At 44.4% G+C, this 277500-nt stretch overlaps 2 protein-coding genes across 4 annotated transcripts; one reads left to right on the top strand and one right to left on the bottom strand.

Annotated features, from left to right (window-relative positions):
- Positions 1 to 36111: 36111 nt before the first annotated feature.
- LOC136851637 (major facilitator superfamily domain-containing protein 3-like) lies at positions 36112 to 95310 on the bottom strand. 2 transcript variants are annotated; one of them, XM_067126034.1, is made up of 5 exons: positions 95019 to 95310; positions 70948 to 71096; positions 61914 to 62047; positions 39604 to 39752; positions 36112 to 37106 (listed from the first exon to the last, which is right to left on the bottom strand). In XM_067126034.1, exons 2-5 carry the CDS (start codon positions 71085 to 71087, stop codon positions 36204 to 36206), a joined length of 1326 nt encoding a protein of 441 aa, XP_066982135.1. In that variant the 5' UTR covers positions 71088 to 71096; positions 95019 to 95310; the 3' UTR covers positions 36112 to 36203. The 2 variants fall into 2 exon arrangements, with proteins under 2 accessions (XP_066982135.1, XP_066982136.1); XM_067126035.1 differs by having other exon boundaries at positions 95230 to 95295.
- A 3412-nt stretch (positions 95311 to 98722) lies between these two features.
- Positions 98723 to 272530, top strand: LOC136851636 (BTB/POZ domain-containing protein 6-like). 2 transcript variants are annotated; one of them, XM_067126032.1, is made up of 6 exons: positions 98723 to 98991; positions 124288 to 124459; positions 167122 to 167355; positions 201066 to 201161; positions 229751 to 229887; positions 269974 to 272530. In XM_067126032.1, exons 2-6 carry the CDS (start codon positions 124310 to 124312, stop codon positions 270671 to 270673), a joined length of 1317 nt encoding a protein of 438 aa, XP_066982133.1. In that variant the 5' UTR covers positions 98723 to 98991; positions 124288 to 124309; the 3' UTR covers positions 270674 to 272530. The 2 variants fall into 2 exon arrangements, with proteins under 2 accessions (XP_066982133.1, XP_066982134.1); XM_067126033.1 differs by lacking the exon at positions 167122 to 167355 and having other exon boundaries at positions 98744 to 98991.
- The last annotated feature ends 4970 nt before the right edge of the window (positions 272531 to 277500 follow it).

The raw sequence follows: 277500 nt of genomic DNA, 5'->3' as shown, positions 1-277500 counted from the left end.
ACAATGCTATGTTAATTCATCTTCGTCTTCCTGTATTTATTCAAAAGGTTTCAAATATATTTCGCTCTCCTTAATATTGCCTTTTTTTTATCAAACTTAAGTTTGATAAAAAGTAAAAGTAAATTCAATTTACAAGTTATTCAGGCGTTCGGAGATTATGAAAGACATTCCCAATGCCTGCACTCTGCAGCAGAATAATGTTAACACAGGGCCATGCACATAATGTATTCATCGCAAAGGAAGTCAGCTATTCTATACGGAAAGTACGCCAGATTGCATACCCAAATGAACACCCACCCACACACACACACCTCTTCTTTAGTTTCTTTGATTTCTCATCTCATTGTCTGAGGAAGCATGCAAGCAGGATCTGTTAAGTTTAATTTGTGTCATGATTCTACGCATTAGCAAGCTGCCAGAAACATGAATTTTGCTTCCATTTTAGCTGCTAACGTTTCTAGTTGCTACCGTTGCTTGTTTTAAAACCATTCAGCTATACATTTTTCTTATAACGATATATGTCTTCGTATCCATTCTGTTAAGAAAACTGCTGACGGGGAGCTAATGCTTAATTGGCACCAGTGCCGTTTCTAGCTATAGGCGGACTAGCCGATTGCCTAGGGCTCCCAACCCACCGGGGGGGCCCCGGGGTAGCTTGGAAATTTAAATTTCCCAAGCCCGATTTCCTTTGAAAATTTTTAATTTTTATATTTAAAATTTGAAAATTTTACAGATTTTATCATGTGCACCTTATATGTACACCTATGACAATTTTCATATATTAGTATTTGTGTAATCAATTGCAATTGTTGACAGTATAGATTTCTGTGCTATATAATTAGTTAGACCCATCATTCCCGTTAACGGACCCTAAACCCTATATTTTAGGTAAAAATGGTTGTGAACCGAAATCTAGATAAGCAACCCATGGTTACTATAGACATTGTACTTTCAGTTTCGGTGGGTTTTAGCGCGTTTGCGCGCGCTCATGTTTAAATACCACCCTCCATTTAAATGCCACGTGGTCGTTCTTGACTTCTGTCAAAACATTACAGATCGCAATTTCTTTATTACTTTCGGATTTTCTCATTTTTTCGTGGTTTCTTGCGATGTTTACGTTTCTCGGATAGATAAACGTTTGTCCTCGAGTCATTTCAATATTTTTCATACCAAAGGCGGGTAGTTGCCAAGCAACTACTTTGTATCGCACGTCGTCTCAATGTCTCCGTGAGAGTTCGTATACATTTAGTCCGAAGTACCATTAATGACTGAATTCAAGGATTTTATTATAATTCCTTCGTTTTTCCAAGTAATACGGTTGTTCCAAGATGCCTAGGCCAGGGAAACAAGTGAAACAACAGAAAAGATACACATTTAGGAGGTGAATGAAGCATTCAAGCAAAAACTTGAAACTGAAAAGAAAATCCTCACTGAAAGTCCATCCATAAAACCTTCTTTAGAACGTAAATCGTATTCAGTGGAGAGCCTGTTGACGCAACCAGTGGGAAGTACTACATTATGAAATGTGATTATATTGAAGGTGTGTTGAGAAAAATGACCTGTCCATATTGTCGTGAAAATTCTGATATTGACGTGAAAATATTATATAAAAATACTTGACTGTTCCATTTTTATGTGCAGAGGGTGTGAAATTATTACATAAATGATGATGATATAAGTAAATCAAGCTTTTTACCATTGATTTATTTGGTTGTTTATGTAACAATGTTGTTGGGGTTAGGCTACAATGGGTTTTCAAAACTGATTGGGTGCTTGAGTTTAGGGAAAATAGTAATAAAACTTATGGAAGATATATGCTCAACACTTTACTGAATGTCAGCAAGCTCGGTAATTTTAAGCCGGCTGTCCACAGTGAGCTAGCCTATGGCAATTGATGTTTTCCTATGTTATTTTACCTGCTGAATAAGAATTTAAAATATTTGGTAGAACTATAGGGTATCTATAACTTGATTTTTTGTACAGTTTTTTTGGTTGCTAATTATATATTTACCTTTGGTTTTTGGCGCTCGAGTTTAATTAACCTGTAACTAACCCCCAAAGTCCATCCAACAAGGGGTTTCCATACGCGATCTTCACAAGACAGAGCACGGGTACATCTGTTTCGAACGGTTCATATCCGTCCGGCAAGTGCAATAACTTGTTAACGTATGGGTACCCAACCCCCCCTCCCAGGGCCGGTACTAAACACAGTGAAGGGACATTGCATTTGGCCAACAACAAACAGATGCACCGCCAGTATCAGAACCCCTAAAAGTGTAGAAAAAACCGGTTGAAAAGGTAAAAACAGGCACGGAGCTAATGTATAGAATTACCTAATATTTTGTCGGTTGGCTGTAACTAATAATTGACCCTTGAAAACTGCATGTCTGTACCAGTGGGTTGCACACAGCTCAAGGTTAAATTACAGTTTAGCAGCAGCCGACCAGTAAAATATTACTTTAAACTCTTGTAAAGCAAGTAAAATAACATAGAAAAACATCTGTTGCCATAGTCTAACTCCACTGCACACTATTCGAAGCTTTCGTAAATGGGAAACAAAACATTACCATTTCCGCTTTCAACTTGGGTGGCCTCTATAGGTCGCCGTAGCAGAACAGCGCTGCGCGCCTTATCTGTATTTTTAAAGATTCCTGCAGGCTTTTATGTTCTGGTAAGAGGTAATTACTTTAAATTCTTGTTCAGCAAGTAAAATAACTCTGGAAAACATCAATTGCCAGTCTCTCGCTAAGCACAGAAAACCGGCAACTGCTGATTGGTGAACCAAAAGCTAGCATGTGTGTTAAGGCTTAGAATCAGTAGTATTAGTAATGAATGAAAAGTGTCTTTGGAATGGCTCCCACTATTCATTTATTCGCCTTCTGCCTGCATTCCTGGCCCCCGCCTGTATGTTCCTTTGCTGTGCGGATGCTCCGTCCCAGTAACTGCTGGCCCGAGCACCGCGTAGGCTGCCCGGGTTGCGCCCACTGCTGGCCCCTGGTTGCTCCTGCTTCATCGGCTGCGCCTGCATGGTTTGGGATGTAAACATTCCAGTTTGCTTTGGCCGCCATGCGTTGCTGACGGTTTTCGCTTCTCTCGCCCGACTGTCGTTAAGCTCTTATTATCCTCGGCAGGGATCTTTCTGTATTTTTGTTTATATATACGTGTGTTTGATATTTGTTAACACAAACTCACGATTTGTGATAACCTTGCGCGAAGCCGCTGCTCTCTGCCTGTGTCTTGGGTTTGACGACCAAGGGCACAACCGGAGTAGTGTAACCAAGTGGTACAAGCTTTCCAGCGGCCTCACGTGCAAATACTGAAGGCGCCCCTGTACTTCCGAGATATAGTTTGGGACGCAATATCTTCACTCTCACATCCATCGGGACGCAAGAATTAGTCTCCTCTGCTTCTCCGCTCCGTGTGTAAGGGGCATCACTAATTTCTTCCACTTCACACCACTGAGTGTTACCGCCGCCCGCGCTAGGAGATTTGCGGCCGAGTGGGAGGTTACGCGCCGTCGATAAGTTCGCTTCCACGGCGCCTTGGTGGCCTCCTCTGTCCTTTTTTCTCTTCCTGCAGGTTCTTCCTCTCCTTGAAGATTTCTCCTTCCGCCTTCTTCTGCCGTCTGGGTGAAGACCGTGGGGAGCGCCGAGCCACTCCTCGCCCCAGAGTACTCCACCGCTGCGTAGGGCTGTTCTCTTGTAGCCGTGGAAGGAGCCCCTCTTACTAATCATCTTTGTTTTTCTTCAGGTTGACAGTGAGTATCGCAGACACAGCAGAAGTTGGCCGGAGATATCAAGAATATCTGCACGAAGCAGTCCCGATGACCATTCAGTGTTGCTTCGTGGATCGACCACAATACCTGATTAGATGACATATTTCCAATGCTGGGGATCGCCTGTCTCTGTTCCCGCCGATGTAGATCGACGCTGTCATTGGTTTTCATGTATGCTGTTGCAATGCTTCCGCGTATCTGTGGTCCATCTGCTCCTGCTGTTCTCGTGTTATGCTCTCTGTCAACTCGACAACAGTCTGTGGGCTGCTCTCCTGGTCTCCTGCTGCAGCCACTCTTACTACCCTGTCGCCGCTAGTGACTTTCAAATGACATTCGTCCGTTGCAGTAGCTCCTGCCTTCCGAATCGCTAACGTAGCTCCTGCATCGGATGTCCTGATCGTGCCTGCTTCTTCTCCTAGTGATCGTGCCCGCCGCCTGCAGGTTCCTGCCAGCTGCCCTGGAGGTTACGATGTCTCGCCATCCTGTAGAAGATGCTGGCTGAAAGGGAAGGAAGTCGCCTGTGGAAGTGACGTTTCGGCCGCTGCACAGCTCCTGCTCTCCGAACCTTGCCGTAGCTCCTGCATCGCTGTCCTGATCATTCCGCCGCTTGGCGGTCGTGTGTTTGAAGCCGCCTCAAGTATGCTCTCGCCAGCTGTCCCAGAGGTTACTTTATGTCCGCCATCCTGCAGATGTCGGCGTGAAGATGGTGGTGTCAACTCTTGTTGGAGGTGATGTTCCTGGCCGTTGCAGTAGCTCCTGCCTGAATTGCCGCCGTAGCTCCTGCATCGGGCTGTCCTTGATCATGCTTCTCCTGGTGGTGGTGTCCTGGCTGCGCCCGCTGTGTTCGCCGACTACTCCTGGAGGTTACGATGTTTCGTGTCCACCATCCTGTAGAAGATGTCGGAGTGGAGGTGAAGGAAGCCGCCCTGTGGAAGTAGCCGCCGTCTTCTTCATCTTATCTTCGATTTCGTCTTCTGCTGTGTCTTCCCTTCCTCTCCCAAGGTCCAAGGGGGTCCTTGACCGACAGACCTCCATCGCCAAAGGAAAGGAATGCTGCTTCTTCCCTTGGATGCCTGGACGTTTAGGACCGCCTCCTTCCGGCAGGCAGTGGGTCTCTCGTTGCTCTTTCCCTGACCTTCGGTTTAGGAAACCGATCTGCATAGCTCCTGGGTTTTGTAAGCTGGAACGCGGGCGCCAAGAGACCTCAGTTACTTATCCTGCTCTCAGTCTTAGAGGTTCCGCTCTAAGATGGCTGCTTCGGGCGCTTTGTTCGTGAGCCGCTCGAGCAAGTTCGAGATTCTTTGAATACCGAAAGATCTCAATCTGGTTTTGAGAGATTTTCCGGGACCAGTTCGAGCAGTGCGAGAAACGGCCGAGGCACTCCAGAGATAACTTGCTCCTCTTCTCCTGCCAGCACCGCAAGTGCTCCCGAGTGCTTGCCAGTGCTCAGTCGGGAGCCTCCCAGCCTGCGTCTCGATCCTCTCGGTTCGAACACCAGAAGAAGCAGGAAAGAGATCACCTGGGAGTCCTGCAAGGCGGACTTCTATGACTGACTTCTTCCGGGACAGTTCTCTCAAGGATCGATTCGCATTCTCCTGTGGGACTGCGCCGGGGGCCGCGAGAGCACGGCCCCTTTGAGGCCACGTTCGCAGCGTCTTAAGCCTGGCGCCTAAGACTGGTTCTGCGCTTGGCTCTTTCGATCTATTAGGAAACAGCAGCCGCCTCCCGATTTTCAGAAGTCCGTGGGTAGCCTGAATTCTGGCGAATCACGAGCGCCTGTCTCATGAGAGGCACAGGACGAAAGTGCTGAGACACCCAGCTGTCTGGTTGCCGACACTCCAGGTGCCCATTGCCGACACCCAGGTCTGGGTGCCGCGACGCCAGGTGTCTCGACACGTTCACCAGCTGCTTCGTTGCTCGGCCGGCTTCGCTCTGTGTCCAACTTGTGGTCTGCGCATGCAAGATAGCAAACACAGAATCTCTTTGAACCTTCTTTCTCGAGGCCTCGCCTTCGAAGGAGTTTAGAGTTCGGGAAACTAGCACTGTTCACAGCAGACGAGTCCGGCCTGCCCAGTTATGATTGAGTTCGCAATTGGCTCAGCTCGTCCCGGTCGCATCTTACGAGACTGGACTGCTTGCCAGACCGGCTCGCCGACTTCGACACTGGCTTGCCAGACTGGCCTGCTCGCCCCGCTTCCCAGTCCGCCGCAGATACCAACAAGCTGGATCGTCGTTGATCGCTTGGCTCGGCCCTACTCGGTTTTTCCGATTCGCCCCGGCCATGCTCGAGGAATCTTTTAGCTCTTCCCAGGAAAACGCTTGCCACGCACAAGTGCGCTCTTCTTCCCGCGGTGGCAGTAATCTCCTTCGTTGGGATTATCGCCATGGTCTGCCTCTGCCATCATACTGGCAGGACAGGTAGATACTTTTCCTTACCTGTTTTCTTCTCCTCGCTGGTTCCGAAGCGAGATATCGACAGAGAGCTCGACGCAAATTTTCTTTCGGAGTTCGGCCAAGCCTGGCGTAGTTTTGGGTATCGTCCCCCGATTCTCTCGTATTATAACCAGGTAAATGAGGAGGGTTTCATGGGATTCGTCGAGGTCTCTCCAAGGGGAGGAGGTACAGGAGTTTCACGATCGGAACAGCAAGGGTCTCTCTTCGCGACGACGCCTCTCTTGTTCTCGAACTTCGCCGACGACCGGCACAAGGATCCCGGACAGACCGCTGCCCCCCAATGAATAACCTTTCATCACTCGCAACCCTGCAGTTTCCCGAGGCCGAGAGCGTCAGGACCGCCGCGTCCCGGCTTCCGAGAGCGCTCGACTCCGATGAATTCTTTCTTCGAAGGAGCACCAGGTCGAGACACCGCTTTCCACCCCCTGCCTCGACAGAATATGAATTCTTTCGCTCCGGAGGCCCGCGACCGCAGTTTTTGCCACCCTGGCGGACCGCCGCGAAGTCCCGAGGCTGCCTGACCCTGGGAACGAACCTCCTTTACTTGGTTCTGCCTTTCTTCAGAGATTTCCAGCTAGATACCCTGCAATCAAGGTTCCCATCAGGGCACTGACTTGTCCTTGACAATGGCCAAGAATCTCAGTCTAGTCATCTCAACTCGACTCTTTGAGTCTGCCAGCCCCTCAACTCCTTAGCCAAGAAGTCCTAGGCTCAGAAGAAGACGGTAACTGTTGATGCCTGGACAAAATGATACTTATCGAGTCTCTGAACTGGTAGTGACACGCCGAGACCTGGGAATGGGATTCCTTCAGGAGAAGTATCTATTTCCCTTAGGTCTCGGCAATTCTTTCCATCGAACTTTCATCCCACCACCTCTCCCGTGCTCCCAATTCGGGAAATGCCAGCCAGCTAGAGCTAATTGCCTCGGTATCCTGTCATCTTGCAGAAGCTTCCCCATGGTGGAAAATGGAAGTCTGCTTCCTTTTCCCCATTCTTTCCTCTTCGATGTATGAGGAAAGAGCTAGGCTAATGCTTGATTGAAGGAACCTTCGAATATGCTTGCATATTCCTCTCACATCTTGTGTCTACTTACGGATTCACACAGATTGAGGAATATCAGGCGCACACAGTAAAAGACTCATTCTAATTGTGGGACTTCCAGACAATTAGTACTTCTCGCCAATGGCCCTGGGCTCAGGCAGCATTTTGGCCGTCCGAGAACTCAGGATGGGTTTTATGTGCACTCACTGGTTTTGTTGAACAACAAAACCACAGTAGTGGATTTGTCGACAAACAGAGGCACCATTTTTTCCTCCTGTTTCATCTGACATTTCCAGGAGGTACTCGAGTGTTGTTCTATTGCACACTCGACAGCTCAGTTAACCAGATGCATTCTGCGGGGATGTATTGGCAGGCAAGCCTGGCCTCGGTTTGAGGATCGACAGAACATGCTGCTCATCCTTTCTTCACGAAGATTCATGCAGAGATTGCTGACCGAGAAATCCCGGACTGTCCTTCTGTTGCCTCCCCGCACACAAGTTGGTAGTGTTTTCTCGCTCCCTCATACACAGACCAGGGCCACTCTGTTGAGGCATGCTGTCTTTTGGTGAAAACTCGGGACATCGACGTTTTTTCCTCTGTATTTGTCCGCTTCGCTAGAGGTTCACGAACGCGCTCACCCCGGAGTTACAGACAAATACTGGAAGATTCGCCTTCATCCATCTGATTGCCGAGGCATCGAGAAGAATTCGCTTGACCCATCCTCCTACAGCCACAAGAAGCGTTCTTGAGGCAGTACATCCCTGTGTGTTCAGGACTGGGAGATTCTTCCAGCTTTCCCCCGTAAGCACAGGCCAGCCGGCAACGATATAGCTGATACCCCCGAAGTCCTTCGCAACACTGTCCCAGGACTGGATCCGTCTTCGCCAGGTGTCGTTGTCGGAACTTCTTCGGTCAGAGTCGCTCGTCAAGTCTGATTTCTCGTTTTCTCCGCTGAGGACTGCTTCTTCCCTTCATTTGTGAAGAACGTAGTCTCGCGACCTAGTCTTCTATCTGAAGTGTGCCTTCTGCCTCAGTCGAGAGTTAGCTACGGATCTGCAGCTTCTTCAGTCATGCTTCCCAGGAATCCGTTTCTCTGCGGCATGCGACTTTTGTTTAGGTTCCTGTCCATGCTCTGCACTCACCCTACGAGTCGTTGGATAGAGATATGTCTCTTAGGTCCATCTCTATCTTACCCTGGCCCCTATGTAGAAGATGGAAGGAACAGGGATGGGATCATACTCGACTTCTCTGATGCTCTAGGTGACTCCGAATCCAGCTGGGTATCGTACCGTCGGGTTCGAGTCCTCTGTTCCCTCCTCCTTGACTTTGTATCGACACCCAGATCATTCTGCTACTTTGTCCTTATTGGGAGCTGTGGCATTTACGAAAGGTTCGACATTTCTAACCTGGATGTCGTCAACGTTTTCGCTAGTACTGTCTTTCCCAAGGAAGAAGTGTCTACGACACATTCTCTCCGACTTCTCGCGGAAGCCATCAAAGGAGGTACTTACAGCCGACTACTCATTTATATCGCCTTCACCAGAGACCACAGTCGATGGCTTATCCATCCTCGCATCTCGAAGAATATGTCGGTACCACAGGTGCTGAAGTGGTGTGTGGTCCCAACAGACGTCACCTTCACCTCCCTTCACCTCCGGATGTTGCACACAAGTCCTGACACTTTTTCCTTGTCCTGGTGGCTAATCTCTCAACGCTGTGTAGCTTATCCAGCTTCCCCACCTGCATGGTGCTGCATCCGCCCATGTTGCATGCTGTGATTGGGAGAATGAATGTTGAGTGACTGGCCTCTTCTTCTTTCTCTCCCCATCCTGGCTCTCTTCCTACGGGCAGGAGCGGACATGCCGCATAAGCTGGACCAGGCGACGAGGCAGAGTAAGTTAACACAACGGGAGCCCTGCTCTATTTCCGTTCAGGTTAATAGAGCAACCCCACTCCTTCCTCTTGCAAGGAGTAAGGAGACTGCACTATGAGATAAACTCCAATGTTGTATTTGCCTTATTGCCATCCGACGTCAAATTCTTCTCCTGGCCTACTTTGCATGAACTGACGTTTCTCTTTCATGCAAAGGACCCAGAAGTCTGACAACTGATCCCGCGTTTCTTACAACCCATCTTGTCAGAGGTAGTTTTTCCTCTCGCTGTCACGACCAGGAAGGGAAGACAAGGTGGTGAACTCCAGCCGTTCAGACTTATCAGGATTCCTCCCTCCAATCAGTGAGTCTCAACGTAAGGACCGAGGGTTTTATATTGCAAGTCGGAACAAATAACAATTTTTAAAAGTAAATTGCATTTTTCCTAACTATACAAACCTGAGGTCCTTTACCATGCCCACCTCATGCCACCCTCAATCTGTACCTGGGCCAAAGCAAACTGAATACTGACATCTCTAAGCAGGAAGTGGTATCCCTCTACTACCTGAGGTAGTTACTGCCTAACCACCTTGCTCAAGAGTTTAACGGCCGTTTCAGCCTACGCCTGAAAGCAATTCTAATTGTTATTTTTCGTGTTCCAAATGACATATATAACAGGAAATACAACAATAAGGTACCAAACTCTTTCCCCAAGTTATTTACCCCACCAAAAACCCAAATCTCTAACAATGGGTCTCTCATTGTTAGCTATTCTCGAAAGGGTTTTACTCATTAATTAGTTCTAAGGTAATTTACAGCTTAATTACAGCCGAGCAACAAAATATTACTTTAAATTCTTGTTCAGCAGGTAAAGTTCTATAGAAAACGTCAACTGCCATAGCCTAGCTCACCGTGGACAGCCAGCTTAGATCTACCCCAAGCCCCTACCTCAAATGCAGCTTGATGTGCAGTTGATCTCCTCACTAAAGCAAAAACATCTCTGACTAACTACAGAAGAACTGGCTTTGCTTCAGCTCAGGCCTCTGCTAAAGACATGTGTGAGGAAATGAATGTAGAGGCTGTACTCAAAGAGAAAAGATTAAGAAGCACAAAAAAGCACTTTGCTTATGAAGCCCCAGATGACCCCATTGCAGATGCCATGAAGAGGCTAGAAGCAACATTCTTTAATGTTGTTGTTGACACAGCCATTGAATCCTTAACTGATAGGTTTAAAATACTGGGTGAAGTGAGAGACAGATCTGAAGTGCTGCTCAATTTCAAAAAACTGGATGATCAGGCATTGAGCAACCAGTGTGACAATCCTCTGCATGACATTAAGCATTGGAAATGAAAGTGACTGATGGAAAGGAACTGGCTGTGGAAGTGTCAAAATCCTACAAGGTTACCTCAGATATGACATGACTGCCTCTGAGCTCCTCACCTTATCCACAAAAACATTTGGAGGAACCAATCCCAATCTGTGGGCTGGGCTGAGAATCGCCTGCACTTACCATGATTGTGGCTCCTCAGCAGAGGAAGAGCTTCTCAAAGTTGAAGCTCATCAAGACTTGCGGTCTTCCATGGGACAGGATCAGTCATTCACTGGTCTTGCAATAATTAGCATCAACTATGAGGTGGGCAAGCAGGTGTCATAGTGAGGACATCATTGAAGACTATGAATAAAAAGTACTACAGCAGAGACTTTGGAGGACAATTATATTGTTACTGAAGAATAATGTGACTATTAGTTGCCTGGTGTGTGACTGTGATGTTAATTAACCATTATTTTAAGTGTTGGTTTTTATTTATTATCTTTGCACTTTGAAATAGATGTGAAATAAATAAATGTGAAGTGTAATAGTTTCTTGCATCTTAGTAGACCATCTAAAGGGCTAGGAATCACTTCTTCACAGTTTGACAAATCCCTCGGGGATATAATTATGAAGTACCTACCTACCTATCATCTAGGGCCCCCAAATAGCATCTTGCCTAGGGCCCCCACAAAGCTAGATACGGCCCTGGTTCTACCTAGTTAACATTTTGGGCAAAAAGATGTCCTAGTGATGAATTGGAAATGCTTGAGGCAAGGTTATCATAAGGTTAAACAATGGAAATTCCAACGGAGACATGTGAGTGCTTGACAGTATAGAGAAGGGCAGGCTAGGTGTTCTTGTTTGAAGGTCATTCATCAGAGGCAAAGGGACTGGTTCATAATGTCCTAGAGAACTAAGCAACTGTTGCTGACAATTCAGTGGGTAGAATTGTGGGCTTCTGGCAAAACTCCCATCCCTAACTCAGTAAAATTTTTAAGTTGCCAATAAGACTCCAGCCAGCTTTTTTTGCATGAAAAGCCATTTTTGGGTTTTTCATGCAAAAATGGCTAGGAAATGATAGGGCACTAAAAGAACCTAAAAATACCAACCTAATGTAACCTAGGGGTATTTACAGGTTACAATTTTGTTGTATAAGCCATGGGGGGTTGGCCTGTCCAGTATTGTCTTACCTTATAAATCATAATTTGATTAATTTTTTTTTTATTTATCATTTGCACATAGAGGACAGGGGCCGTTCGGTATTGTCTTTCCTTATAAGCCGTAATTTGATTAATTTTTTTTTTTCATTTATCATTTGAGCATATTGTTTATGGGGTTCAAAATAGCAAGAATGAAGAGCTCTTTTCAAAAATGTTGGTTACAATTTCATATCGTGTATTGGCAACTTATAAAATAATACCTCTAACTCTCAGGGCTAGTAAGGTTATGATACCAGTGAAATTTATTAAGCAGCAAAGAGTGGGAACCACCACATTGTAAAGTCCAGGCATAGCCAAGATGCCATATCTCAGTTCATTTCTGCTTAAGATTTACAATGCCACTTGCCCTTTCATTGCAACTGATGCGTGCGCAGCCTATGTATGTGATTTTGATTTAGTCCTATAATAGTGACATTTTTAATAGCATCCAGGAAATTTCTCCTGAGAAATCAGGTAATAAGAATATAAAAGAAGAGATAAAGAAATTACCAATTTTAAAAGTAATTTGTATTTTTCCTATATACAAACCTGAGGTCTTTACATAGGAATTACCTTCAGCGCAAGCCAGGAGCAGGATATTCTACACAACAAGGTTGTAAGGTAGCTTTACTACTGGTGGGGGAGACGAGGGGTACCCTCACTGCCTCCCTTCGCTGAGTCGTGTAACCACTTGCCTTAGGCTATAGCCCAGGTAACAGAATGAGAGATGGCTAGAGGTGGGCAGTTTATGTAAAGACCTCAGGTTTGTATGTTAGGAAAAATACAAATTACATTTAAAATTTGTCATTTGTTCCCATGCAAAAACAAACCATTGGTCTTTACATAGGAAGACCTACTGATTGGTGGGAGGATCTGAGCAGGCTTCCTAACAATGTCAAGCAGAGGAATCAGTCCCATGCCTCTGATCAGGGAAACAAAAGTGTGCTCGACTGTCAGGCTTCTGGGCTTTTCAAAGTAACGGGTCTGAAAGCAACATTACTCCAAAAAAGGCTTGAAAGAACATTGCAACAGACAATAAAGCTAAGATAAGTAATGGGTTAGTTTTACTGTCTATCCCTCTCTCCTCTTGCTAGAGAGAGGGCACAATATGCTTCTATCAGATCATAACAATGAAAAAATAGAAAGGCTGATCACTCACCTGCATCTGTGTCTGTCCAGCATATGTTGGTCTGGAAACCTATCCTCTGCCTGCCATGAGAGGAAGGTAGGAGAAGGAGAAAGGAGGGAGGCCAGTAACACACACACACTTTCACTTCTACTACCATACATCTTAGACCAGATGCTACCTGTCCCACTAGGGAAACTGGATGAGCTACACAACTTGTTGAGCAGCCACCACAGGACCCAAGGAAAATATATCCAAGGACCTATGGGCAATGTCCTTAAGTAAAAGGAGGCAAACATCATCTGACGCGACCACACTCCTGCTCTCAGTACCTGATATACCGAATGGGTCTTGAACGCGAGGGAGGGCACAATGCCCCTAACTTCGTGAGCTCTGGGCCAGAACGTACTCAAGTCCTCCTCGTTTGACATTGAGTATGCCCTCTTGATAGTCTCACGTTGCCAAAAAGATATTGTGTTCTTGGCCTTGCCAGTGCTAACAAAAAGTCGTCGACACTCGCAGCTGAGTTGCTGACTCCTTTTAAAGTAGCACTGCAGCACTCTAACTGGGCAAAGTAGCATCTCTTCTGGATAAGTACCTACAAAGTCCTCTAGGGAAGGGATCGAAAAGGACTCGAATTTGGTGTTAGAGACTGACGGATTCTGAATCTTCGCCATGACTTCTGGGATAAGTTCGAACAAAACAGATCTCCATCCCCTCGAGTGTTTAATGTTATAAGAAATAAAGCAGAAATACAGGCTTGAGGGTCAGATCCCTGTCTGACGAGACTCGCAGAGGCTTGCAAGGTGCACGAGTCAGGCTGTGAAGGACAAGAGTCACATCCCACTCACGGGGCCTGAGTTCCCTGGGAGGGAAAGACATTTCGAAACTTCTCATCAGCATGGAGATTTACCATGAGGAAGAGAGATCTATGTCTTTTCGGCATATAACTATGCCCAGGGTGACTCCGTAGCCCTTAATTGCTGAGACAGAGAGATGCTCCTCTCGGCGAAGAAAGACTAGAAAGTCCACCACCTGCTAAACAGTAGCTCCCACCGGAGAGAAACCCCTTTCACAACACCAACCACAGAAGATGGCCCATTTCCCTTGATAGACATCTGCAGAGGATTTCTGCAGATATCCGGACATCTCCAATGCTGTTCAGCAAGAAAAGCTGGATAGTCTCCAGCCGTGAAGGGATAGGAACTTTACAGACTGGTGGAACCTCTCTACATAGGGTTGACAAAGGAGGTTGTGCCACGGGGGGATTTCTCTCAGTGCCGTGGATAGTAGAGCCAGCAGGTCTGGATACCACTTGGAATGCAGCCATTTGGGAGCCACCAGGGTCATTCTGAGGTTCAGGGTGATCATTACCCTGTTGATCACTTGATGAATAAGACAACAGAGGACAAGCATACACATCAAGATTATCCCACGGTGCTGAAAGGCATCCTCCGCCGCAGCCCAAGGATCCGTGACAACTGAGCAAAACACCAGCAACTTCCTGTTGTGCCATGTTGCAAAGAAGTCTATCACTGGTTGTTCCCACAGATTGAACAATCTTTCCATGATGCCTGGGTGTATAGACCATTCTGTCCCTATCACTTGACCCTGACAGCTGAGTTTGTCTGCCACTACACTCTTTTTGCCTGGAATACATCTGGCTAACAACTCCACCGTGTGTGCTATTGCCCACTCTTGCACTTGACCATCAAGTGATGAAGTTGGAGAGACACTAGTCCCCCTTGTTTGTTGACGTAAGCCACTACTTTGGTTTGTCACTCATGAGTACCACAGAGTGCCCCTCTACTCAATCCTGGAACTCCTGGAGAGCCAGAAAGGCTGCCTTGAGCTCCAGGATGTTGATGTGCAAGTGCTTTTCGTTCTGATTCCACACACCTGATATTAATAAATACAGGTGTGCGCCCCATCCTTCCCCTGAGGTGTCCGAAAACAGAAGCATCTCGGGAGGGGAAGTGTGAAGTTGGACTCCTATTGTGAGGTCTCTGACACCTAGCCACCAGGCTGGGTCCCGTCTCACTTCTCTCGAGAGAGGAATGGGAAGGGACGGCGGATCCTTTGCTTGAGACCAGAACTCCTTCATACTCCACTGGAGGGAGCGAAGGTGAAATTGCCCATGAGGGACCAGCTTCTCCAAAGACGACAGGTGACCGAGAACGACTTGCCATATTCGAGCTGGTTGTTTCTGTCGGGACAGGAATAACTGCACTGTCTCCTTGAACTTGCTGATAAGGGAGTCTGATGGAAAGATTCTCACTGCTACTGTATATATCAGCATGCCCAGGTACTTTATCCTCTGCTTGGGTACGAAGTCTGACTTTTTGAGATTTATCAGAATGCCTAGGCTGCGACAAAAATTGAGAAGACAGTCTCTGTCCTGGAGCAACCTCAAAACGAGAGTTTGCCAGGATTAGCCAATTGTCGAGATACCTCAGAAGACATATCCCATGCGAATGGGCCAAAGTTGAAACAGGCGAACACTCTTGTGATCATCTGTGGAGTGGCTGATAGCTCGAAGCAAAGTGTCCTGAATTGATACACCGTCATGTTGAGGATAAAGTGGAGGTACTTGCAAGAGGACTGATGGATGGGTATCTGGAAATACACATCTTGCAGATCCTCCATAATCATGAAGTTGGACTCCCTGATGACTGCCAGAACTGACCAAGTCATTTCCATGTTGAATCGAGTCTGTCGAAGAAATCGATTCAAAGCTGACAGGTCTATGACCGGTCTCCATCCCCCTGATGCTTTCTCCATGAGAAAGATCCTGCTGTAAAAGCCTGGAGACTGGTATGCCACGACTTCCACAGAGCCCTTCTTCAGCACTGCCTTCACCTCGTTCTGACAGACTGGAAGATTGGTGAGGGGTGGGGGAGACTTGAAGGCGAGTAAATAGCCCACCCGTAGGGCATTCACTACCCAGGACTCATCTCCGTGTCGCTGCCATGTTGCCCAATGGCTCGACAGGCACCCCCCACCATTGGCACCAAATGGAGGGGAACACTGCCCCTAGCATCCTCCTCCCTTCTTCCCCCTACCTCCTCTCCCTGGTTGGGTAGAGGAACAGAAAGGGTGCTGCCTTGCACCCTTCCTGACGGGGGCTGAAGAAGGCTGGGTATTCTTGCGAGGGGCCTTAGGGATTTGTGCTTTCCTAGGACCTGCAGAAGGGCCAGCCAGACTCGAGTGTTGGGCTGCAGCGGTGCGTGAAGGCTCTGAGGTTTTTGCCACTGCGGGGTGGACAAGGCGGTCATTGTCATCTGCCCTTCAACGATCCACTGCGGCGTCCACTTGTTCTGTCAGAGAGAGAAGTAGAACCCAGGAAAGGTCCGTTCCTTAAGGTTAAGACTGACTCAGGACTTACAAACTTCAGGACTCGGCAGAGAGCTATGTCTCGCCTCTTCTAAAGATCAAGTTTGCCCATAGGTTAGCTGTCTGATGGGCAAGTTAAGTAATGGTCTTACCTCCAGACAGGAACAGTCTGTTAAGGTTACCCATTGCCTCGTTGGGGAGTGAAGAAGGGGAAGTGATAACCTTGGCTACTGATGTAAACCAGTGGTTGGTCCAAGAGACTGCTTGAAACGTGCCATGGCAGTTGTTTCCTATGTGGCTGACTCCTGATGAGAGAGGATGTTTTCCACTTGGAGTTGCTCTAATGACAGACCTGGACTGAGACAAACTAAGTCCAAGTCGATCTGTGCAGTCAGGATCGACCTCTTTGATGGTTTGTAAAATTTCTTCTGACGAGGGAGTGGTGGAGGAAGCAGCTTAAACAAGTGGCTGGCTCGAAGTGAGTTCTCCCTTCCAGAGACGAGAGAATTCACCTGACCCAGGACTGATTCTGCAAGCTTCAACTATGGCAGCTCTATTGATGGTAAGGATTCCCTGAGGGGCCCGACCAGGGCTTCGAGGCCCGAAGGAACAACTCCCTCATCAGCCAGGGTCTTGTTTCCGAGGCTTTTGCACTGGTGGATCAGTTTAACAATCTCAATGTAGGAACTCTGCAGCTTGGGTATCCGCATCCTCGGGGAGAGGACCTTCCGTCCCTTCCAAGACACAGTCCTCCTGAGTTGTTCTTTCTGTGGGCGAGGGGCCTTCATCAGAGGCGTACGAAGGGATGCGATGGGAGGCCAAATCCTAACCGCCAACCCGAGTCTAGTGCATTTCACAGCTCCCTGTATAGCCCCAGGAGGTTGAATGAACCAGTGAGAGGGGCCTAGCACCCTTTGTTGATCTTCCGCAGGCTGAAGCCTTGGCAGGAGAGGAAGGCCGTGAACAATTGTCAACCCGCGGTGACGATCAATTTACAGGTGTGGGAGAACTCCCATCACACGATGGTGAACGGGGGTTGTCCCTGGGATAGCACACATGCAAGTGCACGCAGGGGGTATCCAGGAGAGAGAATGATCGCGCCTTGCCATGCGCAAACATGGTCTGTCCTGACATGCAGGACTTTTCTTTGAGGCCGAGACCTGTACTGGTCTATCTAGTTTACAAACCCTGGGGTTGGCATCGCTGACTTGGGACCCGATCCTCCAAACATCCAAGTCATGGCTCGATGAAACCACATCCTGGGTCGGGGTGACGTTGCACACCCGCTCTCTCATTGTAGGCCACGTCTTGGTCCAGGGACCATGAATGCTTTTTGTAGCAGCGCTGGTCCATTGGAGCCCAGAGGTAAGAACCTTCGGGGGCACGGGTCGAGGAGACCCATGAGTGTGGATCAAGCAGGATGTGAGAGTATCCCCCAGACAACGTTGCTACTGTGATAGGAATGAGCCTCCAGGTCGTAACCTTGGAGCTCTGTACGGAAGGAGGACCTTTACTGGGCATCAGATGGTGTCTGGTACTGGTGCCCTGGACATCAGCCGTGTCATGGCTGGTCCCAGGGCACACTGCTTCCGCGCTTTGGATGTCCGGGGCCACCCGAGGTGCGGGTCTCCTGTTCTAAGACAGGATAGGAACATTCTGCACCTCAGATGTCCGGAGATACCCGAGATGCGGGTCCCCTGTCCTGGGACAGGGGAGAGTTGTACTCCTCGCTCCAGATGTCCGAGAACACCCGAGAGACAGGTTCCCCATCCTGGGACAGGGGAGAGTTGTAGAGAGATCTTCGTGCTTGTTCCAGATTACAAGACACTTGTGAGAGGGCCCATAGGCTTTTTCATGGTCTAGAGCCGCCGCCCTTCCCCCTTTCGGGTCTGTTCGCCTAATGGGGCCCTCAGAAGGGGAAAGATTCTTCTTATGGTCTAGAGCCACCACCTTCTTCCTCTCTGGGCCTGTCCGCCTAACGGGACTCTCAGAAGAAGGTGCAAGCCAGTGGAGAAGATACTGTTGATGTCGAAGGGGAACGGAGTCTCTTCCTCGACGTCCTCTCACACTTATACCGTTTCATCAGTTCGTCCAGGAGAAGATCCTTAACGTCAGGAGACATAGGAGGGTGCGTCAATGTTGATGGGACTGGATGAATGACCGAGGCAGCTATGACTGTTGTCAAGGCGGCCTTAGATTCCATAACTGAAACTGTAGTCCCAGTTACTGATGCCGTAGAAACGGGGGTCTGGTTGGAGGCACCAAGATGTGCAATCAAGCCCCTCACCAATAGTTTCCCTAGAAGACCTAGGGATAGCCAGAGTACCCCTCCAAAGATGGACAAGCAGCCTTCTTGGATTTCCTCTTCCCAGCAAACCTCATCCCACTGCTCCGGGGACCAGTCACAACACTCAAGGCAAGTATTAGTCATTGAGCACACTCACTTGCGGCATTTGGTGCAATTGGTGTGCAGGTCTACCTTGAAGGGTGAGAGAAAGCAATTGCAACATCGCTCTCTCACACCCGGGCGAGGTTTAGGCTTAGTAGATGATTTTTGGGTTTGCATTATATCCAAGAATAAGAACAGATATATCACAGTTATACTCCAAGCACAACAAAAGGAAGGAAAAACCAAGATGAAGTGCAGGTAGAACAGCCAGGAAACGTTCAGGCAGAGGAAGACAGGATTGAGTCCGCTCTTGACGAAGGCTACTGTATAAGACAGGTGGTAATGCGACTCAGCAAAGGGAGGTGGTGAGAGTACCCCTCGGCTCCCCCACCGGTAGTGCAACTACTGGACAACCTTGTTGTGTAGAATAGCCTGCTCCAGCTTGCACTGAAGGTAATTCCTATGTAAAGACTGACGGTTTGTATTCATGTAGGAACAAAATATTATATATTAAGAAATAATGAAAAATTAATGTACTTCATTACCGTCTATTCTTGTTGAAATAAATTCCCTTTGCCTTCTAATAGGGGGAATCTGACATCACATTGCAATCAGTAATTATTACATATGAAATTCCCATAGCATTTACGAAATAGATGGGCAGAATATTTAATCATACAAAGCCATAATAAATAAAGCTTCTAAAATCAACAACAATATAACAACATCAACAACAATAATGTATTACTGCATTCTATTTGTATGAAGTCTTTTTAGCTTTTTTATAATAACTCTTTCGCTGTTACTGCATTCCGCCAAGTAACAATTTCATAAAAAGAGAGGTAAACATTTGTTGGTGGGAAGTCTTAACCAAAAACAATATAACAAATCCAAGGTGCAAAATTAGCTCCAACGTTTACAAGGAAATCTTGATCAGGTATCGAAATACGGCATGGGTCGCCAAGGGATTTTTTTTCTTTTCATCAAGGTGCTCTGGGGTATGTTGTTCCTTGAGCTCAAGGCCATATATTGCCCAAGCTATACTGAGTATGTTCATGCCAAAAGACAAGAGTGGACCAGTCAGTAATGGCAAGTGTGGTTCAATATATGTAAGGAGGGGTGCGGAATGCTTAACGTCCGCTGATTGGCTGAGAATAAAATTTCGCTCTCTGTTAGGCCGATGATAAAACCTTGCACTCTGATTGGCTGGCGAGATTTTCTCGTAAATCAAATTTTGTTATTCATGATTACACTGTTGCAGCCTTGCTGAGCAACGAGAATGGTGCTTGTTACTTACCAGGTGTGATGACTTAGCCAATGATATTTTCTGGTGAATATTTTGGTTGGTCTATAAGCGTTCATTGATTTCTTGGTCAAGCTCGTGTTACACCTGCCTGAGATGCTTGCTCTGTCGTTTCTCTTGTTGTTAAAGTCATTATCAGGTGTGGGTCTTGTTAGGTCCTGGTCAGATGGCTGCCTGATGTTGGTCACCAGAAGGATCATTTCCTGCATTAAATTCAGCAAAGGTTGCTCCTATGGAATTTGGAGCTTCATTGTAGTTATACCCACGTATGCCCCAGGACATCCACAGTTTGGTATAAGGCTGGGCTGTTTTTTTTTATAAGATTTTTGGTAAGGTTATTTTGGTATTATATGATGAAGCAAAATAAGTGGCGAGGCTTAATATTTGTGAATATAAAAAATGTCATGAGTGTATAAGCGACAAAAATCCATAATAGCCAAGTGTTACAAATTTACCAATCAGTTTTGGTGATGGAGATGGGTTGATAACGATTCTAAGAACTGTAGAGTGCCTGAATTTGACAGGTATAAGTACAAGAGGTTTGGCCAGTTTATATCTCTTTTGGTAACCAAATAGTCAATTTGAACTGAACTGTATGTCAATGCATCTACTGTAAACCACAGACCTTGGTTCAGTTCCTGGCGGGGCAGATCCACTTGTAAATTATAATCTTCCTTGTTCTTTAAATATTTATCATTTAATATTTGTCAATATAAAACAGCCATTCTCCTTGGGTGAAGTTATTCCCAGAGTATTATGAATTCAATTATAGAATATTCCTTACTTAGTATTTGTGAATATAAAAAAAGTCACATGTATAAGAGACAATAATTTATAATTAATCAAATGTTAAAAACTTACGAATCAGTTCTCATTAATAAGTACAGAACCTGAATTCAGCAGGAATATGAATAAAAAGAATCAGTATCAACTTGATAACTGAATGGTCAAAGCCAGCTGTCTATCAAATGTATTTCAACAGTGGGCCCAGGTTCGAGTACACTTATCAATTATAATTCCTGTCGGCTGCAACTCATGCTCAAAGTATAGGGACTTTGTTATTAGATGATATACGTTTTAATATTTGTGAATATGAAAAAGTAACAAGTTATCAAGGGACAAAAATTCAAAAGGCAAGTTTTACCAACTTTCCAGTGACATATCATGGAAGAGATAGCTTGATATCGATTCAAAGCACAGAACCTGAGTTAAACAGGATATGTACAGAAGAACTGACTTCAGTCTATACCCCTCTTGACAGCTGAAGCGTGAAAGCAACTGTCTATCATTGTATCTAAACTAAGAGCCCAGGTTCGAATCTTGGCTGGGGCAGATGCACTTATTAAAATTCCCATTTGGTGTAAGTAAATTATAATTCCCCATAGGTGCAACTTAGGTATTCACAAGGTATAATGAATTTTATATTAAATATCTGTGAATATCAAAAGAGACAGGGGCAACAATTCGTAATTAAGCTAATTATTACAACCTTACCACTCAGCTTACTATGGTGGAGATGGGTTCATGGTGATTCTAAGTACTTATATATTATTCACTTATCAGTTGTAATTTCCCTTGGATGTGAGTTACTCCAAAAGTACAGTGGATTTGATATTAAATCGTATTTTTCACTTAATATTTATGAATATAAAAAAGTCACAACAATTATTGACAAAAATTCACAATTGTCCAAAAGAATCGATAACAAATTATACCTCTCTAGATAGCCAAATGGCCAAAGTAGGCTAACTAACATTGTATCCATACCATCGGTCCTTTACATTAGGAATTACTTACGGAGAAGCTGGACAGTGCCGTTAAACTCTTGAACAAGGCGGTTAGGCAGTAACTACCATCAGCTAGGAGGGATTACCCGCCTGTCCTGATGTAATTTTGTAAGCATTCCAGTTTGCTTTCAGCCGTCATGCGTTGCAGACATGTTTTCGGATCTCTTGGCCTGACTGTCATTAAGCTCTTTGTTATCCCAGTGGGATCTTTCTGTATTTTTGTGTTTATGTTGCGTGTGTTTGATATTTATTTATACAAACCCACGATTTGTGATAGCCTTGCATAAGCCCTCACTCCCCTGCGTGTGTCTTGGGTTTGACGGCCAAGGGTGGATCTAGAGGGGTGTAACTAAGTGGTAATGCTTCTCTTCCAGTAGCCCTTTATTTAGATACTGAAGATATTAGATTGGGACGTAATATCTTCGCTCCCCTACATTGATTGGGACGTAAGAGTTCACTCCCCTCTGTGTACAAGGGCATGACTACTTCCTTTCTACTTGTGCCGAGTGTTGTTTTTGCCACCTGCAATATAGGGAGTTGCGGGGGGTCGGGGAGGTTGCAGGCGTCGTTGGTAAGTTTTGCTTCCATGGTGCCCTTGGTGGCTTCCCCACCTTCCTTCTCTCTCACTGTAGGTTCTTCCTTATCTCTCCTTCAGCAGAGATCTCTCTCTTGTGAGGCGGGGGTGGGGGGGGGAGCTGGCGCGGGCAGTCGGGTAACCTCTTCTAAGGGGCCTCCCCTCGCTGCGTAGGGCAGTTCCCCTTGTAGCGAGAGGACAGAGGAGTCTCCCTCTACTAATCATCTTTGCTTTTTCTTTCAGGTTGACAGTGAGCATCGCAGGCATAGTAGTAGTTGGCTGGATATCTCAGTTGTGATGTCTTTCTTTGCATGAAGGAGTCCCGACGTTCGTTCAGTGTTGCTTTGGGATCGACCACAGTACCTGGTTGGAATGGCATAGTTCCACGTCGGGATCGTTCTGACTGTGTTCTTGCTGATGTGGATCGATCGCTGTCATTGCTGGCCTTCATGTATACTGTGGCACTGCCTCTGGCGTATCTGTGGCCCATCTGCTCCTGCTGTTTCCTGTGTTAAGCTCCTGTTAACTCCTCGACAGTCTCTGGGCTGCTCCTCCTGGTCTTCTGCTGCAGCCGTAATGATCGTTCCTGTCACTGCTGGTGACTTTCATGTGACATTCCTGACCGTTGCTGTAGCTCCTGCTCAATGAACCGCTTCCGTAGCTCCTGCATCAGCTGTCCTGATCGTGCCTGCTGCTTCTCCTGGTGGTCGTGTCGTGGACCGCTTCTGTTGTGGTCCTGCCTAGCTGCCCTGGAGGTTACGATGTTTCATGTCCACCATCCTATAAAATATGTCAGAGTGAAGGTGAAGAAAGTCACCCTGTGGAAGTAGTCGCCTTCTTCTTCAACTTATCTTCAATTTCGTCTTCTGCTGCCTCTTCCCTTCCTCTCCCGAGGTTCGAGGGGGTCCCGGGAACCGGATAGACCTCTGTCGGCCGAAGGAGAGGAATGCTGCTTCTTTCCCCTTGATGCCCTTGGACATCTAAGGACTGCCTCCTTCCGAGGAGGCAGTGGGTCTCTTGTTGGCTCTTCCCGACCTTCAGGTTAAGGAACCGATTCACATGCCCTGGGTTTTGTGTTTCGGGAGCCGCGGGCATGCAGACCTCAGTTTGCAATCCAGTTTCCAGTCCTAGATTCCGTGGAATATCGAGTATCCCGATCCAGTCTGGAGAGTACTCTCCCCAGCCCAGTTTGGGAGCAGTGAGAGAAAAACGGCCAAGGCACCTAGGTGTCTGAGATCTTCCTGCCAGTACTACAAGCACTCCCCAAGTGCTTATCAGTGCTCAGTCGGGTTCCCAGCCTGGTGTCTCAATCCGGGAGATGAGTTTCCCTCGTTGGCTCTTCCCACCCTTGGGCAGAAACCGGCTTGCATTCTTCTCTAGGGTCTCGCGTTTGGGGGACCACAAGAGCACGGCCTCGAGAGGCCGTGCCCTTGTTGCCAATCTTGGAAGTCTGCATCTAAGACTGGTTCTGTGCCTGGCTCTTTTTGATTTCTTAGGAAACCGAAAGCAGCCGCTCCCGATTTTTGGGAGTCTCGAAGGTCGCTCAAATTCTATGAATCACGAGCACTCTCCTGATGAGAGAAAGTGCTGAGACACACAGGTGTCTCGGCACCGAGATGCCAGGTGTCTCAATACTACCTGCCAGCTGCTTCGGTTGCTTGGCCGGGTTTCATCCTTGTGTCTTGAACCTTAGGGTTTGAGCATGCAGGATAGCAGACACAGAATTCCCCTTTAAACCTTCATCTCAAGGGACCTCGGCCTCGAAGGAGTTTAGAGTTCGGGAAACTAGCGCTAGTTTACGGCAGACGAGTTCCGTCCTGCCCAATTCCAATTGTGTTTGCGTGATCGGCTTGCCTGCCCCGCCCAGCCCTCGTTGCGTTTGCGAGACTGGCTCGGCTCGGCTCGCCCTGCCTGCCTCCCAGTCCACTGCATACCGCATTATCGGCTGAGTTCGGTGCGGCTCGGCTCGGCCCCGCTCAGGTTTTCTGAATCAGTTCTTGGCTCTGTTCGAGTGAACTTTCTGCTCTTCCCAGGAAAGCGCTCCTCTTCCCCCGTGTGGCAATAATCTCCTTCGGTTGATTATTGCGGCGATCTTGGAAGGAAACTGCAGGTTTTCTCCAGGCAGTCTCCTGATGGATCCATGATCCTTCACTTTTAGGCTTTCTCTCCTTAGGTATGACCATTCCTGGAAAGAAAACTGCCTTCTGGAGACTGGTCCTTTCCGGGGGTGGGTCTTCCTATACGAGACGGCAATCTTTGGGCAATTCTGGTGCTAAGAAGAAGGTCTTTGTCCTAATTTGGACCTCCAGTTTCGTAAGTCCCGAGTTGGCTCGACCCTTAGGAATGAACGTTAAATTGGCTGTGCCTTTCTCTTTCAGAGATTTGCCAGATACCGCGATAATCAAGGTTTGTACCTGGGCACTGCCTTCTCTTTTGGACAATGGCCAAGACCTTTAGGTCTTAGTCATCTTGGCTTGACCTTGAGTTCAAGCCAGCCCCCCTCAACTCTTAACAAGTCCCAGGCTTCGGAAGAAGATTGCCTAACACATAGCCCTCTTCTTCCCTTCTGGGAAAGTGTGCATAACTGGGTCTCTTTCCACCCTCTTTTCCATAAGGGAGGAGGGCAGAAGGGAAGAGAGAAGGAAGTAGCGACTGGGCAGAAGTTCTCCTACTGCAGATGCCTGGATGAAATGAAACTTATCGAGTCTCTGGAGCTGGCAGCGATATTGCCGAGACCTGGGAATGGATTCTTTGAGGAGAAGTATCTATTTCCCTTGGATCTCGGCAGTTCTTTTCATCAAACTTCCATCCCGCTTCCTCTCCCAAGCTCCCAATTCGAGAAATGCCAGCCCAGCTAGAGCTAATCGTCTTGGTATCCTGTCATCTTCCAGAAGATTCCCCATGGTGGAGAATGGAGGTCTGCTTCCATTCCTCCATCCTTTTTTCCTCTCCAAAATATGAGGAAAGAGTTAGGCTAATGCTTGATTGATGGAACCTTCGAATATGCTTGCATATTCCCCTCACATCATGTATCTACTTCCGGATTCACCAATCGAGGAACAGGTGCACACCTGTAAGATTTTGTCTTGGTGTGTGACCGAGACAATTAATACTTTCTCATCAACATCCTGGACTCAAGGCAGCCTTTTGGCCTTCCAAAATTCAGGATGAGTTTTGCAACACTCAGGTTTCATTGAACAACAAAACCACTGTAGTGGCATTCGTCGACAAACAGGGAATTGTTTTTTCCTCCTGTTTCATCTGTCATCATTTGCAGGTGCTTGAGTGTTCTATAGCGCACTCAATAGCTCAATTATCCAGATGCATTCCCAGTGGGGATGTATTGGTAGGCGAGCTCAGCCTCGGGTTTGAGTTATTGGGATGGAACGTGCTCTCCACTCTCACTACGGTTCACGAAGAGATATTATGGTCTTGCCCACAAGCCCTCAGAACCTTTTTTCCTTGGCCCTGTGGTGGCTGCTCAACAAGTTGTGTAGTCTTACCCAGCTCCTTCAAGAGGACGAGTAACATCTCGCCTGAGGTGTTGGTTCTGGAAATGAGAAGGATACCGAGAGTGACTGATCTCTCTTCCTCTTCCTTTCCTGTCCTTCTACTTCTCCTCCTTCGGTATGAGAATAGGACTCGAACCAACACATGCTGGACCTGGCGTTGATGCGGTAAGACCACACATCGAGCACCCGTTCTATTTTTCTCCTAGAATCATAGAAGCAATTCCGCTCCTTCCTCTAGCAAGGGGAGGAAGGAGAGTCTGGTAATAAGGGAAACCCTATCTCAGCTTTTCCTTAGTGCCTCCAACTCTAAGATTCTCCCAGCCTATTTCGTATGAGTCACATTTCCTCACTCATGCGAAAAGGGCCAGTATCTGATATTTGATCTTGCAGTTCCTACACTCCAATCAATATGTCAGAGGCTCGGGTACTCCTCCTCGCTCTCTCGACCAGGAGGAGTAGCCCAGGTGTGCAGAACTCCAGTCAGTTCAGGAGACTATACAAACCTGAGGTCCTTTACATTACATATTATGCCCACCTCATGCCACCCCTCAATCTGAACCTGGACCGAAAGGCAAACTGGAATGTTTACATCCAGGCAGGCGGGTATTTCCGCCTACCTGGCGGTAGTTACCGCCTAACCACCTTGCTCAAGAGTTTAACGGCCGTTTCCAGCCTACACTGAAAGTAATTCCTAATGGAAAGGACCTTAGGTTTGTATAGTTAGGAAAAATACAATTTACTTTCAAATATTGTGATATTGTTAGGAAAAATACAATTTACTTTTAAAAAACTGATTTTTACATGAAAATCAGTTTTGCAACACTCAGTTGCCTGATATGCCATTATATACGGTACACGATTTCCATCTTGTCACATCTTATTATTAACACTTCTTTTCCAGCAGATATTTGATGTTCAAACAGTTCTTATTATTGTCTGCTTTCCTTCAGATAAGGTTCCTAGAATTATATATCTATAATTTGATCATCCAAAAGCCCCCTGATATTCCTCTCATGAGAAGAAAATGAAGTGATTAGGTTAAGATGCTCTAAACAAACTTAATTCCAAGTGGTTCGTAACTTGCTCAGTGTCAAATTGAGCTACAACCCTCTTTCTCTTTTTGGTAAAAGTGAAAGTTAACATGCTATCTGCATATCCTGACAATAAGAAGTATGAGATTTATACAATGTAACAATGCACAATATTCTACCCTGTGATTTGCATGCCTTACTACATCCATGTTATTACCTATAAAGGATGTTTTCAGAAAGCTGACCACATTCAAGGGTCAGGAATGTGACAATTCAGAAGTTTATTATAAAAAAAAATTCTGTAACCAAAATGGACTTTGAATTCCATCTAGTGATTTTCCATTTTTGTTCCATATTCAACTGGATTTGTTAGTCAAGATGAAATTTAATTCTCCATTTCTCTTGATATGAATGGCTTTTCAGTTGAATGGGACCTCTAAAAAAAATTCACCTTCACCAAGAATATTATGTTGATCTGTTTTCACAAAACCAAATATGATCCCCTTGTTTATAACTAAAAGCAAGTCAACTCTTAATTTTTTCTTGTGTCTCGTTTCTAAACATAATGGTAACCATTTCCACAAGTGAATTTTATGAGGTTCTTTCCCCAGTGATATATTAAATAGCTATTTAAATATTTTCTAAAATCTTACGCTGGTCATTAAAATACTTTTATTGTTAATGGAGAATACTTCATGTTTTCTTTCCCGTAATTAGAGTAACATTTGATATTCTCTTTAACAGATTTTATTTCAGGAACTCACAGATTCCTTTAATCCACAGTAACACCAATCCACCTCGTTCCTAGCATAAGGCTTTTTGGCAATTCAGTAAGTACAGTAACACATACAGTTCTTGTTAGAATTAGTGTATTTATCCAGTCATTTCAGTTAACCTACTGATTCTGAGAAATTTAAAATATTTTCTCAACAGCTAATGGAATTATTTCATTTAAAACCATTGGCAGTTGGTTTATTACTAACAGTCTTGCATCTTCCAAAATGAATAACCTACTTTTAGAAGTTAGCATATCTATGTATCAGATATCTTCATTCAAAAATCTTGTCCATTGCTACAGGTAAAAATTTTATGGTATATCGTGTGTGGCATTGCCTGCTGGTTACTTCTGATGAAAAGATGAATCAGTCACTAAACATTCATAGTAAGAGTTATGACAAATTTTCATTACAAAAGTTTCTAAACTACTCTATTTACCATGAATTTCTTAACATGCTGTAAACAAATTGGATTCCAAAAATCATTTAACTTCATCAGTTGTCAAACTAAGTTAGAAAATTAATTATGAGCTCCATTGCTACTGAAAAACAAATAACATGGCTCCCTCCTTCCGTGGTAAATCTGAAAACACTGTGGTAACATCAACATGGTTTCTGCAAATCCTAATTACATCAAGTACAAAATCACAATGCCAACTTTATGTAAGATTTGTATATTGTATCAGTGCACAATAATCAGCCTTATTGTTGTGGTTATACTGTAGTACAGTACTGTGTCCATCTTCAACTAAAAACGATATTTTTATATGCATTACTTACCAAGTAACTACTTAGCTATTAGTTTCTAACTATCATGGCAGCTTAAATTTGAAATTCGTGGTAGCTTTCCAATATTCTGGTGTAGGTAACTTGCCCCGCCCACTTTCAGGGAATGATAGGCACAACACTACTAAAAAGCCCAATCCGTTTCTGCCGGTTAACAGCTAAATAACGGGTGTTGGCGACAGCTTTCGTTTGATCATAGTATAGTTCACCGGATGGTTTTCATCGTCTTTGGTGAAGTATTCTTTGCTTTGATAGCGATTGTGATAATTGTATTAGCTTATTTAGCTTGGACTTTTCATATTAATTAGGATGTCTGACTCTAGTTCTACTAGTAGCCAGTTTTGCAACAAAGGCTGAAGTACCAGACTTACTTCAATGAAATATGACTCCCATACCATTTGTTTTCACTGTAGAGGACAAATTTGCTCTTCTGACTTGACTTGTAATGAGTGTAGAGAATGGGATCAGGGGAAATGGAAGACTTTGACTAGTTATTTAGATAAACTTGAGAAAAATAGACACAGAAGAGCAGCTGCTAAAGATGAAGCTAAAAGTTCAGTTAGTCAGTGTTCTCCTGTTTTACCTGCCCTTTCGACTTCTGTAACTGCCTTTTCCCCTATCACCAGTCCTCTGACTTTACCTGTAACTCCATTACCCAACTCCCAACCTTCCAAACCGATGCCATTGCCAGTCTGGAAGCCAGAATAGACCAGAAATTTGGCCTCTTCATTAACACTAACTCAATTAGGGGCTTCAGTGAGGGGGAGATCGGTGGAGTTTGCCCACGGGTAGTCACCCCCTCAACTGAGACTGTTGTATGAGGATCCCAGGACTTGGCAGACAGCCGCTGGAAAGGCATCCATCTTGGAGTTCATGCCCTTTCTTTGAATGATTCGGATCTGGGATCCGACGAATCCAAGTGTAATGCGAGTAAGATGTGCAGTTGGTGCTTTAAGAGTGCATCTAGGCCATTGAAAAGGCCAGTATCAGCAGCCGAGTGCGAATCCCCAATCCCACGCAAACGGACCAGAGATCGGGAACAGAGTCCCAAACCATTGTCCCATTGTGGGACAATCCTAGTAATGTGTTGCCCGCAGTGTCAGTATCAGAGCACCAGTGTTTGACACCCAAACGGGTTCCCAAGAAAACCACAGTTGTTCCGATACAATATACAAACCCTCGGTCCTTTACATTACGAATTACTTTCAGCGTAGGCTGGAAACGGCTGTTGAACTTTTGAACAAGGTGGTTTGGCAGTTAACTACCATCTGGGAGGCGGGAGTACCGCCTGCCAGGATGTAAACATTCCAGTTTGCTTTCGGCTGTTGTAGAATGCGGACATCGTTCTTCGCGCTCTGCCTGGCTGCCCTTCAGCTTTCTCGGTGGGATTTTTCCTTACTTTTGTAAATGATGAATGTTGACAAGCCTTCTAAACCCTCCTCCCCAGCGTGTGTGTCCTGGGGTAGGAGGTAAAAGATGTAATACCTTTCGTTCTAGCGTCGACACAGACCCACATGCCCTTGCCCAACTTGCAGGGGACTTGTGTTCACATGACGCTCCTTGTAGCGAGTGTTGTACGTGGTCTCCCAAGCAATGGAAGAGGTTCGAAGGGAGGAGACGCTACCGTCAGAAGCCTGCCAAGGAATCGTCTGAGGGTAACGCGCCCCCGACGACTCCAGTGGTGGCTAATGTGTCGGGACTGTGTCTCCCTCCCTGCGAACTTCCCCTGCTTGCTCCCTCTCCCTCGGGTGAGGACTCCCCCTCCCCTTCCTCATTCGTTTCATTGGGTGTGGAAGGGAGTGGGGAGGGGCAGTTGATCAGGACATCCTCTCAGGGGCCTCTCCTCGCTCTGAGGGTGAAAATTTTCTCCCAGAGCGAGTGGAGGCTTCCCATTTTGACCCGACTGTTTCCTCAGGTTTGGGGGTGGAAGTTCCTACGGACCAGGTATCAGACTTGTCTTATGCCTGGATACACCTGGGTCTACCTGGTGTTCCGTCACTGGAGGGCCTGGTGTCCCACCTGTCTGGCATTCCAGTGACAACCCACTCGGCTACTGCTACCACCACCACGACTGTCACCATGTCTGCATTCGGGAAGCTGCCTGTGACGGTGGCTTAGCACCTAGACACCCAGGTTTCGGGTGCTCCTGCCTCTCACCATCCTGTGCTGCTGCCCCCTGGGTTCCTGGGCCTTTGTACAAGGTGACGTTGTCGGTGCCGTACATGACATTGCCCGCACTGTTGCTGACCCTGGCTCGTTCGTGACAATGATTCCGGCTCCTGGCTTCCCTGTCTCTCAGCCCGGCCTAGCTGCTGACACGCCTCCCATGCCTTCGACCCTGGCTCGGCCCAGCCTGGCTGCTTGCACGCCACCCGTGCCATCATCCCTGACTCCTCCACTGGACATTCCTGGCTGCCACACTGATGTTTCTGCCCCAGCAACTGCTGGCCCGAGCACCGCCTACGCTGCCTGGGTTGCGCCTGCTGCTGTGGCCCCCCTGGTTGCTCCTGAGTCTTCGGCTGCTCCTGCATGGTTTGGGGACCTGACCTCGATCCTGAGGAAGATGGCGAAGAAGAAGTCAAAGAAGAGATCGCGGAAGGTGTCGTCGTCTTCGTCTTTGCCATTGTCGCCTTTGTCTGCTGCCTCTTCTTCCTCTTCTCCTTCTGAGGCTACCCAGCCAAAGAAGAAGCCTGCCTCTCCCCTTCCCCCTAAGAAGTCTCGCACCGAGACCTCTAAAGGACTGCCTCCTTCCACAGGGAAGGCAGTGGGATCTCTCGCTGACTCTTCCCGATCCACGGATCAGGGAACTGCTTCTCTGGCCCCAGGGTCAGTCGCATCGGGAGCCAAGGGTTTGCAGACCACGGTCTGCACTCCCCCTGCTGCGCTGAAGAAACCTGCTTCTAAGGCCAGCAGGTCCACTTCGGACACTCGCGAGCGAGTCGCTCCGAGTACCCAGGTTTCCAAGGGGACCCGGGTACCCCAGTCTGGTACGGGAGGAACCTCTCTCCATACAGACTCGGGCATGGGGCGAGAGAAAGAGTCTGGGCATGCAGGTGCCCCGACTCTTCCTGCTGGTACTTCTGCAAGTGCCAAGCCAGGTTCCCGGGAAGGTGCAATGGTTCCTCGGGTCCAGACACCTGGAGAAGCAGAGAAGAGGTCCCCTGCTCAGTCTTCCCGAGAGGTCACGGCCTCGAAGAAGACTGGGGCGCGTCTAGAGGACAGTGCAAGTTTGCGCCAGCCAGCCAGCCGCTTGACTCCTCCCAGTCCCTGGCCACGTCCGCGCAGCCAGCCTGGCTCGGGGGAGGCGAGCATGCAGCTCGACTCGCGCAAGCCCCTCTGCTCTCCTCGGGAGATTGCTTCGCCCAGGCATAAGCTCTCTCCTCGACCCGGGCTGCCGTCACCACCGCTGGTTGGTGATCGCTCCCAGCTGGCTGCCCGTTGGTTCTGCCAGCAAGGCCAGTAGGAGTGCCTGATCCTCCTCGCCTGTCCCCTCTACCTCCTGGGCTCCTTCCAGGGGGTGCGAGTCAGACAGGAAGAACTCTGGCAAGTTGTCTCCCCAGAGTTCTACCTCGGGGGCGTATGTGCCTGGCTCAGTCCTCGGTTTGACCAGGTCTTACGCCCGCGTGGTGAAGGATCACGGGGGTCTGCCGAGGTTCTCCCATCTGCAGGGAGAGTAGATCGGGAGGACCGCACTCCCGAAGGACTCGAGGGTCCTTTCCCCCAGGATGTGGACACCCCTGAGATACAGAGGATGTTTGCTGAGGTTATTGCGCTGATTTGTCAGCATAGTGACCTCGGGAAAGGGACCACGGCCTCGTCTGTGGATCGTCTGTCATACCTTGAATATTATGTATTGGCCATACACGTTTAACTCAAGGCTATGTGATGAATGGGGAGAATGAGCCTTCCTGTGACGATTGCTTGGTTCCACTGACTGTTAGGCATTTGCTGGTTGTGTTCCAGTCTAGTGGAACTTAGGAATCGTTTTTTATCATATAGCAGTGAAGCAGGTGGTAATTATAGCATGGCAATACTGTTGGGAGAAAGTATATGTATTAATAATATCTCTTTTATCAAAGAAGCTGGTCTTCTCAAATATATTTGACAGCTGTGCTGTCTTAGTATATATATATATTTTTTTCTTAAGTTATACTGTTTTTATCGGATCTTTTTAGCAGAATTTTATATATTGGTTTGTTTATTTATTTTAGTTATAGTTTTCTTTTTTGTTTTTTTCTTTTTAATCAAATTTATATGTAGTTCTGTTTAGCAGAATCTTATTTTTAATTTTATGTAACATACTATAAAAGTAAAAAAGATCACATTTAGTATTCAGACCAGTGACCTGGTAGTTTTGACGCCAGATAACCCACAATTAATCAGTCAATCCTACTGGGGACCCAAGAATGCAAGGCAACTGCCATTGTCCACTTGCCGAGAGCGATCAAGTGAATGGTCTTGTGTCTGGGCAAGACATTTCGCTCAGATTGAACCACTCGGACAAGCTTCTTCCCCCTCCTCTGCCTCGCCAGAAGCGCTTCTACACTCCATCGGAGAGGGCATTGCCGCCTAAACAGGTTGACCCAGACCTGATTTGTCTGGATCTGGGTCTTATGTTGCAGCAACTTACTGCAGAGAGCATCTCCCTCTCTCAGCAAGAAGTTGCAACCCTGGAAGCCACTGCCATGGTGGCCTTCCAGTCAGTCTCCTGGCTTGATCTGTGGTCCTTACAGGAGGACTATCGTGCCGGGAGGACTATGCCAGTCTGGAGGTAGGGCCATCTCCTACCTCACCCACCAGACGGCAAACCTGTGGGCTAACCTGGTCCTGAAGCGAAGAGACACCATTCTCTCTAGCTTCTCCAGGTCTGTGGGGCCCGAGTTGGCAGTGACCCTGCAGAATGGACTGTTGCTGGGTTCCGCCTCTGTCTTCCCTAGGGAGTTGGTGGACGCTGCAGTGGATAAGCGCCAGGCCAATGACAGCGACCGGTTTGTCCACCAGGCAGTGGCCAAGACCTCCGGGTCTTCGCGTTCTACTGCGGACAGGCCCTCGGGTCAGGTTAGCACTTCCTCGGCCCCTAAGAAGTCCCAGTCTTCGAAGGGGTCCCATGGAAACACCCAGCCTTCTTCTTCCTATAGAAAGAGCAGGTCTTCCCGCCCCTTTCAGCCCGCTTTCCAATCCAGAAGAGGGGCCAAGGGGAAGAAGAAGAAGAAGGGAAATCGCTAGGGGCGGATTCCCCCCAAAATGCTGCCGAAGGTGGGGGTGTGCCTGTCGAGCCATTGGGCAACATGGCAGCGACACAGAGCTGAGACCTTGATAGTGGATGTCCTTCGGGAGGGATATCTACTACCCTTCGAGTCTCGGCCTCCCCTCACCTACTGTCCGGTCCATCTTCGCACATATGTCCAAGGAACTCCGAAGGACACCGCACTACAGCAAGAAGTGCAAGCCAAGCTGAGCAAGGGTGCTGTGAAAGTCGTGTTGGACCAGTCTCCAGGCTTTTACAGCCATGTCTTTCTCGTAGAGAAAGCCACAGGGCGATGGAAACAGCGTGAACCGTGCTTGCTTCTATCAGGGAGAATGAATTCATGCTTACAGTGGACTTGAAGGATGCGTATTTTCAAATACCTATTCATCCGTCCTCTCGCAAGTACCTCCGCTTTATCCTCGGGGAGACGGTCTTCCAATTCAAGGCACTCTGCACTCTGCTTCAGGCTCTTGACTGCTCCCCAGGTATTCACGAGAGTCTTCTCTCTCGTGTCAGCTTGGGCTCACTCGCATGGGATACATCTATTGAGGTATCTCAATGGCTGGCTCGTCCTGGCGAGCTCCCGCTCACAGTTGTTACAGGACAGGCATCGACTCCTCGAGTATTGCCGCGATCTTGGGATCTTGGTGAAGCTCGAGAAGTCAGATCTCACCCCAAAGCAGAGGATAAAGTACCTGGGCATGCTGATAGACTCAGTGGCAGCAAAAGTCTTTCCCTCGGACTCTCGTATCAGCAGGTTCAGGCAGGCAGCACAGATGTTCCTGTCACGACAAGAGCAACCAGCCCGGCAATGGCAAGTTGTCATCGGTCACCTGTCGTCGCTGGAGAAGCTGGTACCTCATGGGCGTCTTCACCTGCGGTCTCTACAATGGAGGCTAAAGGAGTATTGGTCCCAGTCCCGAAACCCCCAGTCCTTCCTCATCCCTCTTTCCGAGGAGGTGAGAGGACCTTTGCTGGTGGATGGACGACAGGAACCTCTTGCTAGGAGTATCCCTGCATACTCCCCCTCCGGACATGCTGCTGTTCTCAGATGCATCGATCGAGGGATGGGGCGCACACCTGGAGGAGTTGCTGATTTTGGAAGTGTGGCACCGAGACGACAAGCGCCTTCACATCAACATCCTGGAACTCAAGGCAGCCTTCCTGGCTCTCCAAGAGTTCCAGGATCAAGTGATAGGACACTCTGTGGTACTGATGATCGCCGTGGAAGCGGAGCTTACCGATGACACCCGCAATCTCCCCTCCACCGCAACTCTAAGCGCAGGCAGCGAAAACAACACTGGCACAAGTAGGAAGGAGTAGTAGTGCCCCTTGTACATGGAGGATGGAAGTCCAGGATGGGAAGCAAATTCTTACGTCCCGATCAATGTAGGGGAGCGAAGATATTACGTCCCAATCTAATATCTCCGAACGTACAGGGGAACGCCTTCAGTATGTAAATAAAGGGCTACTGGAAGAGAAGCATTACAACTCGGTTCCGCTTCTCTAAATACGCCCTTGGCTGTCAAACCCAAGACACAGCACATGGGGAACGACAGCTTATGCACGTTTATCACAAATCGTGGGTTTGTATTAATAAATATCAAATGCAATGTATACACAACAATACAAAAAGATCCCACCAGGATAATAAGATCTTAACGACAGTCAGGCAGAGAGATCCGAAACCATGTCTGCAACGCATGATGGCTGAAAGCAAACTGGAGTGTTTACATCCAGGCAGGCGGGTATTCCCGCCTACCTGGCAATAGTTACTGCCTAACCACCTTGCTCAAGAGTTTTAAGGGCCATTTCCAGCCTACACTCAAAGCAATTCCTAATGTAAGGGACTGACAGTTTGTATTTTGTGTTGAAACAACTACTGGTTCTTTGCTGGAGATGGAACTAGTTCAGACAAACTATTTCTACCAATTCTTGTGCAGGTGAACATAAAAATTTGTTTTAATAGCAAATGGAACTACAGTACACTACTTCACCTCAGATCGAGTTGCAAGAGTGAATTTATTATTACCAGTCTTGCATCTTACCAAAATGAACACCCTCTTCTGATACAAAAATGAATTAGAATTTTTTTCAGTTTTCTCAATCACCACATTATTACAGCAGAAAAGCACTTGTGAATTTTACCTTGAATTTTTTTTGCCATAATTATCTTTAATTTGTCTTTAAGAAACATTCTAAACAAGCAGAACAGTTTGGTTTTGCAGCACATGTGCACAGAATTTACCTCTACCACATTTGAGTCATGGAATAGTATTCCACCATACAACATTGAGCAATAAAACTTAAAACTCCTCAGATATGCATTTTGTTCTTTACTCATGACTGACATATCTTCCAGGTGATTTTCGAATAGTAATACTGCATCTCTCAAATGTATTACATGGAGTGAAGCAACAGTAATGATTAACCACTTCATAGGGAGATAACATTCCCTTAGGTAGCAGAACCTCTGGTGTGACTTGCACAGCAGACTGTAGGCAATACTCAAATATGCTAATATTCAGTATACCATACTGGATTCTATGCTCAATGTCTTTCTTATGCTATAGGAAAATTACTTTCAGTGAAGCTTCTTTTGGGAAAGGTTTTTATTAGAAAAGATACACATCTGGTTTCTGATAAGCTATGCTTATTTAAACTTAGTTTGATAACAATTATGCACCTATTCAGTTTTCATGTGTACTAAATCTACTGGAATGTGTTGTAAAATATATATGGGAAATATGGCCAACACAGCAAAAGTGGCAAATGAGGATGCAATCCCAGCATAATCAATAATAAAACCAGCAATAATGGCAAACAGTAATTTCCCAGCAACTTCTATTGAAGCCAACAAACTATAATGACTAGCCTGAGTTTTTTTCTCACAAAGACGACTTGTCTGCATCATGAGTGTAAATGATACTGTTGATATTACTCCACTGCTGTAGCTAAGAGAACAGATTGATAATACACCCACTGCATAGACAGTCAGTAAGCTATCCTTCTCATCAAAAAAATTAAAATTCCACATTAATATTAGAACAAACTGTAATAAAATAGAGAAAAACCTATACAAAGAAAAATAAAATAATTTATCTCTTATTTTGTGAGGTTTATTTGACACAATGCCGCCATGTAAAGAGCCTAAAATTGACAAACCCTGAGACAAAGTACCATTCCATAATGCCAGCTGGTTTTTAGTCATTCCTCTGTCAAGGAGAAATAAAGGCATATTATTAACAGCACCTCTCTCACCCATCTTATACAGTAATACATAAATACTCAACCAGAGTGTTCCCGGAGTGCTAACAACATCTTTTAAGATAGCTAGTATCTCATTCACTTGAGAGTCATTATGGTTTAGTTCCTTGTGCTTTTCATCGTCGTCTTGACCTTTGTCTTTCGTTTCTTTGGTTTCCTCTTCTGAGCTTTCATCATCTTTGGCAGAAACTACAGTAACCATTATTGCAGTTAGTAGGTACGTAAGAGCAAGAACAACAAGAGTCATTGACCAATCCAGGATAGACATTAAATACGTAAATCCAGCTCCTCCTACAAACCATCCGACTTTATACATCACAACCTGATGAAAAAAAAAAAATATTGACAAAAAACTTTTTACTTCTGTCAAAACATTATAAAATGCTTCATGTATTATTAACAATAATATTTGAAATTTTTTACACCTAAATTTTTGTAACATAAAAACAATTGTTTTGTATGATTTAGTTAAACATTTGTTCTGACACCAAGAGGGAAATCTTGCATATCACTGGAGACAAGGTCAAACCTAAATGTACGGACTTGATTTATTGCAAATGCTTTTACATATTAATATGATATGAAGATAAGTTTCTATGTCCAACCCATTAGTTACAACTCACTCATATCTGCAGTTACTAAATTACAAATCCTAGAAACTTCATTCTCACTCAAAAAGAAAATCTTCTCCTAGCCAGCAGTACTGCACATGTGCCATGGGTAGTTACTTTTTGTGGCTAAGGAGGGGTACTAGTGAAAACAAAAATTTTCCTTTTAATACATGCATGTTGTGTGGACATCCAGCCTAGTGTTGCCCTGGGTCTGTCATCACCACTCGTTGTCACCTGTTATCCCTCCGTAGCCCCACATGGTCTTTGATGGTTTTGGTTAATTCAACAATTGCTGTCACAAGATTTCATCTCCAAAGTTCTAGAAGTTTCCAGTCTGTTGTGCAATTTATTGATAAACAAATCAGGAAGCAGAAGTTGCAAGAATCCCCATATAAGGAAATTGATGATCATTGAAAGTCTCATCATTAGCCCTGCCCATTTAGGTGTATTAAAGCTCAAATAGGATCGCCCTCAGGAGGACAGAAGGCCACAGAGAGCAGAGGATGCCCTTTGGAAGTTTGGAAGTTTATACCACAGATTGCCTGTCTCACCTTGTATAGAACCATCTTGTCTTCTATGGACTAGCTGTCAATGCCCCTGCATCAGAGGATAACTGAGAAGGTATGTACCTAAGAATCCATTTTATAGTCCTATCTTGAACACCATTCCCCCTATTTTCAACTACTTTCATTTTCTTAGTACTATGGTGTGCATAAAGTTGAATGAATGCAAGAATCCTTTTAATTTTCTTATTGTAAATAAATACATTGTAATGTTGTTTGAATTTTTTTTTTGTATCCTTTTACCGTTTCCAATTGTTGGTGTGGCATTCCTTTACTTAAGAAAAATTGGTAAGAACCTAACAATATCTTTACATATTGTAGATAAATATACTGTACTGTTGTGTACATTTTCTTTCTGTATCCTTTTACCCTGTTTCCAATTGTTGGTGTGGCATTCCTTTACTTATGAAAAATTAGAAATAACTTGACAATTAAAGTCCAAATTATAACAGTAGCAACCTTGCCATGATTTCCAATGGTGTAACCACTTGGGACAAGTAGAATGCAGAAAGAAACAGGATGACTGGGATGAAAAAAAGAATTTATTATATCCAGAAAAATCCTATGCCTAGAGGCAATGCCCTGCCTGAGTATGTTGAGAGAAAAGAAGGGGAAGAGAGAAACCTAAAGAGAAAATTTTAAGAGGGATGAAAGAGCGGCTGTATGAGAAAAGAAAAACTGGAACTAGAAAGAAAGAGAAGGGAAAGAGCGTAAACATAAACGTGAAATTGCAGAGTTAGGGGCCCAGCTCAAGGCAACAGTCTGTTAGGTAGCAAACACAACAGTAATGTGTCGTTGAACAATGAAGAAAGTGGTAGCTTAAGTACAAATGCAGTGTTATTGTTATGTCTTTTGAAAGGTGAATGAACAGAATAAGCTCTCCTTAAAGCATGAGGTCTTTGTATCTGCAGTCAGTCTTAAGTGGTAGAAGTGCTTTCTGTCTATACCTGCATGTCCGAGGAAAAGAGCAAAGTTCATGATAGTGTGAAATTATTCTTAGTGGATACAGGTTAGTACAGTACTAGAGTGTACTGTAAGAAATTTAGGAGTTTGGTAAGGGACGTTTCAAAATAGTATGTATGGGGAGTATGAAAAGATATTAGAAAGCTATGCTATCAAAAAACTTAATCATCATCACGGAAAAAGACAACAGCCAGCAGTTTTTAGTGCTCAGTTTAAAGGGAAACAATGCTGGCAGATAGCAACGTTGGTTACCTGACGATTTCTTGTGTTGTAAAGGCTTGATAGGTTTTTGATTAGGAAGCACAATATTAACAAGAAGTAACACTACAATTTTGAGACTGTGCACATTAAAAAAGGTAACACTGCAATTTTGAGGCTGTGCACAATGTTCTGTTTTTATGAATTTCTATCGAACTTTAATGCAATGTTTGGTCACTGTGTTACTAGCCCTAGGTGAAAAATTAGTACATTTAATTTTTAACTGTCTGAACAAGTGGATATTTAAAACAAGCAGGACCAAAAATTAAGACTAATATTTAATAATCAGAAAAAAGTAGGAATGATCTGAAGCTCTTTTACACTCTTCAGGTCCTTAAAGTAAGCATGTTTCATCTACATGGCAGTCATGAGTACTGTACTGTTCCACTATTTCATCCCCTAAGCCTTTGAGTTACCTACTAACCTGAATGCTATTTCCTAATCCAAGCTGTTCCTCTGGCAACATCTGAATAGCCATACCATCAACTGTGACATCTTGAACAGCAGAAAATGCATTCAGAAAGAAAAGCATGCATCCAATACCAAAGACATTTTCTAGAGCTATATGTGACCCTGTAAGAAAGAAAATTACCATTTAATGAAATAATTACTATTCCCTTTCTTTTGCTGTATGGACAGAACAAACAGATAAGTTAATTCTCAGAGACATACTTTATTCTAATTTAAAGCACTTAAGATAAGTTAATTCTCAGAAACATACATTATTCTAATTTAAAGCACTTAAAAAGAATAAATGAGGAAAAAAAATTACTGAGAAAGAGAAAGCAATTAGGCAGGGACAGAAGACATACAAATCTCTCTTGGCAGGAACTGAAGACATACAGACCAATACAGCATAGTCAGAACACAGAAATACAATGCAATAATAAAAGTACATAATGTAATAACCAGAAAAATAAAATAAGAAAACACAAAGGCTGTTAATTAACAACTCTATACAGTACTATTAACTGTGCCAACTACTAATGTGGAAGGACAAAGACAAATAAGAAACCATTCTTTAATTTGCTCCCCTGCCAAACAGAGAGGAAGAAGCTCCTCCCCCTTTCATTCACATCCACATCCTAAAATCCCTGACGCAGAGTAATGGAACCTTCCCTCCCCATTTAGGAAAAAGGTCAAACAGAAAGGAAATGACTGGAGAATTTAAGCTAACTGAAAAAAAAAAAAAAAAAAAACTGGGGTGCAAAGTTTGATTGTCATTCTATTGTATGCTTACAGAGTTTTCTTTTAAAAATACTGCATTTATAACATCAAATTAAAAACCAAAAAATTCATTAATAAACAACAAAGGTTTCTAAGGTTTTCCTTAAATGAGCTCATACAAAAATTTTTTTCTGCAAACATGTAAAAATCACAATTTTTTAAAGTACATTGTATTTTTCCTAACTATACAAACCTGAGGTCCTTTACATTAGGAATTACTTACAGCAAAGCTGGAAATGCCCGTAAAACTCTTGGACAATGTGGTTAGGCAGTAATTACCATCCGGTATGCAGGAATACATTCACGTTTGCCTTTCGGCCCAGGTTTCAGATTGAGGGGTGGCATGAAGTGGGCATAAAAATGTAATGTAAAGGGCCTCAGGTTTGTATAGTTAGGAAAAATACAATTTACTATAAAAAATTGTGATTTGCTCCTACACGATATACAAAACAATCCGGTCCTTTACATTAGGAAGACTCACTGGTTGGAGGGAGGAATCTGAGCGAGTCTCTTTGAACTGACTGTTCTGCACACCTGGTCGAAAGAGCAAGGTGGAGTACCGTGCCTCTGACATATTGCTCTGCAAGATAAAAGGTCAAACATCTGGACCTTTTTGAATGAGTGAGGAATCATAACTCATACGAAAACAGACTAGGAAGAATCTAAAGAGTTGGAGGCAGTAAGGTAAAGACCTGAAAAAGGGTTTCCCTTGCCAGGATCTAATTCCTCCCCTTGCTAGAGGAAGGAGCAGGATTGCTTCTATGATTCTAGAGAGAAAACAGAACAGGTGCTCGATGTGTAGACTTAATGCATCAGACGCCAGTTCCAGCAAGTGTCTGTTCGCATCCCATTCTCAGCCCGAAGGAAGAGAAGAAGTAGGACAAGGAAGAGGAGGAGGAGAGGCCAGTCACTCTCGGAATCCTTCTCACTTCCGGAATCATACACCTTAAGCAAGATGCTACTTGTCCTCTTAAAGGAGCCGCATAAGAAAACACAACTCATTGAGCAGCCACCACAGGACCAAGGGAAAAAGGTTCCAAGTAAAAGTAAGTATAGCTTAGTTTTACCAGACCACTGAGCTGATTAACAGCTCTCCTAGGGCTGGCCCGAAGGATTACACTTATTTTACGTGGCTAAGAACCAATTGGTTACTTAGCAACGGGACCTACAGCTTATTGTGGAATTCGAACCCCCTTTATAGCGAGAAATGAATTTCTATCACCAGAAATAAATTCCTCTAACTCTTCATCAGCCGGCGGCAGGAATCGAACTCCGGCCCATCGAATGACGGTCTGAAGCTCAACCAACTCGGCCAACAAAGGGCTAAAGGTTCCAAGTGCCTGTGGGCAAAGACCCGAAGATAAAGACATAAATGTTGTCTAATGAGACCACATCTTGCTTCCAGACCGACAGAATCTTCTGGAATGTGAGGGATGGAGCAGGCCACAGACTTCATGAGCTCTCGGGTGAAGTGTACAGGTGTCGTTGTCGCCAGCTGTAGAGTACATCCTTCCGATCGCCTCATGAAGCCAGAAGATAGATGTGTCCTTAGACACTTCTTCCTTGGGAGAGTCAGGACTAGTGAAAAGGCAAAGACATCCAGGTTAAGGATGTCGAGCCTTTTCGGAAAGTACTGTAGCACCCTAACAGGACAAAGCAACTGATCTGGGTCATCGATTACAAAGTCCAAGGAGGAAGAGATCAAAGATTCGAACTTGGCAATAGATGCTGACAGATTCAGAGTCCACGACGAGATCCGAGATGGAGTCGAGGCATTAATCTCAATCCCCTGTAGGTCCATGAAGATTGTCCATCCTCTACGCCAAGGCTGGAGCGAGACGCAAGATGGTCTTGGGAGGCTGGTCCCTGTCTGACAACGCTCACAAGGGAACATGTGAAGCACGAGACAGGAACCCTAAACGAGAGTACATGCCAGCCAGGGACCAGAGGCCCCTGGGATGGAAAGACCAAAAGAAGCTTCTCATCAGTACCTAAATCTCGACTGAGGAGAAAAATGCTACTTTCAGATGGAAGACCAGGCCAGATAAGGCCGACGTCTTTCACAACTGAATTGGAGAGAAGCAACCCTTGGTGGAGAAGACAAGGAAGTCCATGACTTGCTGAAGAGCAGCTCTGACCAGAGAAAAAGTCCTGCCAAAGACACCAACCAGCAAAAACAGATTCAATCCCTGGGTACTGCTGCAGAGGATGATAGAGATATCCAGCTACCTCCGTTGCCGTTTGGTGAAAAGCCTATGCTTGCAAGGAAAGCCAGATAGTCACTAGTCATGAAGGCACAGGGATTGTACTACCTGAGGAACCACTTCACGTGGCGCTGACACAGAAGGTCGGGTTGGGGAGGAACTCTTCTTGTTGCCTTGGAAGCAGAGCTTGCAGGTCAGGCAAAAGGCGAAGTCTTCCAGCATTCATCTAAATTCAGGTGAATGACACTTGCTGAACACTCCGTGAATTAGACAAACATGAAAGGAAGGTGAAGACGTTGAGGTTGTCCCACAGTGTCAGCATGCATCACTGTAGTGGCCCATGGGTCTGGTACATTGGAGCAGACGACCTGCAGACTTCTGTGAGCTGGGAAGCAAACAGAAGGGTGATAGGCAGCCCTCAAGTTGAGCAATCTCTCTGTGAAGAATAGAGTGAAGGAAGCTCTCTGTCCCTGTCACTTGATGCCAAAGGCTGAGCTTGTCTGCCCATATATCCCACTGCCTGGAATGTATCTGGCTGACGGCTCTACAGAGTGCACCACAGTTCACTCGAGCACCTGCAGTCAACCGAAGTAACGAGGGAAACGAGACCCTCCTGTTTGTTGACATATGGCACTACTGTGGTGCTGTTGCCCAACAATGCCACAGAGTATCTCGAAACTGATCCTGAAACTCTCAGAGGGCCAGGAAACCGCCATGAGTTCCAGGATGTTGATGAGAAGGTACTTATCGTCTTGATTGCACACCTCGAAGACAACAGTCTTACAGGTGTGCGCCTATTGCCGGGTTGGTGCATCTGAGAACAGAAGCATGTCTCAAGGAGAATATGCAGACATATTCAGAGGCTCCACTTGATCAAGCACCAGCCTAATCCTCCCTCATCCTTCAAGAGAGGAAAGGATTAAGAACTGGAGGCAGATCTCCTTCATTCTCCATGAAGAGAATCAGAAGGTAAAGTGCCCCTGAGAGGATACCTTCTGCAGTGATGACAGGTCACTGAAGATGACTAGCTCTAGCCAGGCTGTCTGCTCCCAAAGTCGGAGACATGGGAGAGGAGACGGAACAGAAGTTCAATGAAAGGTGGCCGAGATCCGGAGAAATAGTTACTTCTCCTAAAGGATATCCATTGCCAGGTCTCGGCTATGTTGTTGTCATATAGTCCAATGACTTGACAGTCATTCCTTCATCAAGGCACCAACAGGAGAACGCCATTCCAAGCATTCTCCCTTCCTCTCTTCCCTTTGCCCTCTTCCCTATGGAAAGAGGGTTGAAAGAGACACGTATGCACACTTCCTAAGAAGCAAGTGAGGAAGGCTGGGTGTTCTGCGAGTGCCCTTGGAACCTGAGACTTCTTAGGAGCTGAGGAAGGGCTAGGCTACCGTTGTCTGGAGAACAAGGCAGTTGCCCTGGCATGTTCCTTGACTACTGTGATGTCTACCTACTCTTTGCAGAAGGGGGGCAGAACCAAGTAAAGGTCCATTCCTGAGGGAATGTGATGACTCAGGACTTACTTGACTGGAGATCAGAATAAGGACAGTGTCCCTCTTCTTAGCACCAGAATTGCCCACAGGTTGCTGTCTGGTGCTGGGTAGGCGAACCCACCCTCAGACTGGAACAGTCTCTAGAAGGCAGAGGCCTCTCCAGGAATGATTGTATCCGAGGAGGCATCGTATCCAAGGAGGCAAAGCCTTGAAAAAGTCAAGGATCACAGATTCAACAAGAGACTACCTGGAGGAACACCATAGTGGTGTCCTCCAGGTTCGCCGCCTCTTGTTGCAAGAGGGAACACCCTTCGCGGCAAAGAGAAACAGTGAGAGATCCAAGTCCAAACAAGCCAGAAACAGGACAATCTGCTAGTCGGCACAAGACCCCTTCAAGGCAAGAAGAATCACTTCTGTTGAAGAGGAGGAAGGGGGAAGGAGCTTGATTGGCTGGCTTGACCAAAATGAACTCCTTGTCCAGGGAAAAGGCATTCATCTGGGCAAGAAAGCCCTTATAGCAAGCAAGGATTGTGGCAGCCCCAACAAAAGCCCTGCAAGGAGCAGTGAAGAGTACTCACAGGGGTTGCCCTGCAAGGAGCAGTGAAGAGTACTCACAGGGGTTGCTGTGGTCTTTCCCCGAGATCATCGTGCTGACGAATCGGCACGAAGATCTCTGTAAAAAGAAAATCGAGGGTGTCCGCAACCCAAAGAAGAAGACCCTCGAGTCCTCCTGGGGTGCGACACTCCTGATCTCTTCTTAGAAGGGTAGAGGGATAACCTCGCCAGAACCCAGAAAACCATCCTCGACTTCTTGAATGTATGGTGAGCCGATCCGAGAACCGAGCCCGAGACATAGATCCTTGTAGCGGAACTCTGAAACGAAACACAACACTTCAGAGTCCTCTCTATCCAACTCGCATCCCCCAGCAGCAACTGAAAGGGTTTGAAGAAAGAGGAGTGGAGAAAAAGTACTCTTACCTGTCCTGCTAAAAGAACCAGCAGGAGAGGCAGACAGCGGGTAATCATCAACCAGAGGTAATGACAGGCAGGACCAAAGAAGGCAAGCGCTAACACCATGGTGAAGTGCTAACCTGAAGAGAGTGAAACTTCACTTGGGTTGAGTCTCCTGAAGGAAGGAGAACCTCAACAGCATTCGGTTCGCTGTACCGAGCGAGCCGAGCCAATCAAGTAGACTCAAACAGGCCTGGGTGCACAAGCCAAACTGCACAAGCCAATTACGTAAATGTAATCATGGGCCAGGCAAGCAAGCCAAGCAAAGCAAGCTGATCGAACTGAGCCAGTCTCGAAATGCAATCAGGGGCTGGGCGAGCTTGCTGAATGAGCTGAGCCAATCTGAACCAATCATGTAAATGCGATCAGTGGCTGGCTGAGCAAGCAGGGCTGAGCCGAACTGAGCTGGGAAAGCTCGGCCATGAACTAGCGTTGTCCTCAAGACATGGTGTAATCTCCTCCGAGGCCGAAGCCCCTCGAGAAGAAGGTTTAAAGGGGATTCTTGTCTGCTAACCCAAGTGCTCAAACCCAAGGGTCCGAGACACAAGTTTTGGAACTAATTGAGCACTCAAAATGAAGCAGGCAGGCAGTGTCGAAACATCTGAATGTTTTGAAACCTCCTCTCATCCTGTGCCTAAACCAGACCATAGAGCGAACTCCCTAGTACAGGCAGTCCTCGGTTATCAGCGGGGGTTCCGTTTCTGGGGATGTGATGATAACCGAAAATTGCCACTAACCAAAAATCGGCGATTTCTGGCCCTATCTCAGAGATTTTCCGGCTTATCGGCGTCGATTTTTGGTTATCGGCGCCTGTTTGGTATGTATTGGCGCTAATACCCAATTATCGGCGCCGATAAGTGGAAATCTGCGATTTTTGGCACAGAAAATTGCCAATTTTCGTCGCTAGACAAGTGCCATAAAACTGAATTGCCATTAACTGAGCCCACCGCTAACCAGGGACTACCTGTACTATTTTGGGGAGTGCCTGAGATTCCGCAGATTCCCAGACACTCGACAACTCGCTAATCGAGCGCTCAGCATCTGAGCGCCAAGGAGTCCGAGAGCTTGGTGAGACTCCTGCATCTTCTAAGAACAATCATCACAAGTAAGCTCCTCTCAGCTTTTGAAAAAAAAACCGAGGAGAGGCAGGCAAAGAATCAGTCTTAGACGCAGACTTCTAAGAACTGGAATCGAGAGCGTGGCCTTGAAAGGCTGCGCACTCGAGGCCCACGAGACCCAAATAGGGAATGTGAATCAGTTCCCCACCCCTAGGGCTGGGAACAGCCAAACAAGAGAATGCACTGCCTCTCCAAAGAGAGGTAGTCCCTCAGAAGTCCTGCAGGACCTAAGAAGGGAACCTCCTCCTTGCCTCTCTAGGTGTTCGAACCTTCGGGACCAAGACTCCTGGCTGGGAACCTGACTAAGCACTGTTTCGGAACTGACCAAGCACTCAAAACTCAGTACACTAGCAGGAAGAACCGAGACAGTGAGAGGTCTCCCGACATCAGTTTGGGATGCATGAGACTCCAAACATTCTCGAGCACTCGGTGTGACTCAACAAAGTTGAGCACCCAACGCAGCACCAGTCTAGAAGCAGAACTAATAGAATGGTGACAGGAGCACAACTGAAGTCTGCGTGCCCATGACTTACGAAACGCAAGACCTGGGGTAAGTGATTCGGTTCCCTAGCCCGAAGGCCGGGAAGAGTTAACAACAGATCCCACTGCCTCCCCATGAAGGGAGGCAGCCCCGTAGAAGCCTACGGTGGGACTTCTTAGGGGAGGGAGAGGCAGCCTTCCTCTTCTTCGGCTGCTGTTTCAAATACTGTTTTGGAGCAAGCCTCAGAAGAAGAAGGGGAGAGGGCAGCAGAAAACGAAGTTGAAGATCAAGTTGAAGACTACATCACTTTTGCTAAAATTTACTGGACCTGTTAAATAAGAAAAGATATCATAGCTGGAACTGGGTTTATATCCGAAGCTAAATAGTGGGAATTGTGGTACAACCATCAACTGCCCGAAAATGTTTGGACCTAAGAGTTATCAGACTGATAGCTCAAAGGCAGAACTATTCTTTAGGGCTGGACCACAGATTCCAAGGGGGTCTGGTTCTAGGGATAGGACTCTCAGCTTTCTATCCAGTTTGCCCTTGATGTGATTAGGGTGGGGACAATTGTATTCTTATAATACTCTCTGTCCTAGCCAGCGGGTTTGGCTTACACTTGGGCCACTCTAATCATGTTTTGCCATCCCACTTTGGGGTGGGGTAAGGGGCAGACATTTGGGAGTAAGTTCTCACTTGTGCCACTGGTGGAAGAATAAACCCCATGGAAAGCTGATGATATCTTTTTAAGGTTTTCAGGTTTATTTTTTTTCCCCTCAAATCTTTATGTTTAGTAGTTATAAGAATTCGGGTAACCCTGGGCCCTTTGATGACACTGTTCTGGCACTGTTGACAAACTCTGGACCAGTTGTGAATGACTCTTGTGACACCTCCATTGATAAAAAAACTGTAAATAATGTACCAGGTGTTTCAAAATTAGAGCCCCCCTCCCCACTCCACAGAACAAATGGAAGTTATGAAGTTTTCTGCTATAGCCTATCTCCAAGTACATTATTTTAAGTTTATATTAAGCTATTTTTCATTTTACATTTCTTGTATTTTCAGACTGAGTGACGGAGTTAGATACAGCCACAGCTAACGACTCAGAGGAAATCAGATGGACGGACCGAATCCGGGCTATAACCTTCAGAGAGGCCAGGGATGCTGGTGCATCCTTCATTTCACGTTCCTGGATAGCTAAATACATTAAAACAGATGAATCCTTTGTTAAAAGAAACTGGAACAAAAATCCATACGACTCATCGAGAAAAGAGTGAGAATCTTGGAAGCCCTGAAGTCCTTTCTCAGGAGTCAAAAGACATCATAGCTGAGGCAGTGGGTAGACCAAGAAAGTCTTTACGTAAATTGGCGCTTGAACTAGAAACAAAAGGGGAAAGAAGAGAAGTTATAGTGCTGTATATCGGAGTTGAAAAAATCTGGTATCAAGCCATTTCATGTTATCAGCAAGCCCAACATCACTCAGCAACAGAGGGAAGACCGTGCATGGTTTTGTGGTTCATTTCTTAAAGATTGGGATGAAGCTGACTTTCTCCATGTTGCCGCATCAGATGAATTCTTCATTTACACAGTCAGGAAGCCAAAGCATAAAAATGACATCATTTGGGCCGCAAAGTTGGATGATATCAGCGATGACATGCTCTATCACCAAGTTGTGAAATTTCCTGAATGTTTGGGAATTTTTCTCTGTTTCACAGCCAAACGGTTAATGTGGATCATCAAAGAAAAAGGACAGTCATGGAATGGTGAATACTTCAGAGAAACTGTGCTTATTGGTGGAGTATTTCCTTTCCTTAAAGATCCTGAAAATGTGTTACCTGTTGAAGAAGTCACATTTTTGCTTGATAAGGCACCATGTTTCAAGGCTCTTCAGACACAGGAACTGCTTGGAAACAGTGGTATCAATTTCTTCTCGTCAAGTGAATTTCCAGATAGCTCCCCTGACCTTAATGTGTGTGAAAACATTGGTAGTATCTTAAAAGATCATGTTGAAGCGTGCAAAGCGAACTATGATGGTATACCAAGCCTCGACGACCTCAAGAGAGGTGACCAAAGTGCTCAGGAAATGGAGTATGAGTCTCAGCTTTTTGCAATTTGCTGAAATCATACCCCTCAAGAATGCAGGCTGTGGTACAGGCAGATGGAGGCCACACAAAATATTAAATACTCAGAGAGAAACTTAAATAAATACCTGTTCTGAATTACTTTTGTTTTTGTCCATCTCGATTTTAGTTTATGCTGTAGAGGGGGGGGGGACTCTAATTTCGAAACACCATTGTAGATAAGTCTGACAAGCCCACAAGTCCAGTGGTACATGCTCCTGATAAGAAAAAGAATCCAGAAAAAGAAGTTTCTAGTTCCACATCATCAAAAAGGAAAACTTCAAGAAAGTTACAACTATCAAATATAATGTTCATCTTACTTCCTTACCACTGGATACTGATTATGAAATCATAACCAGAATGTTTGAATGCCAAGGAGTAATAAAGGAAATCAAGATGAATTTTATGGAAGAAAATGAGGAATGGGAGGCTTGGATCTCTTTCACAAACAGTGAAGAGGCCATCCATGCAAGCTGCAACTTGCATAACATCAAGTTAAATAAATCTAACATCAATGGGGCCCTCTGTGAGAAGGTTCCTCAGTAAAATCTTAGAGACCCAGTGACTGGTATGCAAAAGATCCTGCAAAATCTGAATCAGAAGGTGTACAGTAAATGAAAGGAAACCAAAACCCCATATGTGGCTTCTGGCAACTGCTAAAGTAGAAAATTATAATTTTTTTAAGACCAGTAGATATCTTCATAAGAAAGTAGGTTTCATTAAATCTTGGGACATTACACAATTTGGAAAGAACACTGTCCTAATTCATGCAAAGTCAAAAACACAGTCTGTTATGCTCAGTCATTTAAAAACAGATAAGGAAATTGCCATGGACATCAAGCCTCACCTTAGCTTTAGTTATGGCAGAGGGGTGGTACAGGCAGTCCCCGGTTGTTGGCAGGGTTCCGTTCCCGACAGCGTGATGATAACCGAAAATCGCGACGACCAAAAATCGGCAATAATAGCGCCGATCCTCGGTTATCAGCGCCAATATCCAGTTCTCTGTGCCAATAACCGGGATCAGTGCCGCCGATAACCGAGGATCAACACCGATAACCGGGAATCGGTGTAAAAAATCCGGCTATCGTCGTCACTAGACAAGTGCCATAAAACCGGATCGCCGATAACTGAGGCCGCCAATAACCGGGGACTGCCTGTATTTAATAGAGATTTTAATGATTTTAACAAAAAAGAAATTCTAGATATGTGTCCAAAAGAAGTCTCGAAGGTACATAAGGTTCCCAAAACATCAATGATTACGACATTTGAAGATCAGGAAATACCTTTGTATGTAGACACTGAAGGGGAAAGAGTAGGCATTAAGCCCTTCAAACAGACGCCCTTGGAATGTTTCAACTGTTTCAAATTTGGACACCCTTCTAAAGCTTGTGAAATGATAAAGTATGCAATAACTGTTCTAGAGCTGAGCATGGAGACTGCACGCTTGATGCAAAATGCTTAAATTGTGGTATGGACCATAAACCTAGTGAAATGATTTGTCCAAACTTCAAAATGGAAGAAGCAGCCCTTAGCAAGTCTAATGCTGAACACATCACTGTTGGGTATGCCAAACGCCTAATGAACACAACCCAAAATTATGCCAAAGCATTAAAAGAAAAACCCAATTTTCTCTTGCCAACAAATTCACCATCCTCTAAGGCTGAAAGAGGGTCATCCAGGCCCACCAAACTACTGTCCGAAGTAAGGATAGGGCATGTGAAGGCAAGCTCACTACCCCACAGGGTTTTACCAATGCCCCTCAAGGCAGATGCACTGCCTTCTTTACAATCTTCCCCTCCCACCATAGACAAATCTACGTACCTCTCTAGGGCAGCATCTCTGCCTAACTTAGGAGAGGAAGTACATTCTAAGGAGCTACCAGAGACACCAATAGAGGGGGAGGTGTCTAGACCAGGTAGCTCCCCATCCTACCGTAAAAGAGGGAGACCTCCATCACTCTCTCACCAAGGTCATAAAACCAAAATATCCAATAGATATGAAGTCATTTCTTCAACTGACAATAAACCAAGTGACTTAATCACCCACAAAGTCAATGCCGATGTTCACTGGTCTTCTAGCCAGATCACTAAAGAATAAAAAAACAGATTAGTGTGAAGCCCAAGATATAAAGATCAAAATTAAATAAAAAAAAAAATTCTAATGACAAGACCTCTTCCAGAGTCTTTTCCAAAAATAAACCATTTTCATGTCTACCATCTTACAATGGAATTGTCAAGGACTGTGGGCTAAATATGAAGAGCTGAAACTACTCATCCATGAATACTCTCCTATTACTGTTTGTCTACAAGAGAGCAAGCTGGACAGCAATACCCCATGTCCAAGGGAATTATGTTAGTTATAGGACTCCTTATGACGAACAGATGGGTAGCCATGGTGGGAACCTCATTTATGTTTGCCACGATGTCCCACAAATACCCTTTGCTTTATGTACTCCTCTGCAGGCAGTGGCTGTACAAATTGACATTGGAAGAAGGTATACTATTTTCTCTATACAGTATACTTGGCCCCCTAATGAAAATATTACTTGGAGACATGAATGGTAGACACCCATTATTGGATGATGTATTAGCAAATATAAGGGGTAATATCTCTTCACTCATAGAAAATGAAGACATAGGGATCCTCGACACAGGTGAACCTACTCATTTCCATATACAAACAGGCACCTTGTCATGTATTGACCTTCCAGCCCGAGAAAAACCCTAAAAGAGTTCAGAGGTCTGGTTAAACAAATCATTTATAACTAACTAACTAACCATGTACTGACCATTCAATTGTGAGTCCTAACTGCATTATGGACTTGAACCGGAGAACATCAGATGATTGGCATAGTAGCGATCATGGACCAATTACAATAAACACTAGCAATAGTCCACCAATGCCTAGATCCCCTCGGTGGAACCTGGGCAAAGCTGACTGGATTAAATTTCAAGAGCTTAGTGAAATTGAAGGGAATGCAGATGAATTTCAAAGCACTGATGATGCTATTGGCCTGCTAAATAGAACTCTTCATACAACAGGTATAAACTCTATCCCTAAAACTACAGGTGTCTTCAGAAAGCAACCAGTCCCTTGGTGGTCATCAGAACTCCAAGTACTGCACAGGGCTACCACAGGCACCGTACAGAAGAAAATATGGTTATATACAAGAAATCACGGGCACAATTCCATCGTGCAACAAAAGCAGCAGGGAGCCAATCTTGGTCATTCTTTGTATCCTCAGTTAACAACAGAACGCTGCCTTCAGCTGTTTGGAGAAAAATCCAGAGGATAGCAGGAAAATTCACACTAAATCCACCTCCAGTCCTCAAAGTGAATGGTCACTTCATAACTGGTGTCGGCGAGACTCCTTTCTAGGTGAAAGAACACCATAGCTCCGTCTTTTTAAGGGCACCCATAGAAAAGAGGGAGGCAAGTTCCAAAGAGCCGTCTCTAACTGCCCTATCTGAGCACGGAAGAACTCCAAGCCAATCAGCGGCAAAGTCTTCAGCGAGATCAGGGCAGTCCTCAATTTTCCTCGCTAGAGCCCCGATGGCCCAATCAAGAAAACTAAAAATCTCGAACACCTTAAAAATGTTCTTGATAAGGTGATCCATTCCAGATGACGAAAACATTATCTTGGCCAAAGAAAAGGCCGTTCTACGAGCCGAATCCACCAGACCAGGGAAGTCCCCTAGGAGGAGGCAGAAACTCCCAAGGAAGGAACTTCCCTGGTGGCGTAGAATGAGTACCTCATCTTTAACAATTTGCTGGGCAGAAAAGCGAATGTTGCTTTGCCCTGCTCTCTCTTAGAGGCCAGCCTTTCATGAACTTCTCTGAGAGCCTTCTTTGAGGAACAGGAAAGATCTAGCTTGGGTAACCTGGTACCCTCTGATGACTGCTTTCTCATGAAGAAGGTAGAAGCTGGAGAAGTAGGAGAAGCAGGAACGAAGAAATCTGGAAAACTATCCAGGAGGAAATGCAAAAGAGATGAGTAAAATGAAGAGGGGACTGTCTCCTGAACAACCTCTTCCTCCTCTGAAGAGATAGGAGACAAAGATTTATCTTTGGATTCAGGAACTGAAGGGGTCTTCTTCAAAAACCCATACGTTCAGTCAATTCACGCTTGAGAGGGGATAACAAATCTTCTTGAACTGATGATGATGATGGATTAAGAGAGGAAGGCGCTTAGCGCCCAGAAGCAGAGGCTGGGTGCTCGGCTGTTGGCGCCAGAAGCTCAGAAGTTGGCGCCAGGCGCTCAAAAGAGGAAGTATGGCGCGAATCGGCAGGCGCCGGGTGCTCAACAGAGGAAGTCTGGCCTGAGTCAGCAGGCACTGGGCGCTCGGAAGAAGTCGGGCGCTTAGAGCGCTTGTAGCAATCAGGACTGTCTCCCAATGAATGAAGGTGGTGAGCTGGAGAAGCAGGCTGGTCCTGAAAACTGCAGGAAGGTTGTAGGCTAGCCTCCCTGTACCTCTTGACAGCCAGAGAAGAAGTATCGCCAAGATCTGCATGTCTCTTGAGAGGGCACAAAGAAACAGAGAATCGATATGGGAGCTTCTTGCGAGGGCTGGAAGCTTCCGAATCTGATGAAAGCTGATGCACTGGAATGCCTTTGCAATGGCACTTAGTCAAAGCCTGGGAACGAATGACAGGCTCGACAGAGGGGGCAACTGCCTGCGGGCAAACCCCACCAGCCTCTCTTGGACCTCCGGTATGTCTTCTCCCTGGTGCAGGGGAGCGGGACAGTGACCTTCATCTATGAGCACTGGTGGGACGGACAGCCACCTCCTCAACATTCACAACACTCTCACTTCTCACTGCATTTTCATTATTCACATTTTTCGCCATTAGAGATCTAATAGCCGATCCCATTTCCATAACAGTATTAGAATAAACCAAACTTCTGATCGAACCTGATTCAAGGCTGGCAATGGCACTAAGAGCAGAATCATGGGAACCTGGAACAGGAGTAGATGGTAAAGTAGGAGGACTTAGAATGGGAGAAAGAGGAGGAATTGGAGTTCTATCATCCCCTACATTATCCAAAAGAATAGAATCAGTATTGGCCCTATTCTCAGCCCTAAGGGCTGCTTTCCTCTTCCTATCTCTTTCCAGTTTTTCTAGATGAGATTTCAAGGTTTTCCATTTCTTATCCTCCCAATCCTGACACTACGCAAGTATTATCTTTACTACATTCTTGCCCCCGTACATTTACTGCATTTCATATGAGAATTGTTTGAAAACTTGGTTAACCTAGTTCTACAACCCTCAGAACAGAAGTGAATACTGGATGAACTGGAATCCGACATCCCTTAAACACTGTAGTGGGGTATATTTTACCCTCTAAAAAATGTATTTTTTTCTTCTACTAAAAGTCTATGCCCCAAGAGAGCTGTTGTTCCCAGTAGCTTCATGTTTATGAATGGTCTTGTAGTGAATGGCAGTTTCATTCATTTTGCGTGCCCATGGTGCTCTGGAGATGGGGTGCCGGGAGAAATTTACCCCACGACAGTGTTACGGTACTCAATAGCATGGGTATAATTTCATGGTATGCTGAATTCCATTATCATCAACTCCTGGGTCATTTTTTATGAGAACCTTGAGAAAATGCATGTCAAAAGATGGGGTGCTGTAGGTACATCAAGTAGCTGGCAATGACCCTCATCCGGCCCTGGGCAAAACAGCGCCTCAGCAACCCCCACCTCTCAAGATCCCTCAAAGCTACCATAGCTGGAGTTTGTGACCTCCCTTCACATAGCTCTGCAGCTGCTTCTGGGCACCCTGTATTGGCAGACAGCGAAGCACCCATGGGGCGGTGTGCAAAGTGTCCCACAAAAGAAGACCAAAACTCAAGGCACAGATGCAACAACTGTGGCCATCCCGTGTGTCCCCGCCACATATATCCAGTCTGTGTGGACTGCATTGACCAATAAAGGTAAGACCTTTGTTTACCTTCTGTAAGTTTCCATTAATAACAATTAATGTACATGATAATGTGAAATAATAGGAAAAATTAATTTCGTTACATTTACCCTCCAGTTATGGTTACATTTTAATGGTAAAAAGAATTTTTCTTGTCTCAGACTCATGTCATTCTACTCACAGAACATACAGCTATTAAATATGGGCCTATATAATTCACAAATAACTGACAAAAATTAAATAATAATAATAATAAAAGTAGTGTTTTATTTACCAGTAAAATAAAGAGCATTTTTCAACGTTCTCCCAAACAGGCTGTATACCTCCTGAGTGTTGCCAGATCAAAGGACAACACACCAACATCAATCATTTTTTTTTCGTAACTTTTTTTTTGTAGGGTATTCTACATAGTTCTTACTTTTTCAGAGTTTTTTTTTTAAATTACCCCAGAAGCTTGTTATTTTCTAATTTCTCAAAATAGCTTATTTACCAATAAAAGAAGAAAGGTTGAAGTTTCTTTTCATGTTTTCAGGAATAAAATATCTTGATTACATTGTGTTTTATTGATTTTCCAAACTGGGGTATCAATTACCCCACCATAGTGTTCCTGTCCCTGGGAAAAACACTACAGTGTTTAAAGAGAAAGTCTGTCATCTTAACTTTTCTGAGTTGGTTATCCTTTCAAATACTAAAGGAATACAGTATACAGGTAGTCTTCAAAACGCCGTTAACCAATACCGCTGGTAAGCGGGGGCTGCCTTATGTCTCAAGTATGGTGATAATTTGTATCCACTAAACATACATTTTGATAAAAAAAAAATTTTTCAAAGAACTATCATTAACAGATTTTAGGCATAATCTTTGCATTTTAATTTTATCTTCTTTAATATTCTACATATACATTAAAAGTTAGAAAAGCTGGGTTCCCATAGCCTTCAAATATGATATTTTAATGATAAAATAAAGTTTGTTCATACTTACCTGGCAGATATATATACAGCTGTATTTCTCCGAAATCCGACAGAATTTCAAAACTTGCGGCACACGCAGTGTGGCCAGGTGGTTAGTACTCATTCCCGCCGCTGGGTGGCGAATCGAGAGCTCATTCCATTTTCTATTCAGATTTTCTAGTGCCACTGTCTCCTGAGGAGGTGGTGGGCACTATAATTATATATATCTGCCAGGTAAAGTATGAACAAACTTTATTTTATCATTAAAATATCATTTTGTTCATGAAACTTACTGTCAGATATATATACAACTGAATCCACCATTGGAGATTGGGTAGAGACAGAATAGGATTTAGGAGCAAAAGATGGCGATTGGCGGTTCACCTGTTAGCGCAGCAACCGAGGTTACTGTCACCCAAGCCTGCTTCTCTTTACTAGATTGCCAGCAAGGTAGGGACCTATAAAGCTGGTGAGATCTGAATGACCTCTGTCAGGGAGACAGATACAATGGGACTAGATCATATGACCATACTGAGAGGAAAGAAGCAACAACCAACCACCTGACCAGGCCTAACTAAGCCAATGAACCTAATATAGGCTAAGATTAGGCGTCCACATCGGTGGCCACAACAACCGAATACAAAGCCAAGATTAAAAATACCACCTAACCCTAAAGGATAGGATGATGTTTGCCCTCTTCTCCCAACATTGTGTCTCGCGAGAAGCGTATGGTCCCAGCGAAGGCAGTCTTAAAGTTGACTTCACATCTAAATAAATGTCTGACCGAAAACTGAATTACTCCGCCAGAAGGTGGTACCCAGAAGATCATTAAGAGACATATTCTTCTGGAGAGAAGCCACCGGAAGTCGCGATGGCTCTCACTTCGTGAGCTTTCCTTTAAAGAGACCTCATGTCCTCTTCTTGGAAAGAATAGGCCTCTTTGATGGTACTTCTTAAAGAGATGACTGAGCATTCTTGGACATAGGCAAGTCAGGTCTTCTAACCGAACACCACAGATTGTCCAGACACCAGCTCTTTCGTCCTGGCTAAGTAGGAATTTGAGCCCTGACAGGGCACAAGACTCTCTCTGATTCTGTCAAGAATCTCTGTCAAACCTTGATTTCAAACGTCTTGGGCACAGGTTTGAGATTTTCATTTTGGCAAGAAAAAATGGACTTAGGAGCAAAGCGGCATTAGGACCCTAAAGCCAGTAATAACTTGCTAATAGCCTGAACTTCACTAACCCTCATGCATGCTCTGCTTGAGTTAGGAGAAAACTGCCTTTCTAGTCACGTTCTTGAGAGAGCCCAGAGACATAGGTTCAAAGGACTTGACATAAATTTACCCCAGGACCATCCTAGGTTCCAAGAGGAGGAGTCATGGGCCTAGGAACCTTAACAGTTTCAAAGGATCTCAAGAGATCGTGGAGATCCTTGTTGTCGGCTAAGTCAAGGCCTCTGTGTCGGAAGACTGCCGACAGCATACTTCTATAGCCTTTAATGGTAGAGACTGCCAGTTTTTCTTTCTCCCTGAGATGTAGAAGGAAGTCCGCTATTTGGGGCACAGGAGTGGGTAATTAGGAAATCCAGCTGCTCTTGCACCATCTCTAAAATTGGCCGCCAGTTGATAGACTGAAATAGAAGGGTCGTCTGGCACTGGCGATAGCCTTTGCCTGCTCATAAAGCCCTCGCTCTTGCCAACTTCGAGATAGTCTGAGCGCCAGTTAGACTCCAGGCGGGGAGGTTTTGTGGAATCTTAGGAAATGGGGCTGCTAGGAAGATCTACTCTCCCGGGGAGTGTCATGGGGAAGTCCACAAGGAAGGTCATGACCTCTGTGAACCAATCGCTGCTTTTGGCCAAGGGGGTATTAAAGTCATCCTTGTTCCTTCGGCGCTGAGAATTTCTGATCACTTCTCCCAGGATCTTGAAGGGAGGAAAAGCGTAAAGATCTAGGCCTTTCCAGTCCCAGAGGGAGGCATCTACTGCTGAGCTCCGGGTCTAAGACAGGAGCAATAGGAAGCCTCTTTGTTCTGGGCGTCGCCGAAGGTCTACTGGGGGACATCCCCTCTTTTCCACAGATCCAGACAAACCTCCTGCGTGAAGGGTCCATTCTGTGTCGAAGTTGATGCTGCCGACTGAGAATCCTTGCGGATATTCTCTATGCCCGCGATGAACCTTGTGAGAATTGTGATCCCCCGAGCATGAGTCCAAAGAAGGATCTCCTTTGCCAAGCTGAACAGAGGCAGGAGGCGAGTACCCCCTGCTTCTTGAGGTAACAAGGCTGTGGTGTTGTGGGATTACCTGAACAGCCCGGCCTGACGCACACGATCCTCGAAGAGTGGAGGAGGCTAGATGTATAGCTCCCAGTCTTGCAAGATTGATGTGCCAGGACACACCTGTTCCCCTCTCCGGGTGCCTGGCCTTCTTCCCCCTCCTAGTGTTGCTCCCCATCCTTCCCTGGGCCGCGTCCGGAAAACAACACTAGGTCGGGCTCTGAAGGCGTGAAACGCCTCCTGCCAGTAACAGAATTGAGCCACCATCTCAGGTGAGTCTTGACGAAACGGAAAGATCTTCAAAGGACTCTTCAGGTCACTCCTTGTTCATCAGTTCTCCGCTAAGGAAAAACTGGAAGCGGCCTGAGATGAAGTCTTCCCCAGAAACAGAACTTCTCCAGCGAGGAAATGGTCCCAGCAAACTCATCCATTCCCTCACGACATGTTTCCTTCCCCAGGAGAAGCCGAAACTTTTTCAAGCAATATTGTTGACGTTCTAGGGATGGATACGCTCGAAAAGCCACTGAATCCATCTAGATCCCCAGATGAGCGATGGACTGAGTCGGGATCAGATGGGACTTTCTTTTGTTGACTAGAAGTCCCGGGGACCCGTCAACTCCAATGTCGAAGTGGGTCCTCCAGACACTGAGCCCGGGAAGAAGCTCAAGATAGACCAATCGTCAGGTAAGCGAAAGCCTTGGATCCCGCCAAGTGAAGCCACCTTGCCACATTTCTCATGATCACTGTAGAAACCATGGGAGCTGTGCTGGGACCAAAGCAAAGAGCCCGGGTGGAAGACTCTTCCCCCAGTACAAACCTCAGGTACTGTCTTGACTGAGATATGGGAGGCGTGGAAATGTAAGCATCTTATGGGGTAGAGACCATCCAATCTCCTGGTCTTAGCGCTCGAGAACAGGTGTGGCGTTTCCATCTTGAACTTCTCTTGACAATGAAAGCGGTTCAGTCTGCTTCGTCAGTACCGGTCTCCACCACCCGACTGTTTCGGGATAAGAACGTCGGTTGTAGAAGACCCTGGAGAGGATAGATCTGAACTGGCTCCACAGCTCTTTTTAGAGCATCTCTCCAAAAAGATCTAAAAGGATCTGTTGTTTCCCAATGGTAGAGGCGACAGATCAGCAGGTGGCGTACAAAGGGGGCAAGCGGTCGAGAAGTCGGGATCTTGTAACCTTTCTCTAGAACTGGCGGACCAAGAGTCCGCTCCTTTAAACTCTCCAGGCTCCCGCAAATGAAAGTAGCCTGGCTCCCACAGGTGTCTGGAGGAGTTGATGATCACTTTTTGCCCCTGGGCTTCGATGGGGCTGCTCCTCTGGAATAACCTCTCCCTCGTGGAGTCGATTTCGAGGAAGAAGCTCCTCCACGAAAGGGCTGTTTCTTCTTGGAGGAAAGAACCGACGAAGACGTAGAAGGACTGAAGGGCGTCTAGGCGAATGGGCCAATAGGTCCTGCGTTGCCTTCTCCTTAAGACTGGAAGCAAGATCCTTGATTAAGGCTGGGGAAAGATGTAACCGACAAAGGCAAACAATAATTCAGCCCTTTGTGGCCCAGTGAAACTTGACTTGGAGGTGAAATTGCAGTACAAGGCCCTCTTTTCCAAGACCTGTACAAAAATGGGAGGCCTGATTCCTCAGAACCATCTGGCGGCCTTATCCATGCAATTCAAAACACTGGATAAGCTCCCCAGGCTGGTCAGTCGGGGCTACAACGAGATCTAAAGCACCCAAGCACCAGTCTAAGTTGAAAACTTCCATAGAAACCGGAAGAAGTCCCTTCAGATGATGGTCGGTCTAGGACGCAGTCCACGAAACCTTGGCAGTCGACAGGCAGGGCTGGCGAGAAGTCTCCTTGAGACCGAAGAAGAACAGAACCGACGTCCTCACCTGTCTCATACCATGTAGCCTTACACTTAAAAGCTTAGAAGGAGGAAGGAGCCAAAGAAGTCTTATGCGATCACTGGTTTCCTCCACATCCAGCGTTAACCTTCTTGAAGGCTAACCCAGTAGCCAGTGAAGTCATCTTCTAAACCCGAGCGTTTTTCTCAGCTTTGGAAGAGGCAAGCTGCGAGAAGGAGGAGAGAAGACGAGGAGTTTAAACTTATCGCGAATAAGTCATAGAAGGCGGTTAACGCACCTGGTAGTCGGGGCGAGAGCAGAGGGTTGATCAAACCCGCAGGCTCAGATCGCCAGGGCTTCTCCTTCATGAAAGGCGAACCACGAGAATCACAAACAGCTTTGAAGAGCGAAGGCCTTGAGGTCGATACGGAAGGATCTACTTTTCCCGCGGGATCAAGATGCTCTGGGCGTCGGCGGCAAGGCGTCCTGGCGAGCGTCCTGGCGAGCGTCCTGGCGAGCGTCCTGAAGAGCATCCGATCGGGAGCCCAACCTAGCGTCATGCTGAGCGTCCTGCCGAACGTCCTGTGCGGCAGCGAGAGAAGCGTCTGGCAGGCAGCTAAAGAAGAGTCCTGGATGGCTGCTTGCGTCGTGAAGATGGCGAGTCACGAAAGAACTTCGTGAGCTGTGAGGACGACGGGGCGAAGAAGCAGGAGATGGAGAGCGAGAGAAAAGGAGCAGGAGACGGGGACTTCCTGGACTTCTTAATGAGCCACCTAAGTCCCTTTGCGACGGCGTGGTTCCTGATTCCTTCTCCTCGGCCAGAAGAGAGGCCAACTGGCTGCATATCTAAGTAGATACTCTTGGAAGGAGAGGACTCAAATCCAGGAGGAGGAGAGGGGAGAGCCTACGGGAAGAAGGGCGAGGGACGTCTTCTTCTTCCTCACAGGAGCAAGAACAGCTCTCTCCCTTGAAGGCGACTGGGGAAACTCATAAACGTCGCCTCCTCTGACAGCGTCTGGGTCCTCTTCTGTGGCGGGAAAGCTTCAAAATCCCGCACAAGCGGAGAAAACTGACGTGAGCGTCATCTCTAAAACTCCCTCTTCAGTGGTAGAGTCCATGCGAGAATTCCAGCCCCTACGAGGAGGGCGCCTCGGGCGAAAAGAAAGCAGTCATAAGGATACGAGCCGAAGCACGATCCTTGGCAGCCTGAGGAAGTGACAGCAGGAACTGCCGAAGGACGTCAGATGTCGGTCGGAAGCCCCGTAACCCTCTTACGGCTTTCGACATGCCTTCTCCCTGAGTCCTGGGAGTCTGACAGAGGTCCAGGCCTAGAAGCATTATGGGGCCGATCTGACGCCCCCTCCACGACACTAGGGGGAACACTACACTGCACAGCACTTTGTAGCGAAGACACTTTGTTTTCTAGAGCACGGATGGTGTTCATGATCTCCGTCAGAGGCCGACCCCCGCGGAACACCCAACCTCAGGGCCCGAAGGCGAGCCACGAGGACAGGTACAGCAATGTCTACATTGGGGTTATCAGGTGAAGAAATAGAACCCTGACTCTTACACACTCTGGAGAAGACGCCCTGATCCTGTCACGCTCTAACTACGAACATAGGAATCTTCAATTTCCAGCTCGCGTCAGACAAAGGCTCACACTCTTTGCAGCGATCATTGATCAAACATACATGCCCCCTCCTCATGCAAACCAGTGAGGGTCTGAAACCGGTGGCCTCACCTTACCTCGAACCAAAGTCAGAATACTCAGAGTGGGAGAAAGCTATGCAAGTTAACGAAATCAGAGGCGGAGGTACTGGCAAACAGATGTTAACAGTACCCGGCTGACAGAAAAATCTGAATAGAAAATGGGAATGGTTCGATTCCCACCACTGTGGCGGGGAATGAGTACTAACCACCTGGCCACACTGCGTGTGCCCAAGTTTTGAAATTCTGCTTCGGATTTCGGAGAAAAATACAGCTGTATATATATCTGACAGGTAAGTTTCATAGACAAAATCAAAATAGAAGTTGTAAGGATAAACAATAAAATATACTGAAATCTTTTCCCTGTTTTACCTGTATATGCAGATATTCCAAGAGCCAAGAGGGCAATAAACAGCCATCGATTCCTGCCTCCCCACACCTCTATGATGGGAGCCCATAATCCTTTAGTTGCCCAGGGTATGAATAACACTTTCAGTGTCGATACACTGGAAATTAAACAAAATATATTATTACAAGCTACAGGTACATAACTTTTATCCTGTTATTTGTTAGGAGGAAAAGTGTATTATAAATCTACATTATCAAAGCTGCTGGCAAGGAAGGCACCACCTCCCACTTATAATATGTACATAATGCAATATTATGTCAGAACAGAGTACAAAATAATCAAAAGCAGTCTGGTTCTGGCCATGAAATGAAGGACAGTGAGTTGGAAGGAACAAAGTTGTTACCTCAAAGTTGCATACTGGTTTTGATATGTTTCTATCTGTTAATTACCACCATACCAATAATTTTTTTCAGCAATGAAGATAAAGTAGACTTCATGAAATTTTCAATACTAGAAACATAAAGGAACAATGTGAAAAGGAAGGAAAAGTACTGATAACATAAGAAACATGAACAGACTTGAATCTGGATTTTTAAAAATTAAATTTGAGGTTGAAAAAATGTCATGGATATAACAAAGAAGAAACACAATACATCTAGATGAAAAGGTATTTTTAGTCCTGTGGTGGTATATCATCATATTGCACTTGGATTCATAAAAAAGAAATGGGCTAAAGCATTCACATTCATATTAAAATGAAAAGTACAGTCTTATGGTATTCCATTACAGTATAGCATTTTCTTTCTTTGATAGACTTTAACAGAATAATTTTGAAGGCATGACCGCTGTTTGTCCTCAACGGAGTTACACTCTCATGGTCCCTCCAGTGTCTCCATAAGACAGACCAACCAAAACCAAAGAATTCTCTTATAGCTGGTCTCGGGTAAAACAGTGCTTGTTGGCACGTGATAGAGTTTATAGGGATCAGGACAAGAGGGCTCTATCTCCTGTCTACAGCGAGTACATCGGTTTTCCCTTCATCCTACTTGCATAGGTGTGATAGCAGTGTGTTTGTCAGCTATTTTCCTCACTACACTCTGGTCTGTCACAGAGTTCACTTATCCCCAGGTTTTGCTCTGAAAAATTCAATCATCATAACAATTTTAAAGCTAAGTACATAGTTTTAAGGCCCAGTAAAAAGTTATAGTTCCTTAAAACTTTAATGGATAGGCTTATATTTGTTAAAATGGAAGCCAGCAGGTCTCCTGCAAGGTGAGAAGTTAGGATTAAATTGCTAGGTTGCGCTGTAACTGCCGTGCTATTATTTTTTCCAGTCTAACAAAACGATAATTAGCATTAATGTAATACACACAGTCCCTGGTTATCAGCGACTTCAGTTATTGGCAATCCAGTTTTATGGCGCTTGTCTAGCGACGACAATTGGATTTTTGGCACCGATATGTGCCGATCCCCACTTAACAGTGGCGCTGATGCTGATCTCTTGTTATCGGCACCAATATCTGGTTGTCAGTGCCGATAAGAGCTGTTATTGTCGATTTTTGGTTGTCGGCAAGTTTTGGTTATCATCACACCGTCGGGAACAGAACCCCACCGATAACCGTGGACTGCCTGTAACATTAGACAAATTTGTTAATGAAACTCATTAGTCAACGAGTTTTTTAACACTGATAGATAATTTGAGGTTAACGAAAGGGTAAATTGGGTTAGCCTAACTCTTTGCTTACTGAAACTCTATTGCCATTAGAGGTGGTGGTCATGCTGAGATAATGCTGGGAAAGGACCCAAAGTAATTAAGTAAGTCACCTTAGAACCAAAAAAGAATAGTGCATATACATATATGTTTGTGTTATTTCCTGTTCGTTATTTTCAAACCCTAATGAGTATCCAGAATAAAGAAAATGGTTCTTAACCTGTGACTATACTTTGGACCAAAAATTTACCTGGGTCATTGGATTTATTTATTAGGAGCTAAGCCATTTCATCACCTGTCAATTACTTTTGCAAGCTCCTTTGAGGACGAACAGCAACTACGCTCTCAAAAAACAGGTTTTGACATAGGAAAAACCTAATTTTGGCAGCCGCTGGGAGTCCTCAAACCCACCCACTTTCCCTGACAAAAAGGATGGGACAGGGGTGAACATTTATCTTGCACAGACCTGGCATGTAATGAGGAAAATGACATTTTTATGATAAAATAAAGTTTTATATACAGTATACTTACCAAGTAACTACATAGCTATTATGTTTCATTTATATGCAGCTTAAATTTGAACATTTGCGGCAGCATTCCAATATTTTGGTGTAGGTAACTTGCTCCGTCCACAACACTATTAATGAGCCCAATTCGTTTATACCCTATTCCCATGAGAGAGGAGAAGGGAAGGCTTTTTTTTTTTAATGTTAGTTTAACCAGACCACTGAGTTAATATTAACTCTCCTAGGGCAGGCCCGAAGGATTAGACAAGCTATTTAAATTCTCTAAGAATTTAATTAAAACTAGCAACATATGTTAATCTAAGAATTAAGTTAATTAGGAATATATTATAAATTATTTTATGAATCTTATATTTTATCGTATAAATGATTAAATTTAAGGAATTTTAAGATATTAAAAAGTGAAAATTTGTCATTTTCTGACAGTATATCTTTAAAGGAATATCTTCTAAATAAAATGTCTCTTTGGATTCTATATTTTGGACATACCTTTAAAATATGCTTTACTATTATTTGTACATTACATATTTCACACATAGGTACAGAGGCATGGGGGTTATTCATTAGGTAACCATGTGTCACTTTAGTGTGACCAATTCTTAGCCGTGTCAACATTACTGAAAACTTGCGGCAATTCTGAAAAGATGATGGCCACGGGTCTACAGTTTCTTTTATTTCTCTTAACTTATTGTTAAGATTGCTTTCCCTCCAGTTATTTTGCCATTTCTTCTTAATCACCGCTTTACTGTATCTAGTATAATCTTCTAATGGTAATAATTCTGCTGATATTGGGAGTGTTCTAGCCTCTTTTGCATAGGTGTCTGCTTTTTCATTGCCTTCTAATCCTATGTGAGATGGTATCCAGCATAGAGTAACAGATATCTTTTGCATTTTCATTTCATGTAATGTATGTCTAATTTCATTTACAATTTTATTTTTTGGAGTATAAGAGTTTATTGCATTTATTGAACTTAGTGAATCGCTAAAGATGGTTACTTCATTAAACTGGTTTTCATATATAGTTGTTAATGCTGTTTTTATTGCTAGTAATTCAGCAGTGAACACTGATGCTTTGTTATGTAAAGAGGCTTGGCTCTTTATATTGTTTCCGTAAACATCGAGTCCAACTCCCACATCATCTTTGGAACCATCAGTATATAAATGATTATTACTGTGTACCTTGATATGTTCCAGAGCATATAGTTTCATAGTAAGTGGATTATTCAATTTATTAACTGGTATTGTACATAGTTTGTTACATATTTGGGGAGCACTCATCATCCATGGAGGTATTATTTTGTTAAAATTGTAAAATTTAATATTATAAAGATCATTGTTAATAAATAATCTATTAGCTCTAATAGGGAAGGATGGGTAATTTTTGTATTCCAGAAACAATCTGGTTTTTTAAATAAATCTTTGGTTTTTGCTGGACTATTTATAATATTTAAACCTCTGAACATCGTTGTTATTTTGAATTTATAAGATAGTGGCATTTCTCCACTTTCTACAATCAAGGATTGACTGGTGATGATTTGAATGCTCCGCATAAAAATCCCAAGATGATGTACTGGATCTAGCATTTTGAGAATAGTCTCATTAGCAGACTATAAATTGGACTGCCATATATAATATAAAACGGTGCAAACATTACGACAAAGTGACGAAAGAATTTCTGAGATGTTTGGCAGAGTTACCACGCGGACGTAAGGAAAAAGTTTTTTTCAAAAATTCACCATAAATCGAAATATTGTGCTAGAGATTTCCAATTTGCTGCAAAATTAAGGAAAATTATTGAATATTACTAGAATGTAAGTTTTAGCTTACAATTGTGTTTTTCGAACATTTCAGTCGAGTCAAAGTTGACCGAAGGTTGAAATTTTGGCAAATTGTGATTTATATGAAAATATTTCAAAACTGATAGAAGCTACAACCATGAGTTATTTTTTGTTGTATTCTACATGAAATTACACACATTTTCATATATAAAACTTTATGTAACGACTAATATAAAACGGTGCAAACATTACGACAAAGTGACGAAAAGAATTTCTGAGATGTTGGCCGAGTTACTGCATTTACAGACGTAAGGAAAAAAAAGTTTTTTAAAAAATTCACCATAAATGGAAATATTGTGCTAGAGACTTCCAATTTGTTGCAAAATGAAGGTAAATGATTGAATATTACTATAATGTAAGAGTTTTAGCTTACAATTGTGTTTTTCTTACCATTTCGGTTGAGTTAAAGTTGACCGAAGGTTGAAATTTTGGTACTTATCGTGATTTATATGAAAATATTTCAAAACTGATAAAAGCTACAACCATGAGTTATTTTCTGTTGTATTCTACATGAAATTTCACACATTTTCATACATAAAACTTTATGTAACGACTAATATAAAACGGTGCAAACTTTACGACAAAGTGACGAAAGAATTTCTGAGATGTTCGGCAGAGTTACCGCGCGCGTACGTTAGGAAAAAGTTTTTTTTTCAAAATTCACCATAAATCGAAATATTGTGCTAGAGACTTCCAATGTGTTGCAAAATGAAGGTAAATGATTGAATATTACTAGAATGTAAGAGGTTTAGCTTACAATTGCATTTTTCTACCATTTCGGTCGAGTTAAAGTTGACCAAAGGTTGAAATTTTGGAACTTATTGTGATTTATATGAAAATACTTCAAAATTGATAAAAGCTACAACCAGAAGTTATTTTCTGTTGTATTCTACATGAAATTGCACACATTTTCATATATAAAACTTTATGTAATGACTAATATAAAACGGTGCAAACATTACGACAAAGTGACGAAAGAATTTCCGAGATGTTCGGCCGAATTACCGCACGCGGACATAAGGGAAAAGTTTTTTCAAAAATTCACCATAAATCGAAATATTGTGCTAGAGACTTCCAATTTGTTGCAAAATGAAGGTACATGATTGAATATTACTAGATGCCTCTCAAAAAATGCTAGAGAGTCCTCTATCTTCTAGTCAAAGCTCCTGTTGTCTGACAGGAAAGACCTTACTTTGAAATCTTGATGCAATCTTGGACATGCAGGTCTAAGTTCTCTCGTAGCACCAGAGGGAGGAAAGACAAAATGCATTAGACTTGCTCCCTAAACAAAGAAAAACAAACTTCCAACTCCCTGACAGACTCCTAGAAGGACGAAGAAAATGCCAGAGAAGGGAGGTTCCTACAACAAGCTCAAAACTTCTGGACAAAACAGTCCCTGTCTGCAAAAGACAGGACTCTGAGATGCTAATTGATACAAAAAGAAAGTAGTGTCAGCTCTTCTTGAGCTATATATAAGGTGAAGGTGGAAAACAGACTGGAGACAAAACACTTGTGACCAGGTTATATAGCCTGGTACTGAAGAGGTAGCACCAGATGCCTGACAGCTGGCGACAAAGTGCAGGTGGACGAGCGAACACAGGTGGACACTCAGACACAGTTGGAAACTTGGACACTGGACACCTAGACACTGGGCACTCGGATCCCACTGAATGCTCGGATACTCAGCAGCTGAAACGAGTCTTTTCAGTGGCCGAGAATCACTAGAAAACACGCCAATGGCGCTTCTACAATGAAAACACACCCTTATGGACGCCTTTCCAATGACTGTCCCTTAACACCGGTGGACAACAGGCTCAACCGAGGAGGCAACTACCCGGGGGCAAACCCATTCAGACTTTCATGGACTTCAGTATGTCTTTTCCCCGGTGCAGGGGAGTGGGAGAGGGACTGGGTTTAGGAAATCCGAGGGGCTGGATAGCCACCTCCTACACCAAACATTCAATAAGATTCCTTTCCAGTGGCTGTCTGTTGATACCTGGGACTGGACAACAGGCTCGACTGAAGGGGCGACTACCCGCGAATAATCCCCCCAACTTCCCTTCGACCTCTGGTATGTCTTCTCCCCAGTGCGGAGGAGTGGGATAGGGCCCTTTGTCTAGGAGCATCAGGGGACAACACTTCACTAAACACATCCTTATGGACACCTTTCCAATGGCTGTCCGTAAACACCTGCGGAAAACAGGCTCAGCTGAGGAGGCAACTACCCGGGGACAAACCCCCTCGGACTCTCATGGACTTCAGTATGTCTTCTCCCCGGTGCAGGGAAGTGGGACAGGGACTGGGTTTAGGAGATCCGAGGGGCTGGATAGCTACCTCCTACACCACACATCCAATAAGATGCTTTTCCAGTGGCTGTCTGTTGATACCTGCGACTGGACAACAGGCTCAACTGAGGGGGCAACTACCCATGAGTAATCCCCCCGACTTGCCTTGGACCTCCGGTATGTCTTCTCCCCGGTGTGGGGGAGCTGGATAGGGACCTTTGTCTAGGAGCATCGGGGGATGAGTAGGCACCTCCTCCACTGCACAACACTTCACTATTACAAGGTTAACTCATATTAACTTGGACACAAGACTGGCAATGGCATGGGAAGAAAGAGAGGGAGCCAGGCGCGGGAGCAAGTGAATACAAAATAAGAAGGCTAGTAGCAAGAGAGAATTGGCACCAGACAATAGGGAACTGGCGTCAGGCACTGGGCACTCCCAGGATGTAGCTGGCACCAGGGTAGCGGGGCGCCAGTGGTGCAAGAAAGAAATCTTCTATGGATTAAGCGCGAGGGGGGAAGATGAGGGAAGCCTTACCTTGCTCCCTCTTAGCAGAAAACCAAACTGCAATCTCACTGAGTGCCTTCTTAGAAGATGAGGAAAGCACCATTGTGGAGAACCTAGGTCTGTTATTTGGATGGTTCCTGATCAGGAAGGTTGAGGTAGGCGAGACCAGGGGGTGGCTGGAGTCGAAAAAGGAGTGGAAACCTCGCCCGTAAATACTGAAGGAGAGCTGCACAGGCTAGGGGTTCCGCAGTTGGAAACGGGCACTTGGCACCCTGAGCAGTATGTTGATACTGAAGAGTTGGCACAGGGCACTTAAGAGCTGGCACAGGGCACTCAGGAGTTGGTGCTGGGCTCTTGGCAACTGGCGCCGAGCGCTCGGGAGCTGGTGCCAGGGACTTGGAAAACTGCAGCGGACCCTCAGAAGCTGGCGTCAGGCGCTCGTGAGGAGATGGATGCTTGAATGAAGACAACGAGCACCTGAGAGGGATCGTTGGGCGCTTGGGAGCCAAATACTGGCGCCCAACAGAAATACTCTGGACTGTCCCATGAGCTGCAGGAAGGTTGAGGACTGCGCCCGGCTCCATAAACCGCTTACTGGGCAGCGGGGGAGAGCGGCCAGCATCACCCATGTGCCTCTTCAAAGGACGGGACAAATCTAGAAAGGGCTTGCAGCGCTTCCAAGACTGGGTTGGAGTCTTGAGAGTCAAATGACAACTGGTGCACATCCAAGATGCCTTTCCAGCAGCTGTCTGTTGAAACCTGGGATATTCGTCCAACAGGTGGCTGAGGGGGCAGCAACCAGTAGGCAAACCCCATCAGCCTCCCTTGGACTTCCGGCATGTCTTCTCCCAGGTTTAGGGGAGCAGGACAGAGACCTTCGTCTAGGAGAACCGAGGGACGAGAAGCCACTCCTCCACTTGCATAGCACCTTCTCCTGTCAAGACGCCTTCTCAGTGGCTGTCTGCCGATACCTGGGAACATGCAACAGGTTCAACTGAGGGGGCAACTACCTGTGGGCCAACCCCCTCGGCCTCCATTGGACTTTCGATGTGTCTTCTCCCAGGTTCAGGGGAGCAGGACAGTGACCTTGGTCTAGGAGAACTGACAGGACGAGCAGTCACCTCCTCCACTTGTACAACACTATCACTTGTCACTTTGCGGGAGGTGGCGCCGTCTGATTATTTTTTCTTGTAAACGCATTCAGTGACGCACCTAAATCTGCCACTGTATTCACTAGTAGGATAATTTTCTGCGAAACCTAGACTCTAGACTGGCAATGGCATCGGATTCGGAAGCAAAGGAGCCAGGCACGGGAGTAGATGGATTAAAAGTAGGAGGGCTAGTAGCAGGAGAAAAATTAGGAAGAGGGGATGAAGGAATAGCAGAGGTATCTTCTAACCTAGGCTACAGTAGAATACTAGGCTAAGGAAGCTCGTTTCTAGGCTCTAGAGGCTGGTTTCCTTTTTCTATCCCTCTCTGACTTGTCCAGCTGAGATTAATTACCTTCTACTCTTGCTAATCATTACATTTAACACAAATTTTCTCCCTACTATATTTCTGCCCACTACATTTACTGCAAATTATATGAGAAGCATATGAAGATTTGATTAACCTGGTTTGCAACTTTTTGCTACAATAGTGAAACTAGGTGAACTAATAACCAAAGAACTAGTAAAAATTATCCCGAAAGCTATTAAAGCTTGAAGGCTACTCAAATAAGAGAGAATACTTTACCGAAATCCAGCCATACAACCGAAAATCAGTAAACAAAAGCTGTAGCAAACCTCCGATGTAACTCCAGAGCCGGGAGAAACAGAATGAAGTTTTCTGCTAAGTTGTTCTCAGTACTCCTGTTAGTGGGCAGGGCTTGTCATCTACACTAAACTATCAAGGTGCTACTGCGATTTTTTAAATAAAGGCTGATGCATGAGTTAGAAACTATAGCTATGTAATTACTTGGTAAGTTAATTATATGAAAATTATTATATAGGACACTTGAACATGAAGCCAAAGAAAGCAAGAAGTTCCCAACACAGGCTAATGGCAACAAAGCACATCAGGCCTTTCAACTGGTATCAGTCCACTAACCATCTACAGTAGTAATAATTTTCACTGGTTTATCATAACCTTGACCATGAACTGTACAGTGTTGTAAAATGAGTTTCTACTCAGCATGAACAAAATATTTTACCTTGAATAAGAGAGGCCCTTTGACCTCAACTGTACTGGAATAAATTTGTCCTGGAGACCATATGGAATCCCCTGAACTAAGTACAACCATCCTATGTAAGCAAGAGACACAATATCTTTTGATGAACCGTGGTCAGCCATATAGCAAAGCTGAAAATACATATAAAAAGAAATTAGTCAAACAGATCTTCCAAACCAAAAACTTGGTCACCATTATATGATAATGCTTTCTATAAAACATTATTATATTCAATAATGGGGCATTCAACTGGAACTTCAACTTTCTTAGGGGTAAAAGCAATGAGACCTAAATTCATGAAAAAGTTAACTATCTTAAAACACAGCACTCTACATCCACAACACCAACAAAATGGAATCATTAGCCCTGCATCCTAAAATGTCTTGGATTTCTTGGCCTACACCACATGTAATGTATGTTCCCTTTTGTAAATTATCATCCTAAAGCCAACCCCCAATCATCAAAATGACAAAAATGCTTATTTTCTCAGCCTTTCACAAGGTTTGAATTACCTGTACATCAAGAAACCATTTCAAACGACTATCTAAATGACATGCCTTTTCATAAAAAAAGGTATTCAACTTTGTTGTATTTTCTCTTCCACTATGCTGTCTTGTACCCAATCTACCATATTTCAGTAAGCAGTAGTTTTGGAAGTTCCAATACTTCTTTGGCTAACATTTCTTTCAGTTACTATTTGTTTTATAGTGTAATGTTCCTTCTGATTTGGCATCCCATAAGGTGGTGGCATTTATCAGAAGCCTGGTTAACTCTCTATTTTGATCCCAGCCAAAACTAGGACATCATGATAGTAATTCTTAGCCCTTCTAAAATCACAATTTTTTCAAGTACAGTGGCATTTTTATACTATAAGTTTTCTATATACTTACCAAATAATTACATATCTATTAGTTTCTAATTTACATGGCAGCTCAAAATTTAAACATTGCAGTAGTGCTCTTTTGTTTTGGGTGTAGGTGGTTGCCCCACCCACTTTTGAGGAAGAATAGGTACAACGCAGCTAAAGAGATCAATTCCTTTATGCCCTGTCCACTGAGAGGGGAGGAGGGAGGGCTCCGATTATGTAATTATTTGGTAAGTATAATAAAACTATTTTATTATAAAAATGTCATTTTTATGTAAGTAACTTACCAAATAATTACATAGCTGAATCCCACATTGATAGGAGGTGGGATCATGGACATATACTACCCAAAAACCCTCACAGATGGAAGAGAATTTGAAAGAGAAAAGTTAGTTAGCATTGTGAAACACTTGTTGTAACCCTACCTGGTGAGGGAGCTACAGCAGGTACTCTGGTCGGAGCTCCTCTCGAACTGTAGTGGCATGGCAGTAGAGCCAAGGGTTGTCTCTACTTTAGTGGGGGCTTTGCAATGTAGGATAGAATCGCAGGTTGCCAAAGCTACCAATCCAATAAACATTATATATAAATATATATATATATATATATATATATATATATATATATATATATATATATATATATATATATATATATATATATATATATATATATATATATATCAGAAATTATATGTTCGGGTTATATATATATATAGAAATATATATATATATAATATATTTATAGGTTTTTATAAAATCAATAATAATAGTTTATTTATATTAAATAGGTTTTCTTATGATTTTTACGATTATATATATATATATATTATACGGAATATATATATATATATATATATATATATATATATATATATATATATATATATATATATATATATATATATATATATATACATATATATATATATATACATATATATATATATATATATATATATATATATATATATATATATATATATATATATATATATATATATATATATATATATACCTGTATATATTTTCATGATGTTGCCTTGTAATAAGTATATCCTCCTATAATTTTGATATATTTACTCTCTGTTTATCATGTGTTATATGTAATAGTAATAATTATTGAAATATATGTAGTGTAGTGTCAGATCTCACAAGAGCTAGTGATTTAGATAACTTAACAGCGTAATTTAGAATTAATAATATCTTTCTTGACAAAGTGTAGTAGCGGGAGAGAGAGAGATTTGAGTTTTAGACCAGATGTGTCATCTGTCATCAATTCAGATAAAAGAGCGCTGACAGGTTGGGAATAAAAATCGCTGCTTCGTTCTGAAAACCAACTCGGGTTTATTGTTTTGTTTTAAAAACATGCCCGTCATGATTAGCCAGTAGAAATCTGTTTGATCATGTTAGATTTCTGTAAAAGCTTTGTCTCATATGAGAAGAAGATGAATGTTTCATAATGTTACATACATGGCTCTGGTCACATATGTCCTTTTGAGAGTAACAGGTCTCGATCAATTACGTCACCTTTCTTCTTCTAGAACTTGTTATCTTGTCCCCAAAATGCCTTAATGAAGTCATCTTATTGTTTTAATTTCCTACTGTAATCCTCAGATTTATCCATTCTAATTTAGAGACCATTCAGTCTGGTTCTCTGTCTCTCTCTCTCTCTCTCTCTCTCTCTCTCATTCTTCAAAAGAGAGTAACTATTAAAGTAAAATATTTGTGGTCACTGGTATTAAAAATAGCTTTGAGATCTGAGTGTAGGAAAAGTGTATAGATTTGGAAGGCACCAGACAAAAAAGTGTTTTGTGAATATAAAGCGGCTGCAAAGGAGTTTACAAAGGTTTTCACAAGCTTGTGTAAAGTAAAGTGAATTTTACTTATTATTACCATGGTATAATAAGGTATATTAGGGAAATTTTTGCCTAAGTGAAATTATTATTGATAAAAATCTTTTGTGTATTTTTGTGTGTTCTTGTGCTGGCAATCTCTTGATTTTTATTGGTGATATAATATTTTTTGATAAAATAAGGTTTTACTTATATTTACCTGGTAATTTAATATAGCATGTTTATTTAATTTTCATTTATTAACTCGATTTTCTTATAAACACTTAGGTGATCCCTTACCAGTTTAATTTTACTAGGTAACAAGGAACTTGATCCCAACAATGTTCTGGATTTAATTTGTTTTAATGCCCACTTGACATGAGAGGGGAGGTGTTGCGGGAGTAATAGTAAACTTTTCAGATTAATTCTGATTAAAAATTTTATTTTATCATAATAATATTTTTTTACTTATAGATGTTTTAAAAACAGTTACATATAGCTGATTGGCACCTTTAGTGAATAGGACCATGTCAGCCACATACAAATTGTTAGAAATCAAAACATGAATTTTAGTTTTTACCTTGAAGGATTGCTGCCTCAACAGTTACTGCCTCTGTAGTCTGTTTATCCTTTATTGTATTGACAGGATATAAAGGATCCGGGTGTCAGATATAATCTGTTAGTTTTTCATGTGATTACAACGCCGTGACGGATCAAGACTTAGAATGCCAGTCTTCATTCTTATTGTTATGAGAGTTACCAAATTAACAATGAGGGATCACCTTTATCACCATAATATTAAAAATTAAAAATTAAAAACTTTCAACCACAAAATTAAAAAGATTGTAGGTAATCCTAAACCATCAAACATAGTTATACAGACGATATAACCAAACCCATATTTCCAACATCAAGGAGAAAATGTTAGTCGGATAGATTGCCCTCTTTCTCCTCACCCACCACCGTGTCAGTAAATCACTAAAGGCCCTAAGGTACTGCCATTGTCAAAATCTGTCTTCAATTCTGACAAAATGTAGAATACAATATTTTGCATTGAGAGATTGTGCCTGAAATAAAGATATAGCTACAGCTCTTATCTCATGTGCTCACATATCAGAATTAAATGTCTGAGTCCTGACAATTCACATGGGCTAGGAAATAATCTTCTTAAGAAGAAAGCAAGAGCATTCTTGGAAAGTGGTCTTGTCGGGGTCACAGAACACCACAAGTTCTCCCCAAGATCACCTGATTTTTGTTCGGTGAATATAGAACTTTAAGGCTCTCACCGGGCACAACAATCTCTTGTTCTCCTTCTCCCACAAGATCTGAAAGGCTCTTAATGCTGAAAGATAGGCCATGGTCTGTTCAAACTTTGGCAAGAACCTAAGAGAGGAAGAACATACAGCTTTTCCTTGAGCGAAACCAAAGTTTTGTCCAAGGCATGAACCTCACTCACCCTCCTGGCTGTTACAGAATACAAACGCTAGAAAATAGTTTTTTTAGTGAAGTTTCTCAACGAGACATTTGCCACTGGCAATTGATCTGAACTCCATTTAAGAACGATGTCCAAATTCCATGCTATTTGTTTAGGAACTTTCGCTCCATGTATTAAAAGACTTAAGTAAAGGTAGATCCTGATTGTTCGAGATGTCTAGACCTCTGTGCTTAACCGACTCTCCATTCTCGATTTCTAACTTTTAATTGTGCTCAAAGACAATATTTTGTCCTTATAAAGGGATAGCAAGAACATTTGGCCCTCATTTGATTTAGAGAGCTTTTAGAAGACGAAAGTCCATGTCTGATTGCACCAGTTCTAAACTGATTCCATCTTGCCTGGTATAAGCATTTTTAGACTTTTTTGTGTTTAAGCTATGCAAAATAGGCTTTGAAAAAGTGTTTCTTCCTGAGGAGTCGCCGACAGTCTGCAGGCGCATTTTGGCAAGTTCTGATGGAACTCAGGAAGTGGGGTTGTCTGAGTAGATCCCCCAAAACACGGGGTAGGATCCTCGGAAAATGTCAACAGATGAAGATCTGGGAAAAATCCCTCGATGGCCAGAATGGAACAATTAGTGTCATCTTGGCCACTACTGTTGTTGTTGTTCCTGAACACTTTCCAAAACCTTCCTGATAATCTTTGAAAGGTGGAAAAGGCTAAAGTTCCAGGCAAGTTCAATCATTGTCATTGCATCCACCCAAAGTGCCTTGTCGTCCGGATCTGGGGAGCAATATACGGGTGGCGTTTTGTTCTGTCTGTTGAACAGGTGAATCCAACAAGTAGACAGATTCCACAACTGTTTGCAAAATGGATGTAAGGTCCATTCCATGGGCAAGACTTGGTTTCTTCAATCTTAAGAGATTAGCCTGTTACATTCCTCATACTTTATGAACCTGGTCAATAACGAAGCAGACCTCCTTCTTCCACACTCTAAAAGTTCCTTGGTCTTCTGATACAGGGAGAAGGAATGAGTGCCCCTGCTTTTTTTTATATAAGCAAGAGCTGTCATTGTCCAACTGAACTAGAATTACCTTTGGATTTACCTTTTGTTGAAATTGCAGATCAAGGAGATGTAGATGCAGTTCTTTCACATTTAAGGCAGTTCATTTCTGTTCTTCCTGCCACTGGCTCCAACAGACTTGTTGTCTAAAGTATCATTTCACCCCTGATCATCTGCTGACAAGAGTGTGAGGTCTGTTCTTAATATAAAGAGAAATTCCTCTCTAGTCTTTTCTGAATTCCACCAGACCAGCTCCTTCTTGATCCGATCTGAGATCTTTGAAAAGAAAGGAAGGGCTGGGTTTTATGTGGCCATTTCTTGTAGATAAAACTGCAGAGGCCTCATCTTGAGTCTCCCCAGTTTTTGAACCTCCATGACTAAGTCCCCAGCAAGCTCATCCACTGTCTGGCTGAGCAAACCTCGCGATGTAGAAAGTCGTCTATGATTAGACAAGACTCTACTCAAATCTTGATGGAGAAGCCCAGAACCAGAGAGTCCATCCTCACTCCCAAATAAACTATCTGTTGTGATGGTGAGAGGGACATCGGAGCATTGACTAGTAGACCTAGTTTTTATGAGAGATAATGTCAATTTCATTAGGAATAAAACACATTTGGCTTTGGAGTTGTGCTTTCCATAAGCCAGTCATCCAGATACATTGACATCCTTTTCATATAAATGAAGATTTTGCCAAAATGACAGAACTTTGTAAACACTTGAGGTGCAGTTGACAGTCCAAAACAAAGAGCTCTGAACTGGAATACTTTGCCTTGGAAAACAAAACCTCAAAATCTTTGATTCCTGATGGATTAACATCAATCATTTCCTGGATTTTTCAACAACCATCCAGTCTCTCGGTTGAAGAGATTTAACATTTATGTCGTTTCCATCGAAAATTTCGTTTTTTTTACAAAACGCTCAATGCGCCACGCGTAGAACTGGCCTCCAACCTCAGAAATTCTTTCAAAACTAAAAAGAGACGGTTTAAAACCCGAGAGCATGGGGTCTATATTAGTGGCTTGTTTCTTAGTAGTGCTTTATATATGAAAAACTTGAGAGTCATTGGAGTACGCAAAAAATGACTGAGGTCCGACAACGGGGCTTTTGTTGGAATGGGATGGAATATTTTCCCATATAAATCACCTGTAAGGTCCAAGGATCTTGAACCTTTAGCCAGGCTTTGACTCCAAGAACGACTGGAGTCTGGCACCTACTGCTGTGTGGAGGACAACAATCATTTCTTCTGTTGAATATTGAAGGTATTCAAGATTTATTTCATTTTCCCACGGAATTGGAAAGGGCCTAGAAGCAGACTTTTCCTTGAACGCCTTGGAAGTGTCTGAAAACACCGGGTTTTGGCGAAGTTGCTTCAGGAGTAGCCTTCTTCGGTTTCTTTGCTGACTGAGCCAAAAGGTCCTGTGTTGCTTTTTGCATGAGAGCTTCAGCACTGTTTTAACTAATCCTTCGGGAACAAGTGGTTTACAAAGGGGCAAAGAGGAGAGCAGATTTCATGTGGATACACTCCTTCGCCAAAAAGAGCACCAGAGTTGTAGCTTCAGAACTCAGTTTTTGTAATACCGGTTATAAAGGCACTATCGCATACCAAAATTTTGTCTATGCAGTCAACTTTGACTCTCAAGTGAAATGGCCAAAAACGCATCCGAAAGTAAAATCTTTGACTTTCCTAGCCAGAGCCGCCACTGACCCAATCAAGGAAACTGATGTCTCCACAACAGCGATTTAAAATATTTTTGAGAAGATGATCCAACTCCGACCACGTGAAGAAGATCTTCGCTGACTGAAGACTCAGAAATTCTTGAATCCATTTTGACTGGAGAAGTTTGAGCCGAGGCAGACACACCCAACAGAAAAGTTTTATAGTATGAAAATGTGCGCAATGAGCCAATCTGGAGGGTGGAAGACAAAAAATAACTTGCCTTGGTTGTCTGAGAGCCAGGTATTAATTTTGATAGCCTTTTGGCCGAAATTGCCAATACTAGGCGTGTAAAAGGAGCTGGATCCGAGGCATTGTCCTCTTAAACTCGCAATCTGGTCAATGCCGGAGTCGAAGGCTTAAAAGAGTCCTAGTCTAGTAATATTCACGAAAACTTGAGTTTTTCAATAACCAGAAGATTTCTCAATGATTTCTGAATGTCCTCTTCCATTTAAAACATTTTTTTCATCTTCCTCTTCTTCAGAAGACACAGGAGACAATTTTCAGGAACTGTTTTGAACGTTTTGACAATTTGTTGGAATACCAAAATCATTGCAATTTATGCCAATATGTGGAAAAAATAACTCATTGCTTGAAGTTTTGCTCACATGAATCCGCCAGGTATACAATTATAGCTGAAGTGGCGCCGCCAACAGAACGTGGCGAATCCGAGCCAGAGAAGAATATGATAATGGATGATTTTTTCACTGGTGCATGATGGTTGCATACTAAGACTTCAGGCAATGTCAAAGGAAGTGTCTCCCAAAGGTGCTCTCTTAGCATCGAAACCAAAAAGAACTGAATAAGATCCGTCAATTTGTCCGTGAACTTGAGCTAACAAAACGGGATCTTGTTGACACGGTAGTAGAGGAGGAGTCTGCGGCGAAGCTGGACGAGATGTAGACACTCCTGGAAGGAAATCACGCTTATTACTAGCAACTCTCTGATATGCCAGGTTCCTTCCAGGAAGGGGCGGATCCACTGAAGAGGAGGAGGAAAAGCTTCAGGATCCTCCCAGAAGCTACAGCCCGCTTGCATGATCCGTCAACATCTTTTCTTAGGAATCGCATCAGGAGAGATCAAGACCTCTTGAGAGGGCGAGAAGAATGTAGCGCCCAATCTCGAGGAGGAGTCAAAGAATCAGCACCACTAGAAGACACATCCCCAGCAGCCTTTTCTATGGCGAGAGAAGCATTCTGGGATTGCACAACAGGAATACTTGTGGGGGCGACTGCTGGGAGCAAGCCCCACTTGCCTCCCTTCCACGACATGCCCTCTCCCTGAACCAGGGGAGTGGACAGAGGTCTAGACCTGGGAGAACGATCATCTGAACAGACACCATCTCCACTAACACTTCACTTGAGGAGCCAACTTTTCAATGGCTTGGATAACCATCAGTCTGTGATGGACACAGGGAAAGCACTGCTGAAAATTTAGTGTCCATCTGGACTTTTAACTCTGACAGGTGATAGGGCTGGGGATCAACAGGGTCGGACAAAGGAGAGTTAGCAGAGAGGGGTTAACAGATTGAATTACCTGCCCTACAGACTTAGCAGATGATGACCTCTCGAAGCTTTCCTAACTCTGTCCTTTCTAACTTTCGTAGATATTTCTCTAAGGCTGACCATTCATCCGTTGTTAGCTGCATACATTCCTCACATGTATTCTCTAAATTACAAAATTTAGCATGACATGAAGAGCAAACTGAATGGTTTTTCTGATGTGCCGGGTGGTGGCAATCGAGTCCTACAGCCTAAGCACAATACCTATACTGAGATCCAGAATCAGACATATTGTACCCAATGAATTAATTCAACCACAAATTGCTTGTCTGCTAGCAAAAACCACCAAGAAATACTTGGCTGATAACTTGCAGACAAAAAATTCAACCAAGAACGCCCACCGTGAACCGGTCTCTCGGCAGAAAACTTAATGGGTTCTAGAACATTGTTGGGATAGTTCCTTGTTACCTATAGAGGGCGCTGGTAGAGGGATCACCTAGGTGTTTATTGCGCTAGCGAAATTTAAAATTCTGGAGTGTCCAGAGACACAGCTATTATGTAACTACCAGGTAAGTTCCATAAGCCTTAAAGTTCCAGGATGTTTAGCATTTTAAGGTGCTTGTAATAATTTAACATTGCATACTTGATTTCAGCAACATTTATTAAGATTTTCTTTTCAAATCCCTTTTGATAGTTTAATTTTACTTGATTAACAGCTTCATAAATTAAACATGCTGTGATTTAATTTGTTTCTGTAATTTAACTCAAGAATTAATTAAATTTTTGTGTTCTTGGAAGTAAGGTAAATTTTTGAGAGGATTTGATTAAAATTTTGGATTTAACAATAAATTTTTGTATTTAATGTTTTTAAAACAGTGTTCCATTTATTGACCATGTGAATGATTAACAAAACTGATAAACCTAAAACTTTAGTTTTGCTGAAGTGAATTAAGACCAGAAAAGTTGTTTGATGGAGGATGCCCTTTATTTTGGTACGCCTTCTTAATTATTGATACCCGAGCAAACTTTTGATATACTTAGTTTGATTTTTCGTGATTAATGAGATTTTAAGGGATCACTGTAGACTTTTAGAGTACTCAGTAAACCGGATTATTGTTATGAGAATATGGCTGTTAAGTGAGGACTTTTTTAATTTTGTGATTAGTTCCATTGTAATAACCAGGTACTTGGTATGCATTGTGACAATAGTATATATACATATTATCCATATATATAGAGTTGACCAATGATGACTTGCCACTGTTGGGCTGGCTGCTCCTGTCGTGTTTAAAAGGGGTTCTGCCTGCCTGAACCTTCTGAAAAGAGGACGAGGAAAAAAATCGCTGCAAAATCGTCAAAAATCATAAGAAAACCATTACTTTAATGCTCTGCTTGGGGTGAAAACGATGTAAACTCATTATTATTGAGTTTTACATCAAAAACCTTCAAATTATGATTATTCTGCCACCAGGACCATATTTCTTCGTTGAGATCCTCGATAGCGTTGTAATCCCGAACATGGGCAAGCTCCGGAGAGAAATTTCTGATGAACATATTTGAAAGAGCTATTCAAGCCTGAACGCAGAGTGAACCCTGAATTGGAAAATCATCTGCCTGTATATATATATATATATATATATGTGCTGTATTGGATTGGTCCCTTCAGTGAATAGGCTTGGAAATTAAATCTTCAAGTCCATCATAAGCATGAGGAGTTGCCCTAAGAGGGGTTGAACTTACAGTAGGCCATTTCCATCATCACCTGATTTCAGGGAAACTATACTGTTCTAGCCCCAGCATATTCATGACTGGTCTCCACCCATAAGAGACTTAAGCTATAAGAGCCATTTCTGTTCAAACTTTGGCTGGCTGGTTTCAGATCAACCAACTGTCCACAGCAACCCTAAAAATCGAGCATGAGACTTCTTGCTGTAGTGCGGACATCCTTCACAGAAAAAGTTCCTACAGTACAGTATATCTTAGTTTAACCAGACCACTGAGCTGGTTAGGGGAGGCTGAGGCTAGGCCTGAAGGATTAGACTTAATTTACGGGCTAAGAACCTACATCCACTAGCAATGGGTCTACAGCTTATTGTGAATCTGAACCACATTATGCCCGAAAGTGAATTTCTATCACCAGAAATACCTCCCACCTTCTTCTTGCAGCATCGGAGAGGAACGCTGGGCCAACAGTGTGCCAGTCGAAAGCTCTTCCCCTTCTCCAAAGAAGAACCTTTCCCCCTTTACAATTGGCATCAACAGAATACAAACGCATCAAGTCGGTGCAGTCCCCTTCTTCACGAGAGCAAAGATCTTGAGACTCCTGTGGCCGAAACTCCTTGCAAGCTGGGACTTCCATGCACAGAGTGAAAGCCTGACCCAGGGCCTGGGGCAGTGGAATCTACCGCCAGTTCTTTCCACTCATTAATTTCGGTCATTTTCAGTATTTCTAACTTTTGTCCTAAACAAAGCCCATCCACCAGCCTCTAGCAAGAAATTTGGAGAGACTTGTCCTAAGCAAAGTCCAGTTCCGCAGGGTCATTGCTGACTCGGACCCCACGGACCTGGAGAAGCAAGAAAGACTGGCATCCCTTCGCTTCAGGACCAGGTTAGCCCACAGGTTTACTGTCTGGTGGGCGAGGTAGGAGATGGCCCTACCTCCACACTGGCACAGTCTCCCGAAAGCAAAGTCCTCCCCGGGTACGATAGCGCCCAAGGAAGCAGCCACCTTGGATACTGTGAAGGACCACAGATCCAGCCAGGAGACTGCCAGGAAGGCCACCATGGTGGTGGCTTCCAGGGTTGCAGCCTCTTGCTGAGAGAGGGAGAAACTCTCTGCAGTAAGCGGCTGCAACGAGAGACCCGGATCTAGACGAACCAGGTCTGGGTCAACCTGTTTAGGCGGCAATGACCTCTCCAATGGTGTGTAGAAACACTTCTGGCAAGGCAGAGGAGGGGGGGAAGTAGCTTGTCCGAGTGGTTCAATCAGAGAGAATTGTCCTGCCCAGACACAAGACTTTTCACCTGATCGAGTACCCTCAGCAAGTGTGGACCACGGCAGCCCCATCAAAGCCTTGGGTTCCTTCTTTGGTCCCCAGTAGGATTCAAGGCATGACAGACGATTCACAGACGAGGCCATGGTCCCTTGCCCGAGGTCATTTTGCTGACGAATTCAGCGCAATTACCTCACCAAATGTCCTGTGTATCTCGGGGGTGTCCGCATCCTGGGGAAGAGTACCCTCGAGTCCTTACAGGGTGTGGTCCTCCCAATCTACTTTCCCTGCAGGAGGGAGAACCTCAGCAGACCCCCGTGATCCTTCCTGCACCACGTGGGCATAAGACCTGGCCGAACCAAGGACCAAGCCAGGCACGTACGCCCCCGAGGTAGAACTCTGGGGAGACAATTTGCCAGAGTTCTTCCTGTCCAACTCGCACCCCCTGGAAGGAGCCCAGGAGTTAGAGGGGACAGGTGAGGAGGATCAGGCGCTCCCACTGGCCTTGCTGGCAGAACCAACAGGGACAGCGGACGAGCCAGGCTGGCAGTGCCGACGCGGCCAGGGACTGGGAGGAGTCGAGCGCGCAGCTGGCTGGTGCGAACCTGCACTGTCCTCTGGACGCGCCCCAGCCTTCTTCGAGGCCGAAACCTCTCGGGAAGACTGAGCAGGGGACCTCTTCTCTGCTTCTCCAGGTGTCCGGACTTGAGGGACCAGTGCACCTTGGTACTAGAAGAAGCACCAGCAGGAAGAGTCGGGGCACCTGCATGCCCGGACTCTTTCTCTCGTCCTCGCGCCCGAGCCTTTACGGAGAGAGGTTTCTCCCATACCAGACTAGGGTACTCGGATCTCCTTAGAAACCAGGGTACTCGGAGCGACTCGCAAGTGAGTGTCTGACATGGACCCGCTGGCCTTAGAAGCAGGCTTCTTCAGCACAGCAGGGGGAGTGCGAACCGTGGTCTGCACACCCTCAGTTCCCAATACGACTGACCCGGGGGTCAATGCAGCGGTTCCCTGATCTGTGGATCGGGAAGAGCCAACGAGAGATCCCACAGCCTTCCCTGTGGAAAGAGGCAGTCCCTTTGAGGTCTTGGTGCGAGACTTCTGGGAGGCAGGCTGCTTCTTCTTCCTTGGCTGGGGAGCCTCAGAAGGAGAAGAGGAAGAAGAGGCAGCCAACGACAATGACAACAACGAAGACGAAGACAACGGCACCTTCCTCGATCTCTTCTTCAACTTATTCTTTACCATCTTCCTCAGGATCGTAGTCAAGTCCCCAAACCATGGAGGAGCAGCAGAAGACACAGGAGCAACTAAGGGAGCCACGGAAGCAGGCGCAACCAGGGGGGCCATGGAAACAGGCGCAACCAGGGGAGCCACGGAAGCAGGCACAACCCGGATAGTGGAGACGGTGCTCGGGCCAGTGGCTACCGGGGCAGATACAGCAATGCGGGAGCCAGGACAGTCCAGGGACAAAGCCAGGGTCGGAGGCACGGGTGGCACATGGGGAGCCAGGCCGGGCAAGTGTCAGGGAAGTGAGGATGCCGGAACCGTGGTCAATAATGAGCATGGGTCAGCAACAGGAGCAAGCATAGTCATGTAAGGCACCGACGACGTCACCATGTGTGAGGGGCCAGGCAGGGACAACGGGGCCAGGAACCCAGGAGGAAGCGGCACAGAGTGGAATGTGGCAGATGCGGCTGGAACCTGGGTGTCGAGGTGCAAGGCCATCATCACAGGCAGCTTGCCGAAAGACTACATGGTGGCAGTCGTGGTGGTGGAAGCAGTGGTGGAAGTGGTGGCTGTGTGGGTCATCACCAGAGAGTCAGACAAGTGTGATACCAGGCCCTCCAGTGACGGCATGCCAGGCAGACCCAGGCACAGCCAGGCAGATGCCAGATCGGGTACCTGGCCAACAGAGGATGCTTCCACACCCAAACCTGAGGACAAAGTCAGGTCAAAAAGGGAAGCCTCTACTCGCTCCGGGGGAAGAAATTCACCCCTGGAGCGAGGAGAAGCCCCAGAGAGGATGCCCTGACCAACTGCTCCCCCGCGGCCTTCCACACCTGATGAAACGAATGAGGAAAGGGAGGGGGAGCCCTCACCGAGGGAGAGGCAGCCAGAAGGGGAAGCTTGCTGGGAGGGAGAAATGATCCCGACAGATCAGCCACCACAGGAATCGTCGGGGTGTGTTACCCTCAGATGATTCCTTGGTGGGTTTCCAACGGTAGTGTCTTCTCCCTTCAAACTTCCTCCACTGCTCAAGAGACCAGGAACAACACTTGCTACAAGGCGAAGCGCGCGAACACACACGTCCTCCTGCAAGTGGGGCAGAGGCGCGGTGGGTCCGTCTCAACTCTAGATCTAAAAGTATGGCATTTCTTGCCTCCTACCCCAGGACACACATGCTGGGGGTAGGAGGGCTTCAAGGGCTTATCAACATTCATACTTGAAACAAAAAGGAAAGTTTCCAACGGGAAAAGCTCAACAGTCAGGCAGAGAGCGAGAGAAACAATGTCCGCAGTCTACAACGGCCGAAAGCAAATTGAAATGTTTACATCCGGGCAGGTGGTATTCCCGCCTCCCGGACAGTAGTTAACTGCCTAACCACCTTGTTCGAAAGTTCAACGGCCGTTTCCAGCTGACGCTGAAACTAATTCCTAATGTAAAGGACCGACGGTTTGTATTTCATGTCAGAACAACTGGAATGTTTACATCCGGGCAGGTGGGTATCCCTGCCTACCTAACAGTAGTTACTGCCTAACTGCCTTGTTCAAGAGTTTAATGGCTGTGTCCAGCTTTGCCGTAAGTAATTCTTAATGTAAAGGACCGATGGTTTGTATATCGTGTCGGAACAACTGGAATGTTCACATCTGGGCAGGCAGGTATTCCCACCTACCTATTGGTAGTTACTATCTAACCACCTTGTTCAAGAGTTTAACAGCCGTTTCCAGCTTTGCTGTAAGTAAATCCTAACGTAAAGGACCAATGGTTTGAATATCATGATTTCTTCAATCCTCATCAGATAACTACAGCAAGTTATGGAAAATGATTAACACAATGCAAATCCACAAGTGAATGAAAGTACAGTAAACACCCCGTATTCACGGAGTCACCTATTTGTGGATTTCTCTGTGGAACGTATATATACATTATTCGCCAGAAATTCGCCCATTTGCGGTATTTTTCACTGAGAAATGTTCACTAATTACGGTATTTTCATGTCAATTTCATGACTAAATGCACTTTTTGTGATAAAGCTAATAAAATATCACAAAATTTGAAAGTAAATTGTATTTTTCCTAACCTGAGGTCCTTTTTATTAGGAATTACTTTCAGCATAGGCTGCAAACAGCTGTTAAACTCTTGAGCAAGGTGGCTAGGCAGTAACTACTGTACTATCAGGTAGGCGGGAATACCTGCCTGCCTGGATGTAAACATTCCAGTTTGCCTTTCGGTCCAGGTTCAGATTGAGGGGTGGCATGAGGCAGGCATAATATGTAATGTAAAGGACCTCATGTTTGTATGGTTAGGAAAAATACAATTTACTTTCAAAAATTGTGATTTGTTCCGACACAATATACAAACCGTCGGTCCTTTACATTAGGAAGACTCACTGGTTGGAGGGAGGAATCTGAGTGAGTCTCCTGAACTGACTGGAGTTCTGCACACCTGGGCTACTGTCCCTGGTCGAAAGAGTGAGGGGGAGTATTGTGCCTCTGACATATTGATCGGAGTGTAGGAACTGCAAGATCAAATGTCAGATACTGGACCTTTTCGCATCAGTGAGGAAATGTAACTCCTACGAAATATGCTGGAAGGATCTAGGGTCGGAGGCAGTAAGGAAAAGCTGAGATAGGGTTCCCTTATTGCCAGTCGCTCCTTCCTCCCCATGATTCTAGAAGAAAAATAGAACGGGTCCTCGATGTGTAGTCTTACTGCATCAGCACCAGATCCAGCACGTGTTGGTTCGAGTCCTATTCTCATCCCGAAGGAGGAGAAGTAGGAGGATGGGGAAGGAGGAGGAAGAGAGGCCAGTCATTCTCAGTATCCTTCTCACTTCCAGAACCAACACCTTAGGTGAGATGCAACTTGTCCTCTTGAAGGAGCTGTATAAGAAAACACAACTTGTTGAGCAGCCACCATAGGGCCAACGAAAAAAGGTTCCAAGGGCCTGTGGGCAAGACCACAGGAAGACAAGAGTGCAGTCTAAGAGACCACGTCTTGCTTCCAGACCAACAGAAACTTCCGGAATGCAAGGGATGGACCAAGCCATTGACTTCCTGTGCTCTCAGGTGAAAGTAATGTATCATCGCTGCCAGCTGCCGAGTACCTCCTTTCGATCGCTTACACGAAGCCAGAGAAAGATGAGTTTTTAGGCAATTCTTCCTTGGGAGAGATAGTACCAGCTGAAAATGTCGACGACTTCCAGGTTAGGAATGTCAAGCCTTTTTGGAAAGTACCTAATAGGACAATGTAACGAATGATCTGGATCACTGACACAAAGTCCAAGGAGGAGGGGAACAAGAAGGACTTGAACCCGACAATAAGTGCCGATGGATACAGAGTCCACTTACGACATCCGAGAAGGAGTCGAGGTATTGATCCCCATCCCTGCTCTTCCATCTTCTAGGCCAAGGCCAGAACAAGATGAGAGATGGTCCTAAGAGGGCACATCTCTATCTGATGACTCTCGTAAGGGAGCGTGCAAAGCACGGGACAGGAACCCTAATTGAGAGTCATATGACTCCCAGGGAACAGTTCCCTGGGACAGCACAACTGAAGAAGCTTCTTGTCCGTAGCCAAGTCTTGACTGAGGAGAAGATGGCTACTTCAGATATAAGACTAGGTCGCAAGGGCCTACGTTCTTCACAAATGAAAGGTAGAGAAGCAACCCTCGGTGGAGAAGACGAGGAAGTCCAGACTTGAAGAGCGACTCTGACCTGAGGAGAAGTTTCGTCAATGACACCCATCAGCAAAGACAGATCCAGTCCCTGGACAGTGTTGCAGAGGACTTCAAGAGGTATCCAGCTATATCCATTGCCGCTCAGCGAGAAAGCCTGTGCTTGCAAGGAAAGCTGGAAGGTCTCTCAGTCCTGAACACACAGGGATGTACTGCCTGAAGAACTGCTTTTTGTGTTGCTGCTACAGGAGGTTGGGTAAAGCAAAACCCTTCTCAATGCCTCGGCTATCAGGTCGGACAAAAGGCAAAGTATTCCAGCATTTATCTGTAACTTGGGGTGAGCAATGCTTGTGAACCCCTAGCAAAACAGACAAATACGGAGGGAAAAATGTAGATATCAATTTTTTCCCAAAAAAGACAGCATGCCTCACCATAGCAGCCACTGGGTCTGGTGCAGAGGAGCGAGAAAAACTATTGACTTGTTGTGCACGGAGGCCACAAAAGATGGTAGGGATTTCTCAGTCGAGCAGTCTTTTCATGAATCTTTGTGAAGAAAAGAGAGAGCAGCATGTTCCGTCTTGATCACTCATACCCAAGGCCAAGCTCGCCTACCAATACATCCCCACCTTGGGAATGCATCTGGCTAATTGAGCTGTCGAGTGTGCTAGAGAACACTCAAGTACCTGCAAATGTCGACAGATGAAACAGGAGGAAAAAATTACTACCTCTTGTTTGTCGAGAAATGCTACTACAGTAGTTTTGTTGTTCAACGAAACCACTGAGTGTCGCAAAACTCATTCTGAATTCTCGGAAGGCCAAAAGGCTGCCTTGAGCCAAGGATGGTGGTGAGAACGTACTAATTGTCTCGGTCACACACCTTCAAGACAAGGTCTTACAGGTGTGCGCCTATTCCTCAACTGGTGAATCTGTAAGTAGACACATGATGTGAGGGGAATATGCAAGCATATTCGAAGGTTCCTTCAATCAAGCATTAGCCTAACTCTTTCCTCATACTTCAAAGAGGAAAGAAGGATGGAGGAATGGAAGCAGACCTCCATTCTTCAACATGGGGAACCTTCTGCAAGATGACAGGATACTGAGAAAATTAGCTCTAGCCAGGCTGGCGATTCCCAAATCGGGAGCAAGGGAGAGGAAGCGGGATGGAAATTTGTGTGAAAGAATTATCGAGACCTAAGGGAAATAGATACTTCTCCTGAAGGAATCTATTCCCAGGTCTCTGCAATGTCGCTGCCAGCTCCAGAGACTCGATAAGCATCATTTCATCCATGCATCAGCAGTAGGTGAACTTCTTCCTGGTCAATACTTCTTTCTCTCTTCCCTTCTTCCCTCCTCCCTTATGAAAAAGAGGGTGGAAAGAGACACAGTTATGTGAACTTTCCTAAAAGGGAGGAAGTGGGCTATGTGTTCCGCAATCTTCTTCCGAAGCCTGGACTTCTTAGGAGTTGAGGGGGGCTGGCTTGAATTCAAGGTCGAGTCGAGATGACTAAGACCCAAAGGTCTTGGCCATTGCCCAAAGGACAAGGTAGTGCCCTGGTATGAACCTTGATTACCGAGGTATCTGGCAAATCTCTGAAAGAGAAATACAGAACCATAAAGGTTTGTTCCTAAAGGTCGAGCCAACTCGGGACTTACTAAACCGGAGATCTGAATTGGGACAAAGTCCTTCTTAGCACCAGAATTGCCTACAGAACTGCAGTCAGCAAGACCCTCCGAGGCAAGAATTTGTATTCTGTCGAGGCAGGGGAGAAGCTTGGTGTCTCGGCCTAAATGAACTCCTTGTCTGAAGAAAAGAATCCATCTGGACGAGAACGCTCTCGGAAGCCAAGACCGCGGCGGTCCCCGACACTCTCGGCCCCTCGAGAACTGCAATGGTTGCGAGTGATGAAGATTATTCATTGAGGGAGCCATGGTCCCGTCCCGGGGATCCTCGCGCTGACGAATCTGCGACGAAGTTCTCCGAAAAAACAAGGGCGATCGCAACTTGAAGAGGAAGACCCTTGCTGTTTCCGAAGAGTGAAACTCCTGTACCTCTCCCCTTGGAGGAAGACCTTGACATATCCCACGAAACCCTCCTCGGCTACCTGGTTGTATTACGAGAGAATTGGGGACCAACACCCAAAACATGCCAGGCAGCCGAACTCCGAAGATAAGTTCATTGGAGCTCTCTCTGTCCATCTCGCGCCTCTCAGAACAACCGAGAGGAAAAGAGAACAGGTGAGGAGAAAGAGTAACCCTACCTGTCCTGCCAGTAAGACCAGCAGGAGATGCGGACCATAAGCGATAATCAACCAAAGGAGATTACTGCCACACGGGGGAAGAAGAGCACTTGAGCTGTGCCAAAGGGCTTTCCTGGGAAAAGAAAAAGTTCACTCGAACAGAGCTGAGACCCCGATTCGGAAATACCTGAATGGGGCTGAGCCGAGACACACCAAACCAAGCCGATCACGCCAACGGGGTGAGCTGAGCCGAGCCAAGCCAGTCTCGCAAGCGTGATCAGGGGCTGGGCAGGGCGGGCAAGCTGACCGAGCCGTTCACACAATCGGTACTGGACAGGACGGAACTCGCCTGCCGTGAACTAGCGCTAGTTTCCCGAATTCTAAACTCCTTCGAGGCCAAGGCCCTTCGAGAAGAAGGTTCAAAGGGGAATTCTGTGTCTGCTATCCTGCATGTTCGAACCCTAAGGTTCAAGACACAAGGATGAAGCCCGGCCAAGCAACCGAAGCAGCTGGTGGACAGTATCGAGACACCTGACGTCTCAGCACCCAGACACCTAGTGTCTCAACACTTTCTCCCGTCCTGTGCCTCTCGTCAGGAGAGCGCTCGTGATTCTCAGAATTCGAGCGACCCACGAGACTCCAAAAATCGGGAGCAGCTGTTTTCGATTTCCTAAGAAATCGAAAAGAGCCAGACATGGAACCAGTCTTAGACGCAGACTTCCAAGACTGGCAATGAGGGCACTATCTCTCGAGGTCACACTCTCACAGCTCCCAAAACGCCAGACCCCACAGGAAAATGTGAGTTGGTTCCCGCCCGAGGGCAGGAAGAGCCAACGAGAGAAACTTGTCTCCCGGAAGAGAGTCAGTCCCTTAGAAATTCCGCAGGACTCCCAAAGGGAATTTCTTGATTGCTTCTTCTGGTGTTCGAACCAATAGGATCAAGACACCAGACTGGGAACCTGACCGAGCACTGGTAAGCACTTGGGGAGCACTTGTGGTATTGGCAGGAAGAGCTGAGACACCTGGGTGCCTTGGCCCTTTCTCTCGCACTGCTCCCAAACTGGGCCGGGGAGAGTACTCTTCAGACCAGATCAGGATACAGTACTCGATATTCCATAGAATCTCGAGCACTCGGAGCGGCTCGCGAATGAGCACCCGAAGCAGCCCCCATCTTAGAGGCGGAAATTCTAGGACTGGGAACGGAATCGCAAATTGAGGTCTGCACGCCTGCGGCTCCCAAAACACAAAACCCAGGGGTATGCGAATCGGTTTCCTAACCCGGAAGGTCGGGAAGAGCGAATGAGAGACCCACTGCCTCCTCAGAAGGAGGCAGTCCCTAGACGTCCAAGGGCATCAAGGGTAAAGAAGCAGCCTTCCTCTCCTTCGGCCGATGGAGGTCTGTCCAGATTCCAGGACCCCCTTGGACCTCGGGAGAGGAAGGGAATAGGCAGCAGAAGACAAAATCGAAGACAAGTTGAAGAAGACAGCGGCTACTTCCACAGGGTGACTTCCTTCACCTTCACTCCAACATCTTTTACAGGCTGGTGGACACGAAACATCATAACCTCCAGGGCAGCTAGCCAGGAACACAATGGAAGTGGCCCAGGACATGACCACCAGGAGAAGCAGCAGGCACGATCAGGACAGCCGATGCAGGAGCTACGGCAGTGGTTCGGAAGGCAGGAACTACCGCAACGGCCAGGAACGTCACTTCCATGGGGTGACTTCCTTCACCTTCACGCCGACATCTTCCAAAGGATGGTGGACATCGTAACCTCCAGGGCAGCTAGACAGGAACACAGCGGAAGCGGTCCAGGCACGACCACCAGGAGAAGCAGCAGGCATGTTCAGGACAGCCAATGCAGGAGCTACAGAAGCGGTTCGGAAGGCAGAAGCTGCAGCAACGGCCAGGAACGTCACATGAAAGTCACCAGCAGCAACAGGAACGATCAGGATGGCTGCGGCAGGAGACCAGGAAGAGCAGCCCAGAGACTATCGTCGAGTTAACAGGAGCATAACGCAGGAAAACAGCAGGAGCAGATGAAACACGGATACGCCAGAGGCAGTGCCACATTATACATGAAGGCCAGCAATGACAGCAATCTATCCACATCAGCGGGAACAGAGTCAGAACGATCCTGACGTGGAACTATGTCATCTAACCAGGTACTGTGGTCGATCCCAAAGCAACACTGAATGAACTTCGGGACTCCTTCATGCAAGATATCCCCTGAGATATCCAGCCAACTACTGCTGTGTCTGCGATGATCACTGTCAACCTGAAAAAAAAAGCAAAGATTATCAGAGAGAGAGACTCCTCTAGCTATGAGGGGAACTGCCATGCACAGCAAGAGGAGGTACCCTAGAAGAGGTCGCCCACCCCCCCATCACAGCCTTCGCCCAACGAGCAAGTGAAGAGGGCGAAGGAGACAGATCTCTACCACGACACCCGCAACCTTCCACCACCTGCGCAACCCTCTAAGCACAGGCGGCGAAAACAACACTCAGCACAAGTAGGGAGGAAGAAGTCATGCCCTTGTACACGGAGGGTGGTAGCTCAAGAAGGGAAGCAAACTCTTACGTCCTGATCAATGTAGGAGAGCGAAAATATTATGTCCCAGTCTAATACCTCCGAACGTACAGGGGAGCACCTTCAGTATCTAAATAAAGGGCTACTGGAAGAGAGGCATTACCACTCGGTTACGCTTCTCTAAATATGCCCTTGGCCGTCAAACCCAAGACACAGTGCAGGGGAACAACGGCTTAGGCAAGGTTATCACAAATCGTGGGTTTGTATTAATAAATATCAAACACACGTAATATATACAAAAATACATTAAGATCCCACCGGGATAATAAGAGCTTAACGACAGTCAGGCAGAGATCCGAAACCACGTCTGCAACACATGACGGCCAAAAGCAAACTGGAATGTTTACATCTGGGCATGCTGGTATTCCTGCCTACCTGGCGGCAGTTACTGCCCAACCACCTTGCTCAAGAGTTTAACGGCCGTTTCCAGCCTACAATGAAAGTAATTCCAAATGTCAAGGACCAACAGTTTGTATATCGTGTCGGAACAAACTCAGGTACAGTATAAGCATTTTTTTTAGATTTTTTTGTGTCTGAACTATTAAAATAGGCAGTTCTAAGTGTTTTTGGAGGGGATTTTAAGTATTCATGGATTTGAGCTATTCGCGGGGGAGTGTGGTACGCATCCCCCAAGAATACGGAGGGTTTACTGTATGTCATACAATGTTCACCAAGATGAACACACTCGTGAGCACCTAAGGTGTTGTGCTAATCCAAAACACAGCTTTGACTTGTAAACTGCCTCATCACAGGAAACAGAGGTACTTCCTGGAGGACTGATAGATGGTACCTGAAAATATGCAACCTTCAGACCTCCCAAAAGCATGGAGTTGCCCTCAGTGATGGAATACAACATGAAACGAGTTGTTTCCACCTTCAACCAAGTCTACAGCACAAACTCATTCAACAAGGAGAGATTGATAACTAGTCTCCAACTCCAACCCCCAGCTGATTTCACCCTTTTTCCTACCCACCATTATCCCTGTGGTAAGGAGCAGTTGCTATTATGTATCTTCTCCAACTACCTAAAACACCTTCCTCCACTAAACCCCTCTCCTCTAAATACTCCTCCACTTCATCACCCCATCTAATCCTTTACCTCCCTCTTGATCTCCTCACCATAACTGGGACCCAAGCCCTCTTCACTCCATCCTCCTCACTCATCCTTGTTACATGCTCATGCCAGCTCTATCTTGATCTCTTATCATACAAGCTTCCAGCCGCTCATTCCATGAGATCCCCAAAATTCACCTTCCTTCTTAATGCCCAACAGATCTTTATTTTAGTTTAGGTAATTCTATATATTTGCTCCGTGCCTGTTTTTACCTTTTCAACTAGTTTTTTCTACACTTTTAGGGGTTCTGATACTGGCGGTGCATCTGTTTGTTGTCAGCCAAATGGAATGTCCCTTCGCCGTGTTTAGTACTGGCCCAGGGGGGGTTGGGTACCCATACGTTAACAAGTTATTGCACTTGCCAGACAGGATATGAACCGTTCGAAACAGATGTACCCGTGCTCTGTCTTGTGAAGATCGGGATGGAAACCCCTTGTTGGATGGACTTCAGGGGTTAATTACAGGTTAATTAGACTCGAGCGCCAATAATGAAAGACAAATTCATAATTAACAACCAAAAAACCATAGAAAGAGTCAAGTTATAGTGCCATCGGCGACGCAGAGCTACCCTATAGTTCTACCTTAGTTTATTTGGTATTCTTTTGTCACACTACCCCTGCCACCTCTCTCAACTTTCCCCAAGCTGCATTTATTCAAAAAAGCCCAAAGAAAAAATGCCAAGTGGGAGGCAACCCCAACTCCCAAGCCCACCAAGTTTAAAGGACCATTTCCAGTCTCAATGAGACATACTCATGTATGAAAGGCAATGGTTTGTATTTCTGCATAAAGAGACATTCATTTCAATAAAATACCTGAATTTTGTTTTGGCACTAAAAGTCATTGCTTTAGAACTACCTGCAAGTGCATCATCTCCCTTTCTAGATCCATTTGTGTTCTGAAGTCCCTGCTATCATCGGGAACTTGACATACAAAGTGAGCCTGTTGTCTGAACAAACCCACTGACTTTGCTTCCCAGAACTTCATCATATATTGCTTTTCTTTAAATAACTTTTATTTCAGCCACTATTATGCAATATTTAACGTCTTAATACTGGTGGTGGTTTCACCTTAATGATTATAATCTGTATATTCCTTAGCTATTAAATATAACAAGTGCCACTTTTTTAAACTTCCCAGTGAGTGTCTTTCTATTACTTCTGTCCCTTGCAAGTCTCCGTTTCATTTTGAAAAGCTGTTCTGTTCGTCTAACATATTCCTTCATTCCCATTTAGTCCTCATTATCCCAATTTTGCTTTGGTATTTTAAAATGATCATGCCTTAGGTATTTAATATTTTGCTAAGAGGTTCACTGATCTTTGCTTAACTTAGAGCACTTCTTTGTTTATATAGTAGGTTTGGTGTTGATTACAGCCCATGTCTCAGTTTGTTACTGTAATTATTACTGAATGTGTTTATAATTACCATGGGCAAGTTTTCTTATTGCTCTGTTCATGTTATTTTGTGACAGAATTTTGACACAATGTTGGGTTATGAGATTTAGCCTAGTCAGGAATGTATCTCTGCTGAAACATGTCTCTGATCTGCTTTTAAGCTGCCCACAACCAGTGGAATTAGCCAAGGGTGAGCAACTCTTATGCACTTTTAATTACCATAGTTCCTGACTGTAGTCCCCCACCAACCATTGTTTAAAGGATAGCCTATTGAAAGAACAATGATGATGGAAGACAGCTTACAATTTCAAAATTCCTGCCACTATCCCTTTCGGCTACGCTATCATACGCTAGTAAAAAATAGTTGTCACTTAGGCAAAGCGAATTATGGAAACTTATTGTTGGGTAATACAATACGTACCTTAAATTACGATTCACGAAAAAAGAATATGCTTTGTTAAGCCTTCTAGCCTATAACATCTCAGCTAAATTAGCCTAGGCTGCGTTGACTTCTGACAGCATTGGGGACCTTCATGAGACAACACGGCTGGGATTTTCAGTCCACAAAAATGCATCTAAGTCGGTATATTTCTATAAATGTCATTGGACTGTGAAAATAACGCCGATCATACCCTAAAGCCCGGACGGTTTGTTGACAATTCACAATTTTGCCCTCTCCGTGGATTCTTCTTCTTTCCTTTATGTGCTTCGTTTTCATAACACAACCATGACGAGCACTAATCAAGCTTTCATTTCACATTTTAATCTTCCCTCTTGATTACCTCATCTTCTAACTAGTACTCTTCTTAGTATATTTATGTATTTATTAATATACTTGGCAAAAAATAACTATCCCCTGTCGGAAAAACACTGACGAACTTATTACACCCAACTAAAAAAATAAACCTAGTTTAAATCTAGATAGACCTTGATTTTCACTCACATTTTGATTATTTTTGTTTCTCAATGTTCGTACGTTTCGAAATTTTTAATTGTTTTTAATTATGTTAGTTTGCATGAATTTGTGTATTTTCAAAGACCTATGGAATCTTATCTTAATAATATTATGTTAATTCATTCTGTATGCAGTTTCACAACTTTTTCTTACAACAGCTTGAAAATGACTCGAGAGATCACTAAAGATAGTTGAAACGTTACGGCATTATCAATTATATGGACCCTGTATGTTTTTAAGTGCATCATCTCGTTAATAATAATAATAATAATAATAATAATAATAATAATAATAATAATAATAATAATAATAATAATAATAATAATAATAATAATAATAATAATAATAATAATAATATATGAAGATAACAGACCCTCTTTCAAGCATGTTTTGTTAAAGAGAATGGCAGCATCAGTGGAATTGATTTTATATGTGGTCTTCTCAATTCTTTTTATTATTTTTTCTCGTCAGGGCTGATATTTGCTAATAGCTGGCCGATGTTCGTAGCCTGGACAAGGAATTGGTTTCTAGAAATATTAATTTTATATATTTATTAGATAACAGAAATGGAAGTTAAAAGTGGCGTTTGGTCACCGTAGAGTTTCCGGAAATCAGGCGACCAAACGCCACTTTTAACTTTCATTTCTTTTATGCAATAAAAGTAACATTTCAAGAAATCTGTTCTTTACCCAGACTATGAACATCGGCCAGTTATTAGCAAATATCAGCCCTGACGAGAAGAAAATAATAAGAAGAATTGAGAAGACCACATATAAAATCAACTCCCCTGATGCTGCCATTCTCTTTAACAAAACAACAACATAACAACAACAACAACAATAATAATAATAATAATAATAATAATAATAATAATAATAATTATTATTATTATTATTATTATTATTATTATTATTATTATTATTATTATTATTATTATTATTATTATAACAAAAATGGCCATCTGGATGTTGTTGAGTTCATATTGCAGTTTTTCCATCTCCCATTTGAGTTTATGGTAGCAGGTAAATTATATTACAGCTGTCTAAAGTTCATTTATTCCTTGAAGTTTTGGTATTTCTCTGCAATTTACAGGAAGCCGAAACAAAGCCAGGAATACAATTATGTCACATTGTTACCCGCAAGAGTGCTTACTGACATTTTAAACGTGTGTGTGTTTTTTTTAGTTGGCTGTCGAAACTTGGGGGTGGGGGAGCCCTTCCTATTGGATGGAAGCGGAATGAGTTAGGCTCTCAGGGCATGCTGCCTTGAAGCAGTGAGCAGCTGAAGGGTTATCCCTGGTGTGTGCCTTGTTCTCCTGATTGAGACAGGGAGAAGAAGGGTCTCCTCGGTCATGTTTAGCAACGGTTTACACCGAGGATAGCGAGGGCCTCCTTATATTGGAGGCGGAGATGGTCGTTACCATTGTCCGAAATTTTAGCTCTGACGCACTAGTTCTGAATTGAGATGTTAGTTGACTCACGATAATCTGGCCGAAGGGTTTTTTATTGTTATATTACAAAATTAGACTATTTAAATGTAACAAACACTGAATCAACGGACCACTAGGTCCACAACAAAGTATTCAATTCAAATACAAGAAAATTTCGCGACATCGACCCAAAAAGGCTACAGTTATATATTTACGTTACTTCTATCTCATTAAGCAATGCCTTGGATAAACTTTAACCACGTCAAGACGCGGATGACAAAAATACAAAGATATTACATAAGCACACCATATGAACCAGCTCTTGGTTGACAAATTGCGAGGTGTACGAGACTCATTCCTGTTGCTTGTCGTGGTGTCCCCGACTCCCCGATAAAAGACGGAGCGCACCTCTGCATGGTCCATTGACACCTCATATTGCTAATCAAATTATTTACATTGGTTAATTTATCAAAAATTACATTTGAAACGCTTAAAAGAGACACATTCTAATACTCAAGATATTACTTATACAAGCAACCTGCCTGGCTGACACTAACACTTCTCGAACACATTTAGAGACAAATGAGAACCACGAACTCGCCCCCGCTTCCCCTTTCTGTTCCATATCCTGAACGTTGTGAAGGATTGTCGGGAAAAAACAGATCCAATTTTTTCACGACAATCATCATCCTGGACGGCGACATCAACCATCCCTGCCTCCTATATAAGGAGACTCTCGCCATCCCCCACTGGCAACTCTTCCTGAACGTGATCCAGTAGACCCTTCTTCTCCCTACCACCATCAGGAAAACGGCAAGGAGCACCCCTGAGATAATGTCTCAGCTGGCAGCTACTGTAAGGCAGCATGCCCTTCGATCAGAACTCCCGGGGCCTGACACCTGGCCAATCAGCACCTTCAGCGCTCGGCCAAAATCTCCTGAATGGATCATTCGGCTCCTAACCAATAGGAAGAACCCGTCCCCTACCCCTACATGGTTTCGACAGCCAACCAAAAAATGCCTAAAATCTCTGTTAACCTGCTGGCGGGTATAAAATGTGACATAATTGTACCCATGGCTTCATTCGTCTTTATGTAAATGGTAGAGAGAACATCGGGAACGCCAAGGAATAAACGAACTTTGTATACCTATTGTATAATTCACCTGCTACTGCAAAGAAACTCATTCGGGAGATTGATAAACAAACTCAACGGCATAAAGACGGCAATTTTTTTAATGGAGTCTGTTTGAAAGAGGGTCTTCATCCGAAAGAATAATAATAATAATAATAATAATAATAATAATAATAATAATAATAATAATAATAATAATAATAATAATAATAATAATGAAAAGGCTTGTGATAATGCAAAAAAAGTAACACAGAAGCACATTTAGGTCTCATACTCTAGTACATAATGAAAACAAAATATTGAAAGAGGAAGAAAAAAAATTTTTAAGTCCTGAAGACGCAAGTAGTGCATTAAAAAAAAAAAAAAAACTCTCCACTGCACTAGAATGCCTACAAAGAAAATGAATCTTTGTGACAGAACATATCAGGGGAATAAGATATCATCATAGCCAACAGCTGTCTTGCTTTTAAGAAATATCAACAAAATCAGAAAGAACCCAAATGAAAACACAGTGGATTCGTTTAATAACTGTAATACAAAGGAAATAACAAAAAACGGAAACCATTGCAAAAAAAATTAAGCCACACGAGCCGTTACAGAGGAAATGTTGCCTCTTACTACAACTATCCTGTCAATAACTTTGAGAAATTGGAACTCGCAACGAATTTATGAAAAATTTAGCCTATGGTATTACAGAGACAATAAACTTAAACAAGCACAAACAAACGAATAATAGAATGAGCAAGGGATCCGTTTCAAAAGAAAACTCCTCCTACTACAACTACTAATAGTTAGTGGTCAACACAAAACCGAAGAGAGCAAATCCCTGTAGGAACGACGCTGGTTGATCGTTGATATTTTGATATCGTCATACTAAGGTAAATACTTAAGCTATATATATTTTCCAGATTGATTATCTTGTGTTTTATGCATATTAACGAATATTGTTGGTGGAAACCACCCGTTATATCCTTTTTTCTTGCGGAAGTACCAACCATTGCATTATATAGACTATCTGTAGGCTAATGGCCCATGAACTTAGCCTAGTAATATGGTCATAACCCCAACTGGGGCTAATGGCAGGGGGCGTGGGGAGCAGAGGGGAATACCCCTCACTCCCTTCCGTCAATAGTCAGTTTTTGGTAAAACTACAGGGTAACTCCACACAGACTATTACCTTGGAAATTGATTTCTTCCGACATGATATACAAACGTCGGTCCTTTACATTAGGAATTATGGTAATATTAAGTATTAGCTCCACGCCTGTTTTTACCTTGGAAGCTGGGTTTTTTCTACACTTTTAGGGTTTCTGATATTGGCGGTGCATTTGTTTGTTGTTGGCCAAATGGAATGTCCCTTCACCATGTTTAGTAGTGGCATGGGGGCCGGGGGGACGGTGCCCATACATTAACAAGTTATTGCACTTGCCGGATGGGATATGAACCGTTTGAAACAAACGTATCCATGCTCTGTCTCGTGAAGAATGCGTATGGAAACCCCTTGTTGGATGGACTTCAGGAGTTAATTACATTCGTGTGACAAAAATTGAAGGTAAATCCATAATTAGCAACAAAAAACTGTAGAAAAAGTCAAGTTAGAAAGAAATCACTGCCGTGGAGCTACTACAGTACTTAGATCTACCGGAGTTACTCACATGGCCGTTAAACTCTTGAACAAGGTGGTTAGGCAGTAACTACTGCTAGATAGGCGGGAATACCTGCCTGCCCAGATGTAAACATTCCTGTTTGTTTTCGGTTATCATTCGTTGCAGCATGTTATCCCGGTGAGATCTTTCTGTATTTTTGTGTATATATTACGTGTGTTTGATATTTATTAATACAAACCCACGATTTGTGATAGCCTTGCATAAGCTGTTGTTCCCCTGCGTCTGTCTCTTGGGTTTGACGGCCGAGGGCGTATTTAGAGGGGTGTAACCGAGTGGTAATGCTTCTCTTCCAGTAGCCCTTTAGGTAGATCTAAGCCGGCTGTCTGTGGTGAGCTAGACTATGGCAGTTGAAGTATTTCTATAGTGCTTTACCTGCTGAACAAGAATTAAAGTAATATTTTGTTGCTTGGCTGTAATTAAGCTGTAAATTATCTCAGAACTGTAGTCGATGGTAAAGGGGACCCGTTGGGAATTGGGGTTTGTTCCGACATGATATACAAACCCTCGGCCCTTTACATTAGGAATTACTTTCAGTGTAGGCTGGAAACAGCCGTTGAACTTTCGAACAAGCTGGTTAGGCAGTTAACTACCGTCCGGGAGGCGGGAGTACCGCCTGCCTGGATGTAAACATTCCAATTGTTCCTACACAAATGCAAACCCTTGGTCCTTTACTTATATGGGGGGTTACTTTCGGCGAAAGCTGGACTGGCCGCTAAAGACTTAACATGGCAGTTTGGTAGTATAACTACCGGCCGGATAGTTGGGTGGTTACAGTGGGGGACCCACAGTACCCCCTGCCCGGTGTCACTCATTCACTTTACTTTCTGGCCTTGTCTGATGCGGACGTGTTTTCCTGGCTCTCTGCTCAGACCTTCCTGGAAGCTAAAGCTGCACCTTTTCATGGTGTGTTTGTTCCTGTTTGTTTTTTCTTGAGTATAATTATGCGTGTTTGTGATGATCGATGAGTTATCACAAACCCATGACTCTGATAAGCCTGTGCACCTGGTATGTCCTGGTAAGGATAAAAAGTGTGGCGCCTTCCGCTGTAGCACAGACTCGGATCCTCACTCCTTTTGCCTAAAGTGTAGGAAAGGGGGTAAATACCCTTCTGATTGTACTGTAGACGAACCTAGTGATGAGTGTTGGCTTTGGTCCCCTGAGCAGTGGGATAGGTATTCTTGGAGGCCTAGATACAAGCATAAGGAGACCAAGGCGTTGGAGGTGCTGTCTTCGGCACCTTTGACTCCGTCGGTTGCAAATCCTTCGCAGTTGCATCTAAGCCCCGGGGGCCTTCCCTTGCTGCCGATTTTCTTAGTTCTGAGTCTGTCTCGCTGTTCCCTGTGTCAGCATCCACAGTCACAGAGGAGGCAAGATTGGTGGACCTAGGCTACACTCCTCTTAGTTCTCTCCTCACCCAGAGTAGCTGATCCCTGGGTTAGTGGGGGGGCCCCCTACCTGTCTTTGTCTTCCGCAGGGTTGGCATCCGTGCCTGGTTTGAGTCAGGCGTGGGAGTTGCTCTGGATGGTTGGTACACCTGATATACCATCACTCCTCGCACGCATCAACAGTGCTGCGCGAGCGGGATTACTCCTCCCTCCTCCCACTACCCACACGGTCGACGCTCTAACCACCACTACCGTCACCGCTGTGCTGCCGGAGAGCGCGATGACTACCATCGGAATGCACCATGCATATGGTGCAATCCCTACTCCAGCCGTCTCCGTGTCGACGGTGGCTGGGCCGGTCTGCTCGCTTACCCCACCCCCGACTGGCTACGCTCCCACGCCTCCCACCACACTTCCACCATTGCCTGTGCCTGTCATGCAGACGTTCCTTACATCGTTGCCTGCATCTGCCTCTGTGATGCCTACTACCACTTTACGGCATGGGTCTCCAGCCAGTCATCTCGCTCTTGTGTCATCTGCTGTTGCTGCCCCCAACCCCGTCGACCCCTGGTCTGTCTTCTGTAGGTTGGGGGATGTTGTGTTGTCGCTTATCAAGAAGAAGAAGAAGCGGACACGCCAGCTGTCTACATCTTCATCTTCTACTTCGTCGTCGTCATCGTCTTTGTCTGCCTCTTCACCCCCCTCTTCTACGACCAGTCGGTCTAAGAAGGGGAAGGTGGATCCTCCCCCCCCCCAAGAAGACCCTCGTAAGTGAGCGTCGCTGAAGGCACGGTCGCCTAAGGGAGATTGTGCGGCCTCGAGCTGCTCCTCTCCTGTAACGAGCTTGGGCACGGAACAAGAGAGGGGAAAAGCCTTCGGGCTTCTCTTCTGCCTAAACCGTCATCCTCTTCCAAGTCGGACAAAGGATCGTTGGAGAAGGTGACCATGGACGTCTGTGCTGCGAAGGCGTCGGGAGGAACCAAGAAGAGGTCCCCGCAACCTTCTTCAACTACTTCGGCATCGAAGAAGGCTAGAACACACCCGGACGTTAGGGACAGCGGTCTCCAATCAGCAGTCCACGCCCCTGCGTTGGTCTCCTCTACAAGCTCCAGTGTGGAGGACCACCCAAAGTCGGAGCGTGGATCGGCTGTGAGGAGGCTGTCCCCTGATCGTCAAGACGGTCGCTCGCCCAGACAAGTAAGTCCGTCTAGGCTCTCTCGCGATGCTCCAGTGTGGGTTGGAGATCGTGAGGGGTCCGTGGCTTCCACTGGTTATACCAGTGGACGCGATGGTAGTGTTCACTCTGCCTCTCCCACCCCCTCAACTTCCTCGGGATTCTCCAGGAGGAGACGGGCGGGTCGGTAGGATTGCTGGAGCTGAGGCTCTTGTGCAATCAGCATCAGAGACATCTGGTCCTTCCTCACTCCAACCGAGTGAGAGGTCATATGCCTCTGTTGTAAGGAGCAGAGATACGGGGTCTGTCTCGGGCTCTCCTGTGGGAGGGACCTTTCTGGAAGACCATCTCTTGGAAGGTCCTCTTCCAAGAGATCCGGACGCTCCAGAAATGCAGAGAGCATTTGTTGAGGTTGTTGCGCTGATTGGTCAGCACAACGGTCTGGAGGAACCACTTCCAACTCCCATGGAAGAACGGTCGTCCAGTTGGAGGAGTTTTACACTTGCAAGAAGGAGCCAAAACCCCCCCTTGGACTACCATGGTCACCCTTGGCGGACAGTGTCCTCAAGCAGGTGAACGACTTGGTCTCTGGACCAACGTCTTCGCCTTGCTCGACTCGCTCCACCAAGCTATTACCTCCCCCTCTACCGAGACAGAAGAAATACTACACGTCCTCGGAGGGAACACTGCAGCAGAAGGTAGTGGAACCGGGCCTAGCTCGTCTAGCTCCTGGTACCACTTCAGGTCAGCTAACTGGGGAGCCTGCACTCCTCACGCAAGCTGAGTTGAATACCCTGAAGGGGACAGCTTTATCTGCTCTCCAGGCGATCTCCTGGCTCGACAACTGGGCCTTCGCGTTGTCGAGGATCGCGTCTTCGTCTGGCTCTCAGAACGAAGACCCGATCTTCAGGAGTCTTTGCCAGTTGGGTGGAAAGGCCATCTCTTTTATAGCCCACCAGACAGCAAAGTGGGCAAACCTGGTACTGAAGAGATGGGATGCGGTGTTGTCCCGAATCTACTGATCGGTGGGCGCTGAAGCTGCAGTCTCCCTGCGCAACAGACCAATTCTGAACACCACCTCCCTCTTCCTCAGAGGAGAAGTGGATGCTGCGGTGGACAAGAGGAAGGTCGACGAACGTGACCGTCTTGTCCACCAGGCAGCGACGAAAGGTGTCGCACAGCCTTCTCATCCCTGCGGCCCGGACCGTGAGCCAGGCTAGCACCTCAGCCCTGAAGAAGTCTGGTGCTTTGATGGGCGCTCGAGGAAGAGTCCAGACCTCTTCTTCTCCCCCACGGAAGGAACCGCAGGGTCCCTTTCGCCAATCTGTCCCCCCCCCAAGAGGAAAGGTAAGGCAAAGAGGAAGAGGGGAGGAGCTCACTAGGGACGGCGAGCCCCCTCAGATGCTGCCGTCAGTGGGGGAGGTGCCTATCATACCACTGGGCAACTTGGCAGCGATACGGAGCGGAGACCTGGGTAGTGAATGTCCTTCAGGAGGGCTATTCTCTACTCTTCGAGTCGCCACCTCCCCTCACCGACATACCGGTCCAGTTCCTCTCTTACCTTCAAGACCCCCAGAAGAGAGGGCCCTACTTAGGAGGTCGAAACTTTGTTGAGCAAGGGAGCCATCGAAGTCGTCGAGGATCGATCTCCTGGCTTCTACAGCAGGATCTTTCTAGTGGAGAAAGCTTCCGGTGGGTGGAGGCCAGTAATCGACCTCTCCCCCCGAATCGTTTCGTTCGCCAGACTCGGTTCAAGATGGAAACAGTGCGCACGGTGCTCTCAGCCATCAGGGAGGACAACTTCATGCTGACAGTGGACTTGATGGACGCGTACTTCCAGGTACCGGTTCATCCATCCTCTCATCGGTACCTTTGCTTTGTCCTCGGAGGAGTGGTCTACCAATTCAGGGTACTGTTTCGGGCTGTCGACCGCTCCACAGGTATTCACGCGAGTGTTCACCATGGTGTCAGTTTGGGCCCATTCACATGGGATACGTCTTCTGAGGTATCTCGATGATTGGTTAGTCCTGTCAAGCTCACGCTTGCAATTGCTTCAGGACAGAGTTCGCCTCCTCGAGATGTCGCGAGCTGGGTATTGTGATCAACTTCGGGAAGTCGGATCTCATTCCCAAACTGAGGACTCAGCATCTGGGCATGCTGATCAGTATGGCAGCAGGCAGAGTCTGTCCCTCAAAGGCTCGCATCAGCACGTTCAGGAAGGTGGCAATGCAGTTCCTGTCGAGGCAGGAACAACCAGCTCAGCAGTGGCAAGTTGTGATCGGTCACCTGTCGTCATTGGAGAAGCTCATACCGCACAGTCGGCTCCACCTTCGGTCTCTCCAGTGAAGACTGAGGGACTTCTGGGATCAGTCTCGGGAGCCCCAGTTGGTTCTCGTACCCATCTCTCAGGAGGTGTGGGACGATCTCGACTGGTAGTTGGACGACAGGAACCTCTGCATAGGGACACACCTGCCCTCTCGGCCTCTGGGCGTGCTGCTCTTCACTGATGCATCGAAGGAGAGCTGGGGTGCACACCTGGAGTTGCTGACTTCAGGCGTGTGGGACCATCACAACAAGCACCTTCACATTAACGTCCTGGAGATGAAGGCAGCTTTCTTAGCCCTTCAGTATTTCCAGGACTGTTTGATGGGACACTCGGTGGTGTTGATGAGCGACAACACAACCGTAGTGGCATACATCAACAAGCAAGGGGGACTTGTCTCCCGAGCTCTCCACATGTTGACGGTGCAGGTGCACGAGTGGGCAGTAGCCCACTCTGTGGAGCTGTCAGCCGTTGGGATCAGGTGGTGGGGATCTGAGTGGTCCCTTTACCAGAGTGTGGTGGACAGGCTCTTCGACCTGTGGGGGCGTCCAGTAGTGGATTTGTTCGCCACCTGGTACAACAGGAAACTTCCAACCTTTTTCTCCATCATAACAGACCCATGGGCAGCTGAAGACGCCTTCCAACACTCGTGGGACAACCTCGAGGTGTATGCCTTTCCCCCGTTCTGTCTGATTTGTCCAGTTCTCAGTTGAGTCCTGGTGTCGACAAATCTATGAATGATCCTGGTGGCTCCCAAGTGACCTGAGGCTTCTTGGTATCCAGACCTGCTGGCTCTGCTTTCCGAGACACCGAGAGAGCTTCCCCTCTGGCACAACCTTCTACGTCAGCCGCATGTAGAACAGTACCACCAGGCCGTGGCCTCCCTGTCACTTCTTGCCTAAAGGTTATCCACCATCTCGTGCGAGCGAGAGGCTTTTCTCGCTGAGCAGCGACAGAGATGGCAGAATACCTCAGGAAGTCTTCTGCAGCAGTTTACTAGGGAAAGTGGACCGTCTTCTGTGGTTGGTGTCGTAGACGGGGTTATTCTGCGGTCGGAGCCACTCTTCAGCAGGTAGCGGACTTTCTCGTCTATCTTCGTCAAGAGAAGCTCCTATCAGTTTCAGCAGTAAAAGGATACAGAGCTGCTTTAGCACTGGTCCTGAAATTGAAAGGCATTGATATCTTGTCCTCCCTGGAGATATCGTTGCTGATGAGGCGCTTCGAACGGTCTTGCCCTCCCAGGGAACTCAAGCCCCCTGAGTGGAATGTGTCTCTCGTTTTGTGGAGCCTGACTCGTGCCCCATACGAGCCACTACGAGAAGCCACAGACAGGGATTTTACTCTTAAGACTGTGTTCTTGCTTGCCCTGGCATCGGCGAAGAGGATTAGTGAACTACAGGGACTTTCTTTTGCAGTCAAACACTTAAGGGGATGGGCATCGGTGACGCTCGAGTTTGTCCCAGAGTTCATAGTGAAGACAGAATCCAGCGGTCCCTGACGCTCGATTTGAGTCTTTCACGGTCCCATCCCTGGGTGGCTTCGTTAATGATGACCCTGACGAGATGCTGCTCTGTCCTGTATGGGCGCTATGGCGCTATCTGAGGAGAACTCGGCATCTCAGGCCTGAGTGTCGACGACTCTTCACTATCATCAGGATCCCTAAGAAGGTGCCCAAGAACATGATTTCCTTCTGGGTTTGTGAGGTTATCAAGAAGGCGTATGCTGCAGCTAGAGAGGACAACGCCAACGCTCTGAGTCCACGCGCTCACGAAATCAGAGGGATTGCGCCTACTTTGGCATTCAAGAAGAATCTATCGGTTCAGCAGGTACTAAGGGCGGGGGTGTGGTCACACCAGACCACATTCTCCTCTTTTTACCTACGGGACGTTACCCATAGGTCCTTGGATATCTTCTTGGGACCAGTGGTGGCTGCTCAACAAGCTGTGTAACTTACCCATCTCCTGTACAGGACAGTGCTGTGTCTCGTCTGTTGTACGTGCATGATTGGGTGTGAAAGGTGAATGACTGGCTCTCTCTTCCTCCCCTTCATCTGGCTTCTTCCTTCAGGCAGAGAGTTTGGGCCATACAAGCTGAACCAGACGTCAGACGCTGGTGAGTTTCATGACTTGAGTATCCTAATCTTTGTTGCCTTTCAGGTACACATTAGATGTAATGTCCCCTCCCTCCCTTACATACAAGGTGGGGAAGGGGTTGCGGGCTAATTACCAAACCCATTCTTCATTTTGGTCCTTAGTCCCTGACGTCCTTAGATCACCTCTTCTGTGACTGGGGAAGGTTCTCTCTCTCTCTTTTACCTTGCTGTGTGTTCGCTTACATACCGTAACTTTGTCACAGCAGTGGTGGTCTAGTAGACTGGTTCGTGACACTTCAGTTCACATAACAGTGGTCACGGTCCGGTGGCTATGTCCTCCTGGCTCTTACCCCAGGAGGACAAAAGGTGTGGTTCAACTTCCAGTCGTTCAGAGACCTAAACTCAGATTCCTCCCACCGAATCATGAGTCCTCATATAAGTAAAGGACCAAGGGTTTGTATTTGTGTAGGAACAAATCACATTTTTTAAAAGTAAAATGCATTTTTCCTAACATACAAACTGGAGGTCCTTTACTCAGGTTACTCACCTCAGCCTCCCCACAATCTGCCCTAGGCTAGAAAGCAAAGTGAATGCGTGGCGCTGGGCGGGGGGTACAGTGGGTCCCCCACTACAACCACCCAACTACCCGGCTGGTAGTGGTACTACCGCACCGCCTTGTTAAGTCTTTAGCGGCCAGTCCAGCTTTCTCCGAAAGTAACCCCCCATATAAGTAAAGGACCTCGGGTTTGTATGTTAGGAAAAATGCATTTTACTTTTAAAAAATGCGATTTTGCTTTCGGCCGTCGTAGAATGAGGACGTTGTTCTTTGCTCTCTGCCTGACTTCCCTTCAAATTTCCCGGTGGGATTTTTCCTTGCTATTGCTTCATAATGAATTTTGATTAGCCTTCTAAGCCCTCCTATCCCCAGTGCGTGTGTCCTGGGGTGGGAGGCAAAAGATGTAATACTTTTTGATCTAGCGTCGACAGCTTGCAGGGGATGTGTGTGTTCGCGTGATGCTCCTTGTAGTGAGTGTTGTGCCTGGCCTCCCGAGCAATGGGAGAGGTTCAAAGGGAGGAGACGCTACCGTCGGAAGCCTGTCAAGGAATCGTCCAAGGGTAACACGCCCCCGACGACTCCAGTGGTGGTTAATCCATCGGGATCGTTCCTCCCTTCTGGGAGACTTCCCCTGCTTGCTCCCTCTCCCTCGGGTGAGGACTCTCCCTCCCCTTCTTCGTTTGTTTCATCGGGTGTGGAAGGGCGTGGGGGAGTGGTTGCTCAGGATATCCTCTCTGGGGCTTTTCCTTGCTCTGGGGGCGAATTTTTTCCCCCCGGAGCGAGTGGAGGCTTCCCATTTAGACCCGATTGTATCCTCAGGTGTGGGGGTGGAAGTGCCTTCCATGGACCAGGTATCGGACTTATCTTCAGCCTGACTACACTTGGGTCTACCTGGCATTCCATCACTGGAGGGCCTGGTGTCCCACTTGTCTGGCGCTCCAGTGACAACCCACTTGGCTACTGCTTCCATCACCACCACTGTCACCATGTCAGCATTTGGGAAGCTACCTGTGACGGTGGCTTCGCATCTTGACACCCAGGTCTCGGCTGCCCCTGCCACTCACCACCCTCTACCACTGCCCCCTGGGTTCCTAGCCCCGCCATCTTGCCCTGGTCCTCCGTATATGGTGACGTCGTCGGTGCCATACGTATCTTTGCCTGCTCCAGTTGCTGACCCTGGCTCGTTCATGGCAATGGTCCCGACTCCTCGCTTCCCAGTATCTCAGCCCGGCCTGGCTGCTGACGTGCCACCCATGCCTTCGGCCCTGGGTCGGCCTGGCCTGGCTGCTCACTTGCCACCCATGCCTTCAACTCTGGCTCCTCCCCTGGACATTCCTGACTGCTGCGCTAATGTATCTGCCCTGCCAACTGGTGGCCCGAGCACTGTCTACGCTGCCCGGGTTGCGCCTGCTGCTGTGGCCCCCCTGGTTGCTTCTGAGTCTTCATCTGCTCCTGCATGGTTTGGGGACCTGGCCTCGATCCTGAGGAAGATGGCGAAGAAGAAGTCAAAGAAGAGATCGCAGAAGGTGTCATCGTCTTCGTCTGCTGCCTCTTCTTCCCCTTCTCCTTCGGAAGCTACCCAGCTGTGAGGAGGCTGTCCCCTAATCATCAAGACAGTCACTCGCCCAGACGAGTAAGTCCATCTAGGCCCTCTCGCGACGCTCCAGTGTGGGTTGGAGATTGGGACTTCTAAGGGACTGACTCTCTTCCGGGAGAAAAGTATCTCTCGTTGGCTCTTCCCGCCCTTGGGCGGGAACCGATTCACATTCTCCTGTGGGGCCTGGTGTTTCAGGGACTGCGCCCTCATTGCCAGTCTTAGAAATCTGTGTCTTAGACTGGTTCTGTGCTTGACTCTTTTCAATTTCTTAGGAAACGAAAGCAGCCGCTCCCGGTTTTTGAGAGTCTAGTGGGTCGCTCGAATCGTATGAATCACGAGTGCTCTCCTGACGAGAGAAAGTGCCGAGACACCCAGGTGTCTCGATACTACCCGCCAGCTGCTTCGGTTGCTTGGCTGGGATTCATCCTCGTGTTTTGAACCTTAGGTTTTGAGCAATGCAGGATAGCAGACACAGAATTCCCCTTTAAACCTTCTCGAGGGGCCTTGGCCTTGAAGGAGTTTAGAGTTTGGGAAATTAACACTAGTTCACGGCAGATGAGTTCTGCCCTGCCCAGTTCCCATTGTGTTCGTGCAATCGGTTCAGCTTGGCTTGCTCAGCTTGCTCACCACGCCCAGCCCCTGGTCGTGCTTGCGAGACTGGCTTGGCTTGGCTCTGCTAGGCTCGCCCCACCTGCCTCCCAATCCACCGCATACCACCCAGCTGGATTGCGTTCGCGTGATCAGCTTAGTTTGGTGCAGCTTGGCTCGGCCCCACACAGTTCTTCCGAATTGGGTTCTCGGCTCTGTTCAAGTGAACCTTCTGCTCTTCCCAGGAAAGCGCTTTGCCACGGCACAAGTGCTGTCCTTCCCCATGTGGCAGTAATCGCTCATGGTCCGCCTCTCCTGTTGGTCTTACTGGCAGGACAGGTAGGGGTACTGTTTCTCCTCACCTGTTCTCTTTTCCTCTTGGTTGTTCCGAGAGGCGCGAGACAGACAGAGAGCTCCGACGAATTTGTCTTCGGAGTTGGGCTGCATGGCGTGCTTTGGGTGTCGGTCCCCCAATTGTTTCATATTACAACCAGGTAGCTGAGGAGTGTTTTTGGGGCCTGTCAAGGTCTCCCTCCAAGGAGAGAGGTACAGGAGTTTCACGCTTTGGAAGCAGCGAGGGTCTTCCTCTTCAAGTTGCAATTGCCCTTGTTTTTTGGAGAACTTCGTGCCGATTCATCAGTGCGAAGATTCCCGGGTCAGGACCGCTTCTCCCCCAATGAACGATCTTCATCACTTACAACCCTTGCAATTCCCGAGGGGTCGAGAGCGTCGGGGGCCATGTGGTCCTTGCTTGCGAGAGCGTGCTCGACCAAGTGAATACTTTTCTTCGGAGAAGGAGTTCATTCAGGTCGAGACACCAAGCTTCTCTCCTGCCTCGACAGAGTATGAATTCTCCTTGCCTCGGAGGGTATTGCGAACTGCAGGTTGTTCTAACTCTGCTTCACCCAGACTGGGTTCTCTCTCCTTTGCCTTGCTGTGAAGGGTATTCTCTTCTGCAGTGAGAGGCGGCGATCTTGGAGGAAACCTGCTGGTTTCCTCCAGACAGTCTCCTGATGAATCCATGATCCTTCACTTTTAGGCTTTCTCTCCTCGGATACGACCATTCCTAGAAAGAACCCTGCCTTCTGGGGACTGGTCCTGTCCTGGGGGGGTCTTCCTATACCAGACGGCAATCTGTGGGCAATTCTGGTGCTAAGAAGGACTTTGTCCCAATTCGGATCTCAGGTTTCGTAAGTTCCGAGTTGGCTCAACCCTTAGGAACAAACCTTTACTCAGTTCTGCCTTTCTCTTTCAGAGATTTTCCAGATGCCTCAGTAATCAAGGTTCATACCAGGGCACTACCTTGTCCTTTGGACAATGGCCAAGACCTTAGGGTCTTATTCATATCGACTAGACCTTGAGTTCAAGCCAGCCCCTCTCAACTCCTAAGAAGTCCCAGGCTTCGGAAGAAGATTGCAGAACACACGTATCCCTCTTCTTGCCTTCTAGGAAAGTGTGCATAGCTGTCTCTTTCCACCCTCTTCTCCATAAGGGAGGAGGGAAGAAGGGAAGAGAGAAAGAAGTATTGACCGGGAAGAAGTTCTCCTACTGCTGATGCCTGGATGAAATGATACTTAGCGAGTCTCTGGAGCTGGCAGTGACATTGCTGAGAGCTGGGAATGGATTTCTTCGGAAGTATCTATTTCCCTTAGGTCTTTGCAATTCTTCTCATCAAACTTCCTTCCCGTTTCCTCTCCTGTGCTCCTGATTTGGGAAATGCCAGCCCGGCGAGAGCTAATTGTCTCGGTATCTTGTCATCTTGCAGAAGTTTTCCCATGGTGGAGAATGGAGGTCTGCTTCCATTCCTCTGTCCTTCTTTCCTCTTCGAAGTATAAGGAAAGAGTTAGGCTAATGCTTGATTGAAGGAACCTTCGAATATGCTTGCATATTCCCCTCACATCGTGTGTCTACTTACTAATTCACCAATCGAGGAATAGGCGCACACCTGTAAGACTGTGTCTTGAAGGTGTGTGACAGAGACAATTACTGTAGTACCTTCTTATCACTGTCCTGGACTCAAGGCAGCCTTTTGGCCTTCCGAGAATTCAGGATGGGTTTTGCGACACTCTGTGGTTTCGTTGAACAACAAAACTACAGTACAGTAGTGGCATTCGTCAACAAACAAGAGGGAATAAGTTTTTCCTCCATTTTCACCTATCGACATTTGCAGGTACTCAAGTGTTTTATAGTTCACTCGATAGCTCAGTTAGCCAGATACATTCCTGGTGGGGGTGTATTGGTAGGCAAGCTTGGTCTCGGGTACGAGTGATCGGGATGGAACATGCTGTTCATTCTTTTCCTCATGAAGATTCACGAAGAGACTGCTCGACTGAGAGATCCCTACCATCTTTCTGTTGCCTCCCTGCACAACAAAGTCAGTAGTTTCTTGCTCTTTGTACCAGACCCAGGGGCCGCTACGGTGAGGCATGCTGTCTTTTTGGGAAAAATCAATATCTACGTTTTTCCCTCCGTATTTGTCTGTTTCGCTAGGGGTTCTGAAGCATTGCTCACCCCGAGTTAAAGACAAATGCTGGAAGACTTCACCTTTCACCTGACCTGATAGCTCTGCTTCCAAGGCATCGAGAAGAGTTCTGCTTTACCCAACCTCCTGTAACAGCTACACAAGAAGCTGTTCTTCAGGAAGTAAATCCCTGTCTGTTCAGGACTGGGAGGCCTTCCAGCTTTCCTTGCAAGCATAGGGTTTCTTGCCGAGCAGCAACAGATATAGCTGGATATCTCTTGAAGTCCCTGTCCCAGGGACTGGATCCGTTTTCACTGGTGGGTGTCATTGACAGAACTTCTTCTCGGGTCAGAGTCGCTCTTCAAGTCTGGACTTCCTCGTCTTCTCTGCCGAAGGTTGCTTCTTTCCCTTTCATTTGTGAAGAGCGTAGGCCCTTGCGACCTAGCGGTCTATCTGAATTAGCCGTCTTCTCCTCAGTCAAGATTTAGCTACAGATGAGAAGCTTCTTCGGTCTTGCTGTCCCAGGGAACTGTTCCCTGGGTGGCATGTGACTCTCGTTTAGGGTTCCTGTCCCGTGCTCTGCACGCGCCCTTATGAGAGTTGTCGGATAGAGATGTGCCCTCTTAGGACCATCTCTCACCTTGCTCCTGACTTGGCTTAGAAGATGGAAGAATAGGTGAAGGGCATCAATACCTCGACTCCTTCTCAGATGTTGTAAGTGGGCCCCGAATCCATCGGCATCTGTTGTCGGGTTCGAGTCCTCCTTGTTCCCCTCCTCCTTGGACTTTGTATTGATGAAGCGGGTACTTGGCAACTGGTGACGGCGATACCGGTACTTTCCACCTGAGAGCTCACAAAGTCAATGGCTTGGTCCATCCCTCGCATTCTGGAAGTTTCTGTTGGCCTGGAAGCAAGATGTATTCTCATAGGCCACACTCTTGTTTTCCAGTAGTCTTGCCCACAGGCCCTTCGAACCTTTTTTCGTTGGCCCTGTGGTGGCTGCTCAACAAGTTGTGTTTTCTTACCCGGCTCCTTCAAGAGGACTAGTAGCATGTCGCTCAAGGTGTTGGCTCTGGAAATGAGAAGGATACTGAGAGCGACTGGCCTCTCTTCCTCCTCCTTCCCTGTCCTCCTACTTCTCCTTCGGGATGAGAATGGGACTCAAACCAATACTTGCTGGATCTGGTGCCTGATGCGGTAAGACTACACATCGAGCACCCGTTCTATTTTTCTTCTAGAATCATGGAAGCAATTCTGCTCCTTCCTCTAGCAAGGGGAGGAAGGAGAGACTGGCAACAAGAGAATCCTTATCTTGGCTTTTCCTTACTGCTTCCGACTCTAGATTCTTTCCAGCCTATTTCGTATGAGTTACGTTTCCTCACTCATGCAAAAAGGTCCAGTATCTGACATTTGATCTTGCAGTCCCTACACTTCGATCAATATGTTATAGGCACAGTACTCCTCCTCACTCTTTCAACCAGGAGGAGTAGCCTAGGTGTGCAGAACTCCAGTCAGTTTGAGAGACTCACTCAGATTCCTCCCTCCAACCTGTGAGTCTTCCTAATGTAAAGGATCGTTGGTTTTTATATCATTTCGGAACAAATCACAATTTTTAAAAGTAAATTGTATTTTTCCTAACTATACAAACCTGAGGTCCTTTACATTTTATGCCTGCCTCATGCCACCCGTTAATCTGAACGTGGACCGAAAGGCAAACTGGAATGTTTACATCCAGGCAGGTGGGTGTGCCCTCCTACCTGACGATAGTTACTGCCTAACCACCTTGTTCAAGAGTTTAACGGCCATGTCCAGCTTCGCCATAAGTAATTCCTAATGTAAACTAATGTAAAGGACCTCAGGTTTGTATAGTTAGGAAAAATACAATTTTCTTTCAATAATGTGATTTTTTTTTTACCAAAAGCTCCTCTACAACACTGCACATGCGGGATAGCATCCCTGGATAGCCATCATCCAAAAACATGTCAGTTGTTCCAACACAGTATACAAACTGTTGGTCCTTTACATTAGGAATTACTTATGGCGAACCTGGACATGGCCGTTAAACTCTTGAACATGGTGGTTAGGCAGTAACTGCTGCCAGGTAGGTGGGACTACCTGCCTTCCTGGATGTAAACATTCCAGTTAGCTTTCGGCTGTCTCACGTTACAGACATGTTTTCAGATCTCTTTGCCCGACTGTCGTTAAACTCTATTTATTGCGGTGGGATCTTTATGTATTTTTGTGTATATGTTAATGGCCCCGGGTTCTGAAGGGCCATCTTTTATTGGAGTATCTGTTTTAAGAACAGAATTAATCATCTTACTTCTTTAAGGTGTCTGTGGTAGCCGTGGCTCTTCCTTGGGTCAGCAGATCCCTTCTCTTTTGTCAAACTTCTCTCACTAAACCTATCTTGACACAAAGGCCTACTGAAATGAGACACTGATATACAAAACTAGACTTTATTGACAAAATTAACGAAAGTAACTCAGCAAAAGCTACGGTCATGAAATGAAGTGATTCACACCCCGTATCAATGGAAAGCATAACTAGAGGAAATACTGTTTCACAAGCAAGTACTGTATAAGAATGATTCTATACCAAGTAATACTAGTGAATAACACCCTGATCGTCAAACAAAGTAATAAGGCCATATTTATACAAGACCAAAATAAGCAGTCATATAGTATGCAAGAGTAAAAACACCACTTCCCAAATACTCGATACTCGATTCCTGTTGGAAGAAACATATCATTATATTAAGACCTGAAATTGTGTTGTGAATGTACATACATACATGTTCAAACAGAAAAATGTACAAATGGGAAAGTTCATTATGTAGGCATCGTTCAGTTTCACTGCTTCCCAACCAGGGGTTTTCCTTCTAAGGTCTGGAAAAGATATAAATGTCATTGGGCAATTTTACTTACTTTTCTATGGCTGTAAATAATTTATTTTCATAGTGGCAATCTTAACACAATTCACGACTAACCATATAGACCCAGATCTCTTAATGCAATCCACTTGCAAGAGTCTATCTCCTGGATAATATACTGTGGGAGATCGCACACACACACGCACATACCCCACTGGAACCTGGGCACTTCTGGTGCATCGGTTCAAAGTTCTATTATGCTGTTTCCATGTGCTCGGACCATGATCACATAGTTCTCTGCATCCAACTGAGCAAATTCCATTGTCAGCACCAATGCACCTGCAGCGAAGAGCCACTGACTGGTCATCACATAGGTCTCACTGTTGTCCAGTGAGAACCAAGACTTAATAGGAGCTAAGACCACCTACTTTCTGGACGCCCTCACCCAGATACAATAACTGTCCAGTTGAAAGTTCAGTAATGGCCAACTCCAAAATCATAGCAAAACATATGCACTAGATACGAAAATTATATGTCTCATATGCACAGATGTTATTCCAATAACCATTCATTTATGGAATGCAACACTTGGAATCTTGCATTCTTGATGGTCTCAATCTTCTAGGCAGCTTGCAATTGTGCAAGCCCATGCTTCTCTTCACATCTTGAACTCCTGGTGATCCAACTATGCTGAATGGCCTGCGACTGCACAAACCCATGGTTTCCTTCGCATCCTAAATTCCTGGCGATCCAACTATGCTGAATGGCTTGCGACTGCACAAGCCCATGTTGAATGTGGCACCCATGAATCCTTTGCGTCAGAACCAGTGTCTCCCAGCAACGACGGCAATTTGTAGACGTCCTGCCCGACATCTTTCCAAAACCCTGGATCCTTTCATGAAAGCGCAGGCATAGAATCCTGCAGGACTCTACGCCTGTAATTTTCTTTTTTATGAAATGGGGGATGTTTCAATATGAAAACTTTTATTTAGACATACGAATCCATTGTTTGGATTCACGTTTTGTATACACAAAGGACTGACTCGTGTTCACCTTAGCAAGAGTGTTACCCAAAAAGTATATCTTAGTTTAACCAGACCACTGAGCTGATTAACAGCTCTAAAACAATGTTATTTTATAGGGTGTATCATTAAGGAACCCCACCTTAACATAGTATAGCATTTCTTCTTTCTTTTTGATATTGTCACCACTAAATAAAAGTTAACTAACATTTAACTTCTGCCCTCTCTGTATGGTAGTTGTAACTTAAAATATTTTAATTTTTTCGTTACTCTACTGTGCAAAATAAAAAATGAAATATCTCTTTTTACATTGCAATTTTACAAAAATGACATGTTATAATTACTCTTATTCAATACCACTTCTGCAAATATAGTCACATATTTCCTCTCTAATTTCTTTTCTTCTCTATTTCATTATCATAAATACAGTAATATAGCAGTTATATTTTACAGAAGGATTTCACTGGCAAAAGAATCCACCCCTATTTTAAGATAAGTTTTTTAGAGAAAATACATTTCTTTTCCACTTTAATATTCATGGCATAACTACCACAATAGCAAACCACATTTTACCTGAGATTAATGCAATTCACCAAGACCGAACAAACCTTGCTTGTGAGTTTACTCAAAAATTCTAGAGGACTCTTGAATCGGCTTAATCCTGAACCAAGCCAGAATATTGGGGCTTTTCATGCTGGTGCCCAGCATGCTGAAAAAGTGACAAGGATGCAGTGACCAGAAGAACCTGTAGGGTCTAGGCAACAGCACGCCACGGCATCCTCATTACATTATTGGTGCCCAGACCCGGGACCCCTTAAGTGTTTGAATCTGTCATGTACTAAGATAGACGAACCTGGGAAAATGTGGTTTTGTTGAACAGCAAAACCACAGTCGTGGCATTTGTCAACAAACAAGAGGGAATCGTTTTTTCCTCTTGTTTCATCTGTCGACATTTGCAGGTACTCAAGTGTTCTGTAGCGCACTCAACAGCTCAACTAGCCAGATGCATTCGCGGTGGGGATGTATTGGTAGGTGAGCTTGGCCTCGGGTTTGAGTAATCAGGACGGAATGTGCTGCTCAGTCTTTTCTTCACAAACATTCATGAAGAGACTGCTCGACTGAGAATCCCTACCGTCTTTCTGTTGCCTCCCTGCACAACAAGTCAGTAGTTTTTCTCGCTCCTTCATACCAGACCCAGTGGCTGCTACGGTGAGGCATGCTGTCTTTTTTGGGAAAAATTTGATATCTACATTTTTCCCTCCGTATTTGTCTGTTTTACTTGGGGTTCACAAGCATTGCTCACCCAAGTTACAGACAAATGCTGGAAGACTTCACCTTTTGCCCGACCTGATAGCTGAGGCATCGAGAAGAGTTCTGCTTGACCCAACCTCCTGTAGCAGCTACACAAGAAGCGGTTCTTCAGGCAGTACATCCCTGTGTGTTCAGAACTGAGAGACTTCCAGCTTTCCTTGCAAGCATAGGGTTTCTCGCCAAGCGGCAATGGATTTAGCTGGATATCTCTCGAAGTCCTCTGCAACACTGTTCCAAGGACTGGATCCGTCTTCGCTGGTGGGTGTCGTTGACAGAACTTCTTCTTGGATCAGTGTTGCTCTTCAAGTCTGGACTTCCTCATCTTCTCCACCAAGGGTTACTTCTCTCCCTTTCATTTGTGAACAACGTAGGCCCTTGTGACCTAGTCTTTTATCTGAAGTAGTCCTCTTCTCCTCAGTTGAGATTGAGCTACGGATGAGAAGCTTCTTCAGTCTTGCTGCCCCAGGGAACTGTTCCCTGGGTAGCGTGTGACTCTCGTTTAGGGTTCCTGTCCCATGCTCTGCAAACGCCCTTACGAGAGTCGTCGGATAGAGATGTGCCCTCTTAGGACCATCTCTCATCTTGCTCTGGCCTTGGTGTAGAAGATGGAAGAGCAGGTGAAGGGGATCAATACCTTGACTCCTTCTCAGATGTTGTAAGTGGACTCTGAATCCATCGGCATCTATTGTCGGGTTCAAACCCTTGTTCCCCTCCTCCTTGGACTTTGTGTTGATGATCCAGATCATTCATTACTTTGTCCTATTGGGGAAGTGTGGTACTTTCCGAAAAGGCTTGACATTCCTAACCTGGATGTCGTTGACGTTTTCATTAGTACTCTCTCTCCCAAGGAAGAAGTGTCTAAGGACACATCTTTCTCCTGGCTTCGTGAAGCGATCGAAGGAGGTACTCAGCACCTGGTGACGACGATACCGGTACTTTCCACCTGAGAGCTCATGAAGTCAATGGCTTGGTCCATCCCTCGCATTCTGGGAGTTTCTGTCAGTCTGGAAGCAAGACGTGGCGTCATAGACCACACTCTTGTCTTCCTGTGGTCTTGCCCACAGGCCCTTGGAACCTTTTTTCGTCGGCCCTGTGGTGGCTGCTCAGCAAGTTGTGTTTTTGTACCAGGCCCCTTCAAGAGGACTAGTAGCATCTCGCCTAAGGTGTTGGTTCTGGAATTGAGAAGGATACTGAGAGTAACGGGCCTCTCTTCCTCCTCTTTCCCCGTCCTCCTACTTCTCCTCCTTCAGGATGAGAATAGGACTCGAGCCAATACCTGCTGGATCTGGTGCTGATGCAGTAAGACTACACATTGAGCACCCATTCTGTTTTTCTTCTAGAATCATAGAAGCAATTCTGCTCCTTCCTCTAGCAAGGGGAGGAAGGAGAGACTGGCAATAAGGAAACCCTATCTCGGCTTTTCCTTACTGCTTCTGACTAGACTCTTCCCAGCCTATTTTGTATGAGTTATGTTTCCTCACTCATGTGAAAAGGTCTAGCTAGTATCTGACATTTGATCTTGCAGTTCCCACACTCCGATCAATATGCCAGAGGCACATTACTCCTCGCTCTTTCGACCAGGAGGAGTAGCCTAGGTGTGTAGAACTCCAGTCAGTTCAGGAGACATACTCAGATTCCTTCCTCCAACCAGCAAGTCTTCCTGTGTAAAGGACCGATGGTTTGTATATCGTGTCGGAACAAATCACAATTTTTAAAAGTAAATTGTATTTTTCCTAACTATACAAACCTGAGCTCCTTTACATTACATATCATGCCTGCCTCATGCCACCCCTCAATCTAAACCTGGACCAAAAGGCAAACTGGAATGTTTACATCCGGGCAGGCGGGTATCCCCGCCTACCTGGCGGTAGTTACTGTCCTAACCACCTTGTTCAAGAGTTTAACAGCCGTTTCCAGCCTATGCTGAAAGTAATTCCTAATAAAAAGGACCTCAGGTTTGTATAGTTATGAAAAATACAATTTATTTTAAAAAACTGTGATTTTACCCCCTAACGCAACTTCATTCATTCAGCCAATGGATCAAGGCGTAATAGCAAATTTCAAGAAATATTACGCTCGCCGTACTTACAGACAAGCATTGAAGGAGGTAAATGACTCAGTTGTGACCTTACGTGACTTCTGGAAGGGTTACAACATTTACAGTTGTATAAGAAATATTGATGCTGCAAGGCATGAGGTGAGTGACAAACATGAATGGAGCATGGAAGGCTTTGCCTGTAGTTTGTTAACCCTTAAACGCCTATTGGACGTATCATACGTCGACTAAAATTGTCTGTTGGGTGCCGGTGGACGACCGCACGCCGACTACAAAAATTTCAACCTTCGGTCAACTTTTGACTCGACCGAAATGGTCGAAAACGCAAATGTAAGCTAAAACTCTTACATTCTAGTAATATTCAATCATGTACCTTCATTTTGCAACAAATTGGAAGTCTCTAGCACAATATTTCGATTTATGGTGAATTTTGAAAAACTTTTTCTTACGCACGGCATGTAACTCAGCCGAAAAAATTTCATAAATTCTTTCGTCATTTTGTCGTAATTTTGCACTGCTCTATATTAGCCGTTACATAAGTTTTATATATGAAAATGTGCAATTTCATGTACAATACAGCAAAATACAACCCATGGTTGTAGCTTTTATCAGTTTGGAAATATTTTCATATAAACCATGATAACTGCCAAAATTTCAACCTTCGGTCAATCTTTGACTCGACCGAAATGGTAAAAAAACGCAATTGTAAGCTAAAAACTCTTACATTCTAGTAATATTCAATCATTTACCTTCATTTTGCAAACCAATTGGAAGTCTCTAGCACAATATTTCGATTTATGGTGAATTTTTGAAAAAACTTTTTCCTTACATCCGCGCCAGAAATTCTTTTCACGTCACGTTGTCGTAATGTTTGCACTGTTTTATATTAGTCGTTACATAAAGTTTTATATATGAAATGTGCGCAATTTCATGTAGAATACAACAGAAAATAACTCATGGTTGTAGCTTTTATCAGTTTTGAAATATTTTCATATAAATCACGATAACTGCCAAAATTTCAAGCTTCGGTCAACTTTAACTCGACTGAAATGGTAAAAACGTAATTATAAGCTAAAATTCTTACATTCTAGTAATATTCAATCATGTACCTTCATTTTGCAACAAACTGGAAGTCTCTAGCACAATATTTCGATTTATGGTGAATTTCTGAAAAAAATTTTTTCCTTACGCCTGCGCCAGTGGGTAACTCGCCAAACATCTCAGAAATTCTTTCGTCATGTCGTAATGTTTGCATTGTTTTACATTAGTCGTTACATAAACTTTTATATATGAAGATGTGCGCAATTTCATGTAGAATACAACAGAAAATAGCTCATGGTTGTAGCTTTTATCAGTTTTGAAATATTTTCACATAAATCACGATAACTGCCAAAATTTCAACCTTTGGTCAACTTTAACTCGACCGAAATGGTAAAAACGCAATTGTAAGCTAAAACTCTTACATTCTAGTAATATTCAATCGTTTAACTTCATTTTGCAATAAATTGAAGTCTCTAGCACAATATTTCGATTTATGGTGAATTTTTTAAAAACATTTTCCTTACGTCTGCGCTGCGTAACTCTGTCAAGATCTCAGAAATTCTTTCGTCTCGTTGTCGTAATATTTGCACCATTTTATATTAGTCGTTACATAAAGTTTTATATATGAAAATGTGCGCAATTTCATGTACAATACAACAAAAAATAACTCATGGTTGTAGCTTTTATCAGTTTTGAAATATTTCCATATAAATCACGATAAATAGAAAAAATTTGACTTTCGGTCAACTTTAACTCGACCGAAATGGTCGAAAACTGCAATTGTAAGCTAAAACATTACAGTCTAGTAATATTCAATCAATTAGCTTCTTTTTCAACAAACGGGAAGTCTCTAGCACAATATTTCGATTTATGGTGAATTTTTGAAAAAACATTTTTTTACGTTCCGCGTTGAATTCATGCATCATTTTGTGATAATATTTTCTCTGTGTTGCTTTGATCGTTTTAAAATTTGTTATATACCAAAATCATCGCAATTTAGTGTACAGTACAACTAAAAAAATTAACTCATTAGCTTTAACGTTTTGCTTACAGCGCTATTTGTATACAATTATATATGAGTTGTTTTTTTTTCGCTGTCATATATTCCAATATTTATATATGATAATGATATTTTTTTTCATTTCTGATGGTTGCATACTAAACTTCAGGCAATGAAAAAAAAAATGAGCCAAAAATGAACTCTTAATCTTAAAAACTGAGCGTGCTGTGATTTTTTGAAAAAACGTTTTTTCTGCTTCGGCGCTAACTCACTGAACGCCGCTGGCATACGGGAGACGTTTTTGTAAATAGGGCTTCGGCGTTAAAGGGTTAATGATTCTAAAGAATTTAATCAAGAAGGGGAGGCAAAGGGAATCCCTAACAGTCTCATTGACATAAGTGAAAAGCAAGCTTGACTTAGGGGAAGAGGACTTTGAAGAGCTATTTGAGAGTCATTCAGAGGAGTTGACGAATGACGATTTAATGGAACTGGAAGAAATGCTATGAACAGAAGAACATAAAGAAGAACAACTTGTTCCTTTAAAGAAGTTTGAAACAAAATTCATGGCCAAGGGGTTTTCTCCTATAGAAAAAGCTTTGACTATTTTTGAAATCAGGACGCAAATGTTGAGATTCTCAAAAGTAGCACAACCATCAATGATGCTCTCCAGTGTTATTGTATGATATACAATGAAAAGAAAAGAAAAGAAAAACAGTGCAGACTTCTTTAGACAAGTTCTTCAAACCTGTGCCTTCAACCTCAACAGCCTCCCCAATTGAAGAAGAAAACGATGCCAAAGTAATCCCAAAAAAATTGATGCCGAGGATATCCTTCCCAAAGAAGAAATTGATGTTGACGACCCCCCACCCCGTAATTCCGCACCACCTCTCCTCCTCTCATCATCCATCAACTCAAGCCTCTGACACCAGCTTCAAAGTTAAGAAAATCAAATGTACTTTACTGTATTACAGTACTATCATAATTTGCCTAATATATTTAGGTTTTATGTATCATCCATATTAGTAATGTCCTCCATAAATTGTACTATTATCATCGCAATTTAGTACTTACTATATTTAGGCTTTATATATCATTCACGTTAGTAGAATTGTACACACCTCAAGTATTTATCAAAAAGTTACTCATATGCACCAGAACACCATAGACAACATACAATAGAGTATATAAGCCGAAAAGGTCTACATTACGCAATATATACAGATGGATCTAAATCAGAACACGGAGTGGGATATGCTGCAGTGTCCCAAGACAAAACTTAACAGTTCTCTCTTCCTAATAATGCTTCAGTATTCACAGCAGAATTGTGTGGAACTGTATGAGCTATAAAAATAATTAAAGAAACACCATTCAATACTTTTGTGATTTTTAGTGACTTGAGAAGCTCTGTAGAAGCTATTCAGAGTTACAAATAAAAAAACAATATAGTACAACAAATTAGATTATTTCTCTATAACTTATATAATAATAAAAAAATGTAGAAATATGATAATAGAAAAAATGTAGAAATATGCAGGATCCCTGCCCATGTAGGGATCAGTGGAAATAAAGATGCAGACAAAGCAGCCAAAGAAGCAACCCACATAAAAATGGGTATCATAAATAAATGGCAATATATATGGAATGAAGAACCTGAAAGTAATAAATTGAAACAGATAAAACCTAATGTTAAAAAATGGAGTTCATCATATGAGAGAGAGAGAGAGTAATTTTAACATGTCTCAGGCCATATTCGTCTGACACACAGGCACTTAATGAGCAGCCCACATGGCCCAGCTCCCGGGTGCTCAGAGTGCAGGATGGTAATAATGGTCAGATATGTGTTATGTGAGTGTCCAAAGTATGACCAACAGCAACTGTCAACTTTTGGAAATAAATTAATGGAGGAAATTTTGTCAGAATCTTTTACATTTTCAGTCGTTCCGATTTTGATGTTCATGAGGAACTGTGATTTAATTAATAAAATATAAAAATAAGTAAATAATAAAAGCACAAAAACTCTTATAGCGTTTGTTGAATTTAAAAAAAAAGCAAATTATATATTCTGAATTTTAATACAGGCAGTCTCCGGTTTACGACGGGGGTTCATTTCCTACACTGCGTCAGAAACCGAAAATTGTCGTAAACCGAACAATCGTCGAAAATCGTCAAAAATCCTAAGAAAACCTTACTTTTAATGCTTTGGGTGTATTGAAAACGATGTAAACTGCATTTTTATTGAGTTTTTCATAAAAAAAAGCTCCAAATTTTTATTATTCTGCCATTTTGGAGCCATATTTCTTCCGTCGGACCAGCATACAACACATCGTAACCCTGGAACATGTGTCATAAACCAGGAAGTAATTTCTGATGAATATATTATTTGAAAAGCGTTGTAACCTCAGAACTTCGTAAGCCACCCCCACCATAAACCGGGGACTACCTGTATACCTTTTTAGTGTGTATGTAAGGTAGCATGAGTAAATGTATTTATTGTATGTATATGTTCCAGTATGACAGCATGTGCCTATGTGCAGTTTTTAATTTCATTTTAATTCGTTCATCATCGTACTGAATGATCTATTGGATCCTAGTGCTTGGCCTCAGGCCTAGACCTGGCATTTTAATCTAATCCTTCGGGTCAGCCCTATGAGAGCTGAAAGTCAGCTCAGTGGTTTGGTTAAACTACTTTAGTAATAATATTAATAATAATAATAGTGTTCTATAAATTGTACTATTATCCTCACAATTTAGTACTTACTGTATTTAGATTGTATATATCATTCATATTAATAAAATACCCTATAAAATACAGTACAGTACAGTACTAATATTGTGTTGTAGTATGAAAAAACAAATAATACTGTACATATTAACTTTATTAATCAAGTTGTACTTACGAACAAATTCAAGATACAAACAGCTGTTCAGAATGTAACTTGTTCGTTAATAGAGGAGCATCTGACACTCTTATTTGGTCTGAGAATAACCTCTGTGTTACTTTAGATTTTAATGTCTGTCTTTTTTCACAGGAATCAGTAAATTTAAGTATTTATGAAAATGACCTCTTCAAAACACAATGCTTCTGAAGCTGGCTGGCAGTGCAACTTGGAAACTCCTGGAGAGAGGCTGACAGCATGTTTCCGTTATGAGAAGTTGACAGATCTCACTATCACCTTTCCAGGACATTCTGAAACAGTTAAAGTAAGCAAATAGAATTTTATTGAATTTTCCTTTTATTTGTAGAAATGGGAATACTTTATTGTGATGATTACTGTGTGAAAATGGTGATGTTCATAAAGCAGAATATGTGCTTTGCACATATTGTTTCTTTCTATTGAAATACAAACCATCGCCTTTGTTCCTACTACCAACCATAGCCTTTTGTGTAAGAGCATCCTTCAGGGTGAGCTGGAAATGGTTGTTGAACTTGGTAACAAGGTTGGTTAGGGGAGGCGAGTGAGGGAATTCCTGTCACTCACCTGCTGCCTCCAAACACTTTTTCTTTGACTATTACCGGGTGGTTATGTCATGCTTCGCTCTTTGCTATTCTGTGTTTAAACTCTTCTGTCCTCATAAAATTGACATCTGGTCATGGCAGCACTGTAGGATACACTGCCTGCAGACCGAGGATGATAGAAAAATGATAGGGGAAGGAATGCTTATAACAGAGGCGAGAGAGAAAAACAAATTAATTCAAAGAGAGAGAGAGAGAATAACAAATGAGTGCAGAGACAGAGAGAAAAGTAATGGCTATCCCATTGTCTGAAAGTATCATATTATAGGACTAGGTTTAGGATGAAATTCAGTACTTTTGATATAAAATTTTAACGTTAAATAATATATACCCTGCCTTTCATAAATTAATACATATTGAAAAGTGCGTAAGATTTTCAGTTATTTTATACATCGATAAACTCGAGATTTCCGTAAAATACAGCCCTACTTGTTACTAACTAGTTCTCTAATGTTCTCCTACTAGAATTGTAAAGAGCTACTGTGGTATTACCCTCCCCTCCCAGTGCACTGTAGGTCTAACCCTTTTTGTTATTATGATGTTATTTCTGCTTCATTTCATACAACAAGCAATACTGTACTGTGCTGTACTGCTGACCAAGCCAGCAGTGTATTCTTGGCTTGATGACTTTCATCAATTTATGAAAAATTTGTGAAGAAAAAGACGTCACTGAAATGTAAGTTAGACACTGGTATATTATGAACGGGATGTCTTCTTCGTTTTAACGTGCTTTTTATACCCATTTTTATATGGGGTAAGCACGGTGCCTTCTTTGAAGGACTTTGATTTGGCGGTGGGGTAGGCCGTAACCTCGACCGGCTGCCCTGCCTGACATCGCTTAGACCCCGGTACCGAACGTGTACATGTATTACCGAAACCCCCGCTCCCTTTCTCCCAGCAGCACGAGGAGAACTGCGCGGGTAGTCCGACAGTTCGAGACATGTGAGGTGTCTGTTATGTTTTTAGAAGATGTTGGAGTGGCTTTGTTTATGTGTGTATTAGTCTGTAACATCCATTTGCTTTCAGCAAATCTATCCTTTGATTACATACGTAATCCCGGGATGTCTACACGGATAGCAAAGTTTCCGCCTCTGACTGGTCGGCTGCGGGGATTGAACCCTCGCCACAGGCTTCTATGAAGTCTGTGGTTGCCACTCTACCAACCAAGCCATCGAGGCTCTATATTATGAACCGGATGTATACTTCTAAAAAAGTCATAACAAACTTAAGCAATGGCTCGAGTCTTCAGTATTGTTTCGTATTTTGTAGGCTTTCAGTTTTAAAATGCCTATAACAATTGCTATTAAAAAAACATTATGCAGTCAAGTATTTTGGCATGTTACAATAGTTTCATACATATTAAAGGAATCTTGCATGATATATGTTGTTTATTAAAAACAAGAAATTTTAAATTAGATAAGTTCAGACTGCCACATTGGGATAAAAGCGATAGCAGTTTAGTTTCAGCTGAAGCCCTGAATCTGATAGTCAGGTTAGATACTTTCCTGGGGCCCTCCTCCTCTGGTTGTTCGTATACTTTTACTGGTACTTAGTTTTTATATCATTACGGCCCAATTACTGTATATCTGTAGTAACTCAAAAGGACCTATTTATCATCAAAGCTATTTTTTGAACTTTTGTGAGTGATCCCGTGTTTTCCATATAAATAAATGCCTTGGTAGGAATTCAAAGTCTGCTTGATTACATTCTATAAAATTAAGCCAATCAGCAGCCAATATCTTGAGCAATGTTGCCATGACAAAGCATTATTGATGACAGTATTCTGATGACAGATCAGCTGATACCAACTATAGGTTGTCTGTTAAGCTCAAGTGTTTCTTTGTAAAATTGTTCTTGTTTGTTTTTGTCTGTTTTTTCATGATGGATAAACAATTACAAATATGTTGTGAAGCCAGTGTGTTTGCATGAGCACTTTCATGTTCCTTTTGGATACTGAGCCACACAGGTATTGTGGTTGTTGTAGGGGCAAGTCTGATATGGGCCTCTCCCCTTGTAAGGAGTAAATTGGTTTGTTTCTCTCAGTGGAAGAAATTTAATAAAAAAATATAGATTTTGGGTCAAGAACTACAGCTGACCCCCGCCAATTCGCGGTTCCAGATTGACGGCTTCACCGATTTGTGGATTTTTCTGTGGAACCTATCTATAAGTTATTCACAAAAAACTCGTCTATTCGTGGATTTTTTCGTAGGGCAATATTCTGTATTTTCATATTATTTTCGTGGCTAAATACTGCACTGTATATACGCATACATTTTTTATGATAGAATGATGATTTACAGTACTGTACTATTTCCCAAATATTAATATTAAGTTTAATAAGATTAAATATTAAAAATAATACAGTAATACAGTGCTGTAATACTGTACCTGTAATAATACATACAGGTAAATAACAAGTACTGTACTGTACTAATTTTCAAATAATAATAAGATTAAATAATAATACAGTAGCTCCTCGGTATATGAATTTAATTTGTTCCAAACTCCAATTTGTATATCGAAATGTTCGTATATCGATCCAAATATTCCCATAAGGAATAAGGGAATTCAATTAATTCGTCCCATACTCAAGAATTTCCCCCATATCAACCCTCTGTACCCACTTTAATACAATTATTTTAAGCACATGCGCAATATGTCGTTTATGATAACCATATTCAACAAAATAAATAAAAGAATAAAGCATTTCACAATAAAATTTAACATAAAAGATGATGCACATCTGACTTGAGATAAGGGAGGGAGTGTTTAGTTAAGGAGGGAAGGCGAAGAGACAGTAAAAACATTACTTTATTGTATGTATGTAAAAGCAGTAACAATTCATGTGAAAAAATAAAGGAATAAATTTCACAATGATACAATATAAAAACAATCAAATGCAATACAGTAACAATAAAAAATCGAAAGAGAATCTTACCTCAAGTGAGTTTTCGGGACAGTGCTAGTGAGGTAGTGGAGAGGTGAGGGAGGGGATGGTGGTGGGCTATCGGGTGGAAGACGGGGGTTCACTTCCCACTGACTTCCCAGATGTGCCACTGGGACCAGGCTCGGTTGATTTTTCTTTTTCACTATGTTTTGCCCTTTTGCTTTCACTTACACTTGATTCGCCCAAATCACTTCTTTTCATTATGGTAAAATACCTATCGAGTGACACTTGCTTTTTGCGATTTTTTAGCTTGGTAAAAATAACCCATCCCCACATCATCAAACAAACTGGCGCCGCGTTTTGCTTCTGCACACCTTGGATTGTTTGTTTCTACAAATATCTTTAGATTTTCCCACGTTTCACACTGCTTAAACGATATTCTTGTCACTCGCACCGCAGTGTCTAATGCCTTAATTTCCTCTTTCTTTTTTTAACGGTACATATCATCGACATAGATCTGCCATATTCTCGAGCTAAGTCAGACACGTGTGCCAGGTTCATGCTTGGCGGTCATTTCTTTCTTAACTTCAACAGTTAATGACTCCTTTTTCTTCATCACTTCCTTAACAGGTTTCTTCTTCATGTGTGTCATTGTTATTCCCGATTATTAACCACAATATAATTGCAAAAATATGATGTGATAAAGTTGAGCAAAGTCTCAGCCCCAAGCACAAACATGAACATAAGGTACGATTTAGACTAGCACGGATCAACGAGTTTTTGTCAGGGTCACAAGGCAAATGAGGACGATTAAGGATTTTTCAGGACCTACTTTGATATTTTAAAAAAGAGAACCATCATCCCAGTTGTTTTATTGCCTTCCCACTCTGTATCCCTCTGTCCCTACATCCACATGGCCTCCCCTATAATCCAGGACCAAGGGGATCCCATCCCTCCCCAAACAGCTCATAAATAGAATTTTCAGTTTGTACATGGAAACAGAATTTTTCAAAAATTTTATCAGATAACAAAAATACGAATAACGAATCATTCATACACTGAGGAACCACTGTAATATTAAATAAGATTAAATAATAATAATATTAAATAAGATTAAATAAAAATAATAATACATAATACACTGGGTACCTGTAATAATAATAATAATAATAATAATAATAATAATAAAATAATAATAATAATAATAATAATATTAAATCATATGGCTGAAATGTTGAATATCTTCAGGAGAGAAGCCCTTTCAATCGTGCACAGACTCCGGCCACTTCTTCCAGCGGGCGTTCAGGGTCTCCTCCATGTCCTTCAATGATCGGTTGATGACGGTCAGACATATGTCAATTGTGAATTTACGCCAATACTCCTTCAGCATAAATTCACTGTCAGCATTCATTGCATTCACAAGGTGATCGAGGGAGTTCTGGGTGCAGAGTGCCTTGAAGGCACAAATTGTGCCCTGGTCCATGGGCTGGAGGAGAGAGGTGGTGTTGGCTGGGAGGAATTGAGCTGAACTCCTTTATAATAAATATCCAGAGGGTGTCCACCATCATTATCCATAATCAGCAACACCTTGAACTCCATGCACAAGTCATTGAGGTATTGCCTAACTTGAGGGATGAAGCTCTGAATGAACCAGTTAGATGTAAGGACTTTGGTGATCCAGGCCTTGGGGTTGTGCATCCAAACACAGGCAGCAAGTGCTTGTTCTTATTCTTGAGGGCCTGGGGTTTGCAGCTTTGTAAATGAGGACTGGTTTCAGCATGAAGCCAGCCACATTCCCACATGTTATGAGGGTAACCCTATCCTTTTGGGCCTTGAACCCGGAGGCTCTGGCCGTCCTTCATGAGTTATGTCCAGGACGGCATCTTCTTCCAGAACAAGCCTGTCTCTTCCATATTGAACACCTGTTCTGGATGGTAGCCCTTGTCCCTAATGATTTTCTTGAAGGTCTGGGGATATTTTGCAGCTGCTTCCATGCCTGCTGATACTGCTTCCCTATACAGAGAAATACTTTTCAGTTGGAACCACCTTTGAAAGCATGGAACCACCCCTTGCTGGTCTGAAAACCTTGAGGAGCTGACGATGGTCCTGCTTGTGGCTCTTCCTCTTCTTCTTCATCTTCCACAGGTTCTTGAAGCCTAAAGTCTGCTTCCCTGCGTCATCACCTTCCTGTACCTGTACATCACTGCCTTCCTTAGCAGTCGAAAACTGCTGGTACAGTTGTTGCCTTCTCACGAATGATGTTGGTGTCGGGGGGGACACTCTTCTTATGGCAGTCCTTTATCCAAAATGCAAATGCAGATTCCATCTTAACGATTGTCTTACCACGCACTGTAGAAACTCGTTTTGTATCACGAAGAAGAAGCCGAGACTCATGGCCTTTCTTATCTGCCTCTTTCTTCTAGATGTACCTCACGGTACTCTCATTCTTGCTAAAATGATGGGCTACCAGCTGCATAAATTTTCCCTTCCTTCAACATATCCAGAAGTTTTACCTTCTCTTTGAACTTCATGACCCTCTTTCTTGTGTTTAGGCTCTTTGCCAAAACCTTAGAAGGAGCAGGGCATTTAGGAGGCATCTTGGGGCACGATTAAAACAGATACAAAAGATTGGACAACAAGACACAAAGATGCGCAGCAGTACACAGCAAATTTAATACACGATGAACTGGCAGAGATGTGGGATCGCACAGCCCTCTCCACGAGACAAAGTCTTGGCGGTCCAGCCAATCAGCACCAAGGAAAATGAATGGTGCTCCTGGACTGACTGCTTTGCAAACAACAGCCAATAGCATGTCAAGTATTATTGCACCTGGGTAAATCAGAATCCCAAGATGCATTTTCCTTGCCAGAGCTCTGTGGATTGCTTGGGTTGGTTAGAACACTTTTAAGAAAAAATACATATCAATATTTTGCTGTGTTTAATAAATGTATTTAGTCATGAAAATATATGCTGTAACATGAAAATACTCCCCAGACGTAAACATGCTGTAGCCCCGTCATTCTACAAACTACCTATGTACAGGCAGTCCCCAGTTTACGATGGGGGTTCTGTTTTTACTTCGCGTTGTAAACCGAAAATCTTCATAAACCAAAAAATCGTCGAAAATTGTCAAAAATCCTAAGAAAACCTTACTTTTAATGCTTTGGGTGTATTGACAACGATGTAAACTGCATTTTTATTGAGTTTTTCATCCAAAAAACTCCCAAATTTTGATTATTCTGCCGTTTTGGGGCCATATTTCTTCTGTCGGATCGGCGTACAACGCGTCGTAACCCTGGAACATGCGTTGTAAACCGGGAAATAATTTCTGATGAATATATTTGAAAAGCATCGTAACTTCGGAACGTCGTGAGCTGAACCCGTCGTCAACCGGGGACTGCCTGTATTTTAAATATGCTCTACTGTCATCCTAAAACACTTTAATATTTCAAAATCATCTTACAACACAACAAAATATCCATAAAATGTACAGTACGCACATAATATCAATGATGTTATACACAATACTGTGTACATATACTTCATACATATGTATGCATACTGTACTGTATATGATGGGCAAGTGACCCAGCATTGCTGCCCAGCTTCTCAGTTTAATGTATCCCCTGTTGTGCATGTGTTGTGTGCTGTACGGACTTTGTGTATTTTTTTGAATCGTGCCAAGATGCTTCCCAAACACCCTGCTTCTTCTACAGCGTCTGGACAAGAGCCTAACCGCCAGAGGAAGATAATGGTAATGACCAATGAGGAGAAGGTAGACATGATTGCTGTGTTATGGGAGGGAAAAGTCACAAAGAAATAGCAGCCCGTTATGGCATGACATTAAGTGCTATTGCCTTCATCGAGAAGGAATGTGAAGAGGGTAGAATGCTTAGGATGGCCCTTGGTGGAGAAAAAACTTGCCGCCTTTGTTCATGTACTCTTTATCCCCATGATGGACCAGGATTTTGAAGGATTTCATGGTCTGTACAAAATTCTTAAGAAAGCCAGGCAGCTGCAGACGATGGTAGAGGCATGGGATGATTCTGAGGAAAGATCAACAAATTTTTCCAATGGCCTTAATGAGCTCATGCAACCCTATCGCATCACCTTCGTGGACATGTTCAATTACCTCAACAAGATGGTGCCTCCCGACTCTCCTGACCAAGTGCCTCCTGAAGAAGGGGAAGAGGTGCCTTTAGAGGAGATGTAACTCCTCTGCTTTGCTGTGCAGTTTCATCGTCATTCATCAGACTGCACAGCTAATTCATCATTTGTAATCAGCATTCATCACCGGTGAGTACCTGTATGATTTACATTATCTTATTATTAAATATTTTTAATGTGCATATGTAGTTTTGTTCTCTCTCTCTCTCCCTCTCTCTCTCTCTTGTGAATTTTGTATGTACCAATGTTTCTCCTGTAAAGAAAAATGGGATGGCTTGAATAGTAACTGTATGAAAGAAAATTTGTGCCTGAATACATAAAGGGCACTAGATTATAGTTTTCACATGTAACTGTAAGCCATATATATTTCTAAGGGTATTGTTGTAAGATGACTTTTGAAATGATATTAAAGTGTTTTAGGATAATAGTGGAAGCTTTATTTGATGTAGGATGATAGTTTAAGGTATACATTTGGTGTTTGAACTATTAAAATAGGCAGTTATAAGTGTTTTTGGGTGAGTCTTTGGTGTTTGAACTATTGAAATAAACAGTAATAAGCTTTTAGAGGGGGTTGTCAAGTATTTGCGGATTTTAGCTATTCGCAGGTGGTTGTAAACCCTATCCCCCACAAATACTGTGGGTTGACTGTAAACCCCAAACTGCTATTTTTAAGTTCTACACTGAAAGTTTACTTGTTCCTACAGAAATACAAATCATTGTCTTTTATATAGAAATGTTATTCAGCATGAACTGGAAACGGTCATTGAACTTGGTAATAAGATGGTTAACTTATGGTTATGGGATGCGATAGGGAATACTGTACCTTTCTTGTACCTGCTGTCTTTGGCCACTGTCAGGTGAGGACGTCTTGCTGCTCTGCTTTGACTGCTGAGTTGAACTTGTGTTTTTTATGTTTAGTGCTTTGTTTACACAAGAAACAATGTCATATTCAGAAGTGTGAAGGTCATAGCAAGTGCAATGAAGCTGCATCCCCTCTTTTTAGGTGGATCTGCAGTGTTTCATACGCAGTCATAGGGGAGAAATTACTGCTGTTGGGAATTCTCAGTAGAGTAGTTAGTCTACCACTTCCTCCTTGCCACCAAACATTTCCCTGATACCTCCCTGAGTACACCCCCATTTTGGGCAAGAGGTGGGTTTGCACAATTGGGGTGTGTTCAGTACACCTACCCTACAGTTTCTGTTGTCTTGAGTTGAGTACCAGTGGAAGGTGAGCCTTCATTGAACATCCCTGGGAGACCTTCTTTCACTGTGTTCTTTAACCACTTGGCCTCGGCTACAGAGGAAGGTTCTGCAGTAGTGCTTCTGGTTGGAGATGCCCCTGCTTTTTGTACAACTGCAGCATTAACAACTCTTCTTTGGTGACAAAAATTTCAAAATTTCAAGGAGAAGAAGTCTTAAGCTAGGAAGGACAAAAATGCAAGCACTGTCCTTCCATCAACACTTTATCATTGAGCTGGTCTTCCTCCTCTTTGTCTCCTTTTTCACCCTCTCTCTGGACAAGGAAGAAGGAGAAGTCCAAGAAAGCCTCTTAGAGGAAGTCCCAGGCTTCAAGCAAGTGTTCTTCCCATAGTCTGAGGTGGTAGCTCTCAACACCTACTGTGATTTAATGGTTTCTGGCTTCAGGCTTCACTGAGCATGCTCAGGACTTGATTCCAGATCACTCATCTTCTTCATGTTTCTCCTTGAGTTAGTGGAAAAGCCCAACTAAACTCCGAATGAGCAGCCTTCCCACATTCTGGGAAGTGATTGTGTTAGGGCAACCACTGTTGGAGATCCAAACACTGTAAGTAGGGCTGACACAGGCCTTACTGAATACTAGGTACCTCCCAACTTCTCTGCCCGTGTTTTGCCTGAAACACAGCCTGTTGAGCTAGTGCTAGCCTCTCATCTGATGCATTCATGGTTCCTGGATGGTACATGCATGGTTGGGGTTTGCACACAACAGGCTTGTGCTTGGTACTCACTTGTATCACCAGTACCACGATGATCTGCGTGCCTGCAATTACCTCTGTTCCTTGTCTGACCTGTGCCTTGCCACTGTCCATGGGGTTGCATTTGCATGACAACTCATGTACTTGTTCACCTGTACCCCTATTAGTTCAGGCATCACCAAGCATAGGAGTCGAGACAAATCCATAGACTGTAGCTCAGAACTCCTTTCTATGTACTGGTGTCTAAGATTTTGAGTCTTGGTTTTCTTTAATTATTTTGATTTTCAATCTTTGGACTGTGAGAGATCATAATTTATGACTCTTAGCTTTAAATAAGATTATGTTTTGCTAAATTTCCAAATAAAGTCTAGTTTTAAATCTTGACATTTTAATTCAATAAGCCTTAGTCTTGGTTAGACGATAATTTGTGAGAGAGAGAGAGAGAGAGAGAGAGAGAGAGAGAGAGAGAGAGAGAGAGAGAGAGAGATTCCTTTCAGCTCCATCAACTTACCAATTGAGCATGATTATGGGTGTTTATACGCCATTTTACCAAGTAATTACATGATTGGATTCCGCCCTCCTCCCTCGCATGAACATAAGGGCATAAACAAATTGAAGCTCTTTTGCTAGTTGTTCCTTTCTTTTCCAGAAAGTGGGCAGGTTCTAGTCACCTACCCAAAACAAAATAGCATGACCTGTGAATTTCAGAATTTTTAGCTGCTGAGCGAGTGAAACATAGCAATGTAATTACTGTACTTGGTAAGTATATATACAACTTTATTTTATCATAAAAATGTCATTTTTGACTTCTGAGCTTAAACAGTTGGTTAACAAAAAGTCAAAGAGTTGTAGCTGCAACTAAGAAAACCATTCTCACATGAAACTGTTTGACATATTGTATGCTCTCACACAGAATTTTTGTAATCTGCACTAACTTATACGTTCCGTGTTGTAAGTCCATGCATCTATGGTAATGAACTGATGGGGTCGGTTACTTCCAAATTTGTACATCTTACTTTTAACTGTCAGGTTCTTTTGTTCATATAGAAATGCTGCATATCTGCAAGTCCCATTACTGGGTACCAGTAATACTGAGTTAGATAGATTTAAGACTGACTACTTGAAAGGTACTGTTCTTCCAGCAATGCCTAAAATCAATACCCAGACAGTCTTCGGTTATGGCAGGCTCAGCTTACGACGTTAAACCGAGTTAATGACATTTTTCAAATATATTCATAAAAAAATTATTTCCAAAAAACGCATGTTCCAGGTTTACAATGCTGACAACGTGCATCCTACGGAAGAAATATGGCTCCAGAATGAGGAGAATGGTCAAACTTTGGAGGGTTTTCTGTTGAAAAACTCAATTTAGATGCAGGATGCATTGTTTTCAAGACACCCAAAGGATTAAAAATAAGGTTTTCTTACGATTTTCGACTTTATTTCGCACAACGCCTGTCCGACGACGATTGGAAGAAGTATGCATCCAAAACGGCAGAATTATCAATATTTGGAGGGTTTTTCAATGAAAAACTCAATTAAAATGCAGGATTCATTGTTTTCAAAGAGACGCAAAGGATTAAAAGTAAAGTTTTCTTTCAATTTTCGACGGTATTTCGGATGACAAAATCGGACGCCGATCAGAAGAAATATGCATCCAAACCAGCAGAATGGTCAATATTTGGAGGGTTTTTATTATGAAAAACTCAATAATAAAAATGCAGAATTCATTGTTTTCAAGACACCCAAAGGATTAAAAGTAAGGTTTTCTTGCGATTCTTGACGGCAATATTTCGATAACTCGGTCCAACACATACAACGGAAGAAAATTCACATTCACGGATTTTTTCATAGAGCAGTATTCACAAATTACTGATTTTTGTTTTATTTTCGTGACTAAATACATTTTTTTTATAAAAAAAATGATTTACTAATTTTAAAATATTACTAAGGTAACCACAGCAAAGTATTGATAAAAGTTAAATTAAAATCCTGTGAAATCGTAAAACTGCTTATCGATGTAATCACTTCATTCTCTCTCTCTCTCTCTCTCTCTCTCTCTCTCTCTCTCTCTCTCTCTCTCTCTCTCTCTCTCTCTCTCTCTCTCTCTCTCTCTCTCTCTCTCTTGAATAATTCACAAATAATTTCACTCATGAGATTTAAAAAGGCCAACTGCCCATATCTCTCTCTCTCTCTCTCTCTCTCTCTCTCTCTCTCTCTCTCTCTCTCTCTCTCTCCTGAGTAATACAAGAATAATTTCACTATTGAGATTTAAGTAAGGCCAACTGCCCATATCTCTCTCTCTCTCTCTCTCTCTCTCTCTCTCTCTCTCTCTCTCTCTCTCTCTCTCTCTCTACTGTATATATCCTTCAAAGAAATATGGATTACTGTATATGAACATAAAATATACTAGAATCCCATCATCGGTTGTGTGACAGTTTTTATTGCTTTGACGTAGGCTTCACGACAAGACGATATCAGCTCGAGGGATTAGAAGGAGCCAGTAACAGAGCTTGTAGGAACCCCCCTCTCTCCATGACAATATGATATTGGCTGGAAGGACTGACAGTAGCCAATAACAACTTGTAACAACCCCCTCCTCCCCCTCTCGCCCTCCTTGACGACATGCTATTGGCAGGAAGAGTGGGATTTTAACCAACACTGAAGCTTGTACCTCAAGCTTTAGTGGGGTATTTTCTCTCTCTCTCTCTCTCTTTGAGATAAGAGAGAGAGAGAGAGAGAGAGAGAGAGAGAGAGAGAGAGAGAGAGAATGACGGCACAAGAATTTTTCAACAAATTTGTGGGAGATGGTAAGGACTAGTCAAGTTTGTATAATAAATAAATTACTTGCCTAATAATAAGTGCTAATTTTCAAATGTTAATAAGATTAAATAATAATTCTCTCTCTCTCTCTCTCTCTCTCTCTCTCTCTCTCTCTCTCTCTCTCTCTCTCTCTGGCTGGAAAAGGGTACTAATGTTTAAGATGACTTTGAAAGATATTAATAATATAATTTCAAAGATTAATACAGTAGGAATAGGATAATAATTTAAGCTATATGTGATGTAGGATGATACTTAAAGTAAAAATGGGGGAGCACTGTAGTTCTGAGAAATTCCAAGTCTTTTCCTGGAGATAAGTGGTGAAGCAGTCTCTCTCTCTCTCTCTCTCTCTCTCTCTGGCTCCAAAATGGCAGAATAGTAAAATTTTGGAGGGTTTTTTATGAAAGACTCAATAAAAATGCAGGTTACATCATTTTCAAGATACCGAAAGGATACTCAAAGGATGAAAAGTAAGGTTTTCTTACGATTTTCGAAGATTATTTCGGTTTTCGATGATTTTCGGCTTACGACATGGCGTCAGAATGGAACCCCTGTTGTAAACCAGAGACTGCCTACTGTTTTACTAATAGTGAGCATATACTTGAAATTGGATAGGTCATTCACTAATATATCTGGTTAGTTATGTTTTATACAATTGAAAGGTTTGTCAATTATTATAGAGGGATCAGAAATTTGTTTTTATTTAGCATTTCCCAACGTTTTGTGAGAGAGAGAGAGAGAGAGACAGAGAGAGAGAGAGAGAGAGAGAGTGTAATTGTCATTGGAGTGGTTGGTTGTTGGAGTTGGTTTTACGGGGCTGTCTCATCTGTCTGTCGGTCTGTCGGGAGTTTTTGGTTTTTGGGGGAAGTCTTGGCCAGTTGAGGTCCAACCTTGAAAGTGAACGGGAGTTCGTCTGTTTTTTTGGGACCACATTAATGGTTCATGTGTCTCTTCTTTTTTGTTGGTCGTTGTTGGTGGAGGGTCGGTTTAAGTTTTTTTTGTTTGGGTGTGTGCTGTGATTGGCGATCGTGGACCTTATCCATCTCCAGCAACCGAAGATCAGGTGAGTGTTGCGTGTTGTGTTGTTTGTGGGTGTGAATACCGCCACATAATATTTGGCGCCCAACGTGGGGCAGCTGCATTGCAGCTGCAAGAGATTGGTGGCTGGTAGTGTGACTGAAGAGAAGGATGAAGAGGAACTGGTGAGGTTGAGAGGAGAATACGGTTGAGGGGTGAGAATGAGAGATTGAGGAGTCAGTTGGAGGAGATGGGGAATGCTAAGAAGTGCAAGAAAGAAGAAATGAAAGGGGAGATGAAAGAGTCAGAAGAGAGAATGAAGAGAGGATGGAAGAGAGGATGGATAAAAAGTTGGAGGGAATGATGAAAGGTGTGGAAGAAATGATGAAAGGTATGTTCAGGGTGTTTTTGGAGAAGGGGCTGTTGGAGGCAGGTTCTCTGAACGTGTGAAGGGGCAAGAGAGAAAGAAAAGGAGGAAGAAGTGAATGAAGCGTGAGTGATGAAAGTGATATGGGAATAGGAAGTAAGAAACGAGGGAATGAGAGGCAGGGTAAGGAAAGGGGAATGAAAAGCAAGGGAAGGAACAGAGGGAAAGTAAGGATAAGTCAGGGGAAGAAAAAGGAAGAAGGAAAGGAAAGGAAACTGTAAGAAGGGTAAGGAAGTGGGAAAGGCAGGAAAGAAGGGAGAGGGTGAAGGCAGTAGTGATAGTGAGGTGGATGGAGGTGAGTGGATAAAAGTGGATAAAAAGGGGGAAGAAGAGTGTAATGAGTAAGATGAATGTGCAGAAGTGGACTTTGTATCTCGGAAGAGGGTATGAAAGGACAGAGCGAAAGTAGCGAAAGTGAGAGTGAAAGTGAGAAAGAAGTGAGAAAGGCTATGTATGTGAGGGAGGTACCCGGTGTGAAAAGTATAATGAGTATGGAAGTGGGGATGTGCACGATTTCTTTAGGGAGTATGAAAGGTTTTGTCAGGATAAGTATGGGGAAAGTAAGAGAGTGTGGGCACGAGAATTAGGAGAGTATTTGACTGGTTTCTACTTGATATGTATAGGGTTATGAGTGTGGGGATGTTGAGTATGACAAGGTGAAAGCTAGACTAGTTGAGCAAGTTGAGGCGATGAAAGCGAGTGTTAAGTATAAGAGGAAGAATGAATTTGATGAGGCAAGAATGAAAGCTGGGGAAACCTTGTCACTATATGCTTGTAGGCTGGAGACGTTGGCAAGGAAGAAGTTTGGGGATGATGGGGATAGATGAATGTAAGGAGTTAGTACGGAAGTTGTTAGGACAGTGCCAGATGGAGTTAGAGAATTTGTGAACTTGAAGCGGAAGGAGAAGAAAAGGTGGACGAATGAAAGGTTGACTTGGGGAGAAATTTTGGAAATTGTAGAAGATTATGAGCTTGACAGGGTTATAAAAGAGAGCAGAAGTGTAAGTGTAGGGCTCAGTAGATGAGAGAGTACCAGAATTTGGAAGCTTTAGGGATGCAGTGTTGAGGGGCCCAATGAGAATGGCCGATAGTGTAATAGATAGGAGTGTAAGAGCAAGTAATGTGGAGGTGCCAGTGAGGATGAATGGTGGGTTTGTAAGGGAACAACGGGTTGGACGGTTAGGATAGTAGTGTACAAAGGGGAAGGTCGATGAGTGGAAGTCGTTTTAAGTGTTTTAGATGTGGAAAGGAAGGACATACAAAGAATGAGTGTAGGTGGGCTTTAGAGCGTGTTTCGGGTGTGGGCAACCGGACATTTGTAAGGGAGTGTACGAAAGATAGGGGGTTAAATGCTACCGGGTGCGGACAGGTGGGTCATGTTGCTAATGGTTGTAGGGGTACCCGAGTGAATGTAATATGTGGCAACTGTGGTAAGAATGGGCATTATGCGAATGTGTTCAGAACCGAGAGCGAAGTGTGACGAATGTGGAGGAAGGGCATGCATCATGTATGTAGACGAAAGAGGGTGACTGTGACAGCGAATCGGGAAACTGAGTGTGAAGGGGGTTCTAAATGGTGGATCCTCCAGGATGCAAGCAAAGTAGATGGCTGTACGTGAGGGGTTGCTGCATGAGGATCAGCAATTTGTTTTGATAGAGTATGGTAGAAAACGTAAGAAAGGGAAGAACGTAAGTAAACTGAATGGTCGTGAAGTTGTGTGATAGGGGTGGAGTGCCAAAGTGGAAATGAGTGATAAAGCGTGGGTAATACGGATGAATGGGATGGTATGGATAGAACGTGATAGCATATGCGGGTTTGATATAACTGAGTTGGACTGAACGTGAAGTTAGTGAACGGTTGAGGTGAGCGAAAGTGTAAGAGTAAGAGAGCGTAGCAGTGATAGACGAGTGATTGAAAGCATGAATGAATCATTGCAAGAATTGGAAAGGTCAATGAGCGAATGGGATAAGTTAGTTGAAGAATTGGGGAGGTATTTGGGAACGAGTTAGAGGGTATAGATGAGATTGTGGATGAAATTGAGAGTGGTAATAGTGAAGAAGATAGCGTGAATCTGAGAGAGAATGGAGGAGAAAATGTAAATCTGAATGTTGCTAAAGAGAGAGCGAGTCTGAGAGAATGATTGGGCGTGGCCGAACGCGATCTAGAGGACTGCTAGGAGCATCCTGGTGCTTGCGTAAGGCATTTGAAAGAGGTGTGAAAGGTGTTGGTTGGGAAATGCTAAAAGATGGGAGAAATATAGAGGATCAGAAATTTGTTTTTATTTAGCATTTCCCAACGTTTTGTGAGAGAGAGAGAGAGAGAGAGAGAGAGAGAGAGAGAGAGAGAGAGAGAGAGAATGTAATTGTCATTGTGAGTGGTTCTGTTGTTGGAGTTGGTTTCACGGCTGTCCCTCTGTCTGTCGGTCTGTCGGGAGTTTTTCGGTTTTTGGGAAGTCTTGGGCAGTTGAGGTCCAACCTTGAAAGTGAACGGGAGTTCGTCTGTTTTTGGGACCACATTAATGGTTCATGTGTCTCTTCTTTTTTTTTGTTGGTTCGTTGTTGGTGGAGGGTCAGTTTAAGTTTTTTTTGTTTCGTGGGTGTGTGCTGTGATTGGCGACCGTGGACCTTATCCATCTCCAGCAACCGAAGATCAGGTGAGTGTTATGTTGTGTTGTGTTGTTTTGGGGTGAATACCGCCACATTATGGTTTACTGTATATAAATGAAAGGTTTGTTAATGGTGATATATGATTGTTTTAGAGTTAGCTTTGAACACATGTTACAGTTTTATATCCAGAGATCTCTGCCATTATCATTTGTGTTTAAGAGACCATTGCATTTGCGCTTTAATGTAGTGTGCGACTAAATAATGTGTTTAATTGCTAAGATTGCCAACAGGCACACCGGTTTGTTCTGGCCATCAGTTCTCCAGTCTTTGGAAAGGATGTTTTATGGTCCCTTGGCAGAAGGTGAAGAATTGAAACTTCCTGAAGATCCACCAGAGGCTTTCAAGTGGCTACTGCATTATATATATTTTGGTCACACTAATCTGAACTCTGTAAGGCTTGCTGTGAAAGTCTACCATCTAGCAAAAAGTATCAAATGGATGCCTTGTTACCCTTTGCTCTCAAGTAAGCTTCATGTTGTCAGAGTAGTTTTCATCCATGAAAATGTGAATAACCATTAGTTTTAATGTAGTTCATGTGGACTTCTTTAAAAGTTACATAATGTGCTAAAAGAAGCACTTTAAATAAGTAACTACATAGCTATAGTTTCAAAACTATCGCTGCAGCCTAAATTCAAAATTCAGGCTACGCTTCAATTGTTTTTTGTGTAGGTGACTAATCCCACCCACTAACAGGAACACCAGGGAACGACTTAGCAGACAATCTCAGTCTGTTTCTGCAGCTTGGTGTAAACATCAAGTACTATACTTGCAGCAGCTTTTTCATTACTTGCCTGTTATCTAACTGATATCGGTGAAGTATTATTGCTGATTTTGTGTAGCCTTTAAACTTACAGCTGTCAGGATCAGTATTTTATTTGTTTTGTTATTAAGATCTGATTCAAGTTTATCATAAATTTTGCTACAGTAGCAAATTTGCAATCAATTGCCAATTTTCCTTACTGAGTAGTGTATAAATGTAACGTTGCATTCGCCATCAACCGATATTTTCGGTAATGAATACATATCTGCAATCTCAAATTATGTTTGCTAAGAGTTGAGATATGTTTGTATGATGGTACTCTGTGCTTCATAACATTTGTCGGTAAAGAAGCAATTGAACATCTTATTATTACTCTTTCCTTTGCAGAGAACTGAAAAGTGCAAGACTGGAATGGTGTAGGAAAGAGAATTGTGCTTGTTTTGGTTATGATGGGCTTTAGCAAGAGAAGACATACTTGACAGCCGAGAACCGTGCTTTGGTACTTCCTTTGGCAGTGCGGGTACTAAAACAAGGATGACGCAAAAATTGTGAAGAATTCCACCTCGCTTCCAGCTCATACCACGAGCGCCCAGTAGTACTCGAGCTACTAACTCCCCGAGCTACTAGCTTGCCTGGCGCCAACTACAGAGTGCTCAGCACCCACTCGGTGCTCAGCGCCAGTTACTGAGATCCTGGCGCCAACTCTCTCATACTGCTGGTCTTCCTGCCTTTTTTATCCACTTGCTCCCTTGCTTCCTTTCTGTGCCATTGCCAGTCTTTGTGTCTGTTAACAGAAGTTAACCTTATAATAGTGAAGTGTTATGCAGTGGAAGAGGTGGCTACTTGTCCCCTGATCCTCCTAGACGAAGGTCCCTGTCAGACTCCTCAGCACCAGGAGGAGGCGTACTGGAAGTTCAAGGAGGTTGGGGGATTGTTTCAAGGGTAGTTGCCCCTCAGTCGAGCCTGTTGTCCAGTCCAGGTATCGACAGACAGCCACTGGTAAGGCGCCTTTGATGGACGTAGTGGAGGTGGTTGCTGGTCCCGCCGACTTCCCAGACTCCAAGGTCCCTGTCAGACTCCCTAAACCTGGGAGGAGGCAAACTGAGGTCCAAGGCAGGTTGGTGGGCTTGCCTATGGGTAGTTGTCCTCAACTGAGCCTGTTGTTTGAAAATCCCAGGACTTGTGGACAGCCACTGAAAGGTGTCCATACAGATGTGCAGTGTTATTTTTGTACAGTGACTCAGACTCCAGTGCTAACAGAGGGCATAGTAAGCGCTTTTTGAGTGTTTCCAGGCTGCTGAAAAGGGTGCATGTTCCTTCTACTGAACAGCCTCTCTGCTTCCCTGTAAGCTGTCTAGTGGTGGAGCGCCAGTATTTGGCACCGGAAGCAGTCTTCCCTTCGTAGAGGGGCCGCCTGAGCACTTAGTTTCAGAGTGTCCAGTTTCTGAACACAGAGTCCAAACCCCCCAGTTTCGGTGCGCCCAGTGTCCAAGCACCCAGTGTCTGAGCGCCCAGTGTCAAAGTGCCCAATGTATGAGTGCCCAGTGTCCAAGCATACACCCAGTGTCCAAGTGCCCAGTATCCGAGCTCCCAGTGTCCAAGCCCGGTGGGAGCCAAGCGCCCAGTGGGAGCCGAGCGCCCAATGTCCTAGTTCCAGTGTTTGAGTGCTCAGTGTCCGATTGATGCTTGACTCTGACTTTTCAAGAGGCCAACTCATGCTCCAAGCGCCCAGGAGCGCTCACCAATTCTGAGGAAGAGTAGAGAGCTGTCTGCGCAGTTGGTTTTTCAAGTATTACCTGAGCAGGACCTAAAGACCAGAGGACCATCCATTGTGTTCTCTGGGAAGGACCCATTTCACCTTCTGACTAAGGACGCATTGTCCTTCATCCTAAATGGGCTTTTGTTCCACACAATATACAAACCCTCGGTCCTTTACATTAAGGATTACTTTCAGGCGAGGTGGAAACGGCCGTTGAACTTCAAACAAGGTGGTTAGGGCAGTTAATTCATTGTCCGGGAGGCGGAGTACCACGCCCAGATGTAAACATTCCACTTGCTTTGACACCACCAGCTTAAGACGGATCCAGTCCTGGGACAGTGTTGCAGAGGACTTCAAGGGGATATCCAGCCATCTGCTGCCGCTTAGCTTGGTGCTTCCAGCTTGCAAGGAAAAGCTGAAAGTCTCCCAGTCCTGGAACCCACAGGGATGTACTGCCTCAAGAACTCGCTTTCTCGGTAGCTGTACAGGAGGATGGGCTAAGTGAATTCTTCTGATGCCTCGGCAATCAGTTCGAAGGAGAGGTTCTGGCATTTGTCTGTAACTCGGGGTGAGCAATGTTTGTGAACCCCTAGCGAAACGGACAAATATGGAGGGAAAAAACGTTGATATCGAGTTTTCACCAAAAGACAGCATGCCTCAACAGAGCGGCCCCTGGTCTGGTATGAGGGAGCGAGAAAACACTACTGACTTGTGTGCAGGGAGGCAACAGAAGGACGGTAGGGATTTCTCAGTCCAGCAGTCTCGTATGAGTTCAGAAAAAGAGTGAGCAGCATGTTCTGTCCCGACTAAACCCGAGGCCAGGCTTGCCTACCAACATATCCCCACCAGATTTATCTGGTTAATTGAGCTGTCGAGTGTGCAATAGAACAACACTCGAGTAACTTCAAATGTCGAGATAAAACGGGGAAAAAACGATTGCCTCCTGTTTGTCGACAAAAGTCACTACTGTGGTTTTATTGTTCAATGAAACCAGTGAGTGCCGCAAAACCCATCCTGGATTCTCGGACAGCCAAAAGGCTGCCCTGAGCCCAGGACGGTGACGGAAGGTACTGACCATCTCGGTCGTACAAATTCAAGACAAGGTCTTTTACCAGTGTGCGCCATTCTCAACCTGTGAATCTGTGAGTAGACACAAGATTTGAGGAAATATGAAGGCATATTCGAATGTTCCTATAATCAAGCATTAGCCTAACTCTTTCTCATCTCGAAGAGGAAAGAACGGCAAAAGGAAGCAGACTCTCCATTTTCACCATGGGGAAGCTTCTAAGATGACAGGGAACTCGTAGACAATTAGCTCTAGCTGGCTGGCATTCTCCGAATCGGGAGCACGGGAGAGGCGATGGAAAGAATTGTCGAGACCTAAGGAAATAGATAATTTCTCCTGAAGGAATCCATCTCTAAAGCCCCGGCAATGTTGCTGCTCCAGAGACTGATAGCATCATTTTGTCCAGGCATCAAAGAGTTGCAATCTTCTTCTGAAGCCTAGACTCTTAGCTAAGGAGTTGAGTGGCCTGGCTTAACCCAAGGTCGAGCTGCTGAAAATGGGAGCAGACCTTAAAATTCCTCTGGCCATTGTCCAAAGGACAAGGTGAAAAGCCCTGGTGGGGAACCTTGATTACTACAGGCATCTGGGCAAATCTCTCTGAAAGAGCAGCAGAAATCCAAAGGTTCGCTCCTGCTGGTCGAGCCAACTCGACTTACGAAACTGAGATCCGGAATTGGACAAAGTCCTTCTCTTAGCACCAGAATTGCCCAAAAACTGGTGGTCAGCAAGACCCTCCGAGGCAAGAAGAATTCATATTCTGCCGAGGCAGGTGGAAGCCATGTTTCGACCTGAATTATCTCCATCGAAGAAAAGAATCCATCAGGTCGAGAACGCTTTCTCGAAGACAGGACTTCGCGGCGTCCCTGACATTCTCGCCCTCGAAACTGCAAGGGTTGCAAGTGATGAAGGTTATTCATTGGGGGAGTCGCTGTCTGTCCTTAGACCGCCACGACTAATCAGCGGTTCCTCGGAGAACACGGGGCGATCGTAATTTGAAGAGGAAGACCTCACGTTCGGCGTGAAACCCTGTACTTCTCCCTGAGGAGACCTTTGATGATCCATGAAACCCTTCAGCTACCTGGTTATAATGGAGAATCGTAACCAAGCACCAGCACGCCAGTGTCTAACCAAAGAAAATTTCACGGAGCTCTCTCTGTCTGGCTCTCGCCCTCTCGAACAACCGGGAAAGGAGGAGAACAGGTGGAGAGAAAAGAGTAGCCCACCTGTCCTTGCCAGAATGATAAGCAGGAGGCGGACTGCGGAGCAATAATCAACCGAAGGAGATTGGCTGCCACATCGGAAAGTTAGCACGGCGCGCCGTGGGCAAAGTGCTTCTGGAAGAGCGTACCAACGAGCATACATCATCAGAACTGACCGGAAAAACCGGTAGGCCGGTGCCGAGCCGAGCCGATCACGAACGCCGACATCCCGCTAACGTGGCGCGGCAGACTGGGAGGCAGGCGAGATGGCGAAGCCGAACGAGCTAAGCCAGTCTGGCAAGTCGAGTCAAGTCGAAATGAGCCAGTCTGGCAAGCCATGTCGAGTTGAGCTGAGCCAGTCTGGCAAGCCAAGTCGTAGCTGCAGGCCAGAGCCAGACTCATAACTGCAGTACAGACTCGTCTCTGCTGTGAACAATTGCTAAGGTTTCGAACTCTAAACTCTTCGAGGCCGAAACAGACAAGGCCCTCGAGAAGAAGGCCAAGGGGAATTCTGTGTCTGTTTATTCCCGTACATGCTCGAACCCCAAAGTTCGAGACACAAGAACGGCTCCCCCAGCAACCGGCAGCTGGCGGGCAGAATCGACACTGGCGTCACGGTACACCGACACCTGGTGTCCCGGCGACCAGACACCTGGGTGTTCGGCATCCAGGACACCTGGGGGTGTCCCGCAACCAGACACAAGTACTGCCCGGCAACCAGACACTCCAGGTCTACCTGGGCGTCCCGCAACCAGACACCTGGCGTTCCCGCAACCAGACACCTGGGCGCCCACCCGCCAGCCCCGCAACCAGACACCTGGGCAGTTCCCGCAACCAGACACCTGGGTGTCTCGACACTTTCTTCAAGTCCCATGCCTCTCGTAGCGAGAGCGCCAGACTATAGAATTGAGCTACCCACTCCAGGATTTGAAAATCGAGCGGCTGCTTTGTTACTCAATAGATTAAAAGAGTTGTAAGCACAGAACCAGTCTTAGATGCAGACTTTAAGACTGGCAACGTAGGGAATGGCTCGAGGCTTGCTCTCGCGCCCCCCAAACGCAAGATCCCGCAGAAAATGCGACCGGGCCAACTTGCCTCTCCAAGAGTGTGTCAGTCCCTGGAAGTCCCGCAGGACTCCAAAGTGAATCTCTTCTCTCTTGCTTTTTCTCTGGGTGTTCAAACCGAGAGGCCTGGTGACACCAGGCTGGGAACCCCGATCGAGCACTGGCAAACACTGGGAGCGCTATGTGCTGGCAGGAAGAGGAACCGAGACACCTGGGTGCTCTCGCCCTTTTCTCGTGACTGCTCCTAACTGGGCCCAGGAAAATCTTCTCCAGACCAGATCGATACCGGAGACCCATAGAATTCGGCATCGCCGCTCGCGAACGAAGCTCGGCAGCTCCCCATCTTGAGAGGCGGAATCCTCTAAGACTCGGGAACGGAACGCAAACCGAGGTTCGCGCGCCGCCGCTTCCTAAACACAAAACCCACGGCTATAGCGACCGTTCCCTAACCCGGTCGGAAGAGCTAACGAGTAAACCCACTGCCTCCTCGGAAGGGGAGGCAAGGCAGTCCCTGAATGTCCAAGGGCATCAAGGGGAAGAAGCAGCATCCTTCCGCCGCCGATGAAGAAGTCTGTCACTCGACCTCCAGGACCTCGGAGAGGAAGGGAAGACGCAGGCACGAAACAATCGAAGATAAGAGATGAAGAAGACGGGCGGTTACTTCCAGGACAGCTTCCTTCATCTCCACCCCACATCTTCTACAGGATGGTCGACACGGGAACATCGAACCTCCAGGGTAGTCCGGCAGGAACACAACGGACGCAGGAGAAGCATGATCAGGGACAGCTGATGCAGGAGCTACAGCAGCAGATCGAGGGCAGGAGCTACCAACGGCTAGAAAATCACCTCAACAGGACCACTTCCAAATCTTCATCACATATCATCTACAGGATGGCGGACATCGTAACCTCTGGGCAGCTAGAACGCGACGGAAGCGACCCGGCACGACCGCCAGAGCAGCAGGAATGATCAGGACAGCCATGCAGAGCTTACGCAAAGGTTCGGAGAGCAGGAGCTGGCGCAAACGCTTGTGAACGCTACTTCATTGGCGCATTTCCTTCCTTCACGCCCACGCTCTCTACAGTGATGGCAGCAGGCAGGAACACAAACGGAAGTGGCTCCGGCACACCACTAGGAGAAGAAGCGGTAACGATCAGGACATTCGGCGCAGGAGCTACGAGCTGTTCGGAAGGCAGAGCTTAGTACAGACAGAGTGTCACTGAAAGTGTCACCAGCATCGACAGGAGCGATCAGGGCGGGCGCGGCAGGAGACCAGGAGGCAGCCCCGAGACTGTCGTAGAGCGACACGAGCAAAAACACAGGGAATGTTATGAAGGAGATAGACCACAGATACGCAGGAAGCATTGCAACAGCATGTTACGAAACCAGCAATGACAGCGATCGAACTACATCAGCGCGGGAACAGAGTCAGAGCGATCCCGGACGCGGGTATTATGCTCCATCATCCCAAGCAACACTGAATGGAAAGTCGGACTGCTTCATGCAAGATATTCTTGATATATGATATCCAGCCAACTACTGCTGTCTCTGCAATGCTCACTGTCAACCTGAAAGAAAAACAAATATGATTGGTAGAGGGAGGCCCTCCCGCCACAAGGGAACAGCCTCACGCAGCGTTAGGAGTTACTCTAGACGTAGGTTGTCATCTCTCGTGTCTTCACCCGACGAGCTTGAGCTTAAGAGGGCTGAAGGAGAGAAGGAAGAACCCACGGAAGAGAAAAAAAGGACAGGGGAGGGTTACCAAGGGCGCCCGTGGAAGGAACTTATCGACGACGCCGTAACCCCCCACTCAGCCCGCAAATCTCTAAGCGCAGGCGGAGACAAACACTCAGCAAAAGAAGGAAGAAATTATGATGCCTCTACAACGGAGGGCGTAAGCTCAAGAAGATAGATTTTGGGTCAAGAACTACAGCTGACCCCGCCAATTATGGTTCCAGATTGACGGCTTCACCGATTTGTGGATTTTCTGTGGAACCTATCTATAAGTTATTCACAAAAAACTCGTCTATTCGTGGATTTTTCGTAGGGCAATATTCTGTATTTTCATATTATTTTCATTGGCTAAATGCTGCACACTGTATATACGCATACATTTTTTATGATAGAATGATTTACAGTACTGTACTATTTCCCAAATATTAATATTAAGTTTAATAAGATTAAATATTAAAATAATACAGTAATACAGTGCTGTAATACTGTGCCTGTAATAATACATACAGGTAAATAACAAATGCTATGCTGTACGAATTTTTCAAATAATAATAAGATTAAATAATAATACAATGGCTCCTCGGTATATGAATTTAATTTATTTAAACTCCAATTTGTATATCAGAAATGTTCGTATATCGATCCAAATATTCCCATAAGGAATAAGGGAGATTTTATTGTATGTATGTAAAAGCAGTAACAATTCATGTGAAAAAATAAAGGAATAAATTTCACAATGATACAATATAAAAACAATCAAATGCAATACAGTAACAATAAAAAATCGAAAGAGAATCTTACCTCAAGTGAGTTTTCGGGACAGTGCTAGTGAGGTAGTGGAGAAAAAAAAGTAAGTATAGCTTAGTTTTACCAGACCACTGAGCTGATTAACAGCTCTCCTAGGGCTGGCCCGAAGGATTACACTTATTTTACGTGGCTAAGAACCAGTGGTTACTTAGCAACGGGACCTACAACTTATTGTGGAATCCGAACCACATTATAGCGAGGAATGAATTTCTATCTAGGGGATGGTGGTGGGCTATCGGGTGGAAGACGGGGGTTCACTTCCCACTGACTTCCCAGATGTGCCACTGGGACCAGGCTCGGTTGATTTTTCTTTTTCACTATGTTTTGCCCTTTTGCTTTCACTTACACTTGATTCGCCCAAATCACTTCTTTTCATTATGGTAAAATACCTATCGAAAGTGACACTTGCTTTTTGCGATTTTTAGCTTGGTAAAATAACCCATCCCACATCATCAAACAAACTGGCGCGCGTTTTACTTCTGCACACCTTGGATTGTTTGTTTCTATCAAATTTCTTTAGATTTTCCCACGTTTCACACTGCTTAAACGATATTCTTGTTACTCGTACCGCAGTGTCTAATGCCTTAATTTTCTCTTTCTTCTTTTTAACGGTACATATCATCGACATAGATCTGCCATATTCTCGAGCTAAGTCAGACACGTGTGTGCCAGGTTCATGCTTGGCGGTCATTTCTTTCTTAACTTCAACAGTTAATGACTCCTTTTTCTTCATCACTTCCTTAACGGGCTTCTTCTTCATGTGTGTCATTGTTATTCCCGATTATTAACCACAATATAATTGCAAAAATATGATGTGATAAAGTTGAGCAAAGTCTCAGCCCCAAGCACAAACATGAACATAAGGTATGATTTAGACTAGCACGGATCAACGAGTTTTGTCAGGGTCACAAGGCAAATGAGGACGATTAAGGACTTTTCAGGACCTACTTTGATATTTTAAAAAAGAGAACCATCATCCCAGTTGTTTTATTGCCTTCCCACTCTGTATCCCTCTGTCCCTACATCCACATGGCCCTCCCCCTATAATCCAGGACCAAGGGGATCCCATCCCTCCCCCAAACAGCTCGCAAATAGAATTTTCAGTTTGTACATGGAAACAGAATTTTTCAAAAATTTTACTTCGTATAACAAAAATACGAATAACGAATCATTCATACACTGAGGAACCACTGTAATATTAAATAAGATGAAATAATAATAATATTAAATAAGATTAAATAAAAATAATAATACATAATACACTGGGTACCTGTAATAATAATAATAATAATAATAATAATAATAATAATAATAATAATAATAATAATAATATTAAATCATATGGCTGAAATGTTGAATATCTTCAGGAGAGAAGCCCTTTCAATCATTTATGCACAGACTCCGCCACTTCTTCCAGCGATGTTCAGGGTCTCTCCATGTCCTTCAATGATCAGTTGATGACGGTCAGACATATGTCAATTGTGAATTTACGCCAATACTCCTTCAGCATAAATTCACTGTCAGCATCCATTGCATTCACAAGGTGATCAAGGGAGTTCTGGGTGCAGAGTGCCTTGAAGGCACAAATTGTGCCCTGGTCCATGGGCTGGAGGAGAGGTGGTGTTGGCTTGGAGGAATTCGAGCTGAACTCCTTTATAATAAATATCCAGAGGGTGTCCACCATCATTATCCATAATCAGCAACACCTTGAACTCCATGCACAAGTCATTGAGGTATTGCCTAACTTGAGGGATGAAGCTCTGAATGAACCAGTTAGATGTAAGGACTTTGGTGATCCAGGCCTTGGGGTTGTGCATCCAAACTACAGGCAGCAAGTGCTTGTTCTTATTCTTGAGGGCCCTGGGGTTTGCAGCTTTGTAAATGAGGACTGGTTTCAGCATGAAGCCAGCCACATTCCCACATGTTATGAGGGTAACCCTATCCTTTTGGGCCTTGAACCCGGAGGCTCTGGCTTCGTCCTTCATGAGTTATGTCCAGGACGGCATCTTCTTCCAGAACAAGCCTGTCTCGTCCATACGGAACACCTGTTCTGGATGGTAGCCCTTGTCCCTGATGATTTTCTTGAAGGTCTGGGGATATTTCGCAGCTGCTTCCATGCCTGCTGATGCTGCTTCCCTATACAGAGAAATACTTTTCAGTTGGAACCACCTTTGAAAGCATGGAACCACCCCTTGCTGGTCTGAAAACCTTGAGGAGCTGACGATGGTCCTGCTTGTGGCTCTTCCTCTTCTTCTTCATCTTCCACAGGTTCTTCGAAGCCTAAGAAGTCTGCTTCCCCTGCGTCATCACCTTCCTGTACCTGTACATCACTGCCTTCCTTAGCAGTCGAAAACTGCTGGTACAGTTGTTGCGCTTTCTTGCGAATGATGTTGGTGTCGGGGGGGACACTCTTCTTATGGCAGTCCTTTATCCAAAATGCAAATGCAGATTCCATCTTAACGATTGTCTTACCACGCACTGTAGAAACTCGTTTTGTATCACCGAAGAAGCCGAGACTCATGGCCTTTCTTATCTCTGCCTCTTTCTTCTAGATGTACCTCACGGTACTCTCATTCTTGCTAAAATGATGGGCTACCACGGCATAAATTTTCCCTTCCTTCAACATATCCAGAAGTTTTACCTTCTCTTTGAACTTCATGACCTCTTTCTTGTGTTTAGGCTCTTTGCCAAAAACCTTAGAAGGAGCAGGGCATTTAGGAGGCATCTTGGGGCACGATTAAAACAGATACACAAAGATTGACAACAAGACACAAAGATGCGCAAAGTACACACAAATTTAATACACGATGAACTGGCAGAGATGTGGGATCGCACAGCCCCTCTCCACGAGACAAAGTCTTGGGCGGTCCAGCCAATCAGCACCAAGGAAAATGAATGGTGCTCCTGGACTGACTGCTTTGCAAACAACAGCCAATAGCATGTCAAGTATTATTGCACCTGGGTAAATCAGAATCCCAAGATGCATTTTCCCTTGCCAGAGCTCTGTGGATTGCTTGGGTTGGTTAGAACACTTTTTAAGAAAAAAAATACATATCAATATTTTGCTGTGTTTAATAAATGTATTTAGTCATGAAAATATATGCTGTAACATGAAAATACTCCCCAGACGTAAACATGCTGTAACCCCGTCATTCTACAAACTACCTATGTACAGGCAGTCCCCAGTTTACGATGGGGGTTCTGTTTTTACTCCGCGTTGTAAACCGAAAATTGTCATAAACCAAAAAATCGTTGAAAATTGTCAAAAATCCTAAGAAAACCTTACTTTTAATGCTTTGGGTGTATTGAAAACGATGTAAACTGCATTTTTATTGAGTTTTTCATCCAAAAAACTCCCAAATTTTGATTATTCTGCTGTTTTGGGGCTATATTTCTTCTGTCGGATCACACAACGCGTCGTAACCCTGGAACATGCGTTGTAAACCGGAAATAATTTCTGATGAATATATTTGAAAAGCATCGTAACGAACGTCGTGAGCTGAACCCGTCGTCAACTGGGGACTGCCTGTATTTTAAATATGCTCTACTGTCATCCTAAAACACTTTAATATTTCAAAATCATCTTACAACACAACAAAATATCCATAAAATGTACAGTACGCGCATAATATCAGTGTTGTTATACACAATACTGTGTACATATACTTCATACATATGTATGCATACTGTACTGTATATGATGGGCAAGTGACCCAGCATTGCTGCCCAGCTTCTCAGTTTAATGTGTATCCCCCTGTTGTGCATGTGTTGTGTGCTGTACGGACTTTGTGTATTTTTTTGAATCGTGCCGTAAGATGCTTCCCAAACACCCTGCTTCTTCTACAGCGTCTGGACAAGAGCCTAACCGCCAGAGGAAGATAAAGGTAATGACCAATGAGGAGAAGGTAGACATGATTGCTGTGTTACGGGAGGGCAAAAGTCACAAAGAAATAGCAGCCCGTTATGGCATGACATTAAGTGCTATTGCCTTCATCGAGAAGGAATGTGAAGAGGGTAGAATGCTTAGGATGGCCCTTGGTGGAGAAAAACTTGCCGCCTTTGTTCATGTACTCTTTATCCCCATGATGGACCAGGATTTTGAAGGATTTCATGGTCTGTACAAAATTCTTAAGAAAGCCAGGCAGCTGCAGACGATGGTAGAGGCATGGGATGATTCTGAGGAAAGATCAACAAATTTTTCCAATGGCCTTAATGAGCTCATGCAACCCTATCGCATCACCTTCGTGGACATGTTCAATTACCTCAACAAGATGGTGCCTCCCGACTCTCTGACCAAGTGCCTCCTGAAGAAGGGAAGAGGTGCCTTTAGAGGAGATGTAACTCCTCTGCTTTGCTGTGCAGTTTCATCGTCATTCATCAGACTGCACAGCTAATTCATCATCTGTAATCAGCATTCATCACGGTGAGTACCTGTGTGATTTACATTATCTTATTATTAAATATTTTTAATGTGCATATGTAGTTTTGTTCTCTCTCTCTCTCCCTCTCTCTCTCTCCCTCTCTCTCTCTCTCTCTTGTGAATTTTGTATGTACCAATGTTTCTCCTGTAAAAGAAAATGGGATGGCTTGAATAGTAACTGTATGAAAGAAAATTTGCGTGCCTGAATACATAAAGGGCACTAGATTATAGTTTTCACATGTAACTGTAAGCCATATATATTTCTAAGGGTATTGTTGTAAGATGACTTTGAAATGATATTAAAGTGTTTTAGGATAATAGTGGAAGCTTTATTTGATGTAGGATGATAGTTTAAGGTATACATTTGGTGTTTGAACTATTAAAATAGGCAGTTATAAGTGTTTTTAGGGTGAGTCTTTGGTGTTTGAACTATTGAAATAAACAGTAATAAGATTTTAGAGGGGGGTTGTCAAGTATTTGCGGATTTTAGCTATTCGCAGGTGGTTGTAAACCCTATCCCCCACAAATACTGTGGGTTGACTGTAAACCCCAAACTGCTACTTTTAGTTCTACACTGAAAGTTTACTTGTTCCTACAGAAATACAAATCATTGTCTTTTATATAGGAAATGTTATTCAGCATGAACTGGAAACGGTCATTGAACTTGGTAATAAGATGGTTAACTTATGGTTATGGGATGCGTATAGGGGAATACTGTACCTTTCTTGTACCTGCTGTCTTTGGCCACTGTCAGGTGAGGACGTCTTGCTGCTCTGCTTCTGACTGCTGAGTTGAACTTGTGTTTTTTATGTTTAGTGCTTTGTTTACACAAGAAACAATGTCATATTCAGAAGTGTGAAGGTCATAGCAAGTGTAATGAAGCTGCATCCCCTCTTTTTAGGTGGATCTGCAGTGTTTCATACGCAGTCATAGGGGAGAAATTACTGCTGTTGGGAATTCTCAGTACTGTATAGTTAGTCTACCACTTCCTCCTTGCCACCAAACATTTCCCTGATACCTCCCTGAGTACACCCCCATTTTGGGCAAGAGGTGGGTTTGCACAATTGGGGTGTGTTCAGTACACCTACCCTACAAAGTTTCTGTTGTCTTGAGTTGAGTACCAGTGGAAGGTGAGCCTTCATTGAACATCCCTGGGAGACCTTCTTTCACTGTGTTCTTTAACCACTTGGCCTCGGCTACAGAGGAAGGTTCTGCAGTAGTGCTTCTGGTTGGAGATGCCCCTGCTCCTTGTACAACTGCAGCATTAACAACTCTTCTTTCCACGACAAACCTTTGTGCGTTCAAGGAGAAGAAGTCTTAAGCTAGGAAGGACAAAAAATGCAAGCACTGTCCTTCCATCAACACTTTATCATTGAGCTGGTCTTCCCCCTCCTCTTTGTCTCCTTTTTCACCCTCTCTCTGGACAAGGAAGAAGGAGAAGTCCAAGAAAGCCTCTTAGAGGAAGTCCCATAGGCTTCAAGCAAGTGTTCTTCCCATAGTCTGAGAGGTGGTAGCTCTCAACACCTACTGTGATTTAATGGTTTCTGGCTTCAGGCTTCACTGAGCATGCTCAGGACTTGATTCCAGATCACTCATCTTCTTCATGTTTCTCCTTGAGTTAGTGGAAAAGCCCAACTAAACTTCGAATGAGCAGCCTTCCCACATTCTGGGAAGTGATTGTGTTAGGGCAACCACCGGAGATCCAAACACTGTAAGTAGGGCTGACACAGGCCTTATTGAATACTAGGTACCTCCCAACTTCTCTGCCCGTGTTTTGCCTGAAACACAGCCTATTGAGCTAGTGCTAGCCTCTCATCTGATGCATTCATGGTTCCTGGATGGTACATGCATGGTTGGGGTTTGCACACAACAGGCTTGTGCTTGGTACTCACTTGTATCACCAGTACCAGGATGATCTGCCTGCCTGCAATTACCTCTGTTCCTTGTCTGACCTGTGCCTTGCCACTGTCCATGGGGTTGCATTTGCATGACAACTCATGTACTTGTTCACCTGTACCCCTATTAGTTCGGGCATCACCAAGCATAGGGAGTCATACAAATCCATAGACTGTAGCTCAGAGCTCCTTTCTATGTACTGGTGTCTAAGATTTTGAGTCTTGGTTTTCTTTAATTATTTTGATTTTCAATCTTGTGGACTGTGAGAGATCATAATTTATTACTCTTAGCTTTGGTAGTTATGCTTCCGCTAAATTTCCAAATAAAGTCTAGTTTTAAATCTTGACATTTTAATTCAATAAGCCTTAGTCTTGGTTAGACGCAATTTGTGACAGAGAGAGAGAGAGAGAGAGAGAGAGAGAGAGAGAGAGAGAGAGAGAGAGAGAGAGAGAGAGATTCCTTTCAGCTCCATCAGCGTTACCAATTGGAACATGATTACGACCTTATTATATATACTTACCAAGTAATTACATGATTGGAGCCCGCCCTCCTCCCTCGCATGAACATAAGGGCATAAACAAATTGAAGCTCTTTTGCTAGTTGTTCCTTTCTTTTCCAGAAAGTGGGCGGGTTCTAGTCACCTACCCAAAAACAAAATAGCATGACCTGTGAATTTCAGAATTTTTAGCTGCTGAGTTAAGTGAAACATAGCAATGTAATTACTGTACTTGGTAAGTATATATACAACTTTATTTTATCATAAAAATGTCATTTTTGACTTCTGAGCTTAAACAGTTGGTTGACAAAAAGTCAAAGAGTTGTAGCTGCAACTAAGAAAACCATTCTCACATGAAACTGTTTGACATATTGTATGCTCTCACACAGAATTTTTGTAATCTGCACTAACTTATACGTTCCCGTGTTGTAAGTCCATGCATCTATGGTAATGAACTGATGGGGGTCGGTTACTGCCAAATTTGTACATCTTACTTTTAACTGTCAGGTTCTTTTGTTCATATAGAAGTGCTGCATAACTGACCAGTCCCATTACTGGGTACCAGTAAGACTGAGTTAGATAGATTTAAGACTGACTTCTTGAAAGGTACTGTTCTTCCAGCAATGCCTAAAATCAATACCCAGACAGTCTTCGGGTTATGGCAGGCTCAGCTTACGACGTTTCGAGTTAATGACATTTTTCAAATATATTCATAAAAAAATTATTTCCTGGGTTAGAACGCATGTTCCAGGTTTACAATGCTGACAACGCCAATCCTACGGAAGAAATATGGCTCCAGAATGGGAGAATGGTCAAACTTTGGAGGGTTTTCTGTTGAAAAAACTCAATTTAGATGCAGGATGCATTGTTTTCAAGACACCCAAAGGATTAAAAGGAAGGTTTTCTTACGATTTTCGACTTTATTTCGCACAATGCCTGTCCGACGACGATTGGAAGAAGTATGCATCCAAAACGGCAGAATTATCAATATTTGGAGGGTTTTTCAATGAAAAACTCAATAAAAATGCAGGATTCATTGTTTTCAAGAGACCCAAAGGATTAAAAGTAAAGTTTTCTTACAATTTTCGACGGTATTTCGGATGATACCAATCGGACGCCGATCAGAAGAAATATGCATCCAAACCAGCAGAATGGTCAATATTTGGAGGTTTTATTATGAAAACTCAATAATAAAAATGCAGAATTCATTGTTTTCAAGACACCCAAAGATTAAAAGTAAGGTTTTCTTGCGATTCTTTGGCAATATTTCGGATGTTTCGGTCCAACACATACAACGGAAGAAAATTCACATTCATGGATTTTTTCATAGAGCAGTATTCACAAATTACTGATTTCTGGGCTTGTCCTGTGTCGCTGAGTGAAATGTCCCTATACAGCACACATTTCTAGGTATAAGTATTGCTAGATATACCAGAGAAAAAGCCAATAGGATGCCAGAGTTACTACCTCTGGATCGATACATCCTAATAGGATGTCGGTATGTCATCTAGGAGCGAAAGTGGAAGCCACTACCACAGACACTTAACCCAATAGACTCCTCCTCACCAAAACCCCTCTGTCTAAGAGGTGCCGATACAATGGTCCCTCCACCGCTACTACTAATTCTACCCACAATGCACCATCCGCTTATAGCACGCTTTACGAACCACTCGTGATTTTTGTGGTGCTAATATTTTATGCCTATTTTCTTTTTTTGGATTATCTCGTTTTCATGATGGCATCATCTGATCAAGGAACATCTTCTTCTAAGTTGAGTATTCAAAATTGAATGTTTTTGGTATGCGAACGGATTATTTTGTCCTGTTATTGTTTCGCATGATCGACTGAGGGCCGCCATTTCGTGTTCGTTCATGGCGGCTTACTTCAGTCTTTTTATATGATTGCCTTCTTTCGCTCAATCGATAGAATTTTCAATTACTACATTCCTTTTATGATAGTTTCAACTTTCGCTCGATCTGACGCGATCGACTATTATTTTATACTTTAGAAGTTGAAAGTTAGGCCTAGCCTAGTTTTCCTTTATTTACCGTTTGTAGACATATTTAATATGTCATTATGTTACTTATTATGTGTGTATTAGTTCTTGAGTCTATTTGGGTGGTGTTGTTAGCCTACCTGACCAGTTCGGCCTTGCCGATTCGTGGAAGGTAGGCTAAGTTGGCCCCAGTCTTCCTTCCTCCTTGGCCAATAGGCCTGAGTTGGTTCGGTTTTCTTGGGTGGCCTTTATTCGGGTTTGAGTGCAGGCCCTTCTTCCCTGACCAGTTGATTCTTCAATCCTGGAAGTGATGTTGGCGCTAGCGCTCTTTCTCGTTAAAAATTTTGGCGAATCCTAGCCTACATTTCCAGGAGGTGCCTTCTGGAGGTTATGTTAGGTGATAGTACCATGTTTATCCTTTCGCCTTATCTCACCCCCTGTATATTAGTCTCTTTTGTCTTGGCTCTCCCGTTAGGGCATTTTAGAGCTTAGCTCATTTGCCCTTTTGGTTGAGATGACACTTCGTGGAAGGTGCCTAGGCACCTGACCTGTTGTTGTCGCCATGTTTTCACTCCCGTGTCTTCCCCGTTCCGCCGTCCGGACCTGTTCCGGCGGCTATCGTTAGCTCGCTTTAGCTTCTAGCAGAAACTTTAGCTTGAGCGTCGTTGTCGTTTGCTTACGGCGGAACTGGAGAGAAACTGTTATAAATTTTACTAGTAGTAATTGTGATTTATTTTCTGCTCCTGCTTCTCTACCACTCCGTCATCCGGACTCGTTCCGGCAGCTATCGTTAGCTCGCTTTAGTCTTAATAGGACTTTTGCTTGAGCGTCGTTGCTTTGTTTTCGGCGGAATTGTAGAGGAGTCGGAATGATATGAGTTTTGTTACTGTTATTATTTTCTGTGAGCGAAGTTAGTGATTATCCCGACTCTTCACGTCGGCGAATAGCCTTCCCTGGTTGTTGATTTCTGTGCAATTAGTTAATTTTCGTGACGTTCCGGCGTCACCGGAATTGCTTTCCGGCGTGATCCGACTCAGGTCCGGCCCACCTGTTTAGGATTTCATCGGAGACTTCCGCCGTAGCCACAGTTTTCAACTCCGGTGTGAGGCAGAATATTTACTCTAAATTTTACTAGTTTAGCCGTTCCGCCGCCTATTTTAGATGCTCATGTATAAATTTTTATTATAGGTGGTACATTGCCAGGAGCCGGGTTGTAACGCCTACCTGCAGCAACCCTGTGGCCATGTAGCATGCAGATCGCATGCCGGTTGCGCAGTCGAGGTCGACGACCACCTCGTCTGGCATCCTGGCGGCTGCGGCGTGTGCTACGCACTTTATTTAGACGTGATTGATGATTGCACGTTAACCTTCAATTGTATTTAACACAGTTAGTTTAAGTAATTGTGTTTATATTTGATATAAGATAATATCCTTGTCAATCCCATTTATTGACATGAGATTTAATTAACAGGTCCCTCGGTCCCGTCAAGCTTCGTCTCTAGCGACATTGAAGATCTGGGTTGGCGGCTTTGGACGCAATGTTGGTCAGGGGCGTCCTTATGTGCTGGCAGAGGATATCTGCAACATTCTCTACCCAAATGCTAGGGCCTCTGCAGCTGTAGCTCCTGAAGTAGCTGAACCCCTGATCAACAGGATTAGGCTAGAAACCCAGGTCTCGCCAGAAGATCAAGAGCTGTGCGGCGAAGTGGCCGAAGAAGTGGCCAACATCAACCTGGACGTCGAACCAATGGCCATCGACCCGGAGGAAGGTAGGGATGTAAGTGAGGCAGGTAGTCTTATTGATCCATTATCTCTCAATTCTCCTGTGTCTTCGTCTTCATCCTTCCAAGGATTCTCTAAGAGCTCCACCCTGGGGACCCGTTCGGGTCGGTGATCCCAAAGGTGAAGTCCTCTTTGAAGACGAAGACATTACCTAAATTGACTAAACCCCCGAAAACCTCATCTGTACCTAGTTCCGCCAAGGTTTCATTGACTCCGAAACCTTCGACTTCCGCCCAGAAAGCTTCTCCCTCTTCTAAGGGGTCGAGAACAAAGTCGAGCAAGTCGAAAAAGCCTGACTTTGACCCTAAAGCTTTCGTGGAGTCCATGATGAGAATGTTTTCCGAACAGGTCTCTTCTCAGTTCGAGGCAATGTCTCGTGATCTTGCCTCGAGTCTTGAGTCGTCAAGAAAGTTCGTTCAATCCTTGGCGGACAGGTTAAAGACGCAAGAGGAGTCGCTGGCCGGACTGGTTAAGTCAGGTCCGGTACAGCAACGGTCCTATCCCATTCCAGACGCCTCTAAGCTTCCAGCTTATGAGGATTCTAACCCTTGGCGTCTTGCCTTTAATGCCCCTTTCGCTAATGGTAAATTAACCATTGAAGGTTGTGGCACCCGCCCTGTGGAAGATTACGAGTTCTTCCCAACGGATCTTGTTTTTCCCTTCCCGGGGTATGCTCGGCTTTCCGAGGATGCCTTGGTGAGGGAAGATAAGGTTCCCAAAGAAACAGTGATCTTCCCAGGGATCAGCGCAGTCGGCATGGGTTAGGATCCTATCTGACTGGGAGTGTTCGAACACTAGATTGACCCCTCATAAGGGGCGGTTTACGATGTTCACAGTAAATGAGGATGTCCCGACTCCCTGCACCTCTAAAGTGGCAGAATTAACCCTTCAGGCCGGAACAGAGGAGAAGCCTATGCCGCAGCTTCGTGAGACGGAGCCTACTTCTCTGCTCTTTCCAACAGATTTAGAATGCTGGACCGAGCTCGGAAACCTTTACAGTGGGTAAACTAGATTCGGAGTGCGCTTCGAATCTCTTCAGTGAACAACTACCCAGGCTTCCGGAGTCCCTGATAAAAGCTGAGTATGAGGCTAGGTGCCGTCTCAGCAGATCTATCAATTCCGTCACCTCGGTGGAATTGACGTCTGCTGTTTACAAGGATGAACCTCTGTTCCGGGTCCTGACAAAATCACTACTGGCCTCATTCCAGAGTGATTTGTTTGATTTCATTGTGGCAAGGAGGAACTGTCGAAAGTTTGTTCTGGCTGACGCGACCATCCGTCATGAGCCGAACAAGCTGATAAAATCCTCTATCTGGGGGACCAATCTATTCCCTGAAGATATGGTCAACTCAGTAATCAGTGAGGCCTCAAGGGCCAACCAAAATCTTCGGATCCGGTGGGGACTCCCCTTTAAGAGGAAGTCATCAGAATTCTCGGGGCCCCAACCTAAAGGCAGGAAGAGGTCTAGGAGGTTCCATCCTTATAAGGCACCCCAGACCCAGACAATTGTTCAAACAGTCCCAGTAGGTCAGATTGCCCAGCCCTCCACCTCCAAGGGACATCCACAATACGTTGTACTGAACCAACCAGCCCACCATCCCGCTGGTTCAACAACTTATGTTTCTCCTGCTTTCAACCCTACTTACGAGTCCCAGACCTTTCAGGGCTACCGTCAGTCCAAAGGAAATAGAGGTAGGGGGAGCTTCAGGTCTAGATCCGGCCCCAGACTCCAATCTCGAGGTAGAGGCTCAAGAGGAACTAGAGACAACAAGTCTTACAATAAATGAACATCCCCAGGTAGGTGGGAGGTTATGCCTCTTCAGGGACAATTGGACATTCAGTCCATGGGCCCACAGTATCATTTCAAAAGGCCTAGGGTGGAGCTGGGTAAGGGGACCCCCTCCACTTGTCAGGTTCTTTCAGACTCCAACATCAGATCTGTTAGACTATACAGAAGACCTTCTTTTAAAGAAGGCGATAAAGAAAGTCAGACATTTAAAATTTCAAGGACGCTTATTCAGCGTGCCAAAGAAAGACTCAGACAAGAGAAGAGTGATTTTAGATCTGTCAATTTTAAATTCTTACATTCAATGCGACAGGTTCCGTATGTTGACCGTCTCTCAGGTACGGACCTTACTTCCCCGTGGAGCCGTCACCACCTCTATAGATCTTACAGACGCTTATTATCATGTTCCAATAGCAAGAAACTTCTCCCCTTATCTGGGGTTCAGACTGGGAAGACAGGCTTACTTGTTCAGGGTAATGCCTTTCGGACTGAACATAGCGCCCAGGATCTTCACCAAACTGGGGGAAGTTGTGGTACAGGAACTGAGATCTCAAGGTATCAAGGTGGTGGCTTATCTGGACGATTGGCTAATTTGGGCCTCCAGCGTCTCCGAATGTCAGAAGTCGACAAAGTTAGTAATTCAGTTCCTAGAGTATCTGGGCTTTCACATAAACATAAAGAAATCTCGTTTAACCCCGGCAACCAAATTTCAGTGGCTGGGCATTCAGTGGGACTTAAGCACCCACAAACTTTCAGTTCCCCCAGCAAAATGCAAGGAGATTGCCAAAGCAACAAGGCAGTTTCTCAAGTGCAAACGAGCCTCTCGTCGCACTCAAGAAAGAATCCTGGGTTCCCTCCAGTTTGCGTCAGTAACAGACCTTCTCCTCAAAGCAAAACTGAAGGACATAAATCGAGTGTGGCGGTCGAGCCAATCGCAAATTCAGAGACAAAGTCTCCCTCATACCTCAATCTTAAAGAAAAGACTTCGTCCCTGGACAACGGCCAAAAGTCTTTCCAAATCGATTCCATTACAATATCCCCTCCAGCCCTGATCATCCACACGGACGCATCTCTGACTGGTTGGGGGGGCTATTCACAGTACAAGAAGGTTCAAGGAATCTGGTCAAGCCACTTTCGCCTCTTCCACATAAACATTCTGGAAGCGATGGCAGTTTTCTTGACTCTGAAACGTTTACGTCTGGCCAAGAACATACATATCAGGCTAGTTCTGGACAGTGCAGTGATAGTTCATTGTTTGAACAGGGGAGGTTCCAAGACAAGTCACATAAATCATGTTATGATAGCGATCTTTTCATTAGCAATGAAAAATCATTGGCACCTGTCAGCAACACATCTGTCAGGAGTAAGGAACGTGATTGCAGATTCTCTGTCAAGGACGTCTCCTCTAGAATCGGAATGGTCCTTGGACAAGAAATCCTTCAATTGGATTCTCCAACAGATTCCCGGGCTTCAGGTGGATCTTTTTGCCACGGAATCAAATCACAAACTCACATGTTACATAGCTCCAACCTGGACCCTCGGGCTTATGCTACAGACGCAATGTCAATAATTTGGAACAAATGGGAAAAGATCTATCTCTTTCCTCCAGTAAATCTTCTGTGGAAAGTTTTACACAAACTCAGGTCATTCAAAGGTCAGATAGCCTTAGTTGCTCCCAACTGGCCGAAGAGCAATTGGTTTCCGCTTCTGTTAGAGCTGAAACTCAAGGCCTTACAAATTCCTCATCCAATATTAACCCTAAGTAGTGCAAACTCAGATTGTGTCAGCTTCCTCAAGAATGCTGAATGCCCTAACTTTATGGATTTCATGAAGTTTTCGGCCCAGAAAAATGCTAATATTGATCCTCAGAACACATTATTTTTGGAATCGGATAAAGAGAATCTACTCTTCGCCAGTATGATTCAGCAGTTAAAAAACTTGCTATTTTTCTGAAGGATTCAGACGTTCATACTATGACTACTAACCTTACGATCTCATTTTTTAAGACCCTTTTTGACAAAGGTCTGGCAGCTAGTACAATTTCTACAACTAAGTCTGCCTTAAAGAAAGTATTCCTTTGGGGATTTAACATTGATCTGACAGACTCATACTTTTCATCTATTCCTAAAGCTTGTGCCCGTCTTAGACCAACAACCCGTCCTAAAACGGTTTCTTGGTTTCTAAACGATGTATTAAAGTTAGCCTCAGACACAAATAATGAGTCTTGCCCTTATTCGACTCTTCTTAGAAAAACTCTGTTTTTAATTAGCCTGGCTTCAGGAGCTAGAATCTCTGAACTGTCAGCCCTTTCTAGAGAGCCGAATCATGTGGATTTCCTTCCATCAGGAGAGGTTCTACTCTCCCCAGATCAAATGTTTCTAGCTAAAAATGAAGATCCTCTAATTAGGTGGTCTCCCTGGAAGATAATACCCCTTTTAGAAGATCCCTCCTTATGTCCGGTGGTCACATTAAAAGCCTACCTAGAGAGAACCTCTCAGAGGTCTTCAGGTCCACTTTTTGTTAGAGAAAATGGTGGAACCATTTCCTTGAATGGCATTAGGCAACAAATACTTTATTTTATTAAACAAGCTAATCCGGATTCAATCCCCCAGGTCCATGATATCCGGGCTGTAGCCACCTCAGTTAATTATTTCCAACACATGAATTTTGAGGAAATTAAAAAATATACGGGCTGGAAATCCCCTAGAGTTTTTAAACGTCATTATCTCAAATCCTTGGAGGCTTTGAAGTTTTCTGCTGTCGCTGCAGGGAACATTGTTTCCCCAGAGTCAGCCTAATATTGTTTTATAATATTTTATTGTTGGTAATTTGTATTTGTAATTGTTGTATTTTGCTTGCCCTACCAGTTGGTACTTCTCACCTACCTGCCTCGCTTGTACTCCCGTCCTTCCTAGTTTGTTGTCTGGGTTTGGGTTGCTTCTCAATCCATTCCTGGCTTTGCCTTATCACCTTAGTTGTTAAGTTTTCACTAAACATTGTTTTATAGGTGATGGTTACTAGTTTGTTTATTAATCTTAAGTTTGTAACCACATCATTTTGCATTAATTAAGTTAGTTTTGTCATTTTGTACTAATTTATTTTTATATTTGCTTTTCTGGATTAGTAAAAGCATATTCAAAATAAAAATTTTATTTTATCCTTAATACATTAATCCTTTTTGTATTTACAAGCTTCTTTGGTCAATTCTCTGCTACTATTTCACTCAGCGACACAGGACAAGCCCAGAAAAGGGATTTTGACAAAGGAAAAATCTATTTCTGGGTGAGGGCCTGTGTCGCTCAGTGAACCCATCCCTCTCTTTATTTCCCACCCTGATCTAGCCAAAAAAGCTTGGTGCTATTTCGGGATGGTGCATTGTGGGTAGAATTAGTAGTAGCGGTGGTGGGACCATTGTATCGGCACCTCTTAGACAGAGGGGTTTTGGTGAGGAGGAGTCTATTGGGTTAAGTGTCTGTGGTAGTGGCTTCCACTCGCTCCTAGATGACATACCGACATCCTATTAGGATGTATCGATCCAGAGGTAGTAACTCTGGCATCCTATTGGCTTTTTTCTCTGGTATATCTAGCAATACTTATACCTAGAAATGTGTGCTGTATAGGGACATTTCACTGAGCGACACAGGCCCTCACCCAGAAATAGATTTTTCCTTTGTCAAAATCCCTTTTTGTTTTATTTTCGTGACTAAATACATTTTTATAAAAAAATGATTTACTAATTTTAAAATATTACTAAGGTAACCACAGCAAAGTATCGATAAAAGTTAAATTAAAATCCTGTGAAATCATAAAACTGCTTACCGATGTAATCACTTCATTCAGCCTCTCTCTCTCTCTCTCTCTCTCTCTCTCTCTTGAATAATTCACAAATAATTTCACTCATGAGATTTAAGTAAGGCCAACTGCCCATATCTCTCTCTCTCTCTCTCTCTCTCTCCCCCACTCTCTCTCTCTCCCCGAGTAATACAAGAATAATTTCACTATTGAGATTTAAAGTAAGGCCAACTGCCCATATCTCTCTCTCTCTTTTCTCTCTCTCTCTCTCTCTCTCTCTCTCTCTCTCTCTCTCTCTCTCTCTCTCTCTCTCTCTCTCTCTCTCTCTCTCTCTACTGTATATATCCTTCAAAGAAATATGGATTACTGTATATGAACATAAAAATATACTAGAATCCCATCATCGGTTGTGTGACAGTTTTTTTATTGCTTTGATGTAGGCTTCACGATAAGACGATATCAGCTCGAGGGATTAGAAGGAGCCAGTAACATAGCTCGTAGGAACCCCCCTCTCTCCATGACAATATGATATTGGCTGGAAGGACTGACAGTAGCCAATAACAACTTGTAACAACCCCGCCTCCCTCCCCCTCTCGCCCTCCTTGATGACATGCTATTGGCAGGAAGAGTGGGATTTTAACCAACACTGAAGCTTGTACCTCAAGCTTTAGTGGGTAGTATTTTCTCTCTCTGTCTCTCTTTGAGATAAGAGAGAGAGAGAGAGAGAGAGAGAGAGAGAGAGAGAGAGAGAGAGAGAGAGAGAGAATGATGGCACAAGAATCTTTCAACAAATTTGTGGAGATGGTAAGGACTAGTCAAGTTTGTATAATAAATAAATTACTTGCCTAATAATAAGTGCTAATTTTCAAATGTTAATAAGATTAAATAATAATTCTCTCTCTCTCTCTCTCTCTCTCTCTAATCCTTCGGGCCAGCCCTAGGAGAGCTGTTAATCAGCTCAGTGGTCTGGTAAAACTAAGGTATACTCTCTCTCTCTCTCTCTCTCTCTCTCTCTCTCTCTCTCTCTCTCTCTCTCTCTCTCTCTCTCTCTCTCTCTCTCTCTCTCTCTCTCTCTCTGGCTGGAAAAGGGTACTAATGTTTAAGATGTCTTTGAAAGATATTAATAATATAATTTCAAAGATTAATACAGTAGTAATAGGATAATAATTTAAGCTATATTTGATGTAGGATGATACTTAAAGTAAAAATGGGGGAGCACTGTAGTTCTGTGAAATTCCAAGTCTTTTCCTGGAGATAAGTGGTGAAGCAGTCTCTCTCTCTCTCTCTCTCTCTCTCTCTCTCTCTCTCTCTCTCTCTCTCTCTCTCTCTCTCTCTCTCTCTCTCTGGCTCCAAAATGGCAGAATAGTAAAATTTTGGAGGGTTTTTTATGAAAGACTCAATAAAAATGCAGGTTACATCATTTTCAAGATACCGAAAGGATACTCAAAGGGTGAAAAGTAAGGTTTTCGTACGATTTTCGAAGATTATTTCGGTTTTCGATGATTTTCGGCATACGACATGGCGTCAGAATGGAACCCCTGTTGTAAACCAGAGACTGCCTACTGTTTTACTAATAGTGAGCATATACTTGAAATTAGATAGGTCATTCACTAATATATCTGGTTAGTTATGTTTTATACAATTGAAAGGTTTGTCAATTATGGTTTTACTGTATATAAATGAAAGGTTTGTTAATGGTGATATATGATTGTTTTAGAGTTAGCTTTTGAACACATGTTACAGTTTTATATCCAGAGATCTCTGCCATTATCATTTGTGTTTAAGAGACCATTGCATTTGCATTTTATTGTAGTGCGCACTAAATAATGTGTTTAATTGCTAAGATTGTCAACAGGCACACCGGTTTGTTCTGGCCATCAGTTCTCCAGTCTTTGAAAGGATGTTTTATGGTCCCTTGGCAGAAGGTGAAGAATTGAAACTTCCTGAAGATCCACCAGAGGCTTTCAAGTGGCTACTGCATTATATATATTTTGGTCACACTAATCTGAACTCTGTAAGGCTTGCTGTGAAAGTCTACCATCTAGCAAAAAAGTATCAAATGGATGCCTTGGTTACCCTTTGCTCTCAAGTAAGCTTCATGTTGTCAGAGTAGTTTCATCCATGAAAATGTGAATAACCATTAGTTTTAATGTAGTTCATGTGGACTTCTTAAAAGTTACATAATGTGCTAAAAGAAGCTAATTTTAAATAAGTAACTACATAGCTATAATTTCAAACTATTGCGGCAGCCTAAATTCAAAATTCGTGCTAGCGCTTCAGTTGTTTTGTGTAGGTGACTAATCCCACCCACTAACGGGAACACCAGGAACGACTTAGCAGACAATCTCAGTCTGTTTCTGCTGTGCTTGGAGTAAACATCAAGTACTATACTTGCAGCAGCTTTTTTCATTACTTGCCGGTTATCTAACTGGATATCGGTGAAGTATTATTGCTGATTTTGTGTAGCCTTTAAACTTACAGCTGTCAGGATCAGTATTTTATTGTTTTGTTATTAAGATCTGATTCAAGTTTATCATAAATTTTGCTACAGTAGCAAATTTGCAATCAATTGGTTAATTTTCCTTTACTGAGTAGTGTATAAAATGTAACGTTGCATTTGCTACCGAACCGATATTTTCGGTAATGAATACATATCTGCAATCTCAAATTATGTTTGCTAAGAGTTGAGATATGTTTGTATGATGGTACTCTGTGTACTTCATAACATTTGTCGGTAAAGAAGCAATTGAACATCTTATTATTACTCTTTCCTTTGCAGAGAACTGAAAAGTGCAAGGACTGGAATGCAGTAGGAGAGAATTGTGCTTGTTTTGGTTACGATGGGCTCTAGCAACAGAAGACATACTTGACAGCTGAGAACCGTGCTTTGGTACTTCCTTTGGTAGTGCGTGTACTAAAACAAGGATGACGCAAAATTGTGAAGAATTCCACCTGGCTTCCAGCTCATACCACGAGCGTCCAGTAGTACTCGAGCTACTAACTCCCGAGCTACTAGCTTGCCTGGCGCCAACTAAAGAGTGCTCGGCACCCACTCTTGGGTGCTCAGCGCCAGTTACTGAGATCCTGGCGCCAACTCTCTCATACTGCTGGTCTTCCTGCCTTTTTTATCCACTTGCTCCCTTGCTTCCTTTCTGTGCCATTGCCAGTCTTGTGTCTGGGTTAACAGAAGTTAAACTTATAATAGTGAAGTGTTATGCAGTGGAAGAGGTGGCTACTTGTCCCCTGATCCTCCTAGACGAAGGTCCCTGTCAGACTCCTCAGCACCAGGGAGGAGGCGTACTGGAAGTTCAAGGGAGGTTGGGGGATTGCTCAAGGGTAGTTGCCCCCCTCAGTCGAGCCTGTTGTCCAGTCCCAGGTATCGACAGACAGCCACTGGTAAGGTGTCTTGATGGACGTGTAGTGGAGGTGGTTGCTGGTCCCGCCGACTCTCCTAGACGAAGGTCCCTGTCAGACTCCCCTAAACCTGGGAGGAGGCAAACTGGAGGTCCAAGGCAGGTCGGTGGGGTTTGCCTATGGGTAGTTGTCCCCTCAACCGAGCCTGTTGTTTGAAAATCCCAGGACTCGGTGGACAGCCACTGGAAAGGTGTCCATACAGATGTGCAGGCATTTTTGTACAGTGACTCGGACTCCAGTGCGAACAGAGGGCATAGTAAGTGCTTTTTGAGTGTTTCCAGGCTGCTGAAAAGGCATGTTCCTTCTACTGAACTAGCCTCTCTGCTTCCCCGTAAGCTGTCTAGTGGTGGAGCGCCAGTATTTGGCACCGAAGCAGTCTTCCTCTTCGTAGAAGCCGTCTGAGCACTTAGTTTCAGTGTCCAGTTTCCGAACACAGAGTCCAAACCCCCAGTTTCGGTGCGCCCAGTGTCCAAGCGCCCAGTGTCCGAGCGCCCAGTGTCAAAGTGCCTAGTGTATGAGTGCCCAGTGTCCAAGCACCTAATGTCCAAGCATACACCCAGTGTCCAAGTGCCCAGTATCCGAGCTCCCAGTGTCCAAGCCCAGTGGGAGCCAAGCGCCCAGTGGGAGCCGAGTGCCCAATGTCCTAGTTCCAGTGTTTGAGTGCTCAGTGTCCGATTGATACTTGATTCTGACTTTTCAAGAGGCCAACTCATGCTCCAAGCGCCCAGGAGCGCTCACCAATTCTGAGGAAGAGTAGAGAGCTGTCTGCGCAGTTGGTTTTTCAAGTATTACCTGAGCAGGACCTAAAGACCAGAGGACCATCCATTGTGTTCTGGGAAGGACCCATTTCGCCTTCTGACTAAGGACGCATTGTCCTTCATCCTAAATGGGCTTTTGTTCCGACACAATATACAAACCCTCGGTCCTTTACATTAGGGATTACTTTCAGGCGTAGGCTGGAAACGGCCGTTGAACTTCAAACAAGGTGGTTAGGCAGTTAACTACTGTCCGGGGGCGGAGTACCGCCTGCCCGGATGTAAACATTCCAATTTGCTTTCGGCTGTCATAGCGCTCGGACGTTGTTCTTCGTCGCTCTCTGCCTGACAGCTATACTTCTTCGTTTTTGGTGGGAAATTCTTTCTTTGCTTTTCATTTAATGGAGAAATCAGCTAAACCCTCCTATCCCCAGCGTGTGTGTCCGAGGGTAGGGGGTAAGAAATGTAATTCATTTAGATCTTGAGTCGACGTGGACCCACACGCCCTCTGTACATCTTGCAGGGGACGTGTGTGTTCACGCGACGATCCCTGTAGTGAGTGTTGTTCGTGGTCCTCCGAGCAATGGGGCAAGTTCGAAGGGAGGAGACGTTACTGTCGTAAGCCTACCAAGGAGTCATCCGAGGGAAATACGCCCCCGACGACTCCATTGGTGGCGAATGTATCGGGCTCGTTTTTCTCTCCCGGCGAACTTCCCCTGCTTGCTCCCTCTCCCTCGGGTGAGGACTCCCCTTCCCCTTCCTCTTACATTTCATCGTTTGTGGAAGGGCGCGGGGGAGAGTTGGACCGCGACATCCTCTCTGAAGTCTCTTCCCGTTCTGGAGGGGAGTTTTTTCCTCCGGAGCGAGTAGAGGCTTCGTGTACTGACCCGACTTTTGCTTCAGGTCCCGGACTGGATAGCCAGACACCGATTCCAAGCTCATCCTGGCTACACCTGGGCCTACCTGGCTCGTCACTGGAGGGATTGGCTCCCCTGTCCCCCGCTCCAGTCACGACCCACTCAGCAACGACAGTCACCACTACATCCGTCACCATTTCGAGGTTTGCCCAGATGCCGGTATCAGTTGCATTGCATCTGGACACCCAAGTGTCGGCGTCACCTGCGGTGCAGCACGCTGTTCCACTGCCTCCCGGCTTCCTGGCTCCATTCACGTGGCGTGCTGGCCCGCCTACATGGTGACATCATCATACCCTTATGTGACTGTCGCTGCCCTGTTGCTGGCCCTGGCCTGTCTTGAATGCTGTTCCTCGCCTGACTTTTCAGCCCGGCCCTTCGTCTGCTTCCGTCCCCATTCCATGGACCCTGGCGCGGACCGACTTGAATCTTCACGCGGGAGGGGCGGCGACTGCATTCCCGGCCCCGCCCACTTTTGTTCCTGGCCGACGCGCGGCTCTCTCTACCCAGGCAAATGCTGGCTCGAGCTCCGCGGTCGTTGCCCGGGATGTGCCTTCTGCTGCTGCAGCCCCTCCTACTGTTCCTGAGTCTGCGGCCTCACTTTCCTGGCTTGGGGACTTGACGGCGTTCCTGAAGCAGATGGTGAAGAAGAAGAAGAAGAAGAGGTCTAGGAAGGTGCCGTCGTCTTCATCTTCATCTTCGTCATGATCGTTGTCTTCGTCTGCTGCTTCTTCCGCTTCTCCTTCCGAGGCTTCGCAGCCGAAGACGAAGAAGTCTGCCTCTTCCCCCCCTAAGAAATCTCGCAACGAGACTTCTAAGGGTCTGCCTCCTTCCACAGGGAAGGCAGTGGGATCTCTCGTCGGCTCTTCCCGATCCTCGGATCAGGGAACCGCTGCCCCGGCCTCCGGGCCAGTGGCATCGGGAGCCAAGGGTGTGCAGACCAAGGTCGGCACTCCCCCCGCTGTGCCTAAGAAACTTCCTGCATCTAAGGCCAGCGAGTCCGCGTCGGACACTCATTCGTGAGTTGCTCCGAGTACCCGGGTCCCCAAGGAGACCCGGGTACCCCAGTCTGATACGGGAGAAACTTCTCGCCATACAGACCAGGGCGTGGGGCGAGAGAAAGAGCCGGGGCATGCAGGTGCTCTGTCTCTTCCTGCTGGCACTCCTTCAGGTGCCAAGTCAGGTTCCAAGGATAGTGCTTCAGCCCCACGGGGCCAAACGCAAGGAGAGGTAGGGGAGAAGTCCCCTACTCAGTCTTCCCGAGAGGCTCCTGCCTCGAAGAAGACTGGGGTGCGTCCAGAGGACAGCGCAAGCTCGCGCCAGTCAGCTGCGTGTTCGACTCCTCCCAGTCCCTGGCCACGTCTGTGCGGCCAGCTTGGCTCGGGGGAGGCGAGTGTGCAGCGCGGCTTTCGCGAGCCGCTCCACTCTCCTCGGGAGATTGCTTCACCTAGGCTGAAGCAGTCTCCTTGACCTAAAGGCTCGTCATCTGGGTTGGTGACCGCTCTCGGCCCACTGCCTCTGCTGGTTCTGCCAGTAAAGCCAGTGGGAGCGCCCGATCTTCCTTGCCTGTCCCTCCGCCTCCTTCGGTTTCTTCCAGGGGCACAAGTCGGAGAGGAGGAGCTCTGGGAGAGTTCTCCTCAGAGTTCTACTGTGTGGGGGTACACACCTGGCTCGGTTCTTGGCTCGACCAGGTCCTACGCCCGCGTGGTTCAGGAAAGATCCACGGGGTCTGCTGAGGTTCTGCAGGGAGAGTAGTTCGGGAGGACCGCACTCTGGAGGGACTCGAGGGTCCTCTGCCCCAGGATACGGACACCCCCGAAATACAGAGGATTTTTGCGGAGGTTATCGCGCTGATTCGTCAGCACAATGACCTCGGGGAAGGGACCACGGCCTTGTCTGTGGATCGTCCGTCGCGCCTCGAATCCTTCTGGGGACCCAAGAAGGAACCCAAGGCTTCGGTGGGGCTGCCATGGTCCATGCTTGCCGAGGGGGTACTCGACCAGGTGAACAGTCTTGTGTCTGGGCAAGACAGTTCTCTTCGTTCGAGCCGCTCGGACAAGCTTCTTCCTCCTCCTCTGCCTCGTCAGAAGCGTGTCTACGCTCCAGTGGAAGGGGCGTTGCTGACCAAACAGGTTGACCCGGACCTGACTGCGTTTGGATCCGGGTCTGTCGTTGCAGCAACTTGACTGCAGAGAGCATATATCTCTCTCAGCAAGAAGCTGCAACCCTGGAAGCCACCGCCATGGCGGCCTTCCAAGCAGTCTCCTGGCTCGATCTGTGGTCATTCACAGTATCGAAGGTAGCTGCTTCCTCAGGCGCTATTGTACCTGGGAGGACTCCGTCTTTGGGAGACTGTGCCAGTCTGGGGGTAGGGCTATTTCCTACCTCGCCCACCAGACTGCAAACCTGTGGGCGAACCTTGTATCAAAGCGGAGGGATGCCGTTCTCTCGCTTTGCCAGGTCTGTAGGTCCCAGTCAGCTATCGCCCTTCGGAATGGACCGTTGCTGGGTTCCTCCTCTCTCTTCTTCCTAGAGAGTTGGTGGACGCCTTGCAGTGGACAAGCGCCTGTGCCGATGACAGTGACCGGCTTGTTCACCAGGCAGTGGCCAAGACCTCCGGGTCTTCGCACCCCACTGTGGCCAGGTCTTGGGGCCAGGCTGGCACTTCCTCGGCCCCTAAGAAGTCCCAGTCTTGAAGGGGTCCAGAGGAAACACCAGCCTTCTTCTGCCCCGAAAGGGGGGTCCCTCCCGCCCTTTTCAGCCCACTTTCCAAGCCAGTAAAGGGGGCAAGGGTAAGAAGAAGAAGGGGAAACGCTAGGGGCGGCGTTCCCCCCCAAAAGCTGCCGAAGGTGGGGGTGTGCCTGTCGAGCCATTGGACAACTTGGCAGCGACACGGAGCCGAGACCTGGATAGTGGATGTCCTTCGGGAGGGATATCTACTACCCTTCGAGTCTTGGCCTCCCCTCACCTACTCTCCAGTCCATCTCCAAACATATCTTCCAGGTTCATCGAAGGACATTGCACTACAGCAAGAAGTGCAAGCCATGCTGAGCAAGGGTGCTGTAGAAGTTATGTCGGACCAGTCTCCAGGCTTTTACAGCCGCGTACTTCTCGGAGAGAAAGCCTCAGGGGGATGGAGACCGGTCATAGACCTCTCTCCCTTGAACCGTTTCATTCGCCAGACTCGGTTCACAATGGAAACAGCGCAAACTGTGCTGGCCTCCATCAGGGAGAACGACTTCATGCTTACGGTGGACTTGAAGGATGCGTATTTCTAGATACCCATCCATCCGTCCTCTCGCAAGTACCTCCGCTTTGTCCTTGGGGAGTCGGTCTTCCAATTCAGGGCACTTTGCTTCAGGCTCTCGACCGCTCCCCAGGTGTTCACGAGAGTATTCTCTCTCGTGTCAGCTTGGGCCCACTCGCACGGGATACGTCTTCTGAGGTATCTCGACGACTGGCTAGTCCTGGCGAGCTCTCGCTCGCAGTTGCTACAGGACAGGGATCGTCTCCTCGAGTTTTGCCAGGATCTAGGGATCATGGTAAATCTGGAGAAGTCAGATCTCACCCCCAAGCAGAGGACAAAGTACCTGGGCATGCTGATAGACACGGTGGCAGCGAAAGTCTTTCCTCAGACTCTCATATCAGCAAGTTCAGGCAGGCAGCACAGCTGTTCCTATCACGGCAGGAGCAACCAGCTCAGCAATGGCAAGTTGTCATCGATCACCTGTCGTCTTTGGAGAAACTAGTATCTCACGGGCGTCTTCACCTGCGGTCTCTCCAGTGGAGGCTAAAGGAGTATTGGTCCCAGTCCCAAGACCCCCAGTCCTTCCTCATTCCTCTTTCCGAGGAGGTGAGAAAGGACCTTCACTGGTGGTTAGACGACAGGAACCTCTTGATAAGAGTATCCTTGCATACTCCCCCTCTGGACATGCTGCTGTTCTCAGACGCATCGACCGAGGGATGGGGCGCACACCTGGAGGAGTTGCTGACTTCGGGAGTGTGGCATCGAGACGACAAGCACCTTCACATCAACATCCTGGAACTCAAGGCAGCCTTCCTGGCTCTCCAAGAGTTCCGGGATCGAGTGATGGGACACTCCGTGGTACTGATGAGCGACAATACCACGGTAGTGGCATACGTCAACAAGCAGGGGGGACTGGTGTCCCACCAGCTTCACCAGTTGACAATGCAGGTGCACGAGTGGGCTGTGGCTCACATGGTAGAGCTGTCAGCCAGGTACATTCCAGACAAGAGGAATGTCGTGGCAGACAGGCTCAGCCGCCAGAGCCAGGTGGTAGGGACTGAATGGTCCCTCCATCAGGAAGTAGCAGAAAGGCTGTTCGACCTGTGGGGACGTCCAGCCATCGATCTGTTCATCACCCAGCACAACAGAAAGCTCCAGGTCTTCTGTTCTGTCGTGCCGGACCCATGGGCCGCTGTGGAGGACAGCGTTCCAACACCCGTGGGACAATCTGAAGACATTTACGCCTTTCCCCATTCTGTCTGATTCGCCGAGTGATCAGCCGAGTGATGATCACCCCGAATCTCAGAATGACTCTGGTGGCACCCAAATGGCCCCAGGCCATTTGGTACCTGGACCTGCTAGCTCTCCTCTCCGAGGCACTGAGAGAGATCCCCTGTCCCAACCTTCTCGTCAACCTCACTTGAGTGGTTCCACCTGGCAGTGCATTCCCTGTGTCTTCACGGCTGGAGGTTATCCACCATCTCTTGAGCGAGAGGCTTTTCGCTGCTTGCAGCAACAGAGATGGCAGGATGCCTCAGAAGATCCTCTGCAGCGGTATACCAGGGAAAGTGGTCCGTCTTCTGTGGTTGGTGTCGTCGAAGGGGTATCTCTCTGGTCGGAGCTACTGTTCAGCAGGTCGCGGACTTCCTCGTCTTCCTTCGCTGAGAGAAGCTTCTCTCCGTTTCAGCTGTAAAGGCTACCTTAAAACAAGACTCATTCAGCCTAGTCTTACGACTGAAAGGAGTAGACATCTCCTCCTCCTTCGAGATTTCTCTACTCATGAGAAGCTTGAACAGTCTTGCCCACCCAGGTATCTCAGGCCCCTGCGTGGGATGTGACTCGTTCTTAAGGAGCCTGACTGCACCGTACGAGCCTTTATGAGAGTCGTCAGACAGGGATCTGACCCTCAAGACCGTCTTCTTGCTTGCCATGGCATCGGCGAAGAGAGTTGGCAAGCTTCATGGACTTTCCTTTGATGTTAAACACTGAGGGGATGGGGATCAGTTACGCTCGATTTCATCCCGGATTTTCAGAAGCTAAGACTCAGAACCCTTCGGTCCCTGACGAAAGTTCGAGTCCTTCACGATCCCCTCCCTAGAGGACTTTGTAGGTAATGAACCAGACGAGATGCTACTGTTTCCTGTTAGAGTGCTGCGGCGCTATCTGAAGAGGACTCGGCACCTCCGGCCTGAGTGTCGACGACTCTTCGTTAGCACTGGCTCGACCAAGAAAGAAGTGTCCAAGAACACCATCTGCAAGAGAAGACGACACCGGTACGCTTCATCCGAGAGCTCATGAGGTCCGCAGCATTGGTCCACCCCTCGCATTCCGGAAGAATATGTCGGTATAACAGGTGCTGAAGGCAGGTGTGTGGTCCCAACAGACTACCTTCACCTACCTTCTACCTCCGGGATGTTGCACACAAGTCCTTGGACACTTTTTCCTTGGGTCCTGTGGTGGCTGCTCAACAAGTTGTGTAGCTTATCCAGCTCCTCTAACAGGACAGGTTGCATCTCGCCTATGTTGTACGGTTGTGATTGGGAGATTGAATGTTGAGTGACTGACCTCTCTTCTTTCTCCCTATCCTGGCTCTCTTCCCACGGGCAGGGAGCGGACGTGCTGTTACAAGCTGGATCTGGCGGTCGAGGCAGGTAAGCACATAACGGGAGCTCCCGTTCTATTTTCCGTTCAGGTTAATAGAAGCAACCCCACTCCTTCCTCTTGCAAGGGAGGAAGGAGACCATGACTATGAGACAAACCCAATACTTGTATTTGCCTTATGTCATCATCAGTTCCCTAGCCTACTTTCAAATTCTTCTAGCCTCTTTGCATGCAAAGGGACCCAGAAGTCTGACAACTGATCCTGCGTTTCTTACAACTCGATCTTTTGTCAGAGGCAGTTTTTTCCCTTCCTCGCTATCACAACCAAGAAGGGAAGACAAGGTGGTGAACTCCAGTCAGTTCAGAGAGACTTTATCAGATTCCTCCCGCCAATCAGCGAGTCTCCTAATGTAAAGGACCGAGAGTTTGTATATTGTGTCGGAACAAATAACAATTTTTAAAAGTAAATTGTATTTTTCCTAACTATACAAACCCGAGGTCCTTTACACTTTATGCCCACCTCATGCCACCCCTCAATCTGTACCTGGGCCGAAAGGCAAATTGGAATGTTTACATCCGGGCAGGCGGTACTCCCGCCTCCCGGACAGTAGTTAACTTCCTAATCACCTTGTTTGAAGTTCAACGGCCGTTTCCAGCCTACCCCTGAAAGTAATCCCTAATGTAAAGGACCTTGGGTTTGCATAGTTAGTAAAAATACAATTTACTTTTAAAATTTTTATTTTTCTGAGACACACTCTCAGATTCAGGAGAACATTTAGCCTACTTTTAGTGAAAGCTAAGGACGTCGGAGCAGAACTACTTCATTAGCTGTCAAGCACAAGATGTCCCTTACTTCCATTCTGCAATCGAACTACTGGATGTGTAATCGATCTTCACTTCTCATGATTTTAGTGAAAGTTAAACAGTGTTAATTTTGCATTACCTTGCGACCGTTATGAGTAACTGCATGGTATCATGGAAGGAAGCATAGGATTTTCTCCTACTGCCTCTTCACCTTGTAGTAAAGTGTCAATTTTTGGAGAGCCGAGGGGTCCAGTGTATCTGGAGCATCCACCACCCTCAGTGGATGGGTTGTGGTTTTCCTTCATTGTAGGTAACAGTGTTTTCTGAGTCCAGTCCCGTGTCAGCCGGTGAAATTCCATTGTAGCATGAATTTCTAGGTATAAAATGCTAGATATACCAGAGAAAAAGAGCTTTCAGGAAAGCTGGGGTTACTACCCCCAGATCGAGCGTCTTCTCCAGGAAGACGTCGGTATAATGAAGGGTGAGTGAAAGATCACTACCACGGAGTCTTACTCGAAAGATTTCTCCCTATCAAAACCCCAGAAGAGAGCGGTGAGCCGTTACAGCCCCTACACCCAAACACCCGCCAGCTCGGCGACACCAGCGCCACCTACCTTATTCCATTTTCTAGCACGTGATTGCTACCTTTTCCTTTTGTGTGCTCGTGTTTTTTTGGATTTTTTTTCATCTATCGCCATGTCATCGAGCAGCTTTACCATCTCCAAGTTAAGTACCATCTTATTGTGGGGTTTTGTTCTATATTTTGGCTGTTATGGTCTCGTCTTTTCACAAATATTGAGATCTTATTATGACGCCACGGCGTCCCCATCAGCCAGCCATGTCGATCATGAGGCGACCCCATCAGTTCTTTTCTGTTGGGGTTGTCTCCTTGTCGTTATAGATGTTATTTTTGCCCCATGGTTCTCTTCCTGGTGGTTCCTCGGTGGCCCCTTTTTTTCGAATTTTACATTTATTGGCCTGTCGGCCTTTGTGAGGGTGATGCCCCGTCCAGGTCCCCCCAGGTTGGGTTCCTTGTTATTTTTAGTCTGTATTAGGCTAATTTTTTATTTCTTGAAGATGGTGCTCTCTTTTTATTTTTTTTCATTGTTTACCTCTCTGGTGGTGGCGGCAGCCTCAGATCTAACCGCTTCCCCGAGGTAGGCTACGCACCCTATTGAGCACATTTTTGTTCCCATGTTTATGTGTGATGGTTATTTAGTGGAGTAGGCTTGTTTTGCTTCCATCCCCTTGCCCTTGGTGTGGAGATCCATCAGGTTGAGGGAGTTTTGTTGCTGTTTCCTCCAGGGTCGTTTTTTTGGTGGGCAGAGTGAGCCCCTTAGTTCTCTTCCTTCCTTTGGAGGAATAGAGTTCTTTGGATGTGTCTCCTCTAGGCTAGTCGCCTTCTTGCCCCCTCTTTCTCGGTCCCGGTTGGTTCTCGGCACAAAATTTCTCTCCCTGTTTGCTTCCTCCTCCTCCTGCACTCCTTCCATTTTCCTAGCCTATACTAGGTTAGGTCCCTATTAGGCTGTGCCTAGTCAGGAGTCGGGCATCGAGGCTTGGTCGTTTCCCTCCCCAGTAGTAGGCCACCCTCCCAAGTTTCATTATTCTGGGGTGGTGTATGGTGCAGTTGAGCGGGTGATATGTTTTTCCCTGTCTCCTGTTCCTTCTTTGGTAGCCTACCACTCTCCCCTCCACTCCACCCCTCCCCCCCCCCCCCTCCAGCCTTGCTCTACTCATGCGGGTGACGCTAGATGGCGTTTTCTCCGAGTTCAGGGACTCCTCCATTTGGTAGAGAGGATTCGCTCCCTCCCATACAGTCCCTAGCATCGCTGTGTTGGTGGTTGGTGTTTTGTTGCTCAAGAACGTGTTTCAACACTCTATCCCACACTTCTTTCTCCCCGTGGGGTTACTTGGTTGGGTTATTATACTTGCTCCAGCTTATGTTATGTATCATACGAGCATCTTGCCCGTTTGTTTCTCTGGCGGGAAGTAAGAGAGGAAGGATTCATATAATTATATAAGGGAGCGGATCCTCCGGTCTCGGAGTGATTTCCCTTTGTACCATCACTTGTTTAATGTTATTGTTTATGAATATACATATTTAGATAAGTGTGTTTATCCAACGGAGTACACCTCATTTTTATATATACGTGAGTCCGGTTCTACACCGGGGTTCCTCCGTTATTTTTACTGGCAACCCTTTGGTGTGAGTTCTTGTTGTCTCATACCTTTCATTCCCGGAGTATTCCGGGGTCTGAAAAGCTTTTACCTTCCACTCTGTGTATTTTAGAGCTTATTGGCCTAGTTTATGATAAGGGATTTCTTCTCCACCGGAGTATTCCGGTTGTAGTTGAAATTCCTGGCCTTGCCAGCTTTAGATTGCTTAGAGTGGTAGGTTCATGTACTTTTACACTTACAGACTGTTCGCTGTGAGGAGCCGGGTGTACCGCTTTCTCCAACAACCTTACGGTCACGTAGTGTGCCGGACCCACGCTGGTTGTGCGGTCCGGTCGTTGATGACCTGTAGTCTGGCACCCTGATGGTTGTGAGGTTTGCTTCGCCTTGTGCGCAACCATCCAGGATGAGTCGGTAAGTGACAGTCTTCCTCATTTTTACGCTCCTCATATTGAATATTGTTTACATGGTTTCCCGGACTGTTTTTTCGTTCTTAGCTAATTGCTGGTTTTCTTACAGGCGGACGAGTCCTCCAAGAAGTCTGCCTTTGAATCCCTCCGGGCCTGGGTGGCTGGGTTTGGAAGGAACGTTCCGTCGGGGAAGCCCTATGTCCTCGACGCCAAGTTGAGGGACCTGCTTTACCCCGGCGCACGGGTGGCGGCCGCAGTGCCAGAAGATCTTGCCACCCCATCATCCAGCAGATCCGGGATGCGACCCAGCCACCCCAAGTGGATATTCTCTACGCCTGAGGTTTCGGAGGACGCCGCCGCTTTGGACTTAGACCTGGAACCTGATGAACACTGAACAGGACCAGGTGGTAAGTAGTGAGGTAAGGTGAGGTTGTTGGGGCGGGCCCCTTTTTGACTCCCCAGTTTCTTCAGTTTCTTCTTTTACAGGTTTTGTGAAGTCTTCCTCCTTGGGTGATAGAGCTCCATCAGCTATCCCCAAGTTGAAGTTGAAGACTTCATGGAAGGCGAAGGGCTATAAGTCCTCGTCTTCCAAGAAAGCATGCCTTTCCCCGTCGAAGGCTAAGGTCTCAGCACCTGTAGCCTCCGGGAGCAAGTCTGGTTCCTCCGGCAAAGGCGCGAGTAAGAGGGCAGCAAAACCAAGCCCTCCTCGCCAGCCTGCCTTTGACGTGGAGGCCTTTGCTGAACCAGCTATTCAAACGATTCACGGAGGATTGACACTAAATTTCACAAAGATCTCTGAAAAGTTGGCCAGTCATGACAATATACTGGCGGGAATGGCTCGCCCACCCGCAGCCGAACCCCAGTACATCATCCCCGACACAGCGGACCTCCCGCCTTTCGATGTCGGGAACCCTTGGCGTTTCGCCCTCCGGGCCATTCAACATGATGGTAAATTAACAGTCGAAGGTCTTGGCACGAGACGGTTGGAGGAAGTTGGAGTTCTTCCCCCCCGATCTCCTGCCCCCCTACCCAGGCTTCGTGAGGTTAACAGAGGAAGCATGGGTACGTTCTGATAAGGTTCCTAGGAGACTGTGATCTCCCCTAGGGACCAAGCTCAGTCGGCTCTCCTGCGCACTCTGACGGAGTGGCAGGCAGATAATACAAAGTTGACACCTTTCAAGGGCAACTTCACCATGTTGCCCTGGGAGACAACTTACCCACCCCTGTTTGAACAAAGTCGCTCTGGCTACGGCCCGAGCGTGCTTTGATGGTAACCCTTTACCACAGCTGAGGGAGACAGACCCCACTTCCCTGGTATTCCCAGGAAGTGATGAGTTCTGGGTGGATGCCCGTCCACTTTCACTGTTGGGAAGTTGGACCCTTTTGTGCTTCCTCACAGTTCAGTGAGCAGCTCCCCTAAGCTGCCGGAATCTTTGCTAAAGGCGGAGTTTGATGCCCGGACTAAGTTAGCCCGGTCCCTGAACTCCGTCTGCCTTACAGAAGCCACTGCCGTCTCCTGCACGGACGAGCCATTTTTTCAGGTCTTGGCTAAGTCCCTGTTAGCTGGCTTTCAGTCTGACCTTTTGAATTCATCATGGCCAGACTGGAATGCAGAAAATTCATTTTTGCTGATGCCACTATCCGTCACGAGCCTAACAAGCTCGTAAAGAGCTCGATCTGGGGACCTAACCTCTTCCCAGAAGAAGAGGTCACGAATGTTATGGCTGAGGCTACAAGGGCCAACCAGAGTCTGCGCTCTCGCTGGGGCATTTCTGCCTATAAGCGCAAGACCCCAGAATCTGGCGGCCCCCAGGCGAAGAGGAGGCAAACGTTTCAGGAGGCATAAGAGGCCCCACCATCAGGCGGTAGTTCAAGCCGTCCCGGTCTCGGCAGTGGCACAGCCCTCCACCTCAAAGGCTCACCCCCAACAATATGTGCTGGTCCAACCAGCTCATTCCCTTGCTGCGCCCCTCGTATGTTGCTCACCAGCAGCATACAACCCCACCTATGAGGGCCGTGGATACTTTCACGGCCTTAATAGGATCGCAAGGGGGGAAGAGGCAGGGCCCCTCACAGAGGAAAAGCCAACACCACCCCAAGAGGAAAACCTGGACGTGGTAGGGGAACAAACCCGCTCCCTCCCACTGAGAGAACACAGGTAGGTGGTCGCCTGTATTGGTTCAGGGACCAATGGACCTTCAGCCCTTGGGCACACAGCATTGTGTCCAAAGGTCTAGGATGGAGCTGGATCAAGGACCCTCCTCCTCTGACCAGGTTTTACCAGCCACCCTCATCAATCCTACAGGATTATGTGGCAGAATTGCTCAACAAACAAGCAATAAAGAAAGTAAGGCACCTAAAGTTTCAAGGCAGGTTATTCACTGTTCCCAAAAAGACTCCGATCAGCAAAGAGTGATCCTGGATCTGTCGCGTCTAAATCTCTACATAAAATGCGACAAATTTTCGCATGCTTACGGTAGCTCAGGGCACGGACTCTACTTCGCGTGGAGCCGTCACCACCTCTATCGATCTTTCAGACGCTTATTATCACGCCCCGATTGCGCTGGAACTTCTCTCAGTTCCTCGGTTTCAGACTCGGGAATCAAGCCTACTCCTTCAGGGTCATGCCCTTCGGTCTAAACATTGCGCCCAGGGTATTCACCAAGCTGGCGGACACGGTAGTTCAACAACTCCGGTCCCGAGGGATATCCCTAGCAGCGTACCTAGACGATTGGATAATTTGGGCACCAACAGTTCTGGAGTGTCAGAAGGCTACGTCCATGGTCATCAACTTCCTGGAGTCGTTAGGTTTTCAACTGAACAGAGAGAAGTCCCGCCTGACTCCGGAGTCCCGGTTTCAGTGGCTGGGTCTCCAGTGGGATCTGTCCTCTCACACGTTATCTCTCCCGCCTCCCAAGAGGAAAGAGATAGCATCTCTCACCAGAAAATTTCTCAAAAATCAATCAGCATCCCGCCGATCCCAAGAAAGAGTCCTTGGATCTCTTCAATTTGCCTCAGTGACGGACCTGCTCTTAAAAGCGAAACTAAAAGACATAAACAGAGTGTGGCGGAGTCGAGCCAATGTCAAGCTCAGAGACAAGGTCTCCTCTATTCCTCGAATCTTAAAAACAAGACTGCGGCCTTGGGCCACAGTCAGAGGCCTGTCCAAGTCAGTTCCGCTTCAATTTCCCCCTCCGGCACTAGTTGTTCACACAGACGCTTTCCTAAGCGGCTGGGGGATATTCACCAAAACAAAAGTACAAGGAACGTGGTCCACAATGTTTCAGCAGTTCCATATAAACACCCTGGAAGCTATGGCGGTCTTTCTAACTTTAAAGAAAATCCGCCCCCCCAACCGGATTCATATCAGGCTGGTATTGACAGCGCAGTGGTAGTTCATTGCATCAACAGGGCGGCTCCAAATCAGGTCGAGTAAACCAAGTAATGGTTGCTATCTTCTCCTGGCGAACAAGCACGGCTGGCACCTGTCAGCCACCCACCTAGCGGGGGTACGGAACGTGGTGGCGGATTCCCTGTCCAGGGCTACTCCGTTGGAGACGGAGTGGTCCCTGGACGGGGAATCTTTCAAATGGATTTGCCGCCGGGTTCCGGGTCTCCAAGTGGATCTGTTCGCGACGGAGAGCAACTTCAAGCTCCCCTGTTATGTGGCCCCCAACCTGGACCCTCAGGCGTACGCCACGGACGCAATGACAGTAGATTGGAACAATTGGGAGAAAATTTATCTGTTCCCTCCAATAAATTTACTGCTGAAAGTATTACACAAACTCAGGACATTCAAAGGTCAACCAGCCCTAGTAGCCCCCTATTGGCCGAAGAGCAATTGGTTCCCTCTTCTTCAGGAACTGGGATTGCGGAGTCTTGATTCCCAAGCCCATACTGACCCAGACAGTACAAACCAAGACTGTGTCAGCTTCCTCAAGAATTCAGAATGCCCTAGTTTTATGGACTTTATAAAATTCGCAGCCCAAAAAGGAGCAAACATTGACCCTGTCAACACTCTGTTTCTAGAATCAGATAAAAGAGATTCTACTCTTAGACAGTATGACTCAGCAGTCAAAAAAATTAGCCTCCTTCCTGAAAGCATCTGAAGCCAAAATCATGACGACTAATTTAGGAGTTTCTTTCTTTAGATCACTGTTTGAGAAAGGCCTTGCTCCGGCCACTATTACCACAGCCAAGTCAGCCCTGAAGAAAGTATTTTCTATGGCTTTAAAATTGACCTTACAGATTCCTATTTTTCATCTATCCCCAGAGCATGCGCTCGTCTGAGACCAGTATCACGCCCACATTCTGTTACGTGGTTTCTCAATGACGTCCTTAAGTTAGCATCAGAGATGGACAACTTTCAATGCTCTTATCAGGATCTGTTAAGGAAGACTTTATTTCTGATTAGCTTGGCTTCAGGTGCTAGAATCTCAGAGCTATCGGCTCTCACTAGAGGTGATGATTTTGTGAACTTCCTCCCGTCCGGAGAGGTCCTCCTTTCCCTGACCCTAGATTCTTAGCTAAAAATGAAGACCCACAAGACAGGTGGTCTCCTTGGAAGGTGGTGCCCTTCCACAAGACCAGTCTTTATGTCCAGTTTATACACTTAAATCTTACCTTTTAAGAACTCCACAGAGTAAGTCGGGTCCTCTTTTTATCAGGGAGAAAGGTGGTACTCTTTCACTGAATGCTATAAGACAACAAATTTTGTATTTTATTAAACAGGCCAACCCAGATTCAGTTCCTAAGGTTCATGATATTCATAATATGGAGCAGTTGCTACTTCCATTAATTACTTTCATAATATGGTCTTTCATTCTCAGAACTGTTTTCTAAATACACGTAGTATTGGTTGGAAATCACCATTCTAGTGTTTAAACGCCACTATTTAAAATCAGCTCAAGCCCTGAAATTTTCTAAACCTTTTGGATTTGAAGGCTAAACTTTTTCTCCTTTTAGCTGTGGGAAGTGTCATCTCCCCACCTTAACTAATCATATATTTCAGATTCTGGTAGGCCAGATCTGTTAGTGATAGTTGTTATAGTTGCTTAGAGGATGACAGTGACACCGAGATTTTTAGAAGACATTGAACCCATCCTGAAGGTTGGCAGTTCATAACAGATCCATTTTTCCCCCCAATGGGCCCGCCTGCCTCATTTACTTCTCTGCTTATCCTCCTGGTTGATCATGCCTCACTGCCTTGCTCCTCATATTGATATTATCATTATTTTGTCTCAAGTTGTTGAGTGGAAACTGTAATTCTGACATGTTATGATTACCAATGCCATAAACATTCATTGATTTTCTTGTAAGAAAACTAGGGGTACTGGGCTACTTTACTACTATTTCTATTTTTATTTTTGCTTTTTCCATGTATATTATATATATATATATATATATATATATATATATATATATATATATTATATATATATATATATATATATATATATATAGATATATGTATATGTACTATATATATTATAGCCAATGTGGTGAAAAATATTTTTACACAATGTTTTCCATAAGGATTAAATGAAAATTTGAATCAGAAAGTTTTTGGGACAAATGATGTGATTTAGCGGTCTCATGCGGTTAAGTTTAGGCCAGTGGCGAAGGGTGTACTATTTTTAAGATTGTATCTCCCCATTAACTATATCATTTTATGCCTCATTTTTTCTTATCCTCCTGGTTGATCATTCACTGCCTTGCTCCTCATATTGATGTATCTTGTCTCTGTTAGTGGAAACTGTAATCTGACATGTTATGATTTTTTTTTTTACTTTTTTTTGCTCCATGTACCCCAGATATGTGTATATGTACTAGTAGTATATATTATTTCCCATTTGGTTTTTTATGTGTTTAGGTTTTAAGGATTGTTAGCCTTAAGATTGTATATGCCATTTAACCTATGCAAATTTCATTGTCGTTATGCTTTAGTAGTATTAAGTTTTTGGGGCCTCTTCCCGTCATGCTGGGGGGACTTCCCCACTTTTCGTAATATTAAGTTTTTGATGTGCCTTAGGTTTAGTGTTCTTGCTACATGTAAGAGATTCCCTAATTAAAACTATTTTCATAATTTATGTTTTTTCTTCAGATTACCTTGTTTCCTCGTAGTTTGCAGCCTTGGCATGATTCTCTATCACTATTTCACCGGCTGACACGGGACTGGACTCAGAAAAGGGATTTTGACAAAGGAAAATCTATTTCTGAGGAAGGTCCCGTGTCTGGGTGACCCTCCCTGACTCACCTATTGCTCCCTACTTGCACATGCCAAGTCTGGGGTTAGTGCAGCCTGGAATGAGGTAGGTGGCGCTGGTGTCGCCGAGCTGGCGGTGTTTGGGTGTAGGGGCTGTAATGGCTCACCGCTCTCTTCTTGGGGTTTTGATAGGGAGAAATCTTTTTGAGTAAGACTCCGTGGTAGTGATCTTTCACTCACCCTTCGTTATACCGACGTCTTCCTGAAGAAGACGCTCGATCTGGGGGTAGTAACCCAGCTTTCCTGAAAGCTCTTTTTTCTTTATATCTAGCATTTTATACCTAGAAATTCGTGCTACAATGGAATTTCACCGGTGTGACACAGGACCTTCTCAGAAATAGATTTTTCCTTTGTCCTCCATTATCTGGTTGTTTTTATTATGGTACTGTGCCCAGGGCAAGGGCACGTTTTTAAGTTTTGCTAGCAATCGGATAACTCCTTGAGCTGCATAACTTCCACTGATGCTTTGTTAGCAATCAGAGTACCCCTTTGCTACAAAGCTCCCACTCAAGTCGAGGCGCTCCCCAGCTGTACTGCCATGCCACTACAGGTTAAGATGAGCACCAACCAGAGGCAGTATTCTCCTGCAGTAGCTCTCTTGACTTAAAAGGAACGACAAGCATTTTCTTCATTGCTAGGAACTTTTCTATTTCAAATTCATTACATGACTTATGAGTTTATGTTTTGGAGTAGAATATGTCCATGTATCCCACCTCCTGTCAATGTGGGATTCAGCTATATAGTTACTTGGTAAGTTACTATTATAAAATTGACATTTTTATAATAAAATAAAGTTTTATATGTACTTGCCAAGTAACTACATGATCAGAGCCCCCTCCCTCCTCTCTCATGGACATAGGGCACAATCAAAATGAGATCGTCTGCTAAGTCATACCTGGTATTCCCATTAGTGTGCGGTACTAGTCACCTACACAAAACTACTGAAGTGCTAGCGCAAATTTTGAATCAAGGCTGCCATGATAATTTGAAACTATAGCTATAGTAGTTACTTGGTAAGTATGTATAATACTTTATTTAATCCGACACGATATACAAACCGTCGGTCCTTTACATTAGGAATCACTTTCAGCGTAGGCTGGAAACGGCCGTTACACTCTTGAGCAAGGTGGTTAGGCAGTAACTACCAACAGGTAGGTGGGAATACCTGTCTGCCCGGATGTAAACATTCCAGTTTGCTTTCGTCCATCATGCGTTGCAGACATGGTTTCAGATCTCTCTGCCTGACTGTCATTAGCTCTTATTATCCTGGTGGGTTCTTTCTGTATTATGTGTATATATTACGTGTTTGATATTTATTAATACAAACCCACGATTTGTGATAACCTTGCATAAGCCGTCGTTCCCCTGCACTGTGTCTTGGGTTTGACGGCCAAGGGCATATTTAGAGAAGCATAACTGAGTGGTAATGCTTCTCTTCCAGTAGCCATTTATTTAGATACTGAAGGCGTTCTCATATACAATCAGAGATATTAGATTGGGATGTAATATCTTCTGTCCCCTACATTGATCGGGATGTAAGAATTCGCTTCCCATCCTCAGCTCCCGCCTTCCATGTACAAGAGCATGACTTCTTCCTTCCTACATGTGCTGAGTGTTGTTTTCGCCGCCTGCGCTTAGAGGGTTGCAGGGCTGGTGGGAGGTTGTGGGCGTCGTCTGCAAGTTCCGCTTCTATGGCGCCCTTGGTGGCCTCCCCTCTGTCCTTCTCTCTCCCGCAGGTTCTTCCTTATCTCACCTTCAGTAGAGATCTCTCCTGGCGCCCTCTTTGCTCACTTGTCAGCTTGAAGACCACAAGGGGGGCAGTGCGCAATCGAGTGACCTCTTCTAGGGTACCTCCTCTCACTGCGTAGGACAGTTCCCCTCGTAGCGAGAGGAGTCTCTCTCATCTAATCATCTTTGCTTTTTCTTTCGGGTCGATAGTGAGCCTCGCAGACGCAGCAGTAGTTGGCTGGATATCTCAGGGGACATCTTGCATGATGGAGTCCTGAAGTTCATTCATTGTTGCTTCGGGACCGACCCCAGTACCTGGATGGAATGATAGTTCCACGTCAGGATCGTCCCAACATGGCTCCTGCCGATGTGGATCGATTGCTGTCATTGCTGGCCTTCATGTATGCCGTGGCACTGCCTCTGGCGTATCTGTGGTCTATCTGCTCCTGCTGTTTCCTGTGTTGTGCTCCTGTTAACTCGGCGACAGTCTCTGGGCTGCTCTTCCTGGTCTCTTGCCGCAGCCACCCTGATCGTTCCTGTCGCTGCTGGTGACTCTCATGTGATGTTCCTAGCCATTGCTGTAGCTCCTGCCTTCCGAACTGCTTCCGTAGCTCCTGCATTCGGCTGTCCTGATCATGCCTGCTGCTTCTCCTGGTGGTCGTGCCTGGGGCCGCTTCCGTTGTGTTCCTGCCTAGCTGCCCTGGAGGGTATGATGTCCGCCATCCTTTAGAAGATGTCGGCGTGAAGGTGAAGGAAGCCGCCCCGTGGAAGTGCGTTCCTGGCCATTGTGGTAGCTCCTGCCTTCCGAACCGCTGCCGTAGCTCCTGCATGGGCTATCCTGATCATGCCTGCTGCTTCTCCTGGTGGTCGTGTCCTGGGCTGCTTCCGTTGTGTTCCTGCCTAGCTAATCTGGAGGTTACAATGTTTCGTGTCCACCAGCCTGTAGAAGATGTCGGAGTGAAGGTGAAGGAAGTTGCCTTGTGGAAGTAACCGCTGTCTTCTTCAACTTATCTTCGATTTCGTCTACTGCTGTCTCTTCCCTTCCTCTCCCGAGGTCCAAGGGGGTCCCGAACGGACAGACCTCATTATCAGCAAAAGAAGGAGAGGAAGGCTGCTTCTTTCCCCTTGATGCCTCTGAGGAGGCAGTGGGTCTCTCGTTGGCTCTTCCCGACCTTCAGGTTAGGAAACCAGTTTTGTGTTTTGGGAGCCGCGGGCGTGCAGACCTCAGTTTGCGATCCCGTTCCCAGTCCTAGAGGTTCCACCTCTAAGATGGGGGCTGCTTCGGGCGCTTGTTCGCGAGCTGCTCCGAGTGCTCGAGATTCTATGGAATATTGAGTATCCCAATCTGGTCTGGAGAGTACTCTCCCTGGCCCAGTTTAGGAGCAGTGCAAGAGAAAGGGCCGAGGCACCCAGGTGTCTCAGCTCTTCCTGCCAGCACCACAAGCACTCCCCGAGTGCTTTCCAGTGCTCGGTCGGATTCCCAGTCTGGTGTCTCGATCATGTCAGTTCGAACATCCTGGAGACAAGTTTTTCTTGTTGGCTCTTCCGGCCCTCGGGCGGGAACTGATTTGCATTCTCCTGTGGGGTCTGGCATTTCGGGGGCCGTGAGAGCATGGCCTCTCGAGGCTATGTCCTCGTTGCCAATCTTGGAAGTCTGCGTCTAAGACTGGTTCCTTGCCTGGCTCTTTTTGATTTTTTAGGAAACTGAAAGCAGCCGCTCCCTAGTTTTGGGAGTCCCATGGGTCGCTCGAATTCTATGAATCACGAGCGCTCTCCTGACGAGAGAGAATGCTGGGACACCCAGGTGTCTGGGTGCCGAGACGCCAGGTGTCTGGGTGCCAAGATGCCAGGTGTCTTGATACTGCCCGCCAGCTGCTTTGATTGCTTGGGCGGGTTGCATCCTCATGTCTTGAACCTTAGGGTTCGAGCATGCAGGATAGCAGACACAGAATTACCCCTTTGAACCTTCTTCTCGAGGGGCCTCGGCCTCAAAGGAGTATAGAGTTCGAGAAACTAGCGCTAGTTCATGGCAGACAGGTCCCACCCTGTCCAGTGCCGATCATGTTCACACGATCGGCTCAGCTCACTCGGCTTGCCTATCCCACCCACCCCCTGGTCGCGCTCGCGAGACTGGCTTGGTTTGGCTCGGCTCGCCCCACTTGCCTCCCAGTCCACCGCATACCACCCAGTCGGATCACGTTTGTGTGACCGGTTCAGTTCCGTGCGTCTTGGCTCGGCCCCACTCGTTTTTTCTGAATCAGGTTCTCGGCTCTGATCGAGTGAACTTTCTGCTTTTCCCAGGAAAGCTCTTTGCCACAGCACAAACGCTCTTCTTCCCCCTTGTGGCAGTAGTCTCCTTCGGTTGATTATTGCTCACAGTCTGCCTCTCCTGCTGGTCTTACTGGCAGGACAGGTAGGGGTACTCTTTCTCCTCACCTGTCCTCTTTTCCCCTTGGTTGTTCTGAGAGGCGCGAGATGGACAGAGAGAGCTCTGACGAACTTATCTTCGGAGTTCGGTTGCCTGGCGTGCTTTGGGTGTCGGTTCCCTGATTGTGTCATAGTACAACCAGGTAGCTGAGGAGGGTTTCATTGGATCTGTCAAGGTTTCCCTCCAAGGAGAGAGGTAGAGGAGTTTCACGCTTCGGAAACAGCGAGGGTCTTCCTCTTCAAGTTGCGATTGCCCTCGTTTTTTCGGAGAACTTTGAGCCGACAAATTGGCTCGAGGATCCCCGGGACGACCATGGCTCCCCCAATGATTAATCTTCATCACTTGCAACCCTTGCAGTTCCCAAGGGGCCGAGGGTGTCGGGGACCGCCACTGTCCTGGCTTCCGAGAGCATTCTCGACTAGATGAATTCTTTTCTTCAGAGAAGGAGTTCATTCAGGCCGAGACACCAAGCTTCTCCCCTGTCTCAGCAGATTATGAACTCTTCTCGCCATGGAGGGTCTTGCCGACTACAGTTATGTGGGCAATTCTGGTGCTAGAAAAAGGACTTTGTCCCAATTCGGATCTCCGGTTTTGTAAGTCCCAAGTTGGCTTCACCCTTAGGAACGAACCTTTACTTGGTTCTGCCTTTTTCTTTCTTGCCAGATACCTTGGTAATCAAGGTTTGTACCAGGGCACTGCCTTGTCCTTTGGGCAATGGCCAAGACCTTTGGGTCTTAGTCATCTTGACTTGACCTTGAGCTTATGCCAGCCCACCCTCAACTCCTAAGTGGTCCCAGGCTTCCTTATTTTTGTGGAACACATAGCCCTCTTCTTCCCTTCTAAGAAAGTGCACATAACTGTGTCTCTTTCCACCATCTCTTCCATAAGGGAGGAGGGAAGAAGGGAAGAGAGGAAGAAGTATCAACCGGGAAGAAGTTCTCCTACTGCTGATGCCTGGATGAAATGATGCTTATCAAGTCTCTGGAGCTGGCAGCAACATTGCCGAGACCTGGGAATGGATTCCTTCAGGAGAAGTATCTATTTCTTTTCATCAAACTTCCATCCCGCTTCTTCTCCCGTGCTCCCGATTCGGGAATCACCAGCCCGGCTAGAGCTAACAGTCTTGGTATCCTGTCGTCTTGCAGAAGCTTCCCCATGGTGGAGAATGGAGGTCTGCTTCCATTCCTCCATCCTTCTTTCCTCTTTGAAGTATGAGGAAAGAGCTAGGCTAATGCTTGATTGAAGGAACCTTCGAATATGCTTGCATATTCCCCTCACATCGTGTGTCTACTTACGGATTCACTGATTGAGGAGTAGGTGCACACCTGTAAGACTTTGTCTTGAAGATGTGTGACCGAGACGATTAGTACTTTCTCATCACCATCCTGGACTCAGGGCAGCCTTTTGGCCGTCCAAGAATCCAGGATGAGTTTTGCGACACTCAGTGGTTTCTTTGAACAGGAAAACCACAGCAGTGGCATTTGTCGACAAACAAGAGGTAATCTTTTTTCCTCCTGTTTCACATGTCGGCATTTGCAGCTACTCGAGTGTTCAGCACGATCTCGGGGAAGGGGCCACAGCCAATTCTGTGGATTGTCCTTCTCACCTTGAAACCTTTTGGAGCCCTAAGAAGGAACCAAAGGTTTTGGTGGGACTGCTGTGGTCCTTGCTTGCTGAAGGGGTGCTCGACCAGGTGAATAATCTTGTTTCTGGGCAGAATTTGCTTCAGTTGAACCACTCGGACAAGCTTCTTCCCCCTCCTTTGCCTCAACAGAAGCGATTTTACACGCCCTCAGAGGGGCCATTGCCGACCAAGCAGGTTGACCCGGACCTGGTTCATCTAGGCCTGGGTCTCTCGCTGCAGCACCTTGTTTCAGAAGGGGTCTCCCTTTTGCAGCAAGAGGCAGCGAGCCTGGAGGCTACTGCCATGGCAGCCCTCCAGGCAATCTCCTGGCTGGATCTGTGGTCATTCACAGTATCCAAGGTGGCTGACTCCTGAGGTGCTATTGTTCCTGGAGAGGGCTCTGCCTTCGGGAGACTATGCCAGTCTGGAGGTAGAGCCATCTCCTACCTAGCCCACCAGACGGCAAACCTGTGGGCATAGCTGGTGTTGAAGAGAAGGGATGCTGTCCAGACTCGGAATCGTTGGATGCTGCAGTTGACAAGCGTCGGGCTGAAGACAGCAACTGCCTTGACCATCAGGTAGTGGCTAATACCTCTGGGTCTGTGCGCGCCACTGTAGCCCGACCTTTGGGTCAGGCTAGCACTTCCTCGGCCCCTAAGAAGACCCAGGCTTCGAATGGCACCCATGGGAACACCCAGCCTACTTCTTCTGCCAGAAAGGTTGTGCAATCATGCCCCTTTCAGCACGCATTCCAGTCTGGAAAAAGGGGCAAGGGGAAGAAGGGGAAATGCTAGGGGTGGTGTTCCCCTTCAGCTGCTGCCATTGGTAGGAGGTTGCCTGTCGAGCCAGCTGAGACCTGGTTAGTAGATGTCCTTCAGGAGGGATATCTACTCTCCTTTGAGTCTCGGCCACCCCTCACCAACTCTTCGGTCTGTCTCCTAACCTACGTTCCTGGTTCGCTGAAGGATCTTGCACTCAGGCAAGAAGTGCAAGCCATGCTGAGCAAGGGTGCTGTGGAAATCATGTCAGATCAGTCCTCAGGCTTTTACAGCCGTATCTTTCTCGTAGAGAAACCTCGGGGTGTTGGAGACCAGTCATAGACCTCTTCCCCTTGAAACGATTCATTCGCTAGACTCGGTTCACGATGGAGAAGGCGCGCTCTGTGCTCCCCTCCATCAGGGAGAACAACTTCACGCTTATGGTAGACTTGAGGGATGCATATTTCCAAATACCCAACCATCTATCCTCCTGTAAGTACCTTCGCTTTATCCTTGGGAAGATGGTGTTCCAGTTCAGGGCATTCTGTTTCGGGCTCTTGACCACTCCTTAGGCGTTCACGCGATATCCACCCTGGCGTCAGCTTGGGCCCATTCGCACAGGATAGGTCTATTGAGTTATCTCGATGGTTGGCTTGTCCTGGTGAGCTGCTTGCAGCTGCTTCAGGACAGGGATCATTCTCCTCGAGTTTTGCTGTGATCTAGGGATTGTAGTAAACCTCGTGAAGTCTGATCTCACCCCCGAACAGAGTATAAAGTACCTGGCTAGGCTGATAGATATGGTAGCAGCAAGAGTCTTCCCCTCAGACTCTCATATCAGCAGGTTCAGGAAGGCAGCACAGCTGTTCCTGTCTTGACATGAGCAGCTGGCTTGGCAATGGCAAGTCGTCATCGGTCACCTGTCGTCGTTGGAGAAGCTGGTACCTCATGGGCGACTTCGCCTTCGTTCCCTTCAGTGGAGACTGAAGGAGTACTGGTCCCAGTCTCGTGACCCTCAGTCCTTTCCCATTCCTGTCTTGGAGGAAGTGAGAGAGGATCTAGACCGGTGGCCGGATGACAGGAACCTCTTAATAGGAGTATGCCTGCATATTCCCCCCCGACATGCTTCTGTTCTTGGACGCATCGACTGAGGGATAGGGCCCACACCTGGAGGAGTTGCTGACTTCAGAAGTGTGGAACCGAGACGACAAATCCCTTCACTTCAACATCCTGGAGCTCAAGGCGGCCTTCCTGGCCCTCCAAGAATTTCAGGATTAAGTGATGGGACACTCCGTGGTGTTGATGAATGACAACACCACAACACCACGGAGGTGGCTTATGTCAACAAGGAGGGCGGGGTCTCGCATCCCTTCCGCTTCACCAGTTGACGATGCAGGTGCACGAGTGGGCAGTGGCTCACTTGGTAGAGCTGTCAGCCAGATACATTCCAGGCAAGAGGTATGTAGTGGCAGACAAGCTCAGCTGCCAGAATCAAGTGATAGGCCAGAATTAAGTGAAGGGACCACTCTGTCCCTTCACTGGGACATTTCAGAGAGGTTGTTTGATCTGTGGGGGCAGCCAGTCATAGATCTGTTTGCCATCCGGCACAACAGGAAACTTCAGGTCTTCTGTTCAGTCGTGCCGGACCCATGGGCCACTGCGGAGGACACTTTTCAACGCCCTTCGGACAACCTCGACATCTACGCCTTCCCTCCGTTTTGTTTGACATGCAGGGTAATCAGCCAAGTGTTGATAACCCCGAATCTACGGATGATTATGGTGGCTCCCAAATGGCTGCAGGCTATTTGGTATCCTGACCTGCTAGCTCTGCTCTCCGAGCCACCAAGAGAGATCCCTCCCTGGCTCAACCTTCTGTGTCCACCCCACGTAGAGCGGTACCACCTGGCAGTGTAGTCCCTGTGTATTCACGGCTGACGGTTATCCAGCATCTCTTCTGAGCAGGAGACTTTTCGCACCACGCTGCAACAGAGATGGCTGGATACCTCAGACAGTCCTCTGCAGCAGTATACCAGGGAAAGTGGGCCATCTTCTGTGGTTGGTGTGGTAGATGAGGTCTCTCTCCGGTCGGAGCTACTGTTTAGCAGGTTGAGGACTCCTCGTCTTCCTTCACTGAGAGAAACTTCTCTCCATTTCAGCCTGAAAGGCTATAGGGCCGTACTCTATCTGGTCTTGTGGCTGAAGGTTATAGACATCTCCTCATTGGAGATTTCACTACTGATGAGAAGCTTTGATATCTCCTTGCGTGGGATGTGACTCTCGTTTTGATGAGCCTGACTTGTGCACTGTACGAGCTTTGACGAGAGTCATCAGACAGGGATCTGACCCTCAAGACTGTTTTCCTGCTTGGCCTGGCATTGGCGAACAGAATATGAGAACTGCATGGACATTCCTTTAATGTTAAACACTCGAGGGGATGGGGATCAGTCATGCTCTATATCATTCCGGATTTTGTAGCAAAGACTCAGAACTCATCAATCCCTGATGCTAGGTTCGAGTCCTTAGACGAGATGCTACAGTGCTTTGTCCTGTTAGAGTGCTGCAGCGCTATCTGAAGAGGACTCGTCATCTCCAGCCTGAGTGTCAACAACTCTTCGTTAGCACTGGCTCGTCCAAGAAAGAAGTGTCCAAGAACACGATTTCTTTCTGGCTTCATGAGACCATCAAGAAAGCTTACTCCGCTGCTGGCAAAGACAACACCAGTACCTTCTGCCTAAGAGCCCACAAAGCCAGGGGCATTGGTCCAACCCTCGCATTCCGGAAGAACCTGTCGGTTCCTCAGGTACTGGAAGCGGGGGTGTGGTCTTGACAGACCACTTTCACCTCTTTCTACCTTCGGGACATTGCCCACAAGTCCTTGGACACTTTTTCCTTGAGACCTGTGGTGGCTGCTCAACAAGTTGTGTAGCTTACCCGTCTCCTCTAACAGGACAGGGTTGCATCTCGCCTAAGATGTTCGGTTGTGGATGTGAGAATGACTGCGGGAGTGACTGGCCTCTCCTTCTTCTCCTTCCTTCTCATCCTTCCTCTCTTCCTTAGGGCAGACAGTGGACTCGAGCCACTGCATATTGGAACTGGCGGTCGATGCAGGTAAGTCTATACATTGAGCTTCTGTCCTATTTTTCCTTCAATGATTATAGAAGCAAACCCACTCCTACCTCTAGCAAGGGGAGGAAAGAGACCCTGACAATAAGACATACCCGATACTTGTACTGTATTTGCCTTACTGTCTCCGACTCTTAAGGTTCATCCTAGCCTATTTTTGTATGAGGTTATGTTTTCCTCCCTCATGTGAAAAAGATCCAGAAGTCTGACAATTTATCATGCGGTACTACACTCCGATCAGTTTGTCAGAGGCATATTTCTCTTCCTTGTTCTATTGACCAGGAAGAGAATCCCAGGTTTGGCAGACTCCACTCAGTTCAAGAGACTCACTCAGATTCCTCCCTCCAACCAGTGAGTCTTCTCCTAATGTAAAGGACTGATGGTTTGTATATCGTGTAGGAACAGATCACAGTTTTTTAAAGTAAATTGTATTTTTCTTAACTATACAAACCTGAGGTCCTTTACATTGGGAATTACTTACAGCAAAGCTGGAAACAGCCATTAAAACTCTTGAACAAGGTGGTTAGACAGTACAGGTAACTTATCGTCCGGTAGGTGGGAGTCCCGCCTACCTGTCATGCTGTGCAGATGTGTTTTCAGAGCTCTCTGCCTGATTGTCATTATGCTTTTCTTTCCCGGTGGGATCCTGTGTTGTTTTGTGTGTGTATTTTGTTTGATATTTTTTAATATACAAACCCACGATTTTGATAGCCTTGTGGTAAAGCCGTCTTTCCCCATTGTGTGTGTTTCTTCGGGTCAGCAGGCAGGGGCGTATATTTTCGCTCCCCTATCATTCAGGCATCACGCCCTCCGCTCCTTTTACTGGAGCATGAGTGTAAATTTCTTTCTAGTGTGAGTGTTTCTCTTCACCGCCTGTGCTGTGGGTAGCTTTGCCAGGAGGAACTTTATCGAGAGGGGGTTGCTGGGTGTCGTTAGGAGGTTATTCGCCTCCGACGGCGCCCATGGTGACTGCCCCTTTGCTCCTTCTGGTAGCTTCCCTTCTGGCTATCTGTCCGCCATCTTTTAGGTAGAAAAAGGAAAAGCAACCTGGAATGTCTATCAAAGGCAAAGGCAGAGGAATAGGTAGATACCAATAGGAATTGTATGGTTGGGGGTCAGCTTCGACGACATCATAGACAATGAAAGTTTTCCTTGTGGGGGGACAGCATTATTTATTTGTGCAGAAAGGCCCTGTTAATGGGACCCATAGAGAAACATGCCTATTTGCCACCAAGTACGTCTCTTCTGTGTCCTCAAAAAGGATTCCTCTGAAAGAAGAATGGTCCTCAACCAATCAACATTGAACAAGCACATTGTTTGCTAAAAGTTTCGGATAACTGCCGTTGCCCAAGTACATTGAATCATTCCAAAAGGGACTTGGACAATTTGTATAGATCTGAAAGACACATACTGGCACCTCCCAATCGCTGTTCCCGTCTGCCCCTTCCTAAGGTTCCATATAGGGAAAGATGTGTACAGATTCAAAGTCATGCCCTTTGGGCTAAACATTGCCTAAAGAATATTTTACAAAATTAGGAACGGTATTCATTCGAGAACTCAAACGAAAAGGAATACAACTAATAGCCTACCTAGACAACTGTTTGATCTGGGGGCCCACAAGAAAAGAGTGCTTGAAAAACCTAAGAGCAATGGTCAAGAGACTACATTCATAAGTTTTTATAATAAATTGGAAAAAAATCCTGCCTCACGCCCAGCAGACACTTTCAGTGGCTGGGACTGTGTGGGGATACTCTTCAAGGCCTGTTGTCTCTCCCCATCATACTCAAAACAGAATAAGGCAAGTCCTCAGAAGGTTCCTTGCACAGCCCAGAGTTTCCAGATGGCAATTAGAATGTATGATGGGCCTGCTGCAGTTCACATCAGTAATAGATCCAATATTGTACTTAGATTGCAAATAAAAATGTGAACAAGTTCTGGCTATCGCATGCAAGACAAAAGATGCGAGACCGACCTCATCAAAAGATTAAAAAAGTTGGGGAGATATTTCGGACTTGGATCCGAAAGGAATCTGGCGAAACAGGTCACTCTGACAGCTCTGTCTGTACGAGTGACAATACACACAGATGCCTCATTGACAGGTTGTGAGGACATGAGGATCATCAGGTGGCAGGGAGGTGATCAGTTACTCTGAGGAATTCATATATCAATTTCTTGGAGGTGATGGCTGTCTTTTTGTCTGAAAAACTCAAACCTCCAGAAGAGAGAGAGCATGACTACAGTGTCTTGCATCAAGACGTCGGGATCACGTTCACCTCCTCTCAATATGATAATGCTAGCCATCTTTTGGATGGCACAAGCAAGGAAGTGGCACCTTTCTGAAATTCACCGCACAGGGGCGTCTCAGTGTAATAGCAGACTCTCTATCAAGGAAAACAACAGCCTCAACAGAGTGGCTGTTGGACAACCACTATTTTCAAACAATAGCCAACATGCCACCAGGCATGTTTCTAATCTTTTAGCTTTTGATTTCATTGTTTTGGCTGTATGCTGCTTTCATGGTATCATATGTTTGTATTTCCTAGGATGGGTTCCACTAGAAGCAAGGCTAAGATTGTGCAGAAATGATTACTCTGTTAGCAAGATGTTTAATTTTGAATTAGATAGACACATTGTGAGTGCCAGCTGTTGGGATAGTGAGATCTTGAGAATAGGTGTGAGGAATTAGGGGTTGGTCAGAGGACTTAATGCTTAAGTTTCTTAAACATGAAAAGAGAAAGGAAGCAGATAGAGTGGGAAAGCAGATAGTTAGATCAGGGCATGAATCAGTCTTTTCTCCTAGTAATGTCAGGAATGTGGTCATCAGAGGAAAAAGAGTTGCATATAAGCAACCTCAAACTCTTGGCTGTATGAAAGAGTCTTCTTCAGTGAGGCCACCTGGTCAGAGATAGGATCATAGCGGTGTTTTCAAACAATGCAACCTCCTTGCTGTACATCAGGAACCAGGGCAGCACAAGGTCAGAGACAGTGTTTTTCATAGTGGAGAAATTGCTTTTTTGGGTAGAAGCATGGAACATAGTATTGGTTCCTCAGTTCATTCTGGGGGAAGACAACATTTTGGGGGTCAATTGATTGTTGTGGCCACTACATCCAAAAGTATGCCAGTTGCTGTGGAGTCTGTGGAGAGCTCCAAACATAGACTTACTTGCAACAGCATTGAAAAAGAAACTGCCAGTGTATGGTTCCCCATTCCAGGTCCCTCAGGCTTGGGCACTGGATGTGATCTTACTAGACTGGTCCAATCTAGATGTGTATGCTTTTCCTTCTTTCACTGTAATAAGTGTGCTGAACAAGTTTTGGGTAGCACAGATAGCCTGAGAGCGAATGCTTTCCTGACCTTCTAGATCTTTTGGTAGCTCACCCTGGAATTTTTCTGTCAAGGAAAGATCTACTGAGACAGCTGAAAAGTTTCATGAAAGTATCTGCATATACGCTGACTGCTTTGAGATTCTTGACTGTCTCCTTAGAGTTGGAGGATTTTCTAAAGCATCTCTGCAATCTGTCCTTAAATCAAAATTAGACTACCTTAGCCTATATCAGAGGCAGTGGCTTGTGTTCGGTTCCTGGTGTTGCTGTAGAGGGATTTCCAGTACCAATGCCTCTATAGATAACACCATAAAGTTCATCTGTTTTCTTAGATGTAGTAAGGGACTCTCGGTACCTGTTACTCAAGGATACAGTACCATGCTGTCTTCGATATTCCATGAGGAACCGTTGGATCTTTCTAACACTCTGCACCTTAAGGAGGGGATGAGATCAGTTTAAATTGAAGCCCCTAGAGTTCAGTATCAATCTCTCTCTTGGATTTTAGACTACAGTCAACCCCCCATATTCACGGGGGATGCATACCACAGCCCCCGCGAATAGCTAAAATTTGCGAACACTTCAAACCCCTCTAAAAACACTTAGAACTGCCTTTTTTGATAGTTCAAACTCAAAAAAAACTAAAAATGCTCGTACCTGAGTATTTTAATAGTTTGATCACATAAAGTGCATTTAATCATGAAAATTATATGAAAATACAGTAATTATTGAATATTTGTCAGTGAAAAATACCACGAATGGGCAAATTTTTTATAAGTAATGTGTATATATGTTCCATAGGAAAATCCGTAAATCGGTGAGTCTGAAAACGTTTTTACTGACACATCCCTTTGAGCCTTTGGAATTAACGTGTTTGAAGTATCTGACTATGAAAATCCTCTTTTGGATAGCATTAGTGGCAGCTAAATGAGTAAGTGAATTACAAGCATTCTCCTATGAAATAGGTTTTTTCTAAATGGGATGGTAATTTATCATTTTTGCCTTGATTCACAGGTAACAACATTGTTAATGCTAAGCTACTACTGAGAATGGTAAGAATTATGAATTTAATTTCTTTAGTTGGGAATGAAGAGGAGGCTCTTTTCTGCTCCGTTGGGGCAGTTCAGATTTATTTTGGTAGATTAAAGCCTATAAGGGACAAAGTTAACCATTTATTTTTAGGTGTTAGAAAACTGAATACTCCCCTGTTTAAGAATGCAATGTTTTTCTTGATTAAGTATCTAATAAGTCTAGTAATTGAGAAACTTGACCCAGATTTATTACCTTTGTGGAGGGTAAATACTGTATTCTTAGTGTAAGAGCCATGGCTACTTCATTTAGTTTTTAAAAATCTTGTCACTTGAGGACGTGATTAATGCGGCTCAGTGGAAGTGCAATTCAGTCTTTCCTGCTTACTACCTTAAGGATGTTGAAAAGACCTTAGTCTGCTAGTGATATGATAGCGGGTTTTGTTTTAAATCCTGGTTTGTGTTTTCAGGGGTGTACATAGGTACATATGTTCTAAAGGAGCGTACCCTTATGTCATTAGGTATTTATTTTCATCAACTGTCATTTTTTGGGCTTGTGGATCCAGGCACAGGGGTCTTTTCACACCACTTCTGTTCATGCTGGCTGAAACTGAAGCAGTTTTCTCTGCAAGGCTGCTGTTAGCTGCACACATATGAGATCCTTGCTCCATTAATGGAATCCACCTTCTGGCAACAGTAAGATCCAAGAAGGACTCCAGATCAGGTAAGAATGGTTCGAGTTTCATGTAAGAAGCTCTTAGCTCACTTAGCAGAATGGACTTTGTCTAGCTGCACTACACATTATCTTATTCTCAATGTGGGAATCAGCTATCTTTAACAGTAAGTAAGATTCATCCCAAATAATTTAAATTTTCAAAATAAAATTTACTATATGGATACTTACCTACTTTTGAAATACTGTACATAGATCCCTCCCAGCCTCCCCACAACTAAGTGGACTGTCAGGGAGAATTCTGACAAGAGTTCAAGCATTCAAAGCACATCTGGTAGATAATAGGTGAACTAGACAGTCATCCAGGTCAGCCATGGTCCTTTTTTATTTTGAATGCTGACGTGCCTCATGATGCCAAGATATCTTTAGCAGTAGGGAAGTTTCCAAATAATCAATTTTATTGTGAAAATTTATATATTTTTAAAATTTGGGATATTTCTTTTTGTTATTAATTCTTATTTTTTTCACATGCAGTATCTTCAAGTCAACTTGTATGCAAGAAATCTTCCACTAATAATGGATACAGCTATGCTTCATGAGGACAAAACACTTTTGGAGAAGTGCAGTGAGGTAATGTAAATATGTTCCTGCAACAAAAAACTAACTTCCTGTTTTAGTCAATCCTTAACTCATGGTAGGCATGATTGGCCAACAGTTAATTACTTACCAAGCAAAACTTCATTAGAATCTGGGTGTACATAGCCCAACCAGTGTGAGTACTGGCCATGTCCAATCACCTTGCGGCTCTTGTTCTTGGATTCAGTATATCATTGAATGTTCTTCCTCTCTGTACTGTGATCTTCTACATTCAAAAGTTAATTTACATGTTGCATGTTTACTGTTAATATAGGTACAGTATAATCATTTAGTAAGATTATTGTCCCTTTGTATGAGATTTCATAAATATGAAGTTATGTTGGTGTTACATTACTGAGGCTTACCCAGAAAGCAATTTTTTAAATGAATCTTACCTCTCTGTTATGATAGCCATACTGTATTCCTCATACCAGCGAAAGATCAGAGTGTTAAAACTTAAAATTGATAGGATCATCTAGTTTAAACCATATTTTAACCTATCCCCCCTCTGAGTGAACTGTTGGATCGTGCATACTATATCATTTTCAGTTTGTCGTCTTGTCATTGGATTGCAGGGATGTATTGGAAGAGTGCTGTATGCATATTCTCATTACCAATTTTGATAGTTTTTTTTTATTTTGGTCTTATATTAAGTTGGTTTTGTCTGTTATTTTGGATGTCTACTTATGAAGATAACATCAAAACATGTAGGATATGTAAGGTAAGAGAGTGTAACACCTGTCCTTACTCTTCACCCTATGATGGTCAAGACCTGTGCATAAATTGTTGGAGCAAGGATTGTTCCTTCAAAGACCATTGCAGTCAGTGTGCTGATTGGCCAGATGATGTTATGAATAATTATTTGAAGTATGAAAAGAGGCAAGAAGCAGACAAGAATATGAACAGACAGAAAGAGAGTCTTTCTAAGCAAGGATAGGAATTAAGAGCTCTTAGTTTTCTTGACCTTTCGGAGAGTAGTTTTTCCTTTTCTCCCAGTGTATCTAGTAATCCTTCTCCTTATAGGTATTTTTTCTCTACCCTTTAAAGCTTGTCATATTGATCAGCATATGAAGTTTGGGAAGTCAGAATCCGATGTAGCAGGTTCTTCTTCAGGTTTCCCATTCCAGTAAAGGGAGAACCAACTCCCTTCCTCTATGTTAGTGATACCTTAGCCATACCCTGTACTTGCTCCCCTCAGTGTTGGAGTTAAAGGGAAGCAGGGCATTTCAGGGAGAGGAAGTGGTATGTGGCCATAGACTTCTTCCTCAGACCAACCTGGCGTGAGTTGTGTATAGGTTGGTGGTAGTTTAAATAGATTTTAGAGGCAAGATGTGGGTGATTCAGTTGTAACTCAGTGTGTTAATTCTAGACTTAATTGTGTGTCTCCCAGGCTTTCCAGGATGCTGCTGACTCTTAGCAGGCCATGCCCGGAATCCTAGTCTGGTTCTCAATTTACTTGTAACACTTGTTTGGAAACGTATCCCTTGAAAGGTGCTTCGTATGGCTTCCCAAGGGTACTCTTCTGGTGCCAGGCTCTGTTGTTCTCCTTCGCGGTCTTCTAGACATGCTCATTCTGCCAGTTAATTCCCATGTAATTTTTCTGATGTGCGTAAGGTTTATTCACACAGCAGGGAATGAGCGTACGATCATGTATATCAGTTTCCTTGTTCTCATCATTCTTTCTCTTCTCATAAGCTTTTCACTGCACCTTGTTGCCTCAGAAGTTGCTGCAATCTTCTCATGAGAGTTTGTATCAGTCAGCTTGTTCTAGATCGCAGTCATCTGTGGTGTCTTACTGTGTTAAAGCATCAGACTTGAGTTGTCAATCTCTTGTGGATCACACCACCTTTTTTATCCCATCTTTTGTGTCTCTGACTCTTCACAGACATTCTAGGAGTGTTCAGGAGCCACATTCACCATAGCAGTCTTCTCTGACACTGATGGTTCCTTCCCTATCTTTTATGTATGCTAGGCCTTTTCAGGCTTCTTCAACTTGCAAGCAGATTCCATATCCTGGCCAGTATGCCAAGATACCAGAACTGAAGATCTCCTTGTATGTCTTCCCCAATAGAGATCAAGAGTCATACATTGAGATAGATACCCTAATATTGGGTATGAAGTGAACCTTGCCACTGAAGTTTTTCCTCTTAACTCTGGAAAACTCAGGCCCATCCTTCTATCCCTTGAAATCCCTGTCCCTTCCAGGGACTATGGTCCTTCATTAGACTCCCAAGCATTCGCCTGGCACCAACAGATGTGGCTACCCAGATCCAATTTGCCCAGGACAGTGGTCTGTAATAAGGAAATTCTGTCCAAAGCATGTTAAGAGTTTCTGAACAAAATAATGCACAGTATCAGATAAGCCCTCAATACTGAGGAACACTACATCAGAGATACTGTTGAGGAGTCCTGATTGGAATTCAAAACAGCTCTGAACACTGATTTAAAGGTTATTTCCAGTACTTTTTAGTCTTCCGAAAAAGAGACTAGAAAGTGTTCTTAAACCACTTGTGCAGGAATTAATCCATGCAAAAAAAAAAAAGATCCTGGGAGCAAGCTATTGTAAAAAAAAACCCAAGGGTAAAGAGAAATTAAATCTTGCATAGATCCTTTTAGAGTTAGAAGACTCACAGAGGTATGGCCCCTGTTTTCATAGTTTTGAGTGATTCTAATACTATGGCCAGTTTGGACTGTAACTCCCTGAAGCTAGGAGACCTTTTTGCCAACTTTATGGTGGCACTCTTAAGATTTTATGGAGTAGCACCTTAGGGTCCGGAATGAGTTGTGCGCTGCAATTTCCTGTCTACTGCTGTCCAAGTGCTTTTTGTTCCCCCCATGTGGGGCTGCTTCTGTTGATCTGAAAGAGACATAATAACATGTTCCAATTTAATTACATGTCGACCACCACTAATCAGGTAACTATTAATCCGGTTCCATCACTAATCTGGTACTAATTTTGGTTAGCACAATTGAAAATTTTTGCGGGTCACCACACCAACCTGACACTGCTGTTTGTTGCTGCTACTTGTGTGCCTATGTACGTTCACTACATGCAAGGTTGCGTTTATCTTTTGGGTTGTAAAAAAATTAGCAAATGCACTAAAAATATACATAAGAATAGCATAAAATGAGAAAATCATAATCATAACAACACAAAATAAAGGCTGCAGGAAGTTCTCCAATGCCAGTGAATGAGTTTGTGCATATATATATACCATACTTACAGGATTGCGTTTATCTTTTGGGTTGTAAAAATAGAAAGTGAGAAAATACAGTAAGAATATAAATGAGAATAGCATAGAATATAAATTAAAAAGAATCATAAGCGTAACACCAGAGACGCCAGAGAATGAGTTTGTTTGTTCATACATACCCTATATACATGATTGTGTGTATCTTTTGTGTTTTAAGAATAAAAAGCGAGAAAATACAGTAAAAACATAAATGAGAATAACATAAAATATAAATTTACAAAATCATAAGTGTAACAATATGAACCAAAACAAGCTGTATTAAGTTCCCTGATGCCAGTGAATGAGTTTATGTGTTTGTACGCACGCTAGGCACGCAATTACTTTTGTCTTTTGGGGTGTAAAAATAAAAAGTGAGAAAATACAGTAAAAATATAAATGATAATAGTGTAAAATATAAATAAAAGCATCATAAGTGCAACAACACCAGTCCAAAAACAAGCTGTAGTAATTTCTCCGATGCCATTGAATGAGTTTGTGTGTTCTTATATATACTAGGCACATGATCGCATGTATCTTTTGGGTTGTAAAAATAAAAAGCGAGAAAATACAGTAAAAATTTAAATAAGAATATCATAAAATATAAATAAAACATCGTAAGTGTAACAACAGCAACCAAAGCCAACCTGTAGCAAGTTCTTCAATGTCAGCAGATGAGTTTGTGCTTTCATACATATGCGAGGTTGCATTTGGGTTTACAGTATACATACGCGAGGCACATGATTACGTTTATCTTTTGGATTGTAAAAATAAATGATAAAATGCAGCAAAAGTATAGATGAGAATGGCATAAAATATATGAAAAAATCTGAGATAAAGAAAATGGGAATCCTGACAGCCCTTCACCTAACATGTAAATGTGCTTAGTTGCAAATTCCATCTCTTCACCTTGGAAGCATCAGTGATGAATTTTGTTGTGTAAGTCAACAGAATTACTTGTACCATTTATTTTGCCTGTGCTTTATTAAAATTTCACTCGATTTTCATTTAATATTTTACTGATTTACAGGGTATTTTAAAGGTAGGATGAAGTGGTTAACTATTGGGTTAAGTTTATTCTAACCTAAACAGCCTGTAATCTGGGATAATCACTAATTTGGTACCCTGTACCATCCCCTTCCACCCCTTTCTAGGGTTTTGGATAGGGAAGGATAGGTTTCAGATTTAAGATCATGCCCTTTGTGTTAGATATAGCACAGAGAAGTTCATAAAATTAACTGCAATAGTTGTTCAGGAACTCAGAAAAGAAAGCATTCAGCAGTCTACCTAGACAATGGGCTAATCAGGGAGCTTCCAAAAAAGTGTCTATGAAACCAGGGAGTGGTAGTCACCAGACTCCAGTTAAAGGGTTTTCCGATAAAATGGAACAAGCCCCACCTCACATCTGGTAGGCATTTGTGTGGTTAGGTCTTTGCAGATATCCTTTGTGCTTGGTTGTCTTCCTAGCAAAATTCAAAGCAAAGTAGAGAAGGATCTGTGAAGGTTTCTTACCCAATCTGAGGTTTTCCCTTGAAATTAGGCAGCTGGGAAGATATCCCAAATTATTTCCTCCATCCATGTGGTGGTGATCATAGATATAAAGAGAGATTGGACAGCGTATGATAGCCAAGGAATTTGTAACATGCACTTCCTGGGGCCATCGCTATGTGTTGATTCCTATGTAAACAATGACGCAACTCATGCAAGCTAATGGGAAACCATGTATTCTTTAAAACGTGTTTTCTTGGCCGTCCTTCAAGACTGTCAAATGATTTATGCACCACTTACTAAATACAGTATGTACTGTATGCAGAAATAAAAATATTTAATTTGCTGGTATATTTTTTCTACAGTTAACCCTCTAATGCCGAGCCTCTATTTACAAAAGTGTCTGTCGTATGCCGGCGGCGCTCGGGAGTTAGCGCCGAAGCGGAAAAAAGTTTTTTTCAAAACATCACAGCACACTTAGTTTTTAAGATTAAGAGTTCATTTTTGGCTCCTTTTTTTGTCATTGCCCGAAGTTTAGTGTGCAACTATCAGAAATGAAAAAATATCATTATCATATATAAATATTGAAATATATGACCACAAAAAAAAAATTTCATGTATAATTGTATACAAATCGTGCTGTAAGGAAAGTGGTTAAAGCTAACAAGTTATTTTTTTTCTTTGTATTGTACACTAAATTGCAATGATTTTGGTATATAACAAATTGTAAAACGATCAAAGCAACACAGAGAAAATATTATCACAAAATTATGCATGAATTCGTAACGCGCGGACGTAAAAAAAAGGTTTTTTTAAAAATTCACCATAAATCGAAATATTGTGCTAGAGACTTCCCGTTTGTTGTAAAATGAAGGTAATTGATTGAATATTACTAGACTGTAAGTGTTTTAGCTTACAATAGCAGTTTTCGACCATTTCGGTCGAGTTAAAGTTGATCGAAGGTCGAATTTTTTCTATTTATCGTGATTTATATGAAAATATTTCAAAACTGATAAAAACTACAACCATGTGTTATTTTTTGTTGTATTCTACATGAAATTGCGCTAGAGACTTCCAATTTGTTGCAAAATGAAGGTAAATGATTGAATATTACTAGAATGTAAGAGTTTTAGCTTACAATTGCGTTTTTCGATCATTTCAGTCGAGTTAAAGTTGACTGAAGGTTGAAATTTTGGCACTTATCATGATTTATATGAAAATATTTCAAAACTGATAAAAGATACAACCATGAATTATTTTCTGTTGTATTCTCCATGAAATTGCACACATTTCCATATATAAAACTTTATGTAACGACTAATATAAACCGGTGCAAACATTACAACAAAATGATGAAAGAATTTCTGAAATTTTCGGCCAAGTTACCGCACGGACGTAAGGAAAAAGTGTTTTTTAAAAAATTCACCATAAATCGAAATATTGTGCTAGAGACTTCCAATTTGTTGCAAAATGAAGGTAAATGATTGAATATTACTAGAATGTAAGAGTTTTAGCTTACAATTGCGTTTTTCGACCATTTCGGTCGAGTCAAATTTGACCAAAGGTTGAAATTTTTTGTAGTCGATGTACGGTACGTCCACTTGGCACCCAACAGACAATTTTAGTCGACGTACAATACGTCCAGTTGGCGTTTAAGGGTTAAGCCGTAAAGTTTTGCAGATATGGCGACATTACAACATTATGATCATGCTGCATTGACTGGCAATTTTCTCAGCAGTCTTTAAAGGTTGGTAAATGATATTTGCAGCATTTACCAAGGACGGTGTGTACTACATGTATAAATAAAAATATTAATTCTGTCTGCTGTAGTTTTTATACACTTGAGCAATAAAGTTGACCAGTTTTCCAACTTTATGTGCCTTTCTTTCCACCATAAATTTAGTTTTACTCCCTAGAGGCAGAACTAATTATTATCATTCTTTATTCATGGGCCGAACTGACAGTCAGTAAAATTTGACAATAGTATGCTAAAATAATTGTCATCCCAATGCTGTCATCCCATATAAGCTTCATCCATAGGCATAATCATATTATTAATAGCCTAGGTTTAATAGCCTGATACCTAACAGCCAGTATTCAGTAGTCTGTACAATCATTTTGTAGGATTTTAAAATTTACTGTACCTGTTACTATTAACAGGGATACAATTAATATTGTAGTTTGCAGGGATGTATAAATCTTGCCATTGCCAGTACATACTAATGTATATGCCGGTTTGCCCCTTCTGGTTACTTCTTATTAGACTAAATCTACTTTGATAGCCAAATTTTTTGCCTCTTAACATAGTCTGGACTTCAAAGTCTGTTGCAGAAACTTAAACTCATGCATACCAGAAGGTTTGAAAATGTACCTTGGCAGAAAATGCTTGCTGCATAATTATGTGTGATCTATCGTTTGAGTCTTTATCCCTTCTTCAGTTTCTAACCCAAGTAAGGCAGCGGCCTAGATCTCCGTTCTTGTCAGGAAATCTTAAGCACAAAACTGACAAAAATCAGTCCTGAATCTCACATGTCACATATATTAACAAAAGGATTCCTGCACTAACCTGCAGACATTTTTAAGACATATTGAACCTATGAGGCTACTCACAGATCTTACAAGAGAAACTTTATTTAATTACAGTATATGTACATGTAATTACAATCTGCATTAATTTATATTCATACAGCTGTGATTTAGGGGAGAGTACACTGTACGTACTGTACAAGAATCAGATCAAAGCATTTGAACCATGACATAGAAGCTGTTTGTACAGCTTCAAGTGCAGTTGTTACTAGGAGGTACATATATAAAGCTATGTAACATGTCACAGTCATACTGAACTGTAATTCAACATACTTATTTACATTGTACAGCCTGAGTTAGGCAAGCCTATAAGAATAAGCTGTATTTCATAGTCTGTGGAGAGGGACAGATAGAAAAATCAGTATTCTTGAAGGTTATACCAAGTTAAGCTACCTTTGTTAGTCTAAGGTTAGGCTATGGTAGGCTACCCTTGGTTATTTGATGATCAACTCTAGTAGACTAGCTAATTGGTAGATTTTACTTGTAGACTAGCTTTTTGGTAAAGTTTACTTTAATGTAATTTGAATTTGAAGTATCATTTAGAGTAAAAATGATAATGGTAAAATTGAAGAATACTACCTTTAAGTGTTCTGGCAGATCAAATTCAGCTAAGTCGTCTGCATAATGGGAGGTATGTGTGGTAAATAACATTATAACACTTTATTAAGACTTAAAACTGCAGCAACTCTAGGGCTAGGCCTCATGATCTTATGTACATTGTAGTTCTAGTAGTAGGGAAAATTGTCAGACTTAACCATGGTTATATGGACTGACAGTAACCCTACATGCTAATTTGTTAGGCTATATGAATTTAATGTCAAATAGGCTTTAATAAAAAGCTTATTACAACATTTGTTATTTTATTAGCTCAAAAAGCAGGCATGTAGTCGACTGCAAGTTGACTTTGACCTAACACGTTTACTTGTTTTAGGTTGTTTCAACTCAGTTATAAAGATTTTCATGAATGAAATATGTCAGTTACTTGTGAAATGTGATCCCTGTTCTTTTGAGATCCTGTTTCTGTATGTAATACAGTTGATGGCCCAACACAGGGTGCCAGAGGTGGCTCGGTTGCTGTTGGTCTGTGCAGTTGCTGCCATTGCTTCCATTGCCATATCTCTGAGAATCAACACATAGCAATGGCGCCTTACTTAAACGCAACAGTCACATCACTGTCCAATCTCTCTCTCTATATCTATGGTAATGATACACTTGGATACCTCCCTGACAGGTTTTCGAGAACTTAGGGAGGATTGTCAAGTAGCAGGCAGATGGTCACCTGTCTTAGGCAGGTGCCACATTTTTGTTGGTCGTAGATAATATGATAGCAGTGACTTGTATCAAGAGGTTAGGTTCCTGCTCAGCCCCTCTTAGTGTAGCCATGCTGTCTATCCTGCAGATGGCTCAGGCAAAAAGAGGTGCTTGTCTGCAGTCCATCTCATGGGGTTGCTTAATACCATAACAGACTTTTTGAGTTGGATGGCAGTCTTGACTGAGTGAATGCTAAAAAAGTCATCCTTTTAAATAATTGCTAGCCTACTTCCGTATCTGGAAGTGGGCCTGTTTACCACATGTAAAAACCATTAACTTCCAGTGTTTTCTCCAAACGTGGACAGTCAGGCAATAGCAAGAGAGGCACTTTTACAAGACTAAAAGAAATGGAAGACAGTCTACCTTTTTCCTCCATTGTCCCAGATTTCGAAGGTTCAGAACAAACTGCCAACTTTCAATGGAACCCCTTCCTAGTGGCCCAAAATTGGCCAAAGACACATTTGTTCCTACTGCTTCAATAATGGGAAAGAAAATCAGTCTTAATACTGTCCGCTGTTCTGTACCAAGCGGGAGGAGGAAAAGTTGTATATGAATTTTCTTTCTGGAGCTGTGGCTGTTATGTGTGGATTTTTTCAAATCTAGTCTACAGTGAAGATTATTCATTTAACATTGCTAGGTACCTTTTCAAAAACTACAGACGTCATCCATCCATTAATACTAGTCTGTATGGAAAGTGTGTTTGTATAACCTCCACACTGAGAGCTGGTTGAGCCTTGGTTGAAAGAGTTTTGCATAGTCTGATGTACCTGTCTGAGGACAAGTACTTTGCGGCCATTGCAATTATGTCACACAAGTCTGCGTTATTGAAGCCCGTGCTTTCAGGGTGCGGCATTGGTTAAAGTATGGAAGTTTTTCATTCACTTTTCTAGTCCTTTGCATTGCAAAGACTGGCTCCTGCGAGGCCTCCCATTATGGAGTCCCGTAATAAGTTTCTTTGACCCCTGTCATCTCAGTTCAGTAGTTCTAATTCAAGTACAACTCTGTTCTCCAACAGGCAGCCATTTGGACCATTTTGGCATCCTAGCCCTCTTAGACGGGGACACATCTTCACCCACACACTTAGCCGTCACTGTTGTCTCCTGGCTTGTTGTTTCTGGCCGAGAATGAGGACCCTTTAAAGAAGAAATCCCTTATTTTTCTAAGGGAACTCAGAATTACAGATGAGACATTATGCCTGGTCCAAGCACTCCAGGTTTACTTAGGTGTTGCGGCAAACGTCCCAGATGGTAATTTTTTCTTATACCCTCTCAGAAACAAGCCACTTTCTCTGCATGGGCTTTATGATTGTCTAAGTGTCCCTAATTAGCAAGGCAGAACCCACCTCTTCCTAGTTCACAGTGCATCAGGGACATAGGTGCATCCCTGGTTATTGTTGTGGACGTTTCTTGCAGAAGAGTCTGAGTTTACAAGGTAGTCATCAGAGGAAATGTTCCCTGAACACTATTGCCATGACATCCAACAACTTCGGATACACTGTGTGTTGGTACGTGGTATGGTAAATCCCAGTCCCGTAGGCACTTAGTAGAAAACAAAGAGCTTTCTTGATTTTGTGGTAATTCTGAGATATTGATGGGGAGGGGCACAATAATGCTATATCCCAGCTGGGCATAATTTCATAAGTCATTTTTTAACCACATAGAATGACCCATATAGGTCCTTGTTTTTTCCTATCCTTCATTGTTGAATCCTGATGGGTATCCTGAATAAAGAAAAGTGGGTGAAAGCTCAAGTGAATTTGCCACGGATCATTTTACGTTTGGGTCATTGGGATTTTTTAATCAGGAGCTAGGCCTTTTCATCACCTGTCAATTTTTTTTGTATGCTCTTTTGACAATGAACAGCAGCGACACCATCAAAGAACAAGTTTGACGGAGAAAAACCTATTTTTGGTAGCTGCTGTAAGTCCCCAAACCCACTTGCTTTCCCTGATGATAAGGCATGGGAATTTGTAATGAGCATTTTTTCTTTCACAGCCCTGACACTTAATGGTTTTCAAAGCAAAGGAGAGAGCCCTCTTGCCTTGAGTCTTTTGTATACTCATCACTATGTCTATCAAAGGCACTATTCTGGCCAAAACCAACTATGAGTTGGCTACCGAAAACAGGTTTTTCCTTCAAGTATCTGCAGTAATAGAGTGAAGCCTTGCCAGATATGGTCAGCATTTAGGAAAGGGTAAATAAGACTAAGGATGAGGAACAGCAGCTCCGTTCCCTTACTCCGCTTACCTTGTCAATGCTGCATAACTGTAAACACTAAATATACTTATAAATAACAACCATCACATTTTAAACTGTAAACTTAATACACAAGGAATCAGTAAGCTTATTTTCCTATGTTTGTAACAAAATATACTGTAAAATACACTAAATAAAAAAAGTACTAAACCCCCCTTTTTTCTCGTTAACAACCCTCACAAGAAAGCGAACATTTTTTTTCTTGTATGCAACACAGAATATGTTAAGTGTATTTACATACAGTACACTGCCAAATAACACCGGCACAAATTTCCATATTTTTCACAAAATAGCAAACCTCATAGCACTTAAAAATGTGTACACAAAAAAAGTAAACCTTTTTTTTATACACAAATACAATCATTCTTTACATAGGGAAAAACCAATGAAATGAAACCAAAATTTTTCTCTGTCACTTACCTATGTGTGCCACCCAAAGTGCTTACAATGGCTGGATTTTTAAAAATGTGTGAGGTTTAGTAGTCCTTCTCCACCACTCCTCATTCTCTTCCTCCCATTCCTCCAGCTCGACTGTGTCGTCAAGACCAGAATCTTCTGCCTCCTGTGACTCCCAGGAGATATTAAATGAAGTGGCTGGAAGAGGCATAGAGGCTCTTAGAGGGTCGTGGTCATTAAAGTAGGGTAGCACACATCGAAATTTTGGCCGAAGAAACCTTGCATATCAGTGAAGGGTGCAGATGTGCTCACCTGTGCTTCTGAGCAAAACAACTGAGTTGAGGAAGAAGAGACTGGTGATTGACATGTGTGCAAGGGGGTTTGAGATCTGGAGAAGCTGTTGAGGGTACAGTACTCTGACAATACAAACAATGATTCTGCTTCACAAAACATTCTCTTGCATTTCTCAAACTTCTGTATCCAAGTCCAAGGCCCAGGGCAGTCATTTGCTCATTGTGAAACAGCGTCATCCCCATTGTCTTCGTCGTCTCCAGGAACTTCCTTGTCACCAGCAGCAACTGCAGCAGCTGTCTTGCTGTCAGACAAAAGTTGTAAGCCAGGGTAGACAACATCATCATACAACCACTTTCATACATTATCCTTGAGAGCATTGTTGCTTGTTTACAAGTGTGGCACAGAAGTTGTTTACTTCAAACCCCTGAAAGTCCAATGTGTTCTCTTCTCCCTTCAAGATATGGTTCCAAGCATTCTCCAGGGTCTACAGAGTCTGTACAGAAGGATGTTCTCCTTCCAAGCATCTTTGAAGTTGCAGTTGGCAGACTTCAGCAAATACTTTCAAAGACTCTCCAGTATCTGGTTCCCCCTTGTAACCAAGGCTCGCTCCTTCTCCTCCTAGTAGTCCTCCAAAACCACTATCACCTCCTCCAGGAACTTTCCTCCATTATAGCAGTTTTATTGCAACAATAACACCTTGGTCAATTGGATGAATAAGTGCAATTGTATTTTTAGGGGCAAACACATGACCCTAATATGACCTTCATCAACTGGGTTGAGTTAGGATGTGCAGGCACATTATTCATGAGAAGCAAAGTCTTCACCCAATGTCTAGCGATGCCAGGGTCCTGCATTTTATGATGAACAACCTCCTTTCAAAAATGATTCTGGAATCAGTCGGTTATGATCTTGGAGGTGAACCAAGCCTTCCCTGAATGATACCAAACCACTGGGAGCCTATCCAATCTATGCAGGACATGTGGATGTTTCACATGTCCAACTAACACTGTTTTGGAATGATGGCTACCAGAAGCATTTGCACATAACAAAGCAGACATTTTGCTTGTAAAGCTTTCAACTGGGTAAATTCTTTTCCTTCTTGTCAGCCAAGGTGTTATTGGGTAATAAGCAGTAGAACCAGTTTTGTCAGCATTGTAATTTTGCCCTAAACCAATGCCTTCTTTTTTCATCAAGTCTTGCAACATTGGCAAAATTCCTCTATTCCCTCCTCAGAATCATCCAAAGTTCTGCAGTTTTTAAACAATTTTATGGATTGTTTATATGTTACACATATATCTTGGGTGCCCGAGTGCTGTTTGCCTGCGGATTATGTCAAGATGCTAATAATGTGAATGATGATAATTGAGGGACTATTGTAGTTCATTTTGAATTTTGCCTACTTAATGGGAGGAGATGGAGTTAAACCATCCCAAAACCCCGAGACATGATTTCAGTGCTATCTATGTCAAAATAATTATATATGATGACTTTTTTATTTTTTCTATACACGACATTGTCATCAGAACCTCAAAGGAGTAAGAATAAGTAAAAGTACTGTGTAGGTTTCTATTTATGGAACATGAAAACAATTTGGAATAGTGAATTATTTGGAATGAATCTTACTGTTAAAGTTAGCTTATATCTTTGGCAGTTAGGTGCAGTTGGCATTAAAATAAAAAGCGAAATAATGCTTGGCTGACCAACTAGGACTGTCTCTGTAACCACCTTTATTCCACTAGGTGGCACTGGAATGTTTACGGTCTTGTCAGAATTCTTCATGCTATGTCCTTGTACATATGGTGTGAATCAGTGGTAATAATTTTGACTATATCTGACTGATTTTCTCTTGTATGGTGATGTGCTTGTTTTCTATTTTTGTATATCATCTACAGGAAGCAGAGTTAGAAGCATTAAGCCCCGTACACACTGTGCATCATGATGTGCGCAGTGTTGAACGGATGTGTTGAAAAACCACTTTTTCAACACGAAGCCGCATCACCAACGTGTTGATGGGCCGGAGCCATTTCAAAAGTCTGCGCAGTGATGCATCAGCAGTTGGAGTGGTAGGACGTCCAGCACGTCCACTCAGCTCCAGCGCCAATGGCTCAATCACATTTTATTGAATTGCATTTTTATTCCGAGATCCATTTGCTTATTAACCTTATCTGCATTTACTTTCTTTCAGAAGTTATTTTCTTGCTGAAGTCCTTATTCCCTTTCTTCTAATTTTCCTTACAAGACTTCTCTTTCTTTCTCTCACCTTCCTCCTGAGGATCTGATCTCTCCTCCTGTATTCCTGCACAGTCTTCCAATCTGTCTTGCAATTTCTTTTTCCATAAAGTTTCTCATTTCCTCTTTTCACCACTCTTATTCCCTCTTCCTAAATCTAAAGTCACTCACTGCCAACTGACTTTATCTTGAAAAAAAAAATGTAGTAAGAAGCTCATTTTCTCTCTCAAAAGTATATTTTCTAAATATTTTTTCTTGAAAATCGTTTTCTAATGAATTCCCTTTCCGAACATATTTCTACAGGCTCTTATCTCATGTACCCCATCTCATTCTCATTTACCTATTTCTGCACTGGCATGCTCTAAAAACCTGCAATGCACAGATTCAAACTCTTCAAGAAACTCTTGTACTCTAATTCTCTTTCATTCCTGACCCACACACATTCTCTATCAGAACTTTCCCTTTTGCCAGGCTCAATCTTACCCCATACAGTCTTCATACTAACACATATGTATTCTTAATCCCTGCCCATAGTTTCATTGATTCCACAATCTATACAACTTCCCAAGCTGTACACTTTCAGCTATCCTCAACGTACTGACCCTTTATCCTTACCATTCCTGCACAAAATGCCTTTTTTTTTTTTCACCTCTATCTCAGTGCCAAACCAAGCAGAACCCATCAGCTATCATACATTCCTTATCTTCTGCACCACATTAATATATATTTAAACCAGGAAGATGCATAGAAATACACGATGTGGGGTACAAACCCAGTACCATGGCTGTTTTATGACTTTCACACTGTGCAGAGTAGTGGGAATGTTATTATTTTCTAGCCATTTAAGAGAACTGAGAATCTGACACTATTTGTCTCTTGTGGAGAACCTCATCTGCCATTTACAGGTATTTATTTTCACCACATCTACCGCATGAGAACAAGTGAGCAGTGTTGCAGTACAGTTTGGCCGCTAGTAATTTTATTCAGCACCACTACTGCATCACGTGGTTGATACGTGATGCATAGTGTGTACAGGGCTTTAAGCTGTATAGGATTGAGTTTTGTGTAAACCAAATGTTTCCGTTGTGCATGATGGCCACGTGCATGTTAGCCTACTTGTAGGGACTCGAATGTGCATTTTCTCTGGTAAACCCCCCGTACTTGCAGGAATGCGTACAGCGAATAGCTAAAATCCGCAAATACTTAAAACCCCTCTAAAAACACTTAGAACTGCCTATTTTGATACTTTAAACACAAGGAAAACCCTCTAAAAATGCATATACTCGAGTATTTTAATAGTTTTATCACAAAAAGTGCATTTAGTTATGAAAATGATATAAAAATACAGTAATTAGTGAATATTTCTCAGTGAAAAATACCGCGAATTGGTGAATTTTCTGCGAATAATGGGTAGATACATTCCACAGAGGAATCCGCGAATGCCTGAGTCCACGAATTGTGAGAACGCGAATACGGGGGGTTTACTGTTTTGAAGAAATAAGGAGTGATCTGACTAGAGTATGAATACTTTTGTGAAGTATCAGAAGATGCGAGAGGCCAATAGATTACATAGACAATTCGTAGGGGCCAGCCATAAGCCTACTCAGTCTTTTACTTCTTCCGGTGTTCCTGTGTTGCTTCTGCTCCCAGTGCTCCACCATTGCTTGATAGGTTGATTCCTATCTTGCTCCCTTTGCTACACCTTTTTATGCTCCCTGTGTGGTACAGGAGAAAATGATAGGTAAATTGAGGCATATCCTTTTATCAGTTAGACATTTGACCTAATGTATTATGGGTAGAGACTGTGGTTCCCCCATAGTGATCAACCCTTTCAGTTCCCTCATGAGAGAGAAGGTGTTTGAGCCTTCGTCTGTCTGTAGCCCTCTGAGCTGCCCTGCATCATTTGGTCTTCTCTACTGATGAGAACCAAGGCATGTCTCAGGGCCAAGGTTTGTGCTCTTCGCCACCTCTCTCTCAACTGTTTTCTGGCTTGAATTGTAGATATAGTATTACGTTTACCTCAGTGGTTTCTGAGCCACACATCAATACTTCTGTTGTTAATCATTTACTCAACCTGCATTGTCACCTCATATTGATCACCTTTGACAAATGTTCTTATTTGCACGAGCTGCTCTTCCTCGTCTGCTGCTAATTTATCTAGGTTAAACTAGCCTTGTGCTAGAATGGGCTCTTGCTCCTCGGTAGTTGCCCCTCAAAGTGTTGATTGTTCTTCCTTTAGACTTTACAGTTTTCAACCACGATTTTATTGATTCTTCTTTAGTTTTTAAGCAGTTTAATGTTCACATTGCTCTGCTTTCACTCTCTTTTGCTGAAGATGAATCCATTGATGGGCACCCTTTTGTAGTGTGCCTGCAGCTACGTTTGTGGAATGAGCACTTAGGAACCAGTCAACTGGTCAACTGAGGTGATCTCGCCTTTCAACTGTTTCTCGAAATGCCATTGCATCAGTTTACAGTTGTATGAAGCTCCTTAGAGCTGTGTTAGGATGTAGAGATAATAAAAGTTTTTCATCTTCCCCTGTCCAACATGCAAGCTTCAAGTTGTTACACCAAGGGAGCTAAGTCTTCTCTAATCGGTAAGGTACCTTGGCCTAATTGTGAGGCAGAAGTACTTTTGAAGTTGGAATTTCGTTCTTAGCATGACAACTCGATTACTGCGAGAAAAACATCTCTGTGAATGTGTGTATATATATGTATGTGTATGCGTGTGTTTATATGTATATGTATATATGTAGGGTACATGCATGAAATAATGATAATAGTAATACAGTAGTTATATAAATGATAGTCCTAAAGGGGCAGCATTTCTTGTTGAGGCATCAGAGTATTAACCTCACCTTGATAGACCTATTTCCGTAGGTAAGAGAGGAATGTGCTGTTCTTTTTACAACCAGTTTTAGAGTAACAGGAACAGTTGTGTAAATGTTTATCTTTTAATGAGTCCAGCTCAACTTTAGTAGCTGTTTTTGACAAGTCCCATCATTGTGTCTGTAACCCTGAGTGTTTAAGGCCATTGCCTCAGATGCCTTGAATCAGAACAGAAAATTCTTAGCACTAATCTTTTAAGTCTTCCTACAAGGGTTTGCCCTTACATTTGCCTCATGAAAGTTCCTCGTGGAGTATTCCAAACTGTTCTCGAATCCTGCTTCAGTAAGGGATTGAGGCTCACATTTTAAGTGAAGGAATTGCAGTTGCAACCATAATTGGTGTTTTGAACCATCAGTTCAAGTAGGCTGTAAGGATCCTCTAAAGGCCATATGCAGAGTTTCTGAAGTGCCTGGTAAAGCTTTGAGAAGAACTTTGGGTAGTGATGATTCTAATGAAAGTATGCTAGGCACGTTTTGTTATTTTTCCACCCGTCGACATTCCCGATATCCTTCTCTCCCCATTCCCTTCACATCTGATTTAGGGAGGGGGAGATCAGATATTTGTTACACAAGGAGGCCATTGAACCCATTGTAATCTAATTACCCAAGTTTTTACCATCAATTTTCTTATTCCCAAGGCCTCAGGGAGGGGACTGGAGGCCAGTATTGGACATTTCCATTCTCAGCAAGTATTGTTTGGCTCCCTTTTTGGTGGGGTCATTCAGTTCAGTCCTGGTGGCTATTCAGAAGGGCAAATGGATGACTTCTATCGACATGAAGGACATGTATTTCCACATCCTGGTACATCTTCAGTTGAAGAAGTATCTATGCTTTATCTTCCAAGGGAAAGTCTTCCAATTCTAAGCTCTGTGTTTTGGTCTGAGTGCAGCACCACAAGTATTTCACCTGTGCATTTATGTCTTTAGCAGGATGTGTGCTTGGTGTCAGAATTCTCCTATACTGTATTTGGACGACTAGTTAGGTCTCGCCAATTCGTTTCAGGTGATCTTGAGGATGAAGTATTATCTTCCATGTCTAGCCTAGGGGCTGGGCAAATTGTTCAATGCCATTTCAACATAGAGATGGATAGACAGTTTTCCACCACTATTGAGAGAATTTTGATGGATCTCCCTCTAGACTCAAGAACCCAGACCTTACAGTGTCCTCAGATGTCTCGGAGGCAGATTGGGGAGCATTCTGAGAAACAGTTGGATGTCTGGGAGTTGGACTGTAGAGAACAAGCTACTAGTACGCAACATATAGCTTTTGGTAGTTTGAAATGGTCGTATGCAGAGACAAGATGAGTGCAGTCTATTCTATTAATTCAACCTCAAGTCTTACAAAAGGAGGCAAGGAGATGCAAATAGAGAGATCTGTTCAGGAACTTTTGGAAGTTTGAAATGATCTTACGCAGAGACAAGACAATTGCAGTCTTTTTCAGTAATTCAACCTCCTGTTCTTAGAAAGGGAGGCGAGACATACATAGAGAGATCTGTTAAGGCTAACAAAGAAACTTTCATCCCCTTTGGACAGAGTCCAGGAACATAACTGTTTTACCTCATTAAGTTCCAGGGAGAAACAACGTTATCACAGACCAATTTGGCAGGAAAGGGCGAGGTCTTCCATCAGAATGGTCTTTTCTGCCACAGGTCTGCCAGAAGTTGTGGAACCTTTTGGGACACCCAAACATCAATCTGTTTGCAACAGCCCAAAATTCAACACTCCCAGTTTACTGCCTTCCATGCCAGGATCCTCATGCATGAGCAGTTGATGCCTTTCTTCAAGAGTGGTTGGAGCTAGACCTTTTTGCATTTCCTGTTTGCTGATTTGAGGAAATACTGAACAAGTTGCAAGCTTTGCAGAACAAAAGGATGATTTTGATAGCTCCTTGGTGGCCCCAAAAGGAAATGGTTTCCAGAACTTCCTCTCTTGCCAGTAGATGTTTCTCTCCTTTTGCCATTCAGGAAAGATCTTTTCAGACTGTCATATTTTAGAAGATCCCATAAAGCCTCCACATGCTTCTTCTGGCTGCATGGAGATTGTCAACCATCTTCTCAAGCTAGAGGCTTCTCTAGAGTGCCAAGGAAGCAATCCTCAAGTTTGGAGGGCCCTCCACTGTTAGAATATTAACAACAATGGTCGGTTTATTGATCTTGGTGCTTGTCCAGAGGGATGTCCAGCACCCATACCACTATAGATATCCTGATTAAGTTCTTCTGGTATCTTAGGTATGCAGAGCAGCTTTCTGTCCCAGTGATCAGAGGATGTCTCTTTACATTGCCTTCTGTTCTGTATCTTGCTAACGGGAATATCACTCAAGATTTAGATTTGAAATAGATTTTTGATCTTTTGGGATGGAAATTTCAAATCTTTCTATCATGGTATACAATGAAATTTGGACATAGTTCTTAAGGATTTAACATTACTTCAGTTTGAGCCTTTGGACAAGGTAACTCTTATGAACTTTGAAGACACTTTTCTTTTAGGTCTTGCTACGGCATCGTGTATCAATGAGCTTCAAGCCCTTTCTTGTACAGGCAGTCCCTGCTTACTGGCAGCATCGGTTAACGGCGTTTCGATGTTACGGCACTTGGCTAGCTACGCCGTTAACCAGATTTTCGGTACTGGTAAGTGAGTTTTGACACCGGTAAGCTGTTTATCAGAGTCGGTAAGTGGTTTATCAGCACTGATAACCAGTTAGCGGCACCGGTGAGCGGTTTATTAGCACTTTTATCGCCAATTTTCCCTTAGCGGCGCTCAGCAAGGAACAGAACCCTTGCCAATAACTGGGAACTGCCTTGTGGGTTTTGTTCTAGTGGAAACCTCTTTATTTTCTATCTGCTTAGAGAAATGATGTATAAGTAAGAGCGGTTTCCAAATTTGTGTCAGTGCCTAATTTAACTGCTTTGGTGGGCAGTGAAGAAGTTGCTTTGTTATGTCCAGTTACAACTCTACAGGGTTTACCTGGACAAACTTGAACCTTTAAAAAGAGGAGTTAAGAATATATACTGTGGTGTTAGGAGGCAAAACATTCTTATGTCCAAGAATGGTTGATTGAATTAGAGCTCACGGAATTGACTCTTGAGCTTTTACCATTTTTAAAGTAAATCCTCATGGCGTCTGTGCTATAAGCATGTCTTTTTATTTCCTTTAAAACCCTTTGCTCGAGAAGGTTGTCAACACAGTACCCTGGTGATGTAATTCTGTTTTTGCCTCACATAATTTTTGAAACGTTCGAATTTCATATTATAGTTGCGGCAGAGGTGCTTTCTCTTGAACCAAATATGAGTAACTTTGCTTTCTCTCTTATTAGTTTTTAGAAAATCACAGTATTGGATTTTTGGAGCATGAAGGTACACATTGGTGTTTAGAAGCACACCTTCATATCTGAAGGTAGTTGTCTTTAGTTTTGGACTGTCGGTTATGGGCCTTCAACTCAGGCGCAGGAGTTACTAGTACTGTACGAGATAGAGCCATGCATAGGAGTCACTAGTACTGTATGAGATGGAATCCATTTTTCCTGTAAGGATCCTCTGACAAGACTTGCTACAAGGGCCTTACGTCCTACAGTGGTTCCAACTAATGACAACACTACTTACCAGGAAGGATCACACAATGTGCAGGAATGTTTAGGAGCTATATCCCCCTAATTGAAAAAGCTTTTAGTTTGCTTGGCTGAATAGTTGTTTCTCTGGCAGTACTAACCCACCATCTTCATTCAGTGCAGTAGTCAGCTACATTCAATGCAGTAGTCAGCTAACTTTAACAGTAGGTAAGATTCATTCCAAATAATGAACATTTTTATGATAGAATTATTTATTTGGATACTTACCAACTGTTAAAGTGGAAAGAATTAATTATTTGGATTAGTAATTATCTAATGTTCAAGTGGAAACCCACCCAACCTTCCCACATCTTGGTGGGGTGTCATGAAGAATTCTGACAAGAAAGTATAAATTCTAATGCCACCTGGTAGGAAACAGGTGATTACAGACAGTCCTAGTGGGTTATCCAAGCATTTTTTAAAATGCTGATTGCACTAACAGAGTGAAGATATAAGCTAACTTTAATAACAGGTAAGCATCTAATAATAGGCAAGTATCCAAATAATTTTGTCATAAAAATTTTCATTTTTGTAGAGGGCGGCATGATATCTACAATTTAAGCATTTTTGGGAATTGTTGTTGTGGCGGAATTTCAACCCACAAACAAACCAACACACAACACTCACCCTGATCCTCGGTTGCTGGAGACGGACCAAAGGTCCACGGTCGCCAATCAAAGCACACAACCACAAAACAAAAACTTAAACCGACCCTCCACCAACAACGAACAAACAAAAAAAAGAAGAGACACATGAACCATTAGTGTTGGTACCAAAAAAACAGACGAACTCCCCGTTCACTTTCAAGGTTGGACCTCAACTGCCCAAGACTTCCCCAAAACCGAAAAACTCCCGACAGACAGACAGACAGCGCCGTAAACGAACTCCAACAACCGAACCACTCACAACAACAATTACACTCTCTCTCTCTCTCTCTCTCTCTCTCTCTCTCTCTCTCTCTCTCTCTCTCTCTCTCTCTCTCTCTCTCTCTCTCTCTCTCTCTCACACAAAACGTTGGGAAATGCTAAATACAAACAAATTTACTCATCCCTCTATAATTCTCCCCCCTTTTAGCATTTCCCAACCAACACCTTTCACACTGCATTCAAATTGCCTTACGCAACACCCACGGATGCTCACTAGCAGGTCCTCTAGATCGCGTTCGCGGGCACGCAATCATTCTCTCAGAATCATTCTCTCTTCTAGCAACATTCAAATTCACATCTTCTCCTCCATTCTCTCTCAGATTCAAGCTATCTTCTTCACTATTACCACTCTCAATTTCATCCACAATCTCATCTATACCCTCTAACTCGTTCCCAAATACCTCCCCCAATTCTTCAACTAACCCATCCCATTCGCCCATTGACCTTTCCAATTCTTGCAACGATTCATTCATGCTTTCAATCACTCGTCTATCACTGCTACGCTCTCTTACTCTTACACTTTCGCTCACCTCCGACCGTTCACTCACCCCTACACGTTCAGTCAACTCAGTTATATCAAACCCGCATATGCTATACGTTCTATTCATACCATCCCATTCATCCATATTACACGCTTTATCACTCATTTTCACTTTGGCACTCACACCCCTATCACACAACTTACGATCATTCCGTTCACTTACATTCTTCCCTTTCTTACGTTTTCTACCATACTCTATCAAAACAAATTGCTGATCCTCCATACACAAGCTCTCATGCATACTTGGTTCACCCACATTCGATTTTAACCATTTATACACCCCATTCTCTCTCACATATTCCGGTACATCCTTCCATCTACGCAATTGGTTATGATGCGCTCGTATTTCTCTCACACTACCATCTACACATACTTCCCCTACAACATAACTAAGCCCACTGGGACCAACTTCCAACACTTCATACGGACCCTCAAATTTTTCACGCACTTTATTTACACTCAACCGCCCTTTCTCGATTACTTCTTTCAACACTTTCTCGCCCACCTTGTAACTTTCGAACCTCTCATGTGCCTTCTTCCATACCTCCCTATCACTCTCAGATATACCCAATCTCGGTCTCACTATCTTTTCAAAATTTAATACATATTTACACGGAGACATACCAATACCCTTATGCACGGTGGCGTTGTATAGCCACAACGCTCGCCCAACATTTACATCCTAATCATTATCACATTCACTCATCATACGTAATATCTCTGTCAACGTTCTCACCGTTCGTTCTGCCAATCCATTCGCAGACTGGGCATATACGGCGAGAGTACACATGCTCTATGCCCCAATCACGCAACATTTGCTCAAACTCCCATCCAACAAATTCAGGCCCATTGTCACTCAACATTCACGGCTTGCTTGCACACACATTGGCAACATCACTTGACCCACCATTCTCGCCACAGTCTCACTTTTTTGTTCCGAATCGCTACTGCATATGCAAACTTACTCAAATGATCTACCATTACAACCATTCCCACATGTCCTCTAGCAGTCACAGGCAACGACACACAGTCAATCACAACCATCTCAAATAACTCTTTCATCTGCAATCGCAACAGGTGGATTCGCATGCACACTTTGATACTTACCCTTCTGACAGTCCGCACATGTAATCGCTACATCTGCACAAATTTTATTCAATCCAGGCACATACAATCTCTCATGCATTCCCATAATTTATTTTTCCCCAGTTGCACTAATAAACACATACCCACGGCTGCATCTTCCGAAAACACTGGCACATACACTTCCCCATCCCACATTCCTTCCTGATGCAAAAAATAAACTATACCTTTACATACAACAAATCTCTTAGCACTTCGCTTATAGAATTCTAACTCAGACGGCCAATTTCTTAACCAGCCAGCTACAATTATCCTTTCCACATTGAACATTTAAAATTACATTCGTACCATTTTCATTCACCCCTCCTTTATACTCCACCGGCCTATTCCATCCAAAGAACAATCGTACTGTAATTTTAAATATTTCAGCCACTACCAACAACACTTTCACTAACTTTTCCTCCTCATCTAATTCCCTTCCTTCCTCACAGTGAAGACTCCTCCTTCCGGCATTTCACTCATCACCTTTTCACGTAACTCATTCATGCTTGCAGGTACTCCGTCAACCAACCCATTTGTTTCCAAATTACTCAACCCCCCAAACAGACATTCCCACACTCGATTCTCCCTACATACTGTTGCTTTACTACAAATTCTACAGGTACTTGGTCCGGGTCCCAGTCGCTCCTAACCCTATCATCTCGTTCAGTCCACATACGCGACATAGCATCTGCAACAACATTCTGTCTACCTTGTACATACTCTACTTTAAAACTAAACTCATTCAAATCCTCTATCGTTCTCGCAATTCTAGCATTAGCACTCTCTTTTTTAACCATATATACTAGCGGTCGATGGTCCGTCCGTATTACAAAATCCACCCCATACAAAAATACTTTTAACGCTTTCACACAAAACCTTATAGCAGCCAATTCCTTTTCAATCACCGAATATTTCAACTCTGCCCTTCCAAACGCCTTGCTCACATACGCAATTACTCTCAATTGTTCTTCCCCATTCGCCTTCTGCATTTGTACCAGGCATCCTCCCATACTATATTTACTTGCATCCGTATACAGTTCTAGTTTACTCGCATTCTCACTATAGTCCGGGAAAGCCAATGTCACGTCTCTTGCAGCCTCCTCTTTCAATCTCTCGAACGCTTCGATCATTCGCTCATCCCATTTTAATCTTGTACAATTTCTCTTCCCCGTCCATTCAGTAAGTGGTTTTCCGATCCCCGAACAATCTTTTATAAACTTCCTTCCAAACTCGATTAAACCTAAAAATCCTTTCAACTCACACGGTCCGGGGACGTGGAAATTCCCTTACCTTGTTCACGAACTTATCACTCTTCCTTACACCTCTTCCACTCACCATATGCCCTAGGAATTCCACCTCCCCAGCCAACCAAGCACACTTTCAAAGTTTTATTTTTATTCCTACTTCTTCCAACCTTTCTAACACTCGTTCAAGCAGTTCCATATTCTCTTCTACAGTCTCACTCGCAATCAAAATATCGTCTATAAAAACAGTTACCTTCTTGCGATCAAACCCAGCCAGAACCACATTCATTGCCCTTTGGAAGGCAGCAGGCGATTAGCCAGTCCGAAACTTAATCTCCGGAACTGGTAGTGGCAGGAACTACTAGAAAAGGCCGTAATATGCCTGCTCCTCCTCCAGAGGCATCTGGTAATAGCCCCTTACCAGATCTAATTTTGTAAACACTTTCATTCCATTCATCTTGTACACACAATCAGACACCACATTCATCGGGAATCGCTCTTTCACAGTTACTTCATTCACCTTCCGATAATCCACGCACATTTGCAAACTTCCATCTGGCTTACGTACCGGTACAATGGGGCTATTCCAGGCGCTCGTACTTCTTTCAGTCACTTCCACCCTCTCAAGCTCCTCACACTGCTCCTCTATCTCACGATTGATAGACGGAGAAAAATGTCGGGACGCTGATATATAGTGTGTCGTCTTCCAGAACTATTTTAAATTCTGGAAGCTTGATCCCCAAAATCCTCGCTCCACGACTCAACGCCCCTGCCTATCCCACAACATTCTCCTCAATCGTTCTCTTACACGTTATCACTTACATTTTCATCTACCTTTACTCTTCCTTTCAACTCCTCATACGTCCAATCATTAACTCCTTTCAAATCACCTGTCATCACCTGCCGTACCTTCACGTACCTCTCATCATCCACATTCACCAATGTACGTAATATTCCCACGCAATCTCCCTCACATATTCCTCGGACCCGCTTCTTCCTGACACTCGGCAATGACGTTATATATACCCTCGGATCTCCCATGTTCAAAACCCCATCATATACACACACATTTGCCCTGACTAATTTATTTACGTCTATACCCTCAACTACATACTCACAATTATCATTGTTGGCTATTCCGAGGCTATCCGGCCATGCCACTTTCACACTCACAACTTCTCTAATCTCATGTGGCACTTTTACCCTCTCTGTCGCAATTACAGGCACTCTCTTCCACAATTTTTGCTCAACCCTACCATCCCTCCCCAAATACAAATCCCCAAGCACATCCCCTTTCATATGTAATTCAATTACATTCATACTAGGACGGACCACCATCCCGCAATTTTCCAAAAACTTACATCCCAACAAAATATCATATTTATCATTCGTACTCTCAATCACACAAAAATCACTTTCATCCATCATTACACCCCCAATTTCTAACCGTTCACACACTCTTCCAATCACTGCTACCCCTAAATTTCCAATCCCTCTTACTTCCCCCTGACAATTCCTAATTTCACACGTATTCCTCAATTTCTCACATCCATTCTTAAATATGACATTCATACTACACCCGGTATCTATTAACGCAATCAATCTTACTCCCTTACAACACACTTGCACACTCATGCACTCGTCAGTCTTTCCAGCAAAGCCTCCCTCATGCAACAACCCCTCACGTACATGCATCACACGCACCGCTTGCATCCTGGAGGATCCACCCATTTGAACCCCCTTCACACTCAGTTTCCCGAATTCACTGTCACAGTCACCCTCTTTCGTCTACATACACTTGATACATGCCCTTCCATTCCACATTCGACACACTTTTGCTCTCGGTTCTGAACACATTCTCGCATAATGCCCATTCTTACCACAGTTGCCACATATTACATTCACTCGGGTACCCCTACAACCATTAGCAATATGACCCACCTGTCCGCACCTGTAGCATTTAACCCCCCTATCTTTCGTACACTCTCTTACCAAATGTCCCGACTGCCCACACCCGAAACACGCTCCTAAAGCCCACCTACACTCATTCTTTGTATGTCCTTCCTTTCCACATCTAAAACACTTCGCTCGACTTCCACTCACCGACCTTCCCCATTGTACACTACTATCCCTAACCCGTCCAACCCGTTGTTCCCTTACAAACCCACCATTCATCCTCACTGGCACCTCCACATTACTTGCTATTACACTCCTATCTATTACACTATCGGCCATTCTCATTGGGCCCCTCAACACTACATCCCTAAAGCTTCCAAACTCTGGCACTCTCTCATCTACCCCAGCCCTTACACACACTCACACTTCTGCTCTCTTTTATAACCCTGTCAAGCTCATAATCTTCTACAATTTCCAAAATTTCTCCCCAAGTCAACCTTTCATTCGTCCATCTTTTCTTCTCCTTCTGCTTCAAGTTCACAAATTCTCTAACTCCATCTGGCACTGTCCCTAACAACTTCCGTACTAACTCCTTACATTCATCTATCCCATCATCCCCAAACTTCTTCCTTGCCAACGTCTCCAGCCTACAAGCATACAGTGACAGGGTTTCCCCAGCTTTCATTCTTGCCTCATCAAATTCATTCTTCCTCTTATACTTAACACTCGCTTTCAGACGCCTCACTTGCTCAACTAGTCTAGCTTTCACCTTGTCATACTCAACATCTCCCACACTCATAATAACCCTATACATATCAAGCAAAAACCCAGTCAAATATTCTCCTAATTCTCGTCCCCACACTCTCTTACTCTCCCCATACTTATCCTGACAAATCCTTTCATACTCCCTAAAGAAATCATGCACATCCCTACTTCCATACTCATTATACCTTTCACACCGGGGTACCTCCCTCACATACATAGCTTTTCTCACTTCTTTCTCACTTTCACTCTCACTTTCGCTACTTCCACTCTGTCCTTTCATACCCTCTTCCGAATACAAAGAGTCCACTTCTGCACTTACATTCATCTTACTCATGACACTCTTCTTCCCCTTCTTTTTATCGACTTTTATCCATTCACCTCCATCCGCCTCACTATCAGTACTATTTTTACCCTCTCCCTTCTTTCCTGCCTTTCCCACTTCCTTACCCTTCTTACCAGTTTCCTTTCCTTTTCCCTTCTTCCTTTTTCTTCCCTGACTTATCCTTACTTTCCCTCTGTTCCTTCCCTTGCTTTTCATTCCCTTTTCCTTACCCTGCCTCTCATTCTCTCGTTTCTTACTTCCTATTTCCACATCACTTTCATCACTCACGCTTCCATTCACTTTTTCCTCCTGTTCTTTCTCTCTTGCCCCTTCACATGTTCCAGAGAACCTGCCTCCAACAGCCCCTTCTCCAAAAACACCCTTGAACATACCTTTCACCATATCTTCCACACCTTTCATCATTCCCTCCAACTTTTTATCCATCCTCTCTTCTGACTCTTGCATCTCCCCTTTCATTTCTTCTTTTGCACTCCTTAGCATTACCCCCATCTCCTCCAACTGACTCCTCAATCTCTCATTCTCACCCCTCAACCACGTATTCTCCTCTCTCAACCTCACCAGTTCTTCTTCCATCCTTTTCTCCAGTCACACTACCAGCCACCAATCTCAATTGCAGCTGCAACACCAGCTGCCCCACGTTGGGCGCCAAATATAATGTGGCGGAATTTCAACCCACAAACAAACCAACACACAACACTCACCCTGATCCTCGGTTGCTGGAGACAGACCAAAGGTCCACGGTCGCCAATCACAGCACAATCACAAAACAAAAACTTAAACCGACCCTCCACCAACAACGAACAAACAAAAAAAAGAAGAGACACATGAACCATTAGTGTTGGTACCAAAAAAACAGACGAACTCCCCGTTCACTTTCAAGGTTGGACCTCAACTGCCCAAGACTTCCCCAAAACCGAAAAACTCCTGACAGACAGACAGACAGCGCCGTAAATGAACTCCAACAACCGAACCACTCACAACGACAATTACACTCGCTCTCTCTCTCTCTCTCTCTCTCTCTCTCTCTCTCTCTCTCTCTCTCTCTCTCTCTCTCTCTCTCTCTCTCTCTCACACACACAAAACGTTGGGAAATGCTAAATACAAACAAATTTACTCATCCCTCTATATTGTTAATTATAGGTTTTGAAATACTATTTTGTTACTTAAAAAATTTTTTTTAGCTATTTAGGCCAGAGACATGAAATTCATAATAGGGAATTGTTGTTTGGTTAAACTTGTATTTAAACGAACATACTTTTATTTAAATGAACATATTTTCTCTCTTTTACAAATACTTATGCATATGTAAATGGTTTAAGAAATGAAACTATTTTGTCAAGATTTACAAAAATACTGTAATAAAAAATACCATTAAGTTGTTGTGTGTATGTGGATCTAGGTTTCAGTCTTATTGTTATATGTAAAGTTGTCATTGATAACTGCCAATATTTTACTGATTACAGATTATATCAAAAACAGCCGATGACGTTTTCAGTTCTTCATATCTAGGACAGATAAACAGAATGTCACTGGAACATTTATTACAACATCACTTTGCTGTGAGGACAGAAGTTACCGTATTTAAAGGCCTTGTTTACTGGTAAGAAAGATGCTAAATGTAATTTTTTTGATATAATACAATTTGGTATGTGTACTGCCAGCAAGAAAGATGCTAGATGTAATTTTTTTGATATAATACAATTTGGTATGTGTACTGGCAGCCCTCAGCTTGGACATGACAAACTAACACGTGCCTGAAAAATAATAATAAAAAAATCTTGTGAAGCTCAAGAAATAAAATTTAACATAACCATGCTCACCAAGCACAGCAAAAAAGGGATTTTGACAAAGGAAAAATCTATTTCTGGGCTCGACCTGTGTCACCCAGTGAAATGGTTCCAATAGCACTGATTTCTAGGTATAACTATTGCTAAATATACTAGAGAAAAAAGCTATCCATAATGCCGGGGTTACTACCCCCGGATCGATCACCATAACGGTGTCGGTATGCACTAGGGGTGAGTGGACTCCACTATCACAGGTCTTCGTCCAATAGATCTCTCTATTCTCAAAGTCCGAAATTTGGGTGTGCCGTACTAAGGGTTGCTTCCCCGCTCACCCACCAGGCGTCATCACGCGACCGCCACGTCATTCCAATTTTAGCACAACCTCGAGAATACGTGAAATTTTGTTTTTGTGATTGTGTTCCGTGTTTTGGCAGCTCATCATGTCTTCCACCTTGAGTTTCTCACCATCTAAGTTGAGTACTAATCCTTGTTGGTTTGTTTAACGCAAGAGGCATCGTATTTTTGAATTGTCCGTAAATATTATTTACCAGTGTAAACAATTCTGCGTCACAGCCGAGTGTGAGCTGTATGTTTGCCTCTTTCCCGTTTTCGACCTTCAATCTCAACTTTTCTAATAAATGAACAAATTCTCCTAGTTTTTATCTATACTCCATTTAGTTTGGAGCTTAATTGGAGAATTTACCAGGTCGCTGGTTGGAGATGAGGAATCAGGTATCACGAGAGCATTAGGCTCCCCATTTTCTGACAATAGAATTTGAGTCTTTTTATCGGTCTCCTTCCTCCACCAGCGAACTGGTTCCTTCTCGATGGTGTAAATTATTTAATCATGATGATAGCTGTTATGTACAAGGAAGGGTGACATATCTATTCCTGGATTAATTTATGCATGCGATTCGGTGTCAGGGAGGCCATTTTGGGTACCTTACGTTACCAAAATAACCCATATTTCCTGGCCTTCCCTGCCGTCGAGTCAACTATGTATTTATATATGTATTTATATATGTTTAATCCTAGACCCCCACTTCACGAGTGGTTATCTCTTATATTTTGGTTGTTCTTATGCTAGGTAGTTTTATTTCTAATATAAGGTAGTTAACTAGCCTAACCTACCAAGGCTAGGCATGACAGTGCTCTTACACGATGTTCAGGCTACCTAGCTCTCCCGACCGGCCATTAGGTTTTTGGAAGGTGAGGTTAGGCTAGTAAGCGAGTTCCTTTAGCGAGGGGGATCCTCACTTCTTATTTTGCCACCTGACCAAGCTGTCTCAGTTTTGGGGAGTGTGGCTGAGCTAGGACGTAGGTCCTTCTCTCCCCACACTAGTGGCATTAATCCTGGCCTTCTTGACCAGACCAAGAAGCTTGGTTTTTGGAGAGTAGGCTACGATCAATTAACTCCATATTCTCGTGTATGTAGCCTAGTCCCCGTCTTTTTACCTCAATGATTAGAATTTAGTGACGTTGCCTGAGCGTTGTCCTCGTAAGAGGAAAGCCGTTCGCTTGCGTTCGGCACTCCCGTAAGGTGGTTATAGTCGGCGTCCGGAGGGTGCTACCCACCTGACCGGTCGCTATTCGCCGGGTTTCCGCCACTCACTACCTTTCCCATACGGGCGGTGTTTCGTTAGCTCGCTTCTAATTGCTTTAGTAGTTAGTAGCTGGAGCGTCAAACATTGTCCCGTGGATGCATAATAACAGTTAGGGTATGTTAGAATCCACTTCTCATCCGGACTAGTCTGATTTTTTGTTGTTTTTGTCCATTTAACCACTCCGGTGGATATGAGTCACGGTTGTTGGCGGTTTCCATTATTTGGTTTCCGCCCTGGGCGTTTGAGAAGGGGCTATATGCGACCCCCCTACTCCGCCACTGTTACGCCGTCCCCATATTATGAGACACAATGAGATTTCAGTGACTATTCACGGCGGAGTGTCATAGAGTACCTGCTTATAACATTTATATAATAAGTTAACCATTCGGTAGTTTAAGCGATGTTTTAGAATTTGCTGCCGGAATCAGTTCCGGCGGGGTTTTGCCTTGTTGATTCACATGTATCATCACCCATAAGCTAAGTTAAGGTAATCTCTGGTCGCTGGACCTAGTCCGGCGAGTCTTGCCTTAATGATACTCATGTACCATCATTTCACTTACAGATGGTACGTTGTCAGGAGCCAGGGTGCTCGGCCGTTCTCCAGCAATCGTGCGGACACGAGGTGTGCCGCTTGCACTCCGGCTGTGCAGTGCATGTTGGGGACCTGACCGTTTGGCACCGGACGGCTGTGAAATTTGTTACGCTCTCACTTAACTGGCGTCCGATGAGTCGGTAAGTGATGAGAGTCTGCTAACCTTTAGTCCCTTTGATATTGATGCCTCATATGGAAACATACGAAAATTTGGGGGAATATTTTCAGTAAGTCCTACCTTCTCTTCCAGTCTAACCCAGCAATCTGTGCCTCTTCGCTGTCGACCCTGAAGACCTGGGTTGGCGGATTTGGGAGGAACGTTGCGTCCGGCAACCCCTACGTCCTCTCGGAGGAGATCTGTAATCTCCTCTACCCTGGTGCCCGGATCTCCGCCGCATTACCGAGGGAGTTGGCCGCCCCACTCATTGAGAAGATCAGGCAAGAGACGCAACCCTTCCAAGACGACAACCTGTGGGGAGAGGTGGCGGAAGAGGTGGCGGCTATTAACATCCACCTGGAGCCCATGAGCGTGGATGACCAACAGGTAGAAGGTTGGGTGGTAAGTGAGGCAGGCGAGGTTAGTTTAGATAGAACCTTATTTAATTCACCTTCTTCTTCTTCCTCTTCTTCCTCTTCCTTCCAGGGATTTCCGAAACCAGCTAACCTTGGGGACAGATCTCGGTCTGTTATGCCCAAGGTGAAATCCCTAAAAAAGAAGGACTTACCAAAGTCCTCTAGACCTCAAGGGTCTAATCCGCCAGCTCCCTCTAGGTCGTCACTGGCTCCCAAACCGGTGGCGTCCTCAAGTAAGGCTACTCCCTCTTCTAAGGGGTCGAGGTCCAGAGATTCAAAGGCTAAGTCAAAATGTGAAAGTCCTGTCAGCTAATACATAAAAACAGAATTGAGTGCACAAGACTCTTTAATGTATGTAAGGTATGTCATTGGTGTATCTATTGGCAACAGCTGTGAACCACAAGCTACCAGTTTATAGTTCTGCCCAGGTGGATCTAGTACCTTAGAGGGTGCAGTGCTTCACCCTTGAGGCAACCTACTCCTAGTTCCATCTCATCAGACTGGTACTAGAAAAGCTCAAGGTTTCCAAAATTAGAAAAATTGATACTCATTGTACCATTGTGGTGAATGCAGGATTGATTTAAGAATAAATAACCCTTGGAGTCTCCCATTCTGGGAAAGGAATCTCAAGCAGTTACATTTCAACAGGTTTCTTTCTAATTTGGAGAAGTTACAGGTTGCAGATTTTCTGTTGTTTGTATGCTGGCATACTTTCTGTCTGTAACTTGAAATTGTTTTCAATCTCTCATGCAGGTACCAGGTAGTGCCTGTCTACTTTTGTTATTATCTAACTGAGGAATGTTACACATAATGGGACTTGTGTATATATGGGGTGCAGTAGTTGCTCTGGGCCATATTTTGATGTTGGTATCCATCATCATCATCATCATCATCATCTTGTTAATTTGTCCTCATCTCATTAACCCTTAAACGCCTACTGGACGTATCATACGTCAACTAAAATTGTCTGTTGGGTGCCAAGTGGACGTACCGTACGTCGACTACAAAAAATTTCAACCTTTGGTCAACTTTGACTCGACCGAAATGGTCGAAAAACGCAATTGTAAGCTAAAACTCTTACATTCTAGTAATATTCAATCGTGTACCTTCATTTTGCAACAAATTGGAAGTCTCTAGCACAATATTTCGATTTATGGTGAATTTAAAAAAACTTTTTTTTCTTATTATATTTTGGAGTAACTCGGCCGAAAATTTCAGAAATTCTTTCGTCATTTTGTCGTAATTTTTGCACTGTTCTATATTAGCCGTTACATAAAGTTTTATATATGAAAATGTGCGCAATTTCATGTACAATACAACAGAAAATAACTCATGGTTGTAGCTTTTATCAGTGGTAACATGGTGGTGACACTGTGGTGACACTGTGGTAACATGGTGATGACATTGTGGTTATAGAGAGGATAATGCAAAACCTTTGCAATGTCGTTATTTCTCATGTGGTTGACTTGAGACCAGACTTATAATGTCTAAGATGGAGTATGTGAGAGTTTTGAATTTAAAGGCTTTTAGTTATCTTAAGACTTTTAGTCAGAGTTAGATTATTTTGACTTGATAATTCATTTATGGTGCATTTTAATCTTTTCTTTGTTCATTCATTACTTGTTGGGTTAGTTTGAATAATAAATCTATTTTTGTAGGAAAAATTGCGTTTCCTTAAATGATCCATTCCTTTGGATGATGATATTAGAGAGAGAGAGGGAGAATGCGCGAGACGAATGCTAATGCGAGAGAGAGAGAGAGAGAGAGAGAGGGGAGAGGGGGATCAGTGTGAGTGAGTGTCAGGGGGAGGTCTGCGTGGATGAATGTTAGGAGGGGGTTAAGGGTCGAAATACCATGCTGTTCCTGAAGATAGATCGCAAAAGGACACGTTACGTAACACTTCAACGAAGTGTTTAATCTGTAGGGTATAACATATATATATTTATATATATATTATATATATATATATATATATATATATATATATATATATATATATATATATATATATATATATATATATATATATATATTTTATATTTCTTTATTTCTGACTCACATCGGGATCGAACCCCTGTCTCACAGATGAAAGCCCAGGGCACTACCAATTGACCTTGGCCTTTCATTATAGAAGACTGGGGTTCGATTCAGATGTGAGTCAGAAATTTATTTGTGTGAAACAAGTGGTCATGTGTTCGTTTTTTAATTTATTTATGTATAATTAAATGAATAAAAACTGGATACTTGACAACGAGGACTGTTAATCCTAGAAAGCTTGTAACTTTTCCTGAATAAATATCTCTGCTAGATACCATCAAGTTTTAACATTCATTCTTGTTGTGGCCTTTGTGTCTTCCCCAAGGTCAGCGTAGCCTTGTAGCTCCTCCCAAGGCCACGCTGTAGGCATCTTCTGGGCGTGTTGCGTCCCCTGAAAAGACATAGCAGCAACTTGCCATCTCCTATTCCATCAAAACGGACAAGAGATCCTTCTCTCAGTCCGCAACCAGGGTGCAGTGCCTGGTGCAGCTTGGATTACCTTTGACCAGAGCGCCAGTGTTTGGCGCCCAGGCTCCCATCAAACAAGAAACGCTCCTCATCGTTGTTTGAGCGTCCAGTGTATTTGCCCGAGCAACATACGTCAGTCACAGTCTCCGAGCGCCCAGCGCCGACTCCTGAGCGCCCGCGGACTGGCTATGCACGCTTGGCGCCAGCTGCCAAGCGCCTAGCCATCTCTAGTTCACCTGCGCCTGCAGTGGAAGACCCATCTTTCGCTCATATTAAACAACAGTTGGCAGACATATTAGGATTACTTAAGGCTCCTACTGAGATTAAGCCTTCCAGTGTCTTATCCATGTCGCCGATCTCTTCGGTTGAGGAGGAAGAGGTATTTCAAGGATCAGCTCCTTCGGCGTACGCCTCTCTTTTAAGATATTTTTTATCAACTTTTCTGTCACATTTTCAGCCAGCCGCTCCAGTTTTGCCAGCCTCTACTTTCCTAATGAGGAATCAAGTGGACTCTAGCTCTCGGCTTCCCAGGATTGTTCTTTCTTCCTCTTTCAAGAAAGCTCTTAAGGAGGTCAAAGATTGGCTTTCATGCCCAGTAGTTTTGATTAAAATATTTTCTCTCCAATTTTAATTACGATCAAGGTTCATTCAAGTTGCCGATGGACGATAATTTACAGTCATTAGCAGCTGGAGCATTGTTTTCTCAGCTTCAGCTACAACTTGCAGCATAAATTTAACAGTATATTTTCTTTCTGATCTTTTATCCATGCTGAATAAGCGTATAATGTAAAAATACATGTAAAAATAAGGGTATAAAATAAAAATATGGTAATTGTGTATTACCGTACGATGGTTGAAATACAAGCAAAAGGGCTGTTGTTGTCCGATTCGGTGATAAACATATCAACAGTTTCTTGGTCGGTTGTTTATGGCTGTGCACATTTACGCAAGAGTATAATGTTACTAACAATACTTTTATCATTCTCTATTACTTTTTTTACTAGAAGATGGGATAAAGAGTTGGAGGAAAAGAAGTTGATCTTGTAATTTAGTCCCTCTTGCTGCAGGATTGTACACTGCTGCTTGCGCCCGCATGAAGTTTAAAAATATTTTATAAATATTGTTGTATCAGTATTAATTGCTTACCCCATTGCCAAATTGAATTATCATAAGGTGAACTATCGTAATTCGAGCACTACCTGAGTATTTTAATAGTTTTATCGTAAAAAGTGCATTTAGTCATGAAATTGAGATGAAAATACAGTAATTAGTGAATACAGTATTTCTCAGTGAAAAATACTGTGAATGGGCGGATTTTTAGTGAATAATGCCTATACTGTATATGTTCCATAGAGAAATCCGCGAATAGGCGAGTCTGCAAATCGTGAGACCACGAATACGGGAGGTTTACTGAAGTTTTTCCTCCCCACTATCAAAGAACCTTAACCTAATTGAATTTTGCTGTCAATAAATATTAATACTATAATATAATGTGCCCCCAACTATTGTCTCTGAGACTTCTTCAAATTGGGAGTTAGCTTGCTCAACATCAGCCAGATTAGGATTTTGTCGCTATCTTTCTTCCTACTGGAGAGGTCAACACCTAGTTTTGTTCCTTTCCAACTCCTGTGGAACTTTATTTGCTGCAGGTGTGTATGGAGGAACGGGAGAAGGGCAGCCTGACCGAGTGTTTTTGTTTCTGCCATCTGGCAGCTCTGCATTTTCTCCCTATGTTCCTTATCACTTCTCTGCTTTATCCCTTCCTCCATTTTCAACTCATGTAAAGTGAAGGGTTGCTCCTCACTCAGTGCTAACCTACTTAAGCAAACTGCAAGTAAAAATATAGAGAAATAAAAGATTAATTAACCATGCTCTAACAACCACATAAAAAATTGATATAACAAAAAAGAAAAATCAAATATTAATTCATACAAACCAACTTTTTCATATTACCACACTCCCCCTTACCAAAACATTTCCTTTTTTTCAAAATCCCTTTCTCACTACCCATTCATTCTCCGGAACAGGAGCTTGAATTCTGGTCCATGGCCTTTCATTCACCACCTCTTCTTCACTCACTTCTACTCCAACTGCAATAGACTCACCCAGCCTTGGTTCTGAACTACTTATGCCAACTTCATTCAAACTCCAGAGACTTACGTCTGCTTCAGCCTCACTCACACCTGACATGGCTTTTATCATCTCTTCTATACTTTCACTTAATTCTGTTAGGCTCTGACTCAAGTTATCCAAAACTCTCCCCCCCCCACTCCCTAGTGGTACTAACTCTTTCTCACTCACACTCGCTCCCACACTTACTCTTTCAACACTTTCACTCAAAGGAAACCCGCACACACTGTACGTACCGTCTTGTTCATGGTTCGGCATTGTTTTCAGTTGACTCATATCCTGTATATCCTCGTCCACATTCCTTGTTCTCTCCAAGTTCACTCCTTCCACATTCCGCTTAAATCCCTCAAAATCAATTACACCCTCATTCGCATTACCGCCAAACAACACCACAAGGGTATTTTCACTCCTCACGCTTGCTGACTTCTCAAACCCCTCAAAATCAAGCAACCCATCACGTGTACTGTCTCCAAAACAACCTAGTTAACGTACCCTTACTCTTTGTACCCCTCCTTTTAGACCTTCTCTTACATTCCACCAACACTAGCTGTTTATTTCCCAATTTATATCTTCTATGTCGTCACTCTCCTTTTCCTTCTCCCTTAACAACTTCACATCTACCCCTTCCACACCAGAGAGCTCACCATGGTAAATCCCCTTCACACTTAGTTTCCCTAGGTTTGGGGTTTGGTACGACAGACTTCCTTCAGGTGACCCTCCATTCCACATCCTTCACACTTATTCAGAGGGTTCTTACATGTCCTGGCAAAATGCCCACTCATTCCACAGTTTCCACAACAACTTCCACTTACTCTTACACTCTTTCCACTCTGGTAATCTTTCACTTGATGCCCCACCTTTCTGCAACCGAAACACTTCATCTCTTTCACTTGTGGACATTCCACCAACATATGCCCTCTCTTTCCACAGCTGAAACACTCACCATTGGCCAATCTACAGTCCGCTTTCACATGCTCAGTCCTTCTACATCTGTAACACTCCTTTTCACTACTACTCATTCCCATCTGACTTCCCCTCATATTCCCATTCGCTCTACAGTACTTACAATTCCACTCCCAAAACTCTCTTGGCTTCTGCTCCAGTTCCTTTTCCCATTATTCCCCATATTCACTTGTATATTCTTTCTTCCTCTCTCCATCCAGTCTCTCCTACACTCCTCCAACAAAGCTCGCATCACTCCTGTCTCCTCACTCACCAAAGCGTCCTTATATGTCCTTCCATTTACCACCTCAGACCCAGCGTACATTTCCTGTGGTTCATCATCCACTACTCCTAGGTCTTCCAGGATTTCTAAAACGTCCTCCCAATTTAAACTCTTCCCCAACCACCACTTTCGATCTTTTCTCTTCTCATTCACAGTTACCCTAATCTTCTCTGGAATGGTGGCCAAGAACTTCCACATGAGGGGTTTGTTTTTCTCAATTCCTTCCTCTCCATAGTTCCTTCTGGCTAAGGCTTCTAACCTATAGGCATACAAATCCACTTCCTCTCCGGCTTTCATCCTCTGCTCCTCGAACCTATCATCCTTCTTGTATACAAGACTTACCTTCATTCTCTTCACCTGCTTAATTACTCTAGCCTTCACAGACTCATACCCTGGCTCACCCTCACAAATACTTCTACAGCACATCCTCAGCCATCCCTCCAAGAACTCTCCCAGCCACTTCATCCACACACTTTCATTCTTCCCATACTTCTGCCTACAATATTTCTCATACTCGTCAAAAACTCATGTATGTCTCTTCCCTTCCCTTCCCAAAGCAAAACTTCTCAATCAGGGGAACCTCCCTCAGGAATATGTTTTGGCCTCTTTCTCCTTCCTGCCTCTCTCAAACCTTCACCACCACTACTACTACTTTTGCTACCACTCCCACTCTTCCAATTATTCTCAACTTCCGATTCCGAGCTACCCCTCCAAATCCGGGAACTCAACTCCTCTTTCCTCACACCTCTCCCCTTTCGTGTTCTCTTCTTTCCCTTTCTTTTCTTACTTTTCTCTTCTTCAGCGCTTTCACTCACCTCACTCATACAGACCTCATCCATGGCAGGTACTTCCCTTCCTTTCTTGGGGGTTTTCTCCTTTGCACCTTTTACCTCATTGTTCTCACTTTCCTTCCCAATGTCAGGCCCACTCTTAGCCATTTCAACTATCTTCTCCATTGCCTCCATTCTTGCAACCAATTTACTTTCCCTTACCTGGGCTTCCCCTAACTTGTCCTGTAGGCTGATTATCATGCATGTCAGCCTATCCCACCTCTCATTCCAACCTTGCTCCCCTTCACCTGACCCAACACCTTCCAAACCTGCTCCCTCCGCCAACTCCAATTATGCACCCCACTCTTACTTTACTATCAAAGGCCCCATGTTGGGCACCAAAGTACTGTATCATGTAGGGACTTTTTCTTTTAGTGCACAGTTGGTGCAGTATGATGAAAACAGATTTGGAGGGTATTAAATAAAACTCTGACTGTCCTTAATCTATTTATCACCTTAACCTACAGAACAGAAATTTAACCTTACCCAAACGCTATAATTCATCAAAACTTATTCTACTCATTCTTAATCCTGTACAATCATACCTCGAACTTTCTCGTAAGTTTGGCATGGTCTCTAAAAATGCTAATAAATGCTTATTTCTAGAGTTTAAACACTAAATATGACCCTAATCATGCTCCCAAAGTATTAAGATAACTTTTAAATGGAATTAATGTTTCTGTAATTTTATTTAAAAATTACCTTAATACATTACCTTTAAAAAAAGAAGTAAATGGTTGACATAAAAATATAGGAGTGAAGATTACTATACTATTTCTCTTACTCCCCATTCCAACCAATCTGTTTTTAGAAGTCTTCTCAGCCTCGTTTTTAAGAACTGCTTTATTCTGTTATGCCTCTTATCTCTTTGTTCTGAAATGATTTTTCTTGAACAAACAGTGTTTTTTATTTGGACTAATACAGTTCTTAGTTGTCTCTATGTTTTAGAACATAATAATTGCCACACTAGTGCATTTACAGTTTGTAGTTGGTACAGGTAAAATTAGATCAATTTAAGATTTTCTATTGTACAGGTAAAGATGTACAGAGAAATAGTAATAAGATGTAAAATATGTGTGAGCGCTAACTACGAATGGAGAGAGAGAGAGAGAGAGAGAGAGATAATTGTTGTCCTTTCATTAAGAGAGTGAAATTGTATATGAATTATTACGGATAGAGAGAGAGAGAGAGAGAGAGAGACAATTGTTGTCCTTACGTTAAGAGAGTGAAATTATTTATGAATTATTGCAGAGACAGAGATCTTACAGACCTTACATTTCGTTTGGGTTGCCCCAGGTCCCTCAGTGTGAGGCACCTCTGATGTCTACCAGAGAATTGCTAATGCATCTTCCGGTATATTTTGCATCTTCCAATCTTGGATGGTCTGGGATGCAGCTTAGATATTTGTCGAGCTTATTCTTAAACACATCTACGCTCACTCCTGATATGTTCCTCAGATGAGCTGGTAACGCATTGAATAGACGCTGCATTATCGATGCTGGTGCATAGTGGATTAATGTCCTGTGTGCTTTCCTTAGTTTTCTTGGTATAGTTTTGGGCACTATTAATCTACCTCTGCTTGCTCTTTCTGATATTTTTAGCTCCATGGTGTTTTTGGTAATTCCTTCTATCTGTTTCCATGTCTGTATTATCATGTAGCGTTCTCTTCTCCTTTTGAGACTATATAATTTTAAGAATTGTAGTCTTTCCCAGTAGTCAAGGTCCTTAACTTCTTCTCTTCTATCTGTAAAGGACCTTTGTACACTCTATTTGTGCAATATCCTTTTGGTAGTATGAGTACCATATCATATTGCAATATTCAAGTGGACTACGTACATACGATTTATAAAGCATAATCACATGTTCGGCTTTTCTTGTTTTCAAGTGCCGGAATAACATTCCCATCTTTGCTTTGCATTTTGCCAACAGTATTGCTATTTGATCATTGCATAGCATATTCCTATTCAGCATCACACCAAGGTCTTTAACTGCTTCCTTATTTGTGATTGTCTCGTTATTAGGTCCCCTATATGCATATAGCATTCCTTGTTTATCACCATAATTTATTGATTCAAATTTATCAGAGTTAAATACCATCCTATTTACCTCTGCCCATTCATATATTTTGCTTAGGTCTCTTTGTAGCGAGTTCCCATCTTCATCACAAGTAATTTCTCTACTTATTCTTGTGCCATTGGCGAAACTTCTCACTACCGAGTCCTTAACATTACTGTCTATGTCTGCAATCATAACAACAAACAGCAGTGCAGCTAACGCTGTACCTTGTGGCACACACACTGGATATTACCTTAGCTTCATTCGATTTCTCATCGTTTGCAATCACTATCTGTTTTCTGTTTTGCAAAAATTCTTTTATCCATCTTCCGACTTTGTCCACAATATTATGTTTTCTAATTTTTTTTGCTATTATGGTCTACCTTGTCAAAAGCTTTTGCAAAGTCTAGACAAACCACATCTGTATCTTTTTCATTTATCATATTTTTATATATGTTTTCATGGTGGACTAACAGTTGGGTTTGTGTACTTTTTCTGGGTACAAAACCATGTTGTCCTATATTAAAAAAACTATTTTTCATTAAATGTTTCTTTATATTTTTCTTCATTACCCTTTCATACACTTTCATAATATGTGATGTTAGACTCACAGGCCTATAGTTACTTGCCTCTAGTCTTGATCCACTTTTGAAAATAGGGGTAATATATGCTAATTTATGTTCATCATAAATCTTGCCTGTATCAGGAGGGTGGAGACCTGTCCTGGACGTTAGTACTCTGAATGTCTTCGTTCTGAAGACAAAATTCAAAGTAGAGACGAATCACTCTATTCTATCATTCATTCACCAAGGAGACTGGATGGTCTCAATAGACATGCAGGATGCGTACTTCCACGTCCCTATATGCCCTGACTCAAGGAAGTACCTGAGATTCATTTTCCAGCACTGGGTCTTCCAGTTTCGAGCCCTGTGTTTCGGACTATCAGCAGCCCCTCAAGTATTCACTTGCGTTCTTGCCCCCCATTGCAGGGTGGCTCCATCTCATGGGCATCAACATCTCACTCTACTTGGATGATTGGCTCCTTTGCTCCTCGACAAAGGAACAATGCATAGAGGATCTTTGGAAGACCCTTCTTCTAGCCCAGGTCTCGTAATTAATCTTCAAAAGTCCAAGCTGGTTCCATCTCAGGAGATAGTATATTTGGGGATGAAATCTCAGATTTTTCGGGCTTTTCCATCCCCCAAGAGGGTGGAATCCTGTCTAAGAACAGTAGACGAGTTCTTCTCCCTTCAGACCTGCTTAGTGAACAGATGGATGAGTCTCCTCGGAACTCTGGCCTCCACAGAGCAGTTCATTTCCCTGGGGAGGCTTCATATGAGAATCCTACAGTTCTTCCTCAGAGCCAGCTGGGACAGGAAAAGTCACCCAGACTATTTTGTTTCTCCTGTGACCCAGGAGATCAAGAGGCACCTGCTTTGGTGGAGGTCCAAATACAAGTTGCTGGAAGGAAAGTCCGTACTTACTCAGAACTCTGACCTAAACTTTTATGCAGATGCGTCAGACATAGGCTGGGGAGCTCTCCTGGGAGACAAGGAAGTCTCCGGGACATGGTCACCAGAGCAGAAAAAGTGGCACATAAATGTGAAAGAATTAAAGGTGATTCACTTGGGGTTACAAGCCTTTGCATTAGAGGTATTCAGCAAGACGGTGACAGTCCACTCGGACAATACCACAGCCCTGTCTTATATTAGCAAGCAAGGGGGAACACATTCTTCTTCCCCTCTGCGAAGCAGCGAGGGGTCTTCTCCTCTGGACAAACCAGAATCAGACAAGAGTCGTGACCAGATTCGCCCAAGGCAGACTGAATGTCTTGGCAGACCAGCTGCGGAGACTCAATCAGGTCATCCCCACAGAGTGAACTTTAGATCCACTGGTCTGTCGAGACCTGTGGAAACTGTGGGGAAAACCTACTCTGGACCTCTTCGCGACTTCCAGAAACCATTGTCTCCTCTGTTTTATTCGCCATTCCCAGATCCCTTAGTATGGGTGACGGATGCCATGCTGCAAGACTGGTCGAACGAAGACCTGTATGCCTTCCCTCCATTCAGCACAATAAGAGAAGTCCTGAAAAAGTTCCAGTCCCACCAGAATGTGTTGATGACATTTATAGCCCCATTTTGGCCCTTAAGAGAGTGGTTCCCTGATCTCCTGGGACTTCTAGTAGGCTTCCCAAGGCTTCTGCCACAAAAGCACAATCTTCTCAGACAACCCCATTTCAGATGGTTGCATTGAGGGTTGTCCACTCTAGCTCTGACAGGTTACAGACTGTCAAGAAACTCCTCAGAGCTAGAGGATTTTCAAAAGCACCTGCAGAAGCTATTGTGAAATGTAGACATTGTCAGTCATCCAGTAATGTCTAACCAGAACAAGTGGTCTATCTTTCACACTTGGTGCAGAAGAAATGGCATCTCGTCTTCTCAGATGACTGTAACAGAAATTGCAGATTTTCTGTTATTGCTGAGGACCTCCAGAGGCTTGTCCTCTTCCACTATTAAAGGCTATAGGACCATGCTAAGCTGTTTTTTGGCCTAGGGGCCTGGACCTATCCTCAAATCAGGACCTATCCGATCATATTAGATCATTCGACACTTGTAAGCAGAGGAATACAGAGCTAGTGTCGTGGAATTTAGATATGGTACTAAAATGGCTCTCAGGACCTAATTTTGAACCCCTTAGCTCCACATCCTTTAGAAATCTTACTAAGAAGACCCTCTTCCTGGTAGTCTTAGCAACTGCTAAGAGGGTTAGCGAAATACATGCCATTGACAGGAGGATCAGATTCACTCATGGCGATGCAATCTGCTCCTATACCCTTGGATTCCTTGCGAACAACGAGACTCCATCCGGACCCTGGCCTCGTTCTTTTATCATCAAGAATTTAGTAGAAGTTTTAGGTTCGGAGGATGAAGAGGGAGTGTTTTGCCCTGTGAGGGCTTTAAAATATTACCCACATAGGACCGAGAAGATACAAGGATCTTCCAGTAGTCTATGGTGTTCAGTCATAGACCCCTCTCGACCCCTTTCGAAGAATGTCCTTTCTTTCTGATCTTAAAGTATGTAGTCCTGATTAACATTGTTTTCATAATATCTGATCTTCAAAATGGCATCTTGTCTTCTGTATTTCCTTAGATCACTGAGACAGTTTGCCATGTGTGTAATGTGTGTTCAAGGATCCATGAATGAGGAACTTGAAGAGCAGTAATGATTTTAGAAATGACGATTAAGACTTTCCTTGAGAGTATTTTTTGATATAGTATGGGTGAAAATACTCTGCTGTCCTCCTCAGTGGAGGGAATGTAACTAAATCAAAATTTCTACATGGAAGGAATATTTAAATCATATTCCTGCTAGGTCTTTTGACAACTTGATACATCTGGCTTGTTGCGGTTATGTTGCCCATCAGCTGTTCTGTGTGTGGATCAAGACGGCCAGGTATTTGGCTTTCCCTCAGCCCACAGATTAAATCTAGATTATTGGCTTCCCTGACAAATCTGGAGAGCTTGGTTTCATTAAGGACGTGGCTGGTATTCATTGTACATATCTAAACTATTGAAAGATTTGTTTCCAGCAGCTTTTGATACGGAATTGATAAAACCCCTTCTAGAATCTGACAGCACTATGTTATTGCTTATGTATAAAAGTTTGTTACCTTTAAATTTAATTTTGTGGTTGAAATCCGAACAATTTGTGTTTAGTGCATTATTTTGATCGTTAACATTAACAGCTCTTTTTTTGTTCATCAGTACATTTTCTTCGTACATAATACACAAATCATCGGTCTTTACAATGGGAATATGCTCCAGCGCAGTTGGAGACTGGCCGTTTAACTTTAAACAAGGTGGTTAAGTATGTAGTTGGCCACTGACTACAGGTGGGAGTCCCTCCCACCCAGTCAGAATGCATTCCCTTAGCTTTTGGCCAGGTAGAGGTAGAGACATGTAGCTCTTCCCTCCATGCCTGCCATTCAACTGATACATTTGTTTATTTGATGATTTCATATATATTAGTGTGTTGCTGTTTTTGCTGACATCTTTAACGCAACCTTACAACATATTACCCATGAGAGTTGTAAAACTGCTTTGTTGTTTTTGTTTATATTTGAACATAACATGCTAATATGTATATAATTCAAATCCATCCCCTTATTTTACCCTTGTGTGTTGCATATTCAGTAATCTGATGTATTTGTTCATGCTGACATAATGCAACCCAATAACTTTTTTAGCCTTAAAGTAAACTGGTTTTTACAATGCCAGGGTAATGAGCAATGAGTTTGAAGTGGTTTTCTCACCTCACTTACAACACTTCATCTTTCATGGAGAGTTTGATTCCTTCACAGTGCGAAGGAAGGGTTGTAAGGCAGTCGCTGCTTACCAGCAGTATCAGTTAACAGTGTTCCGGTTTTACAGCGCTTGGCTAATAATGTTGTTAACCAGATTTTCGGGGATTTGGCTACTTAATGCTTTTCATGCTGTGCCTGTGAGGGTGGATAGTGAACATACACATGACTAACTCTTTCCTCTTTGCATCATGTCGGGAAACAATATGCACTTACTGTGGGCCCAGCTTTGTCTATCTCTCTCTCCATTATTATTTTTATTGGCATTAATAATCGATTTGTACTGTATAATTATCATTTCTGGATCGGGTCCCGTGTCAGCCGATGAAAAAGTCCATTCAGCACTTATTTCTAGGTAATTCCGTTGCTAGATACCAGAGAAAGCTAAATGAAATGCTGGAGTTACTACCCCCAGAGCGAGCTCCATCAGATGGAGTCGTGTATGGAAAAGGGTGAACTACAAAAACACGGAACCTTATCCTATAGAGATCCCAAGGTCAAAAGTCCCATAGGGAGGTGCCGTTACAAACCCATGTACCACCCGTGGACAGCACACAAAACACCGCTAGTCGCATTCCATTTCAGCAAGCACCATCGTTCACACGTTTTTTCGTTGTGCTTTTAATCTTGTGCATTTTCGCTCATTATGGCTTCCTCACAAGGTCTTTCGTCACCTAAGTTGAGTACCAATGTTTCGTTTTTTAGTTGAGGCGATTGAGGCTCCTTATTTCCCTTTAGTTTAATAATTAAAGGGATTTATAACGCCCGTCTCGATCTCCTCTCACGGCCTCACGTGACCTCCATGCGCGGTTCGTGATCTTGGGTCGCCCTGTTTTTCAATCTTTTTCACGGTTCCTCTTCGTGTTTAGGAGCATTTTCCTTTTCATGAGGTCTAATTAGTGATTTTGATTGACTAACGTTTGTTTCCCTTTGCTTGAGTTGAGGGCTGGTGTTTAGGCGTCGGGCTTCCCCTCGAGCCTATTCGCTTTATCAATTCATTTACATGCCTTATTTTTGCCCTTCCCTTCTCGTAGCTTCTGGGAATTTTATTTACGTTTGTACTTTTAAGTTTTTTGTTTCCCCTTTAACCCAGTGTTCGGATGCATTTGATATTTGATGATTATCATGGATGTTTCTTTTTGTTTCGAGGGAAGCCATTTCCCTTCACGTCCACATCGTGTTGGGTATGGTCCTCCTCTTGTTTTGTATTGATATTTTTCTTTATGGGTTGGTGTTAGCTTTGGTTTTCCTTTTTGGGGCGTTAGGCTTTTGCCCCCCTTTTTTCCATAAAAAAGGGGGAGGGGATGGTCGTTCATTCTTTCCGTTCACATGCCCTTCTAGGGTTTTGTGTTCGTTTTTTCCATGGCGCTTTCCTTAACAAGTTTTACCAGGGTCTTCTCCTTTATGTTCCCTTCCCCTGTTTCGGCTTTCTGCAAAGGCTAATAAGCCTCTCGTTAAGCTGGAATAGCGAGGACCTCATGTTGCTTCCCTCTCCCTGTTTGACTTTTTCGCTTGAGGCTAATGAGCCTCTTGGTTAAGCTGGGATAGCGAGGGGCTTCATGTAGCCTACCCTAGTTTGGTATTTACTTAAGGTTAGTTCTAGTTTTTGGTTATGTCGACCCATCCTTTTCCTAGCCTATAGCCTGTGCCCCCTTCCTCTGCATGGTTGGCCTCTCTTTGGTACGGTCCGTGACTTTACCTTTGTTCTCTCCCTCCGGGGACTGTTAGTGGCCGGGAGAGCTTCCCCCTCTCCTGTCCACCATCTTTGGCCATGTTTATCTCCCTGTTTCCCCCCTTGGAGGAGGTTGTCCCTGTTCCTCTCCTGCTTCTCTCGCGTTTGCTGGGTAACGACTCAGTCAGCGTGTGGGCGGGAGGACACGGAACGCCCGGATTGTGCATTCCCACTCTCTGGTCGTTCCTTTTCGGTTCTTCCTCCGGGGTTCCCATTCCTCCCCTTCATACGTCTTCTCCGGCGTGTCGTTTAATTTAGCGACACTCCGGTTCAGTCCCTTCTTCGTTGCCAGTTAGAGCTTTCCGCCTGACTGTCTTCGTGTTGGGCTCTTGACGTTCCCTGACCTTAGCTAACTACTGTCTTCTATCGGAGCGCATTCCTTGCTTCCCGCTCCGGCGGTTCTAGCGTTTATCGGTCTTCCGTTATCGCTAGTTTCATATTATTTTTAGTTGCCGGGAATACGCTTTCTCCGGACAGTTTAACCTTCCCATTTCATTTCACTTTGTATCCGTCACTTACTTTAAGGCATGCTACTCCGGCTAGTTCCGGTAAATTTGTTTTGCTTTATTTATTATTATTATTTTTGCTTGTATGAGTTTTTACCAGGTTACCTCCCGGATCATTCCGGCTGGTTTCACGGCTTGGTTTAATACTGTGTTGCTCCGGCACACTACTCCGGCACCTTACACAGTGTACTCATAATCTCATACTCTTACAGGTGGTACGCTGCCAAGAAGAAGGGTGCTCCGCAGCCCTCCATCAGGCCAGCGGCCACGCGAAAGTTTGTCGGTCTCACTCCGGATGTGCGGTCCACGTAGGGGATCTTATTGTTTGGCACCTGACGGATGTGATGTTTGCTACGCTCTTTACGAGCAGGCTATCGATGATTCGGTAGGTGATCATGCATCTTTCCTTCTTAGCCAACTATAATGTTTACAATTTTATCGATTCCCTCCGCCTTCGGTAAGATGACAATAATGTTTTTCTTCCGGCAGGCTGACCGCAAGTCTCGTGATTCTTCGATTCAGGCCCTTAAAGTCTGGGTTAGCGGCTTTGGGCGCAACGTAGGAGCTGGCAATCCCTACATACTCTCGAAGGACATTTGTAATGTCCTTTTTCCCGGCGCTTGGATCACAGCTTCTGTCACCGACGAGGTTGCTGCTCCGTTGATTGCCGGGATTCGGGAGTTGACCCAGCCCTCTCCAGACGGTTCGGCTTTGAGCGGCGGCGCCCCGGAAGACGCGGCGGAACTCGATCCCGACCTTGAGTCTCCGAGCATTATCCCAGAGCATCAGGCAGGTAAGGGGGTAAGTGAGGCAGGTTCTTCACTGTTTAACTCTCCTTCTTCCTCTGTTGCTTCTTTTAAAGGCTTCTCTAAATCTTCATACCTTTCCGGGCACGTCTGGGTCTATTGCCCGAAGGTGAAGTCCTTTAAAAGAAAACCTTACCTACTCCGGCAGACCGATATGGGGTCCCTCCGGCGGCACGGACAACGAGCCCCGTTCCGTCGACGCAGTACAGCCTCCCCTTCCGGGTCCCAGGCGGAGCCTCAATCACGTCAGGTAGTTCCCCCTCCTCCTTCCTTGGATACACTTCAGTTCTTTGAACAGTTCCTGGAAAGAATCGACACGAGGTTTGAGAAGATCGACGCGAGGGTAGACAGTAAGCTGTCTGGTCTTGCTTCTTCTCTTCACTCCCTTTTGAAGAAGGTGGAATCTCAACAACGTTCTAGGCATTCTGTTCCTGACCCTTCCACTCTCCCCTCCCTTCGATCTAGGGAATCCTTGGCGTCTCACCCTTTATGCTCCCAGTATGAAGGTGCTCTTACCATAGAGGGTTTAGGCACGAGGAGAGTGGAAGAGTTAGAGTTCTATCCTCCGGACCTGACATCTCCCTACACTGGTTTTGCCAGGCTGAAGGGAGAGGTTTGGAACAGGTCTGATAAAGTCCCTAAGGAGACGGTCATCTATCCTAGGGACCAAGCCCAGTCGTCTTTTGATGAGGACCCTTCACGGAGTGACAAGCGGAGAACACTAAGCTCACACCAGCTAAGGGAGTGTTCACTATGTTCACTCTCAGTGATGTTCTCCTTCTCCCTTGCGTTTCGAAAGTGGCCTCCTGACTAGCCAGGCTTGCTTCAAGGTAAACCCCTTCCTCATCTCCGTGAGACGGACCCTACATCGCTTCGTCTTCCCGGAGGCACTGACTTCTGGAAGGGAGCCCCTAATACGTTTTACGGTGACTCGGCTTGACCCAGACTGCGCCTCTGATCTGTTCAGTGAGCAGCTCCCTAAGATCCCGAGTCGCTCTTGAAAACAGAGGCTGATACTAAGGAAAGGCTCGCCAGGTCTTTGAACTCTTTGGTTTTAGCGGAAGCAACTTCTTTGGTTTACAGAGAAGATCCATTGTTCCAGGTCTTGACGAAATCTCTCTTGGCGAGTTTTCAACAAGATCTGTTTGACTTTATGACTGCCCGACTGGCCTGCCGGAAGCACATCTTTTCAGCAGCCACAGTTCGGCATGAACCTAATAAGCTTCTTAAGAGTTCGATCTGGGGTGCTAATCTTTTCCCACAAGAAGAAGTTGATGCAGTCTTATCTGAGGCGGCTAGGGTCAATCAAAGCCTCCGTTCCCGTTGGGGCCTGCCCTATAAAAGGAAACAGTCTGATCTTGCCAGCCCTCCCACCAAGTCCAGTAAGAAATTTAAACACTTCAAACGTCTTCCAGCTCAGTCCTTGGTCCAGGTTCCTTTACAAAGTCAACCTTCGACCTCTTCCTCCCATCCTCCACCTCAGTATGTCCTGGTAAACCCGGCACATCAGTCTTTGGCTGCTCCTTCCTATGTCTCCTCCCCAGCTTTCAATCCTGCATATGAAAGTCAGGGAAATTTTCCCCAGACAATCAACCAGAGGCAATAAGCCCGTGGCTTCGGCTCGGGGAAGGGAGCCCCAGCTCCTCTCCCAGGAACAGGGAGGTAGAGGCTCCAGAGGGGAAGCAATCACAGGACCGATGACATACATCCTGTGGGCGGGAGGCTGTATCATTTTCGAGCTCGGTGGACCTTCTGTCCCTGGGCTCAGAGTATAGTTTCAAGGGCCTAGGCTGGAGTTGGATCGACAATCCCCCTCCACCAGTCAAGTTTTATCAGGCTACGACCAAGGATCTCGAGGACTTTGTGGAGGATCTCCTACAGAAACAGGCTATAAGGAAAGTGAGGTCTCTGAAGTTCCAAGGCAGGCTCTTCAGTGTTCCAAAGAAAGGTTCCAACAAACGGAGAGTAATTCTGGACTTGTCCCGTCTGAATTCCTACATTCGTTGCGACAAGTTTCGGATGCTTACTGTCTCCCAAGTTCGGACCCTACTGCCCCATGGAGCGTAACCACCTCTCTAGATCTTTCCGACGCCTATTATCACGTCCCGGTTTGCGAAGGTTCTCCCCTTTCTGGGGTTCAGGCTCGGAAGGCAGGCATATTCCTTCAAGGTGATGCCTTTCGGCCTCAACATAGCCCCAAGGATTTTTACCAAGTTGACAGACACGGTCGTACAGCAACTCCGATCTCAAGGGATTACGCTGGCCGCGTATCTCGACGACTGGATCATCTGGGCATCCAGCGTCGAGGAATGCCGGAGAGTTACATCCGTGGTGGTCGACTTTCTAGAATCCTTGGGCTTTCGTGTAAACAGGAGAAGTCCCGCCTGGTTCCCAGCAGTTGTTTTCAATGGCTAGGAATCCAGTGGGATCTGAATTCTCACAAGCTCTCTCTTCCTCCTCCCAAGAGGAAGGAGATAGCCAGAGCAACCAGACAGTTTCTCAAATCCAAAAGGGCCTCTCGGCGGACCCAAGAACGAGTCTTGGGCTCCCTTCAGTTCGCCGAGTGACAGACCTGTTGCTGAAAGTGAAACTGAAGGATATCAACAGAGTGTGGCGGAGTCGGGCAAATATCAGTCTCAGGGACAAGGTGTCTCTGATTCCCCACATCTTGAAGAAGCGACTCTGGCCCTTGGTCGTCTGTCAAGAGCCTGTCCAAGTCAGTCCCCCTTCAATTTCCTCCTCCGGCGTTGGTTATCCACACAGACGCCTCCTTAACTGTGGGGTGGGAGGATATTCTCAACACCAAGAAGTACAGGGGACTTGGTCCCTCATGTTCCGCCAGTTCCATATAAATGTTCTGGAGGCCATGGCGGTCTTCCTTACCTTGAAGAAGCTTCTTCCCCCCAAGAAGATTCACATAAGGCTGGTTCTGGACAGCGCCACGGTAGTCCACTGCATAAACAGGAGAGGTTCAAAATCGAGCAGGATCAACCAGGTAATGATTGCACTTTTCTCCTTGGCCTGCAAGAACAAGTGGCACCTATCTGCCACCCATCTTGCAGGGGTCCGGAACGTCGTAGCAGATTCTCTCTCCAGGACAACTCCCCTCGAGTCGGAGTGGTCCCTGGACAGGGGTTCGTTCAATTGGATCTGCCAACTAGTTCCGGGTCTGGAGGTAGATTTGTTCGCAACCAAGCTCAACAACAAGCTCCCTCATTACGTAGCTCCCAACCTGGACCCTCAAGCTCTTTTCACGGACGCAATGTCATTGGATTGGAACAGGTGGAAGGTGATCTATCTGTTCCTCCAGTGAACTTGTTGTTGAAAGTCCTCCACAAACTGAGGACGTTCAAGGGTCAAGTAGCTCTAGTGGCTCCCTGCTGGCCAAAGAGCAGCTGGTTTCCTCTTCTACTAGAACTGAAACTTCGCCACATCCGAATCCCCAGTCCGGAACTAACACAAGTAGTACAAACTCAGACTGTGTCAGCTTCCTCAAAAATCCAAAATGCCCTGGCTTTGTGGACTTTATGAAGTTTGCGGCTCAAAGGGATGCTAACGTTGATCCTGTCAATACCATGTTCTTAGAATCAGATAAGCGGGCCTCCACTCTTCGTCAGTACGACTCAGCAATTAAGAAACTAGCACTCTTTTTAAGAGAATCTGAGGCTACAATAATGACCATTAATTTAGCAATCTCCTTTTTTAGATCACTGTTTGAGAAGGGTTTAGCCGCTAGTACTGTTACTACAGTCAAGTCGGCTCTACGTAAAGTGTTCTTGTATGGTTTCAAAATTGACCTCACAGACCCTTACTTTTCTTCCATCCCTAAAGCATGTGCACGTCTGAGGCCAGTAATCCGTCCACATACGGTTTCCTGGTTTCTAAATGACGTGTTGAAGTTAGCCTCAGATATCGATAATCAATCCTGCCCCTACCTTTCCTTGTTGAGGAAAACGTTGTTTTTAGTTAGCCTGGCTTCGGGTGCTAGAATTTCGGAGCTGTCTGCACTCTCTAGGAACCCAACCACGTCGACTTCCTTCCATCAGGGGAGGTTTTGCTGATTCCTCACCCTACCTTCCTGGCCAAAAATGAAGATCCGCAGCATAGGTGGTCGCCTTGGAAAATTCTTCCTCTGCCTCTAGACCTGTCCCTGTGTCCAGTTCATACTTTGAGGGCTTATTTAGACAGGTCCTCTCACATCTCTTCTGGGCCTCTCTTTATCAGGGAAGGAGGGGGTAATCTCTCTATGTCTGCTATTAGACAACAGATCCTTTACTTTATCAAGCAGGCTAACCCTGACTCAGTCTATAAAAAAGTTCATGATATCAGAGCTGTGGCCACCTCCATTAATTACTTTCATTACATGAATTTCACGGATCTTACCAGGTACACCGGTTGGAAGTCACCCTTGGTTTTCAAACGTCACTATTTGAAATCCTTAGAAGCTCTTAAATTCTCAGCAGTCGCGGCAGGGAACGTTGTCCCTCCCTCTGGTTCCCTTTCTGATTCCTAGTCATTTCCTCCTCCACTGCCTCAGTTATCCCCTTACGGTCATTTCAGTCAGGCTTGCCTTGACTTCTCACCTGGCTGTGTTATCCATGTATTTGTCTAAATGACACATTTAAGTTTATAAGGTTTTCAATATTGTATAGTTCTTTTGTTTATGTACTTTTTCACATTGTCATGTTAATTTTAAGCTAACATCAGTTTCTTTTGTATATTATTGTTATTGTTACTAGTGATTGAAAAGTTTCTTTTGGACCTTCGGTCTTTTGTTCCCCTTAGAATTTTTATCTTTTAGTTTAAGAATTATGTTTATTTCTCTGTTAAATTTTCATCGGCTGACACGGGACCCGATCCAGAAAAGGGATTTTGTGAAGGAAAAATCTATTTCTGGAGAGGGGACCGTGTCACCTGATGACCCACCTCCACCATGTGTCATGTCCCTCCCATAGTAAACATCATTCTAGTGGGGTGCTGCTTTCATGGAATGCGACTAGCGGTGTTTTGTGTGCTGTCCACGGGTGGTACATGGGTTTGTAACGGCACCTCCCTATGGGACTTTTGACCTTGGGATCTCTATAGGATAAGGTTCCGTGTTTTTGTAGTTCACCCTTTTCCATACACGACTCCATCTGATGGAGCTCGCTCTGGGGGTAGTAACTCCAGCATTTCATTTAGCTTTCTCTGGTATCTAGCAACGGAATTACCTAGAAATAAGTGCTGAATGGACTTTTTCATCGGGTGACACGGTCCCCTCTCCAGAAATAGATTTTTCCTTCGTCAAAATCCCTTATATCATCATTGTAACATAAAACTCATCATCCCCCATGTGGATTTAAGTAGGCGGTTTATCAGCACTTACGTCGTTGTAAATGCCATTTATTACCATAATTATTGTGATGTTCCAATTAACGACGATTTTTGGTTGTCGGTGCTTGGCTGGGAACCGAACCTCCGACGTTAACTGGGGAATACTTTTATTCTGAAAATTATTACTTGACATTTTTAATGTTTTAGATTTTTCAACTGTTGTAGAATCGAGGGACTTGGGAATTACAGATTCTCTCGTTAACAGTACCTGGGGTATTGTACTATATGTTGCTGATGGCTCTTTTTTTGATTCATGTACGGGCATGAAAGCAGCTGTTGCTCAGGTTCCGTGGTTCGACTTGGAGGGAGAGAGAGAGAGATTCCACCAGTGTGTGTGTGCTCTTTGTCCCACCTTCCAATTCATGCATGGGAATGGTGCAAGGGTCCTAGGACAGCAATAGACTTATGGTAGAAGTCAAAGAAGAGAATAGAATTATCAGCATCATTTTTGCCTTCATCTACTTGTGTGCTATCTCTTCTCTGTGCTCTCCCATGTCTTTGGACTCGGGAGTCATACCATGGGTCTCTCTGAGGCCCTGCAACACAGGAGCACCAGGTGCACGGGTCTCCTTAGATACGACAGTCAGAGGCAACCCATGTCACCATTACTAGTTCCAGGAAGTCAGTTTCCCTGATAGCTTCCTTGCCGTTTGCACGAACCTGTTTGCTCTCCTCAGGAGAGCCTCCTGGGGTTACACCAGGAGCCACGAGTTGGACAGAAGGGTTTGTGGTTGGGATGCTTACACTCCGGGTTCAGTTCTAGGATAGGGCCAGTCGTGTGCTCAAGTGTTCAAGAATAGGTCTGGGGATTCTGTCAAGGTTTCTCTCTTGCAGAGAATAGTCTAGGGGTTCCGTGACCTGGAAAAGTCTAGGGTTTTTTCCTCAGGACTTGGACACCCCCTATCTTCAGAGAACTTGTTCAGAGATAGTGTTGCTGATATGTCGGGATTTTGTGAAGAGACCATGAAATGCTTCCATGGATCATAAATCTACCCTCAGTTTTTGGGGAGCAAGGAGAGGAACCCAAAACTTCGATGGTGCAATCTTCGTTTGCAAGACCATGGCTTCGAAGAAAACTTAGCACATCCGAGACCTGTATGGCTGTCATTGCCCACAGCCTTACACACCTGTAGGTTCCTTGGCTTCTGGCAGGTATCGTTCTCTTACCTCCTCAGAGTCTTCCGAGGACTGGGTATCAGACAGTTGCCTCCTCAGAGTCTTCCAAGGACTGGGTATCAGACAGTCTTAGGGTTTGAGACTGGAAACGTTCACGCTTCCACCCTTTCCCAACCACAGTAGCATATACTACAGATTCGGTCTGTGGACCGAACCAGTTGTATAACAGCAGTTTATGATCTCAAGGAAGAGACTTAGCTTCCGTGTGGTGATGGACTCGTCGTGGTCGCAACTTGCCAAAGCGGGTTTAACCAGGTGAATTTTCTCTTGTATGACCAGGACAGTTCACTCAGGTTTCACCTATCGTGCAAAACACTTCCTCGGCCTCTGAATCACCAGAAGAATTCCTCAATACCATGAAAACCCCCTTGCCAACCAAACAGGTTGACCTGATGTTTGAGCCTGTTGCTGAACGCCTCCCTGCAGAAGGAGCTTCCCTACCACAGGGCAGTGACAATGGAATCAGTTGTCATGACAGCATTCCGTATGGTTCCCTGGATGGATCTTTGTTCCATTTCTTGGCCAAGATCGCTTCTTCCTCTTCAGGTTCTCATGTTTTTGAGGAATTAGTCACATTGTCTGGAGGTAGAACCTTTTTCTACCTAGCCCACCAGACAATTAACCTGTGTGGGAACCTGGTGCCAAGAGGAGAGGTGCTGCCTTACTTAGGTTACCAGGTTTTTTGGTTACAAGTTGGCACTGGTTCTCAGGAGCAAACTGGTACTAGGTTCCACTTCCCTCTGGCTAGTGTTAGAAGTGGATGCCCCAAGTGACTTGGGTAGGATCGAGGTTGATCTCTGTGTTCACTGAGCAGTAGCCAAGACCTACAGGTCTTCACATGATTCTGCAGCTCTGCCTTCAGGCCAGACTATACCTCCCTCTCTGGTTCCAAGGAAGCTCCAGGCTTCCAAGGGCCTGCGAAGGTACACCCAGTCTTCTTCTACACTACCAGAAGGGTGCGCAGCAGCGCTGCTCTTAGCCTCCTGTCTGTCCTGGAAGGGGGCAAGGGTATGAGAAAAGGGGAAGGACGCTAAGGGCAACATTCTTTTCCACCTTTTACTTTGAAGAGGGGGTTCCTGACAAGACATGAAGCAACATGGCACTGTACGGTGCGGAAACCTTCAAGTTCTCGCCACCCCTCTCTGATGTGCAGTCCACTTCCAGACTTCAGTTCTCTTCGCCAACTTCGCCCTTGAGAAGAGGTGAAGGTGGTGCTGTTATTACTCGTTACAGTATGCATTTCTGAATACATATCCATCTTTTGTCTGGGGCTGCCATCCACAACAGGTGTTCAATATGGACGAGACTGGCTTGTTCTGGAAGAAAATGCCTTCTCGGACATACCTCATAAAGGACGAAGCCAAAGTCTCCGGATTCAAGGCCCAGAAGGATAAGGTTACCCTTATAATGTGTGGGAACGCAGCTGGCTTAATGCTGAAACCAGGCCTCATTTACAAGGCTGCAAACCCCAGGGCCCTCAAGAATAGGAACAAAGCATTGCTGCCTGTGTTTTGTATGCACAACCCCAAGGCCTGGATTGCCAAAATCCTTACAACTAATGGGTTCATTCAAAGCTTCATCCCTCAATTTAGGCAATACCTGAGCGACTTGTGCATGGAGTTCAGGGTGTTGTTGATTATGGATAATGCTGGTGGCCACCCTGAGGATCTTTTTTACAAGGGAGTCCAGCTCGAGTTCCTCCCTGTAAACATCACCTCTCTCTTCCAGCCTATGGACCAGGATGTGATCCATGCCTTCAAGGCACTTTGCACTTAGAACTCCCTTGAGTACCTTGTGAATGTCATGGACACAGACAGTGGATTTACACTGAAGGAGTATTGGCATAAATTCATGATTGCCACGTCTGTCCGTCATTGACCGATCATTGAATGACATGAAGAAGGAGACCCTCAGTGCCTGCTGGAAGAAATTGTGGCCGGAGTGTGTTAACAATTATAAGGGCTTCTCTGCTGAAGGAATTCAACATTCGGCCATTGATAAGGCAGTCCAGTTGGCAAGGATTCTTGGTGGAGAAGGCTTTGAGTACATCACCCTGGATGAAGTCGGCACCCTCACTAATGCCCACTCTGACCCGCTGATGGACCAGGATTTGGAAGAGCTAACAAATTCTGCCAGCAAGGAAGAAGACATGCCAGGTTCAGGTGAGGAGGGGGGGGAAGGAGGAGGATGAGGGCCTCTCTTTGGAACATCTGCCCCAACTTAAGAGGATAATCAAGGAGGCACAGGATGAGGCTTCATTATGGGATCCTTATATGGAACGCTCCTTAAAGTTTTCAAATGCCCTTGATGCAGCAATGGCGCCCTACAATCAAGCCCTCATCAGCGTGAAGAAGCAGCGACAGCAGCTGCCTATCACTATGTTTATTAAACCTGCGAAGAAGAACCATCCAATGCCTCCCCAAACCCCTGAAGAAGTTCCTGAAGTAATGCCTCCCCAAGTGCCTGAAGAAGTGCCTCCCCAAGTGCCTGAAGAAGTGCCTCCCGAAACCCCTGACAAAGCGCCACCTGAAGAAGGGGAAGAGGTGCCCTCAGAGGAGATGTAACTCCTCTGCTTTGCTGTGCAGTCATATCTTCATCATCATTCATTGGACTGCACAGCTAATTCATCATCATCATCTGTAATCAGCATTCACCACTGGTGAGTGCCCGTACTTTGATTTACCTAATCTTATTATTAAATACTGTATTTTTAATGTTCATATGTATTTTTTTTTTCTCTCTCTCTCTCTCTCTCCCTCTCTCTCTCCCTCTCTCTCTCTTGTGAATTATGTACATACCAGTGTTTCTCCTGTAAAAGAAAATGATGCGGCTTGAATAGGAACTGTACGGAAGGAAATGTGCGTGCCTGGATATGTAGGGGAACTGGATTATAGTTTTCACATGTAGTTGTAAGCCATACAGTGTATATATATATATATATATATATATATATATATATATATATATATATATATATATATATATATATATATATATTCAAGGATAATGTTTAAAATGACTTTGAAATGGTATTGATGATATCATTTCAAAGATTAATACAGTAATAGGATAGTAGTTTAAGGTATATTTGATGTAGGATGATAGTTTAAGGTATACATTTGGTGTTTGAACTTTCAAGATAGGCAGTTATAAGCATTTTTAGAGGGGGTTTTAATTATTTGCGGATTTTAGCTATTTGCTGGGGGTTGGGGTTACTATCCCCCTCGAGTATGGTGGGTCGACTGTTCTGATTTCCTATCCCATGCTCCCCTTCAGGTGGATTGTACTCTGCTGAATGAGTCTGAAGCTTTAACTATTCTTGGTGTAACTTTTGGCTTACGTCTTACTTTTGAGAAATATCTAATGAAAGTGTCAGCAAATGCTGCACAAAAGTTAGATATTGTATGTAAGGCCTCATATATTTATAACAGTGATAAAATCAGTGCAACCTGATTTTTGGTCATTTGTCTTTCCCATAGTAGAATATTGTTCTCTTGTGTGGATGTCTTCATCTACCAGAGAGTTATTTCTTAGGTAGAGTGGTTCATGGTGGTGGGCTTCTGTTTCCTAACATTAGCAGTTATGAATGGGACCATCGACGGATGGTCTCTTGTTTGTCAATTTTTCATAATTTGTATTTAAACGGAGATCTTTCACATTCACAGTTGATCTCCAATCCTCTTTTCTTGCTGACAGCAACCAGATTTGCTGAACAGCAACACTAATGTTAAGTAAATGTGCCTCGCTGGTGAAACAATCTCCCTGAGGATGTTGTGCAATTGGAACTTCAAAAGTTCAAGCAAAGTCTTGTATTTTAATAATTTACTTACATTTTTATCTATTTATTTATTAATATAAGTGAATAGTATATCATTAGGGAGACAGAAAAACATGTTGAAATGTTTCAGTATATCAATATATGCAAAGTATAAACAAATAATATAAACAGTGTATCATAAAAGGGATTTTGACAAAGGAAAAATCTATTTCTGAGGGAGGCCCTTTGTCACCCGGTGAAATTCCTATTAAGCACGAATTTCTAGGTATGGATATTGCTAAATATACCAGAGAAAAAAGCTATCAGGAATGCTGGGGTTACTACCCCCAGATCGAACATCTATTATGAAATAGACGTCGGTATAGATAAGGGTGAGTGATTGTTGTCACTGCCACAGGACTGCACTCTGTAGACAACCCAATGACAGAACCCCGGAACGTGAGGAGCCGATCTAACGCCCACACTCACCTGCCCGCCAACCGACGACCCCAGCGCCATCTGTACTCATTCCAGGCTAGCACCCCCCCCAAGCTTGGTATGCCTACTCGGGGAGGGAAACCTAGATCCCGGGAGGGTCACCGGGTGACACAGGGCCTCCCTCAGAAATAGATTTTTCCTTTGTCAAAATCCCTTTTCTGAGCTCGTCCCTGTGTCAGCCGTTGAAATCATGACAGAGAATCATACTAAGCTTTGGTGAAAGTCTAAAAGGAGTGAACAGTTAGGTGAACATGTATAAAAATACTATTACTGAAAATAGTTTTAATTATCCCCCAAAACATGATTAAATACCAAAGGTATAGACAGATAAACTGAGTTATAACTAGGGATACAATTAATACCACAGTAAAGGACATGAGAAACAACTATGTACATAATTAATACTATGGTGGGAAGGTACCAAAACTAAATAAATGACAGAAAATTTATAAAGGTACCTCCGGACTTAAAACTAAATCACAGTAAATATTACATGTCGCAAACTTAAAAACTAACACCGCAAGATTGTACATCATAATATGAGGAGTCAGGCTGTGAAGCATGTCTGGTCCAGGAGAAAATGGCAGGGCAAGTAAATGAGGCAGGCGGGCGGGGGGGAAAGGATAGGGATTAAAGGTTAATTTAAGGTGGAGGGACAATGCTCCTACAGCCACACCGCAGGGAACTTCAGAGCTTCCAGTGATTTCAGATAGTGGCGTTTAAACACTGATGGAGATTTCCAGCCCGTATACTTCTTAAGCTCATCAAAATTCATATTATGAAAATAATTAGTGGAGGTAGCCACTGCTCGGATATCATGAACCTTAGGGACTGAATCCGGGTTAGCTTGCTTAATGAAGTATAGAATTTGTTGTCTGATAGCCTTTAAAGAAAGCGTTCCTCCTTTTTCCCTGATAAAAAGAGGACCAGACAAACACTGAGAAGTTCTCTGTAAATAGGCCCTCAAGGTAGCAACTGGGCATAAAGACAGGAGAGAGCAGACAGTTCTGATATTCTGGCACCTGAAGCTAGACTAATTAGGAACAACGTCTTCCTTAACAGATTCAAATAAGAACATTGATCGTTATTAGTTTCTGAGGCTAATTTTAGAACATCGTTAAGAAACCAGGAAACCGTATGTGGACGGGTCGCTGGTCTCAAACGAGCGCATGCTCTGGGAATGGATGAAAAATATGAATCTGTTAAATCAATCTTGAAGCCATGCAAAAACACCTTTTTCAAAGCTGATTTCGCTGTGGTAATGGTGGCCGGAGCCAGACCTTTCTCAAACAGTGACCTAAAGAATGATATTGCCAAATTGGTGGTCATGACTTGAGCTTCAGATTCCTTAAAAAAAGATGCTAACTTTTTAACTGCTGAATCTTACTGTCTGAGGGTAGAATCTCTTTTATCTGATTCCAGAAACAGAGTATTAATGGGATCAATATCTGCACCTCTCTGAGCGGCGAATTTCATAAAGTCCATAAAGCCAGGGCATTCAGAATTCTTGAGGAAGCTGACACAGTCCGTGTTTGCACTATTTGAGTCAGCTGTGGCTTGGGTATTTGATGACACCGTAGTTTGAGCTCCAGAAGAAGAGGGAACCAATTGCTCTTCGGCCAATTGGGAGCTACCAGGGCCACTTGACCTTTGAATGACCTGAGCTTGTGCAACACCTTCATCAGCAGGTTTATTGGCAGGAACAGATAGATTTTCTGCCATTTGTTCCAGTCCACTGACATTGCATCCGTAGCGTGAGCTCGAGGATCCAGGTTGGGAGCAACATAACAAGGGAGTTAGTGATTGCTCTCCCTGGCAAACAAGTCCACCTGAAGGCCCGGAACCTGACGGCGTATCCATCCGAAAGAAGCCTCGTCCAGGGACCATTCTGACTCCAGCAGAGTTGCCCTGGACAGGGAGTCTGCAATGACATTCCGGACTCCTGCTAGATGGGTAGCTGACAGGTGCCAGCCGTGCTTCTCCGCCAGGGAGAAAATGGCTATCATCACTTGGTTTATCCGGCTCGATTTGGAACCCCCTCTGTTTATGCAATGTACCACTACTGCGCTGTCAAGCACCAACCTGATATGAATCTGGTTGGTGGGGCAAAGTTTTTTCAGAGTTAGAAACACTGCCATCGCCTCCAAAATGTTTATGTGGAACTGACGGAACAGTGTGGACCATGTACCCTGTACCTTTTCTTTTGGTGAGTACCCTCCCAGCTGCTTAACGAAGCATCTGTGTGGATTATTAGAGCTGGGGGGGGGAATTGAAGGGAACTGACTTGAAAGACCCTTGACTGTGGACCACGGCGGAGTCTTTTCCTCAGCACGGAGGAATTAATGACACCTTGTCCCTGAGCTTGACATTGGCTTGTCTCCGCCACACTCTGTTTATGTCTTTCAGTTTTGCTTTTAGGAGCAGGTCTGTTACAGATGCGAACTGAAGAGAACCCAGGATTCTTTCTTGCGTTCTGCGAGAGGCTTTTCCTGCCTTTGAGGAATTGCCTGGTGGCTTTGGCTATCTCTCTCCGTTTGGCTGGCGGAATAGACAGCTTGTGCGAGACCAGATCCCACTGGATACCCAGCCACTGAAATCGAGCCTCCGGAGTTAGGCAGGACTTCGCCCTGTTTATCTGAAAGCCTAGGGATTCCAGAACTCGATCACCATGGCCGTAGCTCTCCGGTACTCCCCGGCGTTGGATACCCAAATTATCCAATCGTCCAGGTATGCAGCCAGCGATATCCCTCGGACGTAACTGCTGCACTACCGTTTCCGCCAGCCGTGAAAATTCTGGGTGCTATGTTGAGCCCGAATGGCATGACCCTGAACGAGTAGGCTTGTTTCCCCAGTCTGAAACCTAGGAAGGGAGAAGTTCCAGCATAATCGGGACGTGATAATATGCGTCTGAAAGATCTATAGAGGTGGTGACGGCTCCATGGGGAAGTAGAGTCTGCACCTGCGCGATTGTAAGCATGCGAAATTTGTCGCATTGTATATAAAGATTGAGACGCGACAGATCCAAGATTACCCTTTGTTGACTGGAGTCTTTCTTGGGAACACTGAACAGCCTGCCTTGAAATTTCAGGTGTCTCACTTTCTTTATGGCCCTCTTTTGGAGTAATTCCGCGCAAAGTCCATGCAGAGCTTTGGAAGACGGTTGATGAAATCTGATCAGAGGGGGAGGACCCTTGATCCAACTCCACCCCAAACCTTTGAGACTATACTGTGGGCCCACGGACTGAAGGTCCACTGGTCCCTGAACAGGTGAAGTCTGCCGCCCACCTGATTGGTCTCACTGGGAAGGTGAAGGCTTGCCTCCTCTACCTCGGCCTCCTCTCCCCGGGAGAGGGATCGCAGGCAGCCTTGCCTCTGAAGGAGGCCCTTGCTCTACTCCCCTTGTGCTCCTGTTAAGGCCTCGAAACGACCCCTGGCCCTCATAGGAGGGGTTATATACAGGAGACATCACGAAGGTAGGCGCGGCAAGGGAGTGTTGAGCTGGCTGCACCAGCACGAACTGTTGAGGCTGGGCCTTCAAGGTAGAAGGCTGGCCAACTGACGAGACAGGTACAGCTTGGACAACGGCTTGTTGATGTTGTCTTCTGTGCCTCCTGTATCTCTTACCTGGCCTGTTTTGGGGCCCGGCGGACTCGGGGGCTTTCCTTTTGAAAGCAGGAATACCCCAGCGGGAGCGCAGACTTTGATTAGCCCTGGTTGCCTCAGCCAGGACATTGCTGACCTCTCCTTCGGGGAAGATACTAGCCTCCAGAAGGAGCTTTTCATGAGCTTGTTAGGCTCATGTCTTATGGTAGCGTCAGCGAAGATGTATTTACGGCAGTTCATCCACGCTACCATGATGTCAAACAGGTCCGCCTGAAATCCTGCTAACAGAGACTTCGTCAGGACCTGGAAGAGTGGCTCCTCGGAGTACATTACTGCCGTGGATTCCACCAGGCACAGGGAGTTCAGTGATCGGCTCGGCCGACACCTAGCCTCAAACTCTGCTTTCAGGAGGGCTTCTGGCAGTTTGGGAAGCTGCTCACTGAACAAGGTGGATGCGCACTCTGGGTCCAGCTTACCTGATGTAAAAGTGGCCGGGGCATCCTTCCAGAAATCGTCGTCTCCGGGGAAGATCAGAGAGGTGGGATCAGTCTCCCAGAGCTGAGGCGACGGCTTACCTTCCATGCATGCTTGGGCGGTTGCAAGAGCCACCTTAGTCATGCAAGGGGTTGGGATTTTATCACCCAACGAGAACATCGTGAAGTTGCCCTTGAAAGGGGTCAACCGTGTTCTCCGCCTGCCACTCATTAAATGTGCGCGGCAATGTAGACTGCGCCTGGTCCTTGGGAAGATAACTATCTCCTTCGGGACCTTATCCGTCCTACCCAAGCTTCCTCCGTCAACCTGGCAAAGCCTGGGTAGGGGGGCAGCAGGTCAGGAGGAAAGAATTCCAACTCCTGAAGCCTGCGCGTGCCTAGACCCTCGATCGTTAGGGTATCTTCATGCCGGGGAGCATGAAGGGCCAAACGCCAAGGATTTCCCTTGTCAAATGGAGGGAGGGCGGAGGCATCCGGAATGGGGTAATGTACCGCCGACCCACCGGAGCGCATGAACCCGGAGAGCATACTCTCCTGGCTCTGCAACCTCTCCGTAAGCTTGTTAAGCTTAGCATCCACCTCCGAGGTAAACTTCTGCAGAAGCATACTGGCAAACTCCTCCGGGTCAAAGGCAGGTTGGCGAGGAGGGCTAGCCTTAGCTGCCCTCGGACTCGCTCCCTTAGCAGAGGGAGTGGCCTTGTTTGTGGAAGCCACCGGACTAGTATCCCGTGGCTTCACCGGAGGGAAAGGGGTTGCTTTGCGGGAGGTTGCGGACATATAGCCCTTCACCTTCCAAGACTTCTTCAACTTGGGGACAGCGGATTGCACCCTGTCCTCCAAGTAAGAAGATTTTTGAAAGCCCTGAAAGAAGCGGTGGATGAAGGGGAATCAAAAAGGGAGCCCGCCCCCACTGCCTCACTTACCTCCCTACCTACCTCCTGGTCCTGTTCCATATTCATCGGCTCCAGGTCAAGGTTTATGGCCGCCACTTCCTCCGACACCGCCACGTACAAGTTCTCGTCCTGGGGAGGCTGGGTTTCTACCCGGATCTGCTCGATGAGAGGAGCGGCGACTTTAGATGGAACAGCCGCTGAGATCCGGGCGCCGGGGTAAAGCAGGTTCCGGATGTTCTCATCTAGAACATATGGCTTCCCCGACGGAACATTTCTACCAAAACCAGCCACCCAGGCTCGAAGGGAACCCAAGGCGTCGCTGCGGGAAGCTTGGTCGGCCTGGAAGAGAGCAGGGACGTAATAACCGAGCGCTCAGTGAGAGATATATAAGCAATATATCAAAAACATATGTACTTGAAACAAGTGAGGCAACCAGGTAAACTAAAGGCAGTAACTATAGGCTTACCGACTCGTCCTGGACAAGCTCGTAAAGAGCGAAGCAAACCTCACAACCGTCCGGGTGCCACACGATGAGATCGTCGATCCTGACTGCACAGCCCGAATGGGAACGGCAAACAACGTGCCCATAGGTCTGGTGCAGCACAGCAGTGCACCTGGGCTCCTCACAACGTACTGTCTGTAAGTGGGAGACGGTATATGAACATACTAATTTAAGGCGCGCCGGAGCAGAACCGGCGGAGATAGGGGCCCTAAACTATAGCAGGTAATGGAGCATGCTAATTAATTTATACCGGACCCGCCGGAGCATTCCGGCGGGACGATAAATCAGAGCAAAACATGACACACACTAAATTAAGGAGCGCCGGAGATAGTTCGACGGAGCAGGACCTTAACCTAGGATCATGCAACTCTTAATTATAAAATCAACTTAAAGTATAATTACTGCCGGAGTCCGGTAGTAAGTATTAATTTATACCGGACCCGCCGGAGCATTCCGGCGGGACGATAAACCAGAGCAAAACATGACACACGCTAAATTAAGGAATGCCGGAGATAGATCAACGGAGTAGGACCTTAACCTAGGATCATGCAACTCTTAATTGTAAAATCAACTTAAAGTATAATTACTGCCGGAGTCCGGTAGTAAGTAAATGGTTAACGTAGGATAGCAGTACACTGCTGGTCATAGTGTTCCGGCGCAGACCCCTCCGAGATCCCGTGCCTCCGTCACTTGGTTACAGCGGGGAGGGCGGGGTAAATCATTACCTCCAGTCATTATACAGCTAGAGAACTAGGTGTGACTAAGGCCAACCTACTGAAAACCAAAACCACCAGAGTGGTAACAGGTAAGAAGGCAACGGGAGGACCGGGGACGGCGGAGCGGAACCAGCGAGGAAGTGTTTGAACCCTGAAGGTGATCGAAGTTCAGCCCGACCCAGAGGAGAGCGAACCAACGAAACACTAGCCGAACAGTTGACACCAGAACGGAGGCCAGGAGGGTGGGTGACTCTCAGCTGGGAACCGGACTAATCCCCCTCGGGGTGACGATCGAAGAGACTGACGTCCCACGCGCGGGGAGATGACACACCACTGGCAAAGTCAGGGAGGCAGTACTTAGAAGGTGGAATCGAGAGTTATGTTCCAGTGGACGGGGGACACCCCCATACACTGACTATAACTCCCCAAGGGGCGTCGAAACAGGCGATCGACTTCCCTGCGCGCAGGGAGACTCATGACACTCACCAAAAGTACTAGGGGAGGATAGGACAATAGCACTAGTATAAAGCAACGCCAAACTCTCACCCTCCTCTGAAGGCGCAGCCCAGACAGTAAAAGGGAGGAGAGAGAGGAGAGGAAGAGGGGTGGAAGGGAGAGAAATTCCCGTAACGCAGTCCAACCAACAACTGACCCATAGGGCAGAAGGGCAATGCATAGAGAAGATCCCCCTTTTTATTTTTCCTCTCTCCCCTCATGAGAGGGAGGAGGGGATGGGGGCTTCATATGCCCTAGCAAACCCGAAAACGAGCGGTAAGGTGGATGGAACAACAAACAGGAACTCCCTCGACCAACCTACCCCTCCCTCCCCCGCTCAAGCGACATAGTCGGGAGAGATGGGAGCTAAGACAATGCCAAAGCCTAACCTGAATAGCCTAACCCACCGATTGGAGCGAGAGGGCTAGGCTAGGATCCCCAATTTCTGATAAGTACCGCTAAAGTTAACCAATAACTACATAAGTACACGTAATATGATCGAATATACAATAATATAAGAACTTGTGCTAAGCGTATAGCCTAACCGAGCGAGGCGAACGGGAGGTAGGCAGCCAACTGGCTGCTCCTGACGCCGAGCCCGGACCACAATAAATCCAAATTATCCATGTCATCCATTATACTACAAATCAGAGAAACTGACAAAAGAAAGCACCACCTTGGAGAGGGAATCTACTCGCGCGAGAGCCTGGTATCAGCTATGAATTAACTGTAAGAACCAAGATAAGGGGAGGAAGTCTCCGTGAGGAATGACGCTAATCAAGGTACCAGGAACCGCCCGACATAGATAAACGCCTCCAAAAGGAACTTCTTGAAGGGGAATTACGAAACATGAATAATATTGTAAACGACCGAGAGAAACCCCTGCAGAAACAAGCTGTAAGGGTGTACCTCAAGGTCATCATGGCGGAGGCGGCGAACGCCGGGAAGCGTCCGATATATGACCCTGTAAATATTAACTTACGGGCCAATAAAAGCCTCACTGGTAATAAAACCCCACAAGAAGATGGTACTTAACTTCATAACGGTGAAATTGCTTGAAGACATGGTCAACTTCAAGGAAAATTGGGTAAAAAGCCAGCACAAGAAAAAGACCTTCTAGAAGGAAAAACGTGCTAGTATGGAATGAGTACAGATGGCACTGGGGTCGTCGGTTGGCGGGCAGGTGAGTGCGGGCGTTAGATCGGCTCCTCACGTTCTGGGGTTTTGTCATTGGGATGTCTACAGAGTGCAGTCCTGTGGCAGTGACAACAATCACTCACCCTTATCTGTACCGACGTCTATTTCATAATAGATGTTCGATCTGGGGGTAGTAACCCCAGCATTCCTGATAGCTTTTTTCTCTGGTATATTTAGCAATATCTATATCTAGAAATTCGTGCTTAATAGGAATTTCACCGGCTGACACAGGGACGAGCTCAGAAAAACAATTATATTTAAACACTGAAGAGAAAAGTCGAGTGGCAGGTCAGAGAAAAGAAACATGTCTAAATGAGACAGCTGCCAAAAGTAAACTGCTTGGAAATCAATGCTCACCGTTGGTCAGCGGTGCTTCCACCCTTACCATCGGTAGGTATTACCATAACCACCTTGCAAAAGTTTATCGGCCGGTTTTCGAGCTCGCTGAAGTTAATCCCATATGTAAAGACAAGGGTTTGTATGTTAGGAAAAATACAAATTACTTAAAAAATTTGTCATATTTCTTTTCTTATGACTGGTCTCTTCTTTTTGTATTTCCTACTACTTTCTCTTACTTCTTTCAAATGAACACCATATTCTTTGGAAGCTTGAATTTCAAGTCAGTGGCCCTTGTGGGCTTGTTCCATATGAATAGGGTTCATGTTCTGAATAATAACAATAATACTAACTGTGGCTTGCAATAAAGGATTTTGACAAAGGAAAAATCTATTTCTGGGGAGGGGCCGTGTCACCCGGTGAAATAGTCCATTCAGCACTTATTTCTAGGTAATTCCGTTGCTAGATACCAGAGAAAGCTAAATGAAATGCTGGAGTTACTACCCCCAGAGCGAGCTCCACTAGATGGAGTCGTGTATGGAAAAGGGTGAACTACAAAAACACGGAACCTTATCCTATAGAGATTCCCAATGTCAAAAGTCCCAACGAGAGAGGTGCCGATACAAGCCCATGCACTACTCGCGGACTGTATACAAGGCAACACTAGCCGCATTCCATGTTAGCACCCACCTCACTAGAATGAAGTTTATCAAGGGAGGAGAGAATGAAAAACAGGGGTGGGTCACGGGTGACACGGGCCCCTCCCAGAAATAGATTTTTCCTTTGTCAAAATCCTTTTTCTGGATCGGGTCCCATGTCACCCAGTGAAATAGTAACAGAGAAATAAACATCATTCTTATGCTATTAAAGACTTAAATAGAAACGTTGAAAACTAGGAGAATTCTACCCTGAACATTAGTAAGGTCCTCTAAGTTCATGTAATGAAAATAATGTAAGTGGTCACCGTCTAAGATCATGAGCTTAGAATAGCACCTGAATAGGCTTGTATTAAGAAAATACTTCCTGCCTAATAGCAGACCCAATGACAGTGCCCCCCCCCCTTTTTTAAAGGAGAGGACCTGACAAAATTGCGAGGTCCTGTCTAAAAAAGCCTGCAAGGAGAAAACTGGACACAGAAACAGACCTTGTAAAAGGGGAGTACTTTCCAAGGTGACCACCGAAAATGAGGACCTTCAATTGTAGATAGAAAGTTAGGGTGAGGAATTCACAACACTACCCCTGATGAGGGGAAACCAAACTGATTGGAACCTTTTCATAGTTTAGAGATGATAAATGCCAGCAATATCCTCAGGGAAACCTAACTCTCCATATTTGTCAAAGGTGGCTATAATCCAGATTTAGTTTGTGGAATTTGGGAAACCCAAATAATTGACCGTCTTGATCCCCACCCAGAATTAATGGCCCCCCATTGGCCAGCAGATGGGCACCCTAACTGCAACAAACCAGATGGGTCAAGTTGTCAGAAGATCAAGCAGGAACCTGATTTAAATATCCTGTCCTTGTAGAAATTTTGATTTAGTTAAATTCCCTCTGATGATGAGAGCAGTAATCCTCATAAAGCTTCAGGATTTTCAGTGCATCTTTAGCAATCTAACAAGAATTACACTCAAGAAAAGGGTCTTATTTTATCATATTTAAAGAATGGGACTGTTCTTTATATTCCTCAAAAGATAAACTCATATCTTACTAGAAGCATTTGCGTTCCATTTCCATAATTTATTCAATATTGAATGGTCTGCTTTTGCCATTAATGTTTTACCTTTGAGAGAAGAAGAAATAATATTTCTTTGATAATTTACAAGTTATTTTTATTAAATTATTTTTTATGGTATTATAAGAGGTCTGGTTCAAAGACAATCAACAACTATGTCCAACTAATGTGGGAAACTGATTGTACATGCATCTTTTTTTCTATTTTAGGGGGAAGGCTCAGCTTAACTCTGATGTGAAGGAAGCCGATGGAGTTCTGGTGCGAAAAGAAATTGAAGAACTTTTACCATACATTAGGTTTCTTACTATGACACTAGATGAGTTTGTCAAATATGTAATGCCAACTGGTGTCATAAATGCAGAGGAATGCAATAGTATACTGATGAATATTAAGCAAATCCCAGGTATTCCAGTGCCCCCTATTTGTAGTAAAAAGAGGAAAATTAGAAAGGATTGTGTTACCTCAAGAAAAAGAAGTCGTCAAGATTCCAGAAAGAATTGTTTGTTTTCATCCCCTCATTCTTCCCCTTCATCTTCTGTGTATAGTTATGAGAGTTATTCTCCAGAAGATACACCTTATTCTCCAGAAGATACACCTGCTTCACCTGAGAACTCAGCTTACAATTCTGCTAATTCCCTTTATCGCTCTCCCACACCTGAGCACTCTCGTCATTCTTCTGAATATTCTTATCATTCCGATCAGTCTTCCCGTCATTCCTCAAGGTCTTCCCGTCATTCTTCTCGGTCTTCTCAACATTCATATAGGTCTCATCATTCATCTCAGTCTTCACATCGTTCTTATAGATCTCCTCGTAATTACTCACGTTCACCATCTAGGTCTTCACATCATTCATATCACCGATCACGTACCCCATCTTCATATGCATATTCATCCAGTGACTCACCATAGAAGCAGTATAATGGTGACTCACCATAGAAGTAGTATATTGGTGACTCACCATAGAAGTAGTATAATGGTCAAGTCTCATTATTTAGACTTCTTTGGCTGCTTTCATCCTTGCACTGGTACATGTTGATTTGTTTATTGCAGTACCTCCATAGTATGTATTTTTCTGTGCAAAAATTTGTGAGTGGTTTTGTAATGCAAGTTTGCTGAAAGCTTTCATTCAACTGGCTATTCAAAATGTATATTATTTAGGGATAATCAAATAAAATGCATGAATGTATACATTGTAGAATACAGTGATACCTCACCATTTGTCATTTCATATTTTGTTGTTTTCACCTTTACAATGGTGTTGAATAATACAGGCAGTCCTCGGTTAACGGTGGGGGTTCCATTCCCAGCCGAGTGCTGATAATCGAAAATCTTGTTAACTGGAACATCACAATAATTATAGTAATAAATGGCGTTTACAATGCTATAAGCGCTGATAAACAGCTTAACGGCGCCATTATCTGGCTATCAGCACCGATAAACCACTTACCGACGCCGATTAACCGCTTACCAGCACTGAAAATTGCTTACCAGCTCAAAAAATCTGGTTAACGATGTCATTAGCAAAGCGGCATAAAACTGAAACGTCTTGAACCAATCCCCGCTGGTAAGCTGGGACTGCCTGTAATAGGAAAAAATAGCTTGCCTGCATTGGTTTACTTAGTTTTACATTGGAACACTGCCCAAAAACCAATAAACTGTACAAAATCACAAAATTTAATAAGGCAGTCCCTGGTTAACGATGGGCTTGGTTAACGGCGATCCGGTTTTACAGGGCTTGTCCAATGACAAAAATCTGCAATTTTCGGTGCCGAAAATCACCGATTTCCGCTTATCAGCGCCAATAATTGGGTATTGGCACCAATACATACCTAACAGAGGCGCCCTGTAACCAAAAATCGGCCCTTTTCCCGCCGATAAGCCCCGAAAATTCGGTTAGCGGCGATTTTTGGTTATCATCACACCCTCAGAACGGAACCCCTGCTGATAACTGGGGACTGTCTGTATTAGAATAACTGTATGTTAAACACTGTACATTGCATAAAATTAATATTTTAAAAATTAAAAACAAATTAGCATGCCCAGTTGTAACTTCTTTTTGTTTACTTGATGTTTAGAGCTATAAATAATAAAATGTCTGAAAAGCAGTAAAAACTAAACAAATACAGCTGTGTAGTTAAAAGCGGTGTCTTTTGTAACGTTTTTTGTGTACATGACATCCAGCTTAACGAAAAATAAGAAAATTGTCTAAAAAACAATAAAAACTACAAAATCGCATAAAATTAAATGTTAAAATACATAAAATACACTGTACTGAAAGCTTATTGAAATTCTGTGTGACAACACTATTAATGACATTATGATATGGGGTCTTTATAGGGGGCCTAGGTAATTTTTAAGGAGGTTAATTCAAGTTATTTTTATTGACTTAAGTTACATATATTGGAATTAATTGCTAATGTTATGCAGACTATACTTGTACTACAGATCACTTAAACAATCATTGATTTAGAATATAATGTCTTTAATGTCCACCTTAATATTCATGCTTTTAATCTTAATTTATAATGTGGAAAATGTAAGTAGCCTCTCATATGGTGATTTCAGTTGTTGGAATGTAATAATGCATATCCATAAATTTGAAAACAGTAATTTACAAACAAATTATGTTTCAGAAATACAAATACAGTACAGTGAGGATGTAAAGCAATTGTAAGGGAATGGTTTGACCATTGTATTGCCACATGTAATTTCTGAAAAACAGTAAAAGTAGAAAACTAATAAAAAGATATCTTCTCTGTATGAAAATTGCAGTTTTAACAAATCCTTTTGAGTCTTGTTTCCCAGTTTCTGTATAAAAACTTTTTATACAAACCCACCTGTCACTTAAAATGAAATTTTATATAAATAACGTACCAAGTAATTACATAGCTATTGTTTTAACAACCACAGCCTAAAAATAAAAAAATTGCAGTAACTATTCAACTGCCTATAAAAAAAAATAGTGTAGGTGACTAGACCCCGCCCACCTTTGCGGTAAAGAGAGGAGTGACGTGACAGAGAGCCCAATCATTTTTCTGCCAGCGTTCAACCAACATCGTTCATTCCTGCAGCCTTCTGTCATCATTTTTTGGTGAGGTATTCAGAATTTGTCATAACTTTCATGGTTATTGGCTTCACTAGACTGATTGTATTTGCTTTGCTCATGATTCGTTACTTTGTTAGTTACTTTGTTAACTTGTACTTAGCAGAATGTCAGATACTAGTTCTTCCAGTGCTCACTTTTGTAGCAAGGCATGTAAAACTAGATTATTTAAGTCATGAGTCAACTCTCATACTAAATGTGTCAAATGTAGGGGACAGGATTGTGATATTGAGAATAGCTGTATTAAATGTTGAGACTGGGATGAGAAGAAATGGAAAGCTTTAAAATCTTATTTGCTTAAGTTTGATAGGGAGAAAAAGAGGAAGGCAGCCTCTAGAGCTGAAAGTAGGGCCAATCTTGAATCTACTAGGCTAGTAGAAGAAAGTGCTGTCCCTTCATCACCAGTTCTTACTGTTTCTCCAGTTCTTAGGTTTCCGACTTCTTTACCACATACTCTTATTCCAGACTCCCATGCTTCTAATCCCGACCCCTTTGCCAGTCTCGAATCAAGGTTCGATCAAAAGCTTCATTTAATTTTAAGTGCAATGTCCTACTTAGGTACATCTGTGAAAGTGCTATCCGAAAAGGTGTCAGTTCATGTGAGTAATGATGGTGTTTTGTCTGTGGAGGAGATGGCTTCCCGTCCCGTTGGTGTTTATAGGTGAAGGTCCCTGTCCCGCTCCCCTAAACTTGGGAGAAGACATACTGGAGGTCGAAGTGAGGCCAGCGAGGTTTGCCCACAGGTTGTTGCCCCCCTCAGTCGCACATGCTTCCCCCAGGTGTTGACAATAGTTCAGTGAAGTAAGGTGAGTGTAAGTGCACATCAACTCTCCTCTGACTCAGAAGCCTCCAGCCCCGACAAGAAGCGCAGGTGGTGCTATCCTGCCTCCTCTTGCCCTCTCAAGAGGCACGCTGATGGAGCTGACCACTCCCCTCCTCTAGATGAGAAGCGCAGAATACCCAGTCTCAGCTCCCAACCCTCCTGCCTCCTCTGTGGCTCGTTCCCAGGTGTCAGGGTAGGACAGTTCAGAGTTGCTTCCCACATATGTGGAGGGCCAGCTCTTGGCTCCCAAGCACCGGAAAGAGCCTCCTAAGTGGAAGTCATCATCTTCCAGACTCCTCTATGCCTCTGAGCACCCATCACATCCAGAGCGCCCGACTCTCGTTCGCAAGCGTCAGACTCCACCCGATGCGGTGACGCCAACTCCAGTACTTCTGGCGCCAGCTCATAGGCGCCCGCCTCCCCTCAGCCACCTCAAGCTCCCTCACTGACTCAGGAGGATCCGTCGTTAGAGCCTGTTAAGCGTCAGCTCGAGGCTATTATGAATTTTATTCAGAAGACCCCTGTTGCTCCCCATCTCTCAGGATCTTGCGCTATCACCTGTTTTGTCTGATGAAGAAATGTTTGAGGAGGAAGACACCCCTCAGTCAGCCTATGTGTTACTCCGTTACCAGTTGGCCAGCTTTCCTAAATTTTTCTTGCCCACTACTCCAGTTTCTTCAGCCTCTACCATTTTTTATGAGGAACCAGGCAGATGCCTCCGCTTGGCTCCCCAAGATGGTGCTATCCTCTGCATCAAGAAAAGCACTCAAGGAGGTGGATGACTGGCTTGCTTCACAGAGAAAACAGGATGAAGCCACTCTAGCGTGGCCACCTTCCAGGCTCATTAGCAGGGGAGATATCTTTCCTATTCGACCAGAGAAGCTTCCTCTCTGGGAGCCGCTGCCTCCTCCCAGGAGGACTTTTCTAGTGTCATCAACTCTTCACGATGTATGGCCTTTGCTTCGGCGAAGATCATGTTTTCTTCCATTGAACTCGATCACCTCATTAAGAACATATTTAAGGTCTTTGAGGTGCTGAGCTTCCTTGACTGGACCATCGGTGCACTTGCCAAGAAGATGGAGGAATGTCTGCACCTGGCGGAGGACCTGGCCTCCGACTGGCTTGCTGTATTATCTTGTGCTGACAAGGCCACAAGGAATGGTTCCAGAGAGCTCTCTGTTCTCCTTGGGTGTGCCGAAGAAAAGGGAGTTATGGTGCTCCTTCACCACGAACGGAGTCACCCTCGCCCAGAAGTCTGCTCTACTTTTCGCCCCTTTCAACCAGCTGTATCTCTTCCCACAGCCTACAGTGCTGGGGATTTCACCAGACCTCCAAAAGAAGTCTACTCAAGGCCTGCTGGCACAGTCTGTTAAGCGTTCAAGGGAGCCTTCTTTCCCTGCCAAGTCTGTATCACCCCTCCAACTTCAGCCCTTTTGAGGAGGCAGGCAGAGACTCCATTTGAGACATAGAACCAACCTACATTGCCAAGTCAAGCAAGAAACCTGTGTTCAAGACCTCCATCAAGAAATGAGAGTCCAGTCATTTGTGCTCCAGTAGTAGCCAGACTTTTCCACATTTGGGAGGAGTGGAGTAGCAGAGGTGCGGAGCCATGGATAGTTGAAGTTCTGGAGGAGGGATACTCCATCCCCTTCAAGAAAAGACCTCTTCAAGTCAAGTCTCCCATTGACTTGATGGCTTACTCGGAAGGCTCCAAGAGATTTTCAGCCCTTTCACTGGAAGTCAACTCCCTCCTTCTCAAGAGAGCTGTGGAAGAAGTCGAGTGCCACAAGTCAGAGAGGTTCTACAACCGGCTCTTTGTAGTTCCCAAGTCATCTGGGGGATGGAGGCCCGTCCTCGATGTCAGTGCAGCCAGACCCGACATGATTAGGTAAGTCACTATAGAATCACAATGGATAATACATTTATGGGTTCGTGTCTCCTGTTCTTCATTGCCAGACCCAAATGGGTATCGGGAATAAAGAAAACTGTTGATAACCTGTGACTTTACCTTGAATAAAAATTCCTGCAACTATTGCCATGCTGAGATATTGCTGGGGAAGGCACAATAGTCCCATAGCAAGACCTGACATGATTAAGTAAGCCACCTTCGAACCGCAAGAATAATACATACAGTATATTGGTTTCTGTGTTGTTTCTTGTTCTTTTTCACTAAATCCCACTGGTATCTGGAATAAAGAAAATGGTTAATAACTGTGATTATACCTTGGACCAAAAATTAATCTGGGTTGTTGGGATTTATTAGGAGGTAAAGCCATTTCATCACCTGTCAACGGATACACTGTCAAAAAACAGGTTTTGACATAGGAAAACCTATTTTTGGTAGCTGCTGTGAGTCCTCAAACCCACTACTTACCCTGACAAAAAGACATGGGACTGGGGTGCACATTTATTTTGCACAGACCTAGCATGTAATGAAGATGGCCGGAACAGGCTGTTGTCACATCTGTGCAAGTGAAGTGAGACGCAGAACCTAAGTAGTCATTGTAGAACAGGAGATAGAGCCCTCCTGTCCTGAGTCCTTTATCGTTCTATCACTGCTTCCTGCAGGGGGATAGTGCCATCAGTGCACCTCATGTGGTGCACTGTAGGCATTACTTCAGGTTCTTTGCAGCATCCCTTCAGCCCCTAGCTGCAACTCCTTTCATTCCTTTTACTGTGCCTCTGTTCATATTTCTTTCATCTGACTTTCCAACCTCTCTAACACTTGTCTCCCAGTGCGACTGCGAGGTTATCCTCATGTTACACCTTTCAAGCCTTCTTACTGTCACTTTCCATTTCAGTGCTGAATGACCTCATAGGTCCCAGTGCTTGGCCTTTGGCCAAAATTTGTATTTTATTCTATCTGTGCCAGCAAGCACTATTCTGGCTGAGACCAACTACATATAAGAGAATTCTTTGTAATTGGTTGGTCTGTCTTATGGAGCCCTGGGGGGACCATGAGAGGGAACTCCTTTGAGGACGAACAGCAGCTGCCAAAAATAGGTTTTTCCTACGTCAAAACCTGTTACAGTAGATCCCTTTTAATAGTGTTTAGGCGTGAGCAGGAATGGCCACCCTGCACTGGGAACAATGGTGGGTGTTTTACCTCTCCCTGTTGTATGCTGGTTGTTTTACTGAGTTAATAACTAATGACAGTAATGTTAAATATTTTGTATATTTTCTTTTTTTCTTATTACAGCCATTAAAACTGTGAAACAAACATGAGAAATAAAAGACAATTTTCCAGTCACAAAGCACGGAAATTTGCACAAGTCTTCCAAAGTTAAAATCCACTGAGAAATTACAGTATTGAACTGATAATTCTTGCTAAATTCACTGGATGGAAATCATCTTTGTATATCGAAACCCTTACTTTTTTTTATGGTGATACAGTATCTATGCATAGACAGAATGGCTAATTAAAAAAAATAATTCTGTGAGATTATCCTATTGCTTTGATTGTAAATTTTTTATTAAGCTTGTTTGTGGTGTGTGTAGCTTATGATGCATTATAACTTCTCTTTTGTATCTCACTACTCATCATTGTCTTTTTCTCTCTCCCTCTCTCATATTTTGTGTGCTGTCACAACTAGTAAAGTTTTATTACATTTGCTTTTTCCATTGTAGTATAGAGAGTACACCATAAGGTTTCAAACAATAACAATAGAGAGTAGGTGTATATATTACAAATTTCAACAAATTAAAGTATTGAGTAAATAATATAAGATTACAAAGTAAATAATAAAAGATATTAGAAACACCAAGCTTACAGAAACACATGATAAAGGCAAAGTACAGTATACAAAATGC

This window comes from Macrobrachium rosenbergii, chromosome 23 (genome assembly GCF_040412425.1).
Source record: "Macrobrachium rosenbergii isolate ZJJX-2024 chromosome 23, ASM4041242v1, whole genome shotgun sequence".
Lineage (NCBI taxonomy): Eukaryota > Metazoa > Arthropoda > Malacostraca > Decapoda > Palaemonidae > Macrobrachium > Macrobrachium rosenbergii.
This window is presented reverse-complemented; position numbering and strand designations above follow the sequence as displayed.

Coding starts and splice junctions, on each gene's coding strand:
- LOC136851637 (XM_067126034.1), bottom strand. CDS start 71,087: ATGGCTGACCACGGTTCATCAAAAGATATTGTGTCTCTTGCTTACATA. Junction 39,753..61,913: donor TGGAATATCTGCATATACAG/GTAAAACAGGGA, acceptor TCTTTCTTACAG/GGTCACATATAGCTCTAGAA. Junction 37,107..39,603: donor GATTAGGAAATAGCATTCAG/GTTAGTAGGTAA, acceptor TTTTTTCATCAG/GTTGTGATGTATAAAGTCGG.
- LOC136851636 (XM_067126032.1), top strand. CDS start 124,310: ATGAAAATGACCTCTTCAAAACACAATGCTTCTGAAGCTGGCTGGCAG. Junction 167,356..201,065: donor TGGTTACCCTTTGCTCTCAA/GTAAGCTTCATG, acceptor TTTCACATGCAG/TATCTTCAAGTCAACTTGTA. Junction 229,888..269,973: donor TTTAAAGGCCTTGTTTACTG/GTAAGAAAGATG, acceptor TTTCTATTTTAG/GGGGAAGGCTCAGCTTAACT.